A 204,004-nucleotide genomic window follows, 5' to 3' on the forward strand; every position below is an offset into this window, starting at 1 on the left:
TTCTCCCACCCAGCAAGAGAGCTCCCAGGAAGGAACAGTGATTGCTCTGAAAGATGCTGAGTTTACTATAAAGGAAAAAAGGTGAACTGGGAGCTGAAGTGACTTAAGCCTATGATATTAGCAATGCTGCAGTGCAGTTGCAGTGGTGTTGTTTGGGAAGGAAATCGGCCCTGAACAGAGACTCTCTGAAACACATATTACTGCTCTGAATTGGGTAAGATTCAGAATCCAAAAAGAAATGCTGAAAGGATAAATAGTGGGGGTGGGTTTCGTTTTTCAGAGATGTGACAGGAAAACAATTCTCTTTTTCTAAGTAAGGGTTAGATCTCTTCTGCTTAGTACAGAACTTCAATTTCAAAAGTTAATTCAGTAATCTGAATATACTGGCATCCTTCTTGTTCCTGAGAGCAGATGCAGAACTGCTGTTTTTATGCTTTCTCATGACAGAAGTTATGTGGTGTTTTACTGGGGTGGGGGGGATATATGCAGAGATGTTTTATTAACAAGTTCACACAGCTATATGACAAACATTGAAGTTTTAACCAGTTTTTGTCTCCAAATACTGTTACTATGGTATTGCTTAAATTGCTTTATTGTTTACCTGTTACTCTGAAGGAGGAAAACTACTTTTCTCATTTGATGCAAATGAGCCGCAGTTGTTTAGTCTACAAACATCCTCAGCCTTTGGAACTCCTGAAATCCTCAGGGCTTCTGGATGTCCAGACAATCTGGAGTTAATTTTCACTTCCTCCTGGAACAGATTTAAAATGCTGTCATATATATTTATATCATAGATGTATGGAGTTATGTGTTTATATATTTATATTACACATGTATTTTTATCTGGAAACAAAACCACATATAATAATACAGCAAAAGTCCGTGTGCTATAGCACGTTCACAGCTGGCTTTCTTTCTTGTTTGTGTATTGTGATGTAGATGCATGGGAACAATTCTAGAAAGATAAGTTAATAAGGCAGGAGTTTCTTTTTCTACAGCAAAAGTGTGAGCTGGAGGAGCCCTCATTCAATTGTAGGACTTTAGTTTCTTTTGGTGCAGTTATGTCTATAATGAAAGCAATCTGTAACTCTGTATGCAACTCAATTTTTATTAACCTAACTGTAACTTCCTTTAACTGAGTATTCATAAATGATCTGTAGCATTGCTGACCATGAAATGTTCCCAGTGAAAGGAACGTTTCTGCCTGTTCTCACTGGAGAGTATCTACACTGTACTTACATGTGTCCCTATGAATTACTCTGAGAGGCAGAGACTGAGATCTGCTCAGTTAACTTGTATGTTAGTGTCCTTGCTCCTGCCTGTCTTGTGCTTTGAACACACCGGAACCTCAAGGAAGCACAGGATCCCTGCTCAGGGCAAAACCACATCATAACTACACTGCGGCTAAAGACATCCACATAGCATCTGCTGCTGATACCTCTCAGCACTTGTACTGGGGACCAAAGGTTATCTAGGATCAGAATGCCTTGCTGCTGCCATGCACACACTTCCTGTCTGTTACACAGATAACAGCTGGTGGGCAGCTAGTGCCTTTCTGTGCATCATAAGTCTAAGTTCTTACGAAACATAAAATTCCAAATAGTCCCGCAGAATGCCAGTAACTGCTGCAATGCTGGGATGCTAAACAGACTAACCAGGGAAAGAAAAGAAGAAAATGGAAGTGTCTGCCAGGTAATGGAAATGATTTATGTCTTGTATGAAGAAATGGAGGTATGAAAAACTTGTTTAGAAGTATTTGGTTTGCTGGGGAATCTAGTAAAAAGTTCCTCCACTTGAAGTGAGAGCTGAGGAAAGCCACATATGAGATAAATTACTGTGCTGTTAGAGAAACACTCCAGTAATACAGAGGATATTGCAGGAGTGCTAATTATTGAAAAACTAATGATTGTAGTACACTATGGATGTAGGAAGAAACAAAAGAATTCTGCATAATCTTGATTTGATGTAGACAGTCACGAATACTGTTTTCCCACAGCTTAATACTACTGGCATTGTTTTGTCTTTTTCTGACTAATAATTCCTGCAGTTGCCACATTCATTACAGATATTTTTCTGGTGAAATCTGTTGGTGGCATTTCCGTGATATCAGACAATGTGGAGATTCCTGATAGGCAATTTTTCTTCTTTTCAAGTTTTTCTTCTTATCTGTTTTCTTGAACACACCGGGGGCTCACACTGCCCCAGTGAAGAGGAAAAATACCTTCTGTAAGCCTTTCGAAAAGCTGTGTCTGTTCAATACTGCTGCAGCTGTTGTTTAAGAAGGGAGTTCTCCAAGTCAGTCTAGTCAATAAACCAGAGGCATCCCCTTTATGTAGATTTGCTCCAAATAGAGCAGAGATCAGCATTTGCACTCATGCATTGAGTCGAGCTCCCAGCTGAAGGAAATGCACTTTTCTAGCTAAACTTCCCTGGGAAAATTCTCTTTGACTGACGCACTGAATATGTCTACGCAGGGGAGGGAGTGAAAGTGCAGGGGACCAAACTGTCCTGGGAAATGCATTTGACATATTGCAAAATGACTTCAGCTGTCATTATGCTCAAGATTTTTTTAATTAGCCTTTCTTCCAAAGTGTCCTATATACAGCCTTATACACAGATAGAAGTGCTTAAGCAGTTAGATATAGGCTGGGAGCCTGGAAGGGCTCAGTGGCTCAGCTATCTTTAGCTACTTACAGCAGCCTGGTTTTACAACTCTTTGGCCAAATAAAAACTCTTAATGAGTGTACAGATTCACAGGGACTTATTGCACAAAGATTGCATTGCTCCTGTCCTAAATTGCCTGCACTGCACTACCTGTAAATTAATGATAAATATAAGAAGTGATAGAATTGTGTGTCTTCAAGAGAAATTGATCGAAGTTCTTCGCCACAGGCTTTAGTAAATCTTTTAGTTGAAGGTAGGATTAACATCTTTTGAGGCTCCAAGATCTTGGCTTGTACTGTTTCTAAAGATGCATGAAGAATAGATACTCTTAACTTTCAGGTGCTTGATCAACTTCATTTGGCCAGATGGTACAATGGTCATGCATTTCAAAGCTAAAAATAGGCCTGTTTTTGTCTCCTATTTCCCTGAAATAGATTATGACTCAGTGCTACCTGGTGACCTTTCAAGTAGAGGTCTCTGCATGTTAAATGAACATACTGGTTTGGAGACCTCTACACTTTGATGTTTTTAAAAAAGTTAGATGTTCAGATCTTTTCTTTGAAGCCCCAGGGGAGTGCTAGGTGACTTCATTCTTTCACAACAGGGCATACATGTGCCAACTGCGGAGCATAAAACCCTGATCCTGTTTTTTCACTTCAAATAGTCTTATTCAAAATATTTACTTTTTACAGGACTACTTCATAATGTGTAAAGCTATTGAAGCTTTAGAGCCTGCTTCCACTTGTACTGCCATAGATCTCATGTAATCAAGGAAAACCGATACCAGATCTGTGCCATTACAGCAAAGAATGACAATCAACTCTTGTCTACTATGACTGCTGCAACACAGCAACTTGTCAGCATCTTGATTAAGTGTTTCTTCTGTTTTTGATGGTTAATGAACCAAATTGCCAGCTAGGCAACTGAGGCAGGACATCAAATGATAAAGAATGTCTGGATGTTCAGGGACAGTTCACAAATGAGTACAATTCAGAGATATCAGCAAAACCTTCCTAGCATTTTTTTCTTAATTGAATATCAGTTGATATTAAGTGCAGTCCTGCTAAGCCTGTTGTACTGCCTATCTGTTAGTAAAACTTGTCAAGCATCTCTTTCTGAATAGATGTTCATCAGTGAATCAATAATGCTTTGTGTATGATAGAAACCACCTCAGAACAAGGTCTAAGCAGCTCTGAAATTAACAGTATTAATTAAAATTAACAATACCCATAGAGTAGATTAGTAACTTTTCCATTTTAACTATGAAAGAGTCCATCTTCTTTACTATATCATACAAAATAAAACAAGATCCTGAGCCTGCATTGCAAAGCCATTTCTCTCAGAAGAGTTCTCTAGATGCCAAATTCACAAGAAAATCTAAAGCAATAAACAGAGCAGCCCAGCTCTGTTACTTGCCTTGGTGGGATCTGAGGGGCTGTATACATCCATTTGCCCAGAGAGCTTTGGGTGCCCCATCCCTGGAAGTGCCCAAGGCCAGGTTGGATGGCTCCTGGGCAGCCTGAGCTGGTGGAGGAAAGCCCTGCCCAAGGCAGAGGTTGGTGCTGGGTGGGCTGTGAGGTCCCTTTCAACCCAAACCATCCTCTGATTCTATGATTTGATTTTTACCCTGAAATTAAATACAAGCTTCTTCAATGTATTGTTTACTGGTTAGCATAATGCAGTTGTGGGAAAACACAGTCACTCCTATATATGTGCTGAATAGAAGTAACTCATTTGCTTAAAAGTTGCCTATGCCTGCCTTGTGTGTCTCCATCTTTTAGCTGCATAGAAGTTATAGTCAATGATGTAACTGCTACAGTATGGAAAAATACAGTTAGAAGAGGCACTTCTAACAAGCTGGATATAGCTTGTCCTATTTACTGAGGCAAAGGAACAAAGAAACAAACAGAAAAGCTTGTGGTGTCTTGTGCCTCTTTTCAGAGCTCTGTGATTCATATGTCAGTGTCATCTTCCCTGAGGTGACATACCTAACTCTTTACTTTATCCAGAGGGATTTAGGAGGCAGGCAAAGAGCTTGTTGTGGCAGCCAGTGCTCCATCACACATCAGCACTGGGTGCTGTCAAAGATCAGTGTTTCTTTGAAAAGAAGTTCCATAAGTGAAGTCTGAAGAAAACTATTATCTCCAAAGATTTTTTTAATAGTAACAATACAAAATTATTATAGTAATAAACAGTAATGCAGTAATATATAATATATACTAGTATATGCTACATAATATATAGTAATATTATAGTAAATCCTAACAAAAAAGTACTGTGTACTCATGCAGCAGAATGAGGAGACAAAGAGCAATCCAATATAGATGTGACATTGGCAGTCGTGTGCTGCATGGGTATGTGCCCATATATGACTGAATACAGAAATAAAATAATGTGTTAAAGAAAGATAGATGCATAAGATCAGGATTATATCAAAGAAATGATAATAGGGAAATAACTTTTTTGGTACAGTTTTGCCTCACCCAATTCTCATGGCTGTATTTCAAGTAGGGTTTGGAAATTTGTGGGTGGAAAGTTCTGCATCAACACAGTGTCAGGGTCAGAAGGGTACAGTTAGAGTGCCAGTTCTCTCATTATTTTAATTGAGGTTATAAACCAGCTCAAACTCTAAATGGAATTTGGTTGTGTTGTAACGCCCTGTCTCAATTTAAGTAAGATAAATGCTTATTTGTTGGCTGCTTCGTGAGTTGTTTTTCTGAGCATTCTGCCCAGGGGAGCCCCAGGTCTCTGTCTTGTTCCTCAGATAGTTTCTGATCCCACAGCTGCCAGTTGGCCCTCCTAATACTAAGAGGATGTGTCTGCCCATAATGGTTGCTTCTATGTGCTAAGCTAGTAACTGTGGTCATTTACAAGTTCCCCCATTTCTTGAACCATGAGTGACACTCAGGCATCATGAAACAGCTGGGACAAAAAGATGACAAGAAGATTCCATCGCTTTAGGCTCCATCCAATTGTGTTCCTCAACACATCCTGGGAGTGAGCTTGGATGTGTGTGGAAGGAAGGGAAAAAGCAATGCCATGTGTCAGCAGTGCTGAGTGTGCCACAGCCACCCTGCTTTCTCCTGCAGTGAGGAGATGGGAGAAAGGATGTTATTTGGGCACAGGACCCGACTGTGGAGAAGATGTGGTACTTCCACATCACCTTCTTTCCTCACTTCTCCCCTCCCTCCTTCTGGTCCCCAGCTGTTCCCACTTTTCCACTGCATTTGCTGCTTGATCAGTCTGCTGGATAGGCAACAGCAGAAGTTACAGGCATTCTAACACATCTGCCTCCTCCTAACACCCAGCTCCTGGGTGCACGGTACATACTTTCCTCACTCCGCTTTGGATGTGGCCCTACCACTTGCCTACCCAAGGGAAAGCAACAGGACTTCATGTGCAGGTGGTGAGGATCCAAGTGAGAACTGGCCTGGGGTACAGCAAACGTGCTGGATTCTCCTGGCTGACAGGAGTAGCATGGGCAGTCCCATAGGTGAACTCTGTCTGAATCAAGCTCAAGAAGCACTTGAAAAGCTGTCAAACTGCCATGCAGATAGCAGAACGTATTTCCCTATAGTCAGGCTCTAGCAGACAAGCAGAGTGAGCCTGAAGGCAGAAAGCTCTGTCCCAGAGCAACAGCCAGCACTTATTAGGGTTTTGCTAAGAATGAAGTTGGCAGGGCCAGAGAGGTATACTGTTAAAAATATTTTTGGCAGTTAGCAGGAGAAAATACCCAAATCTACTGACTCAGCACTCCTTGGCTGTACAGCCTTATAGTAGTGAGAGGGTCACAGCTGGCATCTGCTGGAATTACCTTCTGTGAGCCCTCGCATAAAACCACACCTGTGGGTTCTGCACTGAATCCTGTTCAGTGCTGGAAAAAAATCATGGAAAAGAAAATAGAACCATTCATCCCGCACAGGCAATCAGTGCGTTGAAGCAAACTCATGCAGACTCAGTGCGACACCTCACTGACCTCAGCTTCTGCATAGGAGAGCTGTCAGGCTGAAGGCTGGTGAGAGAAAACACCACTTTTTCTTTTTACTCCAGGTTCTAAGTGTTTTCTTCTTTCCTTGGAAAGAAGGGTTTAATGTATTGAATGGCATCTGTGAAGTATGTCCTTGGAAAGACATGAGGCAACCAAGTATTACATTGCAGTTACATTTTAACTATCAAAGTAATTTTTCAGAATTTCCTAAAAGGTCCAGACAGTCCTTCAGTTCCTTTGTGAAGATGTGAGGTAGGTTAGCTTTGTGTAAGATATTTTGGATTTTTTTTAATAAGAAAAGAAAAAGCAACACCTGATAATCAGTAGAAAATACAGAAAAGGAGGGAACTTGGAGCGGGAAGCAGATGTGGAGGAGAGGCTGAGGGGGGGCATGTGTATTTGCTGTCAGGATAATATTGTCTCCTAGAAGAGGAAAAGCACACAGGACCTGCAGAACTTCTGTTGCTCTGTGTTTGTGTGTGATGTGTTACATAACTAACTACAGTCACCTCCTCAGCATGGTAAAATACTTGAACATCTTACAATTTGTTATTTGCTGGTTCTTGCTTTTTTTCCCCCCCATTATTTATTTCCATCATACATCCAACTACATCCAAACAGGAAATCCTGCTTTATCATGGTGCCGTGCAAATTCTCTTCAGAGAATATGAGCCTAGCAAATCCAACCAGTGAGGGCTTCCTTCTGACTGGTGAAATCTCCACAAGGACACAATCCTACCACAAAAAAAACCCTCGCTCCAAACGTTCCCTAGTAAAAAATGCAGCCTTTAAGGTACGTGACTGGACTCAGTGGTTGAGTAGTTTGTGTTACCTGATTTCATCTCCTTGCTCTGGCATGTAGATTGGATAATAACTGTGTCTCTCCCGATTATTTTTGCAAAAGTAGAGCAGCATATCTTGACCCATGTTATGAGTTAAGTTCTTATAAAGCCTAGACAGTAATTCCTTCTTAGCAGACAGCAAAATAGCACTATCAGAGGTTTACTATAGATGAAAATTGTTTCTTTAAAGCTTCTTCTACAAATGCAAAGCTGACATAGTGCAACGCAAAAGGGAGATTTTACCCAGGTTTGTAATCTCTACGCTTTAGATGACTTACAATAATGTTAGCTCTTAGGCTGCCACTGCTGCTCCTCTGTGGCAACATTTAGGGAATATTGTAAATCCTACAGTAATTTTACAACCACGATTATATAATACACTTCTTTGGGCTTCAGCTCACAGTACCATATGATTATATCAGAATCCGAGTTTCCAGAAGAAAGAAATGGGTACGCTTCTTGCCTTTGTGAATAGCTTTAAAGGAAGAAGAAACTCTTTAAATATGAAACTGATGGAATGTGGTATGTCTGGGAGACTGAAACGTGCCCTAAAGAGCATGAACTCCAAAATGCATTTTCATCTGGCATTCATCCCTGAATCCAGGCTCCCAGTGAAGCTATGACAACCAGCCTTGCAGAAACAATGACAAGTCAGGAACTGCGGCATGCACTACCGACACACTGAGTCAATGTGCCTGCAAATTAAAATGTTTAATGCTGTTACAAGTTATCCTGCTGCTCTTTCCTCCTCTCTTATAAAGCAAACTTTTCTCCAGTTGCTTTCACTGGATAAGTAGGACTACAACAAAAGGCTCTGAGTAGAGAACAATGGGAGCTTGCTGGCAATACGTACTGGCTCTGAATTCTCTTACTCCAGCCAACCTGTACTGTGAATGCTGTGTAGCAAGGGGATGTAAAAATCGACCTGATACAAAGTAATGTTAAACATTCATCAATTTTGCATAAAGAGACCTAGAAGTACACCCTGGGATAAGGGAAAGAGCTGAATCTGTCAGGAAGCTGTTGAGCAGTTAAGTAGTTAGAGCTAGAAGCAGAAAATAGCTGGGACTCTGTAGAAAACCAGAATTAATAAAGCCTATTGTTCCTTTTGGGCTAAAATGTTATCAGCCTGCTTTACTCTCAGTTAATAAAACTGGCTTGTTTCCATCTTCTGATTGCATGTATGTGCTCTAACTGGAAGCATTATCTGGCCTTTGATATTGGTTACTATTTTCAACTGTTATCATGTAAGTGTTTTTGCCTTTAGTGAAGGCTTTGAGTTTGCTTTCCTCTTTGGGCAAAGCTGTTTTAATTGACTGGCTGCTAATGAGCTAACAGTAGTTGGTTTGAATATTTGTAATTGGAAGTGTGTTCTCAAGGGACTAAAAAGATGCCCATTACTGGTTTACCAGAAGTCATTATTGCATGTCACTGACTGAGGGCTCTGCCCCACGCTGAACTTAACATCACCTTCAGCACAGTCTTGGCTTGCAGATTAAAGAAAACCTCAATGGAGTTTTAAAAGAAAATAGAATCAGAAGTAGTCATGATAAAACATTCTGACTTACAAATGTGAAGCAAATTAAATGTGTATATTTATGCATTTCTACTTATTTTTGCTCCCTTCTCATTAGCTCCATTTTTGTGGTTACTATTTCTGAAGAAGGGGAGTTTAAAGAAGAGACAGGCGCTCAGAATTTTATTTTAAGTAATGAAGAGAATACATTGACAAGCAGTAAATGTCTTTCTGCTTGCTTACACCAAGTAGAAAGGGGGGAATCGGCAGCACAGGCCTCAAACAGATTCCCTGCTGTGTCTCCAGCATGAGCTGTTGGAGCTGCTCCTCTCCTGCCTCCCCAGTGTTATGACCTCTCAGCATTGGAGGGCATTGCTGACTGAGCAGGTTTGTTTTGGTAGCTGAGGCTTTTGGCTTTACTGAGTCATTCAGTGTGCTGCCAACGGCTCTGAAGCCGGTAATACTGCTTCTATCCCAGGGCTGGCTGCTGACAGCAGCTCCAGTAACCCAGCTCAGCTGCCAAGGGAGCATTTCAGAGCAGTGGATCTCTGTAAGCCCAGTGACACTAGTGTTCACTGCTGTGACTAAGGGGAGAATGTGAATCATAAAATGTGTTTAAAAAAAAAGAAAAAAAAAGAGGTGGTGCATCAGTTTGGAGGAATAGGAAAAGTCTGCACTGTTTCTCAATGGAGCTACAGTGATCTATCTACAGCAAGTTTTGAGGGCACTTGGAAACGAAGTGAATGCAATATGCAGTCGTTTGCTCATTAGTGAGGAGCTTTTGGTAATGATCTGTGCTGCAGAGGCTGCTGGTGAGTCTCTAACAATGATCTGGGGACAAGGTTTTGGTTTTTTTTTAATTTTTTTTTTTTTAATTTTTCATGCTCTGAGAGGAACTCCTCAGTGCCTTTGCTCATCAATACTTCCATCCTAAGCTGTAGCTCCATTCATCCAAGTAATCCTGGCTTGTATCTGCCCAAATGTGGATGTCACAGCCTTGTGAACAGAGAAATCCCTCACTTCACTCAGCACAGTGAATGAGGGTGCTGTGCTGAGTCACAGAGGGAGAGTGAAGGAGGAAGCATTATAGCTATGATGTTCTCAGTGGTACCTGCTTCTGAGGGGAAACAGTGGAACTGCAAGAGGGCACTTACCATCAAGTCAGTTCTTCCCACACAAATCCCATAATTCCAACGTTGTGAATGGAACAAAGAAACTGTCAGACCATCCTGGGAGCGCCCTGTGGCTGCAGAGTTGGCACTGGTGTTTGACTTCCAGCTCCAGAAATTTCACAAAGTGCCTTACAGTGGAAAAGCAAGGCATGTTAGATGTCCAAGCCTTTTTTCATCATAAACTCTACAGTTTTCTACATGTCTGTGGGACCAGATCTGCCTGCAGATAAGTTGCAAGCTGTGGGTTTGCTGCAGTCCCTCATGGTGGCCTGGATGTGCTATCCGTACTACTCTCAGGATTCGATCTGATGGTGGTTTTTTGACTATTCCAGCTGCTGCTGGACTCTGAGCCAACGACTTCAGTGACCTCCCAGTGATGATTACAAGAAACCTTTTCTGAGTACTCAGTCTGATCCACATTCAATGTCACGTAAGTGTGACTATAAGACCTGTAACATATGCAGCTATACTTTAATCTGCACTGAAGTGCATCTGGCACCTTCCTAACTCCTCATCGTTTCCTCGTCATCAGTGCATCTTTTGACAACTTATTTCCAGACTTCAAGATTTTACTGACTCCTGCCTTTTGGAGATCACTGGTGAAAACGTCAGATGAAACCAGTCTGACATTCAGACATTACTGTTGATCCTTCACCACCTTGAAAAGTGACAGTTACACCTTTACTTTTGCTCCTTATTCTACAGTGAGGCCATAAAATGACCTGTCCTCCAATCGTGTGGAAATTTAATTTCTTTAATAGTTTCTGGAGAAGAGTATTTTTGAAGAATTTTTGAAAAACCAACTGTATGATGTCTGCCAGCAATCTTTCCTATAATTTGTGAAGTCCCCATTGTCCTTCTAAATCATCAGCATATCAACTTACCACATGGAAACTCAGAAGTCTCTAAGTCGTATGCTTTTCCTCAGCAGCTTTGTGCAGGAGGTAGTCCAGGTTCCCATTCCACGTAATGTATCTGCCAACAGAAGGTAAGTGATAGAGCCTAATTCAAATGCATTTTGTATATCAGTAATCCAGAACACTTTCTAAGATGGTAGATTAATAAATAAATACAGAAGCTAAACAAATGCTTAATTTGTAACAGCTGATTGTTTTAGGTCTATTCAAAAGAAAATTTGGTGGTTTCATTGAAATAGAAAATAACAGTGATGGTTAAGTCAAACTAAATTGTCTTGAAATTATATCATTAGATTTCCATGTTCTGTCATGTCATCTTAAATAGTTAACTTGATTTTAAATAAAGCACTATTTTAAAATGAAAAAGTGGTACTTCCTAATATGAAGCATTATGTTAAAACACTCTTCATCTCTTAAGGGATTTTTTTATATTTGTGGCTGAAATTTACTGGCCAAATTCCTGTATGTATTTGCGAGGTGGAGCATTTGATCCCAAACTGTATTAACCACAAATGAATTAATTGTATGAAATGGTTCAACTAAATTTATATTTAAATCTCTCAATGCTCAACTTCAAACAATATTAGATATACTGCAGAATCATGTATACTTGACTGCATATGGAAATAGAATACTGCAAATGAATGCGCAGAGAATAAATCAAATGCACATGTAAGTCTTGTTTGAGAGTAATTCACACTTCTTCCTCCCAAAACTATGTAAAATCAGACTTGGAAACTGCTTTCTTCTCACACACTTGCTGACATATCGCTCACACTGTTTCCATACTCTGAAGCTGATGCAAATGAAAATCTAACCAGTTAATTTGCAGTAATCCTCTTTTAGATATCAGTCGTCTTAAAAGCAGGATTGTTTTGTGAGAGTAAATCTGGTAGGAAACCATCAGCTCTTTTTCAAAAGACCAGTGCAAATAGTGATGTGACCAGGTCCCTCATGGACATTGACATGCCAGCGATGCACTCTTCTGAATTTAATGATGCACTGTTGACGTGCTGCCTTGCAAACCAAAGGAATATCAGAGAATTTCTCCCAGTTTCATTTCTGTTCTGTTACTTGCTGCTGTATTTCAAAATGAATAATCACTGAACTGTCCAGTGTTTACTTAACAGAACTACTTTTGCTGTTGGTAGGGGAGCTCTGATTTACCTCACGGAACCTTAAGAGATATGTTGAACAGAACAAATATTAAAAAAAAGAATTTGCAATATTACAAAATATCACTTCTGCTTTAATGTAACAACTGCTCTGGGAAAGGCAAAGTAAAATGCAGTAGTTCTAGCTAGATCCTGTGGTCTGAATGCATTATGTAGGAGAGTAAAAAGAATAATTTGCAACATTTTGTAGAGGATCTTAAAATTATAGAGGCTTTCTAGCAGTAATTTATTGTAAAAGGGGTTTAACATAAAGCTAGTGATGACTTTAAAATAATAAGAGTGTCACGAGAGCATAAGCAAACACATTATGTGCTGGCACTGCAGGGTGGCTCTGAGTGACTTGAAGCTCTTCATTTGCACACATGATATTCCACCTTGTGTACAACTACATTTTGTTGGCTTTGTTGCATTGCTTGAAATATGTATTTTTTATTTTCCCTTAGAAAGTAGAGTAACCATTTTGGGCCCAAGTGATCTAACTTGCAAAAATGACAAGAACACTGAAGTAATCTGTGGAATGAATCTAACGTTAGGAAAACCCATTTCCTATAGGCCTTGGATAGTGATACAAAACAGTCCATGCTGTTCATAAAGCAAAAGTAAAAAGTGAACAGCGATGACATAAAATATTATTAAAATAATATTAAATAATTATAAAGCGTTGAAGAAAGAACATTTGGAAGCCTGTTTTTAAAAAACACTGATGTCCAGGCAGTACAACAAACTCTAGGAAAACTGCTTCAGGTACGGCTTAAAAACATGTGAGCGATGTGTGTAAGCTTTATCTATGTCCTGCAGTGAGTGGGAAGACTTCACTGAAGCCCTCTGAGAATGCACAGATATGAGAAAGCACAACATGACCTGCCTTTAAAAATCCTTTGACCTTTAAACATCTTTAGAAAGCTGACTCTTGATTTGTTGGGTTTTTTCCTCTGAAAATGATCCTAATTCTATCGTGTTAGGATTCAGCAGCAGACTAAATAGCATTTTATTTGCTTTGTGTGTTGTATCAGAGCCATGATTAGAATTGTATTAACATCTCTTGGGTACGTTCAAAGACCGCCTCATGGTGGTGCTAATCCTTTAGCAGCTGCAGTTAGAAACTCTTTCTCTGATTAGGTTATTTATTTCAGTGTATCTTATTTCAATTTATATTATGCATAAAGAACACAGAGCTATGCAGTATCCTAGCAAGCAACATCATATTAATGGGAGATTTACACATAATCACTGGCAGGAAACCAATATAAAGCATGCTGTGTTCTCACAATTACAGCTTTCTCCTCGGTGCTTTGGTCAAGGCAGAATGCATATTTACGTAAACTTTACATTGCTGGAAAGCAGTTGAAAACATATCTACTGTGGTGAATGAGCCAAAGTGGCCCACAACCATCTAACAGAGCAAAGGGGTCCCGTGCACTGAGCTGTGCACTTTCTCTTTCATTATTTCTCTTATTCGGACAGCTCTGATTTTTGCAATCAGTGAAATAACAAAGTCCTTTGTAGCAATGGAGGAGGCCTGAACATTCAGCATGCGTTTTTCTTTCTAGAGATCATTTTTTACCCAAGCATGAGTTAATGTTTGCTACTGAGACATGTTAATTGAGGAGGAAGGCTAATGCATTATGGGCAGTGAATTACAGATGGCAATGATGGGGGAGCTCTCTCTACTGCAGCCAACAGGATGGTTTTGCTGGTCCCCACCAGTATTCTGTACTTTGGCTAAGAGAAAAATAAACAGTCTTTTAAAGTAAAAACAAACCAATAGTAAATAAATTTGTCTACTTAGAAACAGCTTCATAATCTGCTAGAGTTAGTCATGGAGATGTACTTCGTTTCAGGTAGTAGAGCTGGCAAAAGGGCAAAGGGATTCATGTGCAGTTGGAGACTTGCAGCTGCTTCTAGGGCATGGGCTGCTGGTGGGGCTGAGACCTGAGGTGCTTCTTCAGAATGGCTCCAGATGCAGTCCTAACGCAAATACAGCCACACTGTTCTTCAGGTTTCTTTTTCTCCAGCTCTCAGTGGTTTCTTGCCTCCTTTTCACAGAATCACAGAATGGCCAGGGTTGGAAGGGACCTCAAGGATCATGAATCTCCAACCCCACATGCAGAGCCACCAACCTCCTTGTTTAATGCTAAACCGGGCTGCCCAGGGCCCCATCCAACCTGGCCTTGAACACCTCCAAGGACGGGGCATCCACAACCTCTCTGGGCAGCCCGTTCCAGTACCTCACCATTCTTTTTTTAACCATTTTTCTTTTTCTCTCCCACACTCTGATGCTTGTCTTCTCCTTTTGTCTTTTTCTCACCTAGTTTTATTTGGCTAATATTGCCTTTTTGATCTTGTTGGTCTGACTTCTTATTATTAACCACTCTTATTAACCAATCGCTTGTAGAGAAGCAGTTGGATGGTTTTCTTCTTTTCCCTGACAATAATCTGGAGCATGGTCACAAAATCTTTAACGTGTCGAAAAATGCACTTGAAAAATGCACAGCTCTGTGTTTCTGCATGCAATGAGGCTCAGTGTGAGTGTCATTCCTGAGTTTGCTTTGTTTTTGTTTGTGAAATTCACAATACAGAATACATTCTGTGAAATCCCAGTTTCCAAATCCACAGCATTACATGGGAATTCAAGCTTTTACTTGAAAGGAAGGCAGGTTCTTAGCTTTCATATTTCTAGAGAAACATTTGAAAGTTGAACCACTAGGAGCTACAAAAATTACCAGACAAGCTTAAAAGTTCATTACATTACATTTTAAATCTGTGTTATTTTTTGATGCCTGAAGCTGGCAATATAGCACAAGTCTTATCCTGCTGTCAGCTCACAGATTTTACTTAAATTAGATACTAAAGGAGTTCAGTAGTTCTCACCAAAAAACCATGGGGCCATCTGTCTCCATGAGTTTCTTCTAAAATTATGAATTCTTATGCTGCCCAGCTGTAATTGGCTGAGAGGTGAGTAAGGCACCATATGAGGGAAGAGGGAAAAGATGGCGAACATAAACTTTTCCCAAAGTATTAACAAAGTATAATTGAGATATTTGTCATTTTTCCAATAGAAGAGCATTTCAAAGTAATGAAATACATTTTTCATTAACAGAGAAATAAATGTACTTAAAAAGCACGCCAACCACATGAGCTGGTTTAACTATGAAGCAGGGCATTCTCTGAGATCCTCTGTTAAGATTTACAGAAGAATGTGGGAGAAAAAGCAGATGCTTCAAGACAAGTGAAAATCATTTAGGTGTACTTCTATTAGCACGAAAGCTGCACTGTATGACTACTGTGAATATAGGATATTCAAGATACATGGTAATAGACAAGTCAAACAATGACTTCATGTAGCATAACATCTTGTTGGTGTGAGAGCCCTTCTTTGTTTTCTGGCTCAGAGCTTGCTTCCTATCTCATGTCGGGTATACATATGTCATCATGACTGTGAAGAAGAGAAGGAGCTGGGGGTGTTGGTTGATGCTCGGCTGCACATGAGCCAACAGTGTGCCCAGGTGGCCAAGAGGGCCAACAGCATCCTGGCCTGCATTAGAAATAGTGTGGCCAGCAGGAGCAGGAGGTGATCATCCCCCTGTACTCAGCACTGGTGAGGCCGCACCTTCAGTGCTGTGTTCAGTTCTGGGCCCCTCACTACAAGAAAGATGTTGAGGCCCTGGAGCGTGTCCAGAGAAGGGCAACGAAACTGGTAAGAGGTCTGGAGCACAAACCTTATGAGGAGCGGCTGAGGGAGCTGGGATTGTTCAGTCTGGAGAAGAGGAGGCTCAGGGGAGACCTCACTGCACTCTACAATTTCCTGCAGGGAGGCTGTGATGAGGATGGGTTTGGCCTTTTCTCCCAGGCAACAAACAGGACCCGAGGAAATGGCCGCAAGTTGTACCAGAGGAGGTTTAGGTTGGACATAAGGAAGAACTTTTTCTATCAGAGAGTGGTCAGGCACTGGAATGGCTGCTCAGGGAGGCAGTGGAGTCGCCGTCCCTAGCAGCTGCAAGATATGGTTTAGTGCTTGTGGTAGCAATGGTGATGAGAGGATGGTTGGACTAGATGATCTTGAAGGTCATTTCCAACCTTGTGATTCTGTGATTCTACACCCTCTCCCTCCTATAAATTGGAGTGAGGCAGTTGGTTGTGCCAAAAGAACCATAGGTGCATTTCTTTTGAATTCTCCACAGAGAAACAGAGAAGAAAATGCTGCAGTGATAATAAAAATGAAGCTTCAGCTAATGGGTGTGCTGAGCACAGACCAGCGGGGCTGTGTCGGGTCCCACTGCAATAATCAGTGCAGTACTACACAGTTCCATGGTAAAACAATTGGCGTAGGTTCACAACTGTACTGCTGGCAGTTAAGGGAAGGGTGGAGAAGGACATCTTTAGACAGTAGCTTTTTTTAGATATCAATATAACTTATGGGTTTTTTAAACCGAAATGGAAACTCTCTCGAGAAAGGAAATAATTTATAGAGCCTGATCTATAGAAGGAATCAGTGTATTTGGCACCATCTCTAATTTGTGAAGATGTGCCATCGTCCTTACATGGAATGTATTTAGTTCCAAATCCCTTGGATCTCCAAGGTGGTGCCAGCTGCACAAATGCACTTAAGCACTCCGTACTGCAGGCAAATTGCCCAGGGGGTCTCTATCTCTCCTTGCCCAACCGGTTCTTCAGCTTGCTGAACTGCTGCACTGTATCATAAATAGCAAGTCGTTGAGATATATCCAATGTATTTTTAATTTTCCTTAACAACTACTATGGAAGATTACTAAACTGATTGCAGGTTATAATCTAACATCAGCAAACAAACCACATAGCAAATCAATTATATTAACTGATTTCAACGGTAACTATTCGGAACCCATTAGGACGTTTGTATCAGTCATTATTTGACAGTTTGATTATATTTCACATTAACTTTAAAGCAGTATCAAGAAATAATGAACTGGACAGCAAATGTAATTGTATTTGTCTGCAGACTTCACTGCTGGCTTCTTTCAGTTGTGAAGACTGGGAGGGGCACAAGGACAGATTGATAACCACCTACTGAGCAAGACCTTACAGCATAACACTGCCCTTACATTAGTTTTGAACAACAGCTGGGTAGATCATATAACACTTTGCATGGCTTTCTTCTTAAAGAGGAAAAGGAAAATGGCAGAAAATGGAGCTTTTAATGAGGACTGGATGTACCTGCAGGGAAAAAGAAGGTCCATAGGAAAGAATGGGGAAACCTTGTGTCTGCAGCATTTGAAGAGGGGTATGGCACATATGGCCAAAAAACAAGAGAAAGGTCTTGAGCTTGTGAAGGATGGCAAAAATGATACAGAGAGGAACAAAGGATGCGATATGGTACAGGATGGCAAAAATGATACAGAGAGGAACAAAGGATGCGATATGGTACAGGAAAGAGAACAGCATGGCACAGTCAGCCTGGGGATGAGCAAGGTGAGAGTGCTGCTAAGTCCATCAAGAGAGAGCTCAATTCCTGTGTTTCCACAGCTTTATATTCAACCACACACACCCAGGAGTGAATGCCTGCTCTACCCTGCACCAAGCATGAGTTTTTCATTTCCTCATAAAGCTGGAGGAAAAATAAATATATATTCATTCAGAAAAGTTCATAGTTAACTACATCTCACTATGAGAAACAGTTATCAGATGAGGTCTGAGTGGGAACAGATGCAGCATGGACAGGGCTCAGAGGCCGCAGTGCTCCTCCAGTGTGCAACACAAAGCACGCGTCACTTCAGAACAGTCCTCAGCCCACGTCACCTCATCCTTGTCCCAATCTGCACCTCCTGACATTCAACAAAGAAACAACTTTTGGAAGGCATTCTCCAGATATACTGCCAATGTTATTTGGCAGGAGATTAGCTCCCTGTAAGGAACAAAGTTATGGATGTAAGAAGGAAATAAAGAAATCTTTCTCCCCTTACTCCATTTTCTCCCTCCCCCCCTGCATTTTAATTAGAAGAACCAATTTTCCTTTGGCTCACCAAGTAGCACCTGGCAGGGATGCAGAATTGAAGCATTTAATTCTCCAGGCAGTGACTGCACTTACCAGGCTGCTTTCTCGTGGCCTCTCTCACCCATCATCAGTGCCAACAAATGACTTCTCTGAAGTAAGAGCATGTCAAGCAAAATGCACATGTACTAAAGGCTTTCTTTAGTAACACCCGTTTGCTAGTTCAGTGCTGGGAAAGAAAATGGAACTTGCTTAAACATATCCATCTAGCTTAAATTTATATGCCTTGCCTCCACAGCTCTGGATAGCTCATGTTGCTTCATTGACAGATCACTGTCATGATCTGGCTTTGCAAATTTTTGAATGAAAACCATTTTCCACCAGAGACCGTTTGATTTAAATAGCGATTCAGGGAAATCCAGTGCCCTGTGCTACACAGGTTAGGCTGCTAGACTGCAGAGCCTTGGTTTTGTTTTGTTTGAAGTTTATGACTTTTTTTTTTTTTTTTGTAACTTGAAGTTATTAAACTATATACTCAAAAACCCTTCTGCGTTCATACTATTAATGGAAGCACAATAAAACAGAAGGCAGGAAGCAGGATAAGTGTGGGTGGCCACTCCACTTGTAACAAGCAGAAGCATCTTGAATTTGAGGAAATAAGCAGATGACTGCTGGAGCTACAGGGAAGAAAGAGTTCAATCATCTCCAGACATGGTCTTCTTTCTATTTTCTGGGGGGAGGAGAGAGGGGTGATGTTCTACTACCACACAGGGATCTATAGTGTATCACACAAGAAAAAGATCTGCAGATGCAGTCTGCAGTTTGTCCACATTTTTTGGTTGGTTTTCATGAGTTACATTTAAACATTTCTTACATCTTTTGAATGTTCTGGTAGCTGTACTGTACGTCATTCCAGCAGCTCTGCTCTTACTGCAGACCTACATCTAAAGGAAGGTATAATGGCAACATAACACCCTAAAATGTCATTTTTTCAGAAATTTTAGTTTCACCTGTTTTTACCGCTGCTTTGTCATTAAAGGAAAACAGTGCAAAGGTTTAAGTCACTGTGTAATCAGACATCCTAAATAAACATACATATATTGCTGCCAAGTTCTTCTAAAACTGGTACAAGGAAGATGCAAAAAGCATGGAGAGAGAAAAAAAATCTGTTACTAAAATAAAGGTGGTTTCTCAACCCAACCACAGATCAATAGGCTACTGAATAAGCAGCAATATTTTCATACTCTTGTGTATCCTTTTGAGAATGCTGGATGATAATGAGGAAACTGAGAAGTAGTAAACTGCATGGAGGAATAATACCCTTTAAGTATTTTTATCTTTAATAGTACTCTTTAAGCCTTTAGAGCCCTCTACTACATTAATTTTTCTCAGCTAAATTAGGGTGCTAGTGTATCTGATTCTTCCCATCCTCCCAGATCAATTGTATTCAGATGTCAGAGAGACATCAGTACTCAAATACTTTGTCATGGTTGCACTTTTCTTAAACCTTAACCTTTCTGTGTTTCCTGATTTACAGCTCATGTAATGTGCAGACTCATGCTTGAATTCTCCTTTGGGAGTCAATGTTTTAGTAATGTCAGCATTGTCTTCGGTCATGTCTACATTAGCATGATTAAGCTACTTCTGTAAATGTTCCACCTTGCAACCTAACAGCTCATTATCATGAGATTGGCCTGGTACCCTTTATCAACAAGGTAAGGCCCATAAAGCATTTAGCACCACGTTAAGGTTACTTCTGATCTTCTCATCAGTATAAAGGGAGTTCAAGTCAACCCCAGAAAAAGGGCACACATTAATCAAACGATGCACTGGGTTCTTTTTCTACCTCCCATTAAGCTATTTGCATGCCAGTCATTTCATTTGCTGTTTGCCACAGGACCTGATCCACTCCCTTGTTTGTTTTTTTTAGAGTTATTGCTGTTGTTATCCAGCGATTGCTGGGTCACCCTGCTCTGCCCACTGCATTGGGATGCTCTGAGTCTGCACCTTTGTTGGTGAGGACCTGCTCTGTGCTATCTGCACCCTTGCTCTTTTCCCTAAGCTTGATTTGCTCTTGGCTGTATCAGGTGACTCAGAACAGTGTGATACCTCAACTGAGAAGTCACTTTTCCTTTCTAACATGTTCTTCAGCATATTAATGCTTATTAAGAGACTGCAAACACAAAATAAACAAAGAGCCATCGATCTCAATTTTATTTTGCTTTTCTGTTGTGACCCTTACTGTAGGTTCCCTTTGTGATCTACGTTGTTTCACTTTGCCAGAAAGACCTCAAAATCACCTGGTAAGCATCTTGCTTATTGCAGCAGCAAACAAAGGAGAAATCATGCAACTCTAGGGGGAAGCCTAGCATAGCGACCTAGCTCATGGATCCTGCTCCACCATTAACACGAACAACAGCCCACCATCCTTTTCTGCATCAGATGTAAAGAACGTGCTATATAATCTCTTAAAACAAGAAGTACTCAAAGTTGCTTCAATTTCAAAACTTTTGAGATACTATCTCAAAAAAAGTCAAATCCTTGCCTTTTCCATTTAGAGTGGAAATTGTTCAGAAGCACTTAGAGATAAAAAGCACTTAGAGATAAGAAGTCAGTGTGGGAGTATTTGCACAAGTATTGTGGGGGGAGAGGTAAGAAAATAATTAAAATAAATAGAGCACTTTTTGGTATTCAGCCGAGCTTGGTGCGAAGTCTGTGCTACCTTAACAATTTTCCATGTTTTCCTCTGGAAAAGAGGAATGATCAAAAAAGGAGAAGGGAACACAGAGAGGCATTTATAGTAAGTTTTCAGTAATGCCACTTACCTTTCAAAGCTTCCTATCAAAAAACTTTGAAGATTAATTACTAATTATCCTAGATCCTATTCATGACTGATGCAACAAATAAATACATACAAATTAGATACTATAGAAGTAGATATTTTACTAGAAGGAAACTGAAAACAGTATCATAAAGGCTTCCTCTGTATGTGCTTGTTTGAATGGCTCTACAGGTATGTATGTGGATGAGAAAAAGGTACCAGAAAACAGCAGGCTGAAGAGTGTGTTTTAAGTGGTAGCATGTGAAAGTCTCCCATGTGCTCCTAAGCTCCAGAGATGAGCAGTTCTGCTGAATCCACAGAATCTGAGAACTCTGAACACCGAGTCTCCTGAATCTGTCCCAGTCCACTAACATCAGCCATGGGTCGTATAACCCAGGCTACATCCAAGAAACGTGCTAATTGCAAGACCACAAGATTATATCAAAGTAATACATTTGCATATGATGAAACAAAAGGCCTTGAGGGAGTTCCTGAACATCTACATCAAATCCATGGGTGCTTCTGGTTTTAAGTCAACAGCTGGAATTAAGTGTCCCAGCTGGGTGACTGTGAAATGTTCATGAACTCTGTGAGGGAATGCAGTGGGTGATTTAGCTCTTTGCTATTCATAATAAGAGCTAAACACAAGATTTTCCAATAAATAGATTTCATTGTGTGGGTGACAGACCACTGACACAGGTTGCCCAGACAGACTGTGGACATGGTCCTGGGCAACTTTCTCTTCCTAGTCCTCCTGAACAGGGGAATTCCAGAGGTCCCTTCCAACCTCATCCCCTCTCTGATTGTGTATTTCCAACTGTGGTCTCAAGATCTCCACAGTTACGCCAAATCTACATGCCAGCAGAAAGTCTAGGACTGACTCACGACCTCCCGTCAGCCTGGAGATACCCAGGAGCTACCAAAACGAATCGCAACAAGTCTTCCTTGAGGCTCAGGAGACCGAAGAGAGCGAATTCCTTCAGAAGAAACACGCTTTTAAAACATTTTGTTGGGCTTTGTGAGACCTCTCGTGGCCAGATGTCTTCCTTGCGGTTCTGACGGTTTTGCTACAGCTGTGCTTTGCAGTTAGGAGAGGTTTTTTTCCAGAGAGCCACTGGAACAGGCTGCCCAGGGAGGTGGTGGAGTCTCCTCTGGAGATGTTCAAGACCTGCCTGGATGCCTACCCGTGCGACCTGGTGTAGGGAACCTGCATTGGCGGGGGGGCTGGACTCGATGATCTCTGGAGGTCCCTTCCAAACCCTACAATTCTGTGATTCTGTGATTCTGTTTTGGTTCGCAACCCCAAAAAATAATTTTAGAGAAGGAAAAACCTAATCCAAAAGACTTTTAGCGACACGTGTTTTGTTTTGCTTTTTTCTCCTGAATTTATGCTGCTAAAAAGAAGTTATTATCTTGCTCTGTACTGTTACAGACTAAGCACACCATTGTAATACATAACATTGACTGCATTCTAATGCACACAAATTTGCTTTTAAAGGAAGAAGAAGAGCTCCCGTTACCTCAGCAGCCATTTCTTTGCTCCTGCCTGGAAACCCACCAGGAAGGGCTGGCAGCTGTACAAACTTCTGCTCCGGGCACATCTCTGAAACCTCCGCACTGCACTGCGGTTCTTCTCACAGCACGGCCTGCGAGAAAGTGCTCCAAAGGAGGTGCACGGCTTCCCCTTCCCCAAGGGAATCTTTTTTTTTTTTTTAAGGTTACGGCCTCACATTGTGCCTGGGGAGAGTCAGACAGGACAGTAGTAAAACTTTTTCCACACGGAGGGCTGCAAAGCGTTGGCACGGGCTGCCCATGGAGGCACTGGGGTCACTATCCCTGGAGGTGTGTTAACAGACGAGTAGGTCTGGTGCACAGAGACAAGACTTAGCTACGAGCTCCCGAATTCGGGAACGCAGGTCACGACCCGAGGGGGCGGCGCGATGCCAAGATGGCGGCTCCCGCCTGACGCGGTTGGTGCGGAGCGCGGGTGGGCGGGGCGCGCGGTGGGCGGGAGTGGCGCGCTGTCTTGGCGCGCGCCGGCGGCGGGCCGTGTTTCCCGCCGTGGCCATGTCTCGCCAGAGCACCCTGCTCCGATTCTTCCCCAAGGCCCAGCAGCCGCGGGCCGCAGCCACCCCTCCGCCCGCCGGTGGGGAGAGCCGATGCCGTTCTTCCAGGGAGCGGAACGGTCTCGAGGCCGCCGCCGGGCCCGCGGAGCGTAGCAAGGAGAATGGCAAAGCGGATGGGGCGGCCGCCAAAGGCCGCGGGTAAGCGAGGGGGCTGCGGGGCCTGGGCCCGCCTCGGGCCGGGGAGCGGAGCGATCATCTGCGTGCGGCGCGTCCTCTGGTGTGCTGGGGCTCGGCGGCGGGGGAGGGCGAGCCCGGGCCGCTCTGCCATGGGCGGGCTTCCCGTCGGCCGGGCTTTCTGTGCGCGAGGCTGTGGGCAGCTCAGCTCGTTTCCTTCGTGCGCCCTGCCCTGTTCTGCTGCGGGAAGCGAGCGGCTGTGTAATCTGGCCGTCTCCAGTGCATAGCCCGGGGCCGTCTCCAGTGTATGGCCCGGGATCTTCTTTTAACTAATGGCTGGTTGAGCGCTCCTTCGCCCTTAGGAAATACAGGAGGCGTCGGGTGGGTAGGGAAGGAATGCAAAGCGGAGCCTGGGGGAGCAAAGCACAAAAACGAGGCTGAGAGGGATGTGGGCACCGTTAGAAGGACTTGAAGGGCTGAACTAGGTCACGCCTCCCGGCAGCTTCCCAGGCCCTTCCGCAGGCACGCTGCTTGCTGCACTGCATGCCTTCCTCTGTGAGGATGGTGCTCGTTAACCCCTTCGTATCTTGTCTGTGCAGTGTCTCCAATATTTATTCTCCCGGGGACTTGGTCTGGGCCAAGATGGAAGGCTATCCCTGGTGGCCGTGCCTCATCTACAACCATCCCACGGAGGGAACCATCGTCAGAGGGAAAGGGAGCTCTTCTCGGATCCACGTGCAGTTCTTTGATGTCAGTCCCACGAGGGGCTGGGTCAGCATCAAGTACCTGAGGCCGTACAAAGGTAGGAGATGTCAGTAAGTTGCTTTGAAGAAGAGATGCCGCTCCTTTTGGTTCAGAATCTAGGCTATGGTGTTCTCCATAGGAAATGAGTAACAAAACTAAGAGCAGTGTTGAGAGTGAAAGCATGTTTTGTACTGCCTAATGTTAGGGAAAGTAAGTTTTTGTGGGTTTGGGGTGTTTGGGGTGTCTGTGGCTATAAAGCCCTGAGCCATCTTGTTTGCTAGGTTACAGTGAAAGCTGCAAGCTTGCTTATGTTTTGAAGTTTTTCTTTTATTCTCCACATGTATATAAAGAAAATCAAAGACAAATCCTTGAAATCCTGAAAAATGTTAGGACTGTCAAACCTTGTTTGTAAGCAAGTATTTGAGAGTTGACATTTGCCCTGAATAGGAAGATTAGGCACAAGAGCTCTGTCTTAAGGTTATTTCACTTAAGCCATAATTAGTTTTAAAATGGTAATGTTATCTCAGTGTTAGTACAGTCCAGCGTAGGTGAATGGGTTCACGTGCATCTTTCCTGAAGGCATTCTAAAAGAATCAGGTGTATTTTTAAAACAACTTGCAGTGTTTATAGAAGCAGATGTGGATTAGAAGAATTACACTACTTACCAAAATAATTGCAGTAAAATAAGAATAGTGCAAAATGTTTAAGCACAGGAGTACTAGTCTGTCTCCAAGAAAGGTGGCTAATTCAGAACAGAGTATGAATATTTAAAATGCTTGCTTTGCTATTAAATTAAGATGAATAGCACTTAAAAAAAAAATAAAAAAATCATTGGTTAAAAGTATTGCTTACAACTGAATAAATATAAACACCACAAAGCCAGGCTTTGTAACAGTTGGGCAAGCGAGAAATTGAGTGATTTATGTATAAGTAGACTAAGTGAAAATGAAGATGTTGCACATGAGTATGCAGTTAAATTGCATGATGGGATTTGCTCCTGCAACTGTTGTCATTATTAAATGCATTAAAAGTATTTTTAGGTTGTCTTGCTGCATTTGCAAACTAAAAAGAAGATCTAGTTTGTTGATATGTTGCATTTGCGTGGTAGAAATAGCTCCTTGAAACTTCATACTTGGGTACTGAGAGCCCACAAGTGAGCTACCTTTGGCCTGCGGTTAATTTGGAGCTGAAGCTTCAGCTAATAGCAGCCTCCCAAGTGACTTGCAAGAACAGGTGTAAAGATGTGTTAAAGCAGAACCTGTTGCTTCATGCAGACAGCTAAAAAAGCAGAAAAAGGAATCATCCTTCCCCATCTGTGGCATACTCTTCTCTTTCCCCAAGCTGAGTATATGGTATGTTGTGTATTCACCATTTATTCCTTCAGCGTAGCATTAGGATGAATCCCAACTTCTCTGAGGATCCTTTCTAGAAACCAGTCTGTAGGTTGGTTGCCTTTGCTTTTTGTCTTTGTTTTCAGGTAGTTGCCTTCTGCAAGAAAAGAGGAACTGCACTGCTAAAGGGATGTGAGAGGGGGGGGAAAATACTTTGTATATGAAATGTACATATTGTATGTAATATTTAATAATCTAATGATATCTAGTAGCTTGGATGCATTTAAAAGCGAAAGATGGATGCTAACTGGCTAAATTCTGGACCAGCTCAGTTTCTGACAGATGGCTGTTTTGCAGGCTCATCAGACAGAGAGGTGCTGAAGGGAGGTATGTTTTATAGTACGAAGCCTGAAATTAAAAAAGCAATGGAGCTGGCAGATGATGCCATGAGTAAAGATAAGCCTAAGCGACTTGAGCTGGCAGTGTGCAGCGAACCTTCAGATGCTGAGGAGGCAGAGGAGGAGGAAATGGAGGTAAAATATTTCTTGCTGTCATTTTCAGAAATAATGGTAGAACTTAGAAGCTGTCTCTTGGAGCTAAGCACGGAGTATCTGCAACCTTGTGGTAGAGTAACCACTGCTTGTCTGCTCCTTGATAGCACATACAACAAATGCCTATGCCTTTTTGTATTGCCTCTGTGCTGTTAGATCACATGCTGTTCTTCTACCTTTTCTACTAAGAAAAACAAATCTAATGTCTCTTCAGTGTTCCCTGACCTCAATAAGTTTCTTAAATTCTCTAATATATTTATAACCTCTTCTCAGTGGCCATTCCCTGGGTACCCCCGTTTACCTGCTGTCTGGCAAAGTACTCTCTTTTTATCCTCTGTTCATATTCTAAACCGTCCTAAATTCAGTTGAAATTCTCATTTCTCACATAAAAATTGTTAACTTTTTGAGCGCTTGGTTTAAGACACTAAGTTGGGTTTTGAAGCCTGATCTTGTGGAGTTGCACCAAAATACAAATTCTTATACTGTTAATGCTAGTCTGCTGGGATAACTAAAATGAGATCTTTTAGTGTGTTGCGTTCATAATGTATTATCATTCAGATACAATTTCAATACTGCCACGTGCATTGGAATAAATTTCTGTGGTATGAGGAAACTGCTGATGGGAGTAGTGTTCCTTACCTCTTCTGTCAGTGTGACCTGTCTGCTCTTTCTCCAGCATGACATTTCTCCAGCAACAGGTGACAACACTGCGGGGCAAACTACCACTCTGTACTTAGTACAGTCTTTCCATTGCTGCATTCTTCTAGCACAGGCACTGGTATTGTTAAAGCTTTAGGCTGAAAAGACAAATAATGGAGTTCCCTTTCTTTTTACTAAACATGCGTGAACTAAACAGCATGGTTAGCTGATGGAGGTGTTTCTTCTTTATGCTGGGTGTCACGTACTCTACACCTTTTGTGTTTGAAGCTTCTATTTTTTTAACATGGATCGCTTATGCATATTCAAATGAAGCAGTAAGGACTACAGAGAGAGGAGCAATTACAGCACGGGCAGATAGTTTACTTCCCAGTAAAGAATATCCTGTGAAGTGACACTGCTGTGTGGCTGTGACTGTCCTGTCTTTTGCTTGAAGTATCATAGCTACTGCATTTGTGTGCTTCTCTTTGCAGCAGTGATATTTTCACTTTGTGGGCAGAACTTTTAATAGGTTAAATGATTTCTCTTTCAGCAGATGAGTGGAAGTGCATCAGGCGACAGTGATGACAGCAACAGTGAGGAGGATGTGAAGGGCAATAAGCGAGTACCAAACAGAGGTAGTGCCATAAAAGCCAAAAGAAGAAGAATGCTGGATTCGGACAGCGATCGTGATGGTTCTGATGTAGAGTTCAAGCCTGATGTGAAAGAAGCAGCAAGCAGCGAGGAAGCTAGTAGTGGGGTGGATGAAAATGAAGCTACTGATGCAGAGACAGATGCAGAGAGCATTGAAGAAAGTCCTATAAAAGTCCCTTCTAAACGGAAGAGAGGAAACGTTAGCAAGCCTTCTAAAAGGAGTAGCTTAGAAAATGAACATTCTGAAGCACCCAAAAGAGCAGCACCAGTTTCGTTAGAAGCCAAGTCTAAGCTGACATTGTTTGCAGCACCTGACAATTTTGAGTCTCAGGCAAACGCCTGCAGTGGAGGCACTCCTGGCTTTGCAGCATGGGAACATGAGAAGCTTGAGTGGCTGCAGGAAGGGAAAAAGAAAGATGCACACAGGAGACGACAGAATGACCCTGACTATGACCCATGCACCTTGTACGTACCTGAGGACTACCTTAACAAATGTACGCCTGGAATGCGGAGGTGGTGGCAGCTGAAAAGTCAAAACTTTGATGCGGTGATTTGCTACAAAGTTGGAAAATTCTATGAGTTGTATCACATGGATGCAGTCATCGGTGTGAATGAGCTGGGCCTGGTATTTATGAAAGGTTCATGGGCTCATTCCGGTTTCCCAGAAACTGCATTTGGCAGGTTCTCTGCTATTCTGGTTCAGAAGGGCTACAAGGTAGCCCGTGTTGAGCAAACAGAAACTCCTGAAATGATGGAAGCGCGCTGCAAGGCAACGGCCCACCCCACCAGGTTTGACAAGGTTGTGCGGCGGGAAATCTGCAGAATCCTTACCAAGGGCACTCAGACCTACAGCATTATAGATTGCGATCCGTCGGAGAACCACAACAAATACCTTCTGTGTGTTAAGGAAAAAGAAGACTCCTCTGGACAACGTGTTTATGGGGTCTGTTTTGTTGACACGTCAGTTGGGAAGTTTTATGTCGGCCAGTTCTCAGATGACCGGCACTGCTCGAGGTTTAGGACTTTAGTGGCACATTACACTCCTGTGCAGGTCTTGTTTGAGAAGGGGAACCTGACTGTGGACACTCAGAAGATACTGAAAGGCTCGCTCATTTCTTGCATTCAGGAGGGGCTGATCTCTGGCTCCCAGTTCTGGAGTGCATCTAAAACACTAAAAGTTCTTCTTGAAGAAGAGTATTTCAAGGAGAATCAAAACCTTGGGAATGGGTGTGTTCTGCCCTCTGTCATCAAATCTCTGACTTCAGAGAGTGACTCGCTGGGCTTAACTCCTGGCGAGAACAGCGAGTTAGCTTTGTCAGCTCTTGGGGGAATTGTCTTCTATCTCAAAAAGTGTCTGATTGATCAGGAGCTGCTGTCGCTGGCAAACTTTGAGAAGTATGTCCCTGTGGATGCCGATAATGCAAAAACTGCAAGTGCCAGTAGTTTCTTTGCCAGAACTGACCAGCGCATGGTGCTGGATGGAGTCACTCTGATGAATCTGGAAGTCCTGCAGAATGGAACCAACGGAACCACGGAAGGTACTTTGTTGGAGAGGATTGATTCCTGTTGTACACCGTTTGGGAAGCGGCTCCTGAAGCAGTGGCTTTGTGCTCCTCTTTGTAATCCTTCATCCATTAATGATCGTTTAGATGCTGTCGAGGACCTTCTGGCGGTGCCGGCTAAACTGACTGAAATTAGTGAGCATCTGAAGAAACTTCCCGACCTTGAAAGGCTGCTCAGCAAAATTCACAGCATTGGATCGCCGCTTAAAAGTCAGAACCATCCTGACAGCAGGGCCATCTTTTATGAAGAAATTAAATACAGCAAAAAAAAAATCGCCGACTTTTTGTCTGCGCTGGAGGGGTTTAAAGTAATGAATGAAATTGTCGATGCCATGGAAGAGGTTGCCAGCGACTTCAAATCTCAAGTCCTTAAGCAGTTAGTCACCCGCAGAGCCAAACATCCGGACGGACGCTTCCCAGACTTGAGCGCGGAGCTTACAAGGTGGGATACTGCTTTCGATCATAACCAGGCTCGCAAGACAGGAGTGATTACTCCAAAGGCAGGCTTTGACTCCGATTACGATAAAGCACTACAGGATATTAAAACTGTTGAGGAAGATTTCCGTGCGTACCTCAACGAGCAACGCAAACTGCTCGGAGTCAAATCCGTGCTGTACTGGGGGACGGGCAAAAATCGGTATCAGATGGAAATCCCAGAAACCGCCATATCGCGTAATCTGCCTGAAGAATACGAGCTGAAGTCAACCAGGAAGGGATACAAACGTTACTGGACCAAGGAGATTGAGAGGATGCTGGCTGAGCTGATCAACGCTGAGGAGCGAAGAGACGCGGCTCTGAAAGACTGCATGAGGCGTTTGTTTTACAACTTTGACAAGAACAGCCAGGACTGGCAGACAGCCGTACAGTGCATCGCTGTGCTGGGTAAGAGCCTTTCGTGCACGTTTTACATAAAGTAAAATCACTCTCCCGTAGGAAAGGATGAAATCTGGTCATGGTAAGCCAAAATTTGTTTAAAAAAAAAAAAAAAAAAAAAAAAAAAAAAAAAAAGGGCTGTGGTCGGCCCTTCATTTGTGGTTTAAAAACTTTGGTTTGTGAGAACAGCGTTAATATGGCAGAACAGGTGGGGTGCTGGGTCTCACTGTTCTCAAGCTCTTTCATCATTCCTGTTGTGGAATTTCTTTTAATCTTGTAGATGTCTTGATGTCCCTTGCTAACTACAGTCAAGATGGTGATGGACCACTGTGCCGACCTGTAATTCTACTGCCTGTGGATAGTGCTCCTCCCTTCCTGGAACTGAAAAATGCACGCCATCCTTGCATTACAAAAACTTTCTTTGGGGACGATTTTATTCCTAATGACATCGTGATAGGCAGTAAAGATGAAGATGGTGGTAGTGAAGCTTCCTGTGTGCTAGTCACTGGCCCAAACATGGGTGGCAAATCAACACTCATGAGACAGGTGACTGCCGAGCTACATAAAACCGAGTATTCCAGGGTGCCTGTGTTTTGATGAAAGGAATTGTGACTTGGCTGTTCATAAAGGTCCCCGTTGTGATCTGAGGGGTGTGCTGCAATAACACTGCAGCCAAGTTATAATTCGGGTTGAAAATGCTTATGTTTAGGTAGTAGATTGTCTATTTTTTTTTTACTTTATTGGGGAATAAGTTCTATTGCTCTTGTGAGAGATGGTTGGAAAATGTGATAGAGCATCATAATGATCTTAGCCCAGGACTTGGCATCATCTGACAAAAGATGCCTTGTGTTGAACAAGATGAAAACAGTTAGGAGGCAGCTGGGGTGGCAGTAGGGAGTTTGCCTTATAAGCACTGCTTGCTGTGCTTTCAAGGCTGAGTACTTTAGTCTCGTAATCAGGGATTATGGTGCTGCTACTTGGAGCTGCTAAAACAGTGGGAGAAGTTTTATGTACTCGAGTCTGAGCTTTGTTCCCTTGTTCTCTTTGTGGAACCGGAACCCCAAGCACGCAGTGGAATTTCATGTGTGGCAATGTTTGTTCTGCAGGCTGGTCTCCTGGTTATAATGGCTCAGCTGGGATGCTACGTGCCTGCTGAGGTCTGCAGGCTCACACCCATCGACAGAGTATTTACACGGCTCGGGGCCTCCGACAGAATCATGTCAGGTGAGTTTGTGAACTCCAGTGCTCTGCCATGGAGGGAGGTTCTTAGCACACCTGGATGCAGGTGGGAGAGGGATGCCGTGTCATACGTTCACGGAGAGCTGGGCAGAGTGCTTTGTCTGCCATCATTCAGAGCAGGTGAGGGATTGTGTGCTACGCTCGTTTGTTCCGTGTGTGTATTGTCTGTTCTCTTGGACACTCGGGTTCACTTGTCAGTGCTGCATTTCCTCATTAAAGTGAACAGCTACACTGGGGATGTGTGCCTGGGGTGGTGCCCAGAGTCGCAGGGCTGGAAGAATAATCATTCTTTGCTACTAGGTGTAGTGTCACAATTCAGCTAAGGAAGGTGCGGATTTTCTGTGATCTTTGTACTGAAAGATGTGGGTCAGTGAATATGAGAACCAAAGGCCTACTGAATTTTGTTGCACACGAGGAATTTGGAAGTGAATCATTCAACCTGAACGCTTAATTAAAGAAAAAACAAGTCTTCTCCAATTGGAGGCTCTTGCATCTATTTCCTGTTCTGTTTAACTTCAGTACAAAAGGAAAACCATACGAAGTCCTGGAAATGCAGAGAATATTAGTGGATGGTGTTCAACCATGCCTGTATGAATCTTGTTTTAGAGCACAAGGGCGTGGAGGGTTATGTGGTTGTGACCCAAGGATACAAGAAGTAAACACCTCTCTACTCTGAAACTGCAGTAGTTACTGCTGCGTGTGATGAGCAGAACCCTGCTGAGAATTGGTAAATCTGGATTGATACCCATGGGAATATAGTGTGCAAGGCTCTGAATTATGTACTTCTGCTTGTAATCTGTTTTAAAACAAACAGTGGGATTTCAGGTCATGGATTGTAACTTGTTGTGCTGGCACTCCTGGCAGACACTTGGTTTTCAGCGGTGAGGTTTTTACTAAGAAAGGTTGGTTTGGATGACTACAGCCTTAGTTGTTTGAATAATCCATTACTTTGTCATCACCCACCAAAACAATAAGGCCGTTTCTTAACTCTTTTTAAGGTTTCCTGTTGTTTTTTTGTTTATTCCACATTGAAAAGTCACATATATATGCGAGGGCTGCCTTTGTGCGTTTGAGAGCAAGAAGGGGCAAAAGACCTTGGTTACGTTTTTGATGAGTTTGCTTCACATTTCATTTTAGCTCGCCTAAGACCCAGTGCAGATCAAACAAGCTTTCAGCGGTGTTCTTCAGCCTCTTCAATGTCTTCATAGCTATTTTTTCTCTTCTTTAAAGGTGAAAGTACCTTCTTTGTTGAATTAAGCGAGACTTCCAGCATCCTGCAGCATGCAACAGAGCACTCCCTCGTTCTTGTGGACGAACTCGGTAATCTGTCTGCATTGTAACAGATGGGAACTGGCTGAGATGGGCAGTAGAAGGGCTGTGCAGATGAGAGCAGGGTACGCAGAGGGAGCTGTAGTGTAGTGCCACTGATTTGTAACAAGACACTACCCATGTCATCCCCTGTAAAACATGGATCCCTTGGGTGCCCTTGTTCCCAGGGCACCACCTCCCATCCTCTAATCCCTATTAGCCTATTTATTTCCAGCTGAATTTTCCCGCTGGCCTTCGCTAGATTACCCACAGCAAATCTTTAGCATGCCAGCAGCAAGTCTCAGAGCAGAAATGTCTTTTTCTGCAGTACAGAAGAGATAGTGGCTGTTAGGGGGCAGATGCTGCAGTCACTTGGCCCCACTGGTGGCTCTCACTGCTGTTTCTTTCCTCCCACCCTCGCTGTGTGGAAGAGGGTTTGCTGTGTATTAGCTTGCAGCACATCAGTGAATTGCATCTGTAAGTCTTTAGGAACAACAGCTTTGCCTCTGATCCACCTTAACAGTCGTGGGGGTCTCTTCAGTGGCAGGTAGACGTCAGGCTGTTCAGCTTCTTGGTTCTTGGGGATGACGGAGCTTTTCCATTTCACCCCAGGCCGAGGCACGGCTACGTTTGACGGAACAGCGATAGCAAGTGCAGTTGTTGGAGAACTTGCCGAGAACATCAAGTGCCGCACGCTGTTCTCCACGCATTACCACTCCTTGGTGGAGGATTACTCGGGCAGCGCGGCCGTGCGGCTCGGACACATGGTTTGTATCAGCTGTCACGTGCGAATCCTGAGCACCAGCGGATGGGATTCGTCCTGGTGGCTGGCAGACTTCGTGCTGTGAACGCTTCTCTGCAGCCTTCTGCTCAGACCCAGAGCTCCCCTGAGAGCAGGTAGTTTCGTGCAGCCTTGTGTGACGTGAACTAACTGGCAGTCATTTAACTTTTCTAGGCTTGTATGGTGGAGAATGAGAGCGAAGATCCAAGCCAGGAAACAATTACATTTCTGTATAAGTTCATTGAAGGAGCGTGTCCAAAAAGCTATGGCTTCAATGCAGCCAGACTTGCTGACATCCCAGAGGAAGTTATTCAGAAAGGGCACAGAAAAGCAAGAGAGTTTGAAGAAAAGACAATGTCACTGCGAATATTCAGGTGAGGCCTCTTGTCTGTTCTGAAGTTGGACATAGTTTTCTTGGCAGCCATTTTAGAATTCGGTTGCTGCTTTTCTTCACAAAAGCAGAGCAGAGGGGGGGAAGTAAAACCCAGTTTTGTGAATATTAAATGCACTACAGTCACTGGGGGAGGGACACTCAGTCTGGCTGTAAGACAGCAGATTGGATGCTGTAGTCTGAGTCTGGGTCACTGTGTTTGCGCCCAAAGCAAAGCGTGGCCACAGAGGGGCAGGGTGTGAGCTGAGCCAAAGCCAAGGGCTGCGAGTGAGCCGTGCTGGTGGCTGCGGGGGCACAGCGCTGCAGGCTGACGGCAGCCTTGACCCACGCAAGGACGGCACGCGGGCCAGGCGCTCTTGCCCCTTCATTGCTGTGTTCAACGACAGTGATGCTTTCTGCTTCCCTCAGGTTTCTGTGCCGGGTGGTGGATGGTGCCACACGTGATGCGAGCGCGGTAGGGAAGCTTAGCGCTATGCTCAGTCACCTCTGAGCTCGAGGAGTTTCTGGACTGGCGGTTTGTCAAAAAGGGGGTAGCACACAACGTTATGATCTAATAAACTTTATTTTTTAAAAATGACCATTTTTCCATTGTCTTTCCTAGGAAATTAAACCCTTTAATTCTTACCTACCCTCTACATAATGGTTATTGAGTACTCCACAATATATTAAGTCTAGATGTTATGGTACATGCATACACTTTCAGGCTGTTGATTACCCACTGTCACCAATACACATAAATGGAAAAAAGCTATGAAACTGTATAGGGCTGTATATATACTTGTCTCAGCTTCATTAGAGCAGGAAATTGCTGCGATTTCCAGCAGGTTATGTAAAGTAATGTCCAGACTGTTCAAAAAAAACTATGAACAGAGTAAAATACAAGACTGTTTTGAGGAGACTTTCTACCGTGTACTTTAAAACATAGTAAAATTTCACTCACAAAACTTAGTTACATGGGTACTCTGTTTTATAGTGCATTATAGTCTAGGAAGTCTCATTAAAACACTCGCTTTTTTGTTAGGGTGGTTTGAGTACAGACTATTGCTGGGGCAGGGAAGGAGATTATTCTAACTTCAGAGGACACCAGAAAAATTGCTGGATATAATTTAAGATTAGTGTTTTCTCTTTCATAGAAAGAACGTACATACTGGGACATGAGTACAGTTACAGCAAGTCTAGGTGTGCTAACAAAACAGGACACATTCAAGTACAATAAGATTTTTTTTTTTGCTTGAAATTAGAAACAAACTACATGAGATTAAAGCATTAAAATCATATTTCTCAATCTGAATAAATGTTAAAAAAAAAATCAAAAGAAATGCAGAAGTGCTAGCTCACATTTTTTTTTTTTTTTTTTTTTTACCATGTTACAAAAGCAATTGGTACCCATGTCCATAAAGGCAGCAACAAAGAATGCTGCTTGTCTACAGAATAGTACTACTGCAAATTGGACTGCGTTTCAATGCTACTTGTAAAAACACCAGCTTTCGGAAGTTGGTATCTGTACAAAATTGCAGCTTATTTTTTCTTCACTTCTGTCCCTTCAAAGTCTTTGTTTACACAGTAATGCTAAAACGCCCAGTTCTGTTATCCTGAGTCAACATATTGCCACTTTCTTTTTTGGTAGGTTGAGCTCCATAGTGTCAACACCTCACACATCCGCTTTAATACAGTCTCTTTCTGCAGAAATGGGCAAGTATAACTTCCTCCAAAAAAAAAGGTTTAACAGTTATGATATTAGAATGGCAGGACTTTCTTTCTGAAAGGAATTCAGTTGTGCTGCAATGTATTAGATTCTATAGGTGGAGCAGAGTCATATAGTGTATCTGTATCGTGTGTGGGCTCTCCAGCAAGCGTACAGGGATTAGACAGTGTTCCAGCACCACAGTCACAGAAAAACCTACAAAGAGAGAGAGCTCTTTAGTTCTCGCGCTCGCATCATCAACAGAGCTCGACACGCTGGCAGGAAACATACCTATCATGTCTAATGAATTCTACGTCATGTCCTTGATGGCACTTCTTAATGCAGTTCACACAAATGGCGTTGCGGTCCGTGGTGTTGCAGGTGTGACACCTGGGGAGAGACACACCGGGCATGAACTGAAACGCAGCGGGCTGGGATGGGGCTGGGGAGGGCGTGGGGCAGAGCAGCACTTAAGGACGCACACAGCAGCCTAACAGCTGGGAGCTGCACAGCAACTGGGAGCTCCCTGCTGTGTTTTGGGAAAGGAGCTCTGCCATGGGCCGCCTTGGGGCTCAGGTTCGTGGCAACCACCCGTTTTCCTCAGCGCCACGGAACCTGACTGCATCTCTTCTCTCGCAACTGAGAGACACGTCTGCGCGTTACCGACATGGCGACTTCTAGGGGCCCTGCTGAAGGAAGGAGGGGACTCGTCTGAGGAACCCTGCTGTGGGCGGCCGGAAGGAAACTGTTACCTGTAGAAGTCATGCATGGGATAGCTGGTGTAACTGGATATCTTATATAAACACTGGCCTCTACTGACAGCTTTTTCTATGGCATCTTGATTGTTCATTATTTTGTTATCTGTTGGGGGGGAAAGAAAAAACAAGCACACTAAGTCAATGACTTTTCAAAGACATCCAAGTCGTTTTTTTCCCACCTTTTAAGGCCTAAAATGATTAGGAACAGTTAGTTCTATGTCTGTGTTTTAGTTTTGGCACTTCTGCATATGAATGACTTGATGCAAGACAGCTGCTCAAAGGCAGGGAAGATGCTCAGACAATGCAGTGCAGCGCTCAGCCCACCAAGACTGCTCCTCTGTGCATGGACTGCATGAAACTTCTGACCTGCCCTTGTAGAACACTTGGTGAACTGGTTTGTGAAGGATGGCTAGAGACAGGTTAGATCCCATCTCGTGCACGCTTCATCAGACACTGGAACTGGCTGCCTGTAAACTGCTCCTATTTTCTGAAAAAGTGCTTTGGGATTGTGAACATCCACGCTTCCAGATCCCAAGAGCTGAGAGAGGTGTGCTTCTCTACTGGACATCTGTTTCCAGAGCTGTGACAGAAGACTTCCCATTATCCTAGCTTAGAACATGGAGTAGAGATGTGCAGTGACCATCTCACCCGCTCGGAACCAGTGACAGCTCAGAGACAGAAGACCTAAGAACCACATCTACATGACTGGAAAACCTTAAGTTACCTTTGGAATGTTCTGGCTGTCCATCTAAAAATCTCACAGGGCTCAGCTTGGCTTACAGCCCTCAGCCCAAGTGCTCAGTTACAAACTCAGCTCAAAGCCAGACCAGATCGGAACCAGAAGCTGAAAAGAAGCGGTCCAATAAAAAGGCAAACCAGCACTGAATTGAAGCACAAAGCGACCAAACACAACCAACAAAGGCTCGGCTCACCTTTCATCGTGACGTTGACACCAGATGCGAGAAATAAACCCCCAAAGCGGTTGTTGAAAATCTGATTGCCTTCTAATGTTGCAGTAGCGTGATTTGTTATTTCAATGCCTGTTGTGGGCAGGGAACAGAGGAGAGAAAAGGAAAGTGGGAGAAGTCAGTCCTTGGCCATTGTGCAGCTGCACCTCCCTGTGGGGCTGTGGGGGTTTCTGTGTGTTTTTGGGCTTTTTTAACCATCAGCTCAAGGACAAAAAGAAAACTGACATGGTTTGAAATGGGGACTGAAGCACTATAAAGCTGAGGTTCAAATCCTCACTGAATCCTTTTGGAGAGCTACAGTTGGCACACATGGTTTCTAGCAGGAACAATATAACATCAGTGTATCTGACCATAACACAGTACTATTATCAGATATTCTCCAGAGGACAGGATTTTTGGGTGCTCAGCCTGCCATCTTCACATACACATGGAAGCTCCTGGACGTGCACTTTACCTTTTCTGAAACATTTTCAAAAAACAAATTTTCAAGAAGAGGACCTAAAAATCATCCCAATCTTCACTTTCATCATTCACCCACGCCTTCATTTCTCCTGCACTGCTCTCGACAGCAACCCATCCCTCCCCCCACTGCACACAAAACAACACCTTCACAGCCTCCTTCTCAGAAAACTTCCCTCTCCTGAAAAAAAAGACGGGGGGAAACTCAGGAACACAATTTTAGTTGGAATGGAACGGAAGATGTGTAGACATGTGATCATTTAATATTAAACATTCCTCATTTCTTCTGGAGTCAGAAATGCTCATTTCAAGCACTTTCCAAGTTTGTGGAATGAGGGTTATACCTGAGATGCAATGGATGTCCCTCTAAAATCTATTTGTTATACGGTTCCTTGTTTTAAAGCAACAAAGCATCCATCAGATCAAACTATAAATACTTCCTAGACAACTTTATCCATCACTTCTAAAATAAAACAGTGAAATAAACAGTATTTCACTGAAAAATGAGAAGGAAGACGATGCACTGATTCTCAACACATGAGCAACAAAAGGTATTTTAGCTACAATTCCAAAATTATTTCAAGAACAGACTGAAGGCCATTCCAATCGCTTGTTAAAACCTTCAGTGATGTGGGGTAAAGACACAGATTTAGCTCAGTGAACAGCTCACTCTAAGCTCTAACACTTCAAAATTCGGTCTGAACAACACAAACCTGCAGCAAAGCCATCAAATATTCGATTTTTCCTTAGCACAGGGTGGCTGTTGGTGCTGATAAGAACACCAGCTTGGGCATTCCTGAAGATATCGTTCTCTTCCAGAAGACCTATTACAGAAGCAGCAAAACAGAGATTTCAGACTGTTAACATTTCCTCCATAACCTGTAACCATTCTGTGGAATGTTCATTCTTTCATCTGAGGAATATCCATCAATAGCACTGAAGTTGGCTAGTGAAGCTTAATGTCACTTCAGAAGCACAGAATGGTTTCGGTTGGAAGGGACCCTAAAGCCCACCCAGCCCCAACCCCTGCCATGGGCAGGCTGCCCCCCCACCAGCTCAGGCTGCCCAGGGCCCATCCAACCCGGCCTTGGGCACCTCCAGGGATGGGGCAGCAGTGCCAGGGCCTCACCACCTTCTGAATGAAGAATTCCCTCCTAACAGCTAACATAGATCTCCCCTTTTTTAGTTCAAAGCCCTTCACCCCTGTCCTATCGCTATCTGCCCACGTAAAAAGTCACACTCCCTCCTGTCAGCTGCCTTTAAGTACTGGAAGACCTCAGTGCATAAGCACATGAGGACACTCTTTTCACACAAGGACAGAATGGCCAGGGTTGGAAGGCACTTCAAGGACCACGAATCTCCAACCCCCCTGCCACAGGCAGGGCCTCCAACCTCCCCATTTAACACCAGACCAGGCTGCCCAGAGCCCCATCCAACCTGGCCTTGAACACCTTCAGGGATGGGGCAGCCACAACCTCTCTGGGCAATTTTCAGTGCATACTGTACGTAACATTCTGCACATAACAGAATTTGGGAATGTAGGAATGCGTGCACAATTACAAAAAATCCCTCTAACTGCCATATTGATTTTATAGAAACGAGATATTTCAACTTTCAGATTTTCTTCTAGTTTTATTCTGCACTTGCTGCTAAAACTAGCAGCCTGCCAATACAAAGTTTAATTTGCATTTTTGTTATTGCAGGACAGGAATACCTTAAAATGATTCCTTCAAAAACATTTCTTTTTTTTTTCCCCCACAATCTTTCACACTGACAAAAGCCAGAAAGTTCACATGCAAGATGTTGGCTAGGGAACTTGAATTGAGTACTGTCCTTCAGTGAAATGGCAAAGCTTACAGATGAGACAGGAGCACTGACGTAAGCAGTAATCAACACAGTCGTCTCAGATGAGATTAATTACCCCTCTGCCTCCCACAGAGTTTAGTATTAGTGATGTAATTAAGGCTAAAAAACACCACGGTATGTTTGTTACAGCTTATTACTTCAAAAGATGAGAGCTGGATTTCTAAAGAGCATTTTAAAATGGGCACTGCTTAAACTGAAATCAAACTCTTGTCCAGAACACTTGATATATGCCAGAAAGGGAAAAATTACCTCTTCCTCCATTAAATATACAGATGCCTCCATCTCTTCCATCATGGATTTTGTTTCTTCTTAGTGTAGGATTGCTGTCTGTTTTAATCCACACACCAGCCATTGCATTATCAAAAATTTCATTGTCTTCTATAAATCCAAGCCCTAGAGAGTAGGAAAAACAATTAAAAATAGTAAAAGATATAAAATGGGAAAAGAAAACATCACAGAAAAATACTAACTGGGGATAGATGACAGAAACAGACCTACCAGAATTATAAACAAGAATACCACCATTCTGACCTCCCCAGATCTTGTTGCGTCTGATTTTGGGGTTGCTTCCAGTTCTAGAGATACAGATACAAAGAAATCATTTATCACAGCTTCCTGTTCCTCAAGGCCAAACCATGGAAGCGCCTCTACAGAAACATCCCACAGATGTGACTGATTGAAACCTTAACAAAATGCTATATTTTCAAGTCAGCAAACAGATTTAGGTTTCCACACGCTTCAGAGCTCAATACCCAGCTACATTAGAGACAGTTCCTTCTGCTGAGCCGCAGCGTAAGAACGCTCCAACATTCTGAATTCCACACGTTATTTTTAGCAGCGAAGCAACAAGAGCAGTTAAAAAGAAAGGATGAAATAACACAACACAGCGTCTGTTTAGGCAGAGCAACGAGAATACACGTTACCTTATCTGAACCCCTGAGTACATGTGATTATAGATGTCGTTGTCTTCTAACACGCCGTGTCCGTTGTCGTAGAAATAAACTCCAACCTAGCACGGGAGAAATGTCATTATTCGTGTGGAGGTAATGAAATACAAACCGTGGCTCTTCCTCCACCACCCTCCCTGCACGCTGAGTACAACTCACCTGTTTCCCACTATGTATCCTGTTCCTCCTCAAGACCGGAGTGCTCCCCGTTGTCACCCAGACCCCAGCCAAAGTATTGCTGTAAACTTCGTTCTCCTCAATCACACCTTGGCCTTTTTCATGCTGAATACAAGAAGTGTAAGAGTGGAGACCAGCTGCTAAGTGCAAATACCCTTTTGGTGCTTCTACCCACCACCCCCTCTCGGCTCCTTTACTGTGGGAAGTCCTTCTCTCCAGGTATGTATCTGCACTGTTTTTAAACAATCACGTTACATCACCATTTTCACTCTGTTGTAAAATTAACAACCCTCTGCATGTGAACCACTGCACTTCAATGTTCTGCATTAATACTTGCAAACCTTTGCTGCCTTTTGCTCGAAGAGGCACCTCCCCAGCACCAAACCAGAGCTGGCAGCTGCTGCCCCTCAGACCAACACCCAGCCTCATCCACTGGGCTGGCACACATCTCTTAAGGTAACTCTTTACCACATGCTTGTGCTTAAATGGAAAGCAGTACTCTCAGTGTGAACTCTCCTGGTTAGATCTGTAGAAGAAGCAGAAGAAGCTCTCCACTTGCAGCATTAGCTGAACATCTGGCAATTTTTGGTAGGAAAAGAAAACGTTTCCTTCACCAAAATGCAAAATGGTTGAAGTAAACTGACAGCTGCATCAGTTTAACCAGAGGAGATCTCGTATGTGCTGAAAACTGCACTTTATTCCTCACTTTACCCTGACACAACTAGCCTATTTTTTAACTTAAGAAATGCAGTCAGTGTAAGCACAAGCATGTACTTTACACAAAATACCGTCCTCTTGTAAGCCTCTATGAACTGAAAGCAAGTTTTCCTGCCTGCCTGCAGGTAATGCTTACCACGTAAATGCCACCATGCTGACCATCATGAATCTTGTTGTGTCGAACTATGGGACAGCTGTTTGTTCTGATCTGTATTCCTGCCAATGCATTACCTGTTAACAGAAATGGCAGTCAATGCAACTTCTGTGCTCATTTTTCTCCGAATCCAAGATGCAGTAAGAAAAGCAGCTTACCATAAATGTCATTTCCTTCAATAAGGCCTCTTCCGTCACCGAAGATATAAACACCACCTTGATTCCCATTAAAAATTGCATTGCCCCTAAGAAGCAAGATAACAGTTGTGGAATTGTACAGTGCTATACAATACACAGTGTCTAGGACTGTACAGCACTCAGAGTTGAAACAAAACAGAAACAGAATCTTTGTTTTGTGGCTTTTCAAGAAATACCCACTTCAAGTACACGCACAGCCAAACACAGACAGCCATTTCATTTTTACACATAAACATTCATAGTTCAGTAACAATAAAGAAAATAAAGTTGCACATTTCCCATTCCCACCAAAGCTTCACCACTGAGCAGAGAAACACCAATACCTTATTGTTGGGTCACTGTTTGAGGTAATCCAGACACCTGCAAAGTTGTTTGCATAGATTTTGTTCTCTATGAATTGTCCTCTTCCTTTTTCATGGACATAGATGCCCCCGGTCTGGCCATGATGGATTTCACACCGAACCACTGTCGGATTGGCGTATGCTTTCACTTCAAAACCTGCTATCCTGTTCCTATGGATGTTGCAGCTTTCAAAATAACCCTTTAGACACAGAACATACAAAGTTTCCTGTAAATATCCTTTGTAAAGTGAAGGCTGAATGTTCTGATATTCCCTCCCTTCCCAACACCACTGTAATTTAAGAGGGAACAACACCTGAATGGACAAAGTACTTATTTGGCTAATTAAAACAGCTTGTGTACTTGTTTTTGTTCCATCTACTCCAGCAGACACTGCTTTGAAATAAATTAGGGTTATATTTTTTAACTGATGTGATTTTGTTCACTGCTTTTCTTTTTCCAAGTGTTTTTCTTCTGCACTCCAGGAGGGCCTTCTTCCTGCTCTCTTTCAAAGATCACACCATTACAGAAATGCAGGTATTTCCTATCAGCTGTTTAGAAAATATAGACCTTTAAAAATAAAATTTAAAAAAAAAAAAAAAAAAAGAATGTTTTTTTCTTAAGTGTTTACTGATGCTATACTCTTAAAATTAAAAAAAAAGGTCAGAAAAATGTGCCTAACAAAGTCTGGAATAGCCTCTGTCTGAGAGTAGGTGGATTTTATAAAGACAGCACAAAAGCAGCATAAAATAATCCACATTCACAACGCAAAATAAACCCTTTCTTCTTAGGGCCAAGGAAAAATCTGCTATATGCTACAAAAGGCCAACGGAATTTTTATGCATTCTACAGAGAGACCGGCGAAAGCTTCGTTTACATTCTGGACTGTATAAACACTCCTTTAAAATTACCAGATCTGAAATATTTTGAAGAATGCCTTCTCATTTGGGAACAAGGAAAACGAAGCCTTATGCTTAGGGCTCCGTTTCAACACTGTAAAATTACTTCAGCTCATTCTTCCAGTCAACTGAAGGTTCTCTGTTGTTTGCATACAGCGGCCCACCACCATTCCATCTGGTATCTCGTCTCTGGCACCTGGCAAGAGACATCTGTGTGTGGCAGGGAGGGCTGCTGCTGGGCTCCTGCCTGCAGGCTCAGCGCTCGGCAGAACGTGGCTGGTTTAGGAAGAAGAGGTTAAGTTTCACAGGCACCGCAAGACAAAAAACAGGCTGAGAACTTGGAAGTGAAAAACAAAGCACTCTTTAACCTCTCAGAGTTGGCACTGCGGCACAGAAACCCACGGGAAAATAGTGTGCAGGGTAAGAATCTGGCACTGCGACGTATTGTCCCACTTCACAGTCACAAGCGGTGACCACAGTCACCAGCACACAGGAACTCCTGGGACTGAAGGCTGCAGTGAGCATGCCCTGGTGCAGATGGTGATCTAGAGGAGGACGGGTCTAGCCAAAAACAAAAGTCAGAACCCCAAATTTCAGGAGAACAAACTTCAGGCTATTTAAGAAATCCCCTGGATGGGATCCCCTGGGAAACCGTCCTCAGGGACAAAGGAGTGGAGCCTTCAGTGACTGGAAAAAGGGAAACATCACAGAGACTCCATTTGTGAGGCCCCATCTGCAGTACTGTGCCCAGACCTGGAGTCCCCAGCTCAGGAAAGGTGTGGAATTTTTGGAAAGGATCCAGAAAAGGCCACCAAGATGCTCAGAGCACTGGAACAGCTCTCCTATGGAGACATGCTAAGGGATCTGGGCTGGTTCAGAGGAGGCTCCACAGAGACCTCACTGCAGCCTTCCAATGCTGAAAGAAAGCTTATAAACAAGAGGGAAACCAACTTTATACATGGTTGGATAGTGACAGGACAAAGGGGAATGGTTTTAAACTAAAACAGGGAGATTTAGGTTAGATGTTGGGGGAAATTTTTCACTGAGTTGGAGATGGCACTGCTGCCCAGAGCTGTGGCTGCCCCATCCCTCAAAGCCAGGCTGGATGGGCCCTGGGCAGCCTGAGCTGTATCTCATTTAGTGCTTGGCAATACAACTACATGACCCTTGACGTCCCCTCCAACCCAAGCCATTCCATGATTCTATGGAAACCTACTCAACTGCATGTAGGATTTTTATCTGGAAGACACTGTGCTGCGTAAAGGCTATTTCCACTCTGCAGTGATCTCATCTCACCCCCTGTTTCAGCAGCCTGATCGAGAACCTCACAACTAAGGTTCTTAAGCATTTCCACAGTGGAACTGGAACATTCTTAATGATTGGATATTGTTAAAAATTTCACCTGCTTGTTGAAATACTTTCAAGCACACAGGCCAGTGTTACTGCACTTCTCCCTTTTTTTTTTCTTTTTCAAACTCCATGTATCACCAAGACTGCATCACACTGCACATAACATTTCCAAGCCTCTAGTCGCAGTTACTATGTGACATAAGAGGATCACTCCTCATATTTTTAGCTAAGATAACTGTTATTCATGTGTTTTCTTTAAGGTGCTACTTTTTGCATAAAAAGGAAAAGGTCTTTGGACTCCACCTTGCTTCTATCATAGCACTGGAATACACAGTTTAGCTGTAAGAAAACAGATCAAATACTGTTGTTTCAAATGAATCGAGTGAATGTAGTCTGGTTTCATTATTATTTTTCTTTTTAAAACTGTTCAGTACCCATACACTTAATTCCAGACTTCAGGACTTAAATCAGAAGCTTCTCCTAGCAGACTTTCAGCCAACTCACAAGCTCTCCTTTAGAAGCTACAGAAGCACTCTCCCTCACCAGACTTCCTCCACCTGAATTCACTTTATTACATGGTTCAGAGCATATTCATGTCTTGGAGAGGTTTATGGACATACACATATACTGAAATGGATTAGGAGTGCTTACATAACACATCAATACAGCTTAGATGAAGCTCCAAACCCTCAGATAACATAAAATTAAGATGTAACATCTTCGGCTTGTCAGTACCCTTTACAAAATGGCCACACCAGTACATCCCTAGAACATATAAAATAAAGCAAAAACATACACAAATGTGTGTGAATGCAACCCTACTAACACACGCATATGTTGCTAAAAGGGAGTTCTGTGTGGGTACCACTTCGTCCAACACAGAGCAAGTATGCACCCCAGGATGTACTGGAGAATGCAAGAGAAGTACCTAACAGCAGAATTCCTCTATGCCTGGCCTTCCATTGACAAGAAGAACGCCAGTCCCACAGGTCGGCTAAGGCTGGCAGGGGCCTCTGGGTCCGTCTGCTCCAAACCTGCTCCAGCAGGAACTCCCAGAGCAGCTGGGGAGGCTTCTCCAGCACTGTGCCAGTATTCCAGCATCCACACAGCGCAGGAATACTTCCTGGTAGTCAGAGGAAGCCTCCTGCGTTCCAGTTTGTGCTCCCTGTCTCTTGTCTGTCACCAGGTACCACTGGGAAGAGCCCAGCTCTGGCTTCTCTGCACCTTCAAGGATTTACATACACTGGGGAGATCCCCAAGTCTCCTCTTCTCCAGGCAGGAGGCTTGTGCCAGCAGCAATCAGTAACTGCAGCAGATGTCCTGACCAGCTTACGCTGAGACCAGGAAACTGCAAGTCAAATGCTACAACTAGTACTGTGTTACTCCTCTATTCCTACTTCTACTTCCCCAGCAACCCGGGTAGAAAGAAGAAAGGCCTCATTAGTTTCTTCCATACACAGTGCATCTTCTGTTACTACTATTTCCAGATCACCAATATCAAAAACTCAATCAGCAAACAGAACAAGCACCTACAAGGGCAGGAGAACATGCTAACAAAAGGAAGAAAGACCCATAATTAAGTGAGCCTAACAATATGCAGGGATCAAAATTTGCATCTTCTAGAACTATCCTCTTTTTTTCCATTATAAAATACACTGAATTTTTTGAAAGCTTGCTATGTTCTTTTCTTGCCATAGTTACATTCATTACTTATTGAAATTACAGAAATTCATTTCCCAAAGTAAATACCTTATTTTATTCAGTAGGCACCTGATAGCTGGCCAACACTCCTCCAACACAGAAGAACCTCACGTTCAAGAGGAAAGTTAAGGCAACCTAGTGGCTGAATTGATGCATTTAGTTTCTTTAAAATGCCAGACTACTATTTATTTGGAGCAAGCATTCAGTGAGTACAACTGAAAATGATTATTTTAGTTAGACAACTGAACCTACTAAATCTGGGCGGAGCGTGAGATAGTGAGATACATGGGGGGCATGGAAGGAACAGGGGATCCAAAGGTCAAAAGATAAAGTGAGACAACGAAATGAGAAAACAGAGGTACATTTTACACCCAAGCTGTGTTTGTAACAATGACCTGGGAGTTGTTTTTCTCAGCTACTCAAAGCCACTGGTGTTCAGTGCTTGCATTTTTACAAGTATTATTTTTTCTTCCTTGTAAAATTGAGTAACATCTACCAACAAAATAACAACTCAGATGACAACAGATATTTACTTGCGAAGAGTGAGTATGTAACATAACAAGTCCAATTACAGCCTTGACAAAGAAGAGGCCTAACACATTCAGCCAAAGCTGGTCAGGCACCTTGTCAGGTATTAAGGCTGGGAACAAAATGTATGGAAAGGAAGATGCAGCACTACCCCACAGCATGTGACACATGTATTTGGTTTGGCTGACCTCATTCTCCAGCAGCGTTCTGAAATCAAGCCTGTTACAGGAAGGCTTCCATTACAGCAGCACCTATTTATCTACAGCACCATTAAAACTGAAAGCCCAAAGCAAGTGGCTAGAGAGTTTATTATTTTCTATAACAAGAGGCATATGCAATCCCTGCCGAGCAGTATCCAACTCCTGCAGCAAGATAATCAAATTCTGTGCTAGAGGAAATCCAAAATCACGTTGATTTTGTTACTACACTTGATCTGAAAGCGAGCAGCATTAACCTCAGTAGCCCTCATTTGGTCTGGCATTTTGTTCACTGTACTTTAATCACATTCTGTACTTCCAATGTGCAGCCCACGTTTGCATTCCTAACTAAAGAAAAAAGTGACCAGAAAAAAAACTATCATTTTTGTCAGCTGGATGCAGAGAATTAAAAGTTTGGCATTCAAGCAGGAAAAAGGATGATCTGGCACTGTGTGAAGACATGCAGTATTTTGCCAGAAACAAACAAGCAAATAATTTTTTATTCCAATGGCAAAAATCCATTCTGTTCTCTATTTCTAGGGCTATGCACACTGATTACTCACTACCTTACACATACATGGAAGGTATCACCTTCATTCCACACAAACATTCTCATTAAAGAACATCTGAATGCTGAAGCAAGCTGGGCATGCTCTGCTTCCGAGCTGTAACATTAGAATAGAGCCAATGTAAGAGTGCACACCACATTCTATTATGTTTTTGTATCTTCTGGCACCTTACTAAAGGTACAGAATCCTACAACACTTTTTTGTCAGTTTCACAAGCAAATGTATGTGATAGTGTAAATCTAAGCCTTCCATGTGCATCCTATTTTAAAAGGCATTTTATCACGTCAACATCACTCAATCTAAGAGACTGTAAATCATCTGCAAAAAGTTTGCCTACATCCCTTCCAGCTAGAACTGTCTTTAAAGTGAAGTTGCCCACACAAGGACAAAAGAAGCTGCCATAGGCAGATTTTAAAACATCTGTTGACATGTAAAAGCAGGTTTCTTTTAAACATTTACTTGATAACAGACAAGACCTGAAGACTTCAGCTACTCAAGGTCTACACTTCTTTCTTCAAAAGAAGAAAATATGAAGAAAATAAAGCGTTACCATGCCATGGTCAAAAGTGAAAACGCCAACATCACGTCCATGGTGAATGTGATTCCGCCTGATAATGGGATTTCCGTGGTTTTTAACCCAAATCCCTGCTAATGCATTGTTGGAGATCTCATTGTCCTCATATATTCCCTAGGAAACAGAACAGGTAAATTAAGATGGGAATCGGGAACAGTCAACAACTGCATCAAAGTAAGGAAACTTTGACAGAAAATACCTGTGCATGGTCTGTAATATAAAGCCCAACATTTTCACAGTCGCTGATGTTACAGTGTTTAATGGTAGGACAGGCTCCTTGGCCACTAACGCAGACTGCAGAGCCAACTGGAAGAAAACAGAGCAGTTACCATAGCGTCAGAGCAGAGCATATTTATAAATAGTCTGGCAGCGCCGCTGCAAGAAAAGTTAAGAGTGAACTGATATTTTTAAAGGCTGAGGCATGCGCAGCGCCAAACCCTGGAAGCCACTGGCAGAAAAACACCCATGTCATCATTCTGCAGATGCAAAAAACTGAACTAAGAGTTGCTTTTTAAAATCCCTTCTCCATGCTGCACAGCCGCATCCGACTGCCAGAACTCACAATGGTTGAAATAAGAACTCATGTTTACGAAAGCTCTTGCTCAGTAATTTCCCCACATTAGGCCCACTGTATGCCAACGGCTTACGACAGACAAGAGACCACAGAAATAAATAAAATTTTAATGATAATCGCTGCCTTATTTTCATTTCATTGTAACTTTCACAACACGCCACATCAAGGAGCACAACCAAACCGTCCTTTTGCAGCATGCAAAGTCGTACTGTCTCGCTCAAGACAAGCAGGAGACAGGCATGAAGTACAGAACCACACACAAGACACACAATGGAATCTGAAAGCTCCTTGCTGCAGCCCCTTGGATGACATCAACTACTACACTACTACCCAGACAACAAACTTGAGGCTGCTACGGCTCAAAACTGCTTGAGAATTCATCAGCTCAGTTCAACTCTCTTAACTCCATGAAGGATGAAAACATGAAACTCTGCTCCCCCTAAAATCAACTCTCTTAACTCCATGAAGGATGAAAACATGAAACTCTGCTCCCCCTAAAATCAGTGGCCCATTTACAGTGATTTCTGAACGGAAAGATTTCATCTAAGCATTATTTGGCCTACATAACGCACACCTTCCTCTCAAGTAAACACCATTAAATCAGCAAGCCAGCACATGCCCTATTAGTAAGCTTTCATATAATCTTCAAGTGTAGTACCACAAAGTCTATGCTTTCTTTTTTTAAATCCTGAAGAAATTATTTTGTCTTATCTGACCTTATGAACACAGTAAGGATTCCCTGAATTAATTCCTGCTTCAATTCTTGTAGCTGGAGCTTCAGCGCGTATTTTTTAGAAATACATTTAATATTGATTTCAAGATTTTCAACAACTGAGAAAAGACCATAAAGCTTATTAGCTAATTACAGACTCATTACCCTGTTAATTTACATTTTAATTTTTCAATTTAATTTCTCCAGCTTCAGTATCCAGTTACTAGTCATGGATACATTAGTATAAAGAGAACCAATGAATGTACAAATTTAGTGCAAGAAAAGCATTCCTTCAGCCTTCTCCTTCACTAAGTAACAAGTTGTGGTCAGTGTGTTCTTTATTACAAATGAATTCTTCTCCTTTATCTTTCAGGACTTCTCATTGAACTGTTCCTAACATTTCATTATGTTGTTATGGACACCAGGACCTGATCTGAACCAGGAATAAGAAGCGTAATACAATCTCTCTATTCCTCCTCCACATCCCCACAGATGCAGTGAAGGATGACACTGGTTCTTCTGGCCACACGACAAGCTCTTATTCAACTCTTCACCTGCAGTGATTCCTACAGCTTTCCCAGGAATACAGCTTCCCAGGATAGAGATTTATCACTTACACACAACAACAGGCTTTTGTTCCTAGTTACTTGCACTTACCCACCTTAACACAAACATTATGAGAGTTACCTTCCAAAAAGGGTCTAGCAGCTCATCCTCCTCCTTATTTGTAACACCCTAAATCATCATCACCTACAAATCCCACCAGTACACCTTTTATTTCTCTGCAAGTCACTGACAATGTTAGTAGCTTGAAGTCAAGCGGCCATCTTTGAAGCAGCCACAAAGTAGCCAACAACCCTACAAGTTATTTAAAATCTATCTGATGTGTGCTCTGTTAATTCTGTGGAATTCAAGTGCTTGAAGTAGTGCAAGATGAAGTCAAATATCTTTCAGGGATCCACGCATTTACACTACGGCTGCTACCTTCTTCAAAACAAGTCATCAAAATGCTAAGTGAAATGCAACCATTAAAGCTATCTGTAAGTAGACATAAATTTCCTTTGATTAATAAATTTTAATTACGGATTGACCAAACCCTGCATTCACTATCTCATTCCATCTAGGATCAATAAGTAGCACTGCAGGCCATATTTCATCCCGTTTAGCTCCTGCTATGCCTGCCCTCTCCCATCTTCTCCAACAGGGTCATACATCACCTAACCCAGGCTTCAAGTTCCTGTTGATACATAATAGGAGTCCAGAAGACATTTTGGCCAGTGCTTTTTAAGTCCTTGTGATTTTAGAAGGCCTGTTTTTACAGCTGTTTAACCTCATCCACTCTTACTGTCAGAGTGGAACATACTTCACCATCCCTCTAGGGTACGAGCACATTTATCATTCCTACCTGTTCTCATTAAATATGGAACAAAAATTACACAACACTTTGCCATCCAAATTCTTCTTTATCTATGACAGACCAGCATCTCTACTGAAACCCTCTTTCCAAGTTAAGCTGTCCTAACTCATTTGTCCTCTTGTTTTTTGGGGCCTTCCCCTCCTCAGAAGGAAAGAATCTCCATTTCAATGGAAGGCTCGTGTTCTGCTGAAGGGAAGGATTTACTACAGTTTCTGGCAATTCTTACTTGTTGCCTACTTGTATTATCTGCATTTTTGGGAACTCAGTAAAATGCTCTGGGAGTATTGCTCTTTTCACATTTTGATTATTAAAAAATGCAATCTTTATTCTGACTCACTTCAGTGGACTTATTTGTTGTGTGAAATTGGTACTTCAAGAGTGCTAAGCATATATATTACTGGTTCAGGCTTTATTTATTTGTTCTTAACCCGGAATATAATAACTGCATACACTTGAGCAACACTTGAATAAATAAATGAGGCTCTCTTCCATCAATTTCTGTTTTTACCTATCGAGATGAGAACTAATACAGATTTCCTCTGCAATTAATGCAGAATATCTGGATTCAGAATCTTGCCACTTAAACTTTGTTTCACAGATGCTTTGGACTGGCAGTAAGAGACCTTCAGCTGAAATTACTCACACAGCTCCCATTTAGACATATTACATACATTAAGAACTTTACATATAACAATGTAGAAAGATGCTTTAATGCAATTAGGAGATCCAAAGAAAGGGTATCAAGCATGTGCGAGGAGAGAGATTTTGAATGCTTATGGATCAGTATTTCAGAGATGCCACTGACTGGGAACAGTAAATGCCTTTTTTGGCAGACTGCCATTCTTCCTACCTTTTTTACACGCACTCAATACTTCCTGAGTAGGTTATAGCAAGGCTTGGTAGAATTAAAAAGTCAATAAAAATTAATAATCAATAAGCGTTGACAGCACAGCCTACGTACTGCCTTCAAAACTGACCAGAAATGTTGACTTCAGAGCACAGAAACAAATACAGTGCATCCAAAATTCAGCAATCCAGTGGGCTGAAGAGGACAAAAGTCCAAAATTATCAGTAATGGCTTGTCATAACAAACACTGGCCAGGAAAAATTGACACAACTTTTACAAACCTTTTTCACAAAAGCATCAAGACCTACTAACTTACAGATAAACACGTTCCAATATGAAACCATGCAACTCTTTAAGATGCTTTTCAAAGGAAGTTTAAGGGAGTCCAATAAATTATTTTAATTCCTCCCATTTATGGGTTATGCAGGGAATAGAAAGAACAAACTAATTTCACATCCCTGAAATTCCCAGCATTTAAGTTTAAAAAAAGGTAAAATTAAAGAAGTCAATGTACTGAGAGTAGCTAGCTGTCCTTTGTTCTTCATCTCTTATCACTTTCCCATAATAACTATCTGTCCCCCATAAAACAGATGGCAATGCGAAGCAGAGCCGCTTTATTCATAACTGTGGTAGAGTTTTACAACCTGAAACCTCTAAGAAAGAACATGTCTTCCTCTGTGAGGCACAGTCAAAGGAATCCTTCCACTGTCCTCATTACAGTTCCCTGGAGGATTTCCTGTTCGCACCAGAAAAATACAGTCTGTGTCTAGCTGAAGATCTGCTAATTTCCCTGCCTCAATGTTGAGCTGAGCAACTATTATGCACAGCCTGCTGTGTAGATTCATTCCACTTTGCCACTTAGATATCTAAAGTTTATATTGTGGTTTCCATGCAAAGACTCAGTATCTCCATTCTTGTTCACCTCTTTTTTCCGATTCTCCAACTACACTTTATCTGCTTGTTTTTGAACATGTTAAAACTTGCTATGTCTTCTGGTGAATTGCCATGTCTTGTTTCCAGTGCCTGTAGCTGTCACAATGCCTCCCAGACCTTCACTGCCTCTGATCCTCTCTTTCCAGATTCTATTCTACTGATGGTTAAATTTCTCATTATCCCTGATGGTGAAACGAGTGTTTAACCATTCACATCATGTATTTCTTCTGTCAGTATAGCTAGCAACTTATAGTTAGCACACATTAAATCCTTTCCACTCCTGACAGGAAAGAGAACTTAGCATAAGAGTTATAGCTCACAGTTTTAATGTCATCAAATTCCAACAATGCACGCTGTAATGAATCTAATGTAAAGCTCCCACATATGCCCCCTTCAAATGCTGCCTCCTGCCAGCTACAGAAATGCAAACCAGAAACAAGTAAGTTTTGTATAAACACTCTCCTGTGACTGTTCAGGTTTTAAACTAACTGCCCAATGTGTCCACAGTGACTCAAATGAAAGGCCAAGTAGACATGATAGCAAAGGTTCTGGACCCACATCTTGGTAGTAATGTCACTGAAAGTTAAAGAAGTTTAATGCTCTGAAATGAATACCCGCACAGAAAAGAAACATGTCAACATTAGTCACAATTTGTGTGCTGCTTTCATGCACTCAGGTTAGATCAGTCAGCACCAAGCAGTGTCAGTCTCAAACAATAAGAAGCCCACTAACCTGTACAAGTACTTCGAATAATACAGTGATCTATAATTGGACTGCAGTTCACGGTGATCTCTAAGCAGTGGTGTGCATTGTGGTGCTGAGCAGATTTGTCATCAGGATTGAACTGGAAAAGGAAAACGAGCATTCATCTATTGGCTCAGGCATTAAGATGAGATTACTAAAAGCTCCACTGGAGTTTCAGATTCTTACCCTGATTGTCATATATCCAACATAGGCGTCTTCAGAACCCTCCATAAAAACGAAGGTGGAATCTCTAGTGTTTTCTATTATAACCTTATCTGCTACTTTTCCAGGAGCTGCAAAACATGAAATCTAAGTTTTTAGCATATGCTGGTGAAAAAAGGTCCTCAAAGAATTCTGTTCAAGGCAACAACAGAAGAAAACGTTATTTCTGGAACATAGAAATCATGGAATCACATAAATATTTCAAAGATGATGAAAAAAGTAACCTAACAATCTTGTACCAACCCAATATCTAGCAGCATAAGAAAATCTTCTCTTACACAGAGCTAGTTTTTCTGACTTCTAGTTTGTTGGAATATCTAGGAAAATAGCTCCTCATTAAAATAAGGTACAAATTAAACATTTACACAAGGAAAACAACCACTAGCTGCAAAATACCAGCACGCTTTCTGTTCAACACAGTTCAACGAACCCAGATTCTAGTCTAGAGGCACTGTAATTCTCTTACCAAACATAGCTTAGTTTGGTATTTTAAACTCTTTTCTTAAACCTGAATACATGCATTTCATCACTAATTTAAACCAATTTATACAACAAATTAGTAATCTGCTTATGATCTCAGTAATCAGCAATGACTCTCAACACCTCTCAGAGTTGAAGTGGTTTCTTCATTATTATTTACAAGAAAATCTTGTACAACAAGACTGAGCTCTACTTCTGAAAGCACACAGAAGGTTTCCAAAATAGTTCATTTCCATGTTCCCATACTCTGCAGACTGATTTCCCACATTAACAGCAAGGCTCTGCTGTATTTTCATCCTTAAGCCAAAGGCAGAACACGCTTACATATGTACTGCAAAAGCCAGCAGAGGGAGCACAAGTTAACATCAGTCTTAAGAATGGTGTAAATTTACAGTGATACTCATTCACAAGCAAGAGACTGTTTAATTCAAAACTGCACATTAAATATGCAAGCTAGAGCAATCCTTCCTCAATGTATGAAATGCAAACATTCAAGTTTCACAAATTACAGCAAATAAGTTATGGGAATGGCTGAGAGTTGCAACCGATTTCGAAACAAGAGATATGCAAATACAGACAGATTTGCCCTCAATTTTCTATTTTATTGAAGAGCCTATGCACAGGATTTCTCCCCAGCAGATTTTTCTGTTGTCTGTTGACACCAGAAGAGACAAGTGGTATGTCCTGTTCTTTATCACTCAGGCAGAAAGGTGCCAGTCAGAATGAAGCAATATTTACATCATTATCCAGCTTGTTCTCACTATCTAAAAGCCAGATCTCTGCTTTCACTACAGCAAATGTTTTAAAGTAGTCTAGCTCTTCATACCACTATTCACTCACTACCAGACAATAACTAAAAGAGGCCTTGTATCACCATACAAAACAATTTTGTGTGGCCTGGTAACATATCTATCTATTGGATGTTTTCTCACCATAGTGTAAATGCAGTGGTATGCACAGCCGTGCACTCACATGCTGTTAACTACAGGTATCTCCTTCCTCTCAGCACAAGAGTTAACTTACAGGTCTGAGTTTGGGTGGTCCCAGCACACCCATTATGGAACATGCCAATTAGTAAGACCAGCATGTTCAGATGATCCACCAGGAAAAGGCTTAAAAGGGAAGGGGACTTGTTAAAGCACTGGCTTCATTTTAAATGAATCAAAGAAATTTTATGCTCCAACTTAATCTTTGCAAAATAATTATTCAGAGAAATATCTCTATTTCAATTTTTGGCTCAGATCACCTTAGAAAAGATAAACCAATATAGGAAAGGGAAAAGACAAAGAAAAGGGCCATTAATTTCATAATCAAGCAAAGAAGTCCATTTGCCAAGTCTAAGAGAGTCAACATTCCACAGGATCAGTTTGACTGCAGCATAAGGGCTGAAAATGAAAGTGTTTTAGAAAGCTTAACAGAAAGCCTATAAATAAGAGACTGCTCATTTTAAAAAATAAATTGATTTAAATAATTAAAAAATTAACTGGATGCAGCATCAGAGCTCTTTAATTTCTGAAAATGTATAAAACGATTTCAGTTTTCAGTGCATTAACAGGAAATAACACCAGATTCTGCAGAATGTAATTGTTAAGACCCTCTGCAATCACAACAGGCAAAATGCTGAGATCCTCCCAGATTCTGAACTCTACAAAATCCACAACGAAGAGCACAGCACTAAATTTGTCAAATGTATTTCCAGTTCAAAGATGCAGAACAGATACCTGAAGAGGAGTTCAGGCCATGAGAAGACTTTTTTGAACACAGAAAGTATTTAACTGTGACACTCCTCACCATTTTAGATTTTACTATCCTTAAAATTACAGTTACTGTTCTTATTGTTGCTACTGTTTTTCCTTTACTGGAAAAATCCTTCAATAATTCCCTTTTCACTTATCTGCACATTATTTAAATCAAGTGGAAAAATGAAAGCCCTGCCTCCCATAATACAGGGCAAAAAAAGAAATAAAGACTTTCAGATAAAGATACATATATGGATAACTGCTGAAACAGTTAAGAGGAATTTTGCCATCCTGAGTGACATGAGAACTCCACAAAAGGCCTGCACTCCTGCATATAGCTGACTCCCCTTCACCTACTACTTTCCCAAGTCCACCCCTCCAAAACCTAAAAAATATTAATATTTATTTATTAAGAAGTTAATAGGCATTTCTGTCCACTGAACTAGATGCATCAGAACAGGACTTCTACTCTTGCTTTCTACTTGATGGTTTAGATAAGCCACGTTAATAATTTGTTTCATGACAAGGTCACCAGTTAGTTGACCAAAGGAAGGCAGTATATGTTGTTATTTTATTTTTTTCCCATTTCAGCACAGCTTTTGGTATTTTCTCTTACAGTATCCCTCTGGACAAAATGTCCAGCATACAGCTAGCCAAGCACATAATGTGGGTTGGGTTCAAATGGTTATAGTGAGCTGAGTTACATCAGGCACTAGTGGCGTTCCCAGGGATCTATTTTAGGGCCAGTTCTCTTTAATGTTTTTAAAAGTAGCCTGGATGCAGGACTCAAATGCAAGCAAAGCCAGTTTGTGGATGATACTGGGCTAAGAAGAGCTGTTGAATCCCTGAAGAGTAGAGACCTTGCAGAGATGTTCACAAATGAAGAGTGCCAGGCAATCAATCACCAACTATGTAAGTTTAGCAAAAGCAGGGCTGGATTCTGCACCTGGAATGGAGCAACTCTGGATGAATGAACAGACTGGAGGATGAGGAGCTGCAGAGCACTCCTGTGGAATGGCCTCTGGAGGTTTCAGTTGATGGCAAGCTGAATGAATAAACAGTGTGCCCTCATAGCCAAAAAGGCCAACGATATTTGGGGGTGCTAGTCAGTCAACGGCAGTGGTCACAGCACCAAGTCTGCCAGAGTTAAAGAAGTGTTTAGACAGTGCTCTTAGACATAGGGTTTAATTTTTAGTTAGTTTCTGTATGAAGCCAGGAGTTGGGATTGAATGATCCTTGTGGGTCCCTTCCAACCCAGGATACTCTGATGTTATCACTACGATAATTTCACCAAAGGCTTCCTTGCAAACCACCCTCATTTACCTAGATGCAACAAAATAAAACACCAGAATTAAACAGAAGAACAAACCAAGAACACTAGGCACTATTCTGTAAGAACATTTTTCTTTTTTGAGAAAACAAAACCCCAGAGTTTGAGGTGTGCCTTTCTAGAAATGCTGCACTTCTTCACAAGTCCACAGAAGAAATCATTAAAGAAGACTGATTACAAACTGAAAAGAGATTTGGCCCTATCATTCTGAAAAGCACAGATTGAACTGGAAAGAGGCAGATCTCCAAGGCTTGGTGCTTCACATTAACTTGTTTTCTTTTCCAGACAATTTAAGATTGACTCCCTCTACAAAGACACTGACCATTTACTGTGGGAAGTCTGACAAGGTGAAGAGACAGCAGTGCCAGAAAGTGAAACAAATACATCGTGTATTTTTGGTTTACTTTTGGAGATTTTGTTCCCCAAGACAGCTATTCAATTACAAAAATACACAATGCAGATCTCTTGCTTTCAAAGACCTGCATATAAAATTGATTTTCTGAATAACTGAAGATAATTCCAGGGAAAGAGAATTACTGTAGCAGAGGGTCTTTCTTGAGAGAAGCCAGAGAGCATGCAGAAGCTTAAACAGGTATCAAAGATGTCCTTCCAAATTTCATCTAGAAATTGAGATGTAAAATATCTTAGAACAGTGCTGATCCAGTCTGATCTGGATTTTAAACACTGAAAGAGTATGACTCTTGCCCTAGTATCTATTACTGTCACCCTCTAACTGAAACAGAAGCCAGGTCAGTATTTTTGTTAATTCTCCAAGGCTGTGCCTGCATTTGGCAAGCACTGCAGCATACCAGGAGTGGAACTACAGAGTTAAACGCCTCAGTGCTGAGGAGCTGACACCCACACTGTGTTTCCTGCAGAACAGGCAGGGAAGAAGCAACTGTGACTTTGCCTTAGTCCTAGCCTGGTCCCTTTGACTGAATGCACACTGACTGCTAGAGTGCAGCAAGTGTATTCCAGGAACATGTCTTAGATTAGTCTCATCCAAAAGGAATTCAGTTCGTGCTCCAAAACCTCTCCATAACAAACCTACGTACTGTAAGTGGGAAGTTCAGCACACTCAGTACTATGAGCACACCCTGAACTGACAAACTAACATACTAATTCTGTTGCACCTTGCTGATCTGCAGGAACCAGTTTAGTTTAAGACTAACAGTGCAACTATCTGCCTCATATGGTCAAAACAGTTCTCTCTCCAAGATTACAACACTCAGGCAGGAAGTGCCAGAAAGAGGCTCACTCTGGAACAAGACAGTTGGTAGTCAGAACAAATAAGCACTTTAGGAGATAGATATATATATATATATATATTTTTAACCTCAAAAAATGCACAGAGATGAAAACTGACTTATGGTCACCACAGAAGCAAGAAGTTCAAGACCTCTTAACAAAAATTTCTACCAAACAAAGAGAACTTAAATACTTATCACTCAATTGTGCTGCTCAGGATTAGAATGCTCACAGTAAGAACAAAGAAGCAAACAGCTACTCTAGAACCGCAATTTACAGACAGGTGAATTATTGTGTATTAACTCCCCAAGACTTTCAGAATAGATTATTTTCTTCTTCATAAAGGATTCTTTTTTAGAGGAACAGTTGGGAGATGAACAGAGAAAGAACTTCTAGTCTCAGAATCCTTCTGCTAGATGTTCTCATTCCTTCCTCGAGATGAAATTATATTGCTGAAGAAAATGGGACAGATACTAATTTGGTCTTGCTCCCACTGCTGGGTTCTACTCTGGAGATAAGTTATATATAAACAAATTTCACATGAACCACCTGAAAATTTCAATTGGAGTCCTAACTGAATATACCTCCTGACAAATTCAATTTTTCTCCTAATCTAATAAAATAAAAAGTTATTCCTAGAACTAACAAGCAGATGATGGTTCTTCGGTCTGAAGCATCAACCATTTTTTTGTACAGAAAATATTTATTTCACTAAGCTCATGAAGAAAGACTGGCATTTACATCAGATATTTAATACACCAGAATGTATTTGTAACAAAGGCAGTAGTTAACACAAGTCATGCCTTGAGACAAAAATGTTCTCAGTTTAAATACCTGCACCGATCATGGTGATTGGAGATTCAATATATATCCATTCATCAGTATATATACCAGAGTGAACAAAGATAAGTCCATCAAAATGAGCTTCCTGAACTCCACCAAGAGCATCCTCAATGGTATCATAATACTAGAAGAAAAGGGAGAAGTTCAGAGAGATATCCATGCAGAGGTGCATAAATATTCTTAAGAATAACTGCTTAGAAACATACCAACATATTTTCTCTTCCTTTATATCTTGCAGGATTACTGTAGAAGTGTTCAGCAAAACCTGGCTTTACATGTGCTCCTTTGTACTGAAACAGGGAAAATAGGTTATGGTAAGACAGGTGGAGCTGAATGCACAGCCAGACATCTGAATGCACAGATAAGGGATCTGTTTATCACTTAACAAGGTACTTGCTATTTTCAGTTAGTTTCAGGATCTAAGTATCATAGTTGACTTCCCACATCAGGCACTCAATTGTAAATGGCAGCACCAAAACCAGAGTCTGAATCTTAAGAGTGACCAGCTCTTAGACAGCCAGAGGCCTATGGAGGAACTGAAATGTGACAATAAACGCTGTGTACCTTATGTGCTCCACAAACAATGCTGTTATTTCCATGCTTTGATTGTAGCTGCTTACCACGAAACAAACTGCATTTATACGGTGAAAAAAAATAATCTTGTACACCTTCACATCTGATTTAGTACTGCACCAAGATGCCAAGTTCTAGTTAATGAACTTCTGAAGTTTAAAAACAAATATGCATCACATTGTATAACAGATCGATGTTGATATTTTATTTATTTCCCTCTTTTACAATTTTCAAATATCACACCCAGACATTCCTACAGCGTTTTGATACTTCGGATTAGAGGTTCAATCACATGCCTTTAAAGTAATCTGCTTAGCTCCAACCATGTCAGCTGTAAATCACTATTTAAGCCCAAGTGATATCTTTCTTTTGCTAGAGGAAGAAGTGTATGAATCTCATAATCAGCACGCACACGTTTAGTATACCTGATTACAACATCTCTGAAATCAAGAAATAACTTCAGATATCCCCCTACTGCATAACAACACAGGAATCTCATCTCCTTAGTCTTGCTATCTCACTTACTTTCAATTCCAAAACCCAAATCATTGCTGTATTGTCAGCTATGTTCCAGAAGTCAAGATTTTTTCTTTCGTAAATCACCTTTAAATTGAAATATAAATTAATACTACTGTTACCAGTTGCTGAAAGCTTTCCTTCCAGGGATTCGGATGTTCATATTCTTCTGGATTAATCTGGTAAAATTTACCAGCTTCAGGATGCATCATTGGACGTGTGTACTCAAATACTTCCATATACAGTCTTTTCCTGAGTAGAAGTGTCAATCGCAGAAGAAAATTAATGTACTACACATTCCTCTTTCATTTTAATACACCACACTAAAACCATTTATATTTCTTTCCCCAGCAGCATTTGACGTAGTTCATGACAACGAATTTGAAAAAGATCAGTACCAAACACTTCAACACTTTCCAAGCAATTTCTCTACTGGACTGACTTCTGAGGTTTGTTTCAGGATGCAAATGGTCACATTCTCAACATGTAACTGAAAGGTAGGGAGAATTTCTTTTAAGCTACACTTCTTGTGAAATCAGTGTCTAATTGTGTATTAATTGCAGCAGTGCTTTAGCACTTAGGAAAGCTATCACAAAAACAACAAAACACTGCTAAGTGTGCCAACAATTCTTCTTCACCTTAAAAAAAAAAAAAAAAAAAGGCTGAAAAAAATGCATTCAAAGAGAACAAATGATTTACCATATCTCAAGAATGTCCATCATCGGACAGATTACACAAGCTTAAAAGAAAATAATGCTCCAGCTAAAAAACAACTGGATTGCTTTGTTTAGTGTCAGAATACAAATAGCTGCAGTGCCTGAGCTGAATGACATTAGGTCTAGCCTTACTGAATGCCACTGAATCTTAGAAAATTTAACTCAGCTAACAAAATGTCACCAAAATTCACCTGGACAAAACGAAACAGCACTTCTGTGATGCCATACTCAAACTCTGTTATTAGTATTAATCTCTACCCCAAAACTAAGAACAAAACAAATCCCAGCATATGAAACACGCTACTTTTCCTTATTAAATAATGTTCATTTAGATCCCGTTCTCAATAACCCCAGGGTGAGTGAACTTATATGTCAGAAAACAACCAGAGAATCCAAACGTTAAAACAAAAACAAGCAAAAAAAGAAAAAGAAAGCCAAACCAAACCCCAAAATACGTAACACCAGACCAACGTGCATTTCACATCTAGATATGCATTTCTTCTCAAGTCAAATACAAACCCCGTGGAAATGTGAACAAGGTTAAAGAGGGGAAGAACAGAAGGAGTGGCTGCTGAAGGAATAGCTCACTGCATTTTGAAGTCATTATTTAACTAGTATTTATACAACCAGAGAATCAGAAGTGTTACTGTTTAACACGCCTGATCAGAAATTCCTAAGTAACCAAATAAAGTTTGTGTAAACCAGAGATATTGAAATGCAGTTTGTTTAAACGCAACTAATTGCAGCTCCTAACCAATAGTTCATTTTCTCCGTTGTCCTGGCATCTCATGCAGCACAGCTTATATTTCTCAAGATAATGAGGAATAGCTATTCACTTACCACAAAATTGGATCATTAGCCAGCTCACTGAAGCGTTTACACACACAAGCTGCTCTGCAGAGATCCTGCTCCAGCAGGTAGGAGAAGATCTTTAGAACCACTTCATCTGGCAACTTTTCCTGAAGATACTGTTCTGCAGGTGCTGCTATTAAACAATGATTTATGTAAGGTTACTGACATATGTAAGCAGCCCAAATTCTGATACACCTCATACAACAAAATACATCGCCAACTTGCCATTTGCAAGATTCCAACTTAAAGTTCAAAAATCTCAAATTTTAAGTGCCCTTCATCAGAATTTGAAGATAAAACTAGGTAAATGGTTGACCTTGGTGTCAGGTAGAAGCTATAGATTGACAAAAAACAGCTACTAAGTGTATTTCAGATACGTTGGCTCTTTACTATTAGCTTTGCTGTGGCTCAACTAACCCATACTATCCATGTAATAAAGATCCAGTACCAGAGTCAGCAGTTCAAACATTATGAAACAAAGGAATTTACCCAAAAGCAGTCAGTCTGAAGAAGATACAAATAAAACTTCCCCACTTCCACACAATAAACACATTATGAAGAAATATGCCTGGGATGTAGGAAACTATCAAGCAGTAAATCCAATATATCCTTCTACTTACTCCTAGTTACGTGTTTTCTCATAAAATTTAAAAAGAAAAATAAAAATGAAGCCAAATGAAGCACCAGTCTTGCCTGATGATTAGATTTTTTTTGAGAATTTTTTTTGAGAGCATTTTTTCAGAAAGGTTTGAGAATATGGCATTCTTCTCATTGCTTTGCAGAGACATCAGTGCACTTGATACCCCTGCCGTTGTGCACATCACATACAACAGCTTCTAGCAAAAAGGCCATCTGCAGTCTGCATTCTCATGAGGACCTTCCATGGCAGGTATCCTTGCAACAGGGTCGTTTTGTTTTCAGAGGTCATTTGTTTGGTTATTGCCTTTAAGATCTTTTCTCAGGCAGAACCATACAGAACAGCTTCCAACTTTTAGTGGATTTGTATGCAAGGCATTAAGAGCTTCTGCTATATTCATAATGCAATTACATCCATGTAATGCTCCTTGCATTATTAATTTTTTCCTAGAACATCTAAACCAAGGGAGCAATACAACTGTGATTTTGACTATTATAGAGACAATGCTGAAGCGACCCTCAGACAGAAGATTACCAAATTTGAGGGAGTTAGATTCGGAAAAACAGTTTTCAAATGAGGTCCCTCTCACATATACAAGATGGCAGAAACTCTGAAACACTGTTGACTCTGCAGTGACTTCCCCTACGCCTGTTCCTTGGGTGACATTCATACAACAGTGCAACAAGTGATTCACAAAAGCCAATTTCCCCTGCTGGTCTTTATAGTAACAAGAGAGGGGCAGAAGCTCTACATACACTCCACTCCAGTCAAACAAAAATCAATGCTGTACAAAAGGAAGAAGTCTCACCATTCTCTCTCAAAATAAATTTTTAAATTGCTAGTATTGATCACGGAGAGAAGGAAGAACCACCAGAACTTCTTCCTCATTCTTACCTGCCCCCCTCCACAGTAACATTTTTCTGGACCGACTCTTCAGTGCAGCTTGTTAACAAGCTACAGCATGGGTGCAAGGAAGGAGACAGGAATGAATGTCCAAAAGTCAGGCAAGATGGTTCTTTCCAGTAGCAGTATTATTAATGCCATACACTTTATTATTATTTTTAATAATAAAAATATTACAGGCTAAAGCCAGTAGATTACCAAAACTAATGCAGTGCAAGCAAGTAGTCTGGAAAGGTCTTATGTTCAAGATAGACTTGTAGAACCCAAGATACAGGGAACATGTGCCAACTCATGAGGTGAGTACAGCCAAGAGTCATCCAAAAATGCTACCTGCACATTAAGTGCTGGTTTTTAAGAAGGTATTTTTCCACTGGAGTTGAAGTTTTTTGTGTATCAAACAGGCAACAGCAAGTCATTCTACAGTCCTAATTACCCTTGAAAGGCATCACAGGATTGCTGGGCATTGCTTCGGAATTCATCTTTTTCTGGTAGCATTCCAGTTAGATGTGGAGATACAGTCTTAAAAGCTAAAACGTAATGTTGTGAACGCAGGACAGTAAATATTCTCAGAGACCTCCCATGACCTGTCTTCTGCTTTTAACACACTAATGTTTGAGGCATGCAATATTATTTTCCTCCCTAGACAATTGGTTTCTTGATTAAACAGCCTGCAGAACTTCATCTTCCTTTATGTTTACATATAAGTTAAGACTTGACTAAGTTTGAATGGAAAAGGGAAGTTCACTTGTATAGTGTCTCCCATTGCTCAGAATTTCTTTCTGTTTCCTTCCTAGGCCACAACACAAGATTAAAAAAACTGTATCTAAATGTGTTTCTGTAACTGGAAGAAATAGTAGCCAACTCTGACAGCACACAAAAAAATTTCTTCTTGAGGAAAAAACAACAACATCACATATTGCAATTTGCCTAGTTATTTTAACTGGAAGGCATTTAATTAGGCACTACTCACAAAATGGAGTGGTTTTTTTTCAAGCATTTGCTGTCCTCTTCCACCCTTACCTTACTTCCACCTTACTTCCTTCAGAAGTAAGACACTCAAGCTGCCTTTCTGCTCAGTCAGAGGCAAGGTGCAGGTATGTTCTTTTCAGCAGTTTACAAAAACAGACCTTTAAAACTACAATGCCCTACCTGGTGACTAAAGCAGAATTGTTAGTTTTCCAGCTGCCAGGAATAGCAGTACATTATCTCATATGCTTGAAAAGCTTTCATACTTAACCTTCATTTTGTCAATATGAATAAAAGTAAATGTTAAAAAAGACAAAATTTAAGAGGCTCTTACCAACCTTGACCACTACTCTAACATGACAATTCAAATACTAATGACTATTAATCAAGAGCTAATACAGTAAAAAGTTAAAAATTAGAAACATAGCTGACTACGTCATTCTTTTTCCACAGGATGTGCTTGAATTCAAATTCTTTCTATTTTTCTATTTTTATTTTTACTTCTGTTGATACTACAGCATTACCAAGGTGGAGGGCAGGAAAAGTTGCCTAAAAGTGAATTAGCCTTTGTACAGACGTGAAGATTGCCATCCTGTGAATCTTGAGTTGTAAATTATGTATTGTATGGATCCCCATTTTTGTCCATTTAATAGTGAGGGCAGTGACTAACAGCTTTTGCTTTGAACACAGGCCGTTAGTAAACATATTTTCTTGCTAAGAAACAGATGTCAGAAAACAAGGCATACATGATTTGGGATATCAATCTTTAGCAAAAGGAAAAAAATCCAAAAAGGCAGTAAGTTCTGTGAGCCATGGGCTATGGACTATGGCGTGAGAGGAACAAAAGCCCTGTGCAATAATAAACAAAAAGCAAGAGAACAGAAGACAAGTGGTACTGAAGGTTGAAAGACCACAGCGGAAGCAGACATTTACAGCTCAGTTGATACAAGGAGACAGTCAGAACTGAATTTAAAATTTGCTTATGCATCTGATGTAACAAACACAGCTCAATAATACTTTTTTCTTATCTAAACTTCTATTTTCTTCTTTTTTGATTGTTCTACTCAAAAGGGCTTAAGTGAAGTGGTTTGCATGTTTTCTGTGACGTGTGACTTTCTCATCAAGATGACTGTGTTCCTTAATCTTCCTGTCTCAGGATTGGAAGCCACTGTCCTTTAGCACCAGGACTATTTGGGCACAGAGTTGCAGAGAAAAGAAAAAAAATATGTCAAAACTTGAAATAATGAAAAAAACCTTTGGAATACTGTCAGGAAGAACACATTAAAATTTTGAAATAGCAACTATTTCAGAGCAGCAGTTGTTCTAAAATAAGGATGAAAATTAGGAATGGTCTTCTTCAGCTTCTGATTCTCATCCAGACGGATACACTTGAAAGCACTTCTCAGAGTCCATACAAGGAAGAATGGTTCTCTGCCCAGACATAACCCTGCATTACTAGACCCACACCTTCATTTCATCTACAGTTCTTAAGTAAATAGATATATGTTCCAAATGATAACATACCATTTCCACTCATGATATTCCAGAAACTCTCATGCTTACTCAGTCACAATAGCTACCATTATCTATGCTAACAACAACAAAAAGGCAAGAAGAAAATACCGTAGCAATTAGCACTGGCACAAATTTAAGAGTCCCATCTCAGAAAACTCAAAGGGAAAAAAGAGTAACCACCATCCATATTGTGAGAGATATTAACAGCAAGCAGTTTGACAAGAACACTCCCTTGTCCAGCTGTGACTGGTTTCAATACAATCTCAAGAGTACAATTACAAAAAACAGTTTACAATTCCATGCTGGAGAAGCCTCCACAATTCCAGTACCTTGCCCAAATGAGCTCAGTAATGCAACAAAAGCAACATGCAGCAAACATGTGGAAAATTCCCTTTTAAGTGTCAGGTGTGGTGTGAGGATTTTATACAAAATTACCCACGTCAATAAAGTAGGGAGGTCAGTAAGAGCATCATGAAAAATGTATCAGAAGAGAACAACCTTGAAGGAAAATCACAAACTGTTGAGAGAAATTGAGCTTATGATAGTAAGTCTTTGCACCATGCTCTCAGTATCAGAGTGGGAAATGAAACTGGAATTAAAATTACAAGCTGATGTTTGGTTTTGGTCATTTCAAGTACACAAACCTATGGTTAAATGATTCTTAAATGGTTACAGAAATTCAAAGAGGGAACGACAGCATGTAGGAGGGGATGTAAAATGGAAGGTTTGAAATAAAAATCTGTACTAGGGACCAGATTCTAAAGTCAGACTGAAACCAGAGTTCAAAATCTCAAGGTCAGAACAAGCTTCTAGTTGTCCTTTTACTGAAGTTTCTCAGTTGGAGAAAAGAGCAAAGCAGTTGGGGAGGGGGGCGGGTATCAAAGATGTATTCTGCCCCTTAATCTTTGCACAGTTATTACCTGATAAATCCTGGGATTTTCCAGATACTCTGGCACGTTTAGCTCGGTGACCAAAGTTTTCAGTAGCTGAAGTGGAGGCACCCTTTAACAAAATAAATCAGAATTAATTTGGTCACTAGGTAAGTTACAGAAAACGCTGTCTATTCTGAGACAATTACTACTTCACAGTTGAAACCAAACCAAGTTACCTCCATACTGTTCTTTGTAGGGCAAGCTGTTCTTTTAGGTAGAAGAGTTTTTCTGCGAAGTTGGTATGGACTGTTTTGTGCACCAGGACCTGATTCTTCTGCAACCATATCTGCAGGTACATCATCATCTGTCAATAACAACAAAAGTTTGTAAGTTAGAATTGTAGGGTGTTTTTTATACCATAAAAACCACAGATTCTCAGATAAATGCACCCAGTCAGGCAAGGGTGGGGAAAGTGCTAAAGCACAGGGAATATTTGATGAAACGTAGTTTTATGAATGCTGCGTCCACATTAAGAAGCACATTAAAAGCAGAAATGAATTAACCTCTGTTCAACACACATACATAGCAGCTACACCACAAGTTGTTCTTTTTTTTAAGAAAAGTGATTAAAAAAGGGTTTCACTTTATTTGCAGATGTTATTCACTATATTAATTTTATTACCCTATTAGCTCAAGCTTTTTACCTCTGTAAAACTATTGTAACAAGGACCACTGGAGCTTTGCTATTAAACAGAGGTTATTAAGAAAACCCTTAGAAAATATGGCATTTACTTCAAAACTCATGGCAGATTTTTCCAAAATATTTCAGGAATACTTCAGTATACAAATCCTTTGGTATAATGGAATAAGAAGACAGAACATGAAGTAGCTTTAAAGAGGGGAGGAAATGCAGAAAGTGTGATACCATTTTAAGATATTCATTTACTACATTTGATTCCTATATGTAAAATTATATGTATTTTTAATTATGCAACATATCCAGCAAATAAAGGAACTGTTTATCGTTAGACATCCTACAACTAGGATTTCATAATGCAATTACAGTAATTTAACAAAGACCAACACAAAAGTCTTCAAGAAAATAAATAAATCAAAGCCTTGTTTTCTGCTAAAGTAAAAGCTGTACTTTCTGCAGACACATAACTGTACAGGAAAAAAATCAGACTTATTTTTTGTTTTAATGCTTTTTCATTTTTGAACTGGATAAAACATAATGTACAAGTGATGGCCAGAAAAGCAATACTGTAGAATAAGTATTATAAGAATAATAAGTCTTCTTGAATGTATTAGCACGAAAAGACATAACTAAACAAAACCACCATAGCAAAAACACATAGTCTGCATCCTTCAAGTATTAAGACAGTCCATGCTCATAACACAAAAAGTTCTAAAACTATTCTTTCTTTACATTTCCAGATAATAATCTCATGCGCTTTTTTTCCCCAAACATACATTATAAGAGAATTGCATTTATGTAGGTTTATGCACCCTGTCATAGCCCAAGCTGCTATGCTAGTGACGCCTAACCAACAACAGTCTGAAGAAGAAGTTATCTCAGAGCCTTCTTGCTCTTTTCCAACTCCGCCTTTTTGCTTGCAGCAACATGAATTGAGCGCAGTGAGTGAAACCTTCAACATTTTTTAAAATAACAAAACTCCTAAGTTAAGCCAGATCAGCTTACTCACCCTCTGCCCCCCCCGTTACTTACTTGACAGACCCACTAGCACTGCAGGACTTCTCTGTCTCTGAAGGATTGCTTATCCATTACACAGAGAAATACCAATGCATGACCTGCAGTGTATGTCCCCATGGCACGGCCAGCACAGCTCTGGCATCGTGCTCCCACTGGAGGCTGTTGATGCCTTACTAGGTGACTGACCGCACCCCCAGGATTCAGCCATGGAATTTTACGTGTTTGTGACACCTCTGACAGAAAATATTGTCGTCAAGCAAACCACAAGGCATCAGAAGCGGGAAGAGAAAGCCTACGAGAGAAGAGCTCCCAGTTTCCCTTCACACAGCCATGGCGGGGAGCTGTGGCTCTGAAGCGGGCCTTGCAGCAGCCCAGAGCAAGGCTCCCTCACAACCAAACTGTGGCACCGGAGTGTGCTCAAACACTGCATGCCTCTAAATTCACACCCATATTTCCTTGTCTACAGTCGAATAGAGTAATTATTAATTCTGTTGCTGATCCCTGGTACTTAGGGATTTCGAGCATCTTAAGCCTCTTCTCATTTCACAGTGAATGTGGGCATGTCAGAACAGCAATATTTTTTTCTTGTTCTTCGTAGTAAATACAATAGTTCAAAACTGCCCCATAGAACACAGGAAAAATATAATAAGCAAAAGAAAAAAAAAAATCAAAGCGCAGTGGTTTGATCTCTCCGTAGGCGATGAAAAGGGCAATGGGAAAACCCCAATTGGGTTCTTAAAAGAAAACCAGCAGAAGCTGCTGAACATATAACATATTACCACTGCAAAGAAGACAGAAGTCTGTGGGGGTAGCGTGGAAGTAAAGGTCAGTTTGGCTGAAACACGGAGAGACTGGCTAAGCAGAAAGGAATCGTACTCATTTTTTTCACAGCAGATTTAGAAGGATGGCAAGAGTCCTGCTCCAAGATCACCTTCCTAGCACAGATGACATTAAGAGATGCACTCATTCACTCACACTTCACAGCAGGCACTGGAAGAATTAAAATCTCTTTCTTCTATCTGGCTAGCAAGGAGGGCACCTGAGGGAAGCATGGATGTGAGCAGCAAGGCCCAGGAGCAGGGCAGGAGCACTGATGTTACCTCTCCCTAAAGGAGTAACATGACAACACTCATAATTTTGCCTGGAAACCTTCTGTGCTAAGCAAGCATTCTGAAAATTCTCCCCTAGAAACACTCACATAAACGCAGCCCTGTTTTAAGGAAAGAAAAAATGACAGTCTCAATGCCTCCAAAACATTTTGAGAAAACCAACTGAAGTGCAACAGTCCTGGGCTGGCTACTGCATCTACTAACAAAAATAAAAGGCATTATCAATGTCTGCTGATGGTAGAAGCGTTTGCCTGATAAAAGCCATTAAACAAATTCAGGGGAGCATGTGTGTAATATTAATGCTCTCATACAACACCTGCTGAAATGACTCCCAGATGCTGTCAAAATTTTAAGTCAATACATTTGTGGCATAAGAGATTAAAAAAGCTGCGTCTGTTCTCAAACATTTACTTGCAATGCTTTATATGAGTTGTATTATGTAAGAAGATAGAAATATTTTATTTGAAATTATTGCTTTTCAAATTAAAGGGTCAAAACCTGTGCCCATAAAACACATAGGAAGATATGCTGCCAACCCGTTGAGATGATAGCCCTCACCACTTTTCACTGCCTAGAACCGCAATGCCTAAGAAAGGAAAAGTAAAGCTTAAGGGAATAGAAAAGGAAGAAAAAAACGCAAAAAAGGACAGAAATAAACTATCTAGAGAATAGAACTACACGGCTGTAGTTCTGTGTTGGCACTTACAATAGTTACAAAAACATGAACATCTCAGTAACAAATTATCAGCACTACAAAAAAAAAAAAAAAGGAGAAACCACCACCATTTTTCTTTCAATAAAAACAGTCTGGGAGCGAGCTGTTAAATGGCTGTATGTTTCAGCAGCACAACAGGAACTCATCTCATGTCCTTGCAAACCCTTCCAAAGAAATGTCACATTCTTTTATGAGCAGATACAGTAGCAAGTAAGAAATGACTGCATATGTGTAAGGTACATTCTACTCCTTACCTGAGAGAAAAACAAAACAAAGCAAAAACATCCATGGACCTTTCCCACCAGTTCAGGGCAGCACTTAAGGCTTAGTTTATGTTATACATTGCAGATCCATGTAGTCTGTAGTTCGGAGTGGAGAATGCAGAGGAGACCACGTTCATTCAGGAGATGTCTGAATATTTAACTCATCTTCAAAGAGAAAGCCACTAGCTGGGAATACCACAATAAAAAAATCTCAACAACTGAGGAAAACAAAGTGCAAAGACAGAACAGAATCATTCATTTAGAAAGAACCTACAGGGGTCATCGAGTCCAACTGCAAGAAGTTATTCATTGAAGCAAGACCTAACATCACAACGGCAAGAGCATTTTATGGTCTTCCGTGGTCAAGCTCTGGAAGATGTATGCATTCTTCCCTCTTCATTTTATGTTTAACGGTAAAAGAAAATGTTGAACTAAGAAGTAAATGAGTTCACAGCTACCAGTAGCCCTAAAACAAAGACTCTGATAAACACGGTGGTGTGTTTTAATTATCATTATCCAAATCCTTCAGTACTTTCCAAGCAGTATTCAAAGCAACTTTACTCACACAGATAAAACTATAGAGGTGGCACTTTTCTAAGGTTCTGATGGCACAGGTGAACAAGGACCTTACTCTCTGACAGGAGACAAGGCTGTTCGGAACTGGAAGCAAGAAAAAGATTCAGATATCTCCATTCTGAGTTGCAGGCACCAGTCTGTAGTGGTAACAAACCTAAGTCAAAGACTGCATGCTTTCAGAAGGACTCTAGAAAGATCAGACTGAACATACAGAATAAAGTGATTCTGCCTTCTGGAAAACCACAACTAGACAAAACAACCACTACTGACTGCTAGGATACTTCAAGCATTCACACAATTTCTAAGCTGATAATAAACCACTGATATCTTCTTCTCTAACACTACCCAAAGCTTATTGTAACAGTCTATTTGATAAACAAGTCTTAGTGTGTTCACATGTGGAATTTGTTGTATATGAAGATAATTATTTCTGTATGAGAACTGAAATTCTTGGTACTCGCATAAAGCAAAAAAATTATTTTTGGAATTTACATTTTAAGGTTTTAAACATCAATAATCAAATGAGACAGCTTATTACTCTTTGGAATTAGGTCATGCAGTGTAAGATAACATGATGACCTAAAAAGTGTAAGAATAGATCGGATTGATGCTCAACTCTATTTTTATTTGCTCAAAAGCTTGTGCTCTACAAGACATCTATTTTAATTTACTTTTTTTAACCACAAGGAAGATGATAACTATACAGAGTACTTAAGACTCAGAATATTTCTTCTGTTCTTTGGATGCAATGAAAATTAACTTATCTAAGAATCCAATCTTTTCTCCAACTCAGCTCATAGTGAAGCTCATTACATCAATCCTTATGTAGGTCACCCAAATCAGATGAAAAGGAAAGCATTCTGACAAAGGTCTGTGAGGTCAAGTTAGCACTATCAAAATGCTGAATATTAAAATACAGCTTATATACACAAGGCAAAAACTTAAGTTCTTAGAACTGGCACTAAGCAGGCAAAGTGAAAGTTGACAACAGGGAAAGAAACTGGCTGCAAGCCCAAAGCTTGTCCCCAGCTGTACTTCTTTAAAACTTATGGACAGTCATGAGCAGCTATTCACATCCCAGCCTCGTCCACAAGGGAATTCATAGTCTAAAACCATCTACCACAAAGCCATGTGTGGACACTAACTTAAAAACCCACTCAATACTACGATGAATATTTCCTTTTCAGAAGGCAGGAGCAGAAAGTGTTAACAAGGATCTGATTCAAAACTCTGGTTTCTTTCCAGAAAACGTCCCGCCACTCTTGCCATTATACTAGCACCCAATTAAAGAAAAGTGAAAAACAAATACATTATCATGTGTATTTTTATTAGACACACAGAATAACTGCACAGGTGCCTGCATACTTGAACTGCTTGTTGGATAACTCATTTTAGAAAAGGGAGGAAAGCTTTCTTAGAACTAGCAGCTCTAATAATCAGCCCTGGCAGGTTTCAAACAATAGTACCAACAGACCAGAGTAAGATAATGTTATTCCTCTGTATGTTTCCCCAGCTGATAACAGCATTACATCAAAGTAATAAACAGAACTCCAGGTGGCTGCTTTACAATTATTTTATTAAGGAGTTCCTCTCCAGCTTCATAGGCAGCTTGACTCCTGCTCTAAGCTTTCTTTGAGAAGAGACAAGGATCCTTTTTTGGATGCATTCCTCGTTAACAAAGCAATACTTTCAAGGCTGTGGCCTTGCTGCACAGTTCCTTGATGGTACAGGGAAAAAGCTGACCAAGTAGATTTTAAGGGTGCAAGAATGCAGTGTTTAAGCACTACATAAGAAGGGTACTTAGAAGCCCATCCTCATTACATTGCTACCAGTCGAGAAGGTCATCCTCCTCTTCAGCTTAAACACAGCAACTTTCAACTCATTAAAAACAGCACAGCCAGTGACAAGAATAAAGGCATCCCAAAAACACACTGAAAGAAGTTCGTGTGTTTTATTCTGCATTACAGCTGACCACAGCAACTGTTCTGATCAACCACCATATTTTAGCTTCTGGCTGTGCTTCAATGCACCTAAACACCAGCAAAACCAAACCTTTCCTCCTCATCTTCCTCTCAAGAAAATTCCTACCTTCTGAGGAAAAGGCATCTCAACCAGGAGATCTAAAACAAACAGGAGGCATATGAGACAATATATTATTCCCAATAAGCATAGCATAGCTGATCTATTAAGCAGAAAGGTCACATTCTTTAATCACACAAAATCTGGATATTAATGATAACCATAAACTACAAAGAATGAATTAGGAGTTTATAAATAACTCTCCTTAGCAACGCTAAAGAACGTATGTCAGGTGGGTTTTGTGTGTCTGTTTCTGATATCTTAAAAACAAAAAAAGTGGGGGAAAACACAGTACAGGAGTGAGCAATTCAGTGAGAGTGCAGAGATTTTACTTGAGGTTATCTACATCTGCAATCTCAAGCTCTCTAGAGCCTCTAACCGATCCATTTGCAGAGATTCTCTTGCAGTGCACAGGAAGCTAAAGAAATCAGTCTCCCCTTGAAATGACAGGAAAGTTTATGTGTAATAAAATAATCCACATCGCTAGGAATCGCATTATGACCATCACTATTGCAACTATTCAAGCATAACTCCCATAGAGCATAATCTCAGGGCACAATCATTTCACCCAACTTTCAGGAAATGAAAGCCTCCCACAGATCTCTTTGCCACGAACCACGTCTGCACAGCACTGCTGTAATGCTGGGAGGGGTGGTGGCAAAATCCCCTGCTGCTACCCCCAGCAGCAGATTGAGAAATGCTTGCCATGCAGAGCCATCTGCCCTGCTGGGACTCTATCAGAACTGACTGACATCTATCAATACATTGGCTCAGAAGGAACCCAGTTACGTCAAGGAGCAGTGATATACTGAACTAGCAATTTCCTAAGATTCTGTAAAATAAAAGTTTCTGAGATGCCTACCATGACAACTAAGGGCAGTCATCAATCTGTCTTGCAGCAGCAAACAAGCCAAGAAATAGGAAAATTAATTCAAGACGTAAGCTGAAATATTTCAGAATTTGTTAGACTAATAGGTGGAGTTAAGACAACAGATTACATGCAAATCAAGGAGTGTTCTGGGACTCATTAATAATTATTATAGAAATTCTACACATATCTGGAGAAGCTTGCTGCAGAAATTTCCCTAGGGCTAGGTATCTAACTACCCTCAGACTGTGCAGACCAGCAGCCAAGGGTGACTGAGAAGGTCTCCTTCCACAAAAGATTTCTTTTGAGCATCAATATGTCTCTTCATAGTTAAAACATTAAACAGAATAGAAAATGGCCAGCGACAATGCAAGTTTGGGCTCTGTTTAAGAATCTACAGGTCAATCTCATCCATTTAAGACTAGAAAGAAGAATACTTAAATTGGGAAGTGATTGGCCCAGAATTGTATATGACTGTGACAACAAAGTTAAAAGGCAAGTGAGATGAAAGACCAGACAGCTCTTCCTGTGTGCTGGAGATGAGATGGGCACAGCCAGCACGGTGTTTACCTCTCTAAGCAGGAAGAAAAAGCAGACCGCTAGTGTTTAAAGCTTACTGGTTTGAGCTGTCATTCCTTTCTGTCTGTACCTTACAATTATGTTACAGTAAAGGAAGAAAAAGCAAAATTAGCCATCAACATAAGCACTCTGTATAATTTAATGTTACAGTAGGAAAACAGGACCACCATGAAAACAGCACATTTTGATTAATGGGTTTTTATAGATCCCAGATAACATTTTCATGTAGTCTGCTGGATTGTTTTGTTTCTGAAGGCTACAAAACCTTTTTTTTTTTTTCTTTCAATCCCTACTGGTACAATCACATACCGCCCACCACAAGAAGTTTCTAAGTTGTATTTGGCTGCAGTTGCCATTTACCTAAAACCATTGGTCCAGGAGGAAGCAAAGGGTCTCCACATGGACTCAGACCCGGTAACCTTGACATAGCAGGGAGGGAAAAAAGGACACTTTGAGAGAGATTAATACCCATGGTTTTGGATACCCAACAGCACGTCACTAAAAAAAATTAACTGTGAACTGCAAAAGTTCGAGTACATGTTCTGCTATCTCTTCTGACTGTTTCTCCTAACTCATCATTACAGTGATATTAAACACATGCACTGCTTCCTTCTCCCTTACCCACAGCCCAAGTACCACCATCAACATTCATGCTACTTTGAATGTCATGGTGGAAATGGAGAATTACAAACTACTGGCATTTGAACAGCCTGACAAGAAACAGTGTGCTGAAAACCTAAAAACACTACAGAACAAGGAGGAGAAGAAGAGAGGTAGGTAGTGGGAGGAAATCGAAGCAAGAATCCCCATAAAGTACTGGTGTTTTGGTGTTTTGCATTGAGCAAAACAGAATCTCTACTGCAGGGGTATTTACTTGTAATCTGACTTTAAAAAAGGCCATTTGATGATGATTAAGACAGCAACAATAACAAAAACAAAGCAAGCCTCATTTAGCCTTGGCTCTATCAAAAGCATGTTGCATTTAACATAGTTTGGAACGATCCTGCATTTTTTTGAAGACTTGCTCTGAGTCACACGAATCTGATCACTATTTACTCAAAACTTTTCAAAATGCCTTTCCTAGCATTCTATTACTTGAATTACAAACTCCAAAGTGCCTGACAAGAGCAGGAAAGCATGGCTCTGTTTAGCTGCAGGGAAATGACTGCGTAAAAACAACATGGGGAACTGCAACAAAACTAAGCAACATCAGGGCTTGGAAAGAAAATTCCTTGTTAGTAATTACTTACTTGTTAGCACGTTATGTTCTTAGGATGGGTTATCAAAGTTAACACCAAATTATAAAATACCACTGTAGTTGGACACTTCTGATTTTGTTAGTGACAGTAAAAATGAAAAACTACCATCAATAACAAGTACTGCAGGAAGAATGGCCAACAGTTCTTAAGAAAGCAAATTGTATAGAACCACCAGCCGTATTCAAGCCTTCTACTCCAGGAGATAAGACTAAAAAGGTTCTCTATTTGGTTTTAAAACAGCAGCAATTATGTAAATACAAATTAGATGAGCATTATGGTCTGCCTTCCATCCACAAGTGTCAGGAAAGCTAGAAACAAAGTTATGTATTTGATGCTCAAGGAAGCTGCAGTACAGAGAGGATTTCCTCTTCCTTGCTCTGTGGGACAAGGATCCCCGAGCACCTCAACCCTACAGTCACTACAGCAGCTACTGAAGTAGCTGTAACTACAAAGTACTCACAACATTTCAGAGACAAAACCAGCAAAAACCAAAACTAACCAAACCAAAACACCAGCAGCCATAACTGCTACTTTATGTGCATACATGCGTGGAAGAGGTGCAAGAGGTAAAAGTCAAAGTGCATTTAACATTTATTGTGGGTTTTTTTGGCAGCTAATTACTGATTTATTTAAAAATAAAATGTGAAGTAAAAGTGAAGAGGCGGCTTCAATTAAGTTTTCAAATTGAGATGTGTTCACAATGAATTCTCCCAAGTTTAGAGCTTTGCAGGTGATGCCCTGTATTTAGATGAACTATGTATCACTACTGACAATATCTTGGAGAAACTGTTTTTCCTGTGGTCTCAATGTGGCCAAAGCTCTCTTTTAGTAAGCAATACAGAAACATGATCTGATGAAGAAAGTAATAATTGCCAACAGCTTCAACTGCAGATTTTTTTATTTGAAGATGAGAGGTGTTTGTAATCTGTACTTCAAATTTACTCTTAACAGCATTAAGAGAGATGATGAAGTCATAAGCTTGGTTACCTGACAGCAAGCATAAGTCACAGAGCAGAACACAACTACCAATCTTTCCACACTGTCTAAGACATCCAGAAGTAACTGCTGGAAGTTTTCACCACGTTGGTTTTCTTTCCTCCGCTGCCTTTTCAACCCAGTCCCTGTGTATAACCACAGCAGAATCCTGAACTTTGCTTCTTGTTAAACAGCTGCTCATTCTTTTGCACCCAGCTTTCCATTCTGCTTAACTTGCGCAGTTCTGGGAGTTCACCCATTTTACAACACATTTTATCGAGAAAACTGTGCACCTCAATACACAACATCTCCTGTCATGTCTGGATAGTACCATCACTATCGATCTGCATTGCGTATTTTCTCTCTGGCACATACACAAAGCATGGTAATTAGAGGACAAGATACTCTGGCAATTTAATGGACTAAACACATGCAGGAAAAAGTGAATCATTAAACCCTTTGTCTGACTGTATGTGCATTTCTGAATGCTTTTGTGACGGAACAGTTTATCTGGAAAATTAATGATAATATTAAAAGATATCATGAGTCCCCATGGCAGCTGCCTCACTGGGACTCCTCCGTCCTACAAGTGCTGACTCCCCTTTTCCTGCTCCCTCCCATATTTCCAAGTGTTCCACAAGCCTGTGCCGCTTGATCCTGTTTTACTTTTTCAGGAACAGTAAGTGCTGAACAAATACATGGAGCTTGGAAACGCTGCTCTTTGCATGTGCACAGCTGCTGAGCATTCTTCTCCAAACAATTCTGATTATATATACAAAAATACATCATAGAAAAAGTCACGTATACGGCCTAGGAGCAGTTCCAAGCTCACTGATCTACTTCACACTTCACCAAAATAATTCTGCCTGGTGCATCAACTAACTGGTTTGGTCAGTCGCAATACCTCAGTAGAGGAGGGCTCCAACTCTTAATTTACTGTTGTTTTTAGGTCATCCAACTATACCCTTAAAAGGCTGCAGGAATAAAGAGTATTAAATCAGAAAGGAACACCATGCTGCAAAACAGGTGAATGGCTAAAAAGCCTTCTGGTAAGTTTTGTGTGACAGAATCTTACAGGTAAGATTTGAATGGTTTGTCCTTCAAAATAGATAATTATCTGAAAAATCAAAAATAAAAACCTTATCTTATGTCCAAAAGTAAGGGGAGAAAACATGAAGGCACTGGAAGGATTTTACAAACAAATAAATGAACAGAATTTCATCTGAACATAATGAGATGCTTCTTTACTGTGTGGGTGACAGCACTGGCACAGCCTTCCCAGATAGGCTGCGCAGTCTCCTCCTTGATGGTCTTCAACAGCCACCAGGACATGGGTCTGGGCACCCTGCTCTGGATGGCCCTGCTAGTCCATGGGCCAGAGCACATGGCCTGCAGAGGACCCTTCCAATCTAAACCATTCTGAGAATCTGAAGCAAACTTCAGCACCTCTGTATTCCCTTCTCCTCTCTGCAAGTCTGTAAAAACCTCAGCCAAAGCTAGCTCTTGCCACTCAGAGTTATCCCAGCATCCTGACATGAATGACCAAATCAAAGTACCTAACAAGAAAACTGTTGTCTCAATATCACACAGCTCTCTCTGACAGCTTGTTAGGAGCATGGCCATGTAGTTAGTGAAGAGAGAGGTCACCATCACAGGGCAATTAAATCATCGCTTGACTTTCATGCACTGAACAGTCAGGCAACCACTCTCCTACAGGAGATGCTCTGGGCTCCCAGTCATCTTCATGTCCCTTTACGGACTCTCTCCAGAAGTTCCAGAAGTTCTCTTCCTTTCTTCAGAAGGGGAGCCTAGAACTGGACACAGCATTCCAGATGTGGGTTCAACCAGAGCACAGCAGAGAAGGATGATCACCTCCCTCACCCTGCTGGCAAAAAAGATGCACCCAAGGATACTGTCAGCTTTCCTGGCCACAAGGGCACACTGCTGGCTGGCAGTCATGACCTTCACAACTGTAAATTCAAGTATGCTGGAACACACTGAAAAAACCCCACAACTAAGATCCATACCAGCTAGAAAAACAGCATAATAATATATTCAATCTCCTACACCTCTGTTCTAAATTACAGTCAATTTGCTAAAAGTGAAACCACATGCAATAGCTCTCCCTTACAAGGTATGTTCTCAAACTAATGAAACTACAGGCTGCACTAAGATGGTTATATAACACCAGTGAATTAAATTTATTTTCTTTGCCCTATTTTCTGTCAGTCTTGGTAATCATCACCCTAGTTTCAGCTTCGTTCATTGAGTGATCCTGTCACAGTCTCACTCGTTCCTTACTTACCAACCTGACACACCTGCAAACTACTCAACTGTTCCACTGTTACTCATTTGTAAGAACACCTAGAGAGACAGCCATGTTAGTCACTACAGACATAGCAGGGAGGGAAACCCAAGCTTACCCTGATGAGCTTTGTAGACAGGTTCACAAGCACAACTGGAACAGCAGAAGATAAGCACACTAATTAATTGAGCCTTCCACCCCCTCCACACAAGCATATACCGGCATGCTGACCGTGCAGTTCTGTGATTACATGAACAATGTTCATTTCTCTTTTTCCCTGCTAGCTTGCTAACAGAGAAAAGAGATGGCCATAAGCAATCTGGAAGGATGGCCACATTGGTTAAAAACCCTGTTCTCAATGACTTGCCTGAAACTGACAGAGCCAATTCAGAACTGCCATCTCAAGATGCTTTACTTGATTCACGAGCATATGAATGATTAATGTTTCCCAGATGTCTGCCAAGAAGGTTTTAAAAGACACTGCAACTTACATTCTTTCAACTGCTGCTTCCTTCTAACATCACTGCTATACAATGGGAGTAGAATAGGTGTTTTATTTGAATGCCTTTGAATTTAAATACTGCTGAAAACTGCTGGTGACAAGAAAGAAGGATCTACTGGACACCAGCTTCCAACATTAGATCTGAATTAATTTACTCTCTGCCAAAGCTTAGGAGAGCAATTCAGCACCAGAAGTCCTTCATTTCATTAACTACAAGTAACTCATTTTTCTTTACTGGACTTGCAAACTATGCAGAAACAATTGTGGTCATTAATCCATAATTGAAATTTTAACAGAACAGCCGCTATTCCTCTGCAAGATAACGAAAGCATCCTGATGTCACACAAGCAATACGTGTGTTTCAGAAACTTACAACCCCCCACAAAAGGTATATGGATAGCAGTTAAGTTTGTCAAGAGCACACACATCCCATGGTTTCTCTGTGCTCTCAAGGGCTGGACAAGCAGGCATTATTCAAAACCTGCAAAAGGTGAAGTTTCTGGACAGCAAGAATAGAAGGCTACTTGGAAATATGGATTACATCTTGAAGAACCTCATCACTGTACAGTAGCTATCTGACAGCATTTTCCCCTACCTTCACCTGCTACATGTCAGAGCATAGCCCACCACTGATGTAAACTAACAAGAAAGGAGCATAAAAATTACTGTGTATCTGTCAAACTATGATTAAAACTAAGTAGCCTGATTTGATGATCACTCAAAGAGGATTCAATCTTTGATGTGTAACACCTGACAGTCAGTGATTTATTTCTTGCCAGTGCTGTGTGGATCTCTGCTACTGGCAAAGGATAGGAAACAGGCCAGAGCCAGAGCTACAATAGAATGAATCCTCACTTCCAGTTAATCAGCACAACCGACACCGGCAGCAGACTGATGCACTCAAGTACCTACAGGAACATTCTGGAAAAACATTATTGTGGCTGGAAGTGTGCAGTCACAAGCAGAAGTGAACGAGTAAATGAAACAAATTGCTGTAGAGACGTATTTCCTCCAAGAGATACCTGAGGTGCTCCTTAAAAGTGTAGAGGAACATTTCTGGAAAAAGACACTTTCAGAAACATTTCCAGGAAAAACCAACAAACAAAAAAACCCCAAAGCTACTCAGGCTCTGAAAGGACCCGCAGGAGGTTCCATCTTTCATTGATGGAAGTTTGAGATCTCTGTCAATAAACAGGGATGCATTTCTTACATAGATGCTAATCTTAAATGCAGAGAAGTGCCAGGGCCTACTTCATCTTGCCATTGTCCTTTCAACTTTTCCTGCGTGTTTTGATCTTGGAGAACTGCAGTGCTTCAGAGAACACTGGTCAATGCCAACAATTCAGCTCCAATCCTACGTTAATCATCACTTCTATAGACAAAGAGATTTTCACTGACAGTTGCCTCAAACGAAGCCTTGCTAGAGTGTCCAACTCTTTCAAAAAGAAAACCTCTACAAAGCATCTACAAATTAACTGTATATTTTAGTCAGACTTCTATAACTACACAATAATTAAGGTCCCTTCTGACCCAAGCCATCTATAATTCTGAGAGTCCTGCAGAATTCAACCTTAGTACAGGAGGCTCACAAAACTCATCAACTGTTAATTACACACCATCTAGAATAGTATCCCTTGACTTCTACTCATTGTTTTTGTTTTCCCAGTAGCAGAATGGGTATAATGTAAATGTTCTGCTATCTATCAAGGATATTTTACCACATGTACAATGAGATTTGCAGTGTTTTCTATTATATTTTGTTTGACAACACAGAATATTAGACATCTTTGATATATTAATGTTTAACAGTCACTAAATATTGACTAAAAATGTATTCTGTCAGCTTGAATTCTCAAGATGTTTATTCACAAGCAATATTGACTTTAAAAAAAAACCTGTTTCTGTTCTGTAACAGTAGAATAAACAAACAAACAGTAAAAATACCAGTGCATTTATTCAAGTCACATTAGTTCAGATGTAACTTTTCTGTGTAGAGCAGCTATTAGAACTGACTTTTAAGGATAAATCTTCAAAACATTAGCCTTCACAATGCAACAGGCCTCACAACTCTGAATTAATCCTGAAGTTTTCTACAGGAATCTTTTCCCTCCATATATCAACATGTGTCCTATACTCCAGGTGTCATAAATACACCAAGAGAGTTAGCTGTCTTATGGTTAGCTGGTTACTGGGTTTCTCATTTCCAAGCTCAAAAAACAGTATCTTGGTAGGAAATTCTGCCTCTAAAAACTTGCTAGCTTTTAGAGCAACTAAAAAGGAGAGATGGCTAGCATTAATTCAGCGAGAGCTGTAAATCCCTTTCCAGGCCATTATTTTTGTTCTCACCGCCCCAGGATGAATAACGATGAATTCCACACCGCCATTTTCCTTTTGATACACTTCCTTCATTTTTTGCTTACCTTGTCCTCACACACTGTAACAGAAAGTGTGAGAAGAGTTGCTATTTGTTTTAGAAATCTGCTGTTATTAGATATCAATCATATAGAAAAAATATCTATTAATACATATAAGATGATCAAACAAAATTTCTGTTAAGTTTGAATTTCAGTGTTTCTGACTACAAATTTCACTTGCAGGGAAAAAAAGAAGGCAGCGAAAGAAGACTCAAGTGTGCGCTGAGCTGTACACAAATTGACCTGCTGCAGTTGTTTTCCCCAAATATTCTTTAAAAGTTTAAGTCATAAGGCACTCAGAGTCTGAAGACTTCACAGCACAATCCTTCAGTATACGCCACCTCTTCAGCCAGGACTTGCTTTTTTGATAATTCAGGCAGAGAAGAAAAATATTCTAGAGTATATCCAGAAGTTTCTAACATTCACTGCCTTCAATTCCTACTCACAGAAGCTCAGCACACTTATCCTCCACATCAGTAACCATACAAAACACTGCAGATATCTTTGCTGCCTTTTTCTCTTCAAGTTCCCTTCAAATCTCCATTCGAAGTGCACCCAACAAATGAGCTGCCTCTGTGTTTTGACCACAAAGCAGACTTCTCTGAGGCTGAATTGCCTGCATTCAGCTGCTCTCTTTTAAGGCCCCAAAGAGGCTGAAGGGCATCCACACTGAGTAAGGACACTTACGTTTGGTTGTCCTCGACCCCAGCCATCCTTAATTGCTAAAGTACAAACCTACATCTCCTTCCATTCTCAGGCTGGTCTCTTCCGACACAGCAGGAAAAAAAGCCCTTTTCTTTTGCCCAGAAGTTCTTCTGCCTGACACACACAGAATACGCAAAAATTGCCACCTACTTTTTATTATCAGAGTAGCAACATACCATACACCACAAGTAAGACAGCTACTACACAGGCAACAGTGACAGCAATGCAAGTTACTGCATGAGGAGACGGCAGACAATGCAGAAGCCCAGAACACTGAAAGGAATCCACCAGCAATACGAGTGATGTGACAGCCTCCTATGGAAAAGCAACTGAATTATGTCTTGCATGAGTACTCTGGTCTTAGTTGGAAACTGGAAAAAAAAAAAATAGCCAGAGTTTAGGGTATAATAATTAAAAGTACATTAGACAGCAATTAAAAATAAAGTTCTGTAAGGAAGAAGTTCTCCCCAGTTCTCCTGAATAGGGGGTCAGGATGAGGAATTACTCTGTATAAACGTATTAACCCCCATTTTATTAACCCCCACTTCTGCTACATTTTCAGGTGAAGAAACTATTATCCACACCTTCCCCCTGTCATCAGCTTCCTCATCCGATCAAGCTCTGCTGGTGTTAAGTAGAAGTTATACATCATGCTAATGCCTTAACTGATTTGTAGGCAACACAGCAGTTCACACTAAACAGAAATGGTACATATGCAGACTGAGAGTATAAGAAATGCTTCAGGATAACATAAAAAAAGTCCTTAAGCCTGGTTACAACCACTGGATTTAGTACTAGCAGTAACTTCAGGCTTTGCATATAGGGGGGAGGCTGACGATTCCTTTCAGCAATGTACATCCATTACTTTTAATTAAACATATACAGCAGCAATTCACATGTATTGGGGTTCCTATCTGGTACAAAGAAAAACATAATAACATATTCAACATTTTCTGGATTAAATGCACTAGTTAAAAGCAGTTATGAGAGTGAGAAAAAAAAAAACAATTAAACGTTTATAACCATGTAGCTTTGGAGAGGGAACGTTATATTTAGAGCTCAGACTGGCTTTACTGCCAAGCAGTAAACTGTTGTATACGTATAATTTAGCACACACAAAACAGTACTACACTAACAAGACCTAGAGCAGCAGTGAGGAAAAAGACCAGAAACTTGCTACTTTTTAGCAACTATATTCTGTTTGAATCATTCACTCTATGGTGGTGCCATGTATTAGAAAATGTCAGCATTCCTATGAAAAAATAGGTGAAGAGCTGCGAGATAACAGGATTTAAAGAATGTGTTAATTACACTTCACACTCAAGAGGTACTGTCCCCATATTTTTAAGGCAGATTTATAAGCTAAAGAAAGCGTTTTAAAACTACCTTTTGCATTTTTATAAAACAAACAGAAAGGAGAGTAGCTTTCCTTTAGGAAAAGGAAGCAATGGACTGTGGCTACAGACCTGAAAACCTTCAGCTATGAAAGTGAGGCAGCAGTGTGCACCTGCAGCCCAGAAGCTCAACTGTATCCTGGGCAGCATCCAAAGATGGGTGGCAGCAGAGAGAGGTGATTTTCCTCCTCTGCTTTGCTCTCCTGAGACCTATCTGGAGACTGTGCCCAAGCCTGGGGCTGTGAAGGATGTGGAGCTGTTTAAGCAAGTCCAAAGGTAGGGCACAGAGATGTTCAGAGGGTTGGAACACCTGTCCTATGAAGAAAAGTTGAGGGATCTGGGCTTGTTCAGCTCTGGCTGACCTCAGTGTGACCTTCCAGTACTTGATGAGAGCTTATAAATAGGAGGAAGACTAATTTTTTACATGATCTGATAGTGAATAGGACAAGATAGAATGGCTTTAAAATAGAAAAAGGGAGTTCTGTATTAGATGTTAGGAAGAAATTCTTTAGTCAAAGGTTGGTGAGGCCCTGGCACTGCTGCCCAGAGCTGTGGTGCCCCATCCCTGGAGGTGCCCAAGGCCAGGTTGGATGGGCCATGGTGGGGGCAGCCCTGCCCACGGCAGGCATTGGGGCTGGGTGGGTTTTAGGGTTGCCTCCAATCCAAGCCATCCTGGGATTCTATGAAACTGGCAAGCATGGAAGAGAATCATACAAAGCTAAAGACCTCTAGAACCAATGCAGGAACAAAATAACCAACACAGACACAGAGCAAAAACAAAACAGAAAACCTCTTTTTGATGCCCTTAGCAGCCAAACACAGAACTGCAGATGCTTGAGTAAAGAACAGTTCAAAATGAATTTTTCATCTTCTACAAAGTGAAACCCTGCTGTGAACTTGTGCTCACTGTAAAGACTGAATAGCTCCAGATTCCCAGGAAAGAAAAGACTGGGGATGAAAAGAGGGGAAAGAAAAGAGTTGTGCCATCACCAAATTCTCCCCCCTCATCACAATAAATGACAGAGACAAGAGGCCAGCACATAAAACACAAGTTAAATGTCATTTAAAATCCATAGGAATACACCAGGACTCCTCAGCTTTTCCTCTTCCCTGCCCCACTCAGTGGGACAGCCTCATGCATGATAGCATGCTTGCCAACAAAACTGTTGGTAATACATCTTTTAGGGATCATGGTATGGAAATACAAAGATAAAATTTCAAGGCAACTAACTCATGGATGTGAGCATCTGAAAAGCTGGCCTATACATCTGGTGAGTAATTTATTAGAAGCAATTGGACTAAAAATCATTTTGAAAGTGGAACTGAACTGAATTTTGCCAGTATGGGAAAAGAATTGTTTATCACTAACTTTTCCAGTAATTACAACTGCTATTTTTCTTCAGTTCACTGTAATATTTTTTTGTTTTGTTTTTAAATATCAACTGCATTTTTCAGACTGAAAAAAATACAGAATTAACTTTCATTTCCTGGGCATTCTTGAGGCAATCATTCAAGATAAATGTTTCCACTACACCTGAAAGAAAAAAAAAAAGTTGTAAAAATTTGCTTCTGCCTATCAAATGACATGATTTAGGTGGACAGCTGTACAAAAGGTTTGATTCCAGACTATTTGCTCCCTGAGTTACATGCACCAAGGAGGAGGTGCTCCAGACATGTCCTACTGTGTGTTTAGAAGGCTCCACACTCAGCCTGTGGGCCCCACCAATTATTTCTAGACACTGTAAACACGCAGTCAACCCTGAGATAGATTCTGAGACCTACAAAATGTATATTGACTTTGTGCTGGTGCAAAACATTAGATGTGTTCCCTTTAATAGACATGTCCTCCTCTGGACAAGCTAGAAAAATGGGGAGAAGTGTTCTCCAATTATCTATTGTGCATCAGTTACCTTTCATAAGCTACCCAGTTATTCTCACATCAAGTGAAGTCATCAGTGCTTTTTCCTCTCGATTCACAGCAACATGTCCCACTCTGATTAGCACCAGTAAGAAGGCACACGCCCTTACTCAGAAACCTGTAAAAATCCTATCACAAAGTTATCTTAAGAACTAGTGCAACATCTCAATGTCTGAATTTTTCACATGATGCTTTCTCTAGGTCGGGTCTGAATGTATCTGCTTCAGTCTTTGTGCTTTCACAAATAACACTTTCAGTAAGAATACAATTTTCTTGCACCATATGTATGGCTCAGTGTGCCCAGAAATACACCTATGCCTTGACAACTGTCATGATTGTTACATGTTAGAACTGCAAAAAGCAGCCTGTAAGAAGACAGAATGCACATTATATGAATTTAATTTATTCTCGCAGAAATGCCCACTTTTCCTCTCGGGATTTTAAATTAATTGCACAAACAATTAAGGCAGCCCCTACTCTCTTCCTTACTCACAAACAAGGGCTCTGACTGACACGTAGTGGCAAATTAAAAAAGTCTGCCAGCTGAAGCAAGCCTCAACCCTGCCAGCTGCCCCTTCAAATACAAGTTGTTACCCCAATGACAGATGGCCATACAGCTCCTGGCAATTCAAGAGCAGCTCCAGGTTTCAGCCTAGCATAATTAAACAACCCAACTGCTATCCCCCCTTACCTTAATATGCTGCCCTGAAAGATCAAAGCATCATCACAAACCAGAATTGGAGCCGTTCAGTGATCCTCGCCTTGAACAGGGATCAGCTGGGAATGTGACAAATCACCCCCTCTTCCCATCTGATTTTGTATCCTGGAACAAGCTGAGCACTGAAATAAGACAGGTACTGAACCAAGAGAAGCAGCGTAGTTTCCAAACCACAATATCAACTTCAAGAGCCTTAAAGCATCAAGCTCACTGTTGTGCTCCGCCAAGGATGCGATTCATAATCAAAGGAAACCTGTTTAGGATGACATTGCTGCCAGAAAAGACAGAACAGGGCTTTTCCCACCAGCTCCTTTATAGAACATAAAGTGTCTGTACAGATGCACTGACCCTACAATCCATGAAGGACGGAAAGCAGAAACAAAGCACCAAACCACTTTTGGTGGCATTCTGAATCAGACTGCTTAAGCCAATGAGGCCATGCCTACAGACTTCCCTGATGACTCTGGGCAAGTTGGGACATTCCTTACTGCTTTCACTTTCTGCTGCTGAAGTCAGAGCAATGACACTTCACTGCATCACAGTCATCTAATGACGGCAGCTACAGAACAACTGGAAGACTACACACAAGACACATGCGCATGAGAAACGTCCAGGTCTGTAAAACAAGGTGCTTTCTTACCTGTACCTGAAATTACAATAGGTCACAATTATCCCACTCTTTTTTTTTTTAACAGAGGTTATAAGAATCATTACCCCACACTGAATCCCTGAGCAGTTCCTTACTGTCTACTCCAGGAATTCACTTAAGAAAAAAACTTGTGCGAGGAGTCAGGAACCTCCAGGGCTAGGAACTATCCCTTATCCTAACTCCATCTACTGCATGACCACTACTGGAGCTACTAAAGGAAGCCACCACCAAATCACCCCTCCTGCTTTTCAGAAAGAGTTGAATATGCACAAGTGCATGAATGAATCTCAATTCTAAAAGGAAAAAAAAGGTCAACTTTTCACTTGGTTTGAACGAACCCCTATGATCTCATTGAGGCTCTCACTGCAAGAAATTTTCATCTGCACAGAGACTACCAGCTAGGTTCAGACAGAGGATGCTTCAGAATTTTGCCTCCACACATGAAAAATATCTGATTTGGGGGTGGAGAAAGATATGCCTTGGGATGAAAGTTAGGAAATTTATCACCTATGTGTATTTATAAAAAAAGGATCATACATATATATATACATTTTTAAACTGAACCACAAGAACAGCTCAAGAAGGATTTTTGGACACTTCTAATCTCTGTGATTTTGATATTCTGATCTGTACCTTTTTCTCTCCTCAAAACACATTTTGATTTCAGAAGCTACAGGAATTAAAAACTTAAATACTGTAATCAAAGATGAAAAAAAATTAGTTTGCTGAAACATATTTGGCCTCTCCTACAACAGTACAGAACTGGGGTCCAGGGGAGGTAACAAAACAAGACAGACACCTTCTTTACATCCCATAAATCCTAGGAAAGATAAAGAAATGAGGCTCAAACAGTTCCCCAGCCTCCATAACGCACACACAGGATTTTTTATTACTGCAAATATTATCCTTTCTCCCAACAGGACACTATATACAAGCATTAAGAACAATCATAGTCAACGTTTAACACCCGAGACGTATGCAGAACGTTACTGACTGCACTGGCAGTGGATCGTCACAAAGATACTGACACGGATGAAATCTTCAGTATCCTCCTACTACGTAAAACTTGTCCATTATGAAAGCAGCAATTACTTCCACCACTCAAGCTACATGAAAAGTTGAAAAAGTCTGCCCTCCCCAGCCCTTAGAGCAGTGCTTTGGTGGACTGTGTCTGTTGTTTGCCAACACTAGAGGTCCAACCTTGCTAGAAAGGGTGATAAAGAGGGCAGCATCCAAAGTATATTGAGCCTGAAAATCATTGTGCCAACTCACTAAGTGTTTCAGCCACTACTCATCTGATTGTATAATGCTTCAGATTTTGCATATGAAAAGATACACTGGCAGCTCATAGTGCTCTTTATGATCTCGGGCATTAAGGAGACTGAAATAAATGATGCAAGCTATGCAGACTGTCACAGTCTGACCAAGAAGATGATAATTAATCTATTCTTAAAGCATCAGCGGATGGCAGGTACTGCTTGGTATATCTTTCAAACAGTTAAAAATCATGATTTTGCCATACCCAATCTATTTTTAACTTCCACTATGTTAAACGGTGTTGAAGCAACCCACAGCAGAGTGGATGCTCAAGTCTCTGGTTTACTGGAAAAAGTAGTCCAGAAAGCAAGACAGAGAAAAACATGAAGTGAATGCAAAAAAAAATGAACTTCAACTGGACTAATCCATCGTATCAATATTGAAAATTTCAAATAAAATTGTTGAAAAATATTTTCCCATTTTTATTTTTGACACATTTTCCAGATTTTCACAAGTTAACATTTCCTTTGTAATTGCTTTTTATTTTCATTCCAATCATGGAAGCCAAAGTTAAGAGCGATACTAAAGAAGTCCCCAAAATATAAAGTGCTCCATTCAACAAGAATATGGCCACTGTATTTTCGTTTGAAGATATATACTGAGTTTCTTTTGTATACAACTTTTTGTTTTTAACCTCTTCTGCTGTATTTAAGAAAGACAAACAGGTTTAGATGAGAGCTGTCAAAAAGCACTATTTCCTGTTCACATTAAAAATGAGTTTGATCCAAGCTCAGACTGTCAACAGTCACTTAGACAAGATGGGAAATGCTGCAGCACACTGGCATGTATTATGATAACTTTATCTCCAGAACAGAATTCATTGGGCACTCACAGAACCTAGCTGGGATCTTTCAATTTACAGTAAAATTTGACCACTGCAAACATCCACACTGATACCGTCAAGTACATTCACAGATTATTGATCAGGAGCTGCTGATACTAAAAAGTCTGGCAAGACACAAGGGGTCTAAACTCATCACGGAAGGCCACGTGAAGCCATTCAGCTATTGCCCTTTATCACAACCATACTAATTCCTTCTCTAACCATCCAGACTACAACAACAGCTCACACCATTCATTTCCTGCCTTCTCACTGATGTTCAGCTAGCCAAACAGCTTCTCCATTTGCATTGAGGGAGGTTCTCTTAGCAATGCCCTGAAGCATATGCCTTAAAGGCCTCATTGCAATGCATCTTTGCAGAGCTAAGAATGGAGCAGGAGAGGAAGCACCAAATGGATCAGAACCAAATGGCTGTTCTGTAATGGAACACACACCACTCATTTGCACTTATTTGCACTTACTGCAGCCACCTTAGAGACCTTCAGCGCTGCAGCTTCCTGGAGCTCAGCCACCTTCTGCTGCTATCAGCAATCTCAACAGGGACAGTCAGAGTCACTACAGGTTAGATAACAGTGCAAGTGAAATTCCAGAGTAAACTCTGGTTTATTTTGAATAACTGATCTTGAATAACTGTTTGAGGTAGAGACACAGAACATTTTGCCAAGAGGAAGATGGTCACAGATCTTATCACCTTCAGAGAAAAGGTGAAGAGTCACACCTCAACAAAGTCTTACAGCCATCTAAAGCTGCTGTCCAGTCACCTTCAAAATGGCACCAAATAAAGGAAACAGCAAATACATCGTTACTACATACAGTTCAAACTGATGGCCTGTTGGGGAATCTTAAGTCTTTTTCTTTATGGTAATCACAGAACACTTATTTAGCCAAAAAGCATCCATTTTGTCCTCAGTTCTTAGTAAAAATATTAAATTTTTTGCACGTAAAAATGATTGTAACAGAAGTGTTGCTGTACTTTCTGCAGCATGAAGTTTCTGTAACCAAACGCAGCCTTATCTGGTTATGCTGATAGATCACCTTCACAACTATTTGCTTCTCAGAGGATTTCACTCAGCACCAAGGCCTACCGCGTCTTTAGAAGACTGAACCCCACGTAAGGAGTTGCACTTTTCTGCTCATTTTCCCCAAAGACAAGGGAAAAAAAAAGTCCTTAGCAACTGCACCTTTTATCTAGTACCTCTTCAGAAATTCTCATTGACCAGCTAGCAATGAGAAGTGGGAACGAAGCTTCATTTCAAATATACGTTACACGTAGGGTCAGCAGTGCAGTAGTAAACTGATGGGATTTGCCTGGGGGAAAAGGAGAAAATGCCTAAGTGCTGAGAAGCATTTTGGCCCATGCGTGTTTCAGTAGTATTTCATATTCGTAATAATTACTGATGAAGCAGGTTGGATAGCTATGTATTTACTGTTGCAAACTCAGTGTTCATGTAACAACTAAGCACTGAGAAAAAAAGTTGACTGTTTTACCTTTCATGCCAATTCAGACTGAAGTCAGGTGCCATTTTGTGGTCAGTGACAACCTACCAAACAGCCAGGATTTCAGTGAACTCTGAATCAAAACATGCAAAAAAGCACTACTGCAACAGTATTAGAATGATCGCAACTACCAACCATCTTCCAAAAGAAGCCAAAGTAAAACCCACCTCTGCAAATACGAGTATACTGAGATACTGCAAAACAACCCATGCACTGTAGTGTTTTACAGTGTGCTCACAGAGCTCTCCTAAGTTTTCCCAGAAGAAAAACACACCTAGTAATTAACAACATCTGACTGATTTTCAGGGTAATATCTGAGTAGCAATAATTCCTTCAACAAGTATTGTCTCAAAACAGCAACAATACAGCAAATGATGGGAAAGCCCTCATTTCACTACTACAAAGATACACACAACTAGCTTGGAGACAGAAACTGGATTATTTTTTAGCCAAGGCACTCAGCAGGTTTAACAATCCACGTGGAGAAGGGAGTGCCTTGAAAGAGTGTAATGAAAGAGGGTCAAGCTAACTCAAATTACCTTCCATTTGCCACAGGCTAAGAGCATACACATGAACAATTACAGTGCATCAGATACCACGGATCAGCTGACATATGGTAACCTGTCATCCTGCAATAACCTGTCCAAATACAAAGATAGCTTGAAATTTAGATTGGCTGCAGAGTTACAGATCAGCCTTATTCAGAAAGCAGAGACTGAACCCTGTAACTTTTGCCTCTGAATGTATAAACTGAAAACATACAACGGAACTGAACCCACAGATCAGAGTCCTTAAGGCAAGCAGGCTGTTTCCAAACAATACAAACTGGGATGAGCAAAAGGAAATACTTACTGTAACATGACCTATTCATGCTAACCAGCCCCTCAATGTAAGAGCATGCACACAGCATGATGATCATGGGACTGCAAGTTCAGCTCTTTGTTGGTCTGGACAGTGGTTATTCAAAGCAAGTGCAGTAATTCCAATTACAGTTGTTCTGTACTGTGCCTTGTAATGGTAATTCACAGTAGAAGAAAAAAAAAAATGCTTCCTAACCTCATCCCCAGGAATGCTTGTTTCCCTGTACAGCTTCCAGGAACTAGAGGAAGGCGATCCTTCCAGCAGCCCAAAGCTCAAAGAACTCCTGCCCTCCATCCCAACACTTTCCAGCCATTCCTATGACTCTCCCAGCCCTAGAGCAATATCTGATATGAAGTACATTTTTAAAAACAGTTTTCATAAACAATTACCAAAAAATCCACAATCATTAAGTAATAGAATTAATCCAGGCACACATGAAGTTGGGATTTGAAAAAAAAAGGGGGAAAAACACTGTTAAGAATGCAAACACAAGACTGATACTTTGGTCTGGTTGGGATGGAGTGAGCTTTCCCCACAGCAGCCCACATAGAGCTGCACTCTTCACAGACAGCACAGTGATGGCTTGGCTATGGCTGAGCAGCGCTGGCACAGCACCATGAACTCATGGACTCCCCACGGCCAGGAGGCTGATGGTGCTTGAGAGGTGGAGACCATGGCAGCTGACCTCAACCAACCAAAGGATATTCCATACTGTATAGCATCATATTTGGCAATAAAAGCTAGGGAAGGGGAAGGAGAATGGGAGGGAAGCTATGAACCAGGTAGAGCTTGTAGAGTAAACAACTGTATTACAATTAACAGTAACTTGTATTCTGGTTTTGTTATACATATAATAGTGCACATCTTGGAACAAAACCACAGTGGCATTTCCACAGTTCCTACCGCAGGGATAGAACTACCACTACGCACTGCATAGGACCACAGTCTCCCATGCAAGCCAATGTAACAGTCAGCTGTGACATCACATGGCAACCCTGCTCCCTTCCTCTCATTTCCACTGGCAAGTGCCAGTACAAGGCAGGGATAAAAACACGTGTTTAGAAGCAGGAATGGTGGGATAATCCCTCCTTCTAGCAACCAGGTTCTAAAATAACTGAGCTATCTTTTCCAAACACAGCTAAATGAAATACCTCCGAGAACAGAAGTAGTCCTTAGAAGCCCAATGAAAGAACCAAATGCTTTGCAAGTGGTTATTTTTGCTTGTGTCCAACCAGCTGCAAAGAAAGGATGAATAACGTAACATTTTAAGAGCAGGGAGCAATACACCAGTAAGCTTTATTTATTCAGAGCCACAATAACCACTATGCCAGTTATCTTTCTAGAAGTACCCCAAAGCCAGAGATTTTAACCATTTAACAAAGTCAACTTCCCAGTCAGAAGCAAAATTAAGATTATACGAGATACCTTCACAGTGTTGTCCTCACTTCAGATACAGGCCTGCATTTCCTCTTTTGTATCACTTTAAAGTGGTATCACTTAACGACAGAATCACAAAGATAGGTGTTCTGTAGTTTCACTACACATTTTAGTTCACTTTCTTTCCTTCCCTCAGCAGTTCAGTTCATCAAGAAGCAAAGAACTCAAAACTTCAGGATATCTCCAGATAATGTATGAACCATAATAAAAATTAGCAAGGACGTCATCCCTCCTTTTCAAGCATTCAACAGAGGAACAACACATAAGTAAAAAACAATCTTAAGAACTAAACAATAAGCAAACACAAGAAGATTAAGTAACGACAAAAGCAACTGAAAACAAACCTTCAATTTTTTTAGTTCCTATTAGCTCAGTCATATCTTCTTATTACGGACACGGAACTGATTTACCTTCCTTAACTGATGTTATAACATACAATGCTAAACACATTGAATCCACCTACTTCAGGGAAGCCCAGAGAAACACACCACCTCCTCTGTACAGCAGATGAAGTGCAGTCACGTGCTGCCAAAGGAAGTTTAAGCTGTGCCACAGGCAACACACATTGCAACACACCTGGAGCATGCCATCTCCCAGCAACCTCCTTCATAGAAGTAAGGCAGAGCAGTGATGACTAAAGGAGCTCTTCTTGCTGCACTGACAGCCCCTCGCCTTCCCTATTCCATACCAGTGTGCAAGTACAACGAGCACATACTGCACATCGGCACTTGTTGGACACCTCAGCTTCACAATGCTGGTGAGGAAGCTGCTAGGGGAAGCTGGAAGCCTGGCATTCGTGGGCAGCTGCTGAGCTAACAGAACACTCACAGTACTCCAATTCCATGTGTATGCATTAAATTCTGCATATTTTGTGCCCATCGTGTTTATTACGCCTAATGTCCTGCAATAAAAGCCTGGCACACATAGGACAGCTGTGATGCACCACTGTGAAGCTCCTAGGAAGCAACGGAGCAGGAAAGGGACACAGAGCATGACCTTCCTCCACACAGAAAGGTATCAAACAGATTCATGGAAGAGACATTGGTCACTTTACCACTGAGGCCAAGAATCAAAATTCAAAAAGACTTGCTATTTCGGGAAACTAGAACAGTTGTTGGTATTCTTATAAATGACCAAGATATACCAAAACTAGGGACAACCAGTTTTGATCTTTCCAGAAATGAGAAAAGCTTTAGCCTAAATTTAGGCATTTGTCCCACAAGAAGGACAACAGTAGAAGAGTACAACTCCTTCGCACGCATGATGCAGCATCAGGATTTGAGAAAGAGCAGTAATGCTTGCAGTACTGAGTTCATAAATTCTCTTTTTTTACCTGAAAGCCCGACTTTGGGAACTTTTCACTGCATATCCATACCTAAACACATCTTTTCACAGCCTAAGATTCTCCTTTGCAGAATATGGAAAAACCTGTATTAGATTTCTTTCCACCTGGAGCAACTGATGCTGACTTCTTGCCATTAGGGATGATCCTAAAAAAACCGAAACCAATTTAGTTATTTTGATACAAGTCTGAGTATCTGCTTCAGAATAGGAGTCATTTCATTCCTTTACTGCTACAGCCCAGCAGGCACCAGTGTATCACTTTTGGTGCATCTATTAAAAAATAATCGGGCACACACCTACATACACACACTGGAAACAGGCCCAAAGAAAGACTCCTTAAGTTTCCTGAGATATTTATCTTGACGTTACAAAATTCAAGCTGTGTGAGCAAGAGCTTAGTTTCTACATGTTTGTGCCTTACACAGCCTAACCCACTCTCTCACCCAGTACTTCCAGCACTCGTGTCCCCTATGCAGACAAATGACTAATTCAATTACCTTGTGTGCTGACAGGCCAGCTGGCTGCTGCTTCTTGGCATGGACAGAAAGTGTAAGTTATAACCGTCTTTCCCTCATAGTCTTCTCTCTCTGCCTATTTCCACAAAAGTTAAGAACTTCACACTCCTTTGTTAAAACCGGTTGAAATAGGCTAACAAGTTCAGAAGCTGCAGAGTGACAGACAGACTGCATGGGTGAATAAGTCTTGTTTTCTTTGGAAAACAGATCAAGGCGGGAAAGAAAAGAATCTAAAAAATGTTAAAAAAGCAAACTTGTAAGGTAGATGTATGGGCTGTGCTCCACCAACTCCCCAAGCATTGACCTAGCTCAACCCAATCTAAATCAGAGCAGCCACAGTCCCACCACACCCACAGGCATTCAGCATTGTCCCTTCCCTCCGACTGGCAAATCCTGCCAAAAATACACCTGTGAAAGAAAAAAAGGAGTTGTTTTTTGGCACAGCCAGCTCTGAGCCTGCTTACTGCCTTGTCACATGGACACCAACACAATATAAAAGAAAGAAGCAGGAGCTCGGTAGCCCCAGCTGCCATGGCACTGCACACGTGGTACTTAACAACATGCAAGACACAATCCTGAAAACACTTAACGCCGGACATAAATCTCAGAGCCTCATTAGTACCATATCCAGTAATGCGCTGATGTTATAAAGAAGCACATATGCATTCATGGATTTCTCATTTTGAGAAGGTTAGAAACCAGAAAAAACCAAACTATTGAATGCTACAGCTTTCTGGTTCACTGTAAGCTGCATTCTGGCTTCTTTTTTTTTTTTTTTTTTTTTTAAAGTGTCAGATCTTGTTTTCTTCCTGAAAGTGTAACTAAACCTACATCCTCAAGATTATTAAAAATAAAAATAAAATAAAAAAGCACTACAAGCAAACATGGGAATATTTAAACACAGACATCACCCGGTGCAGAGTTCCCTTTGGACAGACTGTTGTCCTAAATAAAGTCAAAAGATCCATCAACACTGGATTCTTTGTGCAGAATTCCAGGCCCACAGAACAAACCATTGCAGCCCCACTGATGCCTGGGAAAGATCAGCAGGTAAAGCAGAAGAAGCAGAGTGTAGCCAGAGTGGCCAATTTAGATGGAGGAAGTGTGAACGGCGGAACATAAGGCAAAACATCTTGGGAAGAATATCTTGATGATATCTTATCTTGGCTATACAACGCAGTAAGGTTAGGGGAGAAAAATTTTTATCTGCATGCATTTATGATGTCCCTTCCCCATTGCAATCAGAATACAGGCACAAAATCATTACTTATCAATGCGTAACACAGCATGAATATACGTTCATTAGATTATTCATACTAGATATATAAAATAAGAATAACCTTGAATTATAAAACACAGCATTATATTATTTTAAACCTTGACAGGAAACCTTTGATGGAGGGGTTTTAAAGCATTTTTTCCTAGCAATGTATTAATAACAGGAGCCATAATTCTCAGTTTTTATCCTACGGTGAAAATTTGGCAGCTGTTGCACAGTTGCAAAACACTTGTGCAGCATCAAATAATAAATACGTTTCTGGATCTAGCACACGTTCTACTGAGCTACCTGCTTTACTGACATGAAACAACAAGAAGTTCCAAAGATTAACTGTGTGCTACATCACAAATTCTGTTCCAAGGTATTTATAAGCCCCTCCTTACAGATATGAAGGAGGAGAGGAATTAATTATAGCAAAAAATATTTTTCATTTAATCAGAAGCACACTCACATTATCCAATAAAATCTTTTTATCCAAATTTACATCTGAGTTTAATTTAGATCCTTTACTAATAACTTGCACTGCTTCTTTTCTACAGTCTTTTTAAGGTGACCTACATTGTTTGGGAATAAAGGTGAAAAGAAGTCATCACTTGCATGGTAGTCTAACCCCCGCCATATTGGCTTCTAATTTAGCAGCGTTATTCATCTTCTTCTTACAGTTACAGCTCTGCACAAAGTCATCAAAGTCACAGGTAAAACTGGCACCAGCTTCTAGATGGATTGGATCAGGCCTGCAGAGTTTCAAGATGGGGACAGGAACTAGACTGGAGAGACCCCAAACGTAAATAAATCCAACACAAAAGACCTCAACACTCACCATGCATTTTTGAGGAGTCAGACCTCAGCACAACTGACCTTCAAAAATGGAAGGAAAAAGCGAGCAGTGGCGACCCATATGGAAGAGGAATTTTGGCAAACAGTTACCACCACTGAGTGGTAAACAGCAGTAACAACGCAAGGGAGAACAAAAAAGTTAACGCAGAATTCCACAGAACGTCAGAGGAACGCAAAGAAATCGCAGCCTCCTATTCGATCAGGAAAAGTTTCTGCCTGTATCTGTAGCAAATTAGTACCATGTGAGCAGTCGGACACAGGTAGTGCAATGTAAAGCTGAACAATCACAGTGTTTGATCTGTGACCATGGCGATCCAACGCCTTTAGAAATCATTATTTTCATCTGTTGAAAATAAAAAGTGAACTCGGGGGCCAAGAAAAACCTGCATTATGCATATGGAACAACAACGATGAAATACCTCAGCGTGTGTCATTGAGAGGAGGAAGAACCTTTTTTTTTTTTTTTTAATGTCAGCTTAGCAGAGAAGTCATTTTAATTATATAATTATGGAAGATTTGGGAAGATTTACACAAGCCCCATAATTGGGCATAAGACATCACATCCTCTGATACATACACCGCTCCGGTCTGGGGAACATTCTTTGCTCTGACCAATGTGTGCGGGGGGGGGAGGGCGGGGGAAGGAAGGGGAGGGGAGAAGCACGCAGAATTAAAAATACTTCCTCAGATTAAATCGTATTTACTTCATTCGATTAAAACGCTTTGATTGCCGAAGAGGCGCCGAGATATTTCTCGTGACGCATCTGCGCGGTTAAACGCCGCGTTCCCCGGGCGATAGCCCCGACACTCAAACAAAAGGCGGCCGCCTGACAATGAGGGGCTCTTTCTTTTATTTTACCGAGACATTTGCGCATCCGAAGCCGCACCGCCGACCCGACCCGTCCCCTCCGTCGTGCGAGAGCCGTGACAGCCGCCGCACGAAACGTTAAAGCCCCATCCGGCAGATGAGCCATGCAAAATGTCTCCTCCGATCCCACCCCCATCTCGCCTCCAAATAAATAAATAAATGCGGAGGAAATGTGGAAGGCACCGAGCGCACCGGCAGCACCGGCGCTGCCCGAGGCCCCGGGCCCGAGGGATCGCCCTCGCCGCCGCTCGCCGGCCCCCGCGACGGGAGGGCTCCCACCTCCTCCCTCAGACAATGGTGTTCTCCCTGCCCGGGCTCGGATCGCCGCCGTTCGGCGCTAGGCCCCGGCCCCGGCGGGCCGGGCGGACCCACGGGCAGGGCCGAGGAGCGAGGGGACGGCAGCCCCACTCCGGCCGCCTCGGGACCGCCCCAGGGCCGCGGCGGGGCGGCGGTAAATAGGCGGCCGTCGAGCCTCGCCTCGCCGAGCCTCGCGCCCCCAACCGAAGCGCGGCCGCCGAACTGCGCAGAACGCTGCCGGGCCGCGTTCCGCCGGGGTGCCCGGCACCGGCTCCCCTCCTCCCGCAGCCCCTAGTCGCTCTCCTCCCGCCGGGCGATGGCGGCGCGGCCCTGAGGGACGGGGGGAGGGGTGGAGGGGTCTCGCCCCATCCCCTCCCGGGGGGCCGGCGGCGATCGCTCCCTTCCCCCTTCCCCCCTTCCCTTCGGCGGCGGGCGTGGGAGCGCGGGGCCGAGCCGAGCCCCCGCCTCCCTCTCTCCCTCCCTCCCTCCCTCCCTCTCTCTCTCTCTCTCTCTCTCTCTCTCTCTCGGCGGGGCCCGACGGCCCCGGGCCGGGCAGAGCCCGAGCCAAACAAAGCGCGGCCTGAGCGGGAGCCAGGGGTGAAGCCGCCCGGGCCCTTCCTGCCGCGGCGAGGCCTGGCTCCGCCACTGGCCCCGCGCAGGCCGCGTTCGGCGCCGCGCTTACCCCGATCCCCGGCGGCGGCGGCGGCGTTGTTCCTCTCCTGCTGCTGCTGCACCGGGCGCGGCCTGGACACTCGCCTGGGTCTCCTGTTGGCGGCTCGGACCGAGTTCATTTGCCGACTCGTGTGGGTGGCGGGAGGGGAGGGGGGAAGCCTCCGGCACCCGGCGCCTCGTCGGGAGGAAGGAGGGAGCCGCGGGCGGCCGCCTCGCCTCGCCTCGCCTCGCCGCAGCGGGCAGTAGGGAAAGGAAGGGAAGGAGGGGGCTCCGGGCGCGGGTCCCGCCGCCGCCGCCGCCGCTCCTCGGCTCGCTCGGAGGCAGAGGAGCCGCTGGGTCTCCCGAGCGCTGCCTGCGGGGGACGTCGGCTCCGCGCCCCCCACCCGGCCCCCCCGAAAATCCCTCTCTTAAAGGAGCCCCGCGGTCCTGCCCGTCTCAAGCCCGTCGCTGCTCCGTGGCAGGAGGAGCCATTGACACTGCCGGAGACACACACTCGCGGGGAGGCAGCCGCTGGCGGCCGGGCTCCGCCAATCGCCACTTCCCACACAGCGGGCCGACGGCGGGACGACCAATCGGCGCGCCGCTTCTATGGGACGCGGGTTGGGCGAGCTGCGCGGCGCGGGGTGGGGTGGCGGAGAGCGATATAAGGGGCGGGCGGGGGAGGCCGGGCCGGGCGGCGCGCTGTGGGCGAGCGGCCATGGCGGCTGCGGCGGCTGAGGCCCAGGCTAGGCTGGCAGCGGGGGCCGTTCTGTTGTGCCGCCGGGTCCGGTGCTGGGTCCTTCGCAGAACTCCAGTCGGGCACCCAGGTGGGCGAGCAGCGTGATGAGGAGCTCTGAGGGGCCCGAGTGCAAGGGGAGGGAGCGGGCTGCTGGAGTGCCCCGGTGTGCCTTGTGTGTCCGTCCGTCCGTCCTGCCTTGGGAACCCGCGTGTGCTCGGCGCTGGGATGGGGGTTAGGTTTCTGTAGAGTGCCGTGGCCTGACGAGTTGTTAGCAACTTCTTCATTGGGGGTGTGTGTGTTTCGTGGTCTGTATACTCTTTGATACATTGATGTGCTGTTTATTTTAGGCTGAATTTCTAGACACACTGTAAGGCTTCTGTTTTATTCTGTTTGTTGTATTGCTGCTCTTTTGGTGGCTTGCAACCAGGAAAGAACGATTGAATCAAACCGTGCTTTTTTGCTTTTCAGAGTTCTACTAATAAATCCAAGCAGTGAGGAGTGCACCCTCTCTTTGCAGAGACTGCTTCTATTGCTGTGGAGGTTGGTCAGTGTGCAGTACTGCTTTAAGCTGAGCACTTGAGGCCTCTGGAATCAGCACCTGCTGTGTTAGCTAGTGTAGAATGTAAGCAAATGCTTGTAATTAAAAGTACATTAGGCAGAAGGTTATTCAAAGCTAATGTGAAGATGTAGTGGAACCTTAAGAGGTGAGTGCTCTCTCAAAACATAAGTCATAATTTGAAGATATTTATATTTGTGCTTCTAAAGTCAATGGTAATGAAAGTTGACTGAAGTTCCTATCAGTCCAGAAATCAAGTGTGTATGTAATGTATATATATATGAAGGAATAGGGTTTTTTTTAGTCTTTTGTTGCCGTGAAGGAGAAAACAGTGGAGGATTGTTTTCCATGCCTGAGAAAAAGAATTCTTATACCTGTGACAGGAGGATGAATAATAAGGTTTATTGCATGTCAAGTGGCCTTCATGGAAGAAGAGAGTAGCTGTCGCTCTGTTTGGGGCCTGTATCTGCAATAACAATTGTCAGGCCAGCCAGTAAACATTTGTTAGGATGTGCAGGTATCAAAGTGCTTTTTGATGTTAACAGCATTGTGAAACTGCTTTAAATGATCCTTATTCGCTGAAGAACTGTGCTTGAGTTTCTGTGATGCAGTGAAGGAATTTCACATCATCTGGAAACTTCTCTAATGTTTCAGTAAATTAACTGTGATTCTGTTAAGCTGTTCTAGTTGGTCTCTTTCCTCCTCCAAGATCCAGAAAATGATTTCTTAGTGACTCAAAGTTACCTGAAGTTATTCAGTAGAACTGCCCAAGTTCTTGAAAACATATTTAAGAGACAAAAGGATGGAGTGCTAATTTTAATCTAAAGTTTCTGATACTAGAAGAAAATTGTTTGAAACTTGAACTAGAGCAAGACTTCGTAGAAGTCAAAATCTTAATCTTGAAGTACTTTAGAACTAAATCATTTCTTGGCATAAAAACAGCTTTTGTTATTGGCTTCTTAAGCTGTTAACTTGTGTTAAGAACATAATGATATGAGTCAGTGAAACTTACTGTGAATGGGGGAAAATGTTATGACTATTCATGAACAGTTCTAAAATGGAGTCTTACTGATTTAGCCAAGATTGAGGACAATCTCTAGAAGGCTACAGTGCTTTGAGTTCATGGTAAGTAAGTATGCTGAGTAAGATGAGCTTATTATTTGTATTAAGTTACTAAATAAATCATTGGTATGAAAGTTATGTGTGGAAGTGTTTGTTTGTATCTTACAAGGTATGGGCTATCAAAATAGTGATGTTACTCTTCTGATAATCTTAGCTGTGTTTTAAGAGGCCAGACATCAAAAAGCCTGGAAATTCTTCAGAACAGTCTTAACCGGAATACTTTTTCTTTCATAACAGAATTGAATGTATCCTGTTTATCTCTGACAATCATAATTTCAGCTTTGTAAGTCATTTCTTAAAAACGTGTATGTGGCAATCTCATGGATTAATTATTGCTGTGAAGCTTCTTGAGGAAACCCCCTTCTGCTACACAAAGACACATGGTGTGTTCTATGGTATATCCAATCTGCATCGAATTTCAAGTGTGCATCTTCTCATTGTGTACACAAGAGTTGGCTGCCAAGAGATCAACTTCCTTTCTGCATGTGGAAAGAGATTCCACAGTGTGCTTAGTGATGGCAATGAGTTGTTAATTGAGTAGTTGAAACTGCTTAACTAATGAGACAGTTTCACAGAAGTAGCACAAGTAGTGATGGAAATACTGCTACAGGGTTTCCTAGTTATTTGTGAGAGTGATGTGCAGAGAGACAAGTGAGCAGCTCTGATTCTGCTGATTTCTGAAGGGAAGACAAACACCTGGAAAATCAGCTGAAGATAATGGATAATACAGCTAAGTAATCCTTTTCTAAAATTTCAGCAGAGAATAGAGAAGAAACAAGATGGTGCTATGGTTGACAAATCAGTGTGAGCCTGGGTAAACTATTAAGTCAGCAAACCCAGGTTCATCTTCAGGAATCACCACTTTTATTTCCTTTAATGTACCCATTCTGTAGTACCCTTATGAGAGTGTTGGGAATGCTTTGAATGTGCAGCAGAATCATTGTAGAATGCACAAGTGTCTGACCTTTTGGCTTGCCTGGCCCTCACTGAGTGAAGAGTAATTGCCTTGGGCAGTAAGTTGCTCTGAAAGCAATGCCTCTTATTTTCTGGGAACTACAACAGATACAATGAGCACAGTAGCTCCATTTGATAGATCAAATTCTTAACCTGCAAAATGCTATTTCTTAATATAGTCATTGCTGTTAGCTATGCTAACCATGAGCATACATGCCATGCTCATCAAAACCTACACTAACAGAGGTGACCTACTGTTGCCACTGCACCATGCATCTCCCACTGCCTCACTGTGCTCACATCCACTGTTGGATCTCCCTAAATGTTCAAATATCAATGAAGCGGTTGGGTTTTTTTTAAGTGCAGGATTTTGGTGACCCCTTTGTTCCCTATGGACTTCCTTGTCAGATATCGTTGTGTCAGACTGCCTGTCTGCTGCAATCTGTCCCACAGCAGCATGTAATGGGATATTGGTGGAAAGGTTTGACCTCTGCTGCCATCCCACCAGCATCCACCTTTGACCATGTGATCCAAAATAATTAAACTGGAGGCATTACTTTTGGAGCAGCACTTGTATAACAGTTTAGTTATTTACATGACTTTTTAGTATTTCTATTCAAACCGAAAAAGTGCAACAATCTGTAAAAATAATGGGAATTGTGATCTTGTTTCTGTGAAACTAATGAATCAGTTTGGTTCAGTGGCAGTGGTTACAATCCTCAGTGAGTTCTCAAGGTTCTCACTGGAGTTTTTTTATGAAGCTTTACTCTTTTTTGTGCTTTGTCATTGACAGCAGTTGTTCACAGATGTACCACTGCCAGAAGCAATGATGTGAATAAGGCATGATTGTGAAGTGAGTGGTATTCCTCTTATTAAAATCTGGTAAAGAGGCATGATGAGCTTTTTGAGTTGACTATTTGATTATAAATGTGTACATTCCATTTGAAAAATACATTGTGTCAAATGAAAATGGAGTTGCAAGTTTACAAAAATGTTTTTTTGCAATCTTGAAACCGGCGCTCAAATTCCTCGTCTAAACAGAAATCAAGGCTGCATATTTTTTTGCTGCTAGCAGAACCTTTTAGCCAGTGTATCAAAATGCATAAAATTATTTGCCATAATTTGAGTTAGCACTGTGCTCTTCATGCCCTGGTTTCAGCTCGGTGTTAATAGCACACTGATATTTGGTTGCTTCTGAGCAGTGGGTGTATGGCTGGGGCTGGGCCAGGCTGCTTGATGGGGCGGAGCTGCTGCTGTGGCGGTGGCTGCCTTGCAAGCTCTGCTGGGCTGCATGAGGGCTGCAGGTTGGACGTGCCTGTTATGGTCCCTGCTTAGCCTGAGGATGTGAGTATTGATCAAAACAAGTCTAGAATAACAGATTTTTCTGGATGGTGGGCTGTGATTTACTTCTAAGGGATTCACAGAAGAGAAGTAGAAACAGCCTTTAAATTGTTTATGAAGGCCTAAATCTCTTTAAGGTTGTTCAGAATCAGCATGTTGAAAAAACATGAAATTCCTGACCTATTACTAGGTTGAAAACACAGCATTCTCCATGGTTCTTCCTTAATATTTGAGGAAGAAGTAGTATGTTGAGGCCACTGTTGCAGGTTGTTGCAGAAAGCCCACTACTGAGCCTTTTGCTATGTACAACTCCTGGGTTTGAACAAGAAACAGAAGAAATCATGTTTTTATCTTGGGGTTTAATCAGATCAAATGATTCTGCAAGGGGCCATGTGTCTTACAGATTCTTACAGATGAAAATGAGGCACAAAGCGCTGAAATAACTTGCACAAAAACATCTTTAGGCTATTAGTGGGGCTAGGAATAGAACGTAGGGAACATGAGTCTTTATCTAAGACTTTCTCCACAGCGTCACATCACAACTTTCAGAAGCGTAAGTTTCTACCTATCATTTCTAACTATTTCATAAGCTGTTAATGTATACCTGGTCTAAAAATACTGTTTTGAAGACTTGGGACTGACTCGCTGATGACTACTTGAATTTAAACCTAGAGGGTTGTTTCTCATAAGCTTGGAAGAAGTGAACCTTTCAGAAATTGAGATATCTACAACTTGTTCTTGCTCTGCAGCTAAATATATGATTGCTGTTTTGTTGCAGTTGCTCTGACCCCTGGTTCTGCTATGTGTTCCTGATCTTACAGTAAATGATTGTTAAAACTCTCTGCATTTGTCTGGAATCTGTCTCCTGAAATCTAGCTTGATTTTGGCTGACCTTAATGGGTTGTCTTGTGGGTGAATGTCTGTGCCTGGTGTGTTATTTGTTGCTGTACCAGCTTGGATTCTGCAGAATGAGTAAAGACCTTGGGAAGAAGGAAAAATGTGGTGTTTTCTGGAAGTACACACTGTTGAAACTTGGTTATTTAACATCCTAGTTTTGATTCTGCCCTAAGAAAAAAATTTTTGGAAGTTGGAATGATATCTGAGGGTTTGTTTGCTTGTTTTTAATAAAAAGTAACTGCTGAAGAGTCCTGGTGGCATGGTATTTTTCAAAGCACCATCAGCACTCTTCTGGTCATGTTTGTATGTACCCATAGATATTGTTTTGAAACATCACCTGCCTTAGGATTTTCCTGGGAAGGTGTTCAGGTTTTGGTGGCATTGTAGAGCATCCAAAAGATGCTTCTTAAGTGGTATTCAGCAGCTCAGTGCTAACTCTGAGGTTTATGAAGGAGTGACATCTACTTCAATCCTGAACTCAAGAACTGAAAGCGTGGAAGCAAAGTAGTCTCACTATCAGCATGTGAATACAGTGGTAAAATGTTTTTGCTTCAGATACTTGTTGTGGAGTCTCCTTCTCTGGAGATGTTCAAGACCTGCCTGGATGCCCACCTGTGCGACCTGCTGTAGGGAACCTGCTTTGGCAGGGGGGTTGGACTCGATGATCTCTGGAGGTCCCTTCCAACCCCTACAATTCTGTGATACTGAAAGCAAAGCAGGTTGAGTGTGGATTCTGTTCGTGTTATCTGCCTACTTTATCTTTTTGTTCACTGGTGGGAACAAGTTCTTCATACTAACAACGATGAATACACAGAATCTTAGTATCTTTCTTTGCTGTCTGGTAGACCACTGCTGTAGATCTCCTGCTCCAAAACTGTATCCTGTTCTTCAGGGGGCTTATTTAACTGTGGAAGGGTGGTGAAATTAACTGCAGTGAGCCTGCCAACCACTGATCAGAAAAAGTAAATAGGTAATGACACATCATATGCTTATGTTTTGTCAGTTTGTTCCATCTCTGTGTTGGGCAGCTGGAGGAGAGGAGTTGGGTCCTTGTTCTTCTTAGCCTCACTTGTATCTGTCAGTCGTGGCTTATCTTAGGAGTGAGGAAAAAGGTCTACTTAACATTGTGATTTATGGAAGATATTTCCCCAGAAAGGGTTTTTGAATGTCCTGAAGAGTATTTTGCAGTTAGGGTTTAATTTGTTGCCATTAAAAAGCAAGCCTGCTCTTCACAGGTGTTGTTTTGCTATCCCTATCCTGTCCCCTGTTCTGTCAACTAGTATTTATGCAACAGCATGGTTAAGCTGAGGTAATTTAGCTGAGAAATAATCTAGCTAGAAGTGCAGCTAGTTTTCATGTGCATGGATAACTGTTATTGCAGGCATGTGGCAGGAAAGCATGGCTCTTGTGTGGTGAAAAGTTTGGGTTGCACACAGTTGCTGCGCTCCTGGAATTGCATGCCATTAGCCCCTTCCTGAACCTTTGGGTGAAAGCCATGTTTCGTTAGGTCTGTTTTTCTGGGATGCTCTCGGATGTGGCTGCTCTGCTGTAGGATCTCTCTAGGCTGCTGATGAAGCACTGTATTGTGTTTCTTGGCTAATCCATCCGTTTCAGCAAGTGGAAGTGTTGCTTAAAGATAACCAGCTTACAGTGGCTCAAAGCATATGGCCTTAATGACTTTAAACAGTTTTGTTTCTCTTTGTTGCCACGTGGTGGTGATGTTGGTTGTTCCCTCCTACCCAATAGGTAGATCAGTGCCTCCAGATGACTAACCAGTGCCATGTGGTTTTGGCAGTTACCAATATGGTGAGGAAATGCATGCTCTTGTTTGTATTCTTATTCACATGTAAATATTCCTGTACCTCAGCAGGGTGAGCTAATCAACAGGAAGTATTTTGCAACAGACAACATTGACAAAATATAATCATTTTTCAGGGTAATGCGCTACAGGTATCTCCTTTTGAATCCTTGGTCATCAAGGTCCATAACCCTTTGTTTCACAGAGGACGTAAAATCAGGAATTCACCCAGGCTAACCAGTAAAGGATAACTGGCACTGTGTGTGGAGAGGACTGTTCTCTCCTTCAGTTGCCCATGACTAATGCCTTGGGTTCTCATGAGTTTTATGCTGACAAGCAGAGATGGGGAAGAGATCATCCATTCAGAACGTGTGTTTAAATGAGATCGATAGCACTCTAAAATCCTCTCTGCTGACTACTGATTATAAGTGTCAGTGTGATCTAGGCCTTGAAGAAATTTATATGATATAGGTGACAGCATAGTCACTGTAAGGAGAGCTTCCAAAACAGTTACACCTAAGATCTAACTTTGCTTAATCAGTTCTGACTTTCCTGCACTTGTCTGTGTCCAGTACTACAAACCCAGGTCTGCTGAGGCACTGAAAATCTTATGTCTTCTAGTAGCTCACAGTTTGTCTCTGTTCTTCTTTACAGCAAAGCGGAAGAGGAAAGTGGAAAACTGAGATTCTCATGTATTTTGAAGTCTCATTTGGGTAAGATGAGAAGGGAAACTTGAATAAGGCAATATTAGTCAAACATTCTAAAGATTTTTTCCAATTGGGAATTGTATGAAAGGAAACTGTGTGTGCTGTTTGTGTGTATGGGTTGTTGTTAGTCACTGTAAGCTCATGATTGAGATGCTGTTCTAGAAGTTCATTATGTTTGTTTTGTAATCTCCATTTCTTCATAGCTGATCTTTGTCTTTTTTCATCAAACAGATGATCTTATTTCTGTGATTAAGTTAATGACTTTGTCTTGTAAATATTGCTTGGCAAAAACAGGTATATTTTTATATAAGTTTAGTTTTAGATTTACATCTGTAGGTAGTATTACTTCTGTTGAAGGTGTGAGTTTTATTTTTTTTTCCCTAGTGATAAATGGTGCAGAAAACAAATTGAGAATGAGAAAAAGCATCAAATCAAACATTCTTTATATAAACTCTTTTTCAATGTGATGTGAGTTGCAATGGCTGATTCTTGGGCAACATTGGACTCTGGAATATGCAGAGCAATTTTTCATAGCTCTGAAGATGTTTGAGTGGATACTGTAGGGCTAGCCATCACAGTTATGTAGTTTCCACAGCCTGCATGAGTGTCTTGACAGCTGGCTGTGTTCTGTTGCAAGACAGTATATTGGACTATGTATGCATGCCTTCAGTGTTTCAAAACTCAGCCTGTGAGGTGTGGGAGAAAGAAGCTAGCAGTCACATTGATGAGTCAAATTCTTTGGAGGTGTGCAAGAGTAGTTGGTGAAGGAACATAAAAAGATGAAGGTTGGGGAATGGAATGTTTGGTGTTGGTTTTAATTAGAATTGTCCTGTTCATCATCGTGAGATAAAAGGGAAAAATATCCTCTCTGCACATGCAGAGAAAAATATTTCTATTACAGTTGGTGAGCAATTCTGATTGGACTGCCAAATATGAATTTGTCTAAAACTCATACCGATTCAGTATTAAAGCTAGCAGTTTTCTCAGAAAAAAGAACCAACAAAAAACCGCAAACCACCAAACTAATAAAGCCCAGTCTGTGAACTTTTCTCTCATGAATATAGGTCTTCTTGTGGCTTCTTCCTTCCAAACAGTATAAAGATGGGATTCATATTGTGGTTTGGAAGAGAGCGTGTTTTAAACCAGAGGAGGAAGTCAATGGATGACCTTTAGAGCTTAGGGAAGAAGGTTTTGGAGGGGCTTTCTTCCAGCCAAGGAGTTACCAGCTGCTCGACCATGCTGTTGTCTTCCCACAGGTGTGGGGTGGTGACATGCCAGGAGAGGTATTTGCTACCCTTGATCGTAGTTAGTCATGCTAAGTGTCCTGTGTTCTAATCTCCCAGCATTGCAAAGCAGCCAAAGTGACCGATACTGTTACTTCACATGATCCTGCACGGTAGATTAGAATCTGCTGCTCCTGAATTTAATTAGCTGGCAGCATCTTTAAAATACTTTCTGGAGTGTTTGGATTGTAATCATTTTTAAGGCTTGAAGCTTATTAAATGAAGCAAAACAATCTGTTCTCCTTTCGTATTAAAAAAATTATATTCAAATTGTTCTACATTTTAAAATTTAACATCAGGATAAGTGGGTGCAAGTAACCCTTCCACCCTCCGATTGATACAAAGGACGTTCTCACTTTGTGTAAATGCCTCTGTGTAGTCTGTAGTTCCATCTGAACAAATCTGGTTTTGGCTTCTGACTAAGCATACAAAGAGATAGGCCGGGGTAAGTACGTTGGGTTGCTTTCAAGCATGATATGACAGATGTCATATCTAAAAATAATGGTAAAGAAAACAAAGCTCTAAATTGATTGCTTTCCCTTTCTGAAATACAAGTAAGGCAGTTTTGACATTATTCAATTCAGGTCATCAAATTCATATAATTATACACTGATGTAATGCGTACGTCTTAGAAGAATGAGAAGTACAGAAAGATAAGTGTGAATGTAAATTTACTCATCTTTTATAAAATGCTTTCTTGAGGTGCTGACATTTTCAGTACATTGATTGTTCATAATGAATACTCTTGCATAAAATATTTCAAAGGCAATTTTCTGAGGCCAGAAAATGACTAAAAAGTTATTCACTAAAGAGCAGTCAATAATCTGTGTCCAGAAGCAGATTTATGGGATGTGAAATAAATTGATGTAACAGAGGTTGCTTACATGAAAGAATTACCTGCCCTTTTACAGATTCGATGTCCTGAAACAGAAACCTCAAAAGTGATGTGAGCCGATTCAGAGGCAGTCATTCTGTACTGTGTAGTCCTGGGCCACTGGAGGAAAAGAAGGAAATGGCTTTGGGCACAGTCCCCCTACTTGTAGCAGAAGTTCAAGAGGTGGTCATCTCTGCAGGTAAAAAGCAAAGTTTTTTTTGCTGTATACTTCAGAATGGATTATGCTAGTCAGTGAAGATATAGTATATTTCAAGAATTTACTTAAAAATAAGGAAAATAAATTCGTTGATTCTGACTGCTTCCAGGCAGTAGTTTTTCAAACAGCTTGTCATATGTTTCTTGGCTTTTACAGCTTCACATAAAAGGTTTTCCTGGTTCATAAAGGAAATTAATGTGAAATCAATAATGGCATTTAAAAATTCACCAAACATTTCCCATCCAGAGAAAGTCTCTTTCAGAGTGCTATTAATGATACAGCAGAGTGGGGAAAAACACAGCATTGACCCTAAAGGCAGACAAAAAAGAAAGCAGCACTGATGGAAAATGCAATGAGGAATTACGCTTTTGGGCATACCAGGAGCAGGGGAGATCTGCCTGTACCCTGACCTGAACAAACTGTGGGATCAACTTGCAAAATCCTTTGCTTGAAAACGTAGCCTAGATGCTGCACTGACTTCAAGCTGAAGGATGCAAGTGGCATGAACAACAAAGACAAACTCACTTGATGGTGAAAATACCAACAGAAACAGTAAGACTTGTTTCTTGTAGTATATTACAACTGTATAAACCACTGCATTCCAGGCAATGAAGAGGATACTTTTGCTGCTTCAGATTGCTTTATCCTGCTATCCCAGGAAACTTGGAATCATTGTGGAAATGGGAAAGACAAGTCATAGAAATGGATTTGTTCATTAGTTTCTATTTTTAATGAAAGCCCTAAGAGGAACCATACAAAAAATACAAGTGAAAAAATACCTGGTGGTCTGGTGGCTGTATACATGCTTAGGCCACTACTCTACTGAAAAAGTTCCGTTGTAGGTATAAGTTGTGCTGTTTAATAGCACTGTAATTAGCGACAGTTGTCACATTTATACTATTTGTCAGTTTTCCTTTCTCCCTCCTTTTTCCAGCCTTTTTCACGGGGTAGCTCAGAAATAGTAGAGCAAACCTTTGGAGTTTGGGGTGTGTGGTCCTTGCTGAAAGGTGGTTTCCTGATAACCTGCACCCAAGAGCGCACCTCTGTGCTGTGCAGCCTCACCGCCAGCACCAGGTGCGGATCTGGGTGCTGCAGTAAAAAAAAAAAAAAAAAGAACAAAAAAAGGGCTCAAAGCTGTTTTAGAGCCCAAAGGAGGGCTACAAAGATGGAGAAGGGTCTGGAGGGCAAGGAGTGTGAGGAGCAGCCGAGGTCCCTGGGTTTGTTCAGAGCAGAGGAGATGTGGAGAGGCCTCAAGGCGACTGCAGCTCCTCAAAGGGAGCGAAGGGCAGCGCTGAGCTCTGATCTGTGTGACAGCAACAGGGCCCAAGGGAACGGCATGGAGCTGTCAGGGCAGGGGCAGCTGGGGGTTAGGGAAAGGCTCTGCCCCGCAGGGTGATGGATGCTGCCCCAGTACTGGAGTGCAAGGAGTGTTTAGACAGCGCTCAGCCTCAGGGTTTGGATTTGGGGTAGAGCTGTGCGGAGCCAGGAACCAGACTCGATGATCCTTGTGGGTCCCTTCCAACTCATGATATTTTATGATTCTGTGGTTCTGCCACCTCCAGACACCCATACCTACATTTCCTCAATTATTTTCAATCATTTTAAAATACTCATCTCTATTGCTTATGGCACTTTCCAGTTTGGGGCATTGAGAATCTTACATTTTTCCCAACCTTTTCTGTAAGCTTCGGAGTCAGGAAATCATTTTGCTTTCTGGGTAAAAATTGTGATTTTGCATGGAAGCACTCAAGTCCAGAAGCTGAAGCTTCAACCAGCAGACAGGGGGTACATGGTAAAGCTGGCAGAATTGCGCTGCTCTGAGCACTTTCAGAGACATATGCTGCTTTTCCTGCTCCTGGAAGAAGTCCCACAGATGTCTCATGTTTATTCACTTGAGTCATGGTTGCAGAGCTGGGTTTTTGGTGGTTTGAATTCCCAGATACGCTGTATATTTATGGCGTTGAAAGTGCTAATTCAAAATTAAGTGCCTATTTTAAAAGAGGATTATGTTTTACCAAAAACCGATAGTTTGAATTTAGACTAAATTTCCTCCCCAATTATAACAATATTTGGTCAGAATGAGATATCTCCAAAGACAAAGAAACAAAACAACATGAAGCTAAATGGGACATGGCATGCTTTTATGTTGAGTTCGTTTTCCCCTTGATTTTTACCGGTGGCATTACCGTGATATTAGTCACTAGGTGGTGCTATCCCACATGGTCTCCTGCATTCCTGCTCTCTGGGCGCGAGTGGCCTGGGCTCTATGTTTTCAGCAGGCATTTGTTTTGGAAAGAGGACCTGAGCTATACAGTTAGACAGTAGGCTCTCACAGCTCTTTGGACAGGAATGAATTTTTAGAGTCAAATTACCCTAGAGAGCGTGGGTATTATTTTTTTGACTGAGATGCCAGAAATGAGGGATTGCCTGTGTGCCATTTATGACCATCTCTACACCCGGATTAATGTGCTCTGTAACAATTGCTGGTGCTAAGCCTGTTCTTACAAGCAGTTTAATTCTACAAGCTCTATTAAGATAGAAGGCTTTAATGTCCGATGCATCAACACAATAATAGCTTTTTTCCCGCGTGTACTTCTGCTGTTAACTGAATGTATTATATGTATTTTTATACATTGTACCACTAACAGATGTTAGGCAACCTGAGGAAATTTACACTAAGTTTCCACTTCTTACGTTTGTTTTGTATTTTCAAAATGATGTTCCAAATTCATTCTGTCAGATTTTTTTTTTTGGGGGGGGAGGGGGTTGTTGTTGTGTTTTGTTTGTTTTATGAGAAGTGGAAACAAATACTATCCAGAATAGTCCTTTCCAGGGTAGAAAATCTTAGATGTGCCCCAGTAAGAGATTAACTGAGTACTGAGGAGAGTCTGAAAATGGGAAACATTTCTCCGTGCCTTCTCAAAATTTTCCACAAGGCTTCTGGAACATTTGAATTATCTGACTGTAAGTCAGTTTGGTTTTCAGGCGAAGTTGTTTTCTTTTTCCTCACTTGTAGTATTTTTACAGGAAGTGAGGACAAGATCAGACAGATGGAAGGAAAAAAGTGTGAAGGAATTGCAACATCAAAATCTTTTTGATTTGAAAAGTGAAAACATCAGTTGCGTAGCTTCCACATTTACATTTCAGGAAGTTTTTGAAAGTGCCTTTTATTTCTTTTTTATATGCTGTGCTTATTCAGAGAGGGTTGAGAATGAAAAATACCAATTAGGCCTTTTAAGTGTTTTCATATGGAATCTATCTTCAGCTGCATACCAAAAAACGTCTTTGTTATTTTTTCATTGAGACCCTAATCTTGGAATGACTTTTCATTTACTGGTGCCTTTTAAGTCTGCTGTTCTATTCCAGGTCAGATCCTTCCTGCTTGCCCCTTTTACCCTGTCTCAACCTCTTGCATACTCACCGTAGGGCAAAGCTTGCAGTTATTTTCCACCTGCATGAGAAGGATTTCCCCTCTCAGGGATCCACAGTGGAAGCCAAGCTGAGTTCAGGCTGGTTCTAATTTGTTTTTTTGTGAGAAAGTTTCTTGTGGTGTATTATATTTAATACTGAAACTTACAATTTGTGAATTAACTTGTTAGCAGTTCAAAGGCCTTTGTTTATTATTTGGTTTAGTCAGGTGAAATGGCTTGTTTTTTCTTTTTTTGCATCATTAGCACTGCCTTTGTCTCTGTTTGTTGCTGTTCTTATTTAACCTTGTGATGGTATACTCACTAAGCTTCCTTCTTTGGCAATAATTTAGTAATATTAAAATACCATTTTCAAGGAGAAAAGTTCCAGTATCTGTTTTTTAGAATTCTGATGACTTGAATTGGGAAAAAGAAAAAAAGAAAATGAATTCCCCTTAAAACTATGTGTCTTCTTTAGTTGCTTCAGATTAACAATGTTATATTTTTATAATATATAATATAATAATATATATATTTTTATATATATTTAGATTCTCTGAAGTATGTGTATTTTAACTTGTCCTATGGTGCTCAGGTTTATTTGCATGTATTTGACATGAAAGAAACAGTTGGAATCATCTTAAAAAAAAAACACCAAAAACAAACAAACAAAAAATACAACACCTTATTATTCTCCCCTGATTTGATATTACAGAGTTTGTAACCCCTGGCAGCACACAGGATTTGTATTCAGATTATTGCTCACAGTCCCACTTCACAGTCTTGCAGTGACCATGTGCCTGTTATCACGCCTCAGTTATCAGATCTGCAGCTAAATAGATCTTGTGAACTGCTGTTGAAAGTGCCTGGTGATCCATTCAGATGAAAGGCTGATGTTCAGAATGGAGTTTCTTGTACCCAGTGTTCTCGTGTGTTTCTCACTAGGCGTTCATAGCCTTCAGCTGGAGCTGGAGGAGCTAACAGTTGTTTGCCTATGTCAAATAATTAAACGTGTAACAGGAGAGAACCACACTCAAGTTTTACCAGGTACCAGTCTAAAAATGTAATCCATCATGTTGTATAGGTAACTTACAGTATGTATTAGAGAAACCAAAGAACTTCCCTTATGAGGACAGGCTAAGAGCTGGGGCTCTTCAGCTGGAGAAGAGAAGGCTCTGAGGAGCTTTATAGAGGTCTTCCAGTACCTGGAGGAGCCTACAGGAAGGATGGGGAGGGACTTTTTGTAAGGGCATGTAGCGACAGTATGAGGGAAAGTGACTTTAAACTGGAATGGTGCATATCTAAACTAGATATTAGGAAGAAATTCTTCACTGAGAGAGTGGTGAGACACTGGAACATGTTGCCCAGGGAGGTTGTTGATGCCCCCTCCCTGGAGGCCAGGCTGGATGGGGCTGTGAGCAACCTGGTCTAGAGGGAGCTGTGCCTATCTATAGCAGGGGGTTGGAACTACTTCATCTTAAAGGTCCTTTTTAACCCAAACCAGAGTATGATTCAGTGATCTGCATCACAAAATGAAAGCGTAGCTACAAGATCTGCTTGGAATTTTTGTGCATGTTTTGTTGAGAAAGAGTCCCAATGCATGGGGCTGGATGCTCGTCTCGGTTTGATTTCCATCCTGACGTGGAGTTGTGATCTCTGGATGATTCCCTTCCCATTTCTCTGATCTCTTCCTTCCATTTGATTGCTTTGTCTTTTTGAAGTGAGCTCTGTGGGCGGATAGACCACATGCACCATCTTATGAGGTGTTTGCATCAGTTTGGGACTGATGACAGTCAAGATCTCCAGGCCCTAATGCACTACCAGTAATTGTAACTACGAATAACAAAAGCAACTAGTCATAATAGTGTGGAAAGGGAAATAGCTTGGCATTATTAATGTTAAGTTTAAAGAGCAAAATCTCCATTTGTGTTATTGCCTGTCATCCTCTGGGGAACTGTAAGCTTCTCCCTGAACAGGCATCCAGTTTCTGCCCGTACTCTGCATAACCTCACTGGTTTCAAAACAATGTTGTTAGAGCAGATTGGCATGAAATCAAGAGATTCTGTCCTAGGGATTCAGAGTGTCTTTACTTATTTTTTGCATGCAGATGGCATCGGAAGGATCACGGAGAAACTTATCCATACCTGCCTTTTTTCCCCAAGAATCTCAATTTCTGCTTGTGTCACCAGTCTTCTTGCCTCTGCTGCTTTCCATTATACAAAGTGGCAGGCTTCATAACATCCTTCAGGATATTTAATATTTCTCTTGCTCCATCGCATTCAGGCACAAGGGATAATTGCATGGTCTGGTAATTATCTAGGAATTGGATTGGCCCTCTTAATATTCTCAAGGTTGGTGTTAGATTCATGTTCTTCTGTGGTATTGTTGTAGATGGATTACCATAACTTGGATATACACTAATGTATATGACTAGGGTTTAGTTTTATGCACATTTCTTTCTGCAACACTTTTCTCTCTGTTTTACATGAGAGTACGTATTATCACATAGCCAATCTGCATGTCCTGAATTAGTAATTTAGGCTATAGCCTTCCACTTTTGTCTTTGCTTACATTTTCAAATTCACTTTGTACTTTGAAATTTCTGCCTTTAAGAAACAGAAGAAAAATTCCCTCCAATATGGAACTGCTTAGATTTATTTGGCAGTTTTTCAGTATATCTGTCAGTGCTGTGCGTCCTCTAGAAATGTCTCTGAAATCCATTAGGGTACCTCCAGAAGGAACATGGAGTCAATATGGCTTGAAAATTTAAAGCATGTAGTTTACACTCCTTTACAAAGTGCAGTCAGTTACTCTGTATTATTTCTCATTAGCCAAAGAAATGATAATTAGTTGATTGGTTAGCGTTTGAAGGGTGCACAGTGAGAAAGTGCAAGATGAGAAATTTCTCAGAGATCAACTAGTGCAGGACAGTTATTCTGCATTTTTCACTGTTCTTTTTCCATCCAGTTTCCTGTATTTTCTGTTCACTTTTTTTCTAATACATGTGCTAAGAACTGTTTCCAAGTGAACAAGGTTGAGCAGAAATCCAAAAGCCTTTGGTAAATCAAATAGGAACATGTAGGTAAACTACAAATTAGAGGCTCAGGCTGAACGTCCCTGTGTATCTTGAGGGCTATATATATTCAGTCCTGCAGATGCAGTGTTGCAACAGGGATGTGACATATTGCTTTTCTAGGGAGATGTGCCAGAAATTATGAATTACAGATCAATCCTACTGAAAGAAAATCAGGCCAATTGGAATCTGTTCTAAAGTTTTTTATTAGCTTAAAACTCGGTCTTTTTGTTGTAGGAAGGAGTGTTTGAGAGACCGTAGGCATCTGAACCATAGAATCATAAAACATCCTGGCTTGAAAAGGACCACAATGATCATCTGTTTTCAACGCCCTGCTATGTGCAGGGTGACCAACCAGCAGACCAGGCTGCCCAGAGCCACATCCAGCCTGGCCTTGAATGCCTCCAGGGATGGGGCATCCACAGCCTCCTTGGGCAGCCTGTTCCAGTGAGTCACCACCCTCTGAGTAAAAACTCTCCTCCTGATATCCAAACTAAACCCATTCTTCCTTGTCCTATCCAATTGGGGTATAAAAGTTTGGATATAATTCTGAACCATTTGGAATTAACTCTGATTTCCAGCTAAATTTCAGAGCAAGATGCTAAGCATCCAAGTCTGTATAAACTGAAACAAACAAGAATTCTATTGGTTGGTCTGTAGGGTACCAGTCAGTCCATATACTACAGCCTCTCAGTCTTCAATGTATGTAGCTTCAGAACATTAAAATTGTTTTTAAAGTTCTAAACCAACTTCTTAAAAACCACTCTAAATTTAAGAGCCTATTCCTAAGAAGAATGTGCCAGTGTACAACAGGTGAATATGTATTTCAGTGTGCTGTTTTTCTGATTATTTGCAGTTAAGAAATACTTCCTAGACATACAACCAGTACAGAACCAAATATAGAATCCACATAATAAGCTGATAAAAAGTGGAATGTTTTTCATAGTCATTCAATCTGCCAGATTTTATATATTTCACCCACTTATACTGATGTATATCTATTTGTCTAGGGCAAAACTCAGGATTTATAGTGTATCAAGGGAACAAAAAATCCCAATCCATGCCACACTGAGGGGAAGACCAATTTTCAAGTAAAGGATCATTTCCTAACACATCTTCATCCATGTTTTAGACTAATCTACTCAGATTTTCTATACTTTTTATATTACATTCACCATGATAGTATTTGAGCACTATTTCCTGCTACCTGCAGGCACAAAGAAATACTCTTCTATATGGCTAGTAGATATTCATAAGCAAATGGGAGTCAAGCAGGCATAAGCCCAGGTGACTAATGGCATCTTTAACACTTGCAAGCATTTGCTCAAGATGTGTGAAGGTCTCATGTTTGAGTGTTGCTGAAAGATAAATGAGGAGCAAAATGCACATGCATTTTTGGCTTCCCTAAAGCTGTAGCAGAAACATCCAGCTGATGGTACAGGCTATCATTGGAAGACTGAGAGGTGTCAGGGAGGAAAAAGGGCAAAATTAAAAATCTATAGTAATTTTCATTGTTCATAGGATTATTTTAGGGCACTGTATGCTATTTGTGTAGAAGTGCTGCTGTGAATGTATCCTGCCTTTTTGATAGGCTGCATAGGTCTGTTGGGGGAAAAAAGGGCCTATCTGATCACTTGCTTTATACTGCATGCGAAATAAAGATGAGGTTGGGCTCCATAATGCCTGATTAATGATTGGTAGTCCTGGATTCAGAAGCATTCTTATTTCTCTTAATCCTCTTCTTTCAAGTGTCTAGTTTGGTGCTTCCCCAATTAACTTTCTCCTTTCTTTCCATGCAATACCTCAGAAGCCACCATCCCTCTTGTCATATTTTCAGTTTAGAAGAGGGCAGACGGAGCAGAAAGTAAGTGTAAGGTGCTTCTGAAGCTTTTATCTTCATTTCTATATCCTGTAATATCTTTACACACTGTCATTCTTGCCACCAGAAACAAGAACTTATTTAAATGTCAAACATGGTCTTAATGAATCCCACAGGATAATCATAGCTGCAGCTAAGTTAGTTTCTATAAATAATTCTATATGATCTTTAAGTTTTTAAGCACTAAATCAAGAGTCTGCTCTTCATCTCACACATCTGTTTGAAAACAGGGATGTTAATTTAGTAGTTAAGGTCTTTTAAGTGCTTTGCCATGGGGTTACATTTTGGTACTGAACCCTGGGCTCAAATGTGCCAAATGAAACGTATCGGGTAATTTTGAGGAGTGAGGCACTTTTGAGTATTCAGTACTGAAATAATGGAATTGTTGAAACCAATACTTAGAAATGTCTTGAAATAACGTTAATTATCATTCAGCAAAGGTTGGTTCCATGCCTACAGAATGGTGACTACTAAATAACCTTATGCTTTTCTAACTTAATTCAACAAAGCATGTCTCTTAAAAGTTAACTTCCTTTCTCTAAGGAAGTACTGAATACATTACTCTGAGGGTGACAGACCACTGGAACTTCTCAGAGAGGCTATGGAGTCTCCTATGGAGATACTTAAGACCTGTCCAGATGCCTACCTGTCTGACCTGCTGTAGGGAATTGCTTTAGCAAGGAGTTGTACTCCATGATCTCTGGAGGTCCCTTCCAACCCCTGCAATTCTGTGATTCTGCAGTGTAGCATTTTCTCAGTACTGTACCCTTTAAAAGTCTCCCATACAAAGAAGTGCAAATGGCAGTAAATTAAAGCGTTGTTGCTTTGTTTTCTGACATCTGTGTTCTCCATCCATTCCTAGCAGATATTTATGCTTGCTTTTTGAAAATGAAAGAAGTTTGAGACTATTCTGAATTTGAATCCCTTCATATGTACACATATACCAGTCCCCAAATGAGGATGCATAACCAGTGTGCAAGGCAGTTCCTTCATGTAGGGATTCTAGCCCAACATCTTTGTTTCCCAAGTGATAACTCTTATACCAAGAATCAGTTTAACAAGAGCTAGAGCAGACAGCCAATTTTCAGGCTGTTCACATTGCCTCCTCTTCTCAGTCTGCCAAGGCAGGCAGACCTTGCATAACCCCAAGATGGAACAGCAGTACAGCAGGTCTCTATAGGAGATGAAAACCTACTTTGTACTCTACAAAGGCAACATTAGAAGATTTTGTAGTGATGCTACATTGAAATGCTTCCCAGAATGATTTGCCTGCTTCTGTTAACAGAAATTACAGAAATGGTTACTGCAGAGCTTTAGAGCTTTGCTTCTGACTAGCATTTCTGCACCTGAATTCTTATCCAAATTATTTGAGTCTGTAAAGCAAGGATAGGACTTAGCTTTCTCTTAGTACCTGTTTCCATTTATCTTTAAAATGTTTTCAGTGTGCTTACTAATAGACTTGTTCTCAATAACTTTAATTCCTAGCCTGATTAGTTCCACAAATGGGGGCTTTTTTATTTCAGGAGTTTCATTTTTCCTCCATCAGTTATTATAGCTTCATGCTGATGTTCTGTAGGGCTTCCCCCAAGGGTATTGTGTTTCACCTGGTTTTCTCAGAAGGAGGAATATTTTTAGTACCTCAGAACTGTCTCTCCATAGTTCTGCTACACCTTTTCCCTTCAGTTGTTTTGAATTTGAAAGTAAGATGCCACTAGTAACACAGGAAGGCTGTAGTCAATGCCAGCCTGTTCTCAGTGCTGCCTACAGACTGATGCAAATTGGCATATTTAAAGCCTAGGCAGACAGCAGCTGTGTAATCCAGTGGCATTTCCTTCTAAAATGTTCTGCACAGAAGAGGAGCTTGAAAGGAACATGAAATGAAGTAACAGCTTAGAGATAAATCCAGTTCCAAAATAGGAAGCAACACTACACTAAGCAACAAATCTTTTTTTGCCTGTATCTGCAGAAAGAATAAGACACTCCTGACACACTAGCTCTGTTTCTGCCATCAGGTAGGTGCCTGCAGACCTGCTTCCCTTGTCACCTCTCTGACCACACTGCAAGGCCTTCCAGTCTATGCTCACAGTTTTTTGTTTCCCGTGGAAATTAGGACGCTTTTGAAGAACAAGAGTGGAAGGGATGCTGTGTACCTCATTTCAACCTATGTGGTTTTATGAGATGAGCAGAAAATACCGCCAACGAGATGCAGCCCATTTCTTCACCTTGCTAGGTTTCAGTTAGCCAGACAGCACCTGATTTGAAAAACAAGCTGAAAAAATCTCAAAGCACTAGATTCAAGCAGAAAAGTTTGTACAAAACTGGAGGGGAATAGATACTTAAAGCAGGTGCAAAAGCATGGACAGTTACATAGCAATGCAGTTGTGTGGCAATGCCTCCCATCACAGCCTGTCCCTCAGCTGTGGAGCAGGCAGAGTGAATCACAGTCACACAGAAACAGAACACTGCTGTCTGGTGGGTTTTCCTTCAGCCTACTTTTTGCAGTGTGCAGGAGTTCTCCATCCACTTGTGTGAAAAATTAAGCAGGGGAGGCAGGAAACCAGCAAGACCATGTTGGATGGAGCTCTGGGCAGCTTGATCTAGTGAGAGGTGACCCTGCTTATGGCAGGGACTGTAACTAAATGGTCTTTAAGGTCCTCACTAATCCAAACTATTCTGTGATTATGTGGTGCCTGCACCCTAGAAGTAGGTTGATTTCTGTGTGATTTCATTACTGAAATCCCAGCGGTTTGGGAACTTTTTCTTGGACTGCTTCCTTTTCAGTAACCTGTTTTTTAATTTTCCACTAAAATAATATTTTTGATCAAAAATGCAGTTTCTGCCACAGTAACATCTGTAGCACTATCACACACTGATCAGGAAAAGTCAGAAAATTGCTGTCTCTGTGGGTTGTAGTAGCAGAAATGCTGTCACAGCCTGAAGCAGTGATTGAGCATCTGGTGGGAAGACAGGGCCAACCCAGGGAAGCTCAGGTGTATGCAATGCGTCTGAGTGATCAAAGGTGTGCAGCCAGGATCCACCCCTTCCCAGACCTCATTTAAGGGTTGGCAGTGAAGTTGAGAATATCTTGCTTGAGATCCCTGTATGCCTGAGGCCTTTTGAAGGTAAGCAGCTTTTTTTCCTTTATTTTTGTGCCTATGGCTGCTGCAGTCTGGGACCTTGCTGCTCTGCTGTTATTGCCCCATTTTCCATTGCATTATAGTTGCCTAACCTAAGTTGCCTGCTCTTCAGTACGTTGGCCATTGAGGCTCAACTGCTTCCTTTTAAGGCCAGTGAGGAACTCTCCCCACCTCTGCTCCCTCAACAGAATGTCTTTCTGTCTGGGCTGAAGCAAGGAGCCTGCTGTGCCTGACACCTGGCAGTGATATTTGTGGAGTCCCACCTAGGAGGCAAGACCCTAGAGAAGATATAGAAATCTGAGCTGCAGCTCTCAAAGGACAAGGTTTCCCTGTGCAGCAAAATGTGATTTAACATTGAGTTGTCTCAAAATAAAAGGCTGGAGGGATTTTCTTTCCCACTTCCATTTTATATCACGCTGATACTCTTCTCTTTACCAGTATCTTTGGGCTTTTGGTTCCTCTAACAAGATACAGTCTGTTCTGCTTCTGGGAAAACTTGAGGAAATGAACTGCAAATGGAAAATATGTCCCCTCATTTCTTTCTCTTCTTCCCCCACACTCTTTCTTAAAAAGAAATGCTCCAAGCATTTATCTCCTTTTCTTTAAACCCAGGTTGCTTTTCTTATGCTTTCTCTAGTGATTTCGGCTATGCTTCTTGTTCAAAAAGAAATAAACCACTTCATATTTAAAAGCCACAAATTGCTGCTTCCATTTTGTCAGAAAGACTGGTCTCTGTCCAGGTTGAGAAATAACACTCAAATCTGCCAAGTTTTGTCAAACATTACCTTCCTTTAACAAGAAATATTGGCAGTTCTTGTATATAAGAGAAAGAAGCCATTTGAATGGTTTCTGTGAGGGGGGAGGTTCTGTGTTTTCTTGAGCATAGAGGAGGAAGAACGTGGAAAGACACTAAAAAATCAAACAAATACCCAAGCAAGGGCCAATTTTAGTCTATAATTGTTATTGTATTCTGCTAGTCTTAGTCATGTAGTCCAATCCTCATTGATTTCTGAAGGTTCCTCACAAAGTAAGCTAATGTTTAACGTAAGTATTACAGGATCTTGTCTTTCAGAAATGAGAGCCAGGAAGATTTACTAATTCAACTGCCTTATTCCTGACTGATCAGCCTGCTTGATTCAGGGTTACTTAACAGATTTTTTTTCAAGTGGAAGTGTTTGGAAAAGCATGATAATTACATTTGTATTCATTCTAATATGATGTGTTCCAACTCCCTCTTCATCGTGTCTTACAGAGAGTTATCTGGTAAAGGAATGACAAGCCTTTGTGAAAAGATTGCAAATTCTGACAGATTTCAGTTCTTGTATGTACTCATATTTCAAGTTGCATAGCAGTGCAAGATCAGACTGTGTGAAAGAAAATACTGCATACACTTCTTACTCTGGGCTATTTTTTAAGCTTATGTGATGCCAGACCCTGTCATTGCAGGGCAGCCAGTTCACTTGTGACCTCAACCTTTTCCTCCTAGTGCACCTCTATGCAGAAGAAAACCCACTGGTGAGTTGTGCTATGGTGCTATGCATCTCAGTAACACTGTGGAGTGATTGGCACTGAGCCTGTACCCTAGGGATAGATTCAGTCTCTGCCAAGAGGCAGTGTTGGAGAGAGGGTTACAGCTGTGATCTGAAGGGACCTGGAAAGTCTACTGATGTTTTCTTTCCCTGTGTCTTGCAGTGCCTAAAGCTGCTAATTGTTCACAACTTCTTCTGTTCATTAACCTATTCTCTCCTTTAAAATTCTGGTTTTTAAAATAGAAATCTCTATCGTCTTTCTGAAATGTTGATCACAAGGAGGTACTGTGGGTGGGAAGGCTTTTCCAGGGAGGTTACGCATGCCAGGCAGTCACTCTTGAATGGTTATTTGAGGTAGATCCTTTAAGGTTTTTGAGGTTACATGTAGTCTGATGTGCCAGTTGCACGATCTACCTCTTCAACATTGAAATATTAACATAAATGCATATTAAGGTACTGTGCATTAGCTCTTGAGCTGAAATAAGAGAGAGCGTTCTAGCAGAGGCAAGCAAATATAATTGGTTTATACTGGCTTGAGGATTTGGCCTGTTATTTCTTCTCAGTATGCTTGTTAGCAGAGCTACACGCTATGTAGTTAAGGTTTTTCCTAGAAAATGAGTGAGTAATTGTATGTTTAGGCTGTCTAGTGGTAACGCTGGGGAATCTTTTGCAGATACTCACACAGAGCTACTCATATGAGCCAGCCATTTGTCCTGGGCCTACCTATCTAGTACATCTTCCTTCTCTCAGCAATCTCATCCAAGCAGATACAGAAGAGCAGCTCGGGTGACCACAGGTACCCATGTGTCTGACTAGTGTGGCCTTGGAAGGAGGCCCTGGAGCAGCTGTCTGTGCTTCTGAGGCAGAATCCATGGGCAGCCACATCTCGTACCCAGCCTGCCTACAAAGGTGAAGTATAGAAGTAGGTCCAGTGCTTTCTGAAAAGCTCTGCTGTTGTTGCTCAGATGCAAAGTAATAGCAGTGCATGTGAAATAATGCCAATACTGATTTTATGGTACAATTTGAGCACAGTTTTCTCAGGCGTTATTTCCTCTCTACTAAGCGTGCTGTAGGTACATCTATGGGTATTCATATGTTGAGATAAAAATACAAGTAGTGCTTATCTTCCCCTTTTCTGCTGCTGCTGCTTCCAGTCAGTGCTTGTGGCTGACATGCCTGCATACACGCAGATGTATGCACACAGTATCTGATCCTGCCTCTTAATTATTTTTAGCCCAATTCCTGCTCTTCTGCTTTGTGCTGATGAATGGGAAGTTGTAGTAGTGCTGTGTCACTTCACTGGCTTCTCAAACGTAGGAATTATGGTAAAGTTGAGAACAAGTGAGATTGGATTCATAGTTCCACCTCCTCCTCTAATTAGCCAACCACAGTATCTGCAGAGACAAAGAGGGAGTGAGATTTCACCACGGCAGGAGTGGGGGAGGTTCTTTTTTGTCTGTTCTTTCTTGTCCGTCTGTTCACACTGAGACTGAACCCTTTCATGGTGTGTGCTTTATTTACAACTTCCCTGACTACGCTACGTCAAAGGTTTCCCTGACCTTGGCTTCATGATTATGCAGCAAAGCATTATAAATTATCTTGTCACCAGTATCTCCATTTAGGCAAGTATAATCACTTTCTTGTAAGAACCCAGGCTGGGTATGCAGAAACAAAAAGTCTACTGCATAATAATGAGAGCAGTGTGCTACTTGGGAAGAAAAAACCCCTCTGCCATATGGGAAACTACCACAAAGGGTGCTTGGAACCTGAATGCCATTAATCTGTGCAAAGTGTTTAGCAATCTTTGCTGAAGGTGGTAAAGTGTAAAATGTTATTTTAAGCTATACTGGGAAATGCAGCATAACCTGGCCTTTATTGAATAGAGCACTGAGTGTCTGCGCCTCGCTGCAGTGACGCTTGGCAGTGCTGCACTCACTGCTTGGCAGTGCTTCTGCAGGCTCCATATTGCAGGGAGCGGTCTTCACCCTACTGGCTCTGTGATCCATGTGACTCACAGTCTACTTCTACAGCCATGGTAATAAAGCATTTTATGCTAGTTCCTTGTGATGCATCAGGGGAGTGAGAAGGAGCAATTGTATTCTGCTAGATGCTAGAAAATCACATTATGTAGATTAGGAGTCAAATGGCTGTGTGTCTGCAGGTGTGTATGTGCACACAGATGCATACTGATTCCTTTGAGGATATATATCTTTCCTTGGTGCTGTGAACTGCAGGAGATGTGGAAGGGATTGGCTATGATAGTGATGATTGTGTCCAGTGAGCTAGAATCAATTTAAGAGGCAGCTTGTTTGCTAATGCCAAAGCTGCTTTCATGTTTGTTTCACCTCAGCTGAGAACTATACTTTCCCTTTCTGCATCTCGGAATGATGGAAAATGTCCCTCCCATAAAATGACTCTTCAGTTTGTCTCCAGATCAGCTCACGAGCATTTTCCATTTCTCTCTCCACAACCTTGAATGTAAAATCTTGAGCTTATGTATATATATACACAATATATATATATATAGAGCATACAAGGGGATCACAGTATCTGGTTCTTACTCCAAAGATTTCATGATTAGTCTTTAAGCACAGTACATTCTCCTCTCCCTCTCCATAGTAACAGGGGAACTGTTATTTTGGTTTATTTGTCAGGAATGTCGTTAGTATTCAGTGAATAAAATCAGAAAGCAGTATTTCACATAGAATAATTATGAATATGTATTTACTTGAATAAGCTGTTGATTTTGCATGAATTCTGCACGCTGTTTCTTAGGCAAATATGCTAATGATTAATGTGTGAAAATTTACTTTATTTTTGGGCTTGTCAGACTAACTAACACAGTGATCCAAATCCAGAAAATTATTTCTTTGTGCCTGAAGAGCTGTAGTAATTACAGGAATATTCCAGGGAAGCTTACTACTAATACATTAAACTCTTCTCACTTGGATTTGGTGACTTTGCTCCAATGTTTTTGAACAATTTTTATTTTGTAGTTGTCTTTTGGCATTGATATTCAACCAAGTTCTCATAGCTATGTTGTAGCTATATCAGCATACCAGTTTATTTAGGATCCTTTCATGTGGTCCCTGTGACAAACTCTGTGACCAACAATATGCAGAATGGTGTCAGCAGTGATGCTGGGTACCTGCTGGTGAAGTGGGCAGTTCCAGTGGGTGGCAGTGGTCTCAGCAGGCAATATGAAACAGCGGATGTCATTTATCTGAACTTTAACAAGGCTTTTGACACAATCTCCTGAAGTATCCTTGGAGCCGAGTTTGAAAGAGAAAGACTGAAGAGCAAGATAGGAAGGTTGATGGAAACTTGGCTGAGCTGCCAGCCCATGGAATAGCATGCAGCAGACCAAAGTTGAACTAGCAGCTAGGTACTAATGGTGCGCCTCGAGGGCTTCAGCTGGGTCTGATGCTATTTCATGTCTTCATTAAACCTGAGTAATGGAATGAGATGGACTTCCAGCAAGTTCACTGATGACACACAATAGAGTTAACAGTCAGTGCACTGAAAGGCTGTGCGCTTAATAGGGATCTCAACTGGCTGCAAAAGTTATTTGACTGAAATTTCGTTACGTTCAACAAAGGCGAATTCAAAGTCCTACACCTACTAAGGAAGAACGCTACAATAATGCAACAGCACAGGCTGGAAACATATGTGGGGGGACAATGTGCTGAACAAGAGCCAGCAGTGAGCCCCCGTGGCCAAGGTCAGCAGCATACTGGCTGTATTATCAGGAGCATAGCCAGAACCTCAAGGGAAGGGATTACTCCTGTTGCTCTGTACTAAGACTGCATCTGCAGGGCTGTGTTCAGTCTGGAGCTCCACACTAGTGTAGGCATGGACAAGCAAGTTCAGCAAGCGATGCTAGGATGGTCAGGTTGTTGGGGCATATGGTATACGAGGACAGATTAACAAAGCTGGGTTATTCATCCTGGAGAGAAGGTAATTAAGGGAGGATCTCTCTGTTCTCTGTAACTATGTAAGTGGTCACAGAAAAGGTACAGCCAGACTTTTCTGGAAGTGTACAACAGAAGGGCCGGGGGCAGTGGACACTGGTTGCAGTGAGATAAATGCTGTTAAGATACAAGAACTTCTACTTCTCTTTACAGTGAAGGTAATTGAGCACTAGAACAGGCTCTCAGACAGGTTGTGGGCTCTCCGTGCTTGGATATGTTCAATACCTACCTGGATAAGGCCCTGAGTAGCCTCATCTTAATTCAAAAAATTGACTCTATTTTGAGCAAGGCTTTGAACCAGAGACACAGGTGGTGTCTTACTTTATGGTGAGTTTATGGCTAACAGTAGGAGGGGATTTTGCACTTGGAAAACTACTCCTTTTATCTGTGTTTTGGATATCTTTCATGTAACAGTAAATTGCACCAGAAAAGCATCCAAAAAAATAAGTACTGAGCCTAGTTTGTATCGTGACAGTCTGGCTGTGAGTTCATAATTGTATCACTCTGAAACTGGCTGCTTCCATAGCTATAGATCTCTGTCTCTGAGCATTTGTCACCTGTAATGAAAGTCTGATACTTTAATCTACAAGTGTGGTGGATGCAGCCTCTGTCCTTCATTGGCATGGTACCACCAGATAGGCTGTGCAATCCTGTGGAGGTATGAATCATAGAACCACAAAATGACTTGGGTTGGAAGGGACCTCAGAGATCACTTAGTTCCATTCCTTTCCACTGGTAGGGTTGCCAAACACTAGATCAAGCACCAGCTCAGGCTGCCCAGTGCCCCATCCAGCCTGGCCTTGAGTACTTCCAGGGATGGAGCACCCACCACCGTGGGTCTCTGCCAGCATCTCACCACTTTCTCAGTGAAAAATTTCCTGGCACCTAAAAATAAAGACAATGAAAAAATACGACTTCCCCCAGCACAGCCATAAAAGAGCCGAATTTGCAACCTAAGTGTCTCCAACATTGCTTCAACATGGAGAAGTGTGTGAGAAATTCCAAGGGGATCTGAGTGAAGACCTCTCTGGATTTGAGTCAGTGTGCTGAGTCAAGTTGTGCTACTTATGTTAATGACAACGTTCACAAGCTTTGCCTTTGTTTTTTTTTGCTTTGTTTGTTTTTGAAAGGCTTCTTGCAAACTGAATTTAATGGTATTTCTGATGATGAACCAGGAATTAACATTTCGATTGGAATTTGTATATGGAGAAATATACTTTGCTTTTTGATTGGGAACTTCAGTAGCAGGGAATCTATTTTTCTAATTGTCTGCTGTGCCCAATGCGGTGCGTAGAGCAGACTTCTGATCTGTTCACTGCACTTCCTTAAAATCTCCAAAGATATTTTAACTTGATTGTATGGAAAATAACTGAGTAAGAAAAGTTTAAGTGTAGATGATAGCTACGTGATACAAGATTTTTCAGTGTTGCTCTGCTAATATAACTGATTGACTACAAGATGTGTTGCTTGCCATTTCCTGGAATAAAAAAATGAGCTGTTGAGTCTTAATGCTTTATTCCAATTATGGTTATAAAACACTGAATCAATTTGTTCTTTAAAAAAAAAAAAAAACCAAAAAAAAAAAAAACCCAAACCCCAACAAAACAGCACTTGCAATAGTGCTTGGAATTACACAGTTCAACAGAATTAATAATGATTCCAGATGGGTTGTATTTGGCACTAAGAAGTGTGTGAAAGGAAACATTTTGGGGAACTCAGTTTAAACCAGAAGTTTGAACAATTTATAAAAGTTCTTGAAAGATTTTTCACTAGTAAAAACACTCTTTCAGGCTTTGCACATTTGGAGCTAACAAAAGAAGTGACACACACTGAGTGAAAATCTTGGTGTTGGTGAAAAACACACATATGTTCACTAACTAAGAAATGGTTGAAGTAGTAAAATTAAAAGCCCTTGCAAAGTCAGATTCTCAGCACACTCCGTGTGCCTTATTTCCCTCTTAGTTAAATAGGAAAAATGTCAATTCCTTGCCTTTAAAGAGTACTGGAAGTAGGAAATCTTTTGTGATTGTGAAATAGATAGATGGTACTAGTACTTGTATCAATATATGGACAATAAGGGCGCCTTCTGTTTGGAATTGGAAGTTTTCCTTAGGTCTGTGAGACACAAGATGTTGGGCCAAAGCCATTGAGGCCTATGTCTGATAGTAATTTAGTATGTAACATTAGGCCAACTTGGGAATACTGGAAAAGGATGAAGGCACATTTATAAACTCTTATCCACGAGTAAATGTTATCTTACTCCACTGACTAATTGTCTCCTTTTCCAGTAGCATCCTTGTTATAACCACAGAGTATTTAGCAGACATTTAGCTCTCTTAAATGCAATTCAGCAACTAGAGTTAGGCAAAGAGCTAGCATCATGTGGTCAATCAGCTTCTTTACTGGTTACCAATGATTCATAGGTTATATTTACAGAGGAACAAGGAAACAGATTACACACACTTCATGTGTTAAATTAAATCAATTATTAATAGGCAGATGGGCATCTTACAGACTTGTACTCTATAATGAACTTGTGTGAATGGTAAATAGCAAAGCAGAATCTAATAGACTTCTCCAAACCACTTTGTTTGTTTGTTTAATCAATTATGGTTTTAGCCTTGTGTCGGTTAATGGAAATTACTGAATTTCTGCATCCTGCCTCCTCTTCTGTGATGTACAGCACATTCCTTGATTGAGACTTAAGGGAGGATGTCTTTTGCAGGGGAAGTAAAAATAACAGCACATGGCTTCTGTCTTGTGTTATACCCATTTGTAATCTGCAGGTTCGCTTCTTTTTTCCTACAAAGTCTGAAAGATCACCTGGCACTGTTAATTCCCAAATGCCCCAGGACATTCTCCTTGCAAAATTCCATCATTGTATTCCAAAAGTCTCTTTTCTTATCTACCACCTCGCATACTTCTCCCCATGTCACAGTCTGTCTTTGCACACCCAAGGCTGCCCGCTTGTTCATTATTTTTGGGCCCAAGCTGAGCAAGTCTGTTTGTGGAAGATAGTTGGACTGCATACCCAACTTCCTTCCTAGTGGTCCAGGTTCCTGGAGGCTCATTGATTTCAACGAATAAGTGGTATTCTTCTTTATTTACTTTAAAATGTTAACCAATGTTTCCACAGGGAAATTATTGGGTGCCAGTGCTTCCTAGAGCTGTCATGTGTTGATAGTTGCATGGCATTGTTGTGTGACATTATTCTTGTTACAATTTAAAAGCAGATGCAGCATGATTAGGAATTTCATTTATTAATTCTAATCATTGAAAATAACCAAGATTTAGCCTTTAGTGTTTCAAGACATGAAGAGTGGCTGGGGGAATCAGAGTTGTTTGATATGGAGGAGATGAGGGGAGACCTCACTACTCCTGATGACTATCTGAAAGGAGGTTTCAGAGAAGTGTGTGTCGGTCACTTTTCTCAGGTGGCAAGTGATAAAACACAAGGAAATTCTTTAGGTTGGTTGTTAGGGAGAATTTCTTCAGTTAAGGAAAGGTCAGACATTGAAATGGGCTTCCCAGAGAAGCAGCGCAGTTCCTATGGAAGTTCCTTTCTGAATTTTCCAGGCCTTCACTTCTTTCCCTATACCATTGCATGAACTTGGAAGAAAAGGTTGCATCCTACGTGTGAGGGTTTACTTTTAGTCTGCCTATACTGAGGCAGGTTCTGATGCTCTGCGCAGCCAACAGTGCTGTGCTTTTCAGGCTGTGCTTTCTCTCCTCATCTGCTTTGGGAGTTCTGGCCACAAACACCACTTTCCTTTCACCCTCTTCAAAAGATTTACAAGCTTACCTTGTTGTTTCTTAGGAAACCTTCTTGTCCTTTTCTGGGGTTTTGATATTTTGCAAGAAGGATTGGTATCAATTCTGACCGTACACCTTTCCTATTCCCTACCTTTTTCAGTGGTTTGCATGAATGGTATCATATTGTCCATATTTGGAATTTTTCCATTCATTTGTTATGTACAGATGAATCTGACTTCATAGTGTTTAAACCAAAACTCATTGAAGTGAATGGAAAAATTCCTAATTCCCTCAGTTACTGGGCCTCATAATCTTGGCTTTGGTTACTCTTGAAGCTCTGTGACTTTTCTGTAATTACTTAGAAGTTTACAAAGTTGGGGGAAAGTTTTTAGAAGTATGGCAAAAATGGAACATCACGGTTTCAAGTCAGAAAATCTGCTCTGCTCAGTAAAATAATACTAACAATTTGGAATTCATGTTGGGCTCAGGCAGGCAGACCAAAGCACCAACAACTCTGCCTAGAGGAAAGCCAAACCTCATCAACATTTCTTTACAAGGAAAATAGGTTTTGAAGCAATGTAAATAAAGACACTACCAAAGTGTGTGTTGGGGGGGAGAGGGGGGAATGAAATTGTTATTTTCTGGAAGGACCATCAAATGGTGAAGGGTTTTCTTTTTTTTTTTTCTTTTTTTTCCATTTAGGAAATGAAGAGGTCTGTGGAAAGAAAATTAAAATCTGTCAGATGCAAAGTGCAGTCTGGATAAGAAGAGAAATAACAAAATGAAAATTAACCCGTTCTTTTTTAGAATGGAACTGTGAATTATTTGATGTTTTAAAGATCTGATTTTCTGACAATGGATAAGTTTCAACAGAGGATTTTTAACCCATCTGTTTTTACATCCTTGTACAATGTAGCAGATACTAACACTAACATTTCTCTTATTAACAGAAACAACTTTGGATTCGACTGAAGCCCCTGCAGAAGTATGACCTTGCTGTTCTCCCTTGCTAAAAGATACAGCCTTCTGTCTCCTTGGCCAAGCCAAGATACCAGCAGAGACTTGAATCCCACAAGATCCTAGGGCAGGCTGGATTGCTTTTAGCTCACTAAAAGCTGTGTTACACTGTTATAACACAAGCTTCAGGTCTGTGTGCATAGTGTTATTTCATTTTTGGGCTATATCCTTTGTAACACCTTTCAGGCTTGAGGAAGAGGCTTTTAACTGTTTCCTGCTGGCTGGCGAAGGAAAGGACAATTCCCAGCCCTTTCCTTGGCTGTGGTCTCAATCAAATCCTGGCTGTTGCAACCAGGGCTCTGCAGATGTGGGAACCCCTAAAGGAGAGAATGTGGCTCTACTTCTAATGCAGATTGTAGGACATCAGATAACTATCTGGGCATGCAGGCACACAATGCTTGGATCAAAGGAAAAGCTGCAAACCAATTTGGATTGCTTTACTGATACCTTTTCTAGTTCTTAAAAATGCAAATTTTTAGTAGAACCAGAAGTATTTCTGATATGTCAGAACAGGCATTTGAATAAACTCACAAATTATATAACATAGTAGAAAGTGAAGCTCATTTCTGCTTTCCCTGTTGCCTAGGTGATTAACATGAGATAAATGCAGTACTTCCTATGTCTGTTCTTAAATCTTTAACACAAAGAGTTTTTTGACTTGGTGTTGCAAGACGTGAAGGTGTTTCAATAGCTAGGTTTCACAAGAGTTGGACTCTCCTCCCTTCCCATTCCTTGTGTCACATTTCTGCTCTAGAGGTCACCTTGTAGGTGCTATTCAGTGCCCTCCAGACCCCTCATAGGCTGGGAGCTGGAGTGGCTGAGTTCAGTGGTGTGTGTGCTTATGCATAAAGCTCACACTAGTTAAAAATACCAAGTAATATATAATTATCTGTAGTGCCATTAACACTCTGTAAGCATTAGAGCAGCAAAAGGTGGTTGGCCATGAGAAAAAACAGATTGCTGGGCTAGAAATCAGGATACCAACTGCTGCCTCTGGCTTTGGCACCAACTGGTGTAACCCTGAGCTAGTCAACTCATTTCAATTCCTCCCTTTGTTTTTCCTCTGTCATGTCTATTTAAATAGAATGTCCTTTGCGGCAGGGATTGTCTCTCCCTGTGTGTTTGTACAGTGCGTGACACAGCAGGCCCCAAGCTCCACTGATGGCTCCAGAACACAGAACCTTTATGAGAAGAGACTTCTGCTGCAGAAATCTGCATATACAGTGGCTTCAGAAACCTCAGTTCTGTTGCCTCTTTTCTCCTTCCTGAAGATCTTAGGCTGTTTTTAAGAGAGCCTCAGCTAGAGGCTGCTGAATGCTGGTGCCCTTATTTGACAGATCAGGAAAGAGAAATACAGAAACATGGTGTGGATTTCTCCAGCTCATACAGGAGAGAGGCATTCTTTTCCTCTCTCCCCAGATTCAGTGCTATGAGGAGACAAGACATTAAATAATAAATACACACATAATCCACGTACACCTTCCAGCTTTTACCTCCTGCTTCCTCTCCTTCACAGGCCCACAGAAACCACATCTGCATGCTCTTCTTTTAGTTCTCCTCTTTCCTCCCCTCCTCAGCTGACCTCTGGAAGCACTTTAGGGATTACCTGAGTAGCTCAGAGCAACAAAGCAAGATCTCTGCTTTTCAGAGGCAGCTGCTGAATATGCCTGTAATGCCTAATCCAGCCTGAGGCTGTAGATGCCTGCCTCCACCTACCCCTGTTTACTGTCAGAATGAGGCATTTGCTGTGAGACTGTGAACATCCACACATTGACAGTAATCAAATGTTGTTGTTGTTACTGCATGTTTCTATCTGGGAAGCCAAAAAGAATATTTTCACCCTTCATTTCACTTTGCAACATCACAGTGGAGGAATCAGATCAGAGCACTGTTTCTCGTAAGGGCTGAACTGGGATGAGGGATTGCTGTGTCATTTGTCAGGCACCAGCAGAATTTGGAGGCACAGTCAGAGCGGTCCATTGCCTCGGCGCTAACCAGGAGGAGAAACGATCCTTCCCACCGTGTGGCAGCACAGAGGGCTGGCTGCCTTTTGCATTTAGAATTGTAGAACCATTAAGGTTGGAAAAGGCCACTAAGCCCACCTGGTGCAACCATCAACGCAAGTTTGCACACTGTGAATTTGGAGCTGCCTCAAAAAGGAAGCTTAGGGGAAAAAAAATATATAATTACTCTTATTTTTGCTTTAAAAGAGATTGTTTCCGACGTGTTCGCTGGGCTGCTGTCAGTGCAGCGCTGTGCCTGCGTTGTGCAGGGCGAGCAGCCCCGGCTGTTGGCCGGGCTCGCAGGGCCACCTAGCGGGGTGGGCAGGAGGAGCCGGGTCGCTGCTGTACCTCCCGAGTTGCTCGGCCTCGTTGAGGCTGCTGGTGGCCTCAGGGACTAGCAGGCGGTTTGGGAAAGTGTGCAGCCAAACCTCTATCCAAGAGAAAAAAAGACTGTGACTTGAGAAGGGCATCAAACAGCACTGTCCAAACTGCTGTAAACTGGAAAGTCTCCCAGCCTGGCTTCTGTGTGATTTACTCTCTGAAGCCCGGTACAGACACATTAAACACCTACGGTGGCTCTATGTAGGAGCTGAATCAGCGGTGGTGTGATTCATCCTTCATTGCCATCGTGGATTTCATGGGTCACGACGTTGGGTCATCATGTTGTGATGCAGCCACCTACAAAATGCCATTTACCTCTGCACTGGTTAGACAGAAAAAGCAATAGGAACTCAAGAAGACTCAAGCAGGGCTGGGCCTAGAGGTCCCTGCTGCCTCCTCATCCTATGTGCCTTTGCTGGCCCTGTCTCTCAAGATCGCCTCCTTGATTGCACTCCCTTGATGGAGGCTTTCATGGGGAAAGGTTGTTACCTGATTCCTTTGTTTCCATCACAGGTCTAACACTTTCCTGGCCTCTTCCCAAGCACCTGCCTGGGAGGGCCTGTATGTGGATGCTACATTTCAGATTGATGGCATTCTGAAACCCTCCAGCCCATGCCTGAAATAGAGGCATCACGTATGAGCAGTCCCGAGTGGTGAAAAGCCAAGTCCTTTCATAAGTGTGTGCTTTTTTTTTTTTCCTCTTAGGTTGAATACTTTTCCTTTGCAAACTGCAAAATCCAGATCTGGGAAGGAACATCCTCCTGCCCCTGCTCTGGGGATATAGACCCTGAAGATATTCTTACACATGAAAAATTAACATGAACTGAAGCTTCTGAATCAGAAGCAGATTACCTAAATAGAGAGAAGCAGTTATGCTGTGGACATTCTGAAATCCTCTTCTTCTGAACTAATTATGTGCTAGCAGTAAAACTGACACAGTTACGGTTATTAAGTCCTTTTCTTATTTTTACTTTTTACCAGAAACGTAGAAATTCTCTCTTAGGCCTAGTAGGCGCTTGTATCATTTCTGTCCGTGTGCTATATTAAGGAGCATCTTCATCATCAGCAAATATTTCTGTTGTGCTGAAACTGCACACTAAGTTAAACTCAAAAGTGCAGGGCATTTATCCCCTCTGGGCTTTCAACATAAATTTAGTGGCTTATTCTTCATCAATTCTGCATTCTGAATACCGATGACTGGAAGAAACACTAGGCAATACGCTTAATGTAATTTTTGGTGCCAGTAACCTGTATTCATACATATAAGCTAGCAAAACACAGTTTATACAAAATTATGATTATGAGTGTGTATACAAATAGATGAAAAAAACTCTCAAGGAGTTTCTGCAAATGACTTAATGTCAAGCTGGAAGTAAATGTCAAGTGAGCATCCCGAGCAGATGTGTGGAGATCTTCAGGTCTGGTGTTCGTCAATATTGTTATTAGCGATTTGGAGGATAAATACAGAGTACACTTGTGAAATCTTCTCAGTCTGGCAGGTGGGATCATAACGCAAAATGATAAATTGAAGAGATGGTCTCAGATCAACAAGGTGAAGTTCACTAATGATAAGTGTGAAGCACCATACTGCAGAAGGAGATATCAAACGCATAAATACAAAATGGGAAATAATCAGCTCAGCATCAATATGATAAAATTATCTCGTGTGTGTAGCAGTTCATAAATTAAGTATGACTCAACAATGTGATTATGCTGCAAAAATTGCTAATTCCTTATGGAGTTCTGCTAACAGAAATGTTGTGTGTGGAGCACAAGGGATTGTGTAGGCATCAGGCTGAATGCCCACAGTTCATTAACTGCAATCTGGGCACCAAAGTAGATCATACACCCCATTACCGTCCAGACCTTTCCTTTTCCCCCTCTCCAGGCTGACTTCTGAGGTACAGACATTTTTGCTAGCTTTCCCCATAAAGGATCCTCAGCCTTTTCTTCCCTTCAGAAACCAGTGCCCTGTTCCTGCTCTCCCACATGGTTCTTTCTCACAGAAATGAACAGTCAGTGATCCCAGCAGAGGAGGTCTCCATAGGGATCCCGTAAACACATAGAATCCCATTCAGGTAGCCTGCACTGCTCAGACAAAGCTATAAGGGACTCTTGCAATAGGATGTGCTTCTGCAGAGTATCACAGAAACTCGGTATGAATGCAGCTAAGCTCAAAGGGGAAGTAAAAGCTTCAGAGAAAATACAGAGATAATCCCCTGGGAACTACCACTGTCCCACGCAAAAGAAGGAACTGGTGGAAAATGATTGCATTTTATTGTCTCATTTTTATAGTGAATTCTTTGTTGTTTTGGTTTTTTTCTTGTATCATTCAGGATCTCATACATAGTACTATGTCCTGTTGGATGTCGGTCAGGCAGGTCCAGGTGTCACACCATGTATGAGCAAGCAATTTGCCAAGATTACAAATCCCTCTTTCATGATTTCTGTGGGTCATCCAGTGTTAATAAAAATAAACACATCCTATTTTTTAGAAATCACAAACCCATCACCTGTAAATTTGGGCTCTGGGTCGGCTGTGTCCTAAAGCATCTCCTGAGGCCTACCGCTAGATGGCAAACTTTAATTTTTAATTCCTGAATTTCCTTGCCCAGGGCTGTGCTCAGGCCAGGGCCGGTGGCTCTGGGGCTGTAAGCTCCTACACAGCCTCTCCTTCCCCACCGCATGCCCTGTGGTGTCACTACCACCTTTTCAGCCAAGCAAACTCTTCTGGAACCAACATTTGCCTGGAGGGTGCCCTGCTAGCACAGACAGCAAGACCCCAAGTTGGTTTCCCAGGTCCATTATGGCTGCAAGCCCATAAAAACAGCAGTTCTGCAGCTTTTCTCCATCTGGGGATTGCTGGTGGTTGTACGGGGCAAGGACATGGGTGAGAAAGGCCCTGGGGAGGAAAGCTCTGCGTGCTGGGCCCTGCAGGCTGCAGGATAACCCTGCTTTCCTTCCTTCCTTCCGCCCTCTCCTCCCCTCTGGGTGCACCAAGAAGTGTTTACAAGGCTCAGAGCATTTAGTAGGGTGGGAAGAAGGCCTTTCTGTCCCTGATGATTATCTTGGAAAGCACTGAGGTAAGTTAAGAAAGCAATTCTAATGAATGTGATATTCTCCAAGGAAATAGGCACAAACTAGAGTGGTGCCAGCAAAGCCACTCACCTCAGCTCTCACTGTTGCCTGCTGGGTTGAGAGGAGTGCTGTTAACGTGAAGTCTTAAGCATATTTTAAGAAGCTCTAATAATACTGCCTAAATCAATCCTCATTTTCTTATGGATTTATGAAATGGTTCGTCTTCCCCATTAGCCATGTATGTTGCATTATTGTATGCAGTAAATTTATTTCCCCATGAGCATAACAAGGAAACCTGGCCCCAGGTCTGAGGTATATGCTGCCCTGTACGAAACAGAATAGTAGGTTGTGTTTCCTTGGTATTGGCCAAGGGCTAGACTTAGGTGGGATTGTGATATGCTTCAGGGAGAAAAATCACATTTTCTCCAAAAATATACTCAACTATTCCATGTCTTGTTACCATGAAATATATTCTTCATCACAGCAGATGCCACAACTTTGTAGCAAAGCAGCTAGCACAGCAACCTCTGCAAATCCACTCCGGGTTTTCTTTGCATCTTCTTGCAATTCTCATTCATGATGGTCCTTTTAGATTTTTTGAAATCCTTATATATTAAGTTGTTCCTAGCGCTTTTCCTCTGCACGCTAAATCTCTCTCAGACTTTGGTGTTTCTTGCAAAACAGTCCCTGCTTTTACTGATGTGCTGTCTTTTAAATTATATGGAAAGAATGCTGTAAGGGAAGGTGAATCCTTCATCTTCAAGTACTTCTATGTTTTAACTCTTTTGCACCTGTCTAGTCCTACATCCAGCATCATTAGCTAAAAGCAATCTCAGAGAGACTCCTTCCAGCTGCCAAGGAGATTCCTCACCAGTCTCCTGAACCTCCTTTTTGAAGCCCAAGCTCTCCAGTGGGCAAGGATCTCCCCCGGCTTCACATCACCTGAATTCAGACAAACCTCCCAAAACAAGTCTTTGCCAACAAAAGCAGTATTTTCCAGGCAAGATTTAGGTGCTGCAGAAAGGTGAGTTCAGGATACCCTGGGGTTGAATAAAGGGCTTTGGCCTGTCTCTTGGGGAAGCTCTTTTCCTAAGACATGGGCTGGTACAGTACATTCAGAAGGAGGTACCTACTTCCTATTTGTTTTCTATGGGACTGGCAGTTCCTCCAACTATTTCTGCAAAGGGCTGCCCAAATTCATGTCTCTCAAGATTTGATCTAAATATATTGTTTACCAACAATAAGTAAACTAAGCCCAGATCTTCATTCTTCTTCTCCCCATCTTGGGAAGCATAAGCTCTGTACTATTTCCACTCTGTACTGTTTTCCCTCTGCCATTTTGTCAGAACTGGGCAGAGACATGTGACTTGAATGCTTTTTTCAGTGATGCTCTCACCGAGGTAAAAATTTAGTTCTAAATAACACAACCAGAGCTAATGCAAATAATGAAGTATATTCCAGTCTTGTTCCTCTGGTAGACTCCTGCATCAGTGTTTTTCAGTAACAAGAATCATGAAGAGAAAAAAATTTGGGATCAAACAACAAATAAGTAATACTTTACTATTTATTGCTCTCTACAGATACAAGCTAAAATCTGAAAAGAAGAATTTGGTATCAGAATGTATATTTATTTTTGATGGAAGGACTAGCTTTGGAAAGAGTCAGCTGTATATTCCTTGTTTTCTGCATAAGAAAAACATCATATGATTGCACAAGGGTATTCCTTTTGTTTGTTGTAATGGGCTCTCATTCAGTGCACTTACCTGTAGTCAGGATGAGCACAAAGGAGACACTCCAGCTATAAGCTGTACCCAGACCTGTAGCAACCTGATGTGCCTGGGACACACAATGCCCATACACTTTAACAGTGGGATAAAAAAGTCATTTGGGACTTCTCTAACATCGAGAAAGGATACACTGTGTGGGTGAGGGAAGTCTTGTCTAAGGGCTGATGAGCATTCCCTCCCGGTAAGGATCTTACCCTGTGACTCTGAGCAGTTAGGTACCAGGAAGGTGGAAACCATTCAGGCCATCTTCTTACATATGAGGAAGGAAAAAGGACCAAAAGCCACTTCTGAATATGTCCAAGATAATTATAGTCACCTTCTGTTGAGGGAGAAGGCAGCTGCAACATAATCTGTCCGTTAGGCACTGCTACCTTGAAGAATGCAAGGTGGATCTCGAGCAGTGAAAAGGTATCCAGGGAAGGACTGGGCATACCATTTAAATATCTGGATGGCTGACAGCTTATTCATTATTGCTAGAAGAGGCGAGTTGTGAAGGACATAGAGCTCATAGGGCTGGCCATAGTGCCCAGAGCAGCTACTGCGGAAAGACACCACTGTTTCCAGGTGAGGCCAAACTTAGCAGCTGCTCACTGAACATGGAGTAAGGAAGTGCTGAAAACAAGACTCCCAACTTGACCTCCATAAGCATTCTAATTCACTGCTATCAACTTGTGTGTACCTGGGGCCATTGGCAGCACTGAGGAGAATAATCCATTGAACCTCGAGGTAAGGCTGTCCTGATTTTTCATTGCTTAGCTATCTGCTATGGTTGACTTCAGCAGATATCATTTAGTGATGTTTAATGGAACATATGCAATTGTAGCTTGACAGAAGTTTTGAGTTCAAAATGATACTGTTTATTCTTTTGTCTCAGGTTGGTAGATGTGAACATGCCTGTTGCCCTACATGTTGTGCAAACAAATACCTTGGGTAATATAAAACCAGACATTAAAATAATGAATGAGTACTGAATGGAGAAAACCGTGTGACTTTTTCAGTCCTTTTTTGTCCCTACTCAGAACAAAGCTGTATTTTAAGATTGCAAGACTTTCCATGAAAATGATTTCATTTTTCCCTGCGTTCTCCTCCAGACATCCTAGAGATATTTCAATTTTCCTTAGTTATTTAGTGTCAGATTGCAATTTGCAGTTGGTGCAAAAATAAAAAAATCAGAAGAGTAATATCAGTAATTGTTTTTCAGCGTGCTGTGTTAACATTCCAGCTGCTCCCTTTTGTGCAGCTCGGTAGTAAATAATAGGATGTTTGGATGAAGATCTGCGTGTATGAAAACTATTAGTTGCTGATGCAAATGGTGCAAAGAATTCAGACTTAGTTGGAAAGGCCATAAAAATCGTTTATTATGTACTTTCAGCTTCATATCTCTCCATCAGGAGTCTGTGATAAATGCAGCATACTGAATTGTTTTCCCATGTCTTGCGCTAAATAGAATGTACTACTTTTACAAAACAATTTCTTTTCAAATAACACTGTTAATTTTTTCCCCAGTTCCTAGCCATATGTATGGACCTGGGAAGGTCTGGTTTTGATCTCAGACCGCTATAAACCAGGAGTTAATCCGTGGAATTGGTTGTGTGACAATGTGAGGAAATGATTGTGAGATCAGAGTAAAAGCTTCTGTTTCTAGGAAGGCTCGTTACGCAGGGTATAGCTAGCTGTTTTCCTGGAGAGATGCCTTGGAGCCTTTCACATACTTATTTTGATAATTTTTTTAAAAGATACACTGAAGGGAAAAAAGAAGTCGAGAAAAAAAGATGTTTCTAATTCTAGTTGTCTCAAGCAGCATCTTAAGGTTGAGTACAATACAAACCATACATAAATAGTAGAAAACAGTCCGCATCTTGTTGCCATGACAATGCCCTACTTATAGCACATTAAGCTGATTCATGTCTTTTCTCACCTCACTGTTAATAAATTATGGTGGCTGATGAGAATTAAGCCAGCTGGAAGAGCTAGTGAGTGTAAGCAGCAAATTAATTTGTCACTTAACCGTGCTGTCCTTTAGTGGAATTACCCTCTATGTAGCAAATAATATCTTCCTACATGTGAAATGGTAGGAATAGGTTGAAATAGCTAATCTTTGTTCTCTTGGTAATATTGGTGCATCATAGCTCATCCCTGCACCGGCAAGAATGGGCACAATTCCTGCACCCACTGTAGGGAGGAACACCAGCTTGGATTGATGGGGGGGCAGAGTGTTGAATAATCTCTTCCACCACGCCAGTGCAGATTACAGGAATAAGTCTTTAAAAAAACCAGTTCCTCGAATTTGGTTCAGTTTTGTCCTTTAAAGCGTAGAGCTTTTGGCCCACAGCTGCTAAGGCTTGTCACCCACGATCCAGCCTTTTTGTTACACTGATGCACCATGCCTACTTGTGCAGAGTTACATCACTAATGAGCTGGTGTGTGAATAGCGTTTATGCAGGTCACAGTGCAAGAGTTTGGGTGAAATTGGGCATTGGTCAATGGTGATCAGAATGTAGGCTTCTGAATTCAACAATGGTAATGGTAGAGCTGAATAAGCACCGTATTGCTCATAATAGCAGCCTTTAGCAGGAACTAGCCATACTTCTTTCAAACCTTTGCCTCTGTGCTCACTTGAAGTCAATAAACTCTAACAGCTGGAGCTGGGGCTGTGTATTGGAGGGCTGTCTGAGCCACAAGTGTAGGGGCCTTGAAAAATAGAAAACGCTGGCTCTCGTGACCTGAATTTTGAGAGACACAAACTGAATTCTAATTATAAATACTCTGTGGTCTTCAGGTTCAAGTGCAGGAGTTCCATTGCTTCCCCTACATTTTTTTGCTGCTGGCTGTTTGCATTGTTCTTCAATAGTTTCAGTCTTCTCAGCTGTAAATGAATCAAATGCAAATTTTCTTTGGCCTTGTGCTTTGGCTTGAGTTAGCTGAAGAAACATCACCTGAGCACCGTCAGCTGAGAAAGCCAGATTAAATAACAACTCAGAACAGTTTGGCTAAGTTAAGCCTTCTTCCTTTTGATTCCTAATTTCACCCATTTCTCTCGTGACAGGCTGGAATCTTCCCAGCTATCAAAATGCTGTTGAAATAAATTCCCCATGTTTGAATTTTGTCAGAAAAGTCTCCAACAGGCAGTGTTGTTCCAGTGTTAAGGAGCAGCTTTCTAACAATTCTAATTGCATTGGAAATGTCTGCAAAGACAGCTTATTACTGGATAGTGCAGTGAATCTGAACGAGATCTGCGCGTCCAGCCCTAACAGCAACTCAACAGATCCTTGATGTCCCTTTGTTATGAGAGCTGCAACACCCATTCTCCTTCTCCTTCTCATTACAGAAAGTATTAACACCTATAAACACAGCTAGAGGCTACAGCTGCATGATTTTTTTCATCAGGTACATATAATAAAAATAAATATAATAATAAAAAATTACTGTGGGGCTTGAAACTCTTAAGAGCAAGTAGCTCCTAAGAAACTTGACATTGTTCTGCTACACTAAAGACAGCAAGGAGGAACTGAGTAAAGCCCTCAGTGTCATGGCTACCTTTTAGCACACTGTCAAATGCAAAGAACCATGCCCTCCCCTTTCCTAGCCATTTTCTCTCCCTTCTAGTTCTGCACTCATCCTTCGTAAGATCCAGCCAAGAGGATGCCAAACATACTTGTGTCTGGTGTCCCTCTCCACTGTGTTAACTCATACTAGGAGAGAAAAAGGCAAAGTGCTGCAGCCCTGGGTTTTCTCAATGAAATGAGAAAAATGAGAAGCAGAATCTCCCTCGCCTTGTATGTGCTTATACGTATGTGCAAATGGAGACGTGACTAAAGGTTGCTAAATCATTTTGGTTTTCATACAAACACTTCTGAATAGACTGCCTAAGAGGCCTTTGGAGAAGATCCACTGGATTTGAGAAATGAATTCCCAAAAAAATAAGTATTTTTCATCATCACGTAATAACTCTGCTTTTCTGTGGGTAGGGACATAGGCAGTTTGCTATTGCACAGCACAGCTGGAGAGCCAGAGAGTGCAGCTGTGGTGCTCTATAGAGCTGACAGCACGATGAGGACAGATCCTGATGGCATCAATAGGCTCAGCCTCTTAGTGTCTAGACATTCTTACCCATCCTTTCACAGCAGGAAAATAGCCTAAATGATGATACGGATTTAGCAATTCAAGAGTGTGTCTATGCAACTCATCCAAAGGCTTTTGTGCCATGAGGAAGACACGTACACACAGTGGGAACTCTTGCTTTTTTCCTGTGTGCTTTACTAAGCTCTGTGGTTCTCAGTTTCTATACCCTGCTTTTACCCCTCCCTCTCCTGTTTTGCCCTATGTATTGATGTGAGGTGCTATCGGACATGAAGCTAGTACCCAAATCTCACAGAACACAAATGAGTGATGCCTCCTTTCCCTCACTGTCATCATCTACCCTATTCTGCCAGAGCATCAGCTGCTGCAAATTGGCTTAAGGTCACTTTCCTCCAGTGCAGATGAGCAAAATTATATCAGTTGATTGACCTTCAGTGCAGCTTGGTGTGATGGAGATTTAGGGGTTTCAGGAGTTGGAGTGTGTAGCAGAAATGCTACAGCTGAAGTAGCAGAAGTGCCACAGCTGAGCCATGTGATTGAGTGATTGGTGGGAAGACAGGTCCAACTCAGGGAATCAAACCAGGGGAGCTCAGTGCACCTGAGTGACCAGAAGCGGAGCAGCCAGGATCCAGCCCTTCCCAAACCTCATTTAAGGGTTGGCAGGGGAGGCAAGGGGATTTTGCTGGAGAGCCTTGCATGCCTGAGGCCTTCAAAGGGTAAGTAGCATCTTTTCTTTATTTCTGTGTCCATGGCTGTTGCATTTGAGCAAACCCTTGCTTGCTGCAGCCTGGGACCTTGCTAGTCTGCTGTTATTGCTCTACTTTCCATCATGTTACAGTGTGAAAGGAAGGTGATTGGATATTTCCGTGTCTCCCTGTGATTATTTTCATTGCTTTAAAATGTGAGTGAGGGCAGGTTACTTATTTTTGACATGTTTCTTGGAAATGGAGCTTTTGCTGGAGCTTTGTTGTGGACGGGTGGAAAAATCAATGGCAGTGAGGGCTTTGTAATGGGAGCAGTTTGTGCTTCAGCACAGATACTTCCTTTCCCATGTTCTGGGGAATTATGTGTGGAAAGGAATGCAGCCTCCAGAACTAGCTGTTACCTTCTTGTGTCAGCCAAGAATGTTGTTAGTTTGGATAACGTTATGTCCCACTTAATGCATCTTCAGTGCTCAGGAGCTCTTTCTTACTATCTAGTAAGGTCTAGATGAGAGAAACTTTGAAAAGTAAACTAAAAATCAAAGCTGAATGACACACGACAGAGGCTTTTTTTAATCTACCTATAGAGGTTTGTTGTGCTGTGGGCTTTTTATTTAAGATACTATCCGAGGTTTTTTTGTTCATAATTGTGATAATGATTCTCTTGTTCGGCTTTATATTGTTATTTTGAATATGAATCAAGCACTTGTATCTCAAGAATGGAGAATTTTGGCTTTCCCTCACTTTCTCCAATGTATGGTAATGTTAGCTTAGGATCTAACCTGTATAGTTGCCCTAGGGGAAATGACACACACACACAAATCACAAATGTAAGTCTAAACACAGCAGAATGTTGTTCACTGGAGGCTTTGTAGAGAGATAACCTGTATGCTGTCTGCTGTTAACACATCTCTAAGCAGTTGTGATGCTTTGTCAAATTATGCATAAGGAAAGCCAGTTTCCAGTCAACCTGTTGTGTGCAGAAGCAACTCGAAATCAGCTCGAAATCAGCAAACTCACATGTTTTGACTCTATACAAGCAAGAACTAGCAGTGGCTTTGTCTGAAAATACCATATCAGTGACCGTGATGTTTAGGAGTTTCAGAGATGTGGTACTTGACACTGTTTTTCCTGGAGATGGTGGGCAGCCTTTTTTCTATCTTTGAGGACTTTTTACACTGCAGGGAGTTGTATCAAGGTAGTGGTAGTGTGTTCTGAACATCAAAATCCATGTTGAGTGAACTATGGCCTCACTTTTTCTGAGTGGTGGTATCTTTTATCTTGTAGAGCATGGGAAACATAACAGGAGGCAGAATGAAGGGAGAAAGGCATTGCTAGAATAACTGTGATTAAAATCAAGCCCAGCGTTCAGCCTCTGGTGTACAGTTCTGTTTCTTAGGCCTGTTAAAGCAGACTCTCACTGTTGATGAACCTCCTGGCAGAACTTGAGTCTGAAAGAGTCTGTGAAGAACAGCAGTACAGCTGAGGCAGCACCAGATACTGGCTTCTTGGCTTTGTTCATTACCATTTGTCTTGCCAAAGCTCCTTAATGGAGCGAGGCTTGGTCTCCTGACTTTAATAGCGCTGTTACCTTTGAACTAAGGTACCTTTGATCTCTTCTTTCCACTGCTTGTTGATGAAAGGCCTGTGAGCAGAAATTTTGGGGCAGGATCACTTCCCTCCCCCTGCTGCCCTCACTTTAGGTGCAGCCCAGGATTCTATTCTGGTAGAATAGGTCACTCTTGGGGCAAGAAAAGGAGTCAATTACTTCTGAGAGCAGTCTAATTTCTAAGGTGACATGAGAGTTGCATGAATATTTACAGATTATGGTTTACCACATCCTACGGCACAAGGGAGGGGGAAAGAAAAAAGCTGATAACAGAATTGAAGTAGTGAGGTGTTATAAATTTTGCTAGATAGCAGCAGCATCTTGAGAAGAGCTGAGGAATTGGGTTGCTTTTAAGAAGTTAGAGCTATCTTGATTTTTTTGTTTGTTTGCCTTTTTAATAAGTTCTTTGGATACATTTGGGTCACACTTTCAAGCTTTATTCTGCAACCCTGAGTGCTAAGAACTGATCTTTCCGAGTAAAACTAGGATTCCTGTGTCATCTCTTTCATACTGTCAGATATATAGTGTAATTATGAGAGATGCCAGTTCTTCTGGTGTTCCCATAAGGTAAGTTTGAACAACTCCCCCTGCACTTAAGCCTCCAATGTAACTTATACTTCATCTGGTGCTTTTGAAAAGCTGGCAAATATGTATAAAGCCTGTGATGATGGTGGGTTTGATGAGGAACTGGTGATGGATATTTCCATACCTGGCAAGGACTGTTTGTGGTATCTACAGTTTGCTTCCCTTCCCTGAAGCTACATGATCTCCCTGAAATCCTCACTGCGTGTAGCTGATCCAAATGCTATGTAATCCCTCTGCAGTTTGGTTTGTTTTGAGTCAGCAGGGCACTTCTAGTGCTTTTAACTCCCATATTGCACACCACACCTGTAGGGGGCTGCTAATCTAATTTCAATTCACAGTGGTGGTAACAAGCAGGTCACTGATGGAGTTAATGTCAGCTGTTCCACTAATTACTGTAGGAAAGTGATCCCATCATCCTGAATGAAAACATATAACTCTAGCCTACAAAGCACTTTCAAGGACTAATTCAGTTAATGCTCCATTACTGCTTCATTTGAGCTGTGTGGTCCATATCCCAAAGTGAGGCAGTAAATTCCCAACCAGTTCAAGAGCTGGGAAAATGTGCAGACAAAATTGTTGCATACATTATTGTGCATTGCTTTCTGTTGCGGTTAGTTTGTCTCGTGGGGTTTATTTTGAGAGCTGTTTTGGTAACACTCAGCTTATAGTAGCATTAATCCTCCACTTTGCCTTGAAGATATGTGCCAAAAAAAAGCCCCACAACTTGTGGGCATGGATCTGATCTCTCCACTCCTTTGGCAGTGAAACACAAAAAGACAGTACACTATTGCAGTACCTTAAGTGTTTTTGGAATCTCGGAAAACGTGATGGTAGCAGGCTGCACAAATACTCATAAAAAAAAGTAGAGGAACATCTTGAAACATGTGGGTAGATATACTTGGCCTTACAGTCTTCCCTCTGCATGAAAGTTTCCACAGCAACCTCAGCCTACGAGAAATAGGGTCATAGAATGGCTTGGGTTAGAAGGGACCTCTAAGGTCATCTAGTTCAAACCTCCTGCTGCAGGCAGGGACACCTGCCTCTAGACCAGGGTGCTCTCAACCCCATCCAGTTTGGCTTTGAATCTTCCAGGGAGGACACATCCTCTCTGGGCAACCCGTTCTGGTATCTCACCACCCTCACAGTAAAATTCTTTACTAAAGAATTTCTTCCTAATATCTCATCTAATTCTACCCTCTTCCAGTTCATAACCATTTCTCCTCGTTCTCTCACTACCTGTCCTCATTAAAAACTTCCTCTTCAGCTTTCCTGTAGGTACTGAAAGGCTGCTGTAAGGTCTCCCTGGAGCCTTTTCCAGGCTGAAGAGCCCCAGCTCTCCCAGTCTGTCCTCTTAGGGGAGGATCAACTCTCTGATCATCTTTGTGGCCCTCCTCTGGACTCACTCCAATAGCTCCATGTCCTTCTTGTGTCGAGAGCTCCAGAACTGGACACAAAACTCCAGGTGGGGTCTCACCTCAGCCTACTGATCATGCTTCTCTTGGTGCAACCCAGGACACGGTTGGCTTTTTGGGCTGCAAGTGCACATTGCTGGCTTGTGTTGAGTCTTTCATCAACTGACACCCCCATATTCTTCTCCTCGGGTCTGCTCTCAAGCCACTCTCTACCCAACTTGTACATGTGCTTGGGATAGCCTCAGGCCAGGTGCAGGACCTTGCACTTGGCCTTGCTGAACTTTGGGAAGTTAGCATTGGCCCACCTCTCATAGCTGCTCAAGGGGAAGGGATGTCATCCAGAGGGACCTGGACAGGCTTGAGAGCTGGGGCATAACCTGAGCGTAGCTGCTCAGCTACAGTAAATGTCATAATAAGAGACCTAACCTGTGTTATTTCCCACCTGCAGTCCATGCTAAAGACATAGGCATGTGTGAAGTATCTTACCTTCCTTAGCTTACTGTTCAGAAGGTATTAATTTTCTTCCCATTGAGGTGAGTGAGGATCCTTGTATTGATTTCTTTCAAGTTTCCTCAAGCTTCTTCCAGCCATCCTCACTGTCATTCTTCCTGAAGCCCTGAAACTTTTGTGTCACCTTTAATACATCCAAATTGTTCTGGATTTTTTGATGAACAAATCCTTAGAAGGACAGAAAGAAATATAGAGTGTTGGGGGCTATTGTCTGCATTGGTCTGGAAAGAGCTGTGTGCTCTAAAGGAGATGCATCCACAATGACAAATTAATCAGAACTTTGAGGTATCTGAACTTCCTATAGGCAGATGCTTGTTTGCTTCCCATCTGAACTGTATCAAAACTGACAAGGGGCAACAGGCACAAAAAAAAACAACATGCAAAGATGTGAAAGAATTTTACTGTGAAAGTGACAAAGCACTGGAACTGGCTGCCCAGAGAGGTTGTGGAGTTTCCTTCTCTGGAGGTACTCAAGATCTGTCTGGATGCCTACATGTGCGACCTGCTGTAGGGAGCTGCTTTAGCAGAGGATTGGAGTTGGTGATCTCTACAACTTTCTTCCAACTTCTACAATTCTGTGATTCTATCTACCTAACAATTAAAGCACACTTATTCCATGTATTTCTTCAGTTTTTTTCAAGCTTGGGGAAAACCTCCTGCTGCTTGGAAAAAAAAAAAAATAGGCTAAATATAAATTGATAAATGCTTTTTGAGTGGAATTGTTTTGTCATTGCATAGGAGCTGCTGAAATGCACGGTTATAGATGAGGAGGGAAGGTAGCCTTTGTAACAAGGTATGCTACTGTTCCATGAAATGGGTGTATTCATATGGGTACAGTATAAATACCTTGTGTGAGAATGCTAGCTGATGTCAGAATGAATATGGTGATACAGCCCAAAGGGATGAATGTATCTTGTTTTGCAGTACGTTATTCTATACAGCACGAGGTGTTTAGTGTCCCCTGTAATATTGAGTGTAACAATTCTGACTGATGCATATTTAGAAAGCTGCATCTGTTTTCCATATGGGATGACAACAGCTGTCTTCATACGAGCCCAGCAGCTTACATACCACTAAAGAGCCAGGGCTAACACTCGGAGCATGGCACGGTGCTGTGCCCCTTCCTGCCGGACGAGTGTTCATCCCTTTGCATCCCACAGCTTCACAGGGCTGCCTTGGCGCTGCTCCACTTGGCCTTGCTGCTGCCTCTCTAGGCTGCCTTTTGGCAGATGGCTGCCTGCCATAAGCACAGTGAGACCGGCGCAGCTGCTGAGTACCGACCCAGGCATAACTCAGCAAATCTAACTGTATCGAAGCACAGGCAAGCAGTATTCATCTGCCTGTGTGTGCTCGTTTTGACCTTAGTGAAGGGAGACTGGTGCTGCTGCTCAAAGCAGATGGGGAACAGGAGTGTGGTAAAACATCTGTGAGGTCAATTGCAGCGGTCCTGCTGGACTCTTTGTATCCAGGAGCTGTGGTTCAGGGCATCTCTGTTCATTCCTGGCTGAGAGATGAGCTGCTGCTGGGGACAGTGCAGCACGGGGTGAGGGGAGATGATGAGGAAAATGGGACCCTGCTTCCCATTAACAGTTTGTGAGCCTTGCTCTGTGGCTTCCTGTACTTAAATCCTATCTGCAAACCGTAGAGTTTGTCTTCCATAAAATGGGAGAGATTTGGCCTTCTGCACGGCTGTGTTATCCAACAAAATATACAACGTGCTCACAAAGGTGCTGTGCTCACGAAGGGTGCTTTGGGTGCATGCAGGTGAAGTGCTGTGTGTGAAGATGACCAGCTGTGGGACAACTGCAAACGTGGGTTTGACAAACTGTCTATACAAGTCCTGATTTTCCTGCCAGCTTTTCAGTCTTTTGCTCCAAAAACTGCTGCACTGATTACTGTGTCACAGTACTGATCCCAGGCCTTTCTGTGCTTTGCTGAAGTGGGTCCTGGCTGCACTGTGGCTCACTGCAATAAATGGGAGCAGATCTCATCTCCTCACAGCAGGCCTGGCCTGGGAAGAGGCTGGGAGAAACAACTCAGAGTGACAGGACTGATAGTGGGTATGTAATGGGTTTTTAGGCAAAGGTTTCATCAGTGTAGATGGCTCTTGTGTTACTGGGGGGCTAAAGGCAGGTGAAGGGACACCAGCTTGTGTCCACACCCTTGCATTACCGGAGGCAGCACAGCCTTGCATTTTGAGTGTTTGTGCTTCTTACCAGAGCTCTCTGAGCTTGCACTGTTTCTCCAATTGCATTGCTTTTCTTCCTTTATTTTCAACTGATGTATCACTTCTGAAGTGTTAAGCCTCTTGCAGCCACCTCAGGTGCTTTGGAACGTCACTTCTACCAGTAATCTTCCACCTTCCAACATTTTACTGGTAATCTCCTGGATTTCTGGGAACCTTGATTCCAGTGCAGACACATATTCTTTATTATGTGAGCAGCAAGCCTGCTGAGCTCTCACTGCACGCAGGACGTCAGCCTGTGTACACACAGCTTAGCCAGTGCTTTACAGATGTACTAATGGGTGCAGCGGGATGCTGCTTTCCTGTCTGCAGTACTTATCAGGTGGATGTCTGGAGGAGGAGAGATTCAGCTGCAGTGAGAACTCTGGACTGGACTGCCTCTATATGAGGGAAGTGGTGACAGGGGCTTGTCACCAAGAAGTGTCCTGATGTGGACAGGGGGTGTTGAGTGGTGATGCTTTCCAGCAAACTGTGGGAGGGCCACGAAAAAAAAAATACAAGGTGGCTGCCATCACTGTTAGCTGGTGGTTTTATTTCTGAAGGAGAGTAAGAAGCCCATAGTTACCCATTACAGCTACGCAGCATCTCATTGTGTTTCATTCTGGCAACCTAAGGGAGTACTATGACGTGTCCCTCTGTTCCTTCCCATTGGTATAAAGAGATATCAGAGATGGCAAAAAGGTCTCAGTCACCCTGTACATAGGCTGGGGTCTGGTGGAGGGTTGTCTAACCCTCAAACCTCCAAGCACAAAAATCTGCTGGAGTGGTTAAAAGGCAACCCAGGAGCACTGTGCTCATCACAGCACCTGCCTGTTCCAGTTTAGTTCTCTGCTGTTACTTCCATTGTGTGTGTTTGGGAAATAATTTTGACTTCAGCATTGATTGTGGCTGCTAAACACCACTGCTGTGTTATTCAATTAACTCTGCAAATTCCTGTCCTTAAAACGAGGTGTCTGTGGCAGGGTCTGCACCAGCAATAGGAGAGGTGGGAATTGCTGCTGTCTGAAGTGACACAGGTAGTCATCTGTACAGGCAGTACTTTGAAGTTATCACTTCTGCCAGTGAAATATAATGCATTAGATTTCATCTGATCACAAGGGAGGCTGTTATTAAATGCTTATCAGTGTAGTGCTTTTGACTGAAATCTCTCTCTTTTTTCATCACACCCTTTTTCCTCACTGGACATAAAAGACAATGGAGGGGAGAGGGCCAAGCTGCTCTTCTGCACACAAGAAGCCAATTGTTTTTGAACAACACATCATTCAGGACCATGGGAGACTGAGGACAGTGGCAGAAGCATGAATATACAAAAGTGTCTACTGTTAAGGCCACAGCTTTAAGTGTTTAAATTCAAATCACATTCCCATTTGAGGTTCAAATTTATACCAAGAACGTACACACAAGGGTTTCAGTGTTTTATATATAATTCATCCGACTTCTCAGGGTATTCCTGGTGGTAGCACATCAGAGCTGAGTGCAAGTGAGGCTTGCTTTCCTTGCTATACGAAGCCAAAACATGGCAGTAGGTTATTTTGGTTTGGTTTGTTTTTATGTGCGCTGTGTTGGTAAATAGAGCAGCCTGTCATCTCTGGACTCTGGCTTTCCAACTGCGAGCTTAGTCCTTGGCTCGGAACACTATTGTTCTTGGACCTTTGCCTTCAGCTGAAAGGCTCAGATGCGGGCAGGAAGAGGAGGAACCAAGCTAAAAATGAAGTGAAATAAAATGCTGTTTATTGCTATGGAGGAGATAATGTTTTCCTCGATGTCTTGGCAGTGCTATCTGCACAGGCAGTGTGGACTGGTGCAGTCTGCTTTCACATGCCAGAGGTGAATATCTGCATCCCTGAGTGGCTTCCTAATATTTTGCACTGTGCTCTCGCAGTGTTTGATCATGCAGGTCACAGCAGCTCCACTTCCCATTGCGTGTCAGGCAAAGAGTGTTTGCATTGCAGATGTGAGAGGCAGGTCAAGCTCTTTCCTGCTTTAGTGTCCCTCAGTGCAACCCTGTGGTGCCTGCTCCTACTGTGGCCCTCAACTGATGGGGAAATGCTGAGATCTGATCGGGCCTTTCAGTTGAGACTGCAGCACGTAGCACTTGTACATTCGTCTCAGAGGAAAAATCTGTTCAAAAAGCTCTCCCTGCCTCTATGTACTCACCTCCCCTACTGAGCATCCTGTAGAGCAGTGAAAACTATGACTTCATGATGGTGAGGGAAGTATTTCTGCACAAAGCTTGCTGCAGTGAGGCTGCGCGTGCAGAAGCTGAGCAAGCGCTGCGTCATCTGCACGAGCAATGAAAGCATCCCTATCTACATCAATGATATGTAAACTAGACATGAGGAAACTGGCAGTGGTCAGAATTTAGAAGAAAGCTTCCTTTGGTCATTAATGCATTTTAGGCATTGTAGTGCATGCCATTAAACATCTGCTGTGGAACTCTATTGGTGCTGGCTACAAGTCTAGGAAAACTCAGTGCACGTACCCTGCTTCAGCCATGTGCTACTTGTGCTCATGAAGTGGGACAGTTGCTGTGTCACTGGGATCCCACAGGAGCATCTTTGTGGAAAATTCCCAGCCCTGGCATTCTATTTTGGGTATATAACTAGCACATCCTGTTTCTTCAGTTAATTTAGAAGACAAGGCAAACCTGCTTTTTCCTGAATCGCTAAAACCTTGGCGCTCCATTTGCAGTGGTAATGGATAAGGTGTAGTCAAGTTTCCTCCAAGAGCAGCATGTTATTAAGAAGCAGGCCCTCATATTCTGGTTTCAGGAGCTGGAGTGAAGGTGGAGGGCAGGCAGGCAAGTCCCTTGGGCAGAAACCTCAGATTGGGCACTGTTGCCCTGTTGCAAAATGCACACAGCTTGATTTTTTTTGTATTTGCACCCTAACATAGGGCTGTGCTTCAAGCATTTTGTGGTGAAATCTCATGACCACGAGAAGGACTTCTGTCCCAGAAGCAATGGATAACTTTATTCCTGCATGGGCAGCTGCATTAATAAAAGATGCAGTCTCTTCTTACAAACTTTCCTTCACAGCAGAGAAAACCCAGCAGTGGTTTTAATCAAGCACATGGATGAAGCACAGGACTTACCCATCTAAACCCAGCAGCATTTGTTTGTCTATGTAGGAAATGGGTGATGAAAAAAGATTCCTGAAACAACCCTTACCATAACCTTTTCCACTAGGAAGCCATTTTGTTAGCCTTGTTAGGGGCATTCCATTACTGTTTTTGCATTAAAGGGCTGCTGTCTGCAACTGCAGATGGCTGGAGAAGTTTGTGAACTCCAACCATGGATGAAAGGGGGAGAGAAATGCTATTGGAAGGGAAATCCTACATCAAACCAACCTCAAAGTCAACGCAGGAATGAGAGCAGCACCTGGAGGTGTGTGCTGATCAGGAATGGGACCAAGACCCATCATCCGTGCTAAATGAGGGGTAGCAGTGCTGCAATAGAAGGTCTGCCTTGCTGCAAATACAAGGGCAGATCCACGTCAGTCAGGCTGCAGGATGTGATTGAAAAAATAAAGGCAGTGGACTTCACCCTTTCCATGAGTTAGCTCCATGTCTTTATGGCAACTCTGTTCTACACAGCACCGCTTAAAATTTTAAACCTGTTTGAGATGGATATGACGACCACTTTAAATCACTTGTTTGCCTTGTTTGATTGTGTGGCATAACTCACTTCAAAACATCTTTGCAAATTACATTGATTGGCTTTCTCTTGTGTTGTGGGAAAACCAGGAAGAACGTCTTTAGCAGCAGCAGTTTCTCATGTCCTGTACTTCACAGTGTTCAAACCAATTATCACATCTGTAACTCCATGCAAATGTTTCTCTGTTACAGTCACCACAGGGAATAGAAGACTGCACTTATTGTAGATGTGCTGTCTACATTCACTTGTATCCTAACAAATGCCTGTAGAACTAACTTTAAAGGATCTGGTGTTTCTCAAGTGCTTCAGATGGTCTTCAACTAATTTCTCTTGGTTTGTTTTAATGCTCATGGGAAAAACTCCTTCTGTTATTTCTAACTCATGACGTGCCGACAGCCAGCATGGTGCTGAAAAGCACACAGGAAAAGACAGCAGGGAAATTCCTAAGAAACATAACTGAGTAATGATGCCTCTGCTGCAATAGAATCATAAAATATCTCAAGTTGGAAGGGAACAGTAAGGATCACTGAGTCCAACTCCTGGCTCCACACAGGGCCATCCAAGAATCAGATCACAATTTATGAATTTGAGGCATCACTTCAGTAACACCCAGCTAGTGAAATATTTAGAGCAAGTTTATAAAGCGTAGCCAGAGAACAGCTCTAAGTGGCAAATCTGTGAGATGTGCATCCGCCCAACGTTCTCCAGATATGACAAATGGAGCTAATTTCCAATAAAGACTAATTGTATTTTCCACTGAGTTGAATAGCAAAGTTTCTATGTGCCCTTCAATTGTATTTTGGATTTGTATAAGAGACATCCCTGAAGATGAGGCAGCCAGCTGACCCATAGCAAGGTGAGCCTCACCTTCCCTTGCAAACCACCCTGTCATTTCACTCTTGCATTCAAAATGCTGCTGAGGGGGTGGTGGTGGAGCAATGCTGCCAGACTGCACAGTGCTGTGGGTTGAAGTCGGGTTTGATGTACACTGATATCATTGATGTCGCGCTCGATTTGCTGCATGCAAGCAGTTCTGCCCAACCATTCTTCTTTTACTGAAGCCACTTCTCTGTGCTCTGTATTTAATTCTGTCACCTATGCAAGGAGAGAAAAAAAAGGGAGCTTGGAGGCAGATGTGTGGCTGACGCTACCGTTGGTGCTTGGCCTGAAGGAGGAGCTGGAGGCTCTGACTGCCCCCAAATCAGTGCTGACATACGCAGGAGTGTTATGGTATCACACAGTAATGGATGGATATCATTCTTAACCAAAAAGGAGAGTGTCTGTTTTGGGGGCTTACAAATAAATAAAGAATTGAATTTATATTTTTATGTAATCAGGAACAGTATAGGGAAAACTTTAGGGACAACTCCAGTGGTTAAATCTGTTTTTGAACGTCTGCCACAGTTTCTACCAATTTAGGATCTACCAATTTAGGATTGCCATAATTAGTTTTAAGGAAGTTGTCATTTATGTATGATAGAACATCACTCACACAGAATCATAGAATCATTAAGGCTGGAAAAGGCCTCTAAGATAATCATGTCCAACCCATCCCCACCAATATTACCCATTAATCCCTATCCCTCAGTGTCACATCCCATGGTTCTCAAACACCTTCGTGGTCAGTGGCTCTACCACCTCCCTGGGCAGCCTGTGCCACTGCATCACCAACTCTTTTTAGGAATAAACTTTTCCTAATACCCAACCTGACATGCAGTTCTGTTGCACGAGTCATCATTGTGCTATTCTAGCCCAGCCAGCAGGGTTGAATGCTTCGAAAATTCAGAAAATGGTTTTACAGATAGGTTGCAGCAAATTGTGATTGTCTAACATGGAGGAACTTGTTGTCATGTATAGCTGCAATTTTGTGAAACACCACATCACATGTTTTCACAGGTGATAATGGGCTCTTATGATGTAATGTGGATTGATTTTTCTATGCCTTTGTCAATCTACTCTATGAAAGCTTCATCTCAGTTTAAGGTGTGATGAAGGATAGTTGAGGGCTTTGCACTGGCTTCCATTCTCTCACATTTGACTGGCAAATTTCCTCTTGCTTCTCCACATGGGAGCCAACCTTAAACAGTCACTGGCTCCCAGCAGCTCCAAGCCCTGACTGCTGTGATGTTTGCTTTTAGGAAGCTGTGAAAAAACAATAAATACTTCTACTCCTGATTTGAGAGTCAGAAGCATTTGATATGGTGATAAAAATGTTCCTGGCAGAATGCTTCAGTACATTGAACGCCTTAGCAGCTAGTTGGCTTTATTCTTACCAAGAGGTAGCTATACATTCATTTGTAAAACTGGTCGTGGGGTTGAAGAAAGTACTATTAGTCCCTTCTTGTCTCAAATAAAGCAAATAGAAAAATCAGAAAGCAAGCTATCATGTGGAGGTGTGAGGTTATTGGCTGGCTTATGAAAATAGTATGATTAGTAGAAAATTAAACTGATTTCACTTACATATTTGAAAAAATCCAACAAGTGTCTATACAGAGAACCGTTTACTGAATGAGTCTCCACATATGCAGGTCACTGTACCTAGGTGAAGCTGCAAATAATAGTAACTGAAAAATGCATTGCTTCTCTGCCTGAAATTTGCTGCCTCCTTGAATTAGCATTCCTCATGGTAACCGCTTGTCAAGCACACAGCCAATAAATAACACTGGTGGTATAAACACAGTGATGTGATCAGGAAGTTTAAGAAGGCTCAGCAAAGCCCTCTGGGGGTCTTTCAGTTTCTCACACAGGCGTTTTTTCCTCCCTGCAAAACTCCAAGCTATCTCTACCAGCCCACGTGGGAGAACACTGGCTTGGCCAGCAATTCACCTCTATTCTACGGATTTTAGTCCCACGAATCATTTCCAGTTCCGCTTTCCTGTCTCAGGCAGTACTATTGCCGCTGCCTTCCAAAAGGGAGCAGGCACTATCAAGAATACCCAGTGTTGCTATTGTCAGTGTTCAATTGAGTGAGAATAAAGTTGAAAAAGCTCTTTAATGTTCTCCTGGAAGCCTGGACTTGGGGGAAAAAAAAAAAAAAAAAAAGAAAGCAGCTTTTTCTACACTCTGAGAAGCATCCAATACTGGTCTGCATCAGGAGTATGGTTGCTGAATGGAATGGACATTGAGATCAAGCCAGAAGAGTAATTTCTACTTTCCTGTCACATCCTCCTTCCTCTTGGGACTGGAAAATGAGCCCAAAACCTTAAGAAGCATGTCTTGTTTTTGCTGTTGGCTGCCAGCAAGTCCAGGATGCCCATGCGTCTCCATTGTTGTCCCCATCTGCGGCTGCTCCACATCTGATGGCCAGACATCCCTGTTTGGGCATAACCCACTGTGCAGGGACACATCCACCAGCCCCATACTGCTTGGCCACCCACATCCATCTCTTGGACAGTTCATCCTAACTTCTCTTCATTCGAAAGCAGAATTTTTGGGCAAAACTGCTGCCCCGTCGTGTGGTTCCTGGGCAATGTGAAGCGGTTTTAATGATTGGTTTTGAAGGATTTCCATATTGGTGATTCAAAACTTTGGGTACAGTAACTTTGGGTATATTGGCTTCCCCAATAAGCTAATGAACCACTAAATAAAGAGTAGCAGTTTCTATGCTTTACCCCAACCCACTGCAACTCCAAAATCCAAATTGCACCAAAGGAGGGAAAACAAATGTGTGGTTTCATATAGCCTCATAGATGCCAATAGATCAGCTTCTAGCTGTGCCACTTGTTGACGCTTTTTTGTAGAGTATTCAATGCAGTTTTTGTTCATCATAAGAATTAATTAATTGAAACTCATATTGCTTGGGAGAGACTTGTCCTGGGGGATCTCTGATGGATGTTCTGGCTAAAGGATGCCTTCCACACCTATAAAAGAGCTGTCTGGGGAGCCTCGACATTTGGAACACTGAGGCCCCCAGGCAGGTTTTGGTTTCCCCGATGCCTCCCATAGTACTTACATGTTATATCCATGTGGGCTGAAGGCTTTTGTTTTTACCTCCAGATTTTGGCTGAAGCAATGGCCGAGGCAGCTGTGGTGATTGGAAACTTCATGCTGTCTCTGGGGGAACAGGAACAATGGAATTTTGTTGACGCAACGTCTTTTATGTATATATTGAATAGAAATAGATGGATTTTCAGCTATGGAAAAGGCTGTCAACATGCCTGAGCTTACAAGCCGTATGGACAGCTGGAATCAGGTCCAGGCAGAGATTCCTGCTAGCTGCTACACAGATGTGTCTGTCCAATATTTCCAGTAAGGCCACTAATCTACATTAATGTGTGCTAATAAAAAGATGCGCTGCCTGTCAGTCAGAAGGGTGACACCTGACATTGGAGCTCATATCAAATGCTGTTGATTTCTGACTAACTTTCAAAATAATAGCAACGCAAAACATCCATGTTTATAAAGTACAATGATCTATGGAAGAGAATAGCTGGAATATGAGCCAGAGACTGATTTTGATCTAAGCTATGCTGCTGTTAAGTCTGGAGTTACTTTGAAAAGAATAAGAGCAACGTAACAGAAAGTGGCCATGGGAAGCAGCAGAAGTGCTCTGAGCAGGCACAGTCTTCAGATCAGATTTGCTAATATAGAGCACAAGTGCTCTGCTGAGTGGGAACATAGTGGTGGTTGCTTCTCTGCAGATGAGCACTGGTGGGTTTTAGAGCATCTCCATGGAAAATAAAACCTGGGAGCCCAGGTTCTAAACAACTGGGGACAACTGTGCTGGAGCCTGAATTCCCTTCTGATCCCTTATCCCTTCTTGCAAGGGTTAGGGAAAGTCCCCCCATGGCAGAAGCAGTTCTTATTGCACGAGTACCTGTGCAAAAGCTGCTATTGAATTAGTGCATCCAATTACAGACATTGCCACTGACTATATGAAGGAAAATTATTCTGAGGCCAAATCCTAAACCAAGAAAGATACCCAACAAAGTCCTGGAAAATTCACTTGGATAAGAATTATGTGATTGAACCTAGCTATTTCTAATTGCTGTTCTTCACCCTATTGTATCCCCAGTTATTTAACCTGAACATGAGCACAGATGTCCCCAAATGTATAGGGGATTTTGAGTGGTACACAGAGAAAATCTCTGTCAGGGATGAAAAATTTGTAAACTGCTGCTGAACTGTAACCAGTGCTCCATGCAATGCAGAAATTGATTGTTAAGTATAATGTTCAGTGATAAGTGTTCTGACTATGGGCATTCTAGCAAATTGTAATATGTGGATGTAGTAAGATCAGAGGAATATTAGTTCCATCTTAGATAATCTCAAACTTTGATGCCAGTGGGGGATAGAGAAAATCTTTCCCATGAAGTTTCATAAAACAACAAAACATGTCATTTTTGAAAAGTAAAAATAGTGTATGTACATAACAGAGAATACGCATCACTGACTTCTGATGTTTTAATGAACTCTGTGGTATAACCCTTGGACAGAACAGCTCCAATTAACCAATTTAGGGTGATGACAGGCTCATAACTGAATCTCATAAAACTTTCTATTCTTTCTCTCTGTTGCATGTTCAGTACACTCTATGCTCAGTGCACAAATCACAGGGCTGAAGGACCATCTTTGCCTTTTCTCCAACTTTTTGTGAAAGCCAACAATAATAACCTAGAGAGGAGTAAAAAAAGGAGTGATGTGAAAGTCTGAAATTGTCCCCATGTTGCTGAGTGTGGAATAAGGCTGGAGAAACTATGGGAGGGAAGATGGATGGAAGACAAGAGGCTGGAGATGGCAGAAGCTGGAGGAGGGTGGACCAATGGGAGTGGAATGAGATTCACAACTACAGTGTGCATGGCCAAAGCCAAGCTTGGTTTCGATGTCCAAGGCTCCGAAGAACCTCTCTTTCAAAGTGTCACTTCACTGTACTACAAACTTTGAAGGTGTTGTTTTTGGTTTTTTTTAGAGTTTCCATAAGCATTGAGTGAGATTATTCTTCTTCTATAATTTGGTTCTTGACTAAAACCAGACTTGGGCAGTGATCAGGACCCTCCCTGGACATTTGTGTGCAGGTACACATGACACCTCACAGAATTGCTTGGCGTCCTTTCCACATTCAGCACACCCACCACAGTAGCTGCTTTTTAGTGGGTTGTAAATTCCCACCCATTTGAAACATCCTTCCATCCACTGCTCAGACTTGGATGCCATGGTGATGTGTGTCTACAAGGCACTATGCTGCATGTGTCTAAGATGCATGGGGACCAGCTACTCAGCTGAATAGTTGTAGAAGCCTCTCAAGCACTCCAAGGGCCATCCCCCAGCTGGATATGTTAGCTTGTGTAGAGGTCTACCCTACCAGTCACGTAAAGGATGTCATTATTAGCACGAGTACCTCAGACACCCAGTAGATCCATGATCAACAGGTTTAATGTCAGAGAACAAGCTGTTGGTGCTTTAATAGTGAAGTGGGTTAAAACCTCGATTACCTCTGATTGATGGGTTTTGTGATATGCCTAGGATTGGCTTAAAAAAAAAAGGCTTGCTGTACTCAACTACAGCCATTAGTGGCATAAGGTTTGCTGGCCACAGTGAGTACATGAATATATCAACTGAACAAAATGCTGCATGATCATTATGCTGCTCTTAATCAACTGGACGGCACCTATCTGAATGCAACAGATAAATGCACCAGATGGTGCTGAATAGTCTTTCTTCTCTCCAAATAAGGCAGTAATCAACAGGACATCTGAGTCCAGTCTGATTTTCCGAGGCCTCATCCATCTCCTGCTCTTACTCACAAGATTAGATTCAGTGCTAGGGCACTGAAGAGAACAAGTTTAATTCCACAGCTGGGAGTTTCAATGCAGTTGATCCTTCAGCCCTGCACGTCCTACCCAGACAATGAAGGAGTGAATTCTTGTTTAGAGAATAAACATGACTTTCAGTTACCCCTTTTCTCCCATGACTTTTATCCCTGAATGATGCCAAGGTCACAAGCTGTTACTTTTATCTACTTGGTATGCCCTCATTTAATTTTTACATATCAGCCACTAAGAAACAATCAGCAGGAGACCTGCCAGCCCCCAGACACGTGGTGATAAGGATTTCAGAGTTTGTTAGTAAAAAAAAGTAAAACAAAAAAAAAAAGTGGTTTGGGTTGTCAAAGGCAGTGCAACAACCAGACACAACTTCTTTGACAAATATTTTTCTAATATTTTCAGATATGGGATCTGCTTAAAGTTCTTGACTGGAACAGGATGTGAATTTTCCAGCTTGGTGCTGGAATACCATCTATGTGAGGGTGACTTTCTTCAGCTTGGGAAGATCATCAAAAATTGTTTTGCTGGTATGAAATCAGCCACTGCTATCTGCCTTGTACAAGGACAGCACACCTCGATTTCTCTTGCATGAGGAAAATTTCAAGTTACTTTGTGCGTGAAACTCAGACAAGTGGTAACTTTCTTGCAAACAGGCTGCAAAACTGTATTTACTAATACATCCCTATTAGGCATGGCCTGAACGGAGAGGACCTGGAATTCAGTATTGCTCTTTTAAGAGCTCTTATCATTACATAAAGTCCCTGGAACCACTAACTTGGACTGCCTGGGTCATTTGATACCAGCGAGAGCATAACTGTATAGCAGCCTTCTGATTTGAAATGAAATTTGTTGATACAATTGACGATATTGACAGTAATTGACATGAAAGAGTTGCACAGAGAGCCTCGTGTAAAAGGTGTAAGATATTTGCAGTCCTGTTTACCCTATCCATAATCCCATTCCTTCAGTGGGAAAGGTGACCCTCTGATAGCATCTCTTCAAGCTGCCTTCCCTGCAACTGCTGTGGAAAGTTTGAAGTTGCCTCTTGATCTTGGACTGACCGCTGGGAGGGCATCACCTCAGGCTCACCAATCTATCTAAGGGAAGCCCAAAGATGTCTGAGAGCAAAGCAACAGCTCTTATGTTATGTCTCTAATTCAGCCAAAAACATGATAGCTGAATGAAAGCAAATTGCTTTGGGGATTGTTGCAGAGATGCTGAACCCCAGCCCTCCACAGTGCAATGATGCTGTTTCCCTTTCGGTCCCTCCCTTTATCAACCTACCTATCTTTTAGAGGAGCCTGTAAGAACCGGCTGCCACAGACACTATGTTGCAGTAAAGCACTTATGAAGGTATTTAGGTTAAAGATCACTTAAGTAAAACCTTATATAGAAGTAAAACAATGTGCAGTAAGGCTGGGGGTAGCTTTCTTTCTTTTCTTTTTTCCTTTCTTTTTTTTTTTCCCCACTGGTCTTTAATTCATACTTGTTATTTTGTATAATTATGTAAGTCCATGAAACCTTTGTAACAGAGAATGAACATCTCGTACTAAAATCAAAACAAAATACTTCCCATTAAAAATCCTCAAGATCTCTTTAAGCAGCAGAACGTTCAGGCAGATATTCAAATCCAGGTGAGAACTCGACCTATTGCCATCTGCCTTAAAATTTTACAAGTCAGTATAAAAACGAACCACAAATTCATTTCAAGTAGTGCAGGATGCACAAACACAACAAGTTGAAAGCCAATTGTTAAACAAGCAAGTGCTCCCCTAATTGTGACTAGAACAGAGCACCATAATACAAGGTGAAAATAAACAGAAAGCAAACAGAACACCATTGATTGAGTTCTTCATTATCTAGCATAGCTTTTAATGGAGGAACCTGCATGTGTGCCATTGCTCTTATCTCACTAAAGGCAGTATGCACACACTGTAAAAATCAGTCTCTTCATTTTCTGCTTGAAAAGATCATTGTGGGGGAAAAAAAAAAAATTGTCAGGGAGTGGAGGTCATGCTGATTTATTGGCAATTAAACCTGCAGGATTTCTGCACTCCTTTCAAAACAAAGTATCTCTGGGTAATTCAGCCTGGCAGATTACATAGTGGGCTATCTACTAAAATGCATGAATCTTTTTGTTTGTGCACAACAGAAACAATTGACTTGGTCTTATTTAGGAAATTGCTATTATTTTCTGTAAGGTATTTCTATTACCCATGAAGAGAAGGAGGTAAGTAATCTCTTAAAAATGCAAGATTCTCTCCAATAGCAGAAGTGCTGGTTTTATTTCTCATCCATTGTTAAGAATAGAAAGCCCTCAGATGAGCTTCCTCCTGCGTAAGAGTATATAGATGGCTCTGCAAAATGCATAGCAAAATGCCGAGGGAGACCACATTTGCTTTACTCCTGTCTGATTTACCCATCCTTGAGGAGGTTCTTCTGCACAGGTTTTGACACCAGGCTGATCTTGGGTCTGCTTTTCTAGCTGTATCATTTAGAAATCTGGCAAGTGTACCTTTAATTGACACAGCTGAATAGCTGGCAAAATATACGCTATTCTGTCTTGGCAGAACTGTCTCAAGCAGGTTTGGGCTTCTGTAATTTTCTGAGATAGCGTTCCAAAAAAAAAAATACAAATATAATTGATATTCCCACTCTCATATCAAGAATGTCAAGGTCTTTCTAACACAGATAACTTACTGGCTCCAAGCAGTTTTAGATATCCAATGTTTTAGAGTCTCAGTGTTTCAGTGGACATCCAAAACATGCACACTGCTTCTTAGAAATGCAGCAGGGATACGTCAAGCAGGGATACCTCAAGCAGAAGTCAGCTCTGGACACCCTTCCTGTCAGTGTGGTTGTATCAGACTTCATATGGTTTGTAAACACCAATAGAGTGTTATTTACTCTCAGAATGATATTGCCACTATGACTTCCTTTATAGATATTTGCTTGTCTGAGCTCTGGGTCAACTCTTTAGAGGTAGTGTGTGGTGAAGGGTGTGTTTTGGGAGATGTTTGGTGATCCCCCTTCGATCTTAGAGGGGATTTGTAAGGGAAGAAGAAACAGAGAGCACATTGAGTCCCTAAAATGAGGGAGTTATGGCTTGTCTGAATGTACCTACAACCAGTCTGGAACAAGAATCTCAAGCACTGAGTCCAATTCAGGTCATAGCAAGAGATGAGGGAGAGCCGAGGTGTCAGGTATAGAAATGGTAAAAAATAATGCATTCTACAGCACCCCTTGTGACTTTGCCGAGAGTGAGGGAAGAGATCAGATGTAGCAGATGTCCACTGACACAAGCAGAAAGTTACCATGTGGGAGCTGTTTAGGCAGGCAGACCAACCCAAAGAAGCAGGAAGTCCCTTTGAAGTCATCACTTCAAACAAGTTGTCGATGCAAATCTGAGATGCTCCTAGCAAGCAGAAGTCCTGGAAGAATCAGGTGTCCAAGCAGAGCCAGAACAGCATTTCTCTAATGCTAAGCAGGGATGGAAATCCCTGGGCAGAAACAAAGGTCAGCCAGATACTGAGAACAGCACTCTTTCACTGCTTTGGAGGAGGCAGTGCTGTTCCTAATGTGTTAGTGCATTACACAGTGATGTACGGCTGTAGGTTACTGCGACTAAAGGGACAATGGTTTGGTGATGCCAGGTGAGGAGACACTGTAAACTCAGGTTGAAAGTTCACATACGTTGCCAAAATCCTAGCATGGTATCGTGGGCTTGTTGGCTCTGTGCCAGTCTTACTGTCACACGTCTGTGCCTTTCAAACTCTTGCCTCTGTGCAAATTCTCTGCTTACCCTTCCCGGCTCTGCAGCCTCTCAGGCTGTAAGTATTCCTACACACTGACACCTTCCTCTCCTTGCTCCTCAACTGACAGACTGCACAACACTGCACAGACCTGGCTCCAGAGTCAACCTGTACCGAAATGAGAGCCAGCTTCACAACGTGGAGTGCCCCTGCCCTTCTGCAGCCCAGCCCAGACCTCAGGACTTGCTGTGTCTCATGGAAAGCATCAGTCCTGCAGGTTCTTGCTGGTAACAGGGCTGTGAAATCAACAGCACCATTGTTGTGCTATAAATCTCAGGGTCCAAGCGGTGAATAGTTTGCCACTAAGGAAAGCCATTTTAGCAGTCTCATTAATGCTTTCTTTTTTTTTTTTTTCTGGTATCTCTTTCTGGGCCTTCAGCCAGGTCTTTGCACTTTGCCAGCAGATCAGCATGGTGCTGGCTGCACCCTGGCCCTCCCTTGGTCCCCACTCTGTTCCATTTGGGAAGGACATGCTTCATCAGGTATGGCTGATAGGCCCATAGAGAGTCCTTCTCCCAGGAGAGCAGAAACGGTACAGGAGCCTGGAAGCGGACACCTGGTGAAGAGTCGCCCTGGCACAGCAGCTGTGATTGTCCTCGAGTGGGCAGTGCCTACAAGGACAGGCCTGGAGCAGAGCAGCAGCAGCTGCAGTAGCCTTCACTCAGTCTGCTTGAAGTCTGAGTGGGTAACAGCAGAAGGAGGAGGGGGGGTGGACACCTCCTGCCACTTCCTCAGTATCTCCCTCCACTCCACCTTCCCTATGCCTCCTGCAGCCACCTCTGGAGCTCTGCAGGAAGCAGTATGAACATCCTGGGGAGCTGTGTGAAAGCACCATGGCTCACATCTCCCCTTTATTTTGAATCTCTGCTTTCTTGTTATGTCTATCAGAGGAGCTCAGGCTTTCTTAGTTGCTGCTTTGCTGTAGGTTTTCTTCAGCAGCTCTTATTCTTGCCAGCATGCAGTAGAATACCAAGATGCTCTGGAGTCCTTGTGACAACGCTCAGGGAGTGAGAGGGAGACCAAGGCAGTGGAACAAGGTAAATTGCAGCAAAGAAAAATTTAATTGCTTCAATCCTAAATTTCAGAACAAACTGCTTTCAAGGATGTTGCACAAAGCAGGCTGGCAGGTCAGCCTCCATGCTGCAGCTCCTCACGGCTGAGCAGATGAGTGGCAGGGCATCACAGGTGGCCTTGGCTCTGCCCAGCACTGCCACTCCTGGCCCTGCACCATCTGCTCCCTCTTGCTCTCACGAATTGCCCACAGAATGTATCAGGCAAACTCATAGTGAAGCAAGGATGAAACTCAGTGGTGACACCAAGCAGAGAGGTGAGAATGGACATCATCCTCAGTGGCTAACAGCAGTGCTTTCCTGCAAAATACATGGAAGTATCCCTTTCAGGTGGCCAACTGGCACTCTCTGACTTTTGGCTGAGCCTGCTTGCTCTGCTGAACTTTTAAAAATGCATGGCCTCATAGTCCACATGATGTCAGGTGGGGACGTGGCAGCACAGGAAAAATATGGAGATTTTGGAGAGGATCCAAAATGGAGGGAGGGCATGAAGATGCTCAGAGGGCTGGAGCGCCTCTCCTATGAAGACAGGCTGAGGGAGCTGGTCTTGTTCAGCCTGGAGAAGAGAAGGCTCCAGGGAGATCTCATTGTGGCCTTCCACTATTTGAAGGGAGCTTACAATCAGGAGGGAGTCCAAATTTTACATGGGCAGATAGTGATAGGCCGAGAGTGAAGGGCTTTAAACTTAAAAGAGGGGAGGTTTAGCTTATATGTTAGGAAGACATTCTTCACTCAGGTTGGTGAGGCCCTGGCATCCACAGCAGAGCTGCAGGTGCCCCATCCCTGGAGGTGCCCAAGACCACACTGGATGAGCCCTGGGCAGCCTGAGCTGGTGGGGGGCAGCCCTGCCCACAGCAGGGGCTGGGGCTTGGGAGGTGCTTTAGGGTCCCTTCCAACCCGTAGTTCTATGATAAACAGAGAGATGATTCCAGCAAATGCTTGGTGGGGGAATTTCCTTGAAATGCTCACACTTCCCCATCCTCCCTCACAAAAAGAAATTGCTGCAATGCATCAGGGGCGAGCGAAGGCCGTGCCCTTCAGCAGGCAGGGCAGCCTCGCAGAAGCTGAACAAACTTTTTGCAGCAGAACTTGTTCCTGCTGCCTGTGAATGAGTTCCCAGCTCCTATCATTATGTTGCAAAGCCACGAGTGCACGCAGCCCTGTGGGCTCTGCTGAGCAAACAGCCCTGCAGAGCTGAGAGCAGGAGGCACGGCCGTGCACAATGCAGGACATGGCAGAGCAAACATGGCAGCGTGCGGGCGCTGCAGCCCTATTCTTTGTGCAGTTGACATAAGGAAACAAACAAAAAAAGAAGCGGTTTTAAACTGTGAGGAAGGAAAGCCCCACGCTGTGATCTTCAGGATAAAAAGAAATAGGCAAAAAAAGAGGCAAAAGCGCACAGTTGGGCAACCAGGGATGCGAGGGAAGAGGAAAGGGAAGTAAAACTGCAAAGATCCACGTTTCTAACTTCGCTGCGTGCGTGCGGGGAGCGTTCTCTTATTGGTTTCTTTCTTTAGGAAACGAAGCCGGGCAGAAAACTCGTGCCAAGCGGCCGTGCATCGCTCCGAGAGGGCCGCCCCGGCTCCCGGCCGCCCCCGGCAGGGCGCTGCGGGGCGGGAGGCGGCGAGGCGGGGCGGGGCGAGAGGCGGGCGGGCGGCCGGTTGCCATGGGGAGGCGGGGAGGGAGGCGCCGCCGCCGCAGCTGCTGCTCCCTGACACATCCCCCCGCTGCCATATTGTGCCCGCGCTCCCGGCAGCACGGCTTCATGACCGCGGTGAGTGAGCGGGGCGGGCAGGCAGGAGCGTCTCCTTCCCATCCTTCCCCGGTTTGTGGTGGTTGGTTGGTTTGTTTGTTTTTTTCTCCTCCTTCTTAATATTATTTTTGGAGGATCCGAAAGGTTTTCACCGGGAAGCGGCGCGCGGCGCCGGGGTGGCAGCGCGGGGAGGGCGGGCGCCCCGCGGCTATCGCGTGACGGAGGAACGCGCCGCGGCCACGCGGCCGTGCCGGGCGGCGCCGAGCGCACAAAGCCTGGCGGCGCTGCGGGGTGCCGGCTCCGGGCCCCGCGCGCCTCCCGCCGTCCCGAAATGGCGCCCCCGGGGCGGCCGGCGGCGTGCGGCAGGAAGCGCGGCCCGGCACCGGGCGGCCCCGCCCCCGCCGCTCTCCGCCTCCCCCGGCGAGGGCTCGTGGCGGCCGTGCGGGTGGCTGCCGAGCGAGCGCGGCTTCGCGGCGGGTCGGACGCGGCCGCGGCGGAGCGGTCGGGCCCGGCGAACGGCCCTACCTCGCTGGCTGGGCGGGAGTGAAGCTCTGGTGCGACACGTGGAGGTTGGAAACACGGGCTCGCGTTTTACTTGAACGCTCTGGGAGTAACTTTCTGGAGAGGTTCGTGCCTGACCTGCGATACGAACTGCGAATCGTGTTACGGTGGAGTCGTGTTTGAATGGACCTGAGGAGCGGTTGGGCTGTAGTGTACCGCCGTGTGACTCACTGAAGTCAACTTCTGGTCTTTGGTTTGGTTTGGGCTCTTGCTTCGTCCTAGGAATTGAAGATGAATCTGTTAGAAGTGAAGCTGGTGTGGCCTTACGTCACCACGTTTGGAATAGAGTTGTGGTAGTTTTATGTACGGCTGTGGTTTGTTTCTGTTTTTCTGCTTTGTCTTGTATTTAGTTGTTTTTAGCAGGTGCCCCTGACCTTTCCCACCTCTGCAGCAGACAGCTGGACGCGGCAGCTCAGGGCTGAAAGGTGCACAGCAACAATGAGCGGCACAGTTTCAGTCGGTGGGTGTAGCTGAGCAGCAATGTCCACAGCACCGTGGGATTTGAACAGGACCCTTAAAGGCCATCTAGTCCCAGAGTCCCATCCAGCCTGACTTTGAATGTCTCCAAGGATGGGGCATCCACCATCTCTCTGGGCAACCTGTGCCAGTGCCTCACTAGTCTTAGTGTAAAAATCTTCTTTATATCTGGCTTAAATCCTCCCCTCTTTTAATTTGAAATCATTCCCCTTGCCCTCTCACAACAGACCCTGCTAAGGAGTTTGTCCTGTTCTTTCTCACAACCCCCCTCTAGGTACTGAAAGGCTGCCCTCAGGTCACTTCGCAGCCTTCTCTTCTCCAGGCTGCACAGCCCCAGCTCTCAGCCTGATGTAGAGGAGGTGTTCCGTCCCTGGAATCATTTTTGTGGCCCTCTTCTGGACATATTCCAACAGCTATGCATCTCTCCTGTACTGAGGACTCCACATCTGGGTTTGATACTCCAGGTGAGGTCTCACAGCACAGAGCAGAGGGGTAGGATCACCTCCCTCGCCCTGCTGGCCATGCTGCTTTTGATGCAGCCCAGGATCCAGTTGGCTTTCTGGGCTGTAAGGGCTCATTCCTGGCTCGTGTCCATATTGCCAAGTCCTTTTTGGTAGATGTTGAGCTGTGTCTTGGCTTTTGAACAAGAAGGGCAGAGGTAGTAGTTCTCACACCAAATGTTTGAGTTACCTAAAAGATACCTAGGACTTTTCTATGCTTTTTAGATCTTAATTTTTTTTATTAGTTTGGATTGGTTTTGTTGATTTGCTTGAGCTCTGATGCTGTCCATCACCTTTCTGCTTGCAGAGTGTGGTGAGGATGCTGTGTTCCTCCCAGCTACAGTGCTGCATTGGAGAGCAGAGTAATTTGGAACTGGAGATGTGTGGCTCCCTGTACTCAGGACAAAGCCTGGCTGATGTCTTTGTTGCCAGGATCTAGACCAGAGAATTAAGTTGGAACCCCCTTATGTGCTGCAGGCTAGGCTGTACTGACAAAGCTATGTAGGGATTGCTCAGCCCAAAAGCAATGTGTTTTATCCCAAAAGAGGCACCAACTAAGTAGAGTGCTGATTCAAGAGCTCCATCTGCCAGGAGTTTTCTTCTTGAACAGCCTTCCAGTTGCTTCTGGGAGCATGGGATGATAGGTGCTGGCGTTGCCAGCAGCTGTCAGTGTAGGAATGCACCAGCCTGGTAAGTGACTTAACAGGTACAGGAATGTGCACTACCACAATAGAAGGAGTGCCTGGCAAAGGATTTAGTTCACACTGATTAGAAAGTGAAGCAGTTCTTGCATGGGAATGTTGATTTCCATAAAAACATCAGCAGTTGTTATGCTGTTGTCATAGGATTTCTCCTAGCTGGATCACAACCTGTGAGGTGACAGAACCAGGTGTTGGAAGAGGTGACAGTGTGACACTGTGCATCTCTTATGCTGTGTTCTTCATGGAGATATTTGTACTGCCCCACAGTAAAAACAAGCTGTGTAAATACAGCCTTCCTTCCCAGGCTGTTTATCAGTGATGAGCAGTCCTTAGGCCTTTTTGTCTCCTGAGTGGAGTCTGTCAGCTGCAAGGATGGAGCAGGACACACCTTCATTTACCTTCTGACAAAGGTGTAAATTTTACCAGTTTTATTCCATTTGGCTCCTTGAGTTTTCTTTCGGTTGTTTCTCCCTATGCAGATGTATTCTGCATGTGCTCGTGCATGAGATGTCACAGTGCTAGTTGTAACCCATTTACTTTATGGAAGGAAGTAGGTAGGGGCTGGGACAGTTGTTGAGTCTACCTCGTGTGTCTGTAGACAATTAGATGGTGTTGTGCAACTTCCTGTGCAGAAATCCTGCTGTCAGTGGTGCTTCCGTGACTCATGGAAACATGCTGCTTTGTCTTTCAACAAGTGTGCACTTGCAAACTGCACACCTCATCCTGCTCCCTCTATAATAGATTAAAGGATTGATTTCTGTCTTAGGCTTCGTGTGTGCTGTGTATGTCTGCTCCCAGTTTCTTGACTCCAGAGGAGACAGCCACAAGTGAAACAAGGAATGGCTGAGGTGATGCTCTGCTGTCTCTGGATGGACCTTTTCATACACCTTTATTTATTCATTCGCTGTTATATTGTGCTGTTCCACGTGCACGCTGAGCAGTGATAAACCAACTTTCTCTTACTGTGCTGTGTAAAAGCACATAGTGATACTCCAGGGCACTTGCAAAAGACAATTCAAGTCAGCTTGCCTGTGCCTTAGTAATAAATTACTTGAGGAAGCACTGCTTGATGCTGGATAGCATCCTTATGACCTCTGTTGCTTTGCCTTCTTCCTGTAAAATGTTATGACCTCCAAAGCACAAGCCTTGGAGCCTGCTCTGGAAAAGAGCTGCTGAGGGCCTGGAGGTGGCTGGGAGGGCTGGCTGCTGTGTTTAGGGGGAAATGTCTCTGTGACAGAATATTACTTGGTGCCAGATTCATTTTAAGGAAAGCTTTTGCAATTTGTGCATGTGTAAGGTGGTATATGCAAAAGCTCAGTGATGTGGATTTCTGCTTCTTTCTGATGTGTTCCTAAGTTCAACTTACCTTCTTTCTCTTTAGAAGTTAGGGCACCTTCGGAACACATTTATTCATTCAGCTGCTGCTGCAGGGGTCACCCCTTTCCCACCATGCCCTTTGTGGCAGGCAGGGGAAAAGCAGTGCTCTCCATCTCTTCATTGGCATTGAACCCAGCTGTCCACACCAGAGCTACCAACTGGCACAGCTCGATGTGCCTCTCAGCAGCATCGCTGGGCAGCTTTAACTCTGCTGGAGAGGCTGTTTTCCATCCATTAAGGGCTGGATTGGAGGTACTCAGGCACATTCCTACTCTGTCTTTGTATTATTTGACTTCTTTTCCACCACCTGAGCATCCCACCTGTGTATATCATGTCAATTGCAGTTGCTTTTCTTTCTCTTTGTTTTGTGAACTTTGTGAGGTGTGACTCAGTGTATTCCCAAGGCCTATCTCCAGGAGCAGTTTGTCTTGATATCATGCTCAGGCTTTGTTTGTTTTATCAAATCATTTTTAGTGCATTTCAGGCTTGCACTTTGTAGCTACTTTTAGTTTCTCTATTAATGTGGTTGTTTGCTTCCTTTTTTCAGCTGTCTGTTGCTCCTCTGCATTGTGCTTATATCTGGGGCAAGCATGTAGTTGTTTAAAGGGTAATTACTGTCCACAAAGATTGCCCATTGACTGAGAAACTTGCACAGACCCCAGCTGTGAGCTGGGAAACTTGTGGCCAGGCAGCAGCCCTCATCCACATGCTGATGAGGCAAATTGACCTATCCAGCTATCAGAAAACATGGTTTGTTTGGGGGATGTTGACTAGTCAAAGTACGAGCCAGTTTGCTTTTGGACTTTTGACCGTGCTGTATGAGAAGTGTTTAATGTCACCTGGTGTTTCCATAGCCTCGCCTTATTACCACAGGTGCCTTTCCATTACAAACAAAGCTTACTTCATCCATAGCATTTCACTGAAGCTGTGCCCTTCAGAATGCAGGGTTCTGTGTGATAAAGTGGATGGCTTTTCTGTAGAAGAGACACGGTTGGCCCAGTTGTTCCAGTGTGTGGTTGTTGCATGGAAGAAAAAACAATTTTGTGCCACAACTGTTGTGAGCAGAGGGATTATTCTGGCATCATTTTAGAACAAATGAAACGGCTAAGTTCAGAGAGAGCTGGCCAGTAGCATGTTTGGTGGGTGTTGTGTTATTGTTACTGGAACAGCTGGGGAGATGGGCAGCGTGGGGACAGGAACGTCGTTCTGCTTTGCCTTGGGTTCTTTGTGTCTGCCTGGGATGACAGGAGCTCTGTGAGCAGCGCCTGAGTGTTTCTGAGGATGCAGGCTGGTGTTGCTCATCCCTTTGGCATGTCTCAAGGTATATCAATGCTAGTGACTTCTGAGTTTTGTTGCCTTTTTAGTGGTTTCCTTCTTATGGAGCTTTCAGGATATGGCTTAAAAGAAAATGAAGCATCGATGCAGTAGTTCCTGTCCTTGCTGGGCAGCAAGAATTCCTGAAAAGCCCTCTCAGAGTTTAGCCAGACCTTAAATAGTAAGAGGAAAACTTGAACTTGGGAAGCAGTAACTGGAAAACAGCAATTAGTGACGACTTGGCAATTGCTAAGCTGTAACGTGGAGTCTGCTTTGTGTTTGGTTCTGATGTTGCCTTTAAATTAAATTTTACATAAGGGTTGCTTCAGGTAAGGTTTCAACTTGGTGGTTTTCAGTTGGAAAGTAGATGTTCTGGTGCTTTAAGGCTGAAGAAGGCTGACAAGCTGCATGGAAAATGGAGCATTATGTTTCAAGTGTTGGGAAATTGTTACTGACACCAGCTGAAATGTAGCTATAAGGATATTCTCTTGTGTTTCAAGGGGATGGTAGAGAAATGCGTAACAGTTAGCCTGGAAAGGAAATTAGCATCAGGCAGTCTTTGCCAGGCATTTGTTCAAATGACTCATTTGTGAATGGCTCACTTCTTTATTTGCATTTTCAGTTCATTCAACAGCATACAGAATTTGGTACACGGCTGGTACCTTTTGTCTTTGCAAGGTAAGCCATTTACTATTGACTGCGAAGGGTTTTTCTTAATCAAAAACGTTTTTTCTCCTTCATTGACACCACGGCTTTTTTAAAATGGCGTAGATTTCCCTCTTATTTCTTGTTTTCCACTTCCCGGTTTCTCTGTCAGACTGTTTTCATGTGCACATGTTAAACTCGAGGTGCAAGGAGCCAGGTCCCAGGCTGGCTGCAGCCTTTGGGCAGCCCTGCGTTTCCCAGCCCGCTGCTGGCAGCACTTATGGATGTGACCCAATGGCTCTGGGCAGCGAGACCTACAGGGCCCAGCTACCTGTGCCTGTCTCAGTTTATATATAATTTCGGTTAAAAGCACTTATACTCACTCACGTGTGTGTATGTGCGTCTGTTGGGTTAACTGACTTTTTTTTCCACACAGTTTGGAGTTGGAAGTAAATGATCTTTAGGGTCCCTTCCAAAACCCAAGCCATTCCACCACTCTGTTAGATGTCAGATGAAATCTCTTCCCCTTTTGCCTTCCCTTCCCTGGGCTATGATAAGGTTTTATCTCCCTTCTGTTCTTAAATTGTGCAGAGTATTTTTTTGTAGCTTTTTCAGATATTGGAAAATCAGGATTTTTTTTTTTTTTTTTTTTTTTCCCCCCCTCTGTGTAATTAGGCGAAATGCTGTGGGAGGATATTGACATTAAAAGGGGAGAAGCTTGGAAATATTACTCCTGGAAACCCCGTTTCGTTTGAGCAGGATGACGAAGAAATGCTGAAGCTCCCGTGCTCTCTGTGTGGCAGGCTGGCTTTAAGCTGATAACCACCTTGAACAATTATTTCTCTGTCATGGTTTGTGAGGCAGGAGGTGCTTGTGCCCCGTGTTGCTGGCGAGCATGGCAGCCTGGTCTGGAGACAAGGCATTGGTTGCCTGCCAGGTTGCTCAGATCTGCGACCAAGAGGTGGTTTTGTCCTCAGGAGACTGTGGTGCTTTAGTTGTCTTGGATACGTGACATCACGCGGCCTCGTAATCAAATATAGGCCGTTTGCAGTGCTGTGGGGATTTGAATCTGAGCCCCAGCCTGTGGTTGGTGCTGTGGGGGGAGCCTGAGACAAAGGAGAGCAGAGAAGGTTCAGTGCAGGGAAAGTGGTCCGGTGCTGGGCTCTGGATGCTTGCAGCCGTGCGGTTGTTGTACCTTCAGCACTTCCAGCTTTTTCTCCATGGGTTTTCACTAGCTGTGAGAGGAGCTCTGTTACATCTCCATTTGATGCACAAAACACTTGCCATTGGTCTTTTGCTGTGTGTGTGCTGGCTTAAAGGGTTGTTGCAAACGTGAGTGAGTGGTGGCAGCCATGCGTGTACTTCTTGTCCCGTTCTAATGATAGAGTATATGCATTGATGTATTTAAGTCAGGACAATCCCTGGTGTAGATGCAGCTCCCATAAATGCAAGCAAATACAAAAAAATCAATAGAACAGTTTGACACCAGTATAGCTGCTGGTATACAAAAGCACGTATGGATGTTTTAAATACTGTCCCAGAGCCTGTGTACGTGGGTACAGACCTGTGTGCTGACTGCACAAATACTTCACTGCTGTAACTGAGGCTGCACACCCTGAGAATATGGTGACAGAGCTGCCCTCATGTGATGGCAGTGTGATACCATTAAAAACCTCCTGGATTAAAGCCATGTGCTGCTCCTTAGACACTGCATGCATGGTCTATTTTTAACTTTTGAGAGAAATTACTACGCTGTTAGCAGGTTCCAGGTCTTCCCAAATAGCTATTGAGGTCACTTGGTTGCTTGGCTGGTCCTGCAGAAACAAGTGGTCGTGTTTGGAGAAGGTTGTTGCAACCTGGGGCATCGCGGGTGCTTTATGGCAGCTTTCATCTCGGGCTGCCGTGCACTGAGCTGGAAAGTGAAGAAGAGTTAAGTAGCAGCCCTGCCCACACAATGCTATGCAGAAAAGGTTGGTTGGTTTGTTTAACAAAAGGCTGAATGCTTTTTCTCTGGTTGGAAGTCGAGCCATGCGTTGCCTGTTGCAGTTACAGAGTTAAAACAATGACTGTGCGTTGTTACCTGCGATGCTGCTGGTTCAGGGAGGGCTCCGTGTCACATAGGGAAGCTGGAGTCTGCTGGATCTGAGACTGTTAGCAAAACTGTGCCTTGTGTTAGGCACTTGGTAAAAGAGCAGAAAGCTGTCCCAAGGGGAGTGTTTGGAAGATTTCCTCTGTCTCACCTGCTTGGTGAAGCTCTGGCATGTTGGAGGTGTTATGGGGCAGGATTTTATGCTTGGACACAAGAATGGGAGAGGAAAGGGGAACAGGAGGTAAGAGGAATTGAGTTGTGTCAGCTTGCCTGGGGATCACACAATAAATGCTGTGGCAGCAGTACTGTGACTTTGCTTAAGGCCATAACATGTTGTGGTTTGTATGAGTACATGCACGTGCTGTATGCCAGAAATTAAAGAACTTTTGTTTTTGTAACACTCACAAATATTCATTTCTGTGGTAAAGAACATAGCAGGGCTCAGTGTCTTTCATCAGAATGAAGTAATAGCTGCAATATATATATGTATGGAGATGTACAGACCTGGCATAACCACAGAGTAATGTGCTACACTGAGTATCTTTCAGCCCCCAAAGATTTTCACAAACTGAGTTCTTTAGTGAGTTCAAAAGAAGACTGCAAAAGCAACCACCATTTTTTTTTTTTAATAGAAATGTTGATTTATTTATTATTTTTTTTTTCTTCTCTCTTATGATAAATAAATTTATGCCCTGTCTCTCCAGAATAGCAGCAATCTCAAACCAGGTGATGCTGTGCTTCCAGGTGGAAGCAGAATCCAGGTCTGAAGTGGAGCATTAACACCATGAATGAACACCGGGAGTGCAGAGCCATGCAGAGGAATGTCCTCTGTGTTTAGAAGAGACAGGTTTTCCTTGAACTTGGCATTGGGCTTGCCAAGGATTTTCCAGCTGAATACATTGCTCAGAAAAGAAATGGGCAACCTCCCTGCTTGTTCTGTGTGCAAACTGCAGTGGTGGGTAGAGGCTGCAGGTGCCAGTGCTCAGCCTCCAGGTTTGCTACAAGCACTCAGTCTGTATGTGCGTGGCTAAAATTTTGTCTCTGGTACGTAATATGATCTCACATCAGCTAGCAACTCATTGGATTCTGATGAACTGGTGATTATTGAGTGGTGTGGAGTGGTTTATTCAGCAACAGCACCGTGTGCAGTGTCTCGTGACACTGAACATCTTCCTGGTATGTTGGAGCTTCTGTCCTGCATGAATACATCTACAGCCTTCTCCATTGCAGTACTTTGTTTTTGAGGTGCTCATTGAAGATAGATGCTTGAGTTGGCTGGGGTTTGCATGTGTGATGCCTTTAGTATTTCTGCATTCTGTTGCAAGTGCTGATGTTGATGGCAGCACGTTGCATTACTGTGAAGCAGACTCAGTGTGCACTGCTTCATGTTTTCAGAGATGCAGTCGAAGTGTTATTCCTGCATTTGGAAGCCTGGAGGTTCTAGCACTGCTGGCAGGGCTGGGGCTGTCACCATGGGAATAGGAGTGAGTTTCTGAGTATTTGGTTCTCCAACTGGAGAGACTGGGAAGTGGCCTCTCCTGTTTTGTATTGGTACTGCTAATTCAGCTTGGTTGGGAGCATGGTAGAGAGCAAGTCCTACTGGCTGCCTCTGACCTTGTTTGCATCAACCTTCCCAGCTGACAGCAGAGAGAAACGTGAGGAAAAACACTGAGGTCCAATTGTATACAGTTCTGTCACAGCATCTGCTCTGCGGGGCTTCTTCCATGCTGTTTGCTGGACTGCTGTCCTGTGATACTCCCCCAGGATCAATCCTGTCCCCAAAGCTCTTCCTGCTCCCAGCAGCAGTCATACAATGCTTACATTTAAGGCCACCTTTGAAGACTGCAGTAGTTAGGGAACTGATTTTCCTCTCCACCAATATTGATCAGACCATAATAGTCTAATAATGGCCTTTATAACCTTCTAAAAAGTATGTAACTTCTGCAGATGTGTTTGTGTAGAAGATGTATAAAGTGGTAAACAAGAACTATGGAGGATCACAGAATCACACACAGAATCACAGAATCACCCGGGTTGGAAGGGACCTCAAGGATCATGTAGTTCCAACCCCCCTGCCTAGCAGGGCCACCAAACGTACACATATTACTTTCTGTAATGCATCTACTCAGAAAAACATGGCATATCATCATTTTATATTTATATGTTATTATATGTATTAACATTAAATAATATATGCTAATGTACTATAAATATATTGTTTGCAAAGAATTGTATGTCGAATATTAATTATCAACAATATAAATGGCTCTGTTTTAAAGCCAACATTCATCAGCTGCCAGTGTAAATCTGCTCTGATAGTTTGGAGAAGTAATTTGTAGGCATAGCAGAATTACTTTTGACCAGCTATGTGAGCGGTTTGCTTTCCTTTGATTTAGTTAATGGCTGAGCCAATAGTTAATCATGCCTGTCCTTGCACATAGATTGAAAATTTGGGGACGATTTCCAGTACTGGTGCAGGTAAGTACTGCTTTTGTTTGCTGGAGAAGGTGGAGAAATTGGTCCACTGTGTGCTGGGCAGATTGCATGTGTGAGTCCGGGTGTTCAGCTGCTCCAGGTTGCACGATCCTTTGAGAAGAGGGGACTGGGATTTACAAGGGGAGCTTTGCAAGAGTTGGCAGGAAAAAGTACAAGTAGATGAAGAGAAGAAATTGCTTGATGCGTTGTCTGGGGAAGGAGTGAATTCTGTGTAACCTGATAATTTCTGTCTAAAATCTTAGTAGCAGTAGACTTCATTTAAATGGTTTGCTCTTATACAAAGGTGGAGCAGGTCCTTGTTCCTGCTGTCTCTGCAGAGACACGAGTGTACTAAGCCATGTGTTCATAGCAAATACTACAAAAACTGCTCCAAAAAAAGCCATCCAGTAACTTGTATCACACTGTCTGATGAGATAACCATCCTCATCTGTTGTCTGGTTTACAATTGAGCCATTGCAGTAGGTGCTAGAGCATGAAACCAGAATGATAGCTTGTGTACAGGGACAGGGAAGTCAATCAGATTTTTATGGATTTTACTTCTTACAGTTCATGTGATCAACAGCTTTGCTGGTGGACTTGCATCTGGAGTGGATAGCCTTGCATTTATAGCAAGCTACATCTGTAAAGTGGTTTTGTTGGGCTGTGCTTCTGACACAGCTATGTTGGCCAAAGTTTAGGTGCAGCGAGGCTCTAATGTGACTACATCAGCAGAAAAGGCAGCTGCTCAGCTCACAGTTCGCTGGCTGGCCTGCTTCAACCTCCCCAGTGGGAGGGAGTGCTTGTGACTTGCAGGGGGTTGTAAAGGCTCCATTTGCACCAAGACCATGAATTCACTTTACGCTATTTAAGTTTTGTGACTTATTTTTCCCTCTTTAGGAACCAAAAGCAAACACTTCTAAATAGGATTAATTTACGATACGATGAGTATCATTAAAGACTTAATGTGAGAAGAGTGTGTTTTAGGTCCTACCTGATGAAGTCTTTTTCAGATGTTGATGTCATCTCTATTATTTCTGTGTCTCAATTGACTTTTCAAGAGAAGTAGAGCAATTTCCACTTGTTTACTGTGTGCTGTAGCCATAGGGAAGTTAAAAGGCCATTATGAGGTTACTGGAGGAGCTGTGCTGGGCCTGGCTCTCCTCGGTGACAACAGTACGTGGATGGTACAGTGTCATGGTCCCCTGGAGCTTCTTTGGCTTGGCATGCTGCCACTCAATATGATTTTGAAGTTTTGCATTGATTTCTGTCTCCTTTGTTGCAGACCAATCAAACCAAATGGGTCCAGTCACTGGAATGACTCCGGATAAGAAAGCTAAAACTCCAGGAGCAGAAAAAGCTGCAGGTCTAAGACAGTCACACAGGATGGGAAGCCTGCCTGATGCAGGAGATGCTGGGAGGCCTAAGGCCACTGTAGTGGACAGTGATTCAGCAGACGATGAGCTCACAAACTTGAACTGGCTGCATGAAAGTACTAATCTTCTAACAAACTTCAGCCTTGGAAGTGAGGGTCTTCCAATTGTTAGCCCTTTATATGACATTGAGGGTGACAGCGTGCCATCCTTCTCACCCTCCTGCTACCAGAATCCAGAAAAAAAATCTTCTACTTCCAAGCCTCCTTATTCTTTCAGCCTCCTCATCTATATGGCTATTGAGCATTCTCCCAACAAGAGCCTCCCAGTCAAAGAAATCTACAGCTGGATCCTGGAACGCTTCCCCTATTTCGCCACAGCACCAACAGGATGGAAGAACTCTGTGCGACACAACCTCTCCTTGAATAAATGTTTCCGGAAGGTGGAGCGAAGCCATGGCAAGGTGAGGTCATGGGGAGGGAGTTAAATAAGCTTTGTAATTCACAAGGGAATTAAGAAGACCCTGTTGTTCTCAAGGGCTTCTTCCCCTCGCCATGTGTGAAGCAGTTGTGTGTTGAAATCCTTTAACACGTTATTCACAACTGTTGGTATTTTGGAAATGCCACTTCTGACAAGTGTTTAAGTGCCTTAATTGATCCTGTGTTTGTGTTTAATACTCAGCTGGTTAGAGCCACCTGCAATACATTCCTTACGAACCATATTGTAAAGGGCTTTATTTCCACTTAGAATTTTGCTAGGCTGTAGTACTCAGCCAAAGATATTAGACATCTATTTCAGGATGTCTTGTGGAGCGATTCTTTGTTTTCTGGTGTGTGTGCTCTGTTTTGTTTTTCTTCTAATGGAACTAATTTGAGGGCAATTATTTAAGTTTTTGCCAATGCTAATTTTCGGAACAGTGTCACGTGTAGGGTTTGGAATTGGCAAAGGACATCCTCATGGCTAGGAAGGATATATCATTAGGGAACCCGTTACAGGTGACTGTTGTTGGAGCTCTGCCCCTCTAGGTGACTTTGGCAGCCTGGCAGGTGACACTGCAGTTTGTACTTACAGTGAGTGTGTTGCTGTGTGCCATGGCAGTAGGGGTGATGTTGCTGTTGGTGTGAGGTGCCAAGCTGGGGAGCCTGAGGACACTTATTGTCCCCTTCCCACCTCCACACCTTTCTGAAGATGCACATGTACTCTGCCAGCAGGAATGAAAGTAACTGGGAGACACATGTGCTGTAGAACACAAGGCATCACAGTGGTAGGGAATCTTATCAGGAAAAAAATGGGTCAAACTAACTGAAAGTTGCCTTGAATATAAAACTGACCTTTCACTTGTGGTCTCTTGGCACAGCTCTAGCATTCAAAAGACCTTCTTAATTCCTGCATTTAATGTATTGTAGTTTTTTAACCTCTGCAATAACAGTATTGTTATAACTCTGCATGTTTCTATGAAAAAGCCTTCTCGAGACAAGCTGCGTGTAAAGATCCACTTCTTAAAGTCAAGGATACTTCTGTATAGATGGCTTACTGGCTCAAATGATTTTATTGCTGACTTCCATCCTCCCTCTCTCATTTCCCATTGTGTTTCTCAAAGAGTCTGCTCCGGCTTCCAAAACAAAGTGAAACAACACTTGCCCTCACCCCAAAGTCAGTAAACAAAACCTGAAACCACGTGGTTGGACTTCAGCACAAGTGGTAGCAGGCTTGTTATCAGAAGTCCACGTAGTGCGTGTCTGGCATCTCGATGGAGATGGAGGTCCTTGCTGTGCAGCCTGGAGTTCAGCAGATGTCAGGAAGAGCTGGGTTGTACTGCAGGACTGGATGCTGGTTCTCAGTGTGCCTACTTTAAATGAGTGGGCACCTTTGGGAGAAGAGATGTGAAGCTCAAAAGAGTGAGGGTAGGGAAGTCTTGGAAACTGGTCTACAGCTTGCTGCTTTGTGGATCTGCATGTTACAGCTCATCTGCTCCAGATCTGGAAGCCTCATGGTGTGCATGGGAGTTGCACCAAATGTCTTGGCATAAGGGCAGCAGGAACTGCCCACTCCTTTCCTTCCTTAGCGAATCCACTGAGTTCTGAGTAGGTGAAGAGAAGTCAAAGGTTGCATTCATGTAAATGTATTCTGTTTTTTTGTTGTTTTTCTGGTTTTTGTTTTTTTTCCCTGTAAGCAGGGAAGGTGGTAGAGTCGATATGGAAAGTTGTATGGTTAAAGGGCAGCAAGCAAGGGATGTGGGGCTCTGGGTTGCAGCCTGTTTGGTTCACCAGGGACGTGTTTCTGTTCTTCTGTGAGCCCTCTCACAGTGCAGTGGAGCAGTGGCAGTATGTATGGCCTTGGGCTTTGTAGGAGGGGGGAATGAAAATTTCTTCCTCTGCCCTTACTGACAGTTATTTGAAAACTGTGTGCTTTTGCATGCTGGCAGTTACATAATTTAGTGAGGTGAAGAGTGATGAAGGGCAAGTAACTGCTTTGAGATGTCAGGCAACTGCTCTTTGCTAAACTATTCCATGGCTGTGGGCTTGGGGGTTTTTAATATTTATTTTTTATTAACTGCCACCAGCGGGAGTCAAGTTGTGAGGAGGCAGGACTGCATCCTTACCAAGCATCGCTGGCCTTCTGAAAACTTTATGGGATTTCCACCTGCATTTTTGCTTCCTGTAGAAGCATGGCACTGACTTGACAACTGTGGGCTTTCTTCTTGCTATTTTTGTTAAGCAGTAGCTCCAAGTGCAGTGGTGGACTAGAAGCAGTTTTACAGGCACTGGGTCATCTTTTTTGCTGAATGTCTGCTTTGAGGGTAAATAGTGGTGCACAGCTATATGTTTTCATACTAACCCAGAAGTAGAAGTGCTTGCCTAAGGTAATAGATAAAGTAGTGCAGAGCGGTGGGTTGAGATCCCAGAACTTTGTGAATGGAAGAGCCTCAAGGCTCTGAAAGGAAACAAAAGCCAGGTTTTGGCCTCTTATGGGGGACAACCAGTGAGCCACTGTGCAGGCCAGGGCAAGTGCTGAGCTCCAGGAGAGATGCAGAAATTGATGAGAGCATTAGTCTGGTGCAGAGAAGGTGGATGGAGCCAGCTGAGAGGATCCCCCTGTTACTGGCCAGCCTGCTACAGCCTCCTGTCAGCCATCACGGAGCAGGGGTTATCTGCTTCATTAAGGGTAAGCTTGTTGATACCTATCATGTGCTTCTCAGGCTGTGCTCGTTTTTAGCACAAAGAGATTGATGTAAGAAAGCTTTAGGTTAAAAAAATAAATAACTGAGAGATGCTGTGAGACATCTGTATGAAGGACTGTGGCTTCAACTAAAATTACAGAGCAGTACCTCTCTTGATTTTTCAGGCAGAAACTCTCCCTGATTTGATTCCCTTTCACCATTGATTAATAGCAAAATATTTCCACTCTTTCTGAGAAGTCCAGTGACTAATGTAGGACCTCAAACTTGTATGGCTTATGAGTCTTTTGAAGTCATGGAGTATCCATCTGTAAAATTGCATTCCACTTCATCACCGGGTGAAGATGGCCTGGTGGCCTCCGTGGGCATGCAGGAGGTATTCCACCAAACTTTGAGGTTTGCTTTGAGACTTTTCTCTGTGCCTTGACAGGACCACTTCCATCTTCTAATAGTTTCACCCATTTTAGTTGGAGCGCATTGTTTTCTTGCATGTGCCGCTAGCTCTGCGGTACTGCAGGAGTGGAGGGTAACAGAGGAGGTACACATCCCTCATCCCATAGAACTGTAGTCCTATCCAGGTGCTGAGCCAGCCCTCCCTTCTGCTGTGTGCGTTACCAATTCTGTAGCATCTTTTTTGTACTTCTTTTTTGCAGGTGAATGGAAAAGGTTCCTTGTGGTGTGTCGATCCAGAATATAAGCCTAATCTCGTTCAAGCACTGAAAAAGCAGCCATTTCCTTCAGCACTTGCATTCTACACTCCACCGGCATCACCACCAAGGTAGGTGAATCTTCTCATGCAAGTGCAACATGCAGTTATGTTCACCCACCTACCACAGGAAATACCTGAGCAGTTGTGGATGACTGACTTCTACTAGGAGAAGAATTTGAGTGGGACTTTGGTGAGCTGTGCAGACAGGCCAGGAAGACTGGCTAGACAGGACCAGAGAGGTGCTGTCACAAGTGAGAAAGAGGTCACGAGCTCAGGCTTCCCAGATAGTAGATCTGGGGTCGCTAATGATCTGAAGAAGTGCTTTCTCTTAAATATTCTCTCTTCTTTCTTCTACCTCTTTCTTTTTTTTCCCTTTCTTATTGTGTCTTGCTAGGGGTCCTGGCTGGAATAACCCAGGCGAGCAATTAGTGCTGAGGCTTATGCTGCCTTTGTTGTGGGGCTTTGCAGACAGCCACTGCTTTTCTCACTGGTTTCCAAGAGGTGACATGAGGCTGGGCTGATGGGGTGCTCATGAGAGCCATTTCTTTGGAGAGCAGGCAGAGGCCCTAACTGCAGCAAAATCCTGCTTTGAGCACAGGTCACCTGGACCATCTGGGACGTATCTGGTGATGCTCCCTGGAAAGGGAGCATGTGTTCTCATAAATCACTGCATTTGGATATAAAATATATATATCATATGCTGCTGTTAAGAACAGTCAACTTCTCTATGGTCTGAAATGCCTGGAAAAGCTGGTCTAAGAGAGGAGCATTTTTCTCTGAGGCTGTTAGAAACATTTTGTGGTGGGGATGAGAAGAACAGTCTTTCCCACTAGCAGATTCCACCTCAGAGGACGCTCAGTGAGGCTTCCTCATCTGATACATTTTAAGATTAGGCAATAAATTTTGGAGAGTTGCAAGTAAACATCATAGTGTGTTCCTGGTACAGGAAGAGGAGCATCAGTCAGAGTGAGCACTTAGAGGTGGCACAGAGAGTAGGAGGATGGAAAGTAGCTAGGAATGCACAGCTGCTGATGGGATCAGGAGTTATGTAGGCATGTGGCTGGTTTATCTAGATTGGCGAACAATTGGGGTGAGATAAGAGGTAATTATGATGTCTGTACATTGCCCTATGCCTTGCCTTACTGCAAGGAGTTTCCTTAACAACCAGGAGGAACTGGGATTGCAGACACAATCTGTGAAACCGATACTGAATATTTAGCAGAACTTTCTAAGAGTCTCACAGGACACTGACCTTGGGATCCCACACCCTGTGCGAGCTGTAGCTGTAGGAGTGGTGCAGATGAAACAGGACCTCAGGGTGTTGTCTGTGTGCCAAAGGGGCAGGGAAGGAGTCTGACCTGGGCCAGGGCAGGTTCTTCAGAGCCTTGTCCAGTTATGTTTTTCAGTTTCTCCAAGTTCTTCAAGTCAGTCTGATGATACAAGCCTTAACGTGATTAATTTTGTTTGTATAAATACAGTGCAGTCAAGTTAGGTGTAGGGAAGTATTCTGAAGTGCCTGCAGGACCAAGATTCAGTTTGAAGCTGCTGGTTTTGGTAACTGGTTGCCTTCATTGAAGGATTAGTGACACTTGCCAGCAGTTGCAATTACAAGGAAATACAGGCAAGTGGCAAAACTCCCACTGCCTTCAAAATATGAAGAGTTTTATAGTGCTTGTATCTGTAAGAATAGTAAGATAGAAACAGCAGTTTAAGATGCTCAACTTCTCCCTAATTGTAGCTTTTTTAAAAATTACTACTAAAAATACATTTCTAAGACTTTCACTCATAGGTAGAAAAACATATGTATTTTTCTTCTCTCTTCAGTGCTTAAAAATTCTTGAATTGAGATTTAAATTGTGGCTTAATTCTGAGGAAGGGCCACAAGGCACTGCCCTGTGTGTAGAGGGAAAGAGTAAGCCCTGAGGTACTGCTGGGCAGAGCTGGACTGAACCATCCAAACTCAACTCCAGGGCGATACCTGAATTTTTCAGTGGATGGGCTTCTGTTTGTGATTTTTTTTTTTGACTGTGTTCACCTGTAACTCAGCAGCATTGTGAAATACAGTTTAAAGTGTCGCTTTGATCAGAAGCTTTCCAAAGCTGTAATTTGTGTCTAGCAAACTGAATTGTATTGTAGTAGGTGATGAGCATCAGAGATGCATTTTATTTCTGTGCAGGTTGTTCAGCAGGTTGGTGCAGGTTGCCTGGCTGCCTTCTGTTCCTAGCACCTGATTCTGGCAGTCTCCACAGCCCTCATCTCACAAATGCCTTGTGCATACGCATAGGCTGTCTTAATACTAAGCGTTCATTTACTGTGGGGAAGGTCTAAGTGCATCTTGAAGGATCTGGGCTTGAACGAAAAGATGAAGAAGTTCAGCATCTATTTGTGCACTTTACCTGGGAGTGACCCATGTTAGGTTGAGTCCATTGCTCACCCTGTGATTTTTTTCAATTCTGTTTTTGGATCTGTTCCCTTTGCACTCCATCGCCCCCACAAGAAAACATACCAGCAGCGAACTTGGCTTTTGTGTGTGTTTGCACTCAGCTATGCTGAATCTTTCTTCCTGTGCCTACTTCACTGGGAGATGCTAAATATTGCTGTCCTTTTCAGGAACTTTGGTTTCCAGTGCCAGGCAAGCTGCAGCACAGCAGGAACTCTTTATTTGTCTCAGATGATGCGTTTCAAGTCACCTTGCTTTTCAGTTTGTGCACCTTTCTCCTTGTCTTTAGCAGTCTGCACTGCACCAACCTTTGGAGCCGTCACCATTGACAAGCTGAGATTGGGCACGGTGGTGATGGCAAATCTGGGCAGCAGCAGCACTGAAGGGCATCCCCCATAGCAGCTGATGCAGGGTGGGAAAGGAGTTTGCAGCCACAGCAGCACGATTCAGCTTAAAGAGGGAATATTCTAGTTTTAAAAGGGTATTTTAATAATTTATGCAGTTGGTTTGGTTTTATTTAATGAACTAGACCAATAATTAAAAATCTATATGATTAAATACTTAGCAGCTTTGTGCTGGGGGGGAGGCAAGTGGAGAGGAGGAGATATCTTTGCTAGGCAGCTTTATTTTTAAGAACCAGTATAAGATGTAAACATGCCTTAATGATAAAATTATACCATGAATCTTGTGAGGTAGCTTTTATAGATTGGACTGGTCTCTTTATTGCCCAATTACTGTACAGGTAAAAGAAGTTTAAAAAATTTTATTGCTGTGATTCATGCCATTTTAAAAGTTGTGTATTGTTACTGTTCTATTTATTTGTTTGACAGTGCATTTGTAATGAAGGGAATAATTAGGGTTGGGTGTATAGCACAACTTGTATTCTGCAGTGTATTAAGTGGTACTTTGCCAGATGGAAGCTGCTAAGGTAATGCAAAATGCAGATGTCATCCACAGAGCAGCCCAGCTTCAGATGACTTGGGAATCAGCAGATTGCTCTTGTCCTTTCCCAGCTTTTTGCACAAAGCATCTTCTATTTTTGCTAATCTTTCATCATTTGCAAAAGAAACAAACACAACTGGTTCTTACCAGTGCTGCTTCTCCCAGATTCTGAGTGTCTCTGCATCAGGTACCATTTTGCTCACATGTAGTATTAAGCAAAGGTACATTTCAGTAAGTGAAGTCTGCATTGCCAGCAAGGCTTCTCCTCTGTGTGTGGTGTTTCCCAAATGATGATGATGCTTCACTGTGTTATATAAACAATGTGTAATAATCAATGTGTCCAGTACTCCACTGAGGCAATAGAAATTGCTGCCTGTTTGGTTTATCAGCCAAACTGTGGTGTCTTTTGGGTGTTCTAATTTTTCTATGATGATAATATTGTGTCTAATACACTTTGTATACATTATTTGGTTAATTGAGGTTTCGTTTGACTTGTTGAATTTCTTTCCAGTAGGTCATCTTCTCCTCACTACTTATCTTCAGTACTTAAACAGAATAATGGCCGATCTCTCAAAGGTAACTATGAATTTTCTTTCTTTCTGCTGTGCTGCTTTTGCTAGTCACAAGTGTATTCTAAACCTCAGGTGATTTGGATTTATTTTCTATATAGGCCTTTTCTGGAGGGTCTGCTAGGTTACAAAAGAACACAAAACTCATTTAATAGAATGCATGCTTATTATATTAGTGACATGTGTATTAAGCATAAATCCATAAGATTGGTTTCAAACTGTAAAAGAAGTCTTGTTATTTTCCAGCAAAGCATTTAGCAGACACATCAAATATGACCTACTTTAAGACTGAGTAGTTCTGTAGAAAACCAGTTTGGAAGCTCTGCATCTCTACACTGGGGACTGTCTGTCAGTTTGAGGTTTTTATTGGTTACCACAAAACTGAGACAGAAAGGCAGCAAATTTTTGTTGTGTGTGGCATATAGCCACAGTAGTGCCTAAAAGTTGGGTGTTTGGTATAGGTGGCTGGGCAGTAACTGCAAGGGAATGAGGAACGAGTCAGAAGAGTGCTGCACAGATGGCACTTCACCCATTTGCTAAAAAAATTAAGCACAAGTTGATATTGTTGCCAGTGTAGCTGTGTAGAAATATCTAAACTTGCTGATGAACAGAATAGATGTATGATATCTGTTTAGTTAAGGCATCACCTTAAAAAATGCAAAATGTTCCCTTTAGTCCTCAGAAGAAAAGAACAGAATGGGTTTAACAAACTGACTTGACACGTAGTTCTTGATTCCTCAGTACCTGTGCTGCTCTGTAACCAAGTTTATGCCTGTGTGTTTGCAACTGCACAAGTCATGCAGGAGGTATAGGAAGAAACCACAACAGTTGCACCCACAACTGCAAGAGTTTACGTTGTCTAGTTATTATTTTAACCACTGTCACCAAAGCTTGGGTCAGGAAGGCTGGATTGGACTGAGTTGTGCTGGGGATATGACTGTGGAAAGCAATCTGTCTGGATGGCTGGGCTCAGCAGAGTCATGCTGGATGGAACTCAAGCCATTTGGTGGCTAGTCACTACCAGCATTCCCCAGGGCTCTGGCTTGGAGCTAGTTTTGTTTAATATTTTTATCAGCAGTCCGGTTGAGGGGATTGAGTGTAGGCTCAAAGAAGAGCGCCCTGGCAAGCAGCCCAGCAGAAAGGGACCTGGGGATGCTGGTTAATGGTGGCTGAACGTGAGCCAGCAGTGTCCCCGGGTGGGCAAGAAGGCCAGTGGTTCCTGACCTGCATCAGGAATACCATGGCCAGCAGGACAAGGGAAGTGACCTTCGCTCTGAACTTAACTGGTGAGGCCTCACCTTAGAGTACTGTGTTCGGTTTGGACCTCTCACTATAAGACTCTGAGTTGCACATGCAGAAAAAAGCAACCAAGCAGGTGAGGGAACTGGAAAACAAAACGTGTGAGGAGTGGCTGAGGGAATTGGAGCAGTTTAGTCTGGAGAAGAGAAGGTTGAGGGGAGAGCTCATTGCCCTCTACACCTGCCTGAAAGGAGGTTGTGGCAAGATGGGGGTCAGTCTCTTCTCTCAAGTGGCAAGTGATAGGATTGAGGCAATGGCCTCAAGTTGTGCCAGGGGAGGTTTAGGTTGAACAGTAGAAATAATTTCTTTGCCTAAAGGATAGTTTTTACCTAAAGGATAGTCAAGCACTGGAACAGGCTGCCCAAGTAAAGTGCTGGAGTCCCTGTCTGTGGAGGTGTTTAACAGATGTGAGGACGTGGCATGAAGGCACATAGTTTAGTGATGGGACTCAGTAGGTTAGGCTGATGGTTGGGCTTGGTGATTTTGAAGATTTTCTCCAAGCTAAATGGATCCTATGATGATTCTATGATCTCTTCTGGCCATAGCTAGAACTCCATAGTACAATCCATTTCCCCATCTACCACATTAAGTGCAGGTGACTGCAGATGTCTGAAGGATGTTCCATGACATGCCCACCCCTCTTGGTTGCCTGTGCAGTAGGCAGCACTAGGACTTGAGGTGATGTAGCATTGTTCAGTACAGTCTTTCTTGGCAGCTGCAGAATTGCACCCCTTGTCACAGCCACACCAGCAGCAGCATGCAAGCTAAGTAGGGGATGTCCATGTAGCCACTTTTGCAGCACAGACAAAACCAAAGGAGGCTGCTCCTAAGAAGGAATGAGTTGTTTTTTAGTGTGGACACCTGCAGATGAAGGTGCCTTGCTGAAGCTTTGGGAGGAGCAGCTTCCTGCTGAAATATGGTTTGAAGCAGAACTCAGGGCTGTGTGTAATTTACATCTGTAACTAGCTGGTGTGCTCACCTCTGCATCCCGTGGGTTGTTTTACTGTTTATTTTCAGGGAATTCTTGCTGAATACAGTGTTGCTGTCTTCCTGATATCCTCTTCCTCAGCCCACTGGTATCTACCTACTCTTATAGATTTTAAAGGTTTGAGGAGTTGGCCATGCTTTCACTTTCCATGAGGAAGAACAGCACACCAGAATAAGATTTAAAAAAAAAAAAAAAAAAAAAAAGTGAATTTAAGATGGAAATCTGTTTTTCACTGATAGACAAATGCAAATAGAAGTAGCAACAGCTGCTGGGCAGGAGATGATTACTTCATTTTCCCATATGTGCTTGTACAGTTTTCCTTGTTTTACAACACTGTATTGCTCCTTCGCACCAGAAAGGAGCTAGGCAGCATACTGGGATATCACCATGTTTCTTTAGAAGCAGGTCTTGTACCTCACTAATAAAGATAAATCCACTGATGGTTTGTCCTCATCAAAATAAAGTGCTGGGAGGTGAATCGTGCTCAAATGTTAAACAGCTGATTCCAAGAAAAAGTGTGCGTTGGTTAATTTGTTGTTGTGTTGTTGTTAGAGCTCTTTCAGAAGGATAATAAAATGCCATCAACAAAGCAGGGCTGCAGCAACAGGACGCCCAGCTCTGCTGAGGTGAGAGGCTGCTTTTAGTCTTCAGCCACAAACCAGAAGCACTGCTTGGGCAGCAGAGCCAAGGCTTTAAAGGCAGAGCCTGTCCCACAGGTGATAGTGACCACATTGATGTAGGGGTTCTGGCTGTGCTTTGGTGGTAAGGAAGCACCCTGTTCTGCTGCAGAGCTGGTGGATGTCCCCTGCTTGCTTTCATGCAGTACTGAAGGAGGAATGTGTTTGCTTGGGCAGACCTAGGATGCTCAGGGCTCTGCACAGTGTACAAGAGGTCTCTCTCAGTGATTTTGCTGGTGAGTCCGAAGACAGATTTGAGAAATAATTGCTTAAGCAGAACAATTGCTAGGGAAGCCAGGACATTATAATGGTGACAAAGAACACTGGTAATTCTTCAAGATGAATGAAGTTGCTGCACAACTCCCTTCTTTTTCTTTGGGGATGCTAGCATGCAGAATGTATAGTGCAGTCAGCGTGACCAGGGAGGTGATTGACCCTCTGTATTCAGCTCTGGTGAGACCACACCACAAGCATTGTGTTTGGTCTTGGGCCCCTCACTACAAAGAAGGCCCTGAGGCCCTGGAGTGTCCTCAAAAAAGGGCAACAAAACCATGAAGGGTCTGGAGCACAAGTCTGATGGGGGCGCAGCTGAGGGAACTGGGAGTGTTCAGTCTGGGGAGCAGGATGCTCAGGGGAAACCTTACCACTCTCTACAACTGTCTGAAAGAAGATTGTGGCAAGGCTGGGATCAGCCTCTGCTCCCAGGAAACTAGTGAGAGATGATGGCCTTGAATTGTGCCAGGGAAGTTTTGGGTTGGATATTAGGAAACACTTTTTCTCCGAAAGAGCAGTGATGCAGTGGCACAGGCTGCTCAAAGAGGTGGTGAAGTCAAAGTCCCTGGAGGTGTTCAAGAACTGTGGGGATGTGGCAATGAGGAATAGGGATTGGTGAGCATGGTGAGAGTGGGTTGGGGTTGGATGTGATGATCTTAGAGATCTTTTCCAGCCTTAATAATTCTGTGATTCAGAAACACCACTTGCAGGTTGTAGTGTTTCATTAGTGCCTCCCATTACTTGTCAGTGTGTCAGGGTGGTGTTTCTGTACCAACACTGTTTGTTGGAAGGAGTCTGATGGCAGGCAAGGAGTCAGACTATCTCATTTTCTGATTATGGAAAGCGAAAGAAAGTAACTGTTTACGATTTTACTTCTTTTTGTCAGTTGCACCATAAATGGTGAATTATGACTTGGCAGTTCAGTTGCTCCGTTACTGCTAAATCAGAGATAAAAACATCTTGCAAGTGCAGTGGAACATGACCTTTAAGTATATTGATTTAAAAATGATAGAAAATAATGGGGAAGGTGTATGTCTTACAACCTGTGTTGGAAGCAGCAGCTCATTCACTTTCTGTGTTAATAAAAGCCAACATGGTGTTCTTCAAATTTCCCATTGAGTGGAGTGAGGCTATCAAAAGCTGTGTAGGGTAAGGAAATCAAATTGGCAATTCTGCAGTCTCCCCCCCAAAATTCAGTCCCACTGAAGTTTGGTAACACAGCTAATGCACATAGTGGGAGTGGGGGAAGGACTGCAAATGGGATTGCTGATGTTTCACTTCAGCAGCAGCTGAGCAGGATGCAGAGACCACTTAATGCTGGCACTTTCCAGGATGTTGTCTTCCAGCCCCACTTCTCTGCTTGTAATCCATTCAGTGCAGCAAAGGACAGCATCTTACAAGTAGTTTGTCACCATAACTAAATCACTGCTGTTCATCTGAATCTTTTTCAATTGCCTGTTTCTTATGCATATCTCTATATATTCTAGATGGAGCAGTTCTGTTCTTTTTCCCTTTTTGTCTTCTCTATTTGCTCCATTTTACATGTTTGTAGTGTGAAAAATCCTGTGAAGAGGGCACTTTGTGCTGAGGTAATAGGAAGCAGAAAATGTGTGCTGAATTAGTGCTGTGTTTAACAGCATTCTCCAGTCTTGTGGGTTCATTCAGAGGATGAGGGTATGAAGCTGACTAGGTGCCCTGTTTTGCCATACGCGTTATCTTTCTTTATCAACAAGTGGCTTTTGTTTGTAATATCATCATCTTGAGCATCTGATTAATGTTGCTGTTTCTTGGCTTCAGATGTGGTTATGTGAATTCAGTTAAGTAAGAATTCAGCAAGAGTTTAGCATTAGTAGAGTTATACTTGAGATACATGGCCGTTCTGTAGCCACATTGCTCATACAGTGCCCCTCTGGATCACTGTGCCTTAATTTTTTTTTACCATATTAGAATCGTGCTGGGTCTGAATCCTGACACATTTTTTTGTTGTTCTTCATAGTAGACCAATGTCTGCAGATATATTTTTGTTTTTCATGTGTTCTAAAGACCTAATTTTGTCAGTCCTTCCCAAGTTGTAACATTTTGCTGCTTTTCCTTTGCAGAATCTGATATTGATGCTGCTACTGCGATGATGCTGTTGAATACTTCAATTGAACAAGGGATGCTAGACTGTAAGCATAAGCCATTTTACTGGTTTTTCCTTTACCTTGTGGCTAAATGTTTTCTTTAAAGTGGTGGATCTCACCAGTAGTAAGAAGAGTCAAGAAGCAAATCTGTTTTATCATTCTTTCTGCTAGCGTTAGAGAACCACCTTCTCTTTTTTCCTTTTTTTTTTTTTTTGTGCAAAGTTCTTCCCTTGCCCTTTCTGTACTAGATGCTAACAAGATGCTCTTAACTACTTCTCTGTGTCTCCATCTTTTATCTGTGATTAGCTGAAGACCATTGTCTTCTGTGGACGGCAGGAAATGTGCACAAGAAATTGTAGCTCTCTGCTAGTGTTAGCTTCCAGCTTATTCTCTGCACTCAGCAGCCAAAGCATGGGTTTTTTCACAAGTGATTGAGTTTATGCTTACTGAATATATGCTTACCGATGGAATTAATTTTTAATAGGTGAGAAACCTCAGTCTCTGAAGACACCTAAGAAGAGGAGTTACGGCAGTGCGTTTAATCCTTCCAGTTCCATAAACTTGCAAGAAAATGATTCTGCAGCCACCAATATTGATCCGAAGGAGGATCATAATTACAGTGCTAGCAGTTTGGGCTCGCAGCGTTGTGCATCTAGGTCCAGTGTGTCTTCCTTGTCCTCTGTCGATGAGGTGTATGAATTTATCTCCAAGAACAGCCATGCTGGAAGTGATGGCAGTGAAGGATTTCACAGTGAAGTGGATACAGACGTTGACTATGAAGACGATCCTCTTGGAGACAGTGGCTATGCATCACAACCTTGTGTAGATACCTCTGAGAAAAGTCAGCCTAGCAACAAAGCGCTGAAGGAGTTGTGTCAAGAAATTGATGAGGAGCTGAAAGAAGCAGCGGGGTCCCTGCTCCACCTTGCTGGCATCCAAACGTGCTTGGGTTCCTTAATAAGTACTGCAAAGACCCACAGTCACAAGCAAAGGAAAAAATAGTATGTTTGTCAATGTTGAATATATACATATATTTTTTTTAATTGTGGCAATACTCTTCTACTTTTACCCTTCACAAGGGAGATCAAAGCCATAAGAGGACTCATTGCTTTTTTATTTTTGGCACTAACTGTAATTTAGCCATTTATTTTTAAATCACTGCCTAAAAAGGAAAAAAAAAAAAAAAATCAGATTAGAAGAGATGCATGACTTGTGAAAACCTGAAAGCATACTTCTTAATGATCACTTTTTTTCCTTCTTTTTTTCCTTTTTTTTTTTAATAGTTTTTTTGATTTTTTTCCAGAGTTATTTGCTCAGATGCATGTTATGGGTCATGTTGACATCTCTGCTGGCCTCATCTGCAGATGTGAATTTTGCCCTGTCTAAGGGCTCTGACTTCCATGTAAAGATTTAGAAAGGAGGAGAAAAAAGAAAAGGAAAGAAAGAAGGAAAAAAAGAAATGTTCTGGCCTGAATTACCTCCTCCCATGTGCTCCTCTCTGCTCTTCTAACTGCTCTTCAGTGGAAATGCTGCAGAGGTAGCTCCCAGTGGCTGCAGTTTTCAGCCCATCCAGTACGGCGTCTGACAATTGCACCACTGCAGGAGGTGCTCTCAGCAAGCTGTAGGTAGGGGTAGAGGGAAGGAGTACAGCCCTCCCAGGCAGAGAGGACAAGGGGCAGCTGAGATGGGTGCCACCCTCTGCTTTATTTTTCTTTCCTGCTTGTACCCTCACTGCCAGCCTGCTGTCTGCAGGTCAGGTTCCTGAACCTGTTGGTTGTTTTGTTGTTGTTGTTTTTTCCATCTTAAGACATAATGTCCTGGGGGGCAGAGGCTAGGGATCATTTTGTTACAGATGTGCACACATCTTGGGTGTAGCCTACAGTGAAAGCTGCTTTCCAAGCTTGATGTCCTCTTATCACTGCCACTGTTGAACATGTAGTAGAATCGTACAACTGTGGAATATCTTGAGGTGGAAGGGAAAAATAGGGATCACTGAGTCCAACTCCAGGCTCCACGTACCACCACCCGATAATCAGACCACGTGTCTGAGAGCATGAGCAGAAGTTCTGCTGCTGTCCCACTGCCACATCTGCTGCCTTGCTCCCCAGTGGAAGAGATGGACTCAGAATAAAGAACAGCAGCTCGTGCTGTTAAATTGGAAGTAAGGTAGAGGTTTTAGGTGGTTCGGTCATGAATGACCGCTGACAAGAGAAATTTCACCCCCAACCTGAAACAAAGCCAAATAGCTTCCTTTTGAATTACTGAACACAGAAAAGCAATTTGTGTTTTTTGGCTGTCCGTACTCTGTTTCCCAGATCAGCGTGCCTTCTGTTCTGTGAATCCTTTAGACCTGCCACATACAGTGCATCTAACAAGCAAGGCGAGCCTTTGCCCCTTGGATGTCTGTAGTAGCTCTCTGTTTTGGGAAGGAATTCCTTCACAATTCATTTTTGCAATAAAAGAATCTGTAGAGTTCCCACACATCATTTGGCCAAAAAAAAAAAATTAATAAAAATTAGTATTACGGTGAATTTCTTCCTCTTTAATTTATATAAGTGATGGTTTCTGATCTTTTATTGATTTGTTGTTTTATTTTTTAAAGAAGAAAGGTTTTCTGCCCAAAAATGGGTACTCAGTGCTGTTAGAGTGGGTTTTAACTGTGCTGTAACAATAAGGATGCCTTATGTATGTTTCAGAATCTTAGACAGTATAAGCGGTCATCTTTCGTGTTTCTGAAGGGCAGTGTGATGTGCCATAAAGTTTTCAGCTGACACGTTGTTGTTTCCAGCAGTTCTTGGGCAAAGCTGAGTAAGAATTAGAAGTAGGAAACCAGCATCCACTGTTTCGGTGGTTGAAAACGGTGCTGGGTTCAGCCAAAAGGTAACCATCCTTAGTGGAATGAATGCTTTTCTGGCTCTTTGGAGGCCTTTTAGAGATCAGTGTTTTTTCTTATTTGTCAACCTTTTCATGAGTACTGCCATAAACGTCTCTACTTTAAATATGAATACAGCCATGCTGCTGAGGGTCTGTTGCTCTAAGGGCCTGGTTCAGTGCCTCTTAAAGACAATAGTGGTGCTCCCACTGATTTCATGGCTGTAGGATCAAGCCTGAAATATCTGAGGTTCTTTTGTAGCATGTTTTGGAATTCAAAGCCAATTTTCTTTTTAAAGCACAAACACTAGAAAATGTCTTTTTTTTTTTTTTTTTTTTCCCCAATCACTTCTGTTTTAAGAATGAATTGTTTTATTTCTTGAAAGGGAAGAACTCTGCTGCATTCCTACTTCGTGTTAACACCCATTAGTCTACACCTGTAACAGGACAACGTTTGTACAGATGCGTATGTCTTCTGGATATCACAAGTGGTGCATTAGGCAATTAGATCTGATATTGGATGTTACTAATGAATAGCGGGGAGAAATTGGCTATTTGAAAGAAAGTTACAGATAAATGCAGTGGTTCTTAGGATTTTTGGAAGTGCAGATGTGAATGCTCAGCGGAATTACTTTTTGCTCATAGTTTGCTTTGGCGTTTTGACTGAATACTGCAAAGGGCAGAGTCTGCATCAATGCAGAAAGTGAGGATTCACCTACAGAGAGATGCTGTTAGCAGTCAGGAGTTTTGCTCGGTGCCGTGACGTCAGTGGGGTGCTGCTGAAGAAGGGTGCCATACGGCTCATGCTGGAGTTGGTTGCAACTCTTCTCTGGCTTCCAAGGACAGCCAGATCAATGTCTGGTCACTTGGGAAAACGTGCCAATATCAGCTCCATGGCTGGTTTTGATTCTGAGCTTCTTTTGGCCTTGGATAAAACCTGAGGGGGTTAATACTTAACTAGGAGCATGGCTGTGCCATGGCTCACCCTGAAGCAGGTGATGGTGTGGGACTGGGAAGCTACCAGTGCATTTAATGACCACATGCAACAAGCAATAAACCTGTGCTGGTGAGCAGCTAACAGTGAAAGCTGCATCCATCCTCACAGCTTTCAGCAGGAGAGAACTGAAGGTCAGAATAGTTGCGGTTCCTTTCGCTTCCATAGCTAGAATGGAGTTTGGGTTTGTTTGCCACCTGAGTTAAAGACCCTGGTGTATATAGTATAAATGGAGTATAATTAAAAGTTATTTTGACTGTTGGTGGGTTGGTTTTCTTTAGTGACATATGTAAAATGTTCATGCCAATGGTTGACTCAAATATACTTTAACAGCAGTTAAAAGGCAACAGAAGTATTAATGAACCACCTTCATTCCTTTAAACACAGTGGAGAAGTGCACAGGACTGGTGTGGAAGGGAGGCTGCTCTGCTTTTGGGTAAATTGTGATGTGGATGCTGTACAAACCTGTGCTGGTCTTTCAGACCCAGATACTAAATTATTGCTTTTGTGAAACTTGCCTCAAATGTTTCAAAATCCAATTTTAAAATGGAGGTTGCCTAGTTTGCAGCTTCTCATTAGGCTGAAAAGGAAAAGCTTTGGTTAAAGCAAACTACGCTCACACGTGTTGATAACGGTGTAGTCAAAATATTTATTGGAAGGAAGACATAGAATATTTTAAATGTTGCACCTGCCATTCTATCTAAAAGCACATTCTTCACAACTAACTGCCAGTGCCATTACCAAGTCTGTTTTATAAGTGTACATTTCTTCAAACTAAAAAGTGCATAATTAAAAGTATTATGTTGCTGCCATATAGTGATATAAAACATTTTATAATTGCCAATTCATTGTAACTATTATTTATTTAAAAGTGAATTGTAAGAATGCTTTCTGATCAAATGAACCAGAGTTGTTTTTAAAATGTTCCCTCTTGCTTGTTTCTGATGTAGCATAAGCAGCGTCCTTGGGTTTGGTTAGGATAATTTTGCCTGTAGGTGACCAATTCTAACCCTCTTTCCTCCACTTTAGTCCTTTACCCGTTTTAAAGAATATTTACAGAAGTTTAGTTTTTTGTATGCTAATCTCTGTTAATTAAAATGTTTATAAAGTTTATTTTTACCAAAGAGATGCAATTCATTATGACAAAATATTGCAGAATAAACTTTGTTTTATAACATTTGTGACTTTTCTGCCCACATTTTTCATTCAGATGATCAAAGGGGCTTTTATAAAATAAATGGCATTGCAAAACAAAGTGCTGCGTTCTCTCTTTATCTACAGGTGGTGGTATCAGTCCCAAAGGGTGCTTGGAGTCCCCTGCTTTCCTTTAAATCTGCTCCACAAGAGTGGGTTGGATTGGAAAAAAAAGCCAAAAGCAAATGTAATTGGCTGTAGGTCTCTGCTTGGTTAAGAATGTTGCATGCACGTGGAAGTAATCTGTATGGTAACACATAGGAGGATCTGTTTGCAGGCAAGTTCATCCATAACCGGCTGTAATATTTGAAGTATATTTGATTAATGCTGGAACTTAATGAAACTCAAGGAATGTTCTGACGTTTTGGAGACTGCTGGAATGCTACTGCACATCTTCTGTCCTTGTGTGAGACATCTCACCTTGCTTTTGCTTTTTGGTTTAAAAAAAAAACAAAAAAAAAACAACTTGGTTTTCTGATGATTATCTATGATTCTTTTGTTCTTTATCTGTGTTGCTGCAGTTAAGCTGCTTGTATAGCACTTAGAGATCAGCAACACAGTATAGGATGGATAATTGTAAGAGCATATCCCTGGATAAAGCTTCATAGTTCTCACTTGATGCTCTTTCAGTGTTTCCTTTTAGCTGTGGTCGACAGGGTCTGTTGCATCTTTATCCATAAGGCCTTATGGAAGGCATACTGGTAGCAGCACCCTCCTCCAGCAGCAGGAGCAAAGTGCTCCCATCCCTTCTCCACCTGTCTCAGCTTGCACCCTGCCAATGGGACAGATCTGCTGCTTGGATGAGCACAGGTGCATGAACTCCTCCCAGTGCCTGGGGAGCAGAGCAGTCAGGAGGTGGGAGCAGAACTGTGTAAGTATTCACTTCAGTGTAGTTCATAGAGAAATTACTTTTCTTGGACAAAATCACAGCTGAGAATCACATATTAATGACATCCAGTTTTCATTCACAGTCCTGTTGTTAAATGTCAGAAAGCATTTTCCTCTGTGACAACCTTGCTGGGAATTATCTTCTGTGTGGAGCTGCAGCTCCTGGAACAAAGCATTCACCAAAGCAATTACCCAGGTATGCCACTTGGATTTTAAGGACACTTGTTCAGGAATGACTTCTTAGATTGGATTTATTTTTGACAATGCTTGTCGAAATTTGATGCAGAATATGCTGATACTTTCTTAGATGTTGAGTTTCTGTATACCTGTATGTGTTCTTAATTTGAGTGGGGTGTGTGTGTGTGTGTGTGTGTGTGTGTGTGTGTGTCTGTGTGTGTGAGCTCTCCCTAGTGTATCTGGATGTAGAAACTTCTGTTTTAAGCTGTAAGTTGTTCTTGCATCTGAGATAAGACAGCAGTATCAGCTGTGCTTGAAGTTTTCAGATGGAGTGGGTTTCTTGTTCTCCCTGTTCTTCAAGCAGGCTCTCCTGAAAGCTTCCTGCTCTTGCAGCTACAGCCCGTTTCCTGCTAACATAATTAGCTATCCCCTGCCAGTGTTTGTCTAAAGAGCTTCGTTAAACATGAGTGCTTATTTTCTCATTGCCTCAGTACAAAAGCAATCATTCCCCTCCTTAGGCTCTTGAGCTACTAAACAAACCAAGATCATTTGCTTTCCGTTTGGAAGACATGATCTGCATTTCTTGTAGCCACCCTTCTGGTTCTTTCAGCTCAGTCCTGGTTTGCATTCAGCACGCTGACACACGCTGGTAAGATCTATGGATGCTCCTCAGGAATGCCAGTGCTTTCTGCAAGCTGGCCTCAGCTTTCTGGCCTCAGCACCTCTGCTCTATGAGATGCCACATTTGGTGTCACCATACTTTGAGTTGTCAGAATGACCTTCAACCAAGTACTTGTGAGCTCTTTCAGCATCTGCAAAAGGACAGTTGACTTTTATTAAAGCTGCAGTGTTCAGCTGAGCTTTGCTTTTACGATGGTTGTCATAATCTCCATTTCTATTGATTCTTGACTGCCCAAGACCTAACAGGCAGCACAATCAGTTGGACTGGATGCACCATTTTTGCGTTCATTCCTAAAAAGGTGGTGGTGATTCATTACTTGGGCATTTCCTTGCCTACGGACTCAGGTTGGACCCTACCAGCCCAACCTCAGAAGCAACACATTTTTTATTTCATTAAATCAGTATTTTGGTATTTTCTCACTAAGATCCAGCAGGTTCTCGGCTTTAGAAGCTCACATGAAATCAGCAAACCAGATTTTTCAGTCATTTTCTGGAAGGATGCATTTTCCTTTCTCTGAGCTTTGTGCATGTGTTTTTTGAGCTGCTGGTGGAGGATTCCATGCTCCATATGCACAGCCTGACCTCCACAAATTACAGGCATTTTATCTTTCTTTTCTTTTGGCTGTGAGTAATTGGAAAAGATTAAAAGTCCACCTGTTGTGTTGGACTATGGCACGCTTGCCAGAACAACCTGCTGTCTCCATGGGGTCCGTGAGCCCTTCCCTGAGGCAGGTACCGTGTTGGTAGAGCAGAGCCCTTTCAAAAGAAAAGCCAGATGTTTCTTTAAGCCTCTCAGTGGCTACACAGCTATTGTACAGAATGTGATGGTGCTACAAGCTACCTTAAAAAAAATATTGCCGCCGTGCTTCATGATGTCACCTTGACCCAATCATAACCCACTTCTGTGAGCGCAGTGCTGACTCCCCAGAGAAGCATCATGGAGTGACAGCAGCATCCCATGCAGCCGTCGCTAAGCAACAGGATTCAGCTTTCAGCAGGATCTAATTTTAAAGTATTTAACCCTAGATCTGTCAAGGCTCATTATTTCCGACGTGGTTGTTAATCCCTACTTGTTGGTGTCCAACGAATTGCAGCTTTGGAAATGCTCTGATTCTCGTGGTGCAGAATTTTACGTGCAGCACCTAGAGCCAGGCAGATCTTGATCCAAAATTTATTTTAGTGCTGATCTGTGCACAGAAATTGTGGGTGCACTTGGAAGTGGAAAACTGTGCGCTGTCCTTCTGTGACTCTGCCTTTCTTTGCTAGCTTGCTCTTCTCTAAGGAATACTATTTTGAATACTATTTTTCAAATGAATGAATGCTTACAGGTGGAAAGGTGCCAAGAACACTTTGGCTTTCATTTTTAGCAGTGTTATGTGTGCTGGATTTCACCGAGGTCCAGAAGCCTGTCGTCTTCTCTAAAGCCATTCCAGCACACTGCTGGCATTTTGAAATGGTGGACGGTTGTTTTTTTTTCACTCTTTTTCTGGCTGTGAAGCTTAAAAGATTACAAAGAATATTTACAGATCACTAAGAAGTGCCAATGAATATATATTTAAAACAGCTTGCTGCATTTTATTGCTGTCTAAAGGGTAGAGCCCTGGAAGCCTACTCTCATATTTCACAAAAAATGAACTTATTTCTGTGTCATTCCTTGATTCATTAATACGTGTCTCCTTAAAGTGCTCTCCAGTTTGCTGCTTGCTTCTTTAAGGCACGAGGTATTTCACTCAGCTGCTAAAATGCTGCTTCTGTTGCATAGTATCATAACCACAAAAGGAAGGGAAAACACTGAAGAAAATGCACACAAAAAATGTTAGTAAAATACAAACAAAAACAACTGGAACAATCATTTTTTAAAATGTGAATATTGCCTATCTCAGCTTTGTGAACTCCACTAAGATTCTTCTTCCTCCTGTTGTTAGGATTCAGACCCGACGTGGCTGTGCCTTCCGTGCTGCTGCTTCTTTCCAGTCCATGCTAATACACAAAGACAATTCTGCTTCTGCCCACAGCCCCTTTTCCAGCAGTTGGTGTGATCACAACGCCCCTCTGCTTTCAGTTCTTCTGGGGATCCCCTCTTCTGGTTCTTCAGGTCCGTGTTTCCCATCTCTGCCTGGATGTTTGAATAGCCACTTATGGCTCTCTCCTTGGGCTGTTGCAGTGGGGAACCACGTCCCCTTCTTTTCCTCATTCTTTTTCCACAGTAGTTTTTTTATGCATTTCGCTCATGCTGAAAGTCTAAACTATTTTTGGTGGTGACACTTCAAGTCCTTGTAAACAGGAACAGTTCTGATTAAAATGCTCCCTGAATGACCAGCAAATCCACCCGATCTCTCTCTTCTCTCTGCAATGTTGGGAAAACAAAAGCAGAGCCCTGCCACCTTTACTGCAGATACAGCTCCTGCTTTGCTGCTGTCATTCACGTAGGTTAGTTGGAGCTGTTTTCAGTGGCTTGCAGGTCTCTGTCCACACCTTATGTACAAGAAAAAGTGTTTACATTTCTCACTTTAAAATCTCCATAATCCTCAGCTCTTTTATCTTTTTCTATGAAATTGGTTAATTTGGCTCATTGAAAATAAGACACACTGTCTGCAATTTTTTTCTCCTGTGAAAGTGCAACATCGGAATGTGAGAGCAGCAGGACTACTTTGGGTCAATATTTTCCTGCAAAAGAAGAAAAGCAGGAACTGAGATTATAGAATATGAGTAGCCCTCCAACAAAAGATGGTAGAGTGAGGGAAGAGGTGGCGTTTGCCTGGATGAGACAAAATTCCACTTTGAGAAAAATGGAAGCAAAACATTCTCAGGTGTTGCAGAGTTCTGGGGTTAAGTGGAGCAAAAGTCAGTATGGCTGTTCTTTTTTTGGTGAAGATCCCCAAGTGCTGGTATGGGCTGTGCTGCAGTGGAACCAAGCCCCAAGGAGAAGAGTTTGGAGCATGTGAAGAGAACTGCCATGAGCTGCAAAGTCAGCCCTGAACTGTCACAGGCACCCTGCTTGCTCAGTTGTTCTGTACTCTTGTTCTCAGTCATTTCTCTCTGTGCAAAGGCACTGCTCCTGTGGTCACACACACACACCCTATAAATGATTCAAGCTACTTATCCTATGGGCTGGGGAGGGGCACGAGAGGCAGAGGCTTGTTTTCATTTCTATTTTTAAATGCTACGGAAACCCTGAAATTATGATAGTGAAGACTACAGATAATGAAACTGTTCTGTGAAGTGCTTTTCTGTTTGTCACACTTCTTTGAGTGCTTGGCTTTCTTATATTTTTATCAGAATAATCAGATTTTGAGCAAGGTGAAAGGTTGCCTATAACAAAAGGCTCACTACAGAGTCATGGTGAGAAATGAGTGCACATTGTGAGCACATATCCTGCTGTTCATACTTGCCGTTGCTAAGATAACAGAAACAAAACACCAGTTCAGGGTGTTTGCAGCTTCTGAGGATGTGGTTTATGCATTTCTTGTGATAGTTGAAGACTGAAGATGGCTCCTTTCCAAAAGGTTTTGAAATTTTTCCAGACCTTAGAAACCCTTTTGTTGTGAAGACTTGAAAGCATGCAAGCGATGACAATGAAGTTTATTTTTCACAAAGCACAGAAAACATCCTGGGTGACTGAAAATACATTCGTTGTTTATTTCTCCACATGCACCTATTTACAGGATAAGCAAAATGCAAGTTCTGATTAAGCAGATAGAGGCAAAAGCACTGTTGAGCAAGGAGTGGAGGATAAATGAGCCTGAAAATGAAACGTATCCTAACAATCACCGTAATTCCTAAATAAATTCTCCATCTTGAGGCACCGCCTAGAATTCAGCACCCATTGTACTAGCTGCTGGGTGCAGATGTAAAAAAAGGACAACCTGTGATCCACTGTATATCCTTGGCTCTTTATTCACCCCAGTGAGAGCCAACAAGACAAGCACAAATGCTATATGACCCTTGTAAGGGATTATTTTGTTCAACATGCTTCAGCTTGCTTCAAGTTTTGCTGTGGTAATGTGTTCTTTTTTTCATGTGGGTGGACTTGCAGAAGACAATATTTTGGGGGTTCTTTGGAAACTGCAACACGCTACTTGGCATTCTACCCAGTCGACCTTTCTTGCTCTGATGATATGATGACAGAGTCAATCTTACACAATTACATACCGGATCACTGGCTACGCTGCACTGCAGCAGCATGTGCTGTGCACCTCCCCAGTGCAGTGGTTGGACAGCCCTGCTTTCTGAAGAAGGCAGATATTAAGAAAGTACCTGAGTGGAAACAGCACAACAAAGTTTTTCAGAGCTGTAAGAAGGGGAAATAGCATTGCAAATAATTGCAATGACAAAATCAAAAGGATAAATCTGACAATCTGCTAAGAGAAAGTAAAAAAATAAACTTTCTGTTACATACATGGTTGAGGAACTTTGACTTGACCTTTTTACCAAGTACCACCACAGAACAGTGATAAATTACACTATATGCTGCTAGCACTATTCTCATGCATGATCTATGAGAAGCTGATTAGGAGACGTTGCATTTTTGAAATACACGAGGCCAGCCTGGTGCTCAAAATGCATTGAAGTAGACCTGTTTCTGATGAGCCTAAAAATCTCAAGTCAGCTCTCAGCTTTACAGCCTTTCAGCAGTAAGACCACCTATCTTTTGATCCACTCAATCTGCTCGTGTTATAAGAAACTGGTATTACCTCCTATGACAAAGACCCTATATGACAGAACGTATGTTTGGATCTTGCTATTCTACATGGATGCCGTCGATATCAAGTCCATGTTCCCCCACCAATCAGTCACTGCAGCAGTCAGTGGGGAAGCAATTCACTCAGCTACAGCTACACACCCTATGTCCATCAGCTCTCTTTCCCAGCTTTCAGCTGTGAAACCTCTCTGTCAGCATTCACTGCATCAGTGGTAAAGAGAAAATTCTATCACAAAAGCATCTTTGAACTCATCACAAAATGGGAGTGCCACATTTTGCAACATATGCTCAAAGCATTTCAATCTAACATTTCATGAAAGATACATCCTAGAAAATCAAACCTGAAAATACAGACTTAGCATTAGTTGTAAAGGTTTTCAATAATTCACCAGTATAACATTTACCACACTGAGCTGTTAGAAGATGTGCCAGGTGAAGTGGGCTGTGATTAACCCCTGTATGCTGAATAGCAATTACAGTGTGCTTCCAAGTACTTTGTTAGGAACTTCAGTACGGAATACAAAATGGAGTAGTAGTGTAATATGAGTCTACTATTAAATGTTAGAGATTATTTACTCCTGTAAAGCTATTTGAGCTCTTGTGGTCAGTCAGAACAGCAGCAAATCACTGGGGTGAATAGTGATGTCTTTTGCTTTTGCCCTCTTTTAGACTTCCTAAAAACATGCAGTCTCTGTTCGTGGCAATACAGATCAGTGACATGTCCTCCAACACACGGATTCCTGCGGAGATACAAACATATTTACTAAGCTGAGCACCATGCCCTATTCAGTGCTTGACAACACTGCTCCTGTGATGAGAAAAACAGCAGCACACACCATCACAGCTTCAAGGCTGAAGAGAAGGACCCATTGTGGGCGACTACTTCCCTCTAAAAGGAAGCAAATAGAAAAGAAGGTATGAAAATGGTCACTTAGCACTGCTAGCACTGCCTACTGCTGAAGGACTATGAAGACACCACGTTAGAATTCAGTGGAAAATAATGATTCCATTGAAATTACACAAAAATAATGAATTGCTTTTACATGTCCATCCTTAACTAGGCAGCCCTTTACCTGCACATCACCAGGCGCTCACAGCACGCTGGTGTAGCACCATTTTTTGCCTTACTATTTCTTTTCCTTGCACACCTGTCCTCAGGCATTTTCGAAACCAGAACTCTCTCATAAAGAGATGTCTGGCATAACTAAGCACGCCGGCTGTGATGCAGAGCGCCGATGGCGTACATGCATCTCAACAAACGCCAAATGTAAGGATAAACGTGGCTCTGAAACAAAGGGACCTACGAGATGGCACAAAAGGGCTCCGGGGAATCACAGGCTGCCAAGACTGAAAATGGACTCTGAGACCGCGGGCTGCGAGCAAACTGCTCGCACTGCAGCAGTCGGCCACCCTTCCCTTCTCAGCGTCTGACCCACAGGATGACCCAAGCGCCAGGTAGATCCAACAGCCCGGACAGCCATACGGGCAGGCGGCCGCCGGCTCGTGCCC

General features: G+C 42.4%; 3 protein-coding genes and 2 long non-coding RNA genes across 17 annotated transcripts; 3 read left to right on the forward strand and 2 right to left on the reverse strand.

Annotated features, from left to right (window-relative positions):
- Nucleotides 1–225: 225 nt before the first annotated feature.
- On the reverse strand, nucleotides 226–22,970 carry LOC128080342 (uncharacterized). Its single transcript, XR_008206614.1, has 4 exons — nucleotides 22,584–22,970; nucleotides 11,067–11,157; nucleotides 10,165–10,310; nucleotides 226–751 (listed from the first exon to the last, which is right to left on the reverse strand). It is a non-coding gene; the product is annotated as an uncharacterized LOC128080342 (long non-coding RNA).
- A 105-nt stretch (nucleotides 22,971–23,075) lies between these two features.
- MSH6 (mutS homolog 6) lies at nucleotides 23,076–33,950 on the forward strand. 2 transcript variants are annotated; one of them, XM_052682090.1, is made up of 10 exons: nucleotides 23,076–23,327; nucleotides 23,903–24,105; nucleotides 25,736–25,911; nucleotides 27,119–29,663; nucleotides 29,935–30,200; nucleotides 30,761–30,878; nucleotides 32,124–32,213; nucleotides 32,814–32,968; nucleotides 33,157–33,356; nucleotides 33,782–33,950. In XM_052682090.1, the coding sequence occupies exons 1-10, from the start codon at nucleotides 23,131–23,133 to the stop codon at nucleotides 33,861–33,863; spliced, it is 4,032 nt and encodes a 1,343-aa protein (XP_052538050.1). In that variant the 5' UTR covers nucleotides 23,076–23,130; the 3' UTR covers nucleotides 33,864–33,950. The 2 variants fall into 2 exon arrangements, with proteins under 2 accessions (XP_052538050.1, XP_052538059.1); XM_052682099.1 differs by having other exon boundaries at nucleotides 27,122–29,663.
- FBXO11 (F-box protein 11) lies at nucleotides 33,917–99,071 on the reverse strand. Of its 2 annotated transcripts, none has more exons than XM_052682154.1 (23): nucleotides 98,614–99,071; nucleotides 66,333–66,460; nucleotides 66,145–66,226; nucleotides 61,192–61,333; nucleotides 59,758–59,887; nucleotides 58,753–58,836; nucleotides 58,538–58,670; nucleotides 52,871–52,977; nucleotides 52,673–52,784; nucleotides 47,657–47,763; nucleotides 47,434–47,571; nucleotides 41,624–41,841; nucleotides 41,262–41,347; nucleotides 41,086–41,180; nucleotides 40,215–40,337; nucleotides 40,032–40,117; nucleotides 39,607–39,683; nucleotides 39,358–39,501; nucleotides 37,956–38,066; nucleotides 36,748–36,855; nucleotides 35,810–35,918; nucleotides 35,349–35,447; nucleotides 33,917–35,273 (listed from the first exon to the last, which is right to left on the reverse strand). In XM_052682154.1, exons 1-23 carry the CDS (start codon nucleotides 98,720–98,722, stop codon nucleotides 35,144–35,146), a joined length of 2,658 nt encoding a protein of 885 aa, XP_052538114.1. In that variant the 5' UTR covers nucleotides 98,723–99,071; the 3' UTR covers nucleotides 33,917–35,143. The 2 variants fall into 2 exon arrangements, with proteins under 2 accessions (XP_052538114.1, XP_052538103.1); XM_052682143.1 differs by having other exon boundaries at nucleotides 61,192–61,336; nucleotides 98,614–99,070.
- Nucleotides 99,072–99,265: 194 nt separating this feature from the next.
- FOXN2 (forkhead box N2) lies at nucleotides 99,266–196,108 on the forward strand. Of its 11 annotated transcripts, XM_052682272.1 has the most exons (10): nucleotides 99,266–99,409; nucleotides 99,790–100,025; nucleotides 100,955–101,002; nucleotides 106,644–106,702; nucleotides 108,891–109,052; nucleotides 177,703–178,253; nucleotides 181,622–181,746; nucleotides 185,571–185,635; nucleotides 190,965–191,033; nucleotides 191,473–196,108. In XM_052682272.1, exons 5-10 carry the CDS (start codon nucleotides 108,992–108,994, stop codon nucleotides 191,988–191,990), a joined length of 1,389 nt encoding a protein of 462 aa, XP_052538232.1. In that variant the 5' UTR covers nucleotides 99,266–99,409; nucleotides 99,790–100,025; nucleotides 100,955–101,002; nucleotides 106,644–106,702; nucleotides 108,891–108,991; the 3' UTR covers nucleotides 191,991–196,108. The 11 variants fall into 11 exon arrangements, with proteins under 11 accessions (XP_052538232.1, XP_052538223.1, XP_052538283.1 ...); XM_052682263.1 differs by lacking the exon at nucleotides 100,955–101,002; XM_052682323.1 differs by lacking the exon at nucleotides 100,955–101,002 and having other exon boundaries at nucleotides 185,574–185,635.
- On the forward strand, nucleotides 120,561–132,649 carry LOC128080339 (uncharacterized). The gene is made up of 2 exons (XR_008206612.1): nucleotides 120,561–123,004; nucleotides 130,770–132,649. It is a non-coding gene; the product is annotated as an uncharacterized LOC128080339 (long non-coding RNA).
- Nucleotides 196,109–204,004: the final 7,896 nt, after the last annotated feature.

Source organism: Tympanuchus pallidicinctus, unplaced genomic scaffold (assembly GCF_026119805.1).
Source record: "Tympanuchus pallidicinctus isolate F22 unplaced genomic scaffold, pur_lepc_1.0 scaffold1, whole genome shotgun sequence".
Classification (NCBI taxonomy): Eukaryota; Metazoa; Chordata; class Aves; order Galliformes; family Phasianidae; genus Tympanuchus; species Tympanuchus pallidicinctus.

Bases quoted from the DNA above. Each gene is read 5' to 3' on its own strand.
- MSH6 (XM_052682090.1), top strand. From the start codon at position 23,131: ATGTCTCGCCAGAGCACCCTGCTCCGATTCTTCCCCAAGGCCCAGCAG. The intron at 30,879-32,123 runs GTGAGTTTGTGA...TCTTCTTTAAAG, and splicing joins CTCCGACAGAATCATGTCAG to GTGAAAGTACCTTCTTTGTT. The intron at 33,357-33,781 runs GTGAGGCCTCTT...TGCTTCCCTCAG, and splicing joins ATGTCACTGCGAATATTCAG to GTTTCTGTGCCGGGTGGTGG.
- FBXO11 (XM_052682143.1), bottom strand. From the start codon at position 98,722: ATGAACTCGGTCCGAGCCGCCAACAGGAGACCCAGGCGAGTGTCCAGG. The intron at 58,671-58,752 runs GTATGTTTCTAA...CTTTTCTTCTAG, and splicing joins AAGGAAGAGAAAATATGTTG to TATTATGATACCATTGAGGA. The intron at 47,572-47,656 runs GTATTTTCTGTC...TCTGTTTCCTAG, and splicing joins ATATTACAGACCATGCACAG to GGAATATATGAGGACAATGA.
- FOXN2 (XM_052682272.1), top strand. From the start codon at position 108,992: ATGGCTTTGGGCACAGTCCCCCTACTTGTAGCAGAAGTTCAAGAGGTG. The intron at 185,636-190,964 runs GTAACTATGAAT...TTTCCTTTGCAG, and splicing joins TAATGGCCGATCTCTCAAAG to AATCTGATATTGATGCTGCT. The intron at 191,034-191,472 runs GTAAGCATAAGC...AATTTTTAATAG, and splicing joins TGAACAAGGGATGCTAGACT to GTGAGAAACCTCAGTCTCTG.